We start from the raw sequence: 264903 nt of genomic DNA, 5'->3' as shown, positions 1-264903 counted from the left end.
AAGCCTGCTGTGAGAAGAATCCCTTTAAGGCGGGGGTGGGAGGTTGGGGGAACCAGGTGGTGGGTAATAGGGAGGGCACGTATTGCATGGAGCACTGGGAGTTGTGCAAAAACAATGAATACTGTTACGCTGAAAAAATAAATTAATTGAAGGAGAGGAAAAAAAAAAAGAATCCCTTTAAGTGCACTTGCTCAACTACAAATTCCCTGCTGCTTGACCAGGCACCCCCTACTCCTCTGTTTGTTTACCTGTAAGACTTGTGATCAACGCTTGACTCACATTCCTTCTCGTTTACTCACAAGGCCTATGACTATTATATATACTTCTTCTCCTTTGTTGGTTGTTATCTTGTATCTCATAAATACAGTCCATCTAGCTGTCGTCCCCTGCTCCCTCTGTCTTACAGCTGACTTGTTTGTGCCTCATTCTTCTCCTGTGCACCACTGGGAAGTGGCAGCAAAGAAAGACACACAGCAGGGGCACCCAAAGAGAAATGGACACCGCGATGCTCAGATCCCCACACAGGGAAACCGGGACCCAGAGACAGAACAGAGCCGAGGCCTGAGAAGACAGTGGGGGAGGGAGGGTTTGGAGGGGCAAAGAGTCTCCCAGTCTCCCTAGGAGATCCACATTCTTCTAGGTTTGGTGTTCTTTCTACTCATCTACTTCCCTGATAGAGAAATGACATAAGAAAAAATGTCTTTCTGGAAGAAAACTGTGCCAAAATTCTGGAGGGCCCGATACGCAGCACTTGTTCGGAATTTCTTGCATGTGTAGCAATTCTAAGAATGACCGTTGCGGCACTCACAATAACGCATATTTGATTTCCCCCAGGCTCGCTCTCACAGACTATAATGTTTCTATACAGTTAGTTGTTTTGTGGTTCCTTTGTCTCAAATACTTTCTTGCTGTCCCTGTTAAGGGTTTATCTTTGAATGATCACAGTGGCAGCGATGAGTGAAATGTCAACCTAGAGCGTCCAAATGAGTTGCTCCCGTCACTCAGCCCATTACCCGAGTGGTTCTCCACCAGATAGGGCACTTCCCTGATGGGGGCTTTTGGAAATGTGGGAAGTGCCTGGGGCTGTCACAGTGAGCAAGGGAGCACCACTGACATCCAGAGGAGCCAAGTGCACAAGCCATCTGCAACGTTCACAATTTCTCTGGCCCCAGATGCCTCTAGTGACCCACTGAGAAATACCATATAAGGCCCAATGAAGCCACACAGAGATGTTCTGGGGGAACCCAGGCTGGGCTCAAGGGTTATTTCCCTCCAGAGAAGATCTTCAACTAAAGAAAACCAAAAAACAACAGGGGTGCCTGGGTGGCACAGTGAGTTAAAGCTTTTGCCTTTGGCTTCAGTCATGATCCCAGGGAGCCTGCTTCCTCCTCTCCCTCTCTGCCTGCCTCTCTGCCTACTTGTGATCTGTTTGTCAAATAAATAAATAAAATCTTTAAAAAAAAAACCTATTTAACATATGTAAGAGGCAAGTAACATATATGAATTTATTCTTATTCTCTAAAGAGAGTAGAGAAAAACTGTCACATTTATCTTCTCTAAACCAAATTTGATTCCCAGCCTCACTCCATCAGCCAGGCAGGAATACTCAATTCCCACCATTAGCAGACCTTCCTCTCACTCTCCAGGACTAGCAAAAGGCCTCAGAGTTAGAAAGAACAGAACAGTCTGGAAGCCATTTTGCTTTCTGAAAGCAGGCAGCTCTACTCGGATGGGTCCTGCTTGGCCATGGGAGCCCAAAGTATGCGAAGCCCAGTGTCTAAGAACACCTCTGTGGGCGCACCTTGACCGCCCACATGAGGTCCGGACACCCCAAAGTTTGGGAGGGAGCCAGTCTCATACCCCAACGTCTCACAGAACTGCCCACCTTCCTAGACTTGGGATCCCTTCTACTCTCTGCCCTTCTCACTTTTCCCTCCCATTCAGGCCTTTTCTTCCCCAGTGGGCTGTGCCTTTAAGGACCCAGACCTTATCGTGTCCTGCTTCAAACCCTCTGCACTGCTGCCCTGATCCACAAGAGAAGATCCTCTTCCTGAGTCACTCTGTCTCTCTGGCTCCTCCTCCAACCTCCCCTCTGCAATGCTCTGAAAATGCAAATTAAACGGGGTCACTCCAACTTCAAAATCCTCAGAGATCCACTGTCCTTCAGCACAGAGCATCCAAAGTCCTTCCTAAACTCATCCCGCGCCCTTCCCTCACCCACATCTGGCTCTCTAGCCACGCCGGGTTACCTGCAGCTTCACAGCGGGTTCTCACTTCCCTGCTTTTACTCATGCTCTTTCCTACACCTGCAAGATCTTTTTCTCAACTTACTCGCCTAACAGTAGGCCCTGCAGCGAATCACCTCACCTCTCTGACACAGAAACGGGCAGAAATGGGTTGTTCTGGGAGCTAGTGAAAAAGAATAAGAAAATGCAATGAGGTAAAACATTTCGTGGCATGTGCCAGGCATTTTATATGTGTCATTCCATCTAATGGTCACCAACAACCCTATGGGATAGTCCCAATCGCTTTCCTGTCACGGGATGATTAGGTCCCGAGTGTCACACACGTACAAGGTGGTAGAGTCCAGGTAGCCAGGACCCAAGAGCTGAAACACACAAACCCTCTCCACCAGACCAGACCCCTGCGAGCTACCAAGGCTGCATAATTAATGTGCTGGCCCAGAAGGGGTCACCCAAGCATGAGATCACTGAGCTGATGGGTAAATGGCATCACGGCAACCACAGGGCCTGGAAGGGGCCAAAAGGTTGACCATCCTCTACACGGAGTATCTCCTGCTTTGTGCTCTTTACACCGGAAGAACTTCCCTATGATAATATTAACCACAATGTTGAGTAACAATAAAAATACCACTTCTCGAGTGTTCCCCATGTGCCATCTTCTCTGTGAAGTTACGTATGTAAACATATTTTTTACATTTAATCCTTAAAACAGTCCATTTTACAGATGAGGAAACCGAGGCATAGAGAGGTTAGGTAACATGCCTAAGGAAGCACAGGAGCACGGGGCAGAGTTAGGGTGATAGTCTAAGGCTATTGGCCTCAAAGCCTATTCTCGGAAAACCCAGGCTACCCTGCCTGTACACGCTCCCACCTTAGATGCCACCTTCCTCGATGAAGCTGGAATGGTCTGTGTCCTTCGGTATAGGATCCACCAGGAGAGTCCAGCAGGCGTCTCTCAAGGGGCCCCACTGGATTCATTCATTCCTTGTGACTCACAAACCCAAGGGCTGAGGACCCTACAGTCAGTGGTGTTCAGAGACTGAAGGTTGCTGGCAAAACTTACGAAAGACGGACACGTACGACAGAAAGAACTCTCAATAAGTATGTCCACTTACAATGATTATTTGACAGACCAAGAAGACCAGAGTGCCTCTGCTGCCATGAACAGCACATTCGTTCCTTGTCTGGAGCCAAATGACAATCATGTGCCCATGAAACAGACATTTGTGGAACCTCTGCACAGCGGTGAGCAAGGACAGGTATAGCAAAAAGGTGGTTAGGTGAGCACGGCATCGTCTAAACTATGCCAAGCTTCTCCGGGTTGTAGGGGACAGAAGTCCATTTGCATTTATTCAAGTAGGAAGGAGAGTTTCTTATTTAAAGAAATGGGGGGGGCCACCAGAGTGGCTCTGTGGGTTCAGCCCTGTCTTCGGCTCAGGTCATGGTCTCAGGGTCTTGGGATCGAGCCCCGTATCGGGCTCTTCGCTTGGCAGAAAGCCTGCTTCCCCGTCTCTCTCTGCCTGCCTCTCTGCCAATCTGTGATCTCTCTCTCTGTGTCAAATAATAAATGAAATCTTAAAAAAAAAAGAAAGAAATATGGGGCTATCTCCTAATATTCCTGAGGAAGAATTAAACTGTGGTCTCGAGAGGGACAGAAGTTAAGAACAAGAAAAACAGAAGCCATGAGATTCTCTTGCTCTCAAATACTATATACATATATACGTGCATATAAAAATACATCTACTATACACTCTGTAAATGCCATTGTTAGATACAGAAATGACATACATATTTTTATGTATCTATGTCTCCTAATTCCTCTGTCTCCTGCCAGTCTGTCAAATCACCTTTCCTCTATACATGGGCTTCACCCTTTTCTTGCGTAAGGCAGAATTCTTGCTTCACAGAAACTGATTCTGACTGAATTTAACAGAAAAAGAATTTATTGAAAGGCTATTAGGAGGCCAAAGAACAAGACAGAACATGAAAAAAACAACAGGCAGAAAGAGAAGCTAGACAGCCAGACACCACCGACATCCCACTGCAGACCGAGCCCGGTGAGGACGCCGCTGCTGCTGCTCCTGTGAACCCACCGTCTTCGCCAAACAGCTCCCAGGGAACAAAACTGCCCTTGATGGACACACACATAGATACACCCACAAAACTATCATCACTCTTTACACATTTCAGAATAATTTCTCAATCCCTTCCTCTCTCTCTGCCTGCCTCTCTTGTGATTTCTCTCTGTCAAATAAATAAAATCTTTAAAAAAAAAAAAAAAGGGTGCCTGGGTGGCTCAGTGGGTTAGGTCGCTGCCTTCAGCTCGGGTCATGATCTCAGGGTTCTGGGATCGAGTCCCGCGTCGGGCTCTCTGCTCAGCGGAGAGCCTGCTTCCCTTCCTCTCTCTCTCTGCCTGCCTGTCTTGTGATTTCTCTCTGTCAAATAAATAAATAAAATCTTTAAAAAATAATAATAATTTCTCAGTACCATGAAATGTCAAGCCACAGTTCAAATTGATCTGATTTTCTCATAAATATTTTGACTCTCTCTGTTTGTTAAATCCAGAGTGAGAGTAAGAACCATACCTTGGGGCGCCTGGGTGGCTCAGTTGGTTAAGACACTGCCTTCGGCTCAGGTCATGATCCTAGAGTCCCAGGATCGAGTCCCACATTGGGCTCCCAGCTCCATGAGGAGTCTGCTTCTCCCTCTGACCTCCTCCCCTCTCATGCTTTCTCTCTCTCTCTCTCTTTAGGGAAAACAAAACAAAACAAAACAAACACCAAAAAAGACCATACCTTGCCATTCGTTAACAGGTCTCACAAACCTCTTTTGATTACAGTCCTCACTTTCTCCCTTCTCTTTCTTTAGCCTTGCAATTTATTTTCTAAGACATCAGGTCCTGTAATTGTGCCTGGGTGGCTCAGTTTGGCTAAGCATCTGACTCTTGGTATCAGCTCGGGTCATGATCTCAGGGTTCTGGGATCCAGCCTCTCGTTGGGCTCCCTACTCAGCGGGGAGCCTGCTTCTCCCTCTCCCTCTACTGTTCCCCCTGCTTATGCTCTCTGGCTCGTTCTCTGTTAAATACATAAAATTTGAAAACAAAAGAAAAAACAGTCCATAACTTTTTTAAAATTTTAAAAATTTATTTTATGTTTTTAAGATTTAATTAATTTATTTGACAGACAGAGAGAGATCACAAGTAGGCAGAAAGGCAGGCAGAGAGAAAGGAGGAAGCAGGCTCCCTGCTGGGCTCCATCCCAGGACACTGGGATCATGACCTGAGCCGAAGGCAGAGGCTTTAACCCACTGAGACACCCAGGCACCCCGATCCATAACTTTCTGACAAGAGCTAAGGCTGTAACACATTACACCAAACATGCAGATCACGATATCCCAGAACCCGAAGGACAGAGCCCTGCTAAGTGTCATCCAACGTTAATTTATGGGTTCTCCCAATCTCGCTGAATGTTTTTTCAGATAATGGAAAGCCCAATGCCAAAAATGCTCTCCAAAAATGCATCTAGATGGTAAACATGCTTGGTCCTTGTACCCTGGGGCCTATCCCAGAGAGCTCTGACTCCGTGAGTCTAGAATAGGACTTAAGATCTGTCTTTTCTTTAAAAAATCCCCACGGGGGCAACTGGGTGGGTCAGTGGGTTAAATAAAGCCTCTGCCTTCGCCTGAGGTCATGATCCCAGGATCCTGGGATCGGGCTCTGCATCGAGCTCTGCATTGGGCTCTCTGCTCAGCAGGGAGCCTGCCTCCCCCTCTCTCTGCCTGCCTCTGCCTACTTATGATCTCTGTCAAATGAACAAAATCTTAAAAAAAAAAAAAAAAAGTCCTTCATGCTTTGCTGGCTTGCACTGGGTTGGGTACAACTATTTAGTCTCTGCAATTCCAAACCCAAACTTCGCCTACAATGTTTAGGCTGCAGACACAGGGAGGCATTGGAAACTGAGACAGAGAAGAACAGAGAAATTATAAAAACTATCCCAGAGAAAACCGGCTGCAGCGTGAGGCGGGATCACAGGGTGCGCAGTGGCGGCGGCTGCAAGGGAGGCTGGGGCCCTGCCTGAGGCGCAGGCAGGGAAGGTGCGGCCACAGAGGGGGGCGGTAGCTTGCAGGGCCTTGCAGACCCCCACAGGCCTCCTGGGCCTCACCCCCGGGCGCTGCCAGCGACTCTGATCCTGGAGAAGAAGAGCGGTCCGGGCTGCAGGTGGACTGCATGGTGTGTGGGGACACGTCCAGCGGCAAGCACGACGGCGTCTTCACCTGCGAGGGCTGCAAGAGCTGCTTCAAGTGGAGCTTCCACAGCAGCCGAAGCGACACCGGCGGGTCCAACCGGGACTGCCAGATCGCCCAGCATCACCTGTGCCAATACTGCCGCCTGAAAAGTGCTTCCCGGTGGGCATGAGGAAGGACGCGGTGCAGCGCGGCCGCCTCCTCCGGCTGCGCCCCCGGGCTCCGAGCTGGTGGCCGCGGGGAGAGACCAGTTCCTGGGGCAGCCGGTGTTGGTGCTGATCGCGCAGCTGCTGCGAGCCGAGCCCTATCCCGCCGCGTCCAGGCGCGGGGCTGGGCACTGACGTGTGCGAGCAGGCAGCGCTGCTGCCCCTCCGCTGAGCGAGCTCTTCATGCTGATCGTGGCGCAGGCAGCTCTGCCCCTGCACAGGGCTCAGCTCCGGGCCGCCGCCCGCCCGCACGCCGCGCCCTTCACGGACCAGGTATGCGCCTTCCAGGAGCAGGTGGACAAGCTGGGCCGCCTGCAGGTCGACTCGGCTTCCTCAAGGCCATCCCGCTCTTCATGCCTGACGCCTGTGGCCTCTCCGACCCAGCGCACGCGGAACGCCTGCAGGAGAAGGCGCAGGTGGCCCTCACGGAGCATGTGCGGGCCCAGTCCCCGTCCGGGCCCCAGCACCTCGGGCGTCCGCTACTGCGGCTCCCGGCCCTGTGCGCCCTCCAAGACTCCCTCAACTCCCAGCTGTTCTTCATGCGCCTGGTGGGCAAGACGCCCTCCGAGACGCTGATCCGAGACATGCTGCTGTCAGCAAGTACCTTCAATTGGCCCTACGGCTCTGGCCAGTGACATCGCTTGCTGGACACACCACAGCTGGGTCAGCACACCTCAAGGGACACGGATGCTTCGGCCTCCCACGGGGCTCCCAAGCGGAGGACCTTGGCTTCTCTCCGCAGACTCCTATTTTTTTTAAGACTGTGAAACATTTGTCTCCTCTGTTTTTGGTTTGTTTTTTTTTTAATGATCACGATACCAAAGAGAGCGTCAGGCTCCAGCCTCGGCCTCCCCAGAACTCCTGGCCAGAATAGAGGGCCAGGGACCGAGGGGACAATCCTGGGACAGCCTGGCACTCAGCACCCCAAGCATGAACTTTTGGGGCCGGTGGGGTTGGCTTCCCTCAGGGGATGGCCTGGTGTCTGGACTAGAGGGGCCAGCGTAGTAATGCGCCAGGCAGATTGTCTGGATCCGGAACCCACGTTGGACACTATATGATGAATGAATCAAGGCCAATAATAGAGATGTTTCCTACCTGGAAAAAAAAAACAACAAAACAGAACAAAAAACCTATCCTATAGAGAGTCAAGAAAAGCCAAGCTCTAGTTATACTACTTCTCTGTCCTTATTCTGTGTCTCAGTTACTCTACAGTCAATTTACTTTAAGTAAGCAAGTTTGCACAAACGGAAACCAACAAATACTAAATCAATTTATCAGGAAATTTTAAGGACACCTAATTGGGACATGGTTCTGAAAAGCATTTTATTTCCCTCTCGTCATTTCAATGGCACTGCAGATTCTCTGGGCAAATAACTGTCCATTTGAGAAAAATTACTTCTAGTTCAACAGTGTGACACACGTGGTCAGCAGCACCTGAAAGCTGTTCACAAATGTCACCGCGGACTGCCTGCGAGTCTTCAAAACTTATCCATGTGTTTATTTATTTCTGGAACCAACCACCACTGACCCCTACTACCTGTCAGACATGGCGCTAAGTGTTTTATTCATGTTAAATATCACTTCATCTTCACGATCATCTATGAAGTGGGATTATCATCATCCCCATTTCTCCCATCAGGAAACTGAGACGTACAATGCTTTAGCAACACGGCTCATAAGAGGCAGAGCTAGGATCTGCTTGGGTCTGGACCCCATGTTTTCAGTCACTATGATTAGTTTCCAAGACCCTACAAAAAGTCCAAGTCTTCATCCCAAACCTTGGTTTTCCCCGTCCTACAGTCCCCACATGCCCCGAGCTTCAAGGACGTTCTCTCAATTCCTTGAACAGTCCACATCCTTCCCGGCTCTAACTGAACACCTTCCCACATCCGCCTTCATTTCTTAGCCTCCTGGTCTCAGCTTAAAGATTACTCAGGACATTACAAACTCTAATGCACCCTATATTTCTCAGCACTCAATGCAAAACAGTAATGACGAATTTCACAGGTCATTATTTCCTTCCTGTCTTTTCCAGCCAGGTGGTGAGTCCCTCACTCATCCTGTCAGTCCTATTTATCATGCATTCCAATCACTGATACCCACAACCCACCCAAAAGGAAGGCCATTCCCCCTACACACAGACACAGACACACACACACACAGACACAGACACACACACACACACAGACACCGACCCCTGACTGGCCTGATCTCAGCTGCATGGTGGGGATCCTGACAACCCATAGTGGAATGTAACCTAGGCAAGAAGGAGAACAGAACTTCTCCCCCGTCAACAATACACTTACTGGCTTCAAGTCGGTCTTGTAGCAGGACTTGAGCCCCAATAAGGTTGAAACCTCATCTGCCTGGTTCGGCCGCATTTCCACTCTCGCTGTCTCCAGGCCGCGCACATAATTAGCAGCTCCATAAATGAATCCCCGTTCTGGGCTCTTCACAGCTGTGAAACGAGGGGCGCACAAGCTGACGGCTACCTTTTGGCAAACCAGTGTATTCCTGAGACACAGGCCCGCCTCCCAGTGAGGCCCCAGCCCCCGGGGACACAGGGCCCTGACACCATGCCCTACAGGTACCTCCGTGCAGAGAAACATCTTCCCAAGGGCCGCTCACTCCTTCGTCCTCTGTGTCGACCCTGAGGAGGAAGTACAGGAGGTGAAAAGGGGCGTCCTCAGACCAGTGGCCATGGGTCTGGAGGTTCTGAGGTGCTGCACCGGGGCAAGGTTGCGGGATCCTCAGACGCCAGGCAAGAAGCAAGCCTCACAGATGGCTGCAAATTGGGAGTTGCTTCTGCCCAGGCTCAGCTGAGGCGTCTGTGACCCACCCACGTCAGCTGTCCTGACAACCTTCCCGCTCACTGGCACCTGTGCCCACACGCTGATTGGACAATTTTCCTGCTCCCTCGGCCTTTGGAAAGCATCCCTGGATGGCTCTTTGGACCCCGCCCGCACAACCCTGGGCACACACTCTCCCATTCCCACCTGGTATGGCCTCGGTCACACCACCATCCTCCTTCTCTGCTGCTGCTGTTTTCTGAGTTTGGCCTCTCTGAGTTCATCACAAGCTTTAGATGGCTGTAGTCGGTACAAGACCGAGCTATCTGGAATGGAATTGCTTTAGCACGCTTTTCAAAACTCAGATGGGCATATTTGTGGGGACTCTTTCTGGGTTCTTTGCTCTGTTCTGTTCTATGTGTCTGTCCTTCTGCAAATACCACACAGGCTTTCTTATTGTAACTACTACTAAGTTCAGAAACTCCAGAGACTCTGATCCCAAATTAGTATTATTTTCAAAATTGTTTTTTTTTTTTTGATTTTTATTTATTTATTTGACAGAGAGAGATCACAAGTAGGCAGAGAGGCAGGCAGAGAGAGAGAGAGGGAAGCAGGCTCGCTGCTGAGCAGAGAGCCCGATGCGGGACTCGATCCCAGGACCCCGAGATCATGACCTGAGCCGAAGGCAGCGGCTCAACCCACTGAGCCACCCAGGCGCCCTCAAAATTGTTTTTGAAACTACTCTAATTCCTTTGTCCTTCCACATACATTTTAGAGTATTTTTGTCTATCTCTACAAAAATGAACAAAGCTGACAGGATTGTGATAGGAATGGCATTAAATCTCTCTATCAATCTGGGGAGAATTGACCTCATGACGATGCTTAGTCTTCCAAATCACGAACATGGTGTATCTCTCCATTTATTCACATCTTTGATTTCCTCTATCAGTGCTAAATAGTTTCAGCATGTGAGGCCTGGACAGACGCTCTTAGATTTATCCTGAAGTAGTTTCTTTGTAGAAGTAATTGTGAATGTGTGTTTGATTGTGGAGCCTACATATTCATCGCTAGCATAGAGCAATACAACTTACCTTTACGCGTTTATCCTGTATACTGCTTCACAGTGAAATTCCATTATTAGTTCTAAGAAGAATTACTTTGTCATACCCTCTTGTGGCATAAGGCCTGAAATTCAGATTCCGTATTAAGGGCTGTCTTGACACCTGCAAGATCAAGGAGGGACTCAAATGGCATCATGCATGTTCTCCTCTCCCTCTTCCCTCACAGGGGAGGTCTCGTAACCAAACACCCTTCTCATCACAGGCACTAGACATCGTGCCTATTGGTTTTTGGGGAGGAGCATTCAGTTCCCTAGAAGCCCACTCAATTCTTCAAGCAATTGAAGAACTCTTCACACTCTCCCATGGGAACTAGGACTTCCCACACCCTCTTGTTTCAAGCAAGTCTTGCCTCCCAAAGCCCTGCTGGTTCTCTCTGTTCTCAAGTGCAATCTCTGAGCAGTCCTGCATGGTGTGTGGTATCCTCCTCCCCTGAACTGTGAGTATATGTGACTAGTAAACTGTTGTCAATCACATGTGCCGGGTGTCAGGGGATCCCCACAAGTCTGGAGCAGGAATCTCTCTCGCTCTCATCAGAAGGGGATGAAAACAAGTGGTATCACAAACAGGGTGTACTCACATTAAATGAGGACACGGGGCAGCTTGACCTGCTCCTTCGCTAACTAACTGGCTTCAGAGCTGAGAGTCACGATCTGGGAGGGAACAGGCCATCGCTGGCCAGCTTGTGTGGTGGCTCGTGTTCTGTTATCTCACACGGAGGTCGCCATCCATTTCCAACCTAATGTCCCAACCTTGCCAACAAGGTGAGAATGAATGAGAACTGACTGTATCTAGGAGGGAGGTGTCACCTATGTGACCTGCATGTGGCCTGTATTGGTCTCCAAGGCTCCCCCCTGAGGTTGGCAACCGAAGGACATGCTGCCTGGTGTGCTTGAGTTCCAGGGACTGGGTGTTGGGCCAGTGCTTGATGCTGACGTCCAGATCCTATGGGGGAAAGCACACCCCAAGGACAGTCCTGGGGGTGACCCTCTGTGTTGTGGGTGGAAAGAAGGGAGGCCCTAACACCAGGGAAATGTAAGAATGGCTCCCTGGCTGTCTCCTGAGTCACTGTGGTTCAGGCAATGGGAGTGGCCTTGCCCGGCTCCCGAGCTGCCGCTCCTCTCCCGGTTACCATGTGTCTTCCTGAGCCCTCAGGGTTTTGAGGTGCTCATCCATGGCAGCCCAGGGTCCACGAGCTGATGAAGAACAGAAAAGTGGAGGGGGGCGTTTGGTGTTCCACTTCTCTCCCAGAGCCAAACCCCTCCCCAGCACACTTGCCTTTCTCGTAGTGTTGTTGCTCCCCAGCTCGTCGATAGACTCCTCTTGTGATCCAGGGGCTTGAGGCTCTGACTCTGGCCATGGGCAGAATGATTTTGCTGGCTGTGGACTCCAACACTGGGGAGATGGACTGGCATTCCCACAGGAAGAGGACAGCCACCTGTGGGCTGACCCACCCAGTCCCCTTCCCCATAAACACCCAGAACGTGTGCACCCGTGTGATTAGATGGGGACAGAAACAAAAACTCGTGACTTGACGGGGCTAGAAATGAAAACTTATCCTGAGGGAATCTGTAGAGGGGGAAAAGGCGGCAGGGCAAACAGTCCACACTGAGAGAAGGTAGGGCTGTAGCAGAAGATGGTTTTGCTTCATCAGCAAATAGGCTGTGGGTCCCGTGCATTCCACTGACCACTCCACTGCCTGAACCTGTTTGGCACAAGATCCTGATCCTCAGGGTTATGGGAGAAACATAAAGGGGAACCCCTTGGCACAGTGAGGGGATCAATGCCCACCTTGACTTACGCCAGGAGATTTGAAATCATACAACCACCGCCACGACAGAAGCTCCAAGTCTGATGATGCTGATTTGAGACTCTCTGGAAGAAAAAACCGAGAAAGAGGAGCAGAGCAAAAAGACACTCCCCCACCCCACATGCATATCCAGGAAGACACAAACCCAAGCAAAGGAGGAGTGGAAGAGAGAAAACTGAATACAGGAGGCAAAACCTGCCCCCCCCCCCACCGACTAATTCAACATAGGTTGAAATTTGACACAATTGGAAATCCAGCATTTACAAGGGCACCTGGGTGGCTCACATGGTTAGTCTTCTGACTTCAGCTCGGGTCTTGATCCCGGGATCCTGGAATAGAGCCCCATGTCAAGCTCCCTGCTGGGCAAGGAGTCAGTCTGCTTCTCCCTCTACCTCTCCCTGCTGCTCCCCCTGGGTCCTGCTCTGTCACACTTGCTTGCTCTCTCTCTCTCTCAAATGAATACATAAAATCTCTAAAAAATAAAAAGGAAATCCAAAATTTACTAGAACAATTTGATTGGCAACATTAAAAGGAGGCCGATTGCCTTCTGTGCCTCTACAACATAGGTTCTGAATGAACTCTAATGTTGCTAAGATGCACCGGTTGGCTAACCTTCACGGACTTATCAAGTTCTGTTTAAAGCAAGTATAATAACCATAGATTCTACCTTCTGTATTTAATGCTTTGACATCTCAGGCCTTGCTGACTTTGGAGGGACTGTCCCTGGCAGGCTGACTTAATTCCTAGAGATGGTCAACAGCTTGCCTACCGGCAAAGCTTTCACATGTAAAGCAACCAATGCAGAGCCTTTACCCCCAACCACCTCTTGTAAGAAACTCTTACTCTGGGCCACTATCCCCTGCCCTGATCACCCCAGGGCCAGGGACAGACTACTCCAGACAGACACCACTGTGTCCCGGAACCCGCTGAGATGACACAAACTAGGCAGTCTTAAACGTGCTTACCCGGGCTCACCTGTCCCTTCCCATGGAAACCACAATAAAGGGTCTTGCCCATATTGTCTGTCCCTTCACTTCCTCTTTCTCCTGACCGACTCTGGTGCTTCCCTGGGAGGCCCTCCACGGCTCTCAGGACCTCTTTTATCGGGATCAGTCTACAAACGCTTCTTGTGTTGTGAGAGTTACTTGTATATCTGCTTGTCTTACCATACCTGATTAAATAAACCCCTGTACCCTTAAAACACTTGAGACATCTGGGGGGTTCAGTGGGTTGAGCTTTGGCTCAGGTCAGGATCTCAGGGTCATAAGATCGGGTCCCATGTCCGTCTATGTGCTCAGGGTGGAGTCTGCTTGGGATTTTCTCTCCCTCTGCCCTTCCTTTCCCACCACCATCCCCTAACCCCGCTCCTTGCTAGCTCTCTCTCTTCTCCCTCTTGCTCTCTCCTTAAAATAAACAAAATCATTACAAAAAACCATGAGGGAGCCCAACAAATTTAAAGATGGTGAATATTTTGCTATTATACATTTGACCAATATGTTCTGTTCAGTGCCTATTTCAACATCATCTCAGTCACACGTGTCCTGACCTTGAAGGAGACACGATTTCCCTCGTTATGCACAGGGCACCCAAACCGCTCTGCTATCGCAGGCAAACTGTGGGCAGGCTCTTACTGCACCCAGCTTTCTCCAGGAACTTCCTGGATGAGACATCACATTCAGGACACCCTACTGTGAGGATATTTGTTTGGCAAACTTGTTAAGGACCTACAAATGCGGGGCTTCCTGGGTGGCTCTGTTGGTTAAGTGTCTGCCTTGGGCTCAGGTCCTGATCTCAGGGTGCTGGCAAGAAGCCCTGCATCAGGCTCCCTGATCAGCGGGAAGCCTGTTTCTCCTTCTCCCTCTGCCCCTACCAGCCCCTCGTACTCTCTCTCTCTGTTTCTCTCTCTCTCTCGTGTTCTATCAAGTCACTAACTAAAATCCTTAAAAAGAAAAAAGGACAAAAGTCCAAACAAGAAAAAAGAAGTCCAACATCTTTCAGTACTTTTGGGGTTCTAGAGGCAACATATTCCTTGTTTATAAATTTTACGGAAGCCCATTTCAGCTTTTACTTCTCAATGAGCCCACGCTGGTGGGGGGCGGGGAGGTCTCCCCTCAACAAAAGGCTCTAGGATCTGTGCTAGTAAAAATTACCTGTTGGGGGTGACTGGGTGGCTCAGTTGATGAAACGTCTGCCTTTGTCTCAGGTCCTGATCTGGGGATCCTGAAGTAGAGCCTGGCAGGGGATTCCCTGCTCGGTGGGGAGCCTGCTTCTCCCCCTGTCCCTTTCACCCCCTCTTCCAGCCAGAGCTCTCTCTTAACTAAATAAATAAAAGCTTTCGAAAAAACCACCTGTTCGTGCCCAGGTCAAAAGGCTGTAGCAGCTTCCTATCCTGCTTCCTGGAGTCCCTGGACCACCCATGCCATCTGTCAGTTGTCCGTGGGCTCCCAAAGCAAGAAACGGCCCTCCCTGGCCCTGGTTAGAGACCATGAAAGCAGCAATTGCTGGCCATGCACTGCGCTCTCCTGGAAACACAGTCTCCCACAGACTCTGAGCCTTCCTATCCAGCTGTCTATTATTCTCTGGGTCATGGCACCCCCACCAGCTCCATAGAGTCACCAAGGCCTACTTGCTACAGGCTGAAGCCAAAGTCTGCAAATCCTACCTGCAGGTGGAGGTGGCGGCTTCTGTCCACAGTCACTGCCTGACTCCATGGTGCTGGAGGACGTCCGCTCTTCCTTCTATCCCTTGGCCACCCAGGGATTCCCTTGGGATCAACTGCATGAACATCAGTGGAAGTTATTACATTTGCGACTTGATGACCACATCTGCCTCCTGCTCACGTGACGACTTCACGTCCTAGAGAAGCACCTGTCCTACGCCTTAAGAGTCTCTGGTTGAAAGTGATGTCCATATATCAGAGTCCACTGTGATGGAAAGCCTGAGATGAAGATTCAATAGCAAGTGTTGTCTTGGCATCCAGGAACTTTGGAGGGCCTCAAATGGCCTCACTCCATGTTCCCTTCCCACTCTGCTCCCACAGATCAGATCCCCTGGCCAACAAGCCCTCCTTAGCACAGGGACCAGGCACAGTTTCTTCCCAAGTAAGCTCCAGTTCCCTGACAGCCTGTGCAATGATCCAGCAAGCCAATCAGTGCCTCCTTCATGAAGTAGGGCTCACCTTCGCTCTCTTGGTACTACATAGTCTGCACCCATAGCCTTTGTCCATTACGTTCCAAGATGCAACATCCCCCGTGGCCCTGCATGGTGTGTGTGTCCCTCCTTTCCTATAACCATATGATAGGCCTTGAGTTAATTATGGTGGAGCTCAGCTGTGCAGCCTCTGGACATCCCATAACTGTAGGGTGGAAATCCCTCCCTTTACCAACAGGTGAAGAAGAGAATGAAATCTTTCTCACTTGCACCTTTGTCAAGGCACAATGATGAGGCTCACGGGCTTGAAGTGATTGGGATAGTAATGTATTTGGGGCTTTCAACAATTCACCTGGAGCTAAAGGGCGGCCTTTATGTGAACGATGAAGAGGAAGGAAGACCGCGAAGGCAAGGGCTTGGATGGTCTCTTAAATGTCAAACTCCCGGCAGAGGGGGAACCCTCCAGTAATTACAGCAGGGAAGGAACATCACATTGTCATCTCAGTCCACCCTAACAGCCGTGTGCAGAATGGACTCAAGGGAGGCCAAGCGTGGAACCAGCAAGATCGGTAGGGAGTTGACTGCACCAGTCTGTGACAGGAGTGGGTGAATCAGAGCAATGACAACAGGAAAGCAGGGAAGGAATTACCGTATTTGGCAGGTTGAAGAGACAGCAGAATGGAAAATTAATGGAATGAGGACGTTAAGGAGATCTGGATGGATCCTTTCCAAGGTACAATGGAGCAATTCGCCTTGAAGGGCAAATGAAGATTCGAAGGGGCTTTTGAAGAAATGAACAGGGGAGCTGACCATGGACATTCCAGGTAAAAACCACTTAAAGGCTGATCAAGAGGAGCTACTTATATAATTTAGGGTAGAACCATAAGCTGCTGGGTTTTCATTTAACGAATAAGATGGAATTCATTCCCATTTCAAATGGTCTCTAAGGCAGAGTGATTTGGGGGTGGGGGGAAAGCAAGTCAGAGAATAGTATACTCCTACACAGGCCAACATACATAAGGCCCGAGAGAAATCAGGTTACGCATAGTGTGCTTTTGCAGACAACAGAAAAGGAAATGATTTTTAAAACTAGAAAATAAAAAATAAATGAAGAGAAATGAGACTTACCTGGGAAAGGCGAATTTCCATTTTTTTTTTTTTTACCTTATATTCATCTTGTGCTTTTGTGCTATTCACCTCGTTTCCCATATAAGGAGTGTGTGCTCGTGCATCTGATAAATTTGAAAACACTAAAACAAGTTGATGTGTTCTCTACATAAGGTATACAGAGACTCCTGGCCCTTCTGAAAACCTTAAGCATTACAAACATTGTTGGAAGAATCCTTGGACCACAGCCTCCAGGCCCATCAGTGTCGACTCTCCTACAAAAGTCGGCACTGTTGGGCATCTGGGTGGCTCAGTCTATTAACTGTCTGCCTTTGGCTCGTGTCCTGATCCTGGGGTCCTAGGATCAGGTCACAGGTCAGGATCCCTGCTCCGTGGGGAGCCTGCTTCTCTCTCTCCCTCTGATGCTCCCCCTGTGTGTGTGCCCTCAATTTCTATAAAAAAATTTAATAAAATCTTAAAAAAAAAGGGGTCACCAGGGTTTTCACTTTAGCAAATACTTCTGCAGTCAGTAAGAGACCCCTTTTTTGTTAAGTCATAAAAGAATATGTTTCCTAAGCTGAAAGCAAAACCGTGAACATTGGACATTTTGCAAAAGGATATTAGGGGATAAGGTAGACACACAGAGTGACTTGGGATCTTCAAAGCGTGGGCTCGTCTCTGGCTTGACAATCGTCTATTTCGTTGAGAGGTCTTCGGCCGCCTTTCCAACCTTCTTGGCCGGTGACAGGATATGCGGTGTGTACGTGGGTAAAGCATCAGGGAAAGCACTCAGAAGAAGGTGCTCCGATCCACCCATTTCCGGTCCCAGTGGGTTAATAAGAGACACGGCTGTGGTGCGGGGCTTGACATCTTTCTTTGGGGGTGTGGATCCCAAGGTAGCATTCAGTCGTGGTGGGCCTTGTTTCTTAGGCAGTTTTCCCCTTCCTCCTGAATCTGGGGGCTTCACTTCACGACCAGATGGTTTTGGTGGTGGAAAAGCTGAATGAGATTCCGCTTCTAGAAACTGCACAAAAAGTTCTGAAAAGGAATGTTTGGCCACAGCCTGGTGATTTGGTTTCGCAGGTGTGTTGGGGGCATTTTGGGATCCAGGCCCCCCAGTCACCCCGCTGGGCACACCCACGGGCTCCTGGCTGCGCAGCTGCCGCAGCTGGTCTTCTCGGATCCCCAGCGTGCTTGCCATCAACCTCAACGCTTCCTGCCGTTCCGCATCAGCTGCCTGGAACGATCCCACGAAGAGTCTCCTTAGGAGGGTTTTGTCCACCATTCCTTCGGACTGACTTACTAAGGTCATTAGTTTCTTCTGTGTGTCCTCCAGTATTTCCTGCTGGACCTCATTCTGTTTCTTGAACTCTTGGAGTTGGTCTTCCTTCACCTCCAAGTCGGCATTTGTTTGATGCAATCGTCCCTGTAACGACTTCAGTTTTCCTTCGAGGGCGTCTGCCTTTTCCATCCATTCGGCCAGTTCCAGCTTCAGGTTCGCTAGTCTTCGCTCATAGCGCCTTCCCTCTTCCTGGGAGGCAGCAAGCCGCAGCTCAGCTTCCTCCTTCTGCTGGGTGACCACGTGCAACTGCTCCCGCAGCGACTCTGCCTGCAGACTGGCTCCGTGGCTGGCCTCTTCCATGGCAGCGGAAGACAAAAGGAGTTTTCCCTGCAAGACCATCACTTCCTCTCTTAGCTGAGCCACTTGGTCTTCTGAGGCCAAGGCTTCCCGGCGACCAGAATCTTGGGCTTCTGCAGCGAGGTGCCGCGCTCTCTCCAGCTCCTGGCTTAGGAGCAATTCTCGCTCACGTAACTGGTGAACCTCCTTCTGGAGGGCACAGGTTTCCGTTTCTTTCTGTGTCAGGGCCAACACCACCTCATCTCTCTCCCGTTGACACACAGCTGCCTTTTCCTGCATCCTCTGGAGGTCTGCTTCTTTGGCAGCAAGTCGATGGGTCATTTCCTGATAGTCCCTTTTCAGATCGCTCTTCTCCCTTGTCTTCTCATTTAGGATGGCCAAGACCTGTTCACTTTTCAAAGCACACTCTTGCAATTGCCTCTGAAGTTGTTCCACGTGCCTGTTCTGGCTGTGAGACGCCGCAGAGAAGCTCCTGGAAAGACTCTGAATCTTCACATCCTTTTGCTGGATGATCCGAGTGAGTTTCCCGATCTCCTCTTTGGAGAGCCGATCCACCTGCTCGGTCAGTCGGATGTTCTGTTCAGTGAGAAGCTTCATCTCCAGTTCCTGTTCTTTGATTCCTTGGACTAGTCTTTGAATTTCGGCTTTAGATGGATCACGCTCTTCACTTCCGTTTTCTCTGGGGAGAGGCTGGCTCGCTCGCACTTCCTCATCCTCACAGGGTTCTCTTGGAATTTGTGGGCTTTTGTCGGGCAACTGGGCTTTCAGCTCTTCTAGCGTGACTTGCAGAATCCGAATCGTCTTGTCTTTCGCTGCAAGGAGCTGAGCGTGTTCAGTGTTCATCTCCTCCTGCCGGTGTTGGAGACGGTTCACTTTCTCCTTCTGCTCCTGTAAGGACTGAAGCAGTGCTCTCTTCCCCTGCTGCTGGTTGTGAATGATCTTCTGTTGTTCTTTTATTTCCTCCCTGAGATCATCTTTTAACTCGTTGAGCTGGAAGACCTCACACTCTAGTTGTACAATCTCCTCTAGTATTTTAGGGTCAACCAGAGGGAGAGCGCGACTCTGCTGTGTTAGGCGCTCCAGGTCTTCGTCCACATGAGGACGTTGGTCTGTCATGGATGGGAGACGCATGTCTTTGTTCTCCACGGATGGGGGTAAAATATCATGGCTTCTTAAGGTTTCGGTCGACTCACCGAATTCCTTCTGAAGCTCTGGCCTTTCTGTAAGTTTTTTGATGTACTTGTCTTGTTCTCTGAGGCATTCTGTCAATTGCTTCTGCTCCCCCAAAGCAAAGGACAGCAGTTCCTTCGTTTCCTGATGGTCGGCGTCCATCTGCTCGATCCTCTTCCGGAGGTGTAGTATCTCCAGGTCTTTCTCTCGACCGAGTTGAATGAAATGTGAATTATCTACTGGGGACCAGTCTTTGAGGCTTCGCTCAGACTTCTCTTGTAACAGCTTCTTTTCGGCCCGACACAATTTTGCCACCAACCGTCCTTTCTCGATTTTTAAAGCCCTCACGGCAATGTTGTTCTTCAGAGAATCTTCGTTGTTGCGCAGAATAGATTCCTCCAGCTGATGTCTTGCATCTTGGAGCTCGAGAACCAACTTTTGCTTTTCTGCTCGGAGATCCGAAGCAAGGTTGTTCAAACTGTCGTTCAGCCGCTGCGTTTGTGTAAGTTTTTCCTTCAACCTTCTCAGCTCCATTTCCCATTCCTGAAGAAGGTCCTCGTTCACGTTCCCGGCAGCGTCTCGGTTCTGCAGGTCTTCCAGCTGTCGTTGATAGTCCATTAGTTGTTGGCGGTGCCGGTCAGTGAGGTCTGCTAGCTTCTGCTGGTGGACGTTTTGCAACACCGCCACTTCCAGCTGATGTTCGTCCATCTCCCGCATCAGCCGCTGCTCTAGGTCTCTGATGTGGCTCTTCAGTTTCCACACCGTTTCTGGGTCGATGGTATTGGGTCCCTGGGTGGAACACAGGCACAACTTCTTCCAATGAGTCACTTCAGTCTCCAGTGTTTCGATCTCACGGAGGAGACTATTGATCTGGGTCTGGGATGAGATGACATCAGCCAAATCCATGGAGTCCGCAGGGAAAGTCCCTTTCCCCAGCACATGTCTGTTAATATCAGAGATGTCCCTGGTCAAAGAGGTCTGGCTGCTGTCCAAGGCCCCTAGGGAATGGCCTAGGCCAGAGCCCAGGCCACCAGCCCAGGAGAACATCTAACGGTCCTACAACTGCCCTGGTCCGCCGTGAGAAAGCGTCCAGTCCAGTTGGACTACCCCGCCAAGTGTCACAGAACCCCTGCTTGCGCGAGGCTAAGAATCAAAAGCCAACTGGCGTTTCCAGGCAGCGCCTGCGTGCCCCTCCCTTACCCCCACCTCGAGCGCGCTCCCGCGCTCCCGCGCCCCCGCGCTCCCGCGCCCCCGCGCCCCCGCGCCCCCGCGCCCCCGCGCCCCCGCGCCCCCGCGCTCCCGCGCTCCCGCATGCCACTGCTGCTCAGGTAGTTCCAAACAGCCAAGGCCCACTGGCCACTGGTCTGGGTCCCAGCTAGTCATTCCTGCAACTTCCCACGCTAGGTCTGGGCCCTTGCCCTCCTTCCCCTGCTTTCCTGCCTCCTGGAGGGGCCCCTAGCATTCTCCTGCCTCAGTGCCCCCAGGTGCCTGCCGCCAGAAAATGCACCTGGCCCTGGACTTCCCCCTAAGTGGGATCACAGTACACAAAGTCCGGTGGCATGAGCTTTCCGGGCAACAATATCTTTTTCACTGAGGTGAAAAATACAGTCAGAGGCATCCATCTAGCTAGGGGAGAGGATCGTCGATGCATTTCACAGATGTCTATACCAGCGTAGAGAACAGACGTCACGGAGACTTTGGATATTTCCAGCCTCCAGCGACTCCAGAGTATCCTGCCCCTCCTTGCCCCGTCAGCCCTGCAGGGACAGCTCGGCCAGTGCCTTGGTTTGGCGCTTCACTGTCCTCAGCCTGCGGCCGCGCCTCTATCATCTCCGGAGGCTGTGCGCCTAGACCAGGCAGGCGGTTGCGCAGGACGGTGGAGGTGCCTGGTCTGCAGGTCCTCCGATCTGCACAGCGTGGCCCAGGTGTGGGGGCGGCAGAGGCCCGAGTCCACCCCGCGGGGTCCCGGCCTGACGCTAGTCTGCCGGGTATGGTTAGGAATTGCTTCCGCAGCTTCCGCAGCTGCCCCGCTGAGAGCCCCGCTATCGGCCACCGTCGTCATGGTGAAGCTGAAGCTGGCCAACCAGACCCTGGCAGGGGAATGAGATTGTGCGGGGTGCGGTCCGGCGTCGGAACAGGAGGGCTGGCTGCTCTCTTGGTGGTGTGCTCCCGTCCCCTGCCGCCACCACGCACCAGGCACAGGGGGTCCTGGTCCGGAGCTGTGACACGCCACAGACTGGAGCCCAGCTCCGGGGCCCCTCCAGAATCCCAGAGGAGCCGCTTGGTGGGTCGGCCCTGGGAGACACCACCCCGCATCACCCTGGGGGGACTCTACCTGAGCCTTCCCTGCCCTCCCCCAGGGTTTGTCCTGGGCGAAAACTCCAGTCAGGGATGTGCCTGAGGCCTGCTGGAAGCTGTGCTCTGGGGGCAGTGTTCTCCCCCATTCGCAGACCTCTGCAGACCCTAAGCCTCCAAGTGCCTGATGGCAGGAAAGAATTAAGGGACCAGCAGAGTCCACAGGATCTGCCTCCGGAGTTCCTGGTGTCCATGGAGGGACTGTAGAGGTGCTGCTGCCTCCGAGCCCAGGCCTCTGGGAGGACAGACTGTGGAATCGCTTTGGGCCGACTTTTAGTTTGTTTTTTCTTTCTCTTTGTTTGTTTTTTTTTTTTTTTAAAGAGCCTCTTAAAAAGCCTTTCTCCCTTTGGATTTGGAAGCAGATCCTTCTCCAGGTTTCTCTGGTTTCTGGTTTGTTTTTTTTTTAATTTTTTAAATGATTTTTTTTATTTATTTATTTGAGAGATCACAAGTAGGCAGAGGCAGGCAGAGAGAGAGAGAGGGGGAAGCAGGCTCCCTGCTGAGCAGAAGGCCCAATGTGGGGCTGGATCCCAGGACCCTGGGGTCATGACTTGAGCTGAAGGCAGAGGCTTAACCCACTGGGTCACCCAGGTGCCCTTCTCTGGTTTCTCTTTAATGCCTGACAGTGAGGTGAGAAAGCATCCCTGCAGAGCCTGGCCCAGGAGAAGAGCAAATGAGGAGTCTGCTCTCTCCTTGGGGTCAGTGATCTTTCTCTGGACTCATGGGAGAAATCAGGACTTTCACATTCTCTTCTTCCTCTTCTTCTTTTTTTCTTTTACTTAAAGCTGCTGGAGCCAAAGGAAGTAAAATCTATTTAATGATTTAATGGTGGAATTAAATATCTTACAACTACAATGTCCCTTGGGGCACCTGGGTGGCTCAGTCGGTTAAGCAACTGCCTTTGGCTCAGGTCAGGATCTCAAGAGTCCTGGGTTTAAGCCCCGCATCGGGCTCCCTGCTTGGCTGAGAGCCTGCTTTTCCCTCTCCCTCTGGTCCTCCCACTCCAATGAATAAATAAATAAATCAATCAATCAATCAATCAATCAATCAAATCTTTAAAAATTAAAATAAAATGCCCCATGATTGTATATAGGAAACACAATTGTTTTACATCACATCAGATCTTAATGTTCCTCTTTGACATACGCTTTTTCGTGGCCATGTAGATACTACTTAGGACTCAGTTAAACCCCAAAATGTGAGATCATGATGAAATAATATTTTGCAGTCAGAATATGGGGCAGATAAATGTCCAAGCCAAATGAAACAAAATAAAATAAAGCCATATGTCTTACCACGTTCCCTTCATCTCTACCCTGTGTGGGTAAAAGACTCTATGCTCAGAAATTGCCTTCATAGACCGTCTGCAGGAGAGGAAGGCACGAGCAAACATTGCCCCCAAAATGGACTTATTCAGCTCCAAGGCGGGGAGCATGGGTAAAGGAGTTGGGAAATAAAAGAGGGGGAAAGGAATATAAAATCTGTGTTCTAAAAGTCTTGTTTCTTAAAGTAGAACCAGCCTAAGAACAAAATTTGAGTAGCATTTAGAAACGTACTGCAATGTGATACAGGAGTTCTAGGTCTATTGAGTCTCCTAATAAATAATTTGAGCTTGTAGTTTATAGGTTATCTTGCATTTTACGTTTCTAGAAAATCATTTCTATTGTATGTTGTATGTATGTCGTCCACAATAAACTTCAAAGTTTTTGAAACAAAAACTTGAAGATGCTCACCACACCCTATTTGGGAAGCACTCTCCTAGTGGGCCGCAGTGTGGAGATACCAGACCAAGCAGAGAGAGAAGGAAGGCAGGCGGCTGACACGCTGCCTGGGGGCACCCAGCTCGCGGGGGCTCCAAGCTGGGTCCCTGCCTCTGGTTAGGAAAGCTGCCTCAGGAGCCCGGGGCGGAGGCTTCAGGCCTCTTAGGCAGGCCTGGCTTCATCTTCCTAAAACCTGGGGTCACCCTCAGCTCAAAGTAAGGTGCATGTCCTTACTGTCAGGGACCACCACGTTAAACTGTCTTTGCATTTCTTACAGAATCTACCCACAGGCACCATCTTTAGGGCCAGGATTCCCTGCATGCCCGAGCACTTGGGGTCATTTGGCTAAGTGCTCAATCTGATTGGGAATGAGTCACCCTCCCCTCTCAAATCCTTTCACTGCCTTGATAGAAAGGGCTTGCAGAGCCTAATAGTGTTACTATCACTTCAGTAAGGCCAAAAAGGTGATTTCTTACTTGGACAGTTCACAGGAAAAGATATTGGAAATAGCTCTTAAACCTATAAAAATGATCCTTAACCTATGCCCCGAAATAAGAGGAATAAAATTTTAAAAATTTACAATAAGATACCATTTTTCACATATCAGATGAACCACAATGTAAAGGCTCCTGTGTTGGTGAGGATGTTGGGAAGTGAGCACTTTCATATGCCACTGGAGAGAGTGAACACTCTCTTTTGAAGTAGGAATCCCTAAAAGCTCAGGCCTCTGGGCTGATGAGGGGATGTTGGGAGGGAGGGGGTCACTTGCCTCTGTTAATTCTGAGGGCCTTCCTCTCCTTAGACAGTCTTACAAAATGCTGGATGGAAGGGTCAAGCCAGTAGCCAAGACTTACTGCAGACTTGGAAGGAAGGAAAGAAGGCAGACGAGGCAAGGTCAGTAGGTTCTGGCCCAGTTCTCAGGAACCAGGTCAAGGAGGACAATCGGCTACCTCCAACTGTCAACAGAGGCACGTTTCATGCTCCATGACAAATGTCAGGAGACTCAGCCATCCATCTTGGTGCTCACATACACGGCCCCTCATCACCACCCCCCATCCCCCGGTGGCCATTTCTTCTCTCTCTCTGCTCATGTGCCTAACTCCCTTCCCAGGACCCTACAGAGCACAGCACCTCACCCCATACCTCACCTAGAACACCTGCCACCATGTATTCCCTCAGCAAACTCACTGGCAAGAGCCCGTCAGACAACTCTGCTCGACCACAAGTTCTGTGTCCATAGGAAAGGAGATCCAGGATTATTTCCTAAAACTCACAAATGACTACCTAAGCCTTTCCCCCAGCTCTGTATTAGGTACCAGTCCTTCCACATCCCTCAGGCAGGTCATAGTGGGAAAACCAGGAATCAATCAACACAACAGCTACAACCTAGAAAATGGTGCACTCGCCTGAACTCTGGTCTACACAACCTGGAAAATGCTATGGTAGCCTAAACTCTAACTGGTCTATATTACAAGGAACCAAAGGTTTAGTGTTCTAAACCAGGAGCTCGAGCCCAGCTTACTGGTGGAGGACTTCTGCCAACTGTAAGGAACCAGCTTTGGGAAAACAAGAAGTAGTGGAAGGAGCCTGGATCCCTAAGGCCATGTGAAGCCATTTTGGCCCTTGCCCTTCAATGGATATCTTGGGAATTAATAAACATCTTTACCATTTAAACCAAATGGAGGTGCGTGGCCAGGTCTTGGTTTCGGCTCAGGTCACGATCTCAGGGTTCTGGCATCCAGCCTGGCATCGGACTTCACCTTCAGCGGGGAGTCTACTTCAGGATTCTCTCTCCCTCTGCCCTTCCCCCCACTACTCTGTCTCACTCAAATAAATCTTTTAAGAAATGTAATAAATTAATCAAATGGAGTTGGTCTTCTGTTACTTACACCATGAAACATCCTAAGTGCTGTTCTGAGCACACTACCTCATTTCCATTTGCCTGATCAGTGAACTCAAAGAGGTAGGGAGCACGCAACTGTGTGTGTCTATGTGTCTGGGCATGTGTGTGTTTTCACCCAGCTAGGTTCTAAGTTCTCAGATATCCATCTCAGATAGACATCATATGTTCTCTTCATATCCACTGACAAGGCTTACTGCTGCCCTGACTACAGTCTATGCTAATCCTGTACATATCCCCATCAGTCTCCCACAGACGGCCATGTGCCCACCTCAGCAGGCACCCCTTAGGAAGCAAATACCTTCGGTCACTCAAGGCAGCAACTCAGCACAGAAACACACTAAGTATGCACTAAAGGACACAATTACTTACAAGCCCAGACAGTTATGGAAACCTGACCAGAGGGGTTTCACAAGGGTGTCTAAAATAGTGCTTTTCAGACAATGAATTATGACCCACCCATGTCATAAAATCAATGTACTAGTCTGCAAATCCCTGGCTTAGAAAATGGCAGACGACAAGAGTTAAACAGAAAATATCGGCACGCATTACATACTGTAAGAGTTAAAGACTGTTTTGTGAAGCTGTTGTTGAAGTGTGTGTTTGGGTATAAACACACCATGAAGTTTGGCATGAAACTGCCATGAAGAGTCTGTTCTCCAAACAAACAAAACTAAATAGACTCCTCAACACAGAATGGTGACTGCCAGAGGGAAGGGGGGGGAGCGAATCTGGTGATGGGGATTAAGAGGTACATACTTCCACTTATATAAATAACTCACAAAAAGGAAAAATTCCTTAGGAATATCATCAGTAATATCATAATAATGTACTGTGACAGTGAATACATGTATTGTGGTGCGTGCTGAATAATGTACAGACTTGTCGAATCAGTAATGTTGCACACTTCAAAGTGACATAACATTGTATACATCAAACAATAATTCAATAATTTAAAGAGAAAATTCTGTTCTCACTGCTGGGGATTTGATGGGCACTACCTTCAAAGGCATCATCTAGTGCCCTCTAGTGGTAAGAGCCATATCTGCAGTTGAGAAGAACCACAGACCAGTGAGAATAGTAAGCAACGTAGATGTTAGGAAGGAAGGGGCCTTCCAAATGACCTGGTCAACCCTGACACCCAGGGCAAGAACCCTTCAAACAGCACCAAGCCACCGCCTGAGCATGCCCCACCGCTCAGCAGCTCTACCTGCTGAAAAGCTGACCAAGCTGCCTTCCTTTAGGAGCTCCTCCCTGGACTTCCTACTGCCCTATCCTGGATGACATGGAGCAGCTTCTGTATTCGCCCTCCGCTAACACTATTGATCCAGGCAAACAATACTTCCTGAGTGTCTGCAAAGTACCAGGCATTGGGGATACAGTGGGGAACCCGGGAAGAGACAGAGACAAAGGAAGAGCTTATGCCAGATGAAGGATAACAGCATGGGGGACGAAGAACCTGCGTCAGACCAGGTCAATGGGAAGGCCTCTCTGAAAAGGGGAGGACTGCGTGGAGTCCTACAGGATTGGAGAAAGTTGTGCAGAAGGCACTCGGGATGGGACGAGCAGCTGATAGAAATGCTCTGGGCAGGAAGTGCCTTGGAATGTTCCAGTAGCAGAAGGTAGGCAGGGGGGCTGGAGAACAGCAGAGAAACAAGAGAAACCTCAGAATTCTGGGGTCTCTGTAAGTGTACGTGTGTGTATGTGTGTTTTAACTTCTCTCTGTTTTAAAATGGTTCCACACTACCCATATGCCATATTTCATTCAAAGACACCATCAAATATAAGACTGAAAAAAGAAGAAACACTTTCAGTTGGTCAGTGTTTTTCCTATTGCTTAGAATTTTAATTTGATTTTAATTTTGTGCTGATGAAAACGCCCTTTGGATATATTTGAACAGAATGAAAGGGAAAGGATGAGTGACAGAAGTTGGTTAAGTCTTTTGTATTTAGGCTTATGATCCTTCCCAAATTGACATGTGTATGTAAAGAATGAGGTAGGGGTCAAGGTCTGTTTTGTTTCCACTTCAATATCCAATTCACCCAGAATTATTCACACAAAGACTCCCCTGGGTCACCTGGCTTGTTCACTCTGTTGGGCATGGTCTTCAGCTCAGGTCATGATCCCTGGGGTCCTGACATCTGGCCCCACATCGGGCATCCTGCTCAGTCGTGAGTCTGCTTCTCCCTCTCTCCTTCCTCCCTGCTTATGATCTCTCACTCTCTCTCTGATAAATAAAATAAGTAAATAAATCTTTAAAACAATAAAATTCAATGACTTCCTTTTCCCCATTGAACTGACTTGACACTATGGGCAAAAATCAATCGACAGTACCTGTTGTGATTGGTCTATTTTTGGACTCTCTCTTCGGTTTCATTGATCTATCGGCAAAGACTTTGATTACCGTGGTTTTACCATAAGTCTTAAAATTGAGCAGGAATATCAGTGTGGGTTCTTCAACTGTGTTCTTTTGAAGATTTGTCTGGTTATTCTAGGACATTCGCATTTCCATATACATTTTGGGATCGACTTGTTCATTTTCTTTTCTTTTTTTTTTTTTTAAGATTTTATTCATTCATTTGACAGAGAGAGAGAGATCACAAGTAGGCAGAGAGGCAGGCAGAAGGAGAGGAGGAAGCAGGCTCCCTGCAGAGCAGAGAGCCTGATGCGGGACTCGATCCCAGGACCCTGAGATCATGACCTAAGCTGAAGGCAGCGGCTTAACCCACTGAGCCACCCAGGCGCCCCGTTCATTTTCTTTTAAAAAGAGGAAAAAGATGGCTAGGAGTTTGACTGGGATTGCATTGTTTGCATGAATCAATCATGGAATACAGAAATCTCAATGATGTCATATCTTCCGGTGTGTAAACAAAGCCTATCTCCCATTGATTTCATTCTTCTTGAATTCCTCTCAATAATGTTTTGTTCTCTGTGTATAGGTGTTTCATGCCTATCATGAGACTTATTTCCAGCCAGATTTTTTTTTGTCGCTTTTTTTCCCCCCCAGTAAGCTCCATGAACAGCATGGAGCCCAGCATGCAGCCCAGCATGGAGCCCAAAGCAGGGCCTGAACTCACAACCCTGAGTTCAAGACCTGAGCTGAAATCAAGTCAGATGATTCCTCCACTGAGTCACCCTGTCACCTGAACCAGTTTATATCTCAGATGCTACTATAAAATATTTTAATTTTTTATTTTTCTATCCATGTATGTTTATCATGCATCAGTCTGAGAATTCCTATCCAGAATACACAATAAACTCCAACAAATCAAAACCAAAAACAACATTAATGACAACAATGGGCAAAAGACGTGAATAGATGGTCCCCAAAAGATGTAGGAATGCCCACTACACACACGAAATGGTGCCTAACTCAGATCATTCGTCACCAGGGAAATGCAATGTGAAACCATAATGAGCTGCTATTTCACCCTCACTGACAACACAGAATGTTAACGAGGATGCTGAGCAACTGGAGTGTCACTATATTGCTGGGGACAAGTATAAACTGATCAACCACTTTGGAAACTAGGCTAGCACTTCGCTATATCCCCACCCTGTGACTAAGCAATCCCACTAACAATTTCAAGAGAAATTGAAGACTTCTGTAAGAAAGTTTATTGTAGCCTATTCACAATGACCAAAAACTCAGGTACAACGAAATGTCTAATCATCAGATGAACAGATGAACCAATCGTGGTACATGCACACTACATACAAAGGAGGAAACTACTTTACACTGACGAAGACTCTTTCCTTGACCAAACTCTAGCCAGACCGCTCTGAGCCCTCTTCTCAAACCTGGCTTATCATATACAAACTCAAACAGACATTAACATAGTTTCTAACAGCTCCAGGTCCCACCCTGCAACACCAGTCCCCCTTAGTGCCTGCCTGAGCAAACTCAAGGCATCTACTGTTTGTTCAATCAATACTGAAAAGTCAGGCCCTTGTCTCCCAGTGAGCAAATACAGGTGGTTTCATATGGATCAATACCTATTCTACTTCTTGTCATCTGTTTCTCCTCTGACTTTACTCATCCCTGGCCTTCCTTCTTCATTCTCTCTTTAAAATGCCCTCTGGACAAACCGAGGTGGAGTTTCATTCATGCGGGACTCTTCCTGGTTGCAAGTTATTACTGATTAAAATCCCTCCTCTCCATTTTAACCAGCATCAGGCTTTCTTTATCTTTGATAAGTGCACACAGCATGAATAAATCTCAAAGAGCGCTGAGTGAAAGAAGACAAAGGAATTACATACAGCAAGATTCCATTCACACATTGTTCAAGACTTTTCTGATCCTGAAATCAGAAAATGAACAGAGGCGCTAAGGAGACTAATTGCAAAGAGATACGAGGGTAACTTCTGGAGCTTCACATACACTTTATGTCTTGTGTTTGGGGCTGGGACACAGATACACAGTTGACCCTTCAACAACACAGTGGTTAGGGGTACCCATTCCTGTGCAGTCAAAAATCTGCATGTAAATTTCATCTCCCCCAAAATTTCACTACTTGCCTACTGTTGACTAGAAGCACTGCTGGTAATAGAAACAGTTGATTAAAGGCATTTTGCATGGTCTATGTATTATACGTTTTATCCTTTCACTAAGTATGCTAAAGAAAATGTTCAGAAAATCATGAAGAAAATATATTTGCATTACTGTGCTATATTTATAAAAAGATCCGCATATAAGTGGACTCATGCAATTCAAACCCATGTTGTTCAAGAGCCAACTGTGTACATTTCTTAATGCTCATCCAACTGACCACTGAAGACTGAGCATTTGGTTTTATACATTATCTCCTCTCCCCTGCTCTCCCACCTCCAGTCTCTTTCTTCCCCTCCCCTTCTGTCTCTTAGGAATACCTGGGGAAATCCTTGTTTTCTTTTTCTTTTTTTTTTTTAAGAAGGCTCTGTGCCCAGCATGAAACACCACATGGGGCTTGAACTCACAACCCTAAGACTGAGACCTAAGCTGAGATAAAGACTCACACACTCAACCTCAGTAAGCTGCCCAGGCACGGCTACCTGGGGAAATTCTAAAGGGGAAAAAAAAACCCACAAAAATAAAAAGCAGGGCACCTGGGTGGCTCAGTGGTTTAAGCCGCTCTCTTCGGCTCAGGTCATGATCTCAGGGTCCTGGGATCGAGTCCCGCATCGGGCTCTCTGCTCGGCAGGGAGCCTGCTTCTCTCTGCCTGCCTCTCTGCCTACTTGTGATCTCTCTCTGTCAAATAAATAAATAAATAAATAAATAAATAAAATAAAAAGCAATGAGAGACGTGGCTGAACCTCCAAGTTCCCCTTTCAACATCCACCTGCTTGTACTTCCTTAGTAAAAGGACCCCAATTTTGTTCAAGATCTCAATCTGCCCTGTGAGAAATTCTCCCCTCCCACATGTTCCTGCAGCTAGGGGTAGGGTCACATGCCTGGTTTTGGCCAGTAACACGTATCTTGAAGTCTACACAGTACGGCCTCCTGAAAAACTATTGTTCTCACAGACTTAGACATGTGCCTTTTGTCACTGTCTCTTTCTTCTCTTCCTTCCTGGAGTCCAGCTGCTCAAATGAACTAAGAAAGTGGGGCTATTCCCTGGCACAAACCTATTCTTACGCTGAGAAGCAAGCTTTGGGATCTCTCAATCAATTCACAACTAAGTTACATCGCAAGTCAAAACGTGTAGGCATCCAAATGAAAAAAGCAAGTCCAACTGGAAGTGAGGAAGGATAGACACATGGCTGTGTTAAAGCATATGTAAGAGTTTGGTATCTAAGTGATGTTTCAAATCCATGGGGGATATAGACCAGCACTAGATAGTGTAGGGACAAAAATGGCAACTTGATCTCATGCAAAATAATAAGCATAGGGACGCCTGGATGGCTCAGTGGGTTAAGCCGCTGCCTTTGGCTCGGGTCGTGATCCCAGGGTCCTGGGATGGACTCCCTCCTGGGCTCCTTGCTCAGCGGGGAGCCTGCTTCTCTCTCTGCCTCTGCCTGCCTCTCTGCCTGCTTGTGTGCTCTCTTCTTCTCTCTGACAAAGAAAGAAATAACACATTTTTTTAAAAATTAAAAAATAATAATCAGGATAGATAAAATGGTCTAAGCAATAGAAGCCAAAACCATAAAAGTGCTCAAAGAAAATGCAGTACTGGCTGAAAAAGGTCCTTTAAAGCATCATCTAAAAGCCACAAGCCATGAAGTCAGACTGCCAAATTTGGCACCATAAAGATTCAGAATGAAATGTATCACAAAATGTTTGGTAAGCGAAACTCAAAGATGAGCAAGAGTTTGGGACAAAATATCGCACCAGGAACAGAGACAAAGGAGCACCATCCTACATATACAAAGTTCTTAAAAGTCAGCATAAAGGGGCACCTGGTAACTTGACCCTTGGCTCGGGTCATGATCCAAGGGTCCTGGGATACAGCCTTGTTTCAGGCTCCCTGCTCTGGCAGGAACTTGTTTCTCCCTCTCCCTCTGCCTGTCACTCTGCCTACTAGTCCTTTCTCTCTCTCTCTCTCTGTCACTCCCCTTGCTTGTGTCCCACGCGCTGTCAAATAAATAAATATCTTAACAAAAAAGAACCTCAAAAATTAAAAAAAACAGTCAATTATAAAAACATACATAACCAAAGAGACAACCCAGTGGGGAAATGCTAAGGAGACAGGGTTCATGGAAAAAAACTGTTAGTGTTGGGGCGCCTGGGTGGCTGAAGGGTTAAAGCCTCTGCCTTCAGCTCAGGTCATGATCTCAGGATCCTGGCATCAAGCTCCACATTGGGCTCTCTGCTCAACAGGGAGCCTGCTTCCCACTCTTTCTCAGCCTGCCTCTCTGTCTACTTGTGGTCTCTGTCTGTCAAATAAAGAAATAAATAAACAAATAAATAAAAAAACTATTGTGACCAACTAAAAATACTTAGTCCTACTACTGATTATAAAAATACGGGGCGCCTGGGTGACTCAGGCGTTAAGCCTCTGCCTTCGGCTTAGGTCATGATCCCAGGGTCCTGGGATCGAGCCCCCAGTCGGGCTCATGGGCTGGGAACTCCAAGCTCTGCATAGAGATGAGAGCCTCGAGGGAGCATCTAAAGGACAGAGAAATCCAAGGAGGTCCTCGGGAAGAGCACACAGATGGCAGAGCAGAAATAACAAATGGAACACACTGGAAAGAAGAGATCGGGGTTGAAAGGAGCCGCACTGCTCACGTGCCAGGTGGTGCAGCACCAGGGTGAAATCCAGGGCACCACGCTGGGAGTGGTGGCAAAAGAGATCACGCCAAACTCGGCCTTTGAGAAAATGAGTTTGAGAAAATGAGTGCCCTGTGTGGAAGCTGGGTCCTCCAAGCGCACAGTGAGGCCACCCAGGCCGATGGCAAGAATCGAGATACAGAAGAAGGCTGTGCCCTGGAACCTAAGTCTTCAACGAATTAGGTGAATAACCATGGGGAAGGGAGAAAACAGTAATGAGAAGGAGGCCAGTGTGCTCTACCTGGGGACCAAGGATCATAAAGAAATGGCACGGGGGCAAAGAGGGAGGACACCCATCTTGAACCCCCCGATCCTGAATAATGCGGGGTATGAGAACACAGACAGCACCTCAGGGGGTTTCAGGAACGGTTGTCCCCCCAAGAAGGGCCAGGGTCAAACAAAGAGAGGGAGGAAATGGCTAATGGACTACTAATTTCCCAGGATACAGGGAAGGGTTGGGGGTGGGGGGCATCCCAGGAAAAAAAAGGGGAACTGCCTTAAGGGAACAGCAGGATGGGAAGATAACGAGAGAGGGATCGGGAGTCAGGAGAGTTGGTGATCACGGTAAGTGCTCGAAAGATTCCTATGGAATCAAATGGAATTATTAGGATATAATAACATATAAGCCCGACAGGTCCAACAGGAGAGTTCTAACTGCAGGATGGTAGGAGTGAGAGCACCAGTCCACGATGAAGGTCATGACACTGATGACGGTGACATGGTGCTGACACTCACGGCCAGTCTTGAACACCTGCTGTGTGCCCGGCTCGGGGGCGAACACTCCATATCTGGTCCTCCCCGTGGTCTTCTCAGGCAAAAATCGTTGCATGGCTATCCCCACGAGGACTCTGCGCTGAAGGCGGGAACATCACAACAGAGGCATCCTAGGACTCTTGGGAGGCTAACTGGCTTTCTTAACCTGGCGGTAACCCAGGGAGGTAGGAACCAGCCTGATGCACAGTAGGACATAGTAACTGCAACCAAGTAATATTCAGATGAGGGAAATCAAGGGGTTCATGGGGAGCCTTTTTCGTTGAGCGTCCGAATCTTCATTTCGGTTCAGGTCATGACCTGAGGGTCGTGACATCCATCGTCACATCGGTCTCACAGCCACTGTGGATTCCTGCTTGAGATTCTTTCCCCTCCTCTTCCCTCCTCCTCTCCCCACAAGCCCTGCCCACCCCTGCCACAGGGGCCAGCACGCCTTCTCTAAAATAAATGAATAAATCATATCTACAAAGGAAAAAAAGAATGGAGGGAAACCACAGTAGTAATAATAATTTGTGGAAGGCTTCACCCTGTGCTAGATCCTGTGCTCACTGCCTTGGATCTATTTCTCATTGAATCCTTCCATCCCAAAGGCCGGTTACCATTCTTATCCCCATTCCAAAGACAGGACTGGGGCAGAAAGGGATCTGTCCATGATTCATGCAAGGAATCCCTATGTTACCAATAACATGACTTTCCGACAAGGATTAAGGATTTAACACACCACGGTGAAGATGCCGATCACGAAATCACGGAACTTGAAGGACAGAGCCCTGCAAAATGGTTTCAAACATGAACTTGTGGATTCTCCCAACCTTCTTGCATGTTTCCAATGAAGGAAAGCCCCGTGCCAAAAAAGCTGTCATGAAACGCATCCACATGGCAAACAACCCACATGGCAAACAACCTGGTCTTTACAGCCCGGGATCTATCCCAGAAGATTCTGACTCAGTCAGTCTAGAGGAGGATCTAAGAATCCTCCTCTTTTTTTATTTAAAAAGCCCACAGGCTCTGCTGATGTGCCCGTTGGCCTGGGTACGACTGCCTTAGAGTCTCTGCAATTCCAAACCCAAACTTGCCCTACAATGTGTAGCTGTTGGCAGACACAGGAGGGCATTGGAAACTGAGGCAGAGAGGAACAGAGAAATTATAAAAACCTTCCCACAGAGAGTCACGAATAGGCAAGCTCTACTTACGTTACTTCTCTCTCCTTTTGCTGTATCTGAGTTACTCCACAGTTGATTTACTTTTTTTTAAAGTAAGCAAGTTTGCACAAAGTGTTACCAACAGATACTAAATAAATCCATATTAACAACTTTTCAGGAAACATAATTGTAATATGCTACTGAAAAGTATTTTCTTTCTCTCTGAATGTTAAATACGATTTCGTCTTTACAATCAGCTACGAAGCAGGATGATTATCATCCGCATTTCTCCCATCAGGAAATTGGGATAAAGAGTGCTTCGGTAACACAGCTCTTAAGTGGCGAAGCTAAGATCAGCTTGGCACTGGTTTAAATCACTCTGCTAAGTCTCCAAGTACCTACAAAAGCGCAAGTCTTCACCCCAAACCTTGGTTTTCCCCACAATACAGTCCCCACGTGGCTCCAGCCTCAAGGACATTCAATTCTTTTACCAGTTCACACTCCTGCCCTGTTCTAATGGAACACCCTCCCACATCTACCATTTGTCTTAGACTGCCGGTCTCAGCTGAATCATGATTTCCAAATTACCAACTCAAACACACCCTGTATTTCTCAGCACTCAAGGAAAAACTGTAATTATGTGTTTCACGGGTAATTATTTGCTTCCTCTTTGTCCAAACAGGTGGTGAGTACCTCAGACACCCGTCAGACCTATTGATCGTGTGTCCGCAATCACCACCCACTACCCACCCAAAAGGAAGGGCCCACCACAAAGGGCCCCACTACAACCCTGAGAATGTAGACTCCAGGGGCCTCCACCCAAGAGCTCTGGAAAGTACTGGCTCTGTGCACGAATACTACGCGGTCCTGGGCCCGCATCCCTCTGAACCACCCCCTTCCCGCCTTCATTGGCCTGACCTCAGGTTCACAATGGGGATCCAGACAAGCCCCAGTGGGATGTAATCTACTCAAGAGGGAGAACCCGAACTTTTCCCCCGTCAACACGACACTTACTCCCTTCACGCCGGTCTTCCAGCAAGGTCTCAGGCCCAAGAAGACTGACACCCCGTCTGCCTGGTTCGGGCCGCGTCCCCAATCCCGCTATCCCCAGGTGCGGCGCACAGCACGGGTGAGATAATTAGCCGCTCCTTATACGAAGCCCCGCTCTGGGCTCTTCACGGCTGCGAAAGCAGGGGCGCACGAGGTGACGGCCACCTTTTGGCGAACGAGCGTGTTCCTGAGACACGGGCCCGCCTGCCACCGAGGCCCCAGCCCCCAGAGGACGCCGGCCCCTGAGCCCTCACCCCGCAGGTACCTCTGAGCAAAGAAGCATCTTCACAAGCGCCGCGCACTCCCTCGTCGTCTGTATCGAGGAGAAAGGCAGGAAGCGAAAGCGGGCGTCCTCAGGCCACTGTCCTTGGACGCGGGGGTTCCGGGATGCTGTGCCCCGCGGAGAGACGCAAGCGGGTCCACAAATACCGAGGGGAACCGCCAGCCTCGGAGACGCAGGGGAGAAGGGCTGGCTCCGCGGACTCAGGGACGCCGCTGCCGTCAGCTCCGCTAACAGCCTTCCCGCTCATTGGCGCGCATTTCCCCGCCCCGGAAGGACTTATTGGAGTCCTTTTAGCCCCGCCCATCTACAAAAGATCGTTTGTCTCTTAGGTGTTCTACGCTGTCCTCAAGTTCTTCAGTTTTCCTCGTGGACTCTGCTTTTTCACTTGTGGAACTTGAATGGTTTTTGGCAGATCCTGAATTTTAGAGTTACTAGTGACTCTGATTCCAGAGCCAGCCTTCTGTAACAGGTTTTGCAGTTCTTTCATCTTTTTTTTCACAGCCATTTAATTTTTTTGGTGCCTGTGAATAATTTCTGCCATTTCCTGTTCGTGGACACTCTGTAATACCGCCACTGCAAGTTGATGGCCATCAGTTTCCCTCCTTCGGTTTTGTTCAAGTTCCTTGATGGTACGCTGCCCTTTGCAGATGTCATTTTGGCTCTAAGCTATTTGCTCCCTGGGATGAAGACTGGGACAAATGCTCCCGATGTCTGACTTTAGCCTCCAGCGATAATATATCATCTGAGAGTCTGTTGATTTCTTGCTGTGCCGAGATGACATCAGCAACGCCCATGTCATCACCGTGGAAAATTCCCCTCCTCAGGACAGCTGCTGAAATTGAAGATGGGGCCTGTGAAGGAAGTCTCACTGCCATCCACTGCACCCACAGAATGGCTGGGGCAGAGCCCAGGCCACCAGCCGAGGACAACATCTCTGTGGGTCCTAGAACTGAGCAGGTTCACTATGGAAAAGAACCAGTGCAGTTGACTGTCTCACCAAGTGTCCCTAGAACTGCTGCCTGGGGGGAGGCTAAGAATCAGAAGACAATAGTAGTTTGTAGGCAACCCGGAGCTGAGGCCCAGCTGCCCCAGGAATGGCGGCTTAGGCTTAGGCTGCGGGAAAAAGACAAACCCTCAAGCCTTTGGAAGCCTCGCTCCAGCCACTCATCCTGGTCCTGGTCCCAACCGCTCATCCCCATGACTTCCCATGCCAGGCCTGGGCCCCTTCCCTTTCTCCCCCTGCTTTGGTGGCTGTCCCCAGTGGGCACTGAGTGCATGCTCCTGCCTGCCCACATGCCTGCCTGCCTACAGAAAATGCAGCTGGCCCTCCACTTTCCCCTAAGTGGTATCACAGTACAGGAAGTCTTGCCACATGTGGTTTCCATGTAACAATATTGTTTTAAACTGAGGTGAAATGTACAGTCACATACATCCATCCAAGAGAGCAGATCCTAGGTGCATCTGACAAATGTCTCCACTAGCGCAGAGGACGGCGCTTAAGGAGACACTGGGCATTTCTAGCCTCCAGAGGTTCCAGCCTGCCCTGTCCCCTCCCTGCTCATCAGACCTGCAGGGAAAGCACCTCCTATGCTGGGTTTCGCAGTTCACCCGTCACCCGCCATATGCACCCTGCGTGCCCCCTGCCTACCGCCAGTGTGCAGCCTAGCCTGGGCGGGGGGCTGCAGCTGTGATAGCGGTGCTGGGTCTGGGGGCTCCCCGCTCTGCACAGGACAGCCCCAGGGCTCGGGCTGCAGAGACCCAACCATGGACCAGGTCCCAGGCCTGGAGCTCATTGACCAGCCTGACCCTGCACAGCCCCAGGAGAGGGGTGGCTGGCACCACTGGAAGGGATACTGTGAGGGTGGGGCACAGGCCAAAAGCTGCCGCCTAGGTTGGAAACGATGTAGCTGTGCCAGCCTGTCCCCCCGGACTTTTCTTCCAGAGCCCCCAAGCCTGGGCCTGAGCCCCAGGAGAGCAGCGGGGTGGGTCGTCCTCCTGGGGTGCCCCAGGTGTTTCCCCCACCCTCCACCTCAAGCCCATCCTGTGGGCCCCGCAGAGCATCACCCTTGGGGGAGTGGACCAGAGCCTTTCCCTGCCCTCCCCCACCTCCCACCCTTTGCCCTGGGCAAAACTCTGTAACAGGTGTCCCCGAGGCCCGGAAGGGTGCTGTGCTCTGCAGGAGGCAAACTTGGCCTTTCCGGGTCACCGCTGCGGGCACTCCACCGCCAAGTCCCTTAAACAACAGGCTATGTACTGTTGAATGCAACACCTCCTAGGTGCCACTCTCATCCTCTCAGTGCGTTGGGTTCCTCATGCCGGTGGGCAAGGAGCCAAAGAAACGAGGGACAAGTGCAAGTGAGCTTCCCTGATTCTGAGTACATGAGGCACTCGGGGCGCAGACACAGAATGGGGGCAGGGAGAAGTCACTGAAGCATCCTGTGCTGCCCCCATGCCCCATGTGAACAGAAGACCGGCAGTTTCAGGAGCCATGGTCCAACAAGGGCAAGGGCTCAGAGAAATCTCACAGGGTAGCGGAGGGTGAGGGTGAGGCATAGGAACGAGGAGCTCCGCACCAACTGCAAGAGCAGGGATCATAGTTTTACAAACTCTCCTGCCTTGAGATTCGCTCAGTTCCATAGGCTCGTCTTCTCCGGGGCTCCTCCTTCCAGCCATGAACCATACTTGAGTGTTTCCCAAACCATCAAACACAGAGACACGTGGAAGCTTTTCTGACCCTTTGTCTCCCTCTAGCAGCCACTCTTATCTTCCCCTCTTTCTCTCTGTAGACCGGTTCCCCTGGGGGAGACTCATCTACACTGGCCACTTGTCCATCCACACTCCAGGTTCTGAGATTCCCATCTCCTCTCCATCCCATGCCTCTTTGAGCTTTTGAATCTCCCTTCTCAGGCACCTAGGCTCCTTTCTGTTTCTCAGATGATGGTGTTACCCAAACCCTCACTCTATATCCATTGCCATTTCCACAGCATCAGCCCTCACCCCTGACTGATAAATCCCCAAGTGATATCCCTATTTGTGATTTCTTCCTTGTACATACATATATCTCTCTATCCATCCCTGCACCCACCGTTCCACTCATCCATCCGTCCTCCATCCATCCATCCATCCATCCATCCATCCACCTGTCTGTCCATCCTTCCCTCCCTTCTTCTCTTTCTTCCTCCCTCCCTTCCTTCCTTTGAACAAATATTTTCTGAATACCTACTATGTGCCAGGCTAGGAGCTAAGGATAGAGCAATAAAGAAACATAGTGTCCATATATAGTGTTCACCCAGCTGCCAGCTGGATATGGATGTCTCCACTGGGCTGTTTGCCAAGCTCCTTGACTCACCAAGACCCAAACCAAACTCTCTGCTACCCCCCCCCCCCACCAGGAAACCCACTCTTATCCTCTAGGACCCCAGCCAAGGTAGTAGCAGCTGGCAAAATCAAAAATTCTGGGAGAAGGAGAGATTCCTCTCCTTCCCTCTTCACAGAGCGAAGTCAATCTCCTGGGTTCTCCTTCCTGCATTTAGCTCCCCCCCCCCCCCCGCCATCTCTACACCACAGTCCTGTTCAGACTGCTCTAATTTCTTGCCTTAGTTCCATTCTAGTTTCCCGGCTAGCCTCAACTCCCATCCCAGTTCCTCCTCCACAGCCATCCAGAGGGAGATGGTTAATTTCCACTGTGCAACTACATTGCCCACCCTAGATCATTTTTCTGCTCTGCCTGCTGGGCTCTGTGGCCCAGGAAGCTGAGTCCCATGGGCTCTATCACCTGGCCTCCTTTGCTATCTGGCATCCAGTTAAATTTGGCCAATGGGAAGCACCAGCAGACCAGAGGATGGGGGTGAGTAGCTGAGCATTTCATGCTTCCCTTTGCCCCACACACCAGCCCTGCTCCCTCAATGGCCCCTGCTGGGGCCCCGGTGGTGGCTTCATCCCTCCAGGCCATACTCTACAGATTACTCCCTAATCCTCTTCAGCCTAGGAGTAACTGCTCCCACAAGAGACAGACTATAGGTGCTTCACCAGCATTCTCTGGGGCTACTAACACTGCATGAATCTCAATAAACTGTCTTTTTATGAAATTATCTTTAATTAAGTTCTTTTGAGCGTGATCTCTCTTTCATGCCAGAATCTTGACTCACAAGGCTTCCCACTGTCAGCAGGATGAATTCCCCATGACACACTCCACTGGGATTTCATTCTCCCACATGTTTACATTCCTTCTTCTGTTCCTGGAACCTTGGGTGTGTAAGTGTACTTTTATTTTTTGGCAAAAATTTAGAAGGGTTTTCCAGGAGAAAGGCTTCCCTGGGTCTAGCTGTCTACTCTTTTAAGCAATAATCTAAAAAATTATTTTTTCCTGGGGCACCTGGCTGCCTCAGTTGGTAGAGCAGGTGACTCCTGATCTTGGGGCCGAGTTTGAGCCCCATGTTGGGGGTAGAGTTGATTAAAAAGAATCTTGGGGCACGTGGGTAGCTCTACTGGTTAAGTGTCCAACTCTTGATTTTCAGCTCAGTTGATAATCTCAGGGCTGTGAGATTGAGTCCCAAGTCAGGCTCTGCACTGAGTGTACAGTTTGCTTAAGATTCTCTCTCTCTCTGCCCCTCCTCACCTCAGGTTCTCTCTCTTTCTCAAAACAAATCTTTAAAAAACAATTTTTTTTTCCTGCAGGCAACGGGGATTTGTATCAATACATTCTCTTTGGGGTACGAGCTACAGGAACCCAACTCAAAGGACTTTAAGCAAAAATACTGGCTCACACAGAGGGACCAAAACTTCAGGTCCGGCAGGATCCAGGGTCTCTGATCACATCAGCAGGACTTGATTTCTCCAGCTCGGCTTTCTTGTCTTATCTTTGTCCTCAAACAGCCTTTTTCCTCCTCATGGTCTTGAGAAGCCCCAGCTAACAGCCACCCAATTTCAAGTCCAGTAGGAAACAAACTTCCTCAACAGACTTGACAACAATCCTTCTAGTCCTTGGCCAATAATGGTCCACCCTGGACACATTCTTATTCCTGGACAAATTGCTGGGGCCGCGGCAGGCAAGCTCTTTGTCCCCGCAATCCTTGGGGTGTTCCCAAAGAAAATCATGTTGGAATTTCCAGAAAGGGGAGGGTCTGCTGGACAGACAAAACCAATGCTTATCTATCTACTGTCTTTGCTCACTGGCTCATAAGGAGGACCAAGTAAAAAATGTCTGGCTGGGACATGGCTTGTGATGGGTTCTCCCACAAATGTGTGGCCACATCCTTCCCCTCTCAGAACCTGGAAGTCCACAGACTCCTTCCAGGACAGGATGGATGTGCCTGAGATAGATACAGGCCTTTATCTTCTTCCTGTATCTCCTTTCCTAGCACATAATCCCCCGGGGATCCATGGGTACCCTGTGAACCATTCCAGATTCTTTCTACCCTAAGCACTGTAGGCATAGGATGCATGTGTAACCCACTGATTTTATTCCCCCCCCCAATAAAAATGAGATCAAACTTAGAGGGTCTTCTCCAATGATGTTTTTCACTTATCTACATCAGAGAACCCCTTCCTTGGGGCCTGATGTAGCTTTATCTCATTGACTTAGTGGTCGGACATTCCTGCTTCTGGATGAACTATATAGTTCATATTTGATCAGCCCCTTTTTTGAAGCAAATACTGCTGGTTAGTGCCCAATAATCTGGTTCCCTTTGCTTCTCTATTAACAGAACAGTCACATTTCTGATGGGGGCATGACATTCAGAATAAAGATCACAACTCACAGCCTCCCAGGTGGGCTCTGTGAGGTTCGGCCTCATGAGAGGTGACCGTCTTCGATGCAGCCACATCGGGCTCCTGCCTTCCCCAGGCCGCTGTCTTTCTTCTCACTGGCTAGCATGTGACTGTGGGAAGATGGTATCATGGTCACCAAGGACAGAGGGAGTATGGATACCAGCCATGGACTCCTTATAGCCAGACCGCTGAGTGACAGAGCAGCCACGGTTCTCTGTTGCCAAAGCCACTGTGCTTTGCGGTCTCTAGTCAAGCTGGTGTTGCACACACAGCACGTGGCCTTCCAACCGCAGCATCTGCACGGCCTGAGCCACCCCGCCCCCACCTGAGAAATCCGACTTTGCATTTTTTTTTTTTAAAGAGGGAGAAATTTTGTTTCTAGCATGACTTTTTTTTCTTTTTCTTTTAGTGCTTATTTATTTATTTTTGTGGTTTTTTTTTTTAAAGATTTTATTTATTTATTTGACCGACAGATTACAAGTAAGGCCGAGAGGCAGGCAGAGAGAGAGGAGGAAGCAGGCTCCCCGCTGAGCAGAGAGCCCGATGCAGGGCTCGATCCCAGGACCCTGGGATCATGACCTGAGCCAAAGGCAGAGGCTTTAACCCACTGAGCCACCCAGGCGCCCCTATTTATTTTCTTAATCCTACACCTAGCCTGGGGCTTGAATTTATGACACCGCCATCAAGAGTCCCATGTTCCTGAGACTGAACAAGCCAGGTGACCCCTGACTCTGCATTTTAACAAAATCCCTAGGCGATTCCATGTACATTACAGCCTGAGAAGAACTGTTCTGATACAGTTAATGAAGGGCATTTCCCTTGGTTGTTGGTTTCCATCCTCAGCAGGGCTGCCGCACAGCCGCGAATTCTGTGCTCTGGGGATAGCTTCTCTCTCTAGGTCAGATCCTCCTTGTGGGATTGCTGATCCACAGAAGATGGCCCTTTACAAAAGTGGTGTTTTGGTTTTTTAAGATTTTATTGATTTATTTGTCAGAGAGAGAGAGACAGAGCACAAGGAGGAAGAGCGGCAGGCAGAGAGAAAAGCAGGCGCCCCACTGAGCAGGGCAGCATATGCAGGACTTGATCCCAGGACCCTGGAATCATACTGAGCTGAAGGCGGATGCTTAATGACTGAGCCACCCAGGCGTTCCCCTTTATACAAACTTTTTACTGTGTTTTTTTGTTTTTTTCAAAGGTTTCAGCAGGATCATGTGGGAAAGCCTGCTAGCTAATGTCTCCTTCCAGAAAAAGGAAGTCGTGGTGCACCCCCCTGCTGGCCGCTTTCTCCACTTACAGGCAACTGCGTCCCAAGTCTGTTTGGAGCTGAAAGACCTTGCCGTCCCCCGGACCTAAAGGCTAGAAAACCCACAGCAACAGAAGGTTGTGCTCTTGCAGAGGCTGGTTGGGCAGCTTCAGGGCCACTCCCTGCCAGAACTGTTACAAAGTTTAGGTCACAGAAATGCTGCTTGCAAGGTACTTTCAACACTATAATGCAAGACTGACCAAAGAGAGTCTTTTTTTTTTTTTTTTGTCTTTAAAAAAATAAGGTTATATGGAAGCATACTTGATGCATAGTAAACCATGCATTAAAAATGTCCAGTGAGGGGCGCCTGGGTGGCTCAGTAGGTTGAGCTAAGTGTCTGCCTTCAGCTCAGGTCATGATCCCAGGTCCTGGGATTGAATCCCATGTCAGGCTCCCTGCTCAGCAGGGAGCCCACTTCTCCCCCTGCCTGCAGCTCCCCCTGCTTGTGCACACTCTAATTCTTTCTCTGATAAATAAATAAATTTTTTTTAAATGTCCAATGGGGGGCGCATGGGGGGCACAGTTGGTTAAGTGTCCAAGTCTTGGTTTCAGCTCAGGTCATGATCTTGGTGTCGTGAGGTTGAGCCTCAGGTCAGCCTCTGCGCTCTGTGCAGTCGGCTTGAGAGTCTCTCTCCTTCTCCCTCTGCCCCTCCTGCTTGTGCTCTCTCTCTCTCTCTAAAATAAGTAAGTCTTAAAAAAGAAGAAGATGAAGGAGAAGAAGAAGGGGAAGGGGGAGGAGAGGGGGAGGAGGAGGGGAGGAAGTAGTAGTAGTAGTGAATGTTCTTGGAGTGGGGGCAGATCAATAGAGACAAAACCACAATCCATCTTTTCCAGAAACCACAACCCACTGGAGACAGACACTTGAACCTGTTTCGGTTTTGCTAAGCACTGTTTTCCTAACTACTCCACGACTAGTAACTCAGCAGCAGCTCTGACCCAGCTTCCACATGCTCTGTGGCTTTCTGAGAACAGTCTCACTCTGGGATTCATTCATCAACGTTCTCCAGAAAATCAGGAACGACGGGACGTGTATATGTAGAGAGAAACAGATCTATTTTAAGGTATGGGCTCATATGATTCTAAAGGCTGGTAAGTCCAGAACCTGCAGGGTGGTCCAGGATGCTGGGGCCCCAGGAAGATGATGCAGTTCAAATCCAAAGGCTGTCTGCTACTCAATTCCCTCTTGCTCAGGGGAGGTCGGCATTTTTGCTCTAGCCAAGCCTTCAACTGACTGGATGAGGCCTACCCACATGAAAGACAATCAGCTCTACTCAAAGTCTACTGATTTAAACATCAGTCTCATCCAAAACATCCTTGCAGAAACCTCCAAACCAGTACTTGGCCATGCCCTGGTCAAGCTGAGGCATAAAATTAACCATCTCAGATTCCGTCTTGTTTATTCTGAAACCCCACTCTCGATCTGGATTTGGAACTTCCTGTCTACCCTCCTTATGCTTCTGGTTTCCAGAAACCCTGTTCCCTGCCTCTTCCAAGCCTGGCTCCTGCGGGCAACTTGCACTTCCCTCCCCTGCCCGTGCTCACCTGGCTGTGCCCTGCCAGAGTCTGTCGGGCTCTCGCTGCAAGCCTCTTTCTGGTTGAACCTCTTTCCCTACCACCAGTCACACACACCACCCAGCCAGCTGCCTTTCTAGGACAGCAGGATGGCTCAGACCCAGTTTCCTTCCCCGGGTTCCTACACACTCTCCCCTCCCTGCCCACCTGACACTCCACTTGACGTTTCAGAGCAGGAGCTTGGGCTGGTCCTTGCGCCACAGGGGAGCTGCATCTCTCCCATCCCTGAATATGGACCAATTCCGTTTGCCTCAGCAAGTCTTGCACGGAGGGGCTGCTCCCAAAGGCTGTGACCGGAGGAGGAGGAGGTCCCCAGGCCCCTTGTGAGGCGTATGAAGGGCTGGGAGAGGAGCAGCCCGCCCTCACCAATGGGCCGGCCAGCCGTCTACAGGGCAACAAGGGTCAGAAGTGCTGCAGGATGGACAGGAAACCAGCAGGGCCCGGGGCACTAAGCTGGTGGGGGGCAGCAGAGAACGGCAGGGGATGCAGGGGTTCTACTGAGTGCAGAGGAACGACCCCCTGAGTGAGGATAACCTGAGAGATTTTTAGTCAAAGGAAGTAACACTGTATCACATGCAAATAACGCTTTGCCCCGGCCAGGAGTTTGGCTGTGTTGGGCCAGATGTCTCTCTCCCCCCAACTTTCTGATTTCCCCCTTCAACTTTTAACCAAATTGGACTGAATACACCAGAACTGAGGAAATTCTTATGTCTCTGAGTTTTTATTTATTTATTTATTTGACAGAGAGAAATCACAACTAGGCAGAGAGGCAGGCAGGAAGAGAGAGGAGGAAGCAGGCTCCCCGCGGAGCAGAGAGCCCGATGTGGAACTCGATCCAAGGACCCTGGGATCATGACGTGAGCCAAAGGCAGAGGCTTTAACCCACTGAGCCACCCAGGCGCCCCTGTCTCTGAGTTTTTTTGTTTGTTTTTTTAAAGATTTTATTTATTTATTTGACAGACAGAAATCACAAGTAGGCAGAGAGGCAGGCAGAGAGAGAGAGGAGGAAGCAGGCTGTCCGCAGAGCAGAGAGCCCGACGCGGGGCTCTATCCCAGAACCCTGGGATCATGACCTGAGCCGAAGGCAGAGGCTTTAACCCACTGAGCCACCCAGGCGCCCCTGTCTCTGAGTTTTTGATAGCTCCTGTTTGTGTATGGCAAGTGACACAGATTTTCCATACGGCAACAACATGGCCAATTTTCCTTCACGAAGTATTGATTGAAAAGTTGGTTTTAAAACCTGCGAAGTGGGCGCCTGGGTGGCTCAGGGTGTTAAGCCTCTGCCTTCGGCTCAGGTCATGATATCAGGGTCCTGGGATCATCGGACTCTATGCTCAGCGGGGAGCCTGCTTCCTCCTCCCCCTCTGCCTGTCTCTCTGCCTACCTGTGATCTCTGTCAAATAAATAAAATCCTTATAAAATAAAATCTAGAAGTCAGTGGAAACCAGGGGTGGTTTGGTGATGGGGTAATGTAACGGGGGTCCATGAGTTGGGTTCAGCCTATGGACTGCTCAGGTCCCAGGGTCACCTGAAGTTTGTCTTTCCCTGTCAGTCGGCTGGACCGCAGGTGCAGGCTCTCTCACGGTCCAATGGCCAGAGCCCACCACGCATCCAGAGTTGCAGAAGCCATGTGGCTGCTGTGAGCTGAACTTGGGAATAATGCACGACTGGATGTGTGGAAGTGTCTAGACCGCCTCCTGCAGGTGGCCGGTGACTCGAGGCCATCTGGCTAGGGGAACATCGAGGTCAGAAGAGTGGCAGGGACTAAGGCCCGAGCAGCTGAGAGAGGTTACGGTGGACTTAGGAGTCAGTCATATGGCCACTTAGGGAGCAGAGCTGTCATGATTTAAGGATTAGGCAAAAATGAAAACCACTTTTTAATTTTTTAAATCAAACACTTTATTTCCACATAACAAGCGCAAAAAACTCCCAAACACTTTAACAATACAATTAACGCAGTTATGAATTCAATTATATACTACTCAAAGCCCCAAAAGGTCAATCAGCTTAACGTTCCAAACATTTCCAAACGTGGTTTTTCGAAGCTACCTTTGGTTTTTGGAAAAACCAGTATGGAAGTCAATATACATTGAATGCATTGAACAACAGTTGCTTATAGGAAGGTGTCCAACATTAGCTCACACCTGGCAAGCTGGAGCAGGATCTGAAGTCATACACTGGGATACACACACAGGTTTTGCCCAGAGCTCCCGCGGTCAGGAGAGGGCCGTGAGAGGGGAAGAAAAAGGCCAGTCCAGGTTGTGGCATTTTCTTATTTTGTAACAGAGGTATGAGAGTTTAACACTAGAACACTGGCAAGTCATTAAGCTTCATGTTCCAAATGGTCTCTTGCTGAGGCTTGAGATGGGCACAAATGGTGGGGAAGATGAAGTCACAGGAGAGCTTTGAGCAACAAGATCCCAAAGATGCTCAGAGAGGGTAGGAAGGAGCAAGCTACAGTTTCCCATTGTTCTCACATTATTTCAGGGTGAAATTGTGGAGAAGTTCGGATAGAATGTTCAAATATTTGCTTAGATTTGTACTCGGTTGCTCTATGAGGACCCTCATATACAGCAACATTGAAACGTTCATTGTAAAAAAGAGCGTACAAAGAAATTCACAAAAAAGAGACAATTAATGTTGAGCAGCCAAAAAGTCATGGTTTATTATATCGAGAGGGATTTCATAATTCAAACACAACCAAACTGTACATTTTACAATCACATTCTATTTGTAAACAGTTAAAAGCCACTGACTTCTTTTGCATCTTAGGACACAAACAGTTAGATCAAGGCAATGAAATGATGGCAAATTCTGCACTGTTAAAATGTTTACCCTTGTTTGGCCCGTCTTCTTTGACTAAGCAAGCATTATAATACCATTTGTGGGCAAAAAAAGGGGGCGAGGAGGAAAATAAGTTTAAAAATGGTGTAACTCGTTAGTTTGCAACAACATTTAAAATTTTCTTTATACAACGAACAATTCTGTAAGCCCAATACCTTGGCTACAGTATGCATAGTTACTGATTTCGGCTTTAAGGTACAACAGTTCAACATTAACACAGTCACAGGAGAGCAGAAACAGAGAGAGCCACTTGATGGGGTTACAAAAAATTATCACCTATTGATTATCGCAAACCGTCATCACTCACTAATAAAAAGACAGCGTCTGAAAGCAGAATGTCGACTCCAGCTTTAAGCATTTTTTTTTGTTTTTTTTTCCTTTTTTTTGGCAGAGAAAATTCTTTAACAGAGCAATATGTAGTATCAGTGCTAAAAGTTGGGGTTTTCTGTTTTTTCCTATAAGAAACTACAAGGAGATTTTTTTTTTTTATTTTTAAAATTTTTTTTTTTCCTAACCGGGGAACTGGTTTTCCTGAGAACCATGCTCTTGGATTTAGGACAGGAATAGAAAACAGAAGAACATGGCCAAATGCTGCTCCTTTTTCCCAGAGATAGAAAGCATCTTGTAAATCATCCTCCATTGTTTTTTTTTTTTGTCTTTTAAATTTTTTTTATATGATGGAAGAGTAAACATTTTTTTTTTTTCTCAAAAAACAAACAAAAAAATCTGTAAACAAGAAGGTTCACCGTGGGAACCTTCAAAACAAAATGGAAAGCCTATTCAAAGTGCAGGGCCCGTCCTGGGTGGCAGGGGGGCTGCAAGTCACAGCTGTGGCCACAGTTTTTCAAACTGCAGAGCGAAATTCTTTAGTTTTAGAACATGAAAACACTGGTGCAATACTTTCATTAATAGGTACGTCAGCATCAGAACTCGGTCTTTTAAACTCCACGACAGCACAGTAAGGTAGGCAAACATCAAGGCATAGTAGAGAGCGCACACCTTTAAGAACGTCCTTGAGTAAACATTTACACTGGAACAGCTGCCCCCCCATATTGCCGATTAGACGAGAGAACATCATTCAGTGCAAAGTTAAAAGCTCATACGTTATCAGCCCAAAAAAATGGTTTTGCAAAAAAAAAAAAAGAAAGAAAAGAAAAAGGAAAAAGAAAAAAAGAGAAAGAGGAGGAGAAAAAAAAAAAAGGGAAACAGCAGGTGAAGGATGGGGAGAGAGACAGGGAAGGAGAGGAGGGAAGGGGCAGGAGGAAGAAGAAAAGGACCCGAAGGCTAAACATGATGAATACACGCGAGTGAGCTCATCCCACACGGTTTAGCATGTATGGCGCTACCTGGGAGTGTAGATAGACAGATACCTTTTCACATTATAATATTGGCCTGCATGATTCAAGTATTCAAACTGATATGTTTCAGGGAAAACAAAGTGGAAAATGTGCAGAGAAGAGCTGTTCCCACAGGTGGCCCCTGGCTGCAGGCGGCGAGCCCAACTTAGTGCTCCTTTCTTTCGCTTCTTGAGGTCACAGTTCATGAGTCTACATCTACACGTTACATGGACTCTCCACCCCCACCCAGGTGGTCAACAGAAAGAAAAGCATTAATGGGGGATGGGCTGCTAATTCCCCGGGGGTCGCTGCTGCTGGGAGGACCCCACAGGCTTGTGGAATAATGTGGGGTCCCCCAGAGTGAAGTGCCGTGAAGGTCTCCACAGTTAGTTCCCGACAGCCCAGCACCATTCCAGTGATTGAGATCGGTCCGGCTGGAGAACGAGTGGGAACAGTCGAGGGAGCCCAGCCGGCTCTGGCTGGACCCGAGAGACTGCCAGCCAGGAGAAGGGGTCAGAGACTGACTTTGTGCAAAGAAACGGCTGATCTCCTCTTCACTGGCAAACTCAGCAAGAATAGTAGTGTTCCCCAATACACACCTGGAGGGAAGAGACACGGGACGCAGTGAAGACTCGGGGTGTCTTAAGGGTCTGACTCCAAGTGAGGGGTGCACCCTGCCTCTGCTCCAAAGCCAAGGGCGCCGGCAGCAGCATATGCGGCCCAGGGCTCTCTGGGGCCCAGAGCAACACCTGCCCCACACGTGAGGGTTGTGGTATCCAGATGGATCATGGTTTTTTGTCACCTACAGGTGATCCAAGAGATTTTCTAGGGCCATTTTGAGGGGCAGTGCTTGGAACCCAAGCGAGAGCGAGGCTGCCACCTCACGAAGCACTCTCACCGCAGGACCCCGCGCGCCGGCCCGGAGATGACACACAGTGTCATCGGCTGTGCTTCCACACACAAGGGAACCCAAACCCTTCCAATCATGAGGGCATTTTCCAGGTGGCACGCACCGTATGTCCAACTTACATGTGCAGAGACTTTTGTGCCTTCACTACCTCTTCTTTTGAACTGTAACGGACCAGAGCATTTCCATGTGGGAGGTTCAGGTGGAATGTTATCAGTGGGCCATGCTGCATGCACAGAGTACGCAGAGTTGAGCCATCGATCTAGGAAACAGAGCGTGGGGAGCCGCCGATTAGATGCGCCGCCACGCGGACCATCGGGGGAGGTCGTCCCAGGCTGGGACTCTGCTCCTCTTTCCTGCCCGAGGTTCTTCACTCCTGCTGCCACTCTTCACTGGGCCTCACTGCTGTGACGGGGTCCAGTGCCCCCCTCCCCACCTCCACTGCTCCCAGAGCCATACCTCTGTGGCCTCTAGACTCCGGGACATTCCCCAGATCCCCACTTCCTTAGTTAGCCATGCCCTGCTGTGGCTTCATGTCTTCTCTCTTCCCTGCCCTGAGGACAGGATTCATCAAGGCACTGCTCCCTGGGAGAGGAGGGGGTGGGCTCTTAACATCCAGCCTCCAGAGGAGGGGTGGTCCGGGGCCTAAGGAGATGTTCTCATCTACGAGGGCAGACCAGGGTTTCTTGACTGCCGCTCAAGGACCACCTGCAGGAGAGCGCAGGCTCTAATCCTAGCCCAGACCTACGCCATCAGTGCCTCTGCGGTGAGACAGAGGCATCTATTTTGGTCAGCTCTGTGCACGGTTTATAGTGTAAACAAACTCGGTCAGACCTAGCCTGCCTGAGGCATCCAAAGATCACCCGCTGCTACTTCCTTGGTCCCGCCTTGACGTCTAATTGGTAGCACATGGGAGGCCTAGGTCGAACCTTCTCTCAAACCAGACTGGAACCCTCTGTTCCCGTGTCTCCTGGCACATGCCTATAGGCCAGGAAGCCTGGTGCTCTTACCTGAGGTGTAAGGTTCTTTAGAACAAGCCAATTTGTTATTCTCCCTGAGCTGCTCTCACCCCAGCTGGAACCTAAGGACAAAGAAGGACAAGTCAGTTTTCCTCAGCTAAGGCACGAAGGACAGTCGACACACGCATCTCAGTCAAGTGACAGCTGTGCAGGAGGAGCACTCGGGCCCTGGCGCCCTCCCCACTGCCCGCACCTCTACCTGGAGTAATCTCACCCGCGGCTCCGACTGCCCTCACGCCAGCTCTGAGCAGGCATGACTTTCTAGGGCAGGTGGCTCTGCCTCTGGGAAGAGTGAGCTCAGACAGCTGCCAGCTCATCACGGGCAGGCAAGGGGGCCGCAAAAGGCCATATCCCTTTTCCATCTTTTCATTTATATAGCTAAAACTATCTCAAAATGGCACCTCTGAGGAAAGGCCTCTGTGATTATCTAAGGTATGGTCTGATAACTCTGCATGCATGAGGGGATTTAAAAGCTTGTAATCAGTGTCCATCAACAGACAAATGGATAAGGAAAACGTGGCATATATATAAAATGGAGTATCACTCAGCCACAAAATGCACAAAATGGATATGATCTCGCCACATAGGACATGGATGGACCTATATACCATATGGACATATACCATATGGAAGGTATTGTATGCTAATGAAATACATCAGACAGAGAAAGGCAAATACTGTACAATATTACTTGTCTGTGGAATTTAAAAAAACAAAACAAGTGAACAAAGCCAGCTCTGACCTATAAACATGGTGAAAGAACTGATGGTTGCCGGGGCAAAGGTGGGGCGTGGGCAAAATGGGAAGGGGAGGAGGTGGTACAGGTTTCCAGTTAGGGAATGAATAAGACAGGAGGAGGGAAAGGTTCAGTGTCAGGAATACAGTCAATGGTACTGAACAGTGTGTGGGGACAGATGGTAGGTACACTGGTGGCCAGCAGAGTCACATGGAGACTCGCTGGATCACTGGGTCGTCTATCTGAAACTACTGTAACGCTGTGTCCCCACTGGACTTCAATCAGGAAGAGCCGGCCTGCAATCACCCGGATGTTTCTGTGTCTGTCCGGCTCCCAGGGAGCTCCAAGACTGGCCTTCCTGCTCAGCCCCAGGGCACCCGCGCTCCCAGCAGAACTTGAGGATCCAGTTATTCTTGTGAGCGCCCGAGGTCCCTCACCAACATGGCGGCGTGCCTGAGGAAGACGGCTCTGTGACGCTGCCTCCTGGTCTCTCCCTGCACTGGCTCACTCATCCCTGTCTCTAGCAAGGAGCGCTCGTGCGTTCCTGGGCAGCTCGCCTTGCCATACGTATCCTCTCTGCTTGGCCTGGTTGACCCTTACTGGGTTCCACCAGCCACCTGCGTGTGGGACCCCTGGGCACCAGACCCTCTCCCGTCACTGTGCTGCTACTGGCTGGCACCAGACGCACCCTCGGCCTGGGAAGAACCACTCACACAGGACACCTACTACATTTGTGTATGTCTAGTAGCTTGGATCCCTTCATGGAATTAAAAAGCACTCCCCCTCCCTTAAACCTTTCCCCCAAAGCAAACACTGCTAAGCTTTCTGTCAAAGCTTAGCCTGCTAAGCCTAAAGACTGGACACTGCTGTGAAGTTTTACTGTTTTCAGGCTAGAGATGAGAAAGTCAGCTACAGTTCTGAGACAGAGGAGAATGAAGACCGAGACCATATGTACTGGCAGAACTGGTAGACAGCTAGTTCAATCTGTGTGCGTGTCAGGGCAGGGACACAACGCCAGTCCTAAGCCAGTGAGAGTCCCGTGCAGGAAGAGCAGGGAGGGAAAGGACACAGCACGGGGGGAGGGCAGTCTTCCTGGGAATGCTGGGCCTGCTCTGTTAACTACCGGTACCCCCGTCCACTCTCGCACGTCCCTGCTGAAACAACACATGGGAGATCACCCTAAGGATACAGGCCAAGCTGCCATGCAACAGGCCCAGCTGGGCTGCTCCCACCTTTCCCAGCCTCTCTGGGCAGCACGCTGCTGCCACGGGCAGGAAGTGAGCAGATCTTCTCAGACAGGCTCCAGGGAACTTCGAAAGAGGGGATATCCATTACCTTAACCTGGCCACTGACTGTGTGTGGCTTTGGCCACATGTTCTTCAGTAAGCCAGGTTCAATTCCAAGTAAATTTAAGATTCACAATTTAGAAACTGCTGAAGGCGGCAATATGCTGGGAGTCACACGTCTGAGGTCGAATCCTACTTTATACTGGGTAATGCACGTAGGTCTGTTAGACTCACTGTGCATACTTATTCCTGCTCGGCAAAGGAACCCCAAGAAACCATCCCGAACATCATGTTTGTCTTACCTGGGGTGTACCTGGCGTCAGAATTTCCCCATCCTCCACCTACACGAAGGGGAGAGTTATCCCATGTAGACAAGGGTGGCTTCTGACCAGTCAGTCCCGGAGGTGGGCGGGACGGAGCAGTGATGTTTTTAGGTGGTAAAGGGACCTTCCACAGCTCATGAGCCAGAGAGGTGTTTGTAACTGAACCAGGAGACCATGTCAATTTGGAATCACTATTTCTGGCTACTCACAGGGGAAAAAACACGGGGGGGGGGGGGGGGGGAGGAAAATAATGCTTTTAGAAAAGAGAAAATTTAATGACAGTCCCCATTCTCCCACAAAAAGCAAATCAACCAAAAAGAAACCCTATTAAAAATCCCCAACTTAAAACTGCCCCCCAAAAGCCAAAAGGAAACTGTTCCCTTGACTCAAAACACTCAAACCATTTGTTATTAAAAATTTTTAAGACTCATGAAATTCCTAGCCCAGTGTACAAAACTATACTGCAATGGAAATCAGAACAAAACAAAAAACACTGCTTGCTCTGAAACAGCACCTGGGAACTTCTTACCTTTAGGACCATGACTGAGTCACTCGAGATTGTCACATAGGTCATTAAATAGATCTTAGAACTCTCTGGTTTACACATGGGAAAAAGGACCAGAAAAGTAGCCCCAACTCAGGGAGTCCTCACAGCAGACGTTCACCGGGCGTCTCTCTGTGCCGAGCGCCAGGCTCCCGGGCACTCGGTGCGTACTAGCTCTAATCCTGACACACATCCTACCGAGGTCAGAGAGGTTAAGCAACTTGCCTATGGGTCCCGTGCACAGCCAGGATTCAAATCCAGGCCTGTCTGGTTTTTAAAAAAAGAAGAAGAAGAAAGCTCACTTCCTGATGTGTCCTGCCTCATGGCAATGGGGGTGTGCAGGGATCAGGCACATGGTAAACTCGTTCAAAATAATCCTACAATACCATGAGGGGGCAGAAGTGGATGGAAAATTTTATAACTTCTGTCACTGTCCATTATGTTTCTACTTGATTCATAAAGTGCACCTCCCTTAAGTGAGTGAGACTCAAAGTGGTGGGGAGCCTGGTCACCACACAAGTTCTCACTGGTCTCCGACAGAACAAGTAGAGAAAACTCAGAGAGCATGGTCATAAGCAGACAGTAGTCGGACATGGCCAGAGCTCCCAAGTATGCGATTGCTTTTCTAGCAATTCCAAGGTCAGGTTTCCTACACTTTTTACAGAAGTAGCAGTCTGCAAAGGATAGGACATTACAAAAATAAAAGCTGCCTCATTTGAGAACTGCTTCAAATGAAACTGCATTTAATGAGCTGGCTCTCAGACAAGAGAGTGAGAGGGGCTCAGTGAAAGGAGATTGTTTTAGAAACGACTGCTGGGTCCAGCCAATTTTAAAAAGGGACAAATGGTGTTACAAGTATTTTCCCAGGCTCAGAAATATATTCTCCTACCTCCGGACTAAGAATACTTCAAATAAAGAGAAGAGGGTTCCCCACAACAGCCCCCGCCCCAGGTGCTGAGTCCCCCATTCCTCTGACAGGGCCTCAACAAGCCCGGGACAAGGCCCACCTGAAGTGCTTTGTGCTGTACTGCTGAGGGGAACGTTGTAGTTGGAGGCACGAATGGATGACCAGGCACTAGTTGAAGGCAGCGTGGTGTTCAAGGATGAGGATGACCCTATGTGGGGGAAGAGCCCGATCAGTCATCCCCAGAGCAAGGGGCACGGCACATGAAGAATAAGCAGGAGCTTCCCGTGAGGTCGCGATCCAACCGTAGGCCACGAGAAAGAAACAGATGCTGGGGTTCAGGCACGGTGCCCACAACTGCACCTTCCTCCCTGCTCACCGTTCCGACTGTAGCTCAGGGAGGTAGCTTCCCTCCTCTGCCTGACACTCCAAGACGACACTGGCTCCGTGTCCCAGTCCAGCCTCCAGAAGGAGGGCTAGTTCCTCCTGCCCCCAAGCCCTGACTGAACTCCAGGGACTGCTCACCAGACACCCCCCCGCCCCCGGGACATCCTAATACCAGCAGGTCCTCACCCTCCATCACTCCCCACAGCAGCCTCCCAAACCAGACTATCCCATTTTTGAATCCCCCTCGATCACTCGCCCCACTGCAGGCTGGACTGTCATCTGGATCTGTAATAGCTCCAACCTGGCCTCCCACCCCATCCCTCCTGCTAGTCACTGTCAGACCGTCTACCCTCAATGGCAAGACTTCCACTCAAAACCTTCAACGGTTCATGTCTTCTAACCTCAAATCTAAACTCCTCTCCTGACCAACAATCTTCTACAACAAGAAGTCTGTCTCTGCAAGCCGCAAGATTCTTCCACTAACTACATACAAGGCTGTGAGACTCTACCCTTGGCTCTCTCCCCGCTGTTCTGCTGCAAAAGCTGTGGGTACTTTAACTACTTCTACACAGTGGTCTGTTAAATTCAGCCATTTTCGAATGAGGAGGATTCTTTCCTTGCCATTGTGATATGGCAAACACCTGTTAACAAAATCATACATTTAATGTAAAATGCTGTTTGCATCTTGTTATAAATTGTCTAGAGGAATAGGAGGATGCAGGTTTTGAACGGAAACAAAATATTTTCTTTCACTCCTTCACCTTCCTTCAGGTGCATGCAGAGAATACTTTAAATGACTGGGGTGAGGGAAAACTATACGGGAGATGGTAGGATGACTGTATTTGATAACTCATTAAAAAGTGCATCCGAAGTGGAGGGACCCTTCAAATGGTCTTAATTTTTTACTTTCAGAGAGACAAAGAAAGCTAAATTGGTTCTTCACATGGAAGTCCTTTAAGAACAAGAGTGTATAAATGAATGATAACATCTTCTGTAAGAAATGCCCACTTCTTAATAATCACAACACTGAAACTTGTTATAAAGTAGGTAACAACCTTTCAGTTGCTACTACAATTCCTGGAAAGCAAGTATTTGTTGGTACTTTGTGTTAAGTGAATATATGTGTAAACCATATCAAGTGACAATAAATCCTCGTCATTTTTAAAGTGGCAAAGAATCACCTATGGGAAAATTGAGAATTCACTTTTTATTTTCATGACTCCCTTGGATGTCAGGTGCTATGAAGGGCTAAAAGTTTCTCATCCTCTGTGAACCATTCTTAAATCACATCATCCAGCGTCTTTCAGAAATTCTGACTTGTACCCATCTACGTACCACTGTTCCTGTCCCTGAGGTGGTCAACTTCCCGCACAGTATTAATTGAAAGATTGTTTATGACACTGCCAGGAGTGACGTAAGGGTCAGTTTCAGGGTCAATGTTTGGATAACCTTTCCATGGTTCACCAGGGCGAAATTCTGGAAACAAACATGTAAAATTAGTTTGGGCTTAATCAACTTAAAGATCCATTATTAAATATCCAAAACTTGTATTCCTAAAGCCTGTGCAATTCTCAAATATTTTCCAGTTAATACTAGTACTCTATGAGGCTGATTTAGTACTACAGGTAGTGTAACATAAGCTGCTATTTATGAATGACTTGTGTATTTTTGCAAATGAAATAATTTCTCAGGGTTCATATATTTTTAAATAGTAACACTTTTAAAATTATTTTTATTTTTTATTTTTAAAAGATTTTACTTATTTATTTGACAGACAGAGAGAGACCGCGTGCGCACAAGCATGGCAGGGGGAGAAGCAACGAGAGAGGGAGAAGCAGACTCCTTACCAAGCAGGGAGCCCGGGGTGGCACTCGATCCCAGGATCCAGGATCCACGATCTGAACCGAAGCCAGATGCTCAACCGACTGAGCCACCTAGCCACTCTTATTTTTTTTAGATTTTAGTTTTGGGGTACCTGGGTGGCTCAATCAGTTGAGGATCTGCCTTTGGCTCAGGTCATGAGCTCAGGGTCTTGGGATCAAGTCCTGCATTGGGCTCTCTGCTCAGCAAGGAGTCTGCTTCTCTTTCTCCCTCTATCCTTTCCCTTGCTCATATTCTCTCTCACATGCTCTCTCAAATAAATAAAATCTTAAAAAATATTTTTAAGTAATATCTACACTCAATATGAAGCTCGAACTCACAACCCCTAGATCAAGAGTCGCATGCTCTACCAGCTGGGCCTACCAGGCACCTAAATGATAACACTGTAAAGTGCTTTATTAAATCACAAGCCACAGCAATGCAAACAGAAAAGAAGGCTGTTAAGTCCATTGCCGGTAATGTCTCAGCCCAAATGAAATACCATCAAGTTAGTCCCCTGGTGCAGATGAAGAGGAGCCCTGAATGTTTTTTTTATCTTACTCCTCACGCCGGCCAGGGGGACTCCCTCCCTCTTTACTGCCTGGAGCATAAAGGCACTGGTAACAGGCCAGACTGGCTCCTCTGTTCCTTCCCAGCCCTAGCAGAGCGCAGGCTGATCCATCTGAACTGGCCTACATCACTAGAACACTGAGCGGGAAGGACACCGTGAGGGAGGCAGAGCCTCGGTCTGCACTTTACCTGGTGGCCAGTTAACACTGCTAGAGCCGTTAGGCGATTTGGCACGTGGCCAGCCATCTCCTATTGAACCCGGAGGGCTGGCTGGAGAAGTACTGCTGTTCATAAAGTCATAGGGAACAAATGGAGACTCTTCCAGCCTGAAACCACTTGAAATAGCACCTAAAGAGAGAAAAATGGTAAGAGAATGTGAGGCAAAAGGTACTAGCGAATTTATTTCTGGTAGCTTCTCAAATATCACAAGAACACCCTGTATGAGCTCTGTGGGTTCCAAAGTGCATTCTGTAGACTGTGTGAAAAGTCCAGGAGGAAAGCAAGCCCTGAACTCTCTTCCAGACGTCAATCACTTTTAACTCTCTTATGTCACGAGATCTGAACATTAGCATAGTGAATTTTATTTCGAGGAGGATAATAAGGAACATAATCATCAGTAAGTGACCAGAGTATGGGTACAAACTAATTTCCAAGTCATTAGAACACTTGTACTTTGCCCTAAACCAAGAACAAGCACTGTGGACTCCTTGTCAGGGAGATGTGTGTTGCTGGTGAATGAGGTGCACCAGAGGGAAGAAACACAGCTCCAGTAAAGAAAGATTTATGGTGGAGAATGTTCTAAGTGGCAGAGAGGGGAATCCAAGAATCCAGGAAACTGCTATGACTACTCCATGTAATGAGAACAAATACCTTTTCTGATCAGGATGTTTACATTTCTACCTATACACACCCCCTTGTGATTACACACAGCATCGGTAAAGATACCTGTTACCCAAATGAGTGTGAAATCCCACAAAAAGACAACTTACTCTCACTTAGAAATGGTCATTTGTCTTCCGGCGATTTATTCCCTACACTCATTTTTTAACACAACTTAATGACCAATGCTTGACACACGCAGCAAACACATCCCTCTCTCAGTGGACCAGCTGGGCCCAGGGAGGCGGGCAGATGAAGGGGCAGGCCCGCCCCACAAACCCGGGAATGCGCAGAGAACAGAAAGGGGAACATGGGTGGCAGGTAGAGTCGCGCTGGCGTGAAGAAAGGGTCCAGGGAGGAGATGACAGGCGGTGGGCACAGTGTGCACAAAGACCCGAGGAGAACAGCAGCTTGGCATGCGTGAGGAAAGACTGTTTTGTCTGAAAAACAGTCAGCACGAGAGTGAATAACATGCAGGAGTGGAGCCTGACCTTGAGGGGCAGGGATGACCCTGTAGGTTTTGTCTGAAATGTCTGGAACTGGAAGGTCCTGAGGTGTGCCTGCTCCGGTGGCCCCAGGCCCTGCCACCCTGGACTGGCCTACACCCTGCCTGTTCCCTGAAGGCATCAGATTTTGCAACACCCTCATGCAGGGCTTTGCAGGACACAGCCAGGGCTGAAAGGAGAGAAGTGAGACAACCTCATTTATCTGCGGTCCCCCTGCTGCTGTCTCGTAGAGAATGGAAGCCACGGGGGCAGAGACAGAGGGGCAGCTGCCAAGGCGGCCAGGTGCTACGGACACACGACTGTGCAATTTGGCGGGACAAGGGGCACTAGTCACAGATGGATGGATGTGGAAGTCCAAGAGAGGAAGAAATCAAGGACATCTCTTACACCCAAATACGCAGCATGTGATGGATGGATAACCCAAACATGGCGTCAGCCAACACCACTGTAAAATAGAATGAGTGCTAATGCATGTTTCAACACAGATGAACCTTGAAAACATTATGCCCCACCAAAAAGCCAGTCCCGCAGGACCGGATAATATATGCTTCCATTGATGTGAGCGGTCCAGTGAGGCAAATCCACAGAAAATGGACTCGTTTTTATGCACGTCTGGGAGGGAAGGGAAGTCCAGGAGGTGCGAGGAGCAACCTTTCAGGGGCTCTTCTGGGACGGGGAAATGTTTGACTCCCACAACTCAGAGTATACTAAAAGCCAAAAAATGGTATACTTTATAAAGAGAATTGTATTACATGTAAATTATCTCAATAAGTTTAGAGAGGGAGAATCTCTCTCAAGCTTCCAGCTTTAATAACCCAATGGAGGAGCGGGGGTAAAGAGGAAAACCAAACACCCACCCACTTGTGCCAGCTTTGGAGCAGGTATGAGGAAAAGCCCTGATCACAGATGTTATGAGCTTCTACAAAGATATAGCAGAGCCTTGAATGTTGCTTTAGTCTTGTTTACTCCAGGACAAAGTTTTGCCTGGTAGCACCCACAACACCCAAGCTTCCGTACAAGTTACTGAGGGGGCAGAGCTGGCCTGCCGGGACCTCATGGCACCATCACTCCTGGGCACTGACCTATTCCTGATGAGGCCTCGTTATTCTAGCAATTCCAGCCCTTCTCTTCTCTGGCTTCCTTATCTAGTTGCTTTTATCTGAGTAAACTGTGTGTCTTTTTTGTAAAGTGAATTAAAATCACTTGGGAGGGGCGCCTGGGTGGCTCAGTGGGTTAAACCTTTTCCTTCCGCTCAGGTCATGGTCTCAGGGTCCTGGGAACAAGCCCTGCATCCCACTCTCTGCTGGGCAGGGAGCCTGCTCCCCTCCCCCTTGCCTGCCTCTCTGCCTACTTGTGATCTCTGTCTGTCAAATAAATAAATAAGATCTTTAAAAAATAAATACGTAAGATAAAATCACTTGGGAGCTCAGCAGGGGTATGAGTAAAGTAGTAGCTGCACGTCATACAGTAAGCAAGCACAGACGCCACATTTTAAATGATTAATTTTTCTGCAAGAACCTGAGCTGATAAAAGTACTCCCCCCTTTCATTACAGAAAATCCATTTCTATTTATTAAAACTTCATTTTATTAAAAAGGAAAATGGGCTCGACAGAGAGGCAGCTCGAGTCCAATTATATTCTATCAACCACTGCATGGGAGAAGGTGTGGAAAACAGAAGGTATGGATGGACACAAACAGGCTGGACTGGCACTGGAGACATACTGTTGTCTTAGAGGCAGGCATGTGGGGAGCCAACAATGAAGTCCCCACCCACGGGCCACTTAGTGTCTTACCCTGTCCTAGTGCATCAGTGCTTCACAGGTGTTGCCTCATTCATTCTCAAAACATCACAGGAGGTACATTTTATATTCCCATTTAGTAAATAAAGGTTGTTACTTGACTGTACGTAGCTAATAAGCAGCAAAACTCGCTCTCAAATCCAGGGTCTGTATTTATTTTGCATTCTGTCACCTGAGTCAACTACCATTCCCACTCTTTTTTTTTTTTTTTTTTTTTTTAAGATTTTGTCAGAGAGAGAGTGCACACAAGTAGGGGGATTGGGAAAGGGAAAAGCAGACTCCCCACTGAGCAGAAAGCCCAATGCTGGGATCAATCCCAAGACACTGAGATCATGACCTGAGCCGAAGGCAGATGCCCAACCAACTGAACCACCCAGGCATCCCTACCATTCCCTTTTTTTTAAAAAAAAAAGATTTTATTTGACAGAGAGAGATCACAAGTAGGCAGAGAGGCAGGCAGAGAGGCAGGCAGAGGGGGAGGGGGAAGTAGGCTCCCCACCGAGCAGAGAGCCTGATGCAGGGCTCAATCCCAGGACCCGGAGACCACCACCTGAGCCGAAGGAAACGGTTTAACAGACTGAGCCACCCAGGTGCCCCTAATTACTGCATTTTCTTAAAACTTCTTTTCTCTGCATTTTTCTCCTCAGTAATAAGCTGAAGGCAGAGGCCTAACCCACTGAGTCACCCAGGCACCCCCCTACCATTCCCATTCTTAAGAAAAATTCCAATTGTGATATGCCACCGAGTGGCAAATTCAACTTAGAATTCAGGTGTGTCTGATTTAGGGTCCAGTGTTCTTTCTACCACATGTCAATTTCACCTTCAATATCTGATAATCATCAGTCAAAGGTTCACAAACCAGCAAGCTGACCTTTAAGCCAAGTTTAATCAAATAAAGTTTCAAGATAAAATCCAACAGAAAGGAACGAATGCCACAAAAATGTCCTTTTGGTATTAATCAGAAGAACAGATGTGATGTCACTTAAGTTAGAAAGCAGAGAGGCTCTCCAGCCTCTCCTTCCATTATCTTAAATCACTAAGTCCTATCAATTCTGCTTCCCTACAGCCGTTTTTTTGGTTTGTTTGTTTTTCTTTCTTTTTTTAAATATTTTTATTTATTTATTTGACAGAGATCACAAGTAGGCAGAGAGGCAGGCACAGAGAGAGAGGGAGGAAGCAGGCTCCCCACGGAGCAGAGAGCCCGATGCGTGGCTCGATCCCAGGACCCTGGGATCATGACCTGCGCGGAAGGCAGAGGCTTTAACCCACTGAGCCACCCAGGCGCCCCTTTTTTGGTTTTTTTGCACAAATGCAAAGATTTCTGAATTATTTTGTTTTGGGTCCCTTGTATATAGCAAAGAGTTGGATTCTGCTTTATGAGTCAATGCGAATTAGTTTGACCCATTTATATTTATCAATTTGACATATATTTGGTCTCAGTTTTTCATTATTTATATGATGCCTTCAATTTCTTTGTAGATTCTTTAAACTCTTTGAAAACGTGGTATCTGTTTCTATCTTTTCTGAAAATGTGGAGAGCTTCTATTTTTGATTTAGTGGGTGTCTTTATAACTTGTTTAATCTTATCTTCAAAAAATTTTTACTGAGGGCACCTGGGTGGCTCAGTGGGTTAAAGCCTCTGCCTTCAGCTCAGGTCATGATCCCAGGGTCCTGGGATCGAGCCCCGCATCGGGCTCTCTGCTCGGCGGGGAGCCTGCTTCCCCTTCTCTCTCTCTGCCTGCCTCTCTGCCTACTTGTGATCTCTGTCAAATAAATACATTAAATCTTTAAAAAAAATTTTTTTTACTGAGATATAGTTAACATAGAACACTGTAATAGTTTCAAGCCCACGGCATAATGATTCGCTGTTTGCATACACTGCAGAATGATGGCACAACTCGTGATGGCAGAGTATATGACACTGGGTCAGGCTACAGTCGTCTCCTGTCTGGCTAAGCTCTGGAAGTTCCCCAGCTGATCTGCCCAGCTACCTCCGCTCCCCAGGTGGCCACACAGCAGCCAGAGTGATAATCCCCAAACACACATCTCACCATTTCCCCGCTGAACTCTCTGCAACAGTGAGCCCTCCCGGACAGGGGGGCTAACACTCAAACTCTGTAATCATCTATAAGGCCTCCACACCACCCCTGGGGTCCACTCCCATCACCTCTGCTTGGTTAACTCCTGTTATCTTTCATTTCGCAGCTTAAGAGATCACAGGCCTTCTGGAATCCGTCCCCTACTGCTCTCTACCCTAAGACTGAAATATTCTTCTACATATGCATCCCCCCTGCCCCAGAACACTGTGCTGGATGCTAGGCTGACAAGGGAACAAGATTTTATAAACAACCTTCTAGCCAAAGGATCTTAGGACCAAAAAGCATAGCAAAAAACTTAGTCCAACCCATCTGTGATGCAGTTTCCTGGTCAGATGTCCTTGTCTCCATTCCACCCTACTTCCCTTAACAAAGCTGGCTTTTCTTACTCTGGAGGGGGTGCAGTAAAGGGTTAGCACAGTAGGCCCGGCATACATACTGCAAAGCGCTTCAGGCCTGGCCCTCAACCACTCCTGGGCTCCTCCAAGTCCACAGAATATCCTGCAGGTAAGAGTACCTTTGCAGACCCCAGGCCTCAGCCAGGTCAGATCGTTTATGGCAACATGACTTCCAGTCATCACCTGTTTGTGTCTGCCTGAGGCCTGGGTCATACTGCGTCCTTGTCTGACCTCTGAGAGAGCTGCGGGGGCTTGGAGACTGAGTCATGCAGGTGCCTGATGCCTACATGACTGACCCCCAGTAAAAACCCTGGACACCAAGGCTTGGGGGAGCTTCTCTAGTTGGCAATACTTTGTATGAGGTTTCACAACATCGTTTCTGGAAAAATTAGGTCCATGAAACTCCACTGGGTGAGGACAATAGGAAACTTCTCCTGGACTGTGCCCTGTGTGCCTTTTTACTCTGCTGATTTTCATGATTCTTTTGCTGTGATAAATCATAACCATAAGTACTACAGATTTTCCGAGTTCTGTCAATTCCTCTGGCAAATCACTGAACTTGAAAGTGGTCTTGGGGACCTCTGACAGGGCATCTGCCCTTTCTTTTCTGCTCCACAATTAACTTACTAGCTTTCTAGGGTTCCCTAAATGGTGATAAAAAGAGAACCCACCTAAGACTGTGTTGCAAGTGGTCAAGGCCAGCCCAAGGCCTTCCCCACGGTCTCTTCCCTCCCTGGGCTCAGCTTATGTCTGATGTGAGTCTGAATACTACTATCTCATCTCCCCTCCTGACAATGACCTCTACACGCTGCTCTACTGCTAGAGGACAACAGCCCCTCTTTTCTACAACAGGGAAACACAAATGCCAAAAAGGCCACTGGTGTTTATAAAGAAGTAAAGAAGGCTGGCTACAGGCAAAAATCCCATGGTCCTTCGCCAAACAGAAGCATGACTACAGGCAAACATTTCTCCGGTTAGGGACGATAGGAAAATCTCTCTCCACCAATGGAAGGGAGGGGACAGGTGTAAGGGAAGTGAGAAGAGAAATGGAACAAAACCAACCACACTCCCCAGCTAAGTGCAAAGGCAAATGGCAAATGATATCATCACTAAGTTGAGCAGAGAAAACAAACACGGAGGGGCAATGAGCCGCAAGTACACAGGCAGCAGCCACCCCACTCTGGTGCTTACTGTTTCCGAGCTTGGTGCTGCCAGACCACCACATTTCCAAAGAGATGCCAGAAGTCTGAATCTGTACGTGAAAGTTCCTGCATGTTTACAGATATGTTGGTGCAAAAAGATGACTTTCAAAATAGTGAGGGTCTAACAAAACATCAGCTGTGGGTTGGCAGATTTGGGACTGCTCCTGAATACAGGCAGATAAGAATTTTATTTTTGTAAGAAAAACTATGCCAAAGTGTAAGAGACAGGATAATTAACATTTCTCTCTCTCTCTTTTTAATATAAGGAAAAGGGAAAACAAAGCCAACAAATAAAACAACCATACCTGAGAAGAAGATTCTAAATCTCTGCCAGGACAGAGAGATACTAAGAGGAGGAGTTGTTACTGGTCAAGAAGGAGCAGTTCTGGGAGGAAGTGAGGGTATGAGCAAGTATCATTATAAAAAAAAAGCACTTTCTGGGGTGCCTGGGTGGCTCAGTGGGTTAAAGCTTCTACCTTCGACTCAGGTCATGATCCCAGGGTCCTGGGATTGAGCCCCGAGTCAGACTCTCTGCTCGGCGGAGAGCCTGTTTCCCCCCTGTCTACTGGTGATTGCTGTCAAATAAATAAATAAATATTAAAAAAAAAAGAAAAAAGAAAAAGAAAAAGCCAACTTTTTTTTTTTTTTTTTTTTTTTTTTTTAAAGCGAGCACAAATGGGCAGAGCAGGCTCCATACCCAGCACAGAGCCTGATGCAGGGCTTGGTCTCACAACCCTGAGACCATGACCAGAGCTGAAATCAAGAGTTGGACATTAACTGACTGAACCACCCAGGTGCCCCTAAAAAAGCCAACATTCTAAGACTTGAAATTTGGAAAGCTCTTACATACAGATATCAAACTTTCTTTCTGGAGCAGAAGACCGAAACCACAACCAGGTCAAGGGCTATTTCTGAAATCATTTTTACAAAGAAGAAAACAATATAATCATAAAGAAAAAATAAAAGCAACCAAACATTATACATCTTATCAAACATTCTTGATTTTAAGGGGATAAAATAGCAGAAAAAAAGGGGGGGGATAAAATAGCAGTCTGGTGATATTAAAGCAGTCAGGTGATATCTGGTGATACTGGCCTTGGGTTAGTTAATATTAATCATACCACCTGCTAAAGTAAAGGAAACAAGAACATTCTTGGGGTGGGAGAGCAGGTAACTATTAAGTAATTTGTATTATTAATAGAAAAATAATTTTAAAATATTTTTAAAGATTTTATTTATTTGACAGAGAGAGCATGCATGCACACACACAAGGAGGGGGAGTGGCAGGTGGAGGGAGAGGGAGAACCAGGTTCCCTCCTGAGCAGGGAGTCTGATGTGGGGCTCGATCACAGGACCTAGGATCATGACCTGAGCCGAAGGCAGATACTTAACTGACTGAGCCCCCCACGTGCCCTAATTTTTAAAAACAAGTGAAAAAGCAAGCACAAGCAGAGGGAGGCACAGGGGGAGAGAGAATCTCAAGCAGACCCCACGCTGAGCATGGAGCCTGACATGTGGGGGCTCCATCTCATGACACTGAGATCATGACCTGAGCCAAAAATCAGAAGTTGGACTAACTGACTGACTGAATCACCCAGGTGTCCCCAAAAAAAATAATTTTTAAAAAATAAAGAGAAAGAATGACTAAGTTTCAAATGTCAAATTAAGTAAATGAAGAATGGGTAGGGGACGAATGATAGGGATATAGATTGAAGTAAAGAAAAAGTATTGACATCTTCCTTCTTATTCTGAAAAGAACATTCCTAGAATACATTCATTGGACTGCTACATAAGAATAGAGGTATTTACTGTTTAAGCTAATTACTAAAACACTTAACAATTTACTGCTCACACTACAGATTTGTGCAAAAGGAAACAGTATATGCAACAAAATGCAGTGAAAAAATGATCGATACTAAGTTTAAAAAGAAGACAAAGTAGGGACACCTGGGTGACTCAGTTGGTTAAGCTGAGGTTCCTGGGATCGAGGCCCACATCAGGCTCCTCGCTCAGGTGGGAGAGTCTGCTTCTCCCTCTGCCTGCCACTCCCCCTGCTTGTGCTCTCTATGACAAACAAATGAATAAAAATAAAAAAAAAAGAGGACAAAGTATAAATACAAAATTACTTCATTAATTGAAGCCAATAAAAAGCAAGTAGGACAACAGGCTGCTTACAGGAAGCCCCTGCCACCCAAAGCCTGCACACCAGGTGCCAGGCAATAAAGGGAAGCTGAATGGCTTTACCTTATTCAGTCCTCTCACCAATTCTGGGAGGTTATCATTTCCTTTTGCAGATGCAAACACCATGACTTGAGGAGTTTAGGAACTGGAATGGAATCCCAAGTGTTATCTGACTTCAAAACCTATGCTGCCTGAGGACCCCTTGTACAGGACACACCGTATCTGCCAGGATGCCAAACACTGGAGAACACACAAGGGACGGTACGCCTGCCACATCAGTGCAAGGAAGGAAAGAGGCAGGTCATTTTTACGAAGAAACTGAGGCTCAGATAAGTGAGGCAGACATGGAAATATCCATTTTAACCCAAAAGACAGAAAACCACATGGTAGAAGCATTATCTTGGCTCTCCACATCTGACCCCTCCAGACACTCCTTTCACCACTAGCGGCTCCAGGATGCTGTCCTTATTCTTTTCTAGGCTCTGTCCCTCTGAGACAACCTTACCCACGTCCATGACCTCAACACTGTGATGAATACCAAACATTATTCTAGCTCAGATTTTTCTTCCAATTGCTGGTCTCTATTCCTAATATCTTACTGGGCTTTTCCATGTTCTGCACTACCCAAAATACTACACTTGACAAGCCTAAAATCAACTCAGGGTCTGTCCCACCATGCCTGCTCTGATTCCTGCATTTCTGCCACCATTACCTACACTCCTGTGCTCCCACGCTCCCGCCCAGCAAGAGTTCACAGAGCGCCACAGAGCGCTCAACGGGAGTGACTACGCAGGGACGTCACGGATGATCAAATGTTTGCCCAAGGAGTTAGGCTACTTACCCAGCCCTCCTATCCTTAATTCTAAGGCTCTTTCTCATGCATCCCCTCCATGTCCACTGCCTTCTGTCCCGCACTGCTTTGAGTCTTCTGTGCTTTGGTAGCCACCACATTCAAGTTCTAAATGATTAATGGCATAAAGTTGTCTGTGATTTGCTCCATACCTACTATTCTGGCTTTGCCTTCCTCCTCCTTCTTCTCTGCCCCTTCACCTCTGTGACAGGCCCACACAACAGAACCTACCAGGCTGCCCTGTTTTTGCTTTTCAAATGCTATATACTCTTTGGTATTCTTTCTTTACTCCTTTGCGTGGTAAAGCCAAAGACTGGGCTCAGCAGTCTCTCTGTGAAGCCCTTCCACACCCACTACACCCACAATTCCTCATTCTTGACTCAATATTCCATTGGACTTCACATTATCATACTATTTTTACCATCATATGGATTCACATTTATAGCACCTATCACAGCGTACTAAAGTTGTTCACATGCTTATTTTTGTGACCAAACAATGAGTTCCTTCAGGGTATTTTTCCTGGCTTACAAATGCTCAACTGTGTTCATCCATGTCCATAAGTATCTATGTGCTCCAGGTGGCCTAGCACAGTCCTTGGATAGCAGAAGATACTCCACTAACATCTGCTAGATGATTTGATAATATTAAATAAGATGAAAATGATGTTTCTAAAAAAAAATTTAATTAACAGATGAAAAAACAAGAATACTGAATATATATGATTTACACATAGCAACAAAATGTATCAAGAAAACATGCCAATATACAAAAAACTGGCAGAAGTCAAACTATGCTGGGAGTTTTTAATATTCTCCCCATCACACTAAATTGAGTATATGCTAAGTAGAATATTAGAATAAAACCAACTGTAGAAACCTAAATGACCATCAAAGGGGGAATAATTTTTTTTTTTAATATTTTATTTATTTGACAGAGAGAAATCACAACTAGGCAGAGAGGCAGGCAGAGAGAGAGGAGGAAGCAGGTTCCCCGCGGAGCAGAGAGCCCGATGTGGGGCTCGATCCCAGGACCCTGGGATCATGACCTGAGCTGAAGGCAGAGGCTTTAACCCACTGAGCCACCCAGGCGCCCCAAAGGGGGAATAATTTTTAAAACACAAACGTATACTCAATCTCTATTTTGTACAACAGTGTAATAAAAGTTAATTTTGCTTTTTGATTTTAACTAAGATTTAATAATAAAGCATTTTTCAGTAAAGAGGAAAGGTTATAAGAGAATATGGCTAAAAAAGACATTTAAAATAAAATAAAGGCGTAGAGGCGCCTGGGTGGTTCAGTCGGTTAAGGATCTGGCTCTCGGTTTCAGGGTCATGAGACTGAGCTGGGCTCTGCACTGGATGTGGAACCTGCTTAAGATTCCCTCACCTTCTCCTCCATCCCAGCCCTCCCTCTAAAAAATAAATGAATAAATAATAAATAAAATAAAACAAAGGCCTAGATTTAGTAGTCTACAATTTTTTTTTAAAGTGCAGCACTTAAGAATGTTGTTTCCTACCATGTTTGCTGGAGTTTTGATCCAAAGATGTGTTCACAGAAATGCTGTCCACTGTAGTCCACTTCCTTAGTCTTGACTGTGGCTCTTTAATACTGTTCATATCCATATTTACATTCAAGTTTGAGTTCAAGCCTAAAAATAAAACAATAACAGAAAACCACTTTATTTATTTTAAAGATTTTATTTATTCATTTGAAAGGAAGTGAGACAGAGAGAGCACAAGCAGGGGGAGGTGCAGAGGGAGAGGGGAAGCAGACTCCCCTCTGAGCTGGGAGCCTGACGTAGGGCTTAATCCCAAGACCTGGAGATCGTGACCTGAGCCTAAGGTAGACGCTTAAACATCTGAGCCACCCAGGTGCCCAGAAAAACCACTTTATAAAATACAGCACATTTTCTTTCTGATACCACAACTTCCATTTTCTGGAAAAGCATATGTAACTAATCTGTTTTCAATCCTGTGTCTGTTCCTTAATAAATATCACCCCGCAAATGTGGCACAGCCAAATGATTACAGACAAAGGCAAGGCAGGCAGAACAGACACTCTGGGCCGCCAGCCAAGGCTGTGCAGAAATAACATTGAGAGAAGAGCCATGGCTACATTATCAGAGAGCAACAAATAAAAATCCTTAACAGCTATTCTACTATTCAATAACCCAATGTTTTCAAACCATCAAACTGTTAAAACCACAACTGTGTCAACTGTGGAAAACGATTTCTTCATATAATTTTGGTAATTTTAAAATTCCTTGATAAAAGAAGAGATAATTTTAAGGAAGCCAACTATTAACATTTATCTCTAATAAAAAATTTTTTTTAAAAGAGTTATTTATGTATTAGAGCAAGACAACACGTGCACAGGGGACGGCGGGGCAGGGGGGCAGGAGGAGAGGGAGAGAATCTCAAGCAGTCTCCATGCCTAGCACGGAGCCCAACACCGGGCTAGATCTCACAACCCTGATATCATGACCTGAGCCAAAACCAAGAGTCAGACACTCAACCAACTGAGCCACCCAGGCACCCCTAAAATAGATCTCTTTAGCTATCCCCCAAGAGCACTATGCATGAAGAAATATTAATAAACACTTTCAGCTGTTATCTTTTGCTTGTAAACAACAATTTTCAACTGACTGGCCAGACAAAAGATACTGTCACTTGAAAGTAAAAATGTCTTGCTCTAGCAATTGTACTTAAGGGTAAGACTCTCATATCTCAAAGCACAATTTCCTTGAACTTTGCTGATGACACACATCAGATTCAGATACCCTCTTGGAACAAGGATGGAAATTTCCATCTTACATATTCTGGTCAGAAAACTGACCGTTAAGCCAGGGTTTCTTAAGTTTAATCCAAGGACCATCAATATCAGAATCATCTGAGATACCTGTTAAAAAAAAGACTCCAGGGGCACCTGGATGGCTCAGTGGGTTAAAGCCTCTGCCTTCGGCTTGGGTCGTGATCCTAGGGTCCTGGGATCGAGCCCCACATTGGGCTCTCTGCTCAGCAGGGAGCCTGCTTCCCTTTCTCTCTCTCTCTGCCTGCCTCTCTACCTACTTGGGATCTCTATCTGTCAAATAATAAATGAAATCTTTAAAAAAAAAAAAAAAAAGACTCCAGTGGGAACCAGAATCTTTGTTTAACACACAGCCACATTGTTCCCATTCTAAATTTCAAAACAAATAGTTTTCAATACTTGGGTTTCATGACAGTCCATGTGATTGATAACAGGTCAAACTTAAAAACTTTAACAGTGTGAATTCTCTAATATCATCCCTTATTTGTGGAGAGAGCAATTACATTTGCTGCTCTCTGGACTCCTGAGCTAAACCCAAGACCTGGCACATTCTTCTGTGAACCTGTGAAGGTTCAGACAGTAACTAACTCAGGCTCTGTGGGCACAAGGTCTCAGTGTCTCTACGTAACTGTTGTAGCAAAAAAGCTGCCACAGAATAACACATTAACAAAAGAGCAAGGCTGTGTGTTCTAATAAAACTTTATTTACAGAACCAGCCAGCTGGCCAAATTTGGTCAACAGGCTCTAGTTTGCCAATGTCTGGTTTAGACAACCATACTGTGTTTGTACAGGTTCAGCAGACTTCTTAACCAAGAAGTAGGCTTTTTTTTTGAAGATTTGTATTTATTTATTTGGGGAGGGCACATGTGCGTGCACATGTGAGCACACGCACAGGGGTTGGGGACTCTCAAGCACACTCTGTGCTGAGCGCCGACAGAGCCTGACATGGGGCTCAATCTCACGACCCTGAGAACACGACCTGAGCCAAAACCAAGAGTTGGACTGAGTCACCCAGGCGCCCCGGGAGAGGTATCTCTTGCTATAAAGCCAGTCAGAACAGGAAATCCCATATTTAGAAACTTACCTCCTCAATGGCCCAATTTGTATGTCTAGTATGCAAACAGCAAGAGTCACTTCCCTTCACTGGTAAGATCACAATGTCTCAATGTACTTGAGTATTCTTTCACCACACTACTATTGTCTCTGGGATCACAATGTAGATAAATTCCAAGGTATTTATCTACACTGGTAACTGGCAAGGGAACTGCTTCCGGAAACCTAATGAGATTGCTAACCATCCCAAGGACTCAAAGTGCAACCCATGTCCTAGCTCAGAGTCTACAGCAATACCAGGGAGAGCCAAAATGTGTACTGTCCAGCCGGAGTGAAGCAACAGCAGGCCCCAGGCCCATAGCCCAGAACATGCACACTAACTGACTGTCTTGGACCCAGTTGGGCCAGCAACCAACCAAGCTGGCTTACAAGAAACCACGGTTACAGGAAAAGACAGAAAGAAAAAGCAAAATGAAGAGGGTGTGATCAAGGCTCAAAATAGAATCAAAGGCACAAAGGAGAAAAGAGACTCAAAGAAGGAGAAAACACTCAGGCCTGAAACTTCCAGAGGGAATGATGCCTGGGGACAGAGCGAAGAAAGGAAAGAGGGAGCAACTGCAGAGACAACCAAGGCAATCCTCCTCTAGCCTTGATTTTCTCTACTCAGACCAGAGACCATCCCTCACTATGTAGGTGAGAATCACAATTCCAGGTTCCGAAAGCACAGATGTAACTGTTCCCAGCTGTCCCTGCAGAGCAGCGCAGCTCAGTGCACCTCTGGCATGTGGTTACTGCTAACCTTCCCTCTTCTACCCTCTGATGAAGCTACCCAGGGCTTCAGAGCAAATTCATGTTTATTCTAACCCACTGTAAAAGAGCAGGGGGTTCTGGAAACAGCGTCGTTTTCTTGCATGGAAAGAGGCCTTCCCTGAAGCAAGAAGACTGGCTGAACCAGCAAGAGGCAAAGCAACTCTTGGAGAGGAATGGGTCCCAGGGCCGGCATGGTTCTCCCGAGGGGACAAAACTGAGCCGCTCGAGGAACAGACACAGTAAGCCGGGGGCCCCCGAGCATCACCTGAATGCTCAGGGCAACGAGAAACCTACCTATCGGGAAGCTGCTGAAAGCATTTATTGGTGATGGCCCTTTTTGCAGCTCGGGTGTAGTGTGGGGCATGACATTCTCGAGGAAAGATTTCATGGCTGGCTGATGGAGTGGCTGCTGCTGAGATGGCGGGGTCTGCTGCTTCGCCAACAGGCTGGGATCGAGTTGCCGGGACTGCTGCATCATTTGCTGCTGCACGCTAAGAGGTCGACCCTGGAAACAGAGAGATGATTGGGAAACACAGTGGACAGAAAGGCTTCCCAGATAGCCACATATTCCTCCTCACTGCTGATTCACCGCTCCTCCTGGGCAGGAAGGTGAACAATCAGCTGCATACTAGTTAAGAGGACTTCTAGGCAAACAGGAGACTTAACCAACCACATATTCCATTCTATTTTAATAAAGGCATTTCGCATCTCGTTACAATTCTACTGCAATGAGTTCAGATTACGGATGTCATCTACCTGCTGGTCTTGCTGCTGCCGGTTCCCAGAAGGCACGCTTCTCTGACTCTGGGCCCTTTGCTGCTGCGCTAACAATCGCTGGAGGGAAGAGGGTGAAAAGGCCGTCAGCGTCTTGGCGTCACAGAGCTGCGAGCTTCAGGCAACTGCCGCGAATGCACACATCTACAGTGTAGCCTCATCTGGCGTCACCTCTTCCTGGGACTCCCTGGCCTCAAGCCACCGCAGAATTCGGTCTCTTGTTCAATATAAACTTGCACTTCATCAGGGATATTTTCCCCAGTCACCCTACCCCCTCCACCCCCTCAGACCCGGCTGGGGGTGCTCACAGAGCATCCTGTCCTTCGAGTTCATGGTCTGTCCTCACCGACAGACCATAAGCTCCCTGAGGGCCACAGTGCCGGCTGTTTGCTGCAACACTTCCTACACATGGTCGACGCCCAATAAACGTATGACTAAGGCTGTTACTCTACTTACCTGTAATTGGGAGATCTGAGAAAGCTGGTTTAGTTGGGATAGCTGGTTCAGCATGGCTACCTGTTGAGGGCCAAAGAGCGGATTCAGGCCACCGTTGTTTGGTGCATACTTCAGCAATGAAACTGGAACCTTAGGATCACAAGGGCAAGTTAATAATGTTGATCAAATAAGTCAAAACTAACTAAATGTACGGTGTATTCTGAACTGTCAATAGAACAATTAAATCTGTGGACTATTCACTTGGAGGGCTGGTTATGTTCTGTCTTCTTTTGCTTTACTGTTCATATACACTTCCCTGGGTTAACTAAAAGATGACAGGGTGACCCTTAAACCAGCCAATTTACTTTGCTATTGCCCTCCTCCCCTTAAGGTGTTTTACGGAAGGTAATGGTAAATTTTAGGTTTCGTTTAACTTGGACTCATTTTCTTCACCCTGCCCACATCCTTCTGTAAGGACAGCTGATGCTGAATTAGCTGCATCTCAAAGACACAAGGATGAGCCATTAGCCACCTCATTCAAATATCAAGTTTCTCCAGGTCAAGAGAAGAGAGGAGGGCAGGAGTGATTACCTGAGGGGAGAGTAATGGAGGAGGCACTTGAGCACGGAGATTAGGCTGAGATGAACTAAGAGGTTGTGCTGGAGGCTGCTGCATGCCCCGGGGTTGTGCTGCTGTGTTTCCAACACCAAACATACTGGGATTGCCATTCTACAAAACCAAGCGACAGTGAAAGAATACCAGTGGGGTTCTTCAGGGGTAGATGTCCCAACACCACACTGTATTACTGATTTAAACACAGTAACTACATGTGAGAGAGATCTCATTACTTATATAAATCATTCAACAGAGAGCCTAAAATACACACGTGGACTTACCTGTCTAACAGAATTCAAGTTTTGCATACCCAGCCCTGCTATGGAGCCAAGGGCCTGGTTAGGTAGTGCACTATTTGAAGGGGGAAGCTTCATGCTTTGACTGGACATAAACTGCATGTTTTGGGATTCATCTGCTACAATGCCATCCTGAGTGGACAGACAGAAAGATGTGCAACACCAGCCAAGCAAACAAGCAGAAGGGAGAAATCATTGCAGGAACAGAAGAGAAGTCACGTGACATTGCAGCACCAACAGGAAACGGGTAGAAAACAGAAGAGATTAGTGTTAATTCTAGAGTACATAAAAAGAACCAGACATATTTTACGGGATTAAGAAGAAAATACAAATGCAATCCCTATGCTAAACTGAAACATAAAGAGGAGAATGAACTACGAATCCAGTAACAGCACCGGATTATAGTACTTTACATTAAATGCCCTAAACCACTGATGAGAAAATTATGCTATTAAGTGTACTAGTTTATCAGCCACAGGGGTAAAACAAAACAAAACAAAACAAACGAACAACTTACCTTATCAAAGTAAGGACTGCGCTCCATGGAAGACTCTTTGGAAATCTGAGGCCGAGAACCAGGGCCTTTCCCGACCGTTCGATTGTAATCACCAATATTTAGGCTATGTTTATCTATCTCCATTCGTTTGTCCTGTAACATTCCTAAGAAATGCAGGAAACTATGTTACTATGTAGGATAACAATCTCACTGGCTTCAGATAAATTTACGGCAGAATGCAAAATATTCACTTCCCGACATGACTTCTGCCTTGACAAGAACATGTAAAAAATGCATTCAATAAATCTGGCATGCCCAGAAGTAAAGTTGGGTTTAGCAGATACTGTTATTTTACTGAACCAATTAACTTGAAAACAGACCAGTACTAAGATGGTTAAGACTTCTTCGGTCATCTTTAATCTGCTTAATTTAATAATAAAAACATAGTTCCCAGATACAAATAATAAAAACAGCCAAGACAAAGCACCATTGGATAGATGCACACTATGTGGCAGGCACTGTTCAAAATGCATGTTCGAATTTAATGCTGGTAACACTACTATTATTACCTCCATTTAGCAGACGAAGAAACTGAAGACCAGACCGGTTCACATCTTCCCCTCTCTGTTTTCCTCTGTCCATTACTCTCCTCATTTTGACTTCTCTGAAACTTTAAACTCAATTTCTTGTCTATCGAACCTGCTATTCCTATAGATTTCTTATCTTTAATAATGGCCACTTATTGGGGCGCCTGGGTGGTTCAGTGGATTAAGCCGCTGCCTTCGGCTCGGGTCATGATCTCAGGGTCCTGGGATCGAGCCCCGCATTGGGCTCTCTGCTCCGCAGGGAGCCTGCTTCCTCCTCTCTCTCTGCCTGCCTCTCTGCCTACTTGTGATCTCTCTGTCAAATAAATAAATAAAAAAAATTAAAAAAAAAAAAGATTAAAAAAAATTATAATAATGGCCACTTATTGATTGCTTTAATGGCTCTCAGCTCCAAAGTCACCCTTTTTGACTGCTGAGTGAAAAGCACATCTGGGCTCTTTACATTTTTCTTTTGCCAGGCTTTGTCAGTAGAGGGCGCTGGAGAGCCACTGAGGGAGGAAGTTCAAGGCGCTCACTTGGCGGCTCCTCCACTGCCCCATTCCTGTAGTGCAGGGTGCTCAGCCACACCCCCTGGCCAGCGTCTCCCAGCATTCCCACATACCTCCAAACCATGAGACACCTCTCTATGAACAGCTTTGCCCAGAACCCTAGAGGGCAGATTTCCAGCAAGTCCCACCAGCACAGCAGCACAGCAACTTCTCTGCCATTCGGTGAGACATGGAGGAGGCAGAGCACTGTCTTCACAGGAACACACCCATATTCTGGATACGAATTTGCTTTTCCTGACTGTAATGCTTCTGCCACCCGTGGTCTTGCAGAAGGCTTAATTCTCACAGCACTGCGTCTAATCAAGGAACTCACTCCACAGCAAAAGGAGGACAGTGATGGGATCATGTCCATGCGATCAAATGGTCTGAATGCATACATCATCACACAAAAGTAGCTAGCCAAACTGATAGGCAGAACTGATTACAAAGCAAGTCAGGGGACAACATCCTCAAAGGACGGGCACCGGGTGGTACAGTTGGTTAAGCATCTGACCTTTGATTTTAGTTTAGGTCATGATCTTGGGTTTGTGAGATGGAGCCCCATGCCAGGTTGTGTGCTTATCTTGGAGTCTGCTTCAGTTTTTCTCTCCCTCTATCCTTCCTGCTCGTATTCCCTCTCTCAAATAAACAAATCTTAAAAAGGGAGAGAGGGGGATAGGCTTCTGCCTCACAGGACACAGTGTCTCCCACATCACCAGAGTACAGAGGTCTGGAAATCAAAAGGTGAGAATGAGCGGCTTCTCTCACTATTATACCTCATAAACCACTCAGAGAATTCTTGCTTCCTGGTCTGGCAACTCTGCAGGTTTGGAGATCTCAAGAGACAAAATGGTTCTACCAGGACACACGTCAGGCAGCTGAATGATAAGATGAACACTATACCTGGACATTTTGCCTTCCTGTGCCACTGAACCACAGGCAAAAAGGAGCTTGTGTATTGGCTGGTGTGACTGATTCTGATCACCAAGGGGAAATGGGTTTTCTAATATAAAATGAAGGCCACAAGGATTCAAATCCAGGAGTTCTGGTTCTGGGTGGGGTGCTCTTCAGTATTTCCAGGCCCACGAGTAAAGGTTAACTAAAAACTACAGCAATCAAGAAAAGGCACATGAATAAGGGCTCAGACCCTCTAGGAACAGAAGTTTGGGTCACTGGACCAGCAGAAGAACCCAGGGTGCTGAGGTATGGCTGAGAGTGGGGCAGCAGGAATGGGTGCTGCAAGAAAGAAGCCATGCACACCAACCACAGCTTGTGACCATGACAGAAACGTGGGCGGGACTCGCTCTGCATGCTTTCTATGGCTCGTTACACGAGTGTGGTTGTATAGGCTGACCACTTTCTTCTCTTTCCCATTTATATTTTATTCACAAGCTACTGAAAGTTAACTTTACAACTGAGTCCTTCAGTCTCAATTATGACTGACTTCAAGCCGCCAATAATAAATGCAACAACTCTTGGGACTATGTCTATCTCAACTTGATGAGAGGGCAGACTTCCTCACTTGTAGGAAAGAAAGCTGTACCTCGCTAAGAAGAGAGACAGTCGCTTTGCCACTACAGTGGAACAGAAGTGTGTGCACAAGGGTGCGTACGGAAGACGGGTGGTGTGGGGTGACCCAGGTGGGGTGAACTGTACCAATCATTGACCCACTGCCTCTCAGCTCTCACTGCCCCCCCCAAAAAAAGGGGGATCTAGACCCTTTACCTATTTTCCCCTTTGCCAGCTGACACTGCAGCTTTGTCGGTAGAGGGTGCAAGAGACACCACCAGAAGACCCATGGTGCCTCCCAGGTCCCGGTGCTCTCTCTTGCAGCACAGACAGCTGCCCCAGACACATGCTCCGGCCAGGCTTACCTCTCCCACCAGCAGCCACTCTGGCAGTTTTGTTGTAGAGCTCAAGTGAGACACTTCCCCAGAAGGCGGATGGATGTCCTGTGATTCTAGTGTGGCACCACAATGACATCTCTGCCATGTGGTGAGCAGAGGGCCAGGTCCAAGGGTCTGGATCTCAGCCCTGGCTCAGATGCACACTCTCTCTGTCCTAAGGTTAGTCATCTCTCCTTATCTTACCTCTGCTACTCTACCTTCTTTTGTGGTCCCTTTACTTCTTACTAGCCAAAACTTTATTATGAGAATAATTCTTCATATTTATATTAATAAACCTTCTTGCTCAAATCACTGTGTAATTCGCTCTCCTGCCTGGAATCAGACTAACAGAATAACACTACCACCTACTAAAGTGTCCAGTCAAGAAAGCTGGATCTCTCCCTCCCCCTGCTCCTTCTGTTTCTTTCTCTCTCAAATAAGTAAAATCCTGAAAGTAAGCAAGTAAGCAAGCTGGAAATCAGCTTTCATCACACCCCCCCTCCCACCTCTATAATGAATTGGTTCAGACTGGTTCTCAACTTTGTTGATCCTAATTCCTTCATCTTCACTGAATAAAGAGGCTTCCCACCTACTATCTTATTTAGAGCTTTGAAATCATCATTGGCTACTGCAACAAATCTCGAACCACTTTTGATACTTTTAGTGTCTTTTTCTCAGTCTTCTGCCACCAATCTTTTCTGTCCTAGGATTTTTTCAACCTGTAGCCATATTTTTTTAAAAACATAAATCCCAATCATGTCATTGTCCTATTTAAAATTACTTAATCCCATACCTCCAGAATGAAGTTCATAGCCCCCAGCTCCTCATGATTTAGCACCTGCCTCATATTCTAGCACCCTCCCCTTGTCGAAGCTTCTCTCATCACCACACTTCCACCACCACAATTAATTTTATATTTCTTCTTCTACTGCATGGAACTATTTCCATTTCTCCAGCCTGGTTCAACTTGTCTCTGTCATATGATCTGGGCCTTTGCATCTACTGTTTCCTAAATTACTAAGAATCTATCACTCAACCTGGATAACTCCTTTTTGATCGGACTAGATCTGAGATCATCAGACTACAATCATGATGACCTTAGACATGCACAGTGACTTGTACTTTGAAGGCAGTCCACTCATACACCACTGCACTCTAGTGTGTGCTGAGAGCACAGGAATGCTGTGACAAGAACTCAGATCTCCACTCTCTTGGTCCAGGTCAGTGCTTACTTAGAACCATGACATCACAGAAACATTTGTCCATCCATGATGAATATGAACCCCAACTGATTTAACTTTTTCTTACCTCCGGAAAGATCCATCTTATTGCTCTGTACATTTTCTTCTGGTGAGTCTCTCTGAAGTAAGAAAACACAGTATGTTAGCAGGTCTTAATTTATCAATGAAAATAAATTAAAGATGAAATTTTTTGCTTTACTTCACTATTTGTCAAAAATCAAGGACTACAAAACTTTTCACTGTCTAATAAGAAAAAAATTTTCAAAATAAGATGTGATCAATATTTTTAGCTAAAATTATAAAAATAAAGGCGGCTTCAAGGCCAATTTTACTCTAACCTCCAGCACATTCATACAATTGAAAGACAGCAGTACCTTGTTAAGGAAACCAAAAAACCATATTTAGAGTAAATTTACAGACCACCATTAAAAGGGGAGGGGGCTGCTAGGAAAATACACTTACCGAAAAACTGATATTTGAAAACTGTTTAACGAATGGATTTATCCAAGCTTCTTCTTGTTTGTTTCCACCTTTCATGGTTCCCTTTGGAAAACAAAAGAGTAGAAAGCTACCATGGCCACTTCTATTGATCTGAGCAGTTATTAATAAAAACTTCAATACAATTCCCAACTCTCATTTTTAGCCAATTAAATTCTCCTCCAACAAACTCTTTAGCAGAGTTGTTAACAATTACAAATCAACTTATTTGATTTTCAACTTCCTTTGCTCCAGTCCTCTGGTATAGCTGTAATGTGCAGAGAAATCTCTAAAGGCAAGTAGTCAGAAGGAAAAGACGGAAGCAAAGGGCCTTGACGACCCACAAAAAGAAAAAAGATCCTTAGAATGATGAGAACTGCTCATCACAGTTTCCAGTTTACAACTGGATTGTGTTCTAAGGGCTTCATTACAATCTGAATTTGTGGAGTTCTGACACCACACTAAAGTCAAAGTAGTTGCTAGGTTCCATAGGTTAGTCCAAAGAAACCAATGCAACCAGTAATTTAATTATGCTATGTGCACTGTACTGAAAAAGCATCCCATGTTTCCAAATGAAAAGCTATTTTAAAATTTTAATTTGTGTTGCTGAGGAACACATACCCCAGCGGCAGCTGAGGCTGGGAATCCCCCTACAGCCAGCCCTGGTGCTGGCTGCCATGGCTGGCTGGGCATGGGCAGTACAGAAATGACTTTGAGACATGTTTTGAGGGAATATGGTCTTCGATGATGAGCCTGGCTGACAGGAGGTTAGATGTCACAGGGACCAGCCACTCTCGGTCTGTCACATTAATTCCCCTTTCCCGTTGCTACCGCCTGTTCCTTCCGACCACGGTACAGAACACAGCTTCACGATCCCCCCCTCCCAAGCGCAGGTCTCTGAAGCAAGCACCTAACCCTCGCCATGGTTTCTGAAGTCCTCCTTGATTCCTCTGCCCCCTACCCCCGCCCCCATGCCTAAATGGCTGCTGAGGCCTTCTGTCCCTTCTATTCTGAAATGCCTCTCCAATCAATCCCTTGCACTACACATCCACTCTGGCTTCCCAATTCAGGCCCTCACTTTTCACCCGAATGAATGCAGAAGCTTCCTGACTGAAATCTCCCAACTCTGGTCTCTCCTCTGTGCCAATTATCTTTCATAGAATCACTGGTCAGCTTTCTTTAAAGAAAGTAATTAAAAAAAAAAAAAAAAAAACCACCCAACTCATGTTGCCTTCTATGCAATTTCACTGGCTCCATATTTTATACAGAATAAAGTTCAAATTCTTTGGCATGATAATGAAAAGACTTTACTATCTGCCCTTAATCTTTTTTTTTTTCCCAAGATTTTATTTTTATTTATTTATTTGACAGAGTGAGATCACAAGTAGGCAGAGAGGCAGGCAGAGAGACAGGGGGAAGCAGGCTCCCTGCTGAGCAGAGAGCCCGATGTGGGGCTCGATCCCAGGATCCCGAGATCATGACCTGAGCCGAAGGCAGAGGCTTAACCCACTGAGCCACCCAGCGGTCCCATTATCTGCCCTTAATCTAACTATAGAGCTGTTACCTCTTTCCAGAAATTCTATAGGTTACTAGTCAGGCTATTATTTTCCCTGGCACACCTCACCCACAGGCATCTTCCAAACTCAAGTGGTCACTCCTCAGCCCTCTCCTACAGCCCCACACTAGATTCTGAGCTCCTCGAGGGTACAGCTCATTTCCTAGTGTTTTTGAATCCCCAGCACCAAGCACAGTACCTGCCACACAGCAGAGGCTAAATAAGTGTTTGCAGTTGCTTTCTAAAAGATTTTTACTAGCAGAAACAAAGGAGAAAGAGTAAAAAGGCTACACACCCTTTCCCTTCTCCTTTTTTTGCCACTCAGACCCTGTAAGGAAAGACAAAGTCACAAAACAGCATGGTCCAGTGGGAAGAACACAAGGTTTGGAGTCAGAAGACCTAAACTTAAGTCCTTGCTCTGTCACTTAATAGTTATGCATCTTTGGGCAAGTCACCACCTTTTCCGGTCTCAAATTCCTCATCGGTATTCTACCTCAGAAGGTCATGAGGATCAGATGGCTTATGTAAAATATGGGAAAGCACTTCAAAAGCTATATGGAGAGGCAATAGGCCAATTCAGCCACATGAAACATATTTTTAAATGAAAATGGTAGCTCCTAGACTGAGAATCCCAGGATTAAAAGGGAGGGACCCTGGTGGGCAACTGGTGGAACTACTGGATATCTGACCTCTAAGGTTAGCGGGTGGGGAGAGAGGGGGGAGACCAGTTCTCAAATAGGGTGGGGAAGGGAGAACCACCTGGGGGTCTGGGCCCATATTCTGAAAATGGTCCCCAAAAGAATCTGACACCAGCATCCAACAGCACGTGTTAAGAACCAGTGTTCTACTTCAGTGCTTCTCAGCTCTGGCTCTGCATCAGAGACATCTGGGGTCCGATTTCCAGAACTATTGGAGGCCTGGGGTACAGGAAGCCGTACTTATAAAGAACGCCATAGGGCTCTGATGCACCAGCAGGTCTGGGAATAAGATCTGTCCACATATCAGAGAAAAATCAAACTCTGCTCATTCCTAGGGATTTTTGTCACAGGACCTTCCGGGGGAGGGGGAGGGCTACAGATGGGGGATAAAAAAGATGGTGACTCGGGATAAAGGGGAGGTCAGGACTGCAGGTGAGGTGGAATGGGAGATGAACTGGCAGTGTGACGGAAAGAGTCAACATGGAGATCTGCCCTTCTCTTTACCCCCACCACTGCAGGCACCACCCTGGAATGAGGGGTTGTCCCAGGCAGCACTGGTGGAAGGGGAGGAGGAGAGAAATCCCAAGCTGTAGCAGTGGGGAGAAAGGAAGTTCCTGTGGTCTTCCGTTTCCTAGGTGGCTGCCCATACAAGAGGCTATAACCTAAGTTGGGGACTGCCTGCACTGTACTGATTGCCATAAATGGGCAGGAAGAACATTAATTTTCTGAGGGTAAACTACCTGTGGAATTTAAAGTTTCAAGAGCTCTCTGCCCTTGAAATGTTTACCTTCGATGACATTTTCTTTGTATATGGTGGCCAATTTAAAGATGAGTTAAGCTCTTGAGATGAATTACTATTCCACATTCCAATCTCTACATCCTCTTCCTCTTCCCAGCCAGTGGGGCGATTTCCAGGCAATGGCATATCATCACCACACCAGCCATCTTGCATAGATTTTGGCCCTGATTGTGGATTTGCGATATAAAGAAAAACATGCTTTAATCAACAATTCTTTCTGGAGGATGAGCACTCATTAAGGGGGCTGGGGAATTAAAAAAAAAACCAAAACCAAAAAAACTTTTATTTCCTTTCCCAAATCTACATGGTAGGATGCATGTTTTATACTGAGTTGAAGGTTCCACTAAACAAGGTTTTTTGTTTAAAGTAATCTCTACACCCAACAAAGGCCCCAAATCCACAACCCTGAGATCAAGAGTCATGTGGTCTACCAACTGAACTGGCCAGGCGTACCTAAGGAAAAAAAAAATTTTTTTTTAAGGAGTTCTTTTGAATTAAAAATTTCAGGGGTGCCTGGGTGGCTTGGCTTGGTCACTTAAGTGTCCGACCCTTGATCTTAGCTCAGTTCTTGATCTTAGGGTCGTGAGTTCAAGCCCCACACTGGTCCACGCTGGGTGTGGAGCCTACTTTAAAAAAAAAAAAGGCAATAAAACATCTCTCTCGCTTTTTACAAACAGAAGACTCCTAATTTGGAACAATGGTGGCCTTCTTATTCATACTCATTTAACAATCTGGATGGCAACATACAGGGCAAAGAGGATTGAGGAAATTTCAAAGAATTCATTTTGATAGATATTTTCAAAGACAATGGCCACAGAGTATTACAAGTCATAAGCAGAAAAGTATCTCAACTCTTCACTCAGCCTTAGAATTCTTACGGAGTATCCCACACACACCTTAAGGGACAGTGACAATGTTCATCCGAATGTTGCATCAGGTCCCTCCTGAACTTTGTTCACTTTCTCTGTAATACTCAGGGAGTAATCTGGAACCTGAGCCAGACAGTTTGGATATGTGTTCACATGATTACATATCCAGTCTCTCATGTTGGATAACATGAAAGTTGGTTGACTAGGTAATCTTATTTGATAAAATATAACTTAGATTTAGCAAAGTACATGCAAATCCTTATCAATTAACACAGTTATAAGATAAGGAAATTCAGAAAGCTAAAAGAGCAAACCAAGTTATAAATTCAAAGAGGCAGTGAATCATCTAGTATAATGAGACAAAGGTACATTTATCAATGATATAAAAACTATCTGATTATTTAATTATAGACAATGAGAGACCACCACTGCGACAAAATAGCTACCGGGAATTACCAATAACTTACCAGATTTGCTTAATGCTTGAGGACCAACAGAGCTGGAGCCCCACGTGGATGTGCTGGATGCTGCAGCAATGGGCTCCCCCCAGCTGGGACCACTGTCTATGGGTTTACCCCATGCTGACGTACCATTATCCACAGTTGTGGCTGGAGTAGAAGGCTCCCCCCAGGGCTCACCCCAGCCTTTAGAAAGTATGGGAAAAGAAGTCATCAGCACATGGTAGGGTGGTGCGGTGGAATAAGGGGCAATAAGGAATACTCAGGGAACAAAAGATGAAGACCTTCACATTCACAGATCAAATAATGATGCTGTGATGGGCCAAAAAAAAAAAGGGGGGGGGGATCTGTTTTATGCAAAGATGACAAATCACTTCACATTATCATAATTTAACTACACGGTGTGAATTTTTTTTTCCCATCTCTTCTTTCATAATTGCCCTCTGGGTATAGACCAGATTGTTTTGAATGACCTTAATAATAGCAAGTCATCCTCCTTTGAAGATGAATTTAATTTCTGGAAAAGTCAAGTCATTCTGAGCCAAACCTACTGAATCCAAGCAGGTAATCAAGCTGGGTAAGTGTGTGTACTCAATTTTTACCATTAAGTGCAACCTTTCAACATCACTGTTCTGGGGCATAAATAAATAAATAAATAAATAAACATCTACAAGACTAACATACTCAGGCATCTTATTTTTATAGGTGTTGGACAATCCTCCTTAAAAATTCTGAGGTATCAGGTTGTGCAAAGCAAAGCCATAAATATTGTTCAACAGAACCGAAACAGCATTTCCCTTAGATACATACCAGTTTCTTCTAAGAATTAAATCTAAATTAATACAATAAACTATACTTGAGTGGAAAAAACTGGATGCTGAAAGCTTAGCTCATGAAAACACTCCTATCACTAACTCTGAAGGGACTGATTATTACTCAATAAATCATTAACAAATACAGTGCGTTCCAATGACACTTAACGAAAATGCCATTGTCAAGATAATCTGCAGATAGGAACTAGCTCCTGGTTATGAGAGTGGGAATATGTGGGAATAGGCCAGAAAGGTATAATCAAAAGTTTTAAGTACACAAACATACACGCTGTCTAACAGTTAGACTTGGATTTCATGCCTCCTTAAATAAATCCCTTCTAAGGCCAAACATAGCACCTGGTATTTAGAGAGTATTGTATCTGCATGCTTATTTTATTTCTAAGGACACTGTAATCAAATAACAAATCCAAAAAGTAATGGCTTGACTCAGAAGAACTAGGAAGTATAGGGCACTCCCACTTGACACCACTTTCCAGACTCCGCCTTCTGAAGTCTTCCTAGCAGAGAAGGGAGACTCACAACCAACAGGGACCATAGGCAGAGCTCTGATCCCTGTTGTTAAATGCTCCATCTATTTTTTTCTTCCCTAGAAGTTTCTCCTGGATTAGAGGGGGAAAGCTCCTTGTGTGCATATTCAAATACTCTTGTTAAACAGATCAAATGTAGCAACAGTACATTGAAATGAGACTTACAATAGTGTGAACTATTTTTTAACACCATCAGACTCCATTACATGGAAACTTACCGGAGCCACTGCCTGCCTCTTTGTTTGAGATGGCACTTGCAGATGGCAGCAACTGGTGTACCTGTGCTTGCTGGTCTGAGCGGCTGCTGCCATTTGGGACGTTTTTGTTCCACATGTTCACATTTTTGTAGTTGTATTTGCTCGGATCTCCCCAAGCTGAAGTTCCGTCGTCGATCTCCATTTTGCGACGTATGGATTCTGGGGATGGTTCCTCCCAACCTGTGGGCTCTTCTTCTTTCGTTGGGGCTGGTATAGGTCCTCCCAGCCAGCCTGTACCAGGAGGTTTGCCTGTAGCTGGTGGGATTCCCCAAGACCCGACAATGTCTTGTTGTTTGTTCCAGTCTGGAGAACTGACTGGCTTTGACGAATCTCCCCAACCTAGAGACTGATTAGACTTTGGAGGATCTCCCCATCCCTGGGAAGGATTAGGTTTAGAAGATTCATCCCATCCTGATGAATTATTTGGATTTATGTTATTTCCCCAAGTAAAGGAACTAGTTTTACCAAGTTCGTTCCAACCAGAAACAGACCTGTCACTGTCACTACCTCCTGAGCTAGATTTCTTATTAGCCTCACCCCAATGGTTACTCCTTGAAGTTTCCCCCCAGTTTTCACCAGCAGAAACGGACCACCCTTGGTTTGATTTTTGTCCATCACCCCATCCCTGTTTGCTCTTTTGCGAATCATTCCATGCGGACTTCTCTTCTTTGCTGTTCCCCCACTGATTGCTCTTGACCATTCCTGTAGCAGCAGAGTCATCTTCCCATCCCCCCTGGCAGCTTGAGCCTTTGGAATCTCCCCACCTCAGAGCAGGTTTGGGATCTCCCCACCCCGATACAGATGAGGTATCATTACTAGTAGGGCTAGTCTTATCTATACATGCCCCTGAGTTAAAAGTCTGTGTTGCAGAGCTTCCCCAGGCCTCTGTCCCATTGTCAGTCTTTCTTTCCCCTCTAGGTGATGTTTCTGTATCCCAGGCAGTATTCTGCTTAATAGGAGTCTGTCCCCACCCAGAGTTGGAGAGGACACGTGGATCCAAGTCAGTTCTGTTTACGATGCTTTGGAGTAATGTGTGCTGATCAATTTTTCTCCTATCTCTACTCTGATTTTCCCCAGTTGCTTTCTCCTCGAGGCGTCCAGTGCTTTCTGTACTACCTTCACTCTCCACTGTACCTCCTGTTTTGGCCCACACACTGTTCTGCTCATTTGTCTGAGATGTGGCAGAACCCTGATCCTCTTCCTCAGTAGATTTCCATCCGTTTGTAAACTTCTTACCGTTGCCATTTGCACTGTCATTGGAATGCTGATTGCTAGGCAGTTTGCTCCACTCCACGCTGGGTATATTAGTGCCAGTGTTTTGTGTAGGAGTTCCCCATCCTCGTCGACTTCCTCCAGAATTTGCGCCATTTCCACTTCCCCACGACGCACTCTGGGAATTCGCTGCCCCAGACTCCCACACGCCTCCTCCTTTATTTGTGTTCACTTGAAAGTTAGTGCCCATAGGCCCATTTATGCCAGGCTGCATTAGAGTTGCATTCACAGTGTCACCATTAGCTTGGCCGTTAGGGCTCGAACATTTGTCTCCAGAGTAATTAGAACCATAGGCACCCCACGTAGTACCGTAAGAGCCTCCGCTTTTTGGCTCTCCATTGCTAAGGTGAGAAAGGGAAGTGCCATTCATAACCGACGGAGCCTGTATCTGAGGATGATTCATTGTGCTCACACGCCAGGCCCCTGTATTACTAGGCAGTTCATTATTCTGTACTGAACCGGAGTTTGGTAAACTAGAGGTCATAAAGTTAGTAGTGTTATTTGGTCCAGTCATCTCAGTGGTAATATTCTGAGGTTGACCACTGAATGAAACCTTCTGTGTACCACTTACTTCAGATTCACAAGTTTCCTGAAGGCTTCCCCAGGTACCATGGGTGGAAGAACCGCCCACTTTAGAGTTAATACTCTGATTGTTAGGCATCTGGCCTATGGTACTGCACGGAATATTGATGCCAGAACTACTGCTCCCTACAGGCCCTTTGAGGGCAAGTCCGTTGTTGTCTAATACTGGCCAGGCACCATGGTTGCTAGCTGAATTCAAAGTGCTTGGATTTAACCCTCCATTTGATGAAGAACTTACAGTGCCCCAAGCATTCATTCTATTGTTGCTACTTTCTGATTTGCTTTCAGGAGCATCCACAGAGACCTGACATGTGCTTATTATGGCTCCATGGGAAAAACCCCATGGCCCAGTACTACTTCCATGGCCCACATTATTGCTGCTGCTACCAACCACAAACTTGTTTTGGGAACCAAGTCCAGTGCTATTCCGAAGGCCATCTTTTTCACCGCCGGTGCTCCCTGAAGCCATGATAGTGATGTTTCTCTCTGATTCAGAACTGGAGGCAGAATCAGCATCCATACATTCTGAAGCCAACTCTGGATCACTGCCAGGGACTGAAGGCCATGCTTCTTTTTCAAGGGAGTCGTTTACAACAGCATTCTTACAATTTGTGCTAGAGTCACTCGGAGAAGACCCAGGTCCCCGCTGCGAATTTTCATAATGGGATCCTGAAGTACTGTGGTTTATATCTAGAATAAAGGAGAAGTACAAAAATTTATGAAGTGTTTGAAAAGATGATAAATATGTTATGAATGTATGTGGTTCCCCGACGTTAACTTGGCCGTATGGTTACAAGGGCACTACTTATATCCCAGCTACCAACTTTTCTTTTCCAATCAGTAATTCCACACAGGCAGGGTATTTTGCTGCTTTGTTCACTGCTGCTATCCTATGAGCCTAGGGCAGCACCTGGAACTTAAGAGCCCCTCTGAACAGATACCTGCTGAAAGAACAAACTGGTATTTATCAGCAAGTGAAAGAAGTTTGGTATGAGCAAGAACTAGGTGATAGTAATGTATTAGGATAACGAAGCAACCCAAGCCTAGAGGCCTGACAGGGGAAAGAAGGGGCTGGGAAGGACATGGGTGAGGACAAATGAACTGGTCGAACGTGACTACATGGATTAGAAATAACATCAGAAATCCCTTCCTGTCTTGCCATTCTTAGAGGCGCTTTTTCACGCCAACTGTTTTGAGTATTAGAACAAATTTATAAAAACTACAAAGCCTTTTCCATTTTATTTCCTTTTCATTAGTGTTTTTATTCAACCTGAAATACTGCAACGCAAGTACAAATTATTTTAGCTGCATTCTCCTTCCTAAAAATTCTTCATTTACCTTCATAGCCATGTTCCAAAGATCCCAGAATTATGATGATGAAAAAAATCAAGTGCTGACACTAAACACCGTTAATGGCAGTCGGAGAACCCTATCATCTTGGGCTCGCCGCTACATATTATCATCCAGTTGTTTTCCTGCAGGTAGGGGGCAGGCAGTTCTCATGATTCTAACACTTCCCCAGATTCATTTCTCTCATTCGGTTTAAGGATCTGGTAGTTAAACGTTCTTCAGAGATATTAACCTGCCTAAGATGTCTGCATTTTAAACTGTCTTTAGGGAGTTGCTTATACTGTAGTTCCTGACTAGAGCAGTACTCAGAATCCCACATAGTGATTTTAAATAACACATGTTCAAGTCACACCCCAGACCTAATGAACCAACTCGCCAGGGATTACAGGCCTAGAAAACAAATATAACTCACTACCGGTATACTGCTAATATGGAAAATCAGGTTCATCCAGCAACATTTTCTCTCAAAGCACAACTGTCAAGCAGCAAAACACTATGAGCTAGAAAGAATAGCAGAAAAAAGGACTAGAGAGAGACCAAAAGTGTATACATAATTCACCAAATACACAAATCTTCAAGTTCCATAAGAGACTCTGATCTCCACTCCCTGTTTGGGAATCACTGTTTCAGGCTGCCAAATGAAGTTTGTCATCTTTCAGTGCCCGTGTGAGAAGGTTTTTCTCACGAAACACAGCATGCCTAACAGTCTGTCTCACAGGGTAAAAACAAACCAATACGCCAACATCTGCACCACCAGCAACATCATTCAGCACCGATCATGGATCACATGTTTTCTGAGCATTTCTGTCACTGACTCCTTGGAACAACCTCAGAGCACAGATACACCCTTCACTTTGTAGATGGGGAAATCAAGGCCCAGAGGTTAAGTTACAGCAAATCACAGGAGGAAGGCAGATTCAGCAATGGGTAATAAAGCAAGGTGGCTGAGAACATGGCTGGAACGCTCACGGACACAGTGATTCCAGTGTGGGCTTGAGGCAGCAGCTGTATGCCCAAATCTGCAGAACAGGGCTACAAACAGTACCTCTTTACTCAGCAGTTAACTGTACTGTCCTATGTGAAGTATTTAATTCAGGGCTAGCTTCAAAGAAGGGCTCCACAAGGGGCAGTTTATGGTAGTGATTAAAAGCAAAACTCTGCAGCCTGACTGCTTGCATTTAAAGGCTGCGCTGCTGTTTCCTTATGTGATCACAGACAAGATCTTCAATTTCTGTTCCTTAGTTTCCTCATTTGTAAAGTGATAATAATAAGAGCACCTGTCTCAAACAATTGCTGGTAAACTAAGTAGTTAATAATTAAAAATGCTTTGAATATCTGTTCTAATTAGGTACTTAATAAATGAGGGCTGTAACTATCACTAATTAATGTATACTGACGACTCTCATGATTTTTCCAGTCCTGTCTCAAAGCACATTTTTCACTCCACCACATCTATCTCATGAAGAACAAATTTAGAAATCATACAACTTGCTTACTTTAAATCTCTATTTAAGGATCTCAAACCGGTTGAATGCTAACTCCTGGATTATTCCCCCACAGATGCCTCTTCTCAAATGCGGGGGGGGGGGATCCTGTTTCTTTATGGTTTTCTTCATCTCAGTAAGTTTCCTAAAACCTAAGATTTATTCTTGCTCACTTACTGTATATGGTCATATGCTCACGTACTGTACACACCACCAAGTCCCAAGTCCATCCACATTTCTCCAGATCTAACAATCAAGCCACCATCACCATCATCATCACCTCAAAGATGTGAGTACAAGTACCTGTTGCCACTTTTTGTTTTCTCACACGCATCAGTGTTTCTTGCCACATCCACCCAGCAGGAGTAAGAAATTGTGATTGGGAATGTCAGACAAAACGACCTAGGCTGCACACAAAAGGAAGGAGCCAGAATTTAACAGTGAAACAGCAGAAGCATTCTCATACCAACAGGGAAAAGGTAGTGTACTTGGCCTCAACACTAGTACTCAGGTTTGTGCTCGAAGTACTGGCTGATGAAAGAGGACTCAGAAAAAAGGTAAGGATAGTGGCAAAGAAACAAAATAGATTCACATGTAAAAGGCAACAGTTTTCCTACATACCAGAAGTAGTTGATGATAAAATATAAATATAACAGAAAAGATCCTAACTCTAACAGCCACAAACTAAAAAGCAACCTGGAATAAATCTAACAGAAATACTTGAAGTCGTATATGATTAAGTTTTATTGCAGGCCACAGAAGACAACTTGATTAAGTACAGAAACTTGTCCCTGAATAGGAAGATAGAATAATATTCTTTCTTAAAGTTTAATTCAATTATAAGAAACTGCTAACAAGACTCTGTAACTTGGTTAAAGTGATTTAAAAATTCACATAAAACATGAGAGAATGAGAGAGAATCTCAGTAGTGGGATGGGGGTGGAGGGGGGCCGCAGCGTCAGGCGACAGCTAACCAGCACCGCACTGCCCAAGCAGCTAAGCTTCAGCTCAACCACACCAGGAAGGCAGGAACAGACCCAGGTATTTGTCAAATTTTAGTATTTTACATCAGTAGAAGAAAAGGAATATTTGATACTTTAAAGAGATTTCGTAAAATCAGACAATTTATCAAAAATAATTTGATCTAATTAATGTGTTAAAAGATGAAACTATGAAGTTAGCAGTGAATGAGAATTTTTTATGCATGAAAGGAAATACACCACAAAAGAAATGACAAAGATTTGACTACTTACCCAAACTGTGAAGTGATTTTATGTCAGAATACATCAGAAGCAAGCAAGGTAACAAAGGAAAAAACCCCAGCAAAGAGCAGCATCTGTTTTGCAAAGCAAACTCTATCACCTTTAAAGTTAGTAAAAATTTCTTTCAGAATCTGGTCGTGACCTGGTTTGGAGGGGACGGGAATGGTCTAAATTTGTCTTTTGCTATAGATTCCTACATATTTTGGGAAAAGGAGACACACCATCAGCATTTATTAGCTAAAATTCTATTTTTAATCTAAAAATTACTTGATACTTTCAAAAAAATAAAAATTAAAACGCTATACCCAAAACTGTGTCTACCAAGAATCTTTTGGTTATGAAAATGTGTAGCTCACACAGGGTGGGGGGAGATCCCAGTCTAACTAAAGCTGTGAAAAGAAGAGAACTCCAAATGCTTCAGAGAGAGAGATTCTTTCAGAATTGGGAGAGGTAAAAATTTTGGTGTTTCCCTTACAGACAGGAAGCCAAAACCCATCATCACAAATGATCCAGAGGATAAACATAGAGGAACATAATTAACCATCCTGTTAAGTTTTTCCAGGGAACAGTAAGACTGTGAAGCCCCGAGCTGGTGGGAGGAAAGGGGTTTTACTGAGCATGGTACAAAATACAAATTTTTACACATTGCACTGATGTAGGCAAATGAAGAGTTGGAAGACTGTGCCTTAACCAAAGAACACTGGAAATCCATCAGCTCCATTCTCACACAAAATTATCTAAGGAGAACTGGGGGCAGCTGTAGCACCACACCTCGGAAAGAATAGTGCATTTCATAGTGCCTATTCACAAAGATCAAAGGGGATATGTGGGTAAAGAGCAAAGACTGGCAATCATTCAAGTGATTTGCAAAGAAACAGTATAATCTGCTTAGGAAGAATTTAGGCCCAGGAAGATTCATTTATTTTTATTAAATATATTAGCAGGTAACAAACAAAGTAAACGTGTGCCTTCTGCCTTAATGACTTTTCATTCTCACCAGAAGGGCAAAGTCTTCAGAAGTAAATGTACTCTGGTTTTAGAGTATTTCTGGGAAGTATGACATAGTATCACTTGGGAACATGAGAGAACCTGACGTGCACCATTTCAAATAGCACTCAGTGACAAAGGTCAAAATGTTTCTTTCAGTTATTCTGGCCTCTAAGTCCAGGGGCTGGCAAACTTTTTCTGTAAAGGCCCAATTAGTGAATATTTTCAGCTTTGCCAGCCAGATGGTCTCTGTGGCAACTGCTGCCATTGTCGCCTGAAAGCGGGACAAAGACAACATGTAAAAGAGGGGGCGTGGCAGTCTTCCAATAAAACTGGACTGAAATGGGCTGCAAGCCATCCTCTGTTCTAGATTAAACACGACAAAAGCAATACTACCAACCAAATGCAATGCATGGACCATGACAGATGAAGTGAGGGTGGTGGGGAGACAGCCATAAAAGACAATCCAGGGGCTGCTGCTCTAGACCAGATGGTGAGGGGCCTCATTGGGTGTGTGGAGATGGCTGTGCACATAAGCAAGGAGAGCTGAGAGACATTCTGGAGTTGAAATCAGCAGGTTATGAGAAACCAGGGGCCTATGAGACATGGAGATGGCCAGCACTCAAACATGATTTTAAGATTTCTAGATGGGTGGTGACTGGGTGTGCCAACCTTCTGAGCAAGAGAACTCAGGAAATGACACTGGTATGTGGCAAGACAAGGAGCTCAATTTTGGATGTGTGGAGTTTGAGGAGCCTGACATCAGCTGAAGACATCCAGAAGGCATGAACCTAAACCTGGGGAGAGAGATGAAGGAAAGTCATGGGAGGGAATAAAATCTGAAAACAGATCAAAGAAAAGAACAAGAATGAAAGACCTTTAAGGAAGAGGAAGTGATCCAATAAGAAAAAAAATGTAGGTGTCTATTAACATGAAAACGGAAAAGGCTGGTTTTTTACCACAGCTACAAATGAAAATCACTAAGCCTGGATTTGACATTCAGAAGACCAATGACCTTAGTAAGACCTATTTTCGTCAAGTGAGCAGGAGTCAGATGACAGAGGGCTGAAGTCATGTATTAGAGACTGCAAAACATAGACTATTCTGTAAGGAGGAGGAGGAGAAGAGAAATTCTATAATGTCCTCAAGAGACTGGAGGTTTAATTGTTGTTTTTTTTTTTTTTTTCTTACGATGATATAAATGTTAACTATGTTTATAGACACAGTAAGATCCAGAATAGGAAGGATGGAAACAACACTGAAAAGACAGTAAACAGCATAGGTGAATGGACAATATTTTCATCTTTAAACGTCTCTGAGAACTTTAACTCCTCCCCCCCCCCTTAAAACAGCCCCATTTCTTGGTCATTCACCATTATAGCTCAAATGTCCTTGAGGTTCTTTAAAAAAAAAAAAAGCAAAGCAAAATTCAAATGCAGTAAAGGCTATAAAGAGTAATACAGAAAATACCCACATACTCCTCCCCTTAAGAAATACACTAATAGAGAAAACTCCTGTGAACCCTTTCTCTGATCACATCTCCTTCCTTCCCCAGTGGGTCACGGAGTGGTAACCACTCAAAATCTGAACTCATCCCTAAGCAATACAGAAGCTTTATATTTTATATAAATGGTATCATACTATAAACAAACAATGATATTCTTGGGACAACCAGTGGAAATGTGAACACGAACTATCTATTACAGGATTTATGAATGTGTCCGCCCTTTTGCTAAGGGTGGATCGTGGTATCATGGTTGTATAGGAGGCTTTCCTTATTCTTAGTGAATTTCCTGTGGAAATATTAAAAGTGAATTAAAATGAGTGTGCACATGGGGGCATATATAAAGTACATATGATGGGGAAGGTGTACATGTCCAGTCAAGGAGGAAGGTGAACGAAGGACTGGGAAGGAAGTATGCGTGTGAAGTCAAGATGGGAAAACGTTAACAACTATTGGATCTGGTTGTGGGGTATATGGGTATTTGTTTCTCTCTATTCTTTTAGCTTTAGGGTACATGTCAGTTGGATGATAAAATGTGGGTTGGAACACTCTGGAACATAAGAACAATACTGCTGCCAGCCCTGTTAGGTGTATGAGTGCCTCCCACCCGCCAGATCCTCTATTACATGCAGCCCTGTAAGTCCCCCAGCTTCAAGAGTTATTTGGGCAGTCACAGAACCCAACACCCTAAGGCTCTGAGAAATCAACTGTCCAAGAGAATTCTTCATGTTGACCAAAAGCATCACTAAGTGTCTGAGGTATAGCCACAAACTGGCAGCTGAGCCCACAGAGCTGCCTGGTTTAACCAGAGCAGGGTTCTAGTGGCTTATAAAGGTATTCAGATGGGGTAGAAAGTCAATGTATTTACCCCAGTTCCCATCACTCCTTTTCATCTTCTATGTCACTTACCTGCTAGCCTGTGAAGGTGCTTAGCTTAGGACCTGTGATTTATAAAGTACCAGTTCTCATCTAGGACCACCCCTGCTCCCTGACTGGACTGAATAGGGAGGTACATCCAGCACTACGCCCCCTCACTTTCATCATGAAAATTTTAAGTAAATATCTATGTATGTACGTATTACATATTTGACCTACATGTCAAATCTACTTGTATTTGCTCAGGAAACAAAAAAGTGGAACACAAATACAAAAATAGAAAGTTAAGATCATGTTCGCACAGCTTGGAACTACCTGAGATTCACAACACAGAACTCTGTGTGGACTATCGCTCATGCTGTCTACAATGTACATGACACTGCTCTTCACTGATCTCTACTATTAAGGCGAGGACTGAATGTGTTAACATAGTCTGTGTGCTGCAGCGAGCTCCCCAACAGTGTTAGTTACTGGATCACTATGATCATTACTGTTGTAAATAACCTCAGAGGTCATGGCAGACCAAATGGTCTAAGAAGGCCTCCCCTGTTCAAAAACACCTGATGGTCTCTTATTGGCTCAAGCTGCTACTAAGCCTCATAGCACCTACACAAGACATTTTAATATAAATATGTGACATATGCTGGTAAGTGGGGATTCACAAATGTTTTTTAAAAAGACAAAAGCACAAATCTGATTTTCCTGCAGAGGGCTCTACCTTCGTTAGCGACATCAATTCCAAACCTCAGCCAGAGACTGTTGTGCCCTCCTGGCTTCTATCCCCACCTCCACATGAACGCAGGCAGTGCCCCCTTGTAAAGTCCTCTGCAGAACAGGCAGGGTATTTGTCCTTCTCAGCCTTTGTGGAAGACTTCTTCCTATGCTCACATAGGCCTTCTCTTCATCTGAATGCACATCTATAATACTTTCGGGATTTCGGACGCTTACCCATTTGTGAGAAACATTCATACACTCCTATTGTTTGCATTTCAAAAACAGCTTTCTTCTTTCACTTCTGCCGATTTTTAAAAATGGTACTCAACATACCATTTTCTAAATTTACAAGCCCGCCTCCCTGTTCATTTTGTTTATGAACAAAATGGTGGTGTGATACCACCATTGTTTAGTTTGTAATAGGTACTCAAGCACTCGCTGTGCGAGTAACCTCTCCTAAGGCTTTGATCACATTTTTTTAAAAACATACCAATGCCTCATTATAACTGCTCCCAACCTCATTTCTCAGATGAACTTTGAGTCAAATTAACTGCTTGGTGTTACATGTAGTATATCTAAACCAGACTCTTTTTCCTGAAGAGGATGGGTCCTTCTATAAAAGTTTGAGGGAAGATAATTCATTCAGTACCTAAATATCAGGGCTAAGCTATGTGCTTAAACACATCATATTAATTTAATACTCAAAGCAACCGTATAGGTTGGGCACTAATATCCATACTTTACAGCTTAGGAGAGGGTTGAGGTAAGTTAAGGGATTTGGCCAAGCCACATAAGGTAGTAAGTGGCTGGAGGAGAGGAGTAGTATTAACTCAGAGTCATAATTTAAGTCTGTTTCATTTCCAATAATAATGTGCTGCTCTAATCACCTATGCTAGAAAAATCGCGTTTGCATCCTCTTCCTCCTTACCCACCGCATCCAATATGCTGCCGAAGTGCAGCAAGGGTGTTACAAGCACAGCTTTGCATCCAGACAGATCTTGGTGTAATTATAAGCCAGGTCTGCTAATGAAGAGCTGTGGAGTACCATTAACAGAATGGACAGGGAAAGTCCTGACATCTATAAGAGAGCAAGGAGCTAGAGAGTAACTCTTGCTGGGACGGTTACATCAGCTACTCAAATGAGATGTAGACCCATGGAGCAATTAAGTAACGCGCCCAAGGTCACAGACACCGGTGTATGTGGAGCTAGGATTTAAAAACCTGGTCCATCTGGCTCTAGAGACTTTGTTCATAACCAGTAAATGTTAGCGTTTTCATGCGTGGGAACCTTAATTCTCCTCAATTCTCTCAAATTTCTTTACAATTCTCTGTCTGGCTTGTAGTAAATGCTTCAAAATAGTTTGAGAAATGAATGGACAAACAAGCCGTCAGAGCCTATCAGAACATATTGAAACAAAGTGGCCTTTGAGAAAACTGTAATCACAGACATTTTCTGCCTCCCCATCATTACAGGGCTCAGAGAGGCCCTTCTGTGGCCATCACTGAATGCACGTGCTGTCTGAGTACCACTTCCATGTGCGGTGGTCTTTCTCGGGCGCAAGGAAACTAAGTGATCACCGGCAAGTGACTGAAAGTCTTGGTGCCTCGGTTTCCTCTACTGAAGAGGGAGGATAAGATCACTTGGGCTTCACAGGACTGTTGAGGATTGATTGCAGTAATATGTACAACTGCTTAGCACATATGCTTGGGGGTGTGTGCGTTCAATTTTGGCTGTAGTCTTATCAATTTAAGCTATAAACTGCTTATAAAAATGGGTAGAACATGGAGGGAGGGTGATTAAAATAATCATATAAAAAGTAGGATGGGCAGTCAGCTTACAGGAAACATTTTAGGATTCCCCATTCATAACTCCCTGCACGGAACTCTTCTTTTGCAATGCAGATACTGACGGACACAAATACATCCCCACCAAGCCATGAATGTATCAACTTGCTGCACTGCTAATGAAGAAGGTGGGCGTCTCATAAGAAATGCCTTCTCTCACCTGACTGGTTTTTGCTGTTCTGCACCTCTCCGTTATTTTGTGGCTGTTGATTTGTTAAAGCACTGCTTTCTGACTGGCTGCTTAACACTTTAACAGCAGATCCCAGGTTTGCTGCTATGACAGGAAAATGCTGACCCCTCTTTAGAAGCTGTTTGTGTTCCTGGTGGCGAAATCGTGGTGGTACTTCTCGAGGATACCGAGGCAAGGCCTGTGCTGGCTGCGGCGGCTGCTGCGGCGGCTGCGGGGACTGCGGGGGCTGCTGGGGCGGCTGCTGTGGCGGCTGTGGCGGCTGTGGCTGCTGCTGCTGCTGCGGATTGTTGGCTGTGGCTCGCTTGGCATTATTATTAGTGCTGGTTGCTGTGGAAGTGCCGTTATTAGAGTTGGCAGGCTGAGGCTGGCTTACACTGGGCTTTATCTGTTCTGGCACTAATCCCAACAAAAGAAAAGGGGTGGAAAAGATTAGCCAGTAAAGTGTACCTCCACAGTAAGCCATCTAAGTAAAAAGGCACTAAGAAAAACAATCCTAAAGGAATAGAAAGTTCAAGCGTGCTAGGATATCTTCATTCACAAGCTTGGGTTTTCTTAGGAGAGAGTCCGGTTTTACTTCTCCGACTACCCCTCCAACAAGGAAGGGCACGGATGCCACTGGCATCCCCTGGCCTCAATGACAGCTCCGACTCATCAGCTCTGGCCCATATTATTCTGATCAGAGAACAAGCATCGATTACACAACTGTGGAACTCACAACAGCTCAAAGAGCAAAACTGGCAAATCGAGTTTTGGTTACCCTAAAAGAATCCTCAATTCCCTGGACACTATTCTTAATCTGCCTCATTTTTAATGTGTTTGGTCCCTATTCTTCATCTCTGAAAGACAACACAAGAACAGACAGAAAGGGTAAAAAAACAATCTGATCATTTCTTTACAAAAAGGCACAGTTAACAGCCATTTTTTTGCTGTTAAAACGTAAAGTCTGGATCAAACAGGACAAACTCAGAATGGGGAGGTAAATACAAACATTACAGAACGACAACTATGAAACTAATAAAAATTGGAGAAGTAACTTAGATACCCTGTCTTAAGCAAATCTGAGAAATACCACTTGTCCACTGTACGAACAATGTAAAATTATAAACAGTAGATTTCTAGACTCTTAGAAGAGATTCAATAAGAAAACAGATGGAAATGCCTTAAACTGGTGAAGATACACCTGATCTCTGAAACTACAGAGAGGCAGCATGGTATATGAACTTTTGGTGCCAGACGGGCCCAGGTTTTAATCCCAGTGCTGCCTTTACTAAGCTTTGTGTCTTTGGGCAAGGTGTGTATACCTTACTGAGCCTATGGTCTCCTCTGTAAGATAGGGATAAAATCCATACCTTGCAGGGCTAGCCTAAAGTTAAATATGTTACCACTTTATAGAGCACTAAATACTAACAGCAGCTGTTTTTTAAAGATTGACACAATACCACCTTACCCTTCTGTTAACAGCTGAACGTTTCTGTGAGAGTCTGATGCATCTTTACAGATGCCACTGTCAGATACATAAAGTGAAATATTTCCATGTGACCAATAAGGACATTTGGGAGAAAAAGCTGTTTAAGAACTGAGAGCTCCAGGCCTGAAATTCGAATAGCCTGCCACCAGAACTGGGTTATCTCTGCATCTTCCTCCTTGTCTGTACAGTACAGGCCGTCCTGGTCTAGTACCCAGCATAATGTAAATACTCAGTTAAAAAGAGGTTATTTCATGGGCCAAATAAAGGCAGTATTTGTCACATATCTACAATGTACATGATGCTGAAATAAAGAGGTCACCAGTACCGTTTCCAGTAGCCACCCAAACCCATTTCACTTCCCCCTACCCTCTCCCCGCAGCTCTAGAGTCTCCTTCATTTAGAGGTCTGGCCTCACAACCGCCTTCTTTCCCTGAGCAGTGCACTGGTGGACTTAGTCTACCTCATTAACACTAATACATCTTTTAATACATGATCTGACCTTTTTCAAATGTAACTGATTTTTCTAAAGTAATACAAGCAAACTGTCATTCGGGAGGACCTGCGCTGAAAAATCACAAACATTCTATCTATGGCTTGGAATCTTTTCCATTCCTCTTGAAGGCAAGTGAAAAGCCTCACGTTAAGAATTTGAGTGAAGTACATTCTAGGTCTAATTACTCTATATGTGAAACATTTGTCTCCCAGACAACTTAATGCTTCCAGAAAGTACCAATAATGTATATTCCTTTGCCACAAGGAAAATATGGCACTAGACTATTCTAAAGTACCTCTGAAACAAACAAACAAAAAAAGATAAAGTATATGTAATTATGAAATCACAGAGAACACAAAAACTCTAACTCAGCCTTTACATGTTTAGTACCAGGCTCAACGTGGTATCTAGCAACTGAACACAACATTATACCACTTACAATACTACCCAGTGCTAAAATACAGGCTTGCCTGTCACTTTATCACTAACAGGAAAAGAAAAGATTTTAATAATTTAAAACCCAAATAAGATGCTGTTAAAAGAGATGCAACAGGAACATGTTCTTTAATACAGTCAAGGAACTAGAAGATAACCTACAGGCAAACACTGTGAATGGCCTCCATGAACAATATACAAGAACCTCAACACTCCATTAAAAGTGACCAGGAATTCCAAAGCAGGATTTATGTCTGTCACGTAGCAGCCCTGTCCCTACAGCATATTCAGAGAGCTGCTGTACTTATGGATGAAGTGTCATGGGGACAATAAGGCTGAGATAGAGGCTCATTTCTGGAGCCAGAAAATTTCACCAAAACCAGTAAAAACATTAAGACAATGTAACTATTGATTATAAAGCTGAACTGAATAACCTGAAATGAAATCTCAGATATAAACGTGAAATGTATTAGAAGAATAAAGGAGAAGTTAACAGTGTGTGTAAGTAGGGAGGTAAGGATGGGGTTGCTGGGTAACAGATATAATTACTGAATAATTTTGGCTACTGTATATACGCAGTTAAAATTTAGGTTAATTATGTCAGTAAATATCCAAACCATTGGAAAGAGGGGGAAAAATGAGAAAACAAGAAAACCCGATCCACTCAACAGATACAGAAAAGGCAATAAAAGAATTATTTCAGAACTGCAGTTAATATGAAATACAAAAGAATATGCCAAGCACAAGCCCCCAAAGATCTGTAATCAAAATAAACGTGAATGACTTAAATTCACTTGTTAATAAAGGGCCTTTAGTTTGTTAAGAAAATAAAAACTTAACGAATACTTTGCAAAAATCAGTCCTGAAATAATACAGGAAGTTGAGGAGCAGAAAGTACAAAGACAGATGCAGGATGAAAAATGCTAACAAAATTTAAATAAAAGCGACATTAATGTCGGGTTTAAAAACATCAATCAGAAAAGTATCATAAAGAACAAGGTATCTCATGCTGATAAAAGAAACCAAATAAAAAGATATAAACAGCAAAGACTCCTATGTACCGAACTTTGGTATCAAAACATGTAAATCAAATGGAGACAGTAAAACTGAAAGAAATAAACAAACAACCTTTTTTGACAAATACCCATGGAAGAGTCATAGAAAGTACACACACCCCCCATACAGCACTAAAGAAAACATCATTAATTGCAAAAAGTACAAGTAATACAGATGGTATTTCTGAATTACATGCAATCACATTAGAAACAACAAAACTAGCAAATAAAACTGCCTTAAATATAGAGCTGAAGAAGAAATACCAGAACTGCAGGGTTATCAAGAAAATACTACTGAAAACTACACATAATAAATTTTAAGATACGGCTAAACCAGCACTCAGGGCAAGTTCCTAGCCTTAATTATTTTCAACAAACATGAATGACTATAAAGCATCTTACTCAAGTTAAAAATGAAATAAAGGAAGCAGAAGAAGGAAGTAATGAAGATAAAAGTAGCAATCAATGACCTTAGAAGTGAACTAGTAACTCCAAGGCATGACTTTAAGAAAAAAATTAATAGGGGGCACCTGGGTGGCTCAGTGGGTTAAGCCTCTGCCTTCAGCTCAGGTCATGATCTCAGGGTCCTGGGATCGAACCCCACATCGGGCTCTCTGCTCAGTGGGGAGCCTGCTTCACCCTCTCTCTCTGCCTGCATCTCTGCCTACTTGTGATCTCTCTCTGTCAAATAAATAAAATCTTAAAAAAAAAAAAAAAAATTAATAAGTTAACTTTTTTTAAAAAATGAAAACGGGAAAAAATGAGATGATTTTCTAAAATTAAAATATTTCTGGGGTGCCTGGGTGGCTCAGTTGTTAAGCAGGTGCCTTCGGCTCAGGTCATGATCTCAGGGTCCTGGGATTGAGCCCCATATCTGGTTCCCTGCTCAGCAGGAAGGCTGCTTCTCCCTCTCCTACTCCCCCTGCTTGTGTTCCTTCTTTCACTGTGTCTCTGTCAAATAAATAAATAAAAATTTTTAAATTAAAATTAAATTAAGATATTTCTTTAGGCTCAACTCTAGAAATAATTTGAAAAGATGGGGGAAGGATTTAACACTGACCCCACAAAAAGCAAGAAAATAAAGATTAATTAGCACAGAAGAAATGGAGGAATTGATTAAATCCTCCATCAGGATCAGACAGTTTGATCAATATTACCATATGTTCTTTTTAGCATACTTTTAAGAAACAAGTAATCTAAATCTAATGCTATTTAAATTGTCGAAGAGCACAGTGTAAGACGGAACACCAACACTTTTACCAGTAAGTCTGACAAAATTTTAGTAATCCTATACAATGGGAGAAAAAAGAAAAAATATAAATCGTTCCAGGAATTTAAAAAAATAAAAAGACATTAACTCCAAATGTAGAGATTCTGGAAATACAAGAAAATACTATGTATAATCTATACTTATAAAACAAAACAAAAAGAAACATTTAAAAGGAACAGTGTTCCGTAGTAACATGGTTTGGCAAATCTTTCCTGTAAAGGGCCAGAGAGTAAACATTTTAGGCTTTGCAGGCCATCCAGTCTCTCTTGCAACTATTCAGCTGTTGTAGCACAAAAACCAGCCACAGACAACACATAAATGAATGGATGTGGCTGTGTTCCAGTAAAACCTGATGTACAAAAATAGGCAATGGGCCAAATTTGCAAGCTATAGTTGCCCAGTGTCTGCTCTATAAAATATAATTTACCAAAATCAGCTCAGAAGAGAAGATCCTATAACAATGACAAAGACACTGAAAAACTCCTCCAAGATTTACTTCTCCAAAAAGCACGTGGCCCAGATGACCTTACAGGGAATGTGCATATAAAATCCTCAAGAAACATATCCTATCAACCTCCATAAACTGTTCCAGAACAAAGAAGTGCAGATTCAAAAGACTGACTAGATTCAAATCTTGGCTCTCCAACTTACTAGATGCCTAACCATGGCCCAGGTACTTAACCACCCAGTACCTCTGTTCCCTCATCTGTGAAACAGGGGTAAGTATTAATAGCTCTACCAAGTAGGGTTGTTGTGAGGTTTTAACAAGATAATGGATGTAAAGAACTGAGAACAGGACCTGGGACCTGGCACCTGGCTACAGCCCGCTCAATAAATGTTAGTGACCACTGCTGCCATCTAGATTAAAAAAGAGGAGTAAGGATGACCCTCAGGTTTCTGGCCTGGAATGTGGGTAGACGGTGGTACCATTTACCAAGACAGGAAACAGAAGACAAAAACTAAGTCTGGGAAATACGTCAGAGAGAATGAGTTTAGTGAGTTTAGTTTTTAATGTGTTAGGTTTGTTGTTACTACAGGACGGCAATTCTCAAATATTTTGGTCTCAAGACCCCTTTGCATTTTTAAAAGTTAGAATACCAAAAAATCTTCTGTTTATGTGGGGCTACAATTATGTTTACCGTATTAGATATCTAAACAGGGAAATTTAAAAAAATATATTAGTTCATTAAAAAAAAAACCTCTTACATGAATGACTATGTATTTTCTGAAATAACTATTTTCCAAAACAAAAAAAACAGTGAAAAGCATACACTGTTTCACCTTCTTCTCAATTTAATATCTGGCTTAACAGAAAAGTACATTTTCACATCTGCCTCTGCATCCAGTTTGTTTTAACATCCACATTATGGAACTTCTAGAAAACACTACGTACTCATGAGAAAAAGAATGAGTAAGACGAAGTCTTCCAATCATTATGAAAATAGCCTGACCTTGTTGATCTCATGACAGTTTCAGGCAGCCTCTTAAGAGTCTTCAGATAAAACTCTGAAAACCACTGATATGGGATATCCATGCATAGAATGCAACTGTATGTACGGTTCTAAAGTTCAGTAGAAGTATGAACTAAAAATATAAATTTAGGATTCATCATACAGGTGGAAAAAAGTCAGGAGAGTAGAATGAGAAGAAATGTCAAGACCGAAAGGATGGGTTCCCATGGTAGAGAGAAGAGAAGTAAAGGCGAGAGTAAGTTAGGACTGCCAGAGAGGCACGAGAGAAGGGGTCATTTATTTTAGAAAATGGTCTATCTACTCAAGCAGGGATTTCTTCCTCAAATTCTCCCTATCCCCAATAGATTATCTCCTTCATAGAATTCAAACGCATCCTTATCATCTACAATGTCCCTCCTGTGATTTCGGCCCTCCATCAATATACTCTTGCAAAAGCCTGCCAATTGGTCTCCCTGGCTTATATCTTGACACTCCCTTCCCCCAATTTTCACCCCCTCCCCGAAATCCATCATCTCTCTGCCCAAGTTAGCTATATCACTAAAGTAACGTCAGAAATCATCTAAAGTCCTTGGCATGGGGCGCCTGGGTGGCTCAGTTAGTTAAGCCACCGTCTTTGGCTCAGGTCATGATCCCGGAGTCCTAAGAGAGTCCTGTTTCAGGCTTCCCCTGCTCTACAGGGAGCCTGCTTCTCCCTCTCCCTCTGCCTCCCAACTCTCCCTGCTTGTGCTCTCTCTTTCTTGCTCTCGCCCTCTGTCAAATAAATAAAGTAAATATTTTAATAAATAAATAAATAAAGTCCTTGGCATGGCCAGATTCATATCCTGTTACATCCACACACATTTCCTTCTCTCCCACACCAAGTGTCTGCAACACTCCAAAAGATAGCATTCTTTTTTGTGATGCTCTTTGGGCCTAAAATGCCTTGATGCCTTTCTTGCAAATCTTTCTATCCAGCTTTCCCAGGAAACAACTAATCACCACCCACCCCCATCCTAGGTTCTGCTAATCTTAAAAAGCATTTTATGACAAGCAATTTCCCCTCCCCTATTCCCATAAAACCCTTCTTAATGCATCCCTTCCACTACACCTGCTTACTTTAAGTGCTGGCTTTTCCTTTCTCCTTCTCTTTATCACTGGCATTCCCAGCACCAAATACAGCAAACGGCCAAGAACTGCTAGCTGAATGAACAACTGAAGAACTATCAGCATATGGCAGGGTGAAACATTGTGCAACACTGACATTTAAGAAGTGGAATAATTAAGAACCAGTAGAGAAGAGAGAGAAAAATCAAGAGAAGTAGAAAGAATAGGGAAGATGATGGTAGCTGGTTAGTATGTTGCTGAATAACTCAGTGGTTATAGGTCTCTGCTCAGAGAAAAAAAAAAAAAAAATCCAGAGCCAGCATCCGGAGAACAAGTTCAGTCAATATAGTTGTTAATCTGGGAAGATACCCTTATCAGCCATAACATCATACATATTGTCCATAACACCAGATAAGTATTTTGAAGGAATTTCATTCAGTCAGTACAAAATACGCATAGGCACTATAATTTTTTTATGTTACATTTTTTGCCATGCTGTGACCCAAATGGTCTTTCACAATTTAAAGTTGATGGGCAAAACTTGCATAGGCCCAGAAATAAACAATTAAAAAAAATTTTTAGAATAGAGAAATTACTTGTGCAAAGAATTTAAACCAACATTTTCCTAAATCATGCTCCAAATCAAGACTTCCCACTTTGCAAAACAATAGAAGAACCAATATTACAATTAAATTATTAACTTTTGCTACCTTCATGTATTTGGTGTTTCTTATGTATAAACATTTTATCATTCTGTAAACCTGAAGCTGTTAAAAAAAAAATAGTCTATTCATCATGGGGTGGAGGTGAGCCCCACAGCAACTGTCTTATGTTAAGGTAAAAAAATCAAGATTAGATAGACAATTTAATATCTCAAGTCCTAAATATACCAAATTCTTAATTTGTAAATTTTTTTACTTACTTCCTGTTGTTATTAAAATATTAATATTTACTTCTTTTAGTCTTTAATATAACATTTAAAATGCCATTTAAATAAATTTATCTCAGAAAACAGTAAATGAGTGAACTCTATTATCTAAAAGTTTAATAGAAACAACAGTTTAAATATAAAGTAGCCATTAACATCCTGAATTACACTACTTAATACCTCAAGCCTTTCCTTTTTTTATATCTTTCCACCAGAGTCTGTAACTTAGCTTTGTGTAGGAGTTTTCATATTGGCTACATTGCAAATCTCCTAGAAATACTGGCTTATCAATATCAGTATACCATACAAAATTGCAAATCTCCTAGAAATACTGGCTTATCAGTATCAGTATAGCAAAAAAAAAAAAAAATACCATTTTAAGACATGATTTCATTTTAAGAGAATGAAACATTAAACTGCCCTCCAAAAAAATAAAAACCATATACAGATTTGTGTTTAAATTCTTAAAAGAAATGAAATAGTTGAAATTACCAGTTTAAAATGATACTCAATATGCATCTATGAATACACTTTTTAAGTGCTTTTTAAGACTGCCTTAGGCAAACTTTAAATTTACCTAAAGTAACTATTTTTAATCTCAGTATGTATACAGGAAAAACAAAACCATCATGTTAAGCTCTTTGAAGGCAAATGTTGAGTACCTGTGAAAGCTCCTCAGTTGGAAAATGTTACTCTCACACAAAAGCAAAAGTACAGGATTTTCCTAAGTATTTTGTTTTTTTTAAGATTTTATTTATTTCACAGAGAGAGACACAGCAAGAGAGGGGATACAAGCAGGGGGAGTGGGAGAGGGAGAAGCAGGCTTCCTGCTGAGCAGGGAGCCCGCTGAGGGGCTAGATCCGAGGACCCTGGGATCAAGACCTGAGCCAAAGGCAGATGCTTAACAACGAAGCCACCCAGGTGCCCCAGTATTTTTTATTTTTACTAAGAGAAAATTTCCTACCTTCTCAAACAAATATGAGTAGGTGTAATCAACAAGATAAAAATGTACTAAAGCGGGCGCCTGGGTGGCTCAGTGGGTTAAGCTGCTGCCTTCGGCTCGGGTCATGATCTCAGGGTCCTGGGATCGAGTCCCGCATCAGGCTCTCTGCTCGGCAGGGAGCCTCCCCCCCCCCCCCCCCCGCCTGCCTCTCTGCCTACTTGTGATCTCTCTCTCGCTGTCAAATAAATAAACAAATAAAATCTTAAAAAAAAAAAATGTACTAAAGCAATTTAGTAACAAGCCAGAGTTTCCAGAAAATAAAAGGCAACATTTCTAGCTGTCAATAAGTAGGTTAAACTCCAAATGCTTGCTTGGTACTTCAGAAAATCCTTACCATTGTTCAAATGGCATTTTAAAAAAATAAAAGTCATCTATAAACATTCTTTAAAATCTTCATCACAGAGAATGATTTTATGCTCTTAAAAGTCACAATATAATCTGGAAGAAAAGCTAATATCCTACAAACTAGTATATTTAAATTGTAACTGCATTTCAGGCAACACCACATATAAGATTTGTCATTCTTCCCTACAGTTAAGGTTTCCAGTAAGTAATTATAATCTCCTTAAGCCTAAACTCTCAAATCGATCATTCTAGCTGTCCTGCTCAAACAATAAGGTAGTTTTCAATAGTCTTCACTTTAAAGAATCTGCTTCATGATCAGAGTTAGAGCAAACAAGTATGGGTGAAATCAATTCTTCCAGCCTTCCTGATTAATAGCAGCCGAGTCACACCAGGACAGTTTCAAAAAGCACAAACCTGATGAAAACTTCAAGCAGATTAGAAAATTCTCTATACCAAGAAATTCCAAAGAAGGGGGCTTCCAACTTCTGTTGCTTTCCAACTCCACAGCTTTCCGCAGAAAATGGAGGAAAGGTACAATGTCACTTTACTGCTATGGAAGTACTGCTCGCCAACTTCCCCTGTATATGAGGCCCAATAACTCAAATTCCATCGCCTTGTATTTTAAGAGGGACGGGAGGGGAAAGAGGAAGCCAGAATAATGGTTAAACAATGCGAAAACCATTGTATTCAATTAAAATTGAGCCTACAAATCAAATTTATTTAAAACTCGGCCAAACATTGTACTACTATAAAAATCCTCTTCTTACTCATTAATAAGCATCCTGGATGATTTATAATATAATTCCCCTTTATGATATAAATTCCCTGTCCTATACTAACTTCAGTTCGTTCTGGGATGCTGAAGGGCACTGAAGGGCACAGAAGGGGTAAGTCTGGCTTTTAAGTTGATACACATAGAGACAATGCTAGAATTTTCATTGTGGACAAACAGCTGCAGTTTTAAGTGCCACTAGTCAACCTGGAAAATACTCAAATGCCTGTCAATCCATTAACTTCTGCTAATCCTTAGCAAGTTGAACTAAATGGCTATTTGATAATGTGAAATACAACACTTAAAAGCTAATATATTATTTCATAATAAATAAATAAATATATAAATATGCATAAATATATAAGGAAATAAGTAAAATTTCATAATATGAAATATAACACACCATATTTATACTTTAAATAGGTACCAAAAAATCTTAATATTTTGGTTTAAAAGTTCCTAAAGCAAGGAAAAAGAACACATACCAAGGTATCATAAACGACTGATTCAAAATTAAATACTGAACTTATAAACTAAGTATTACACTGAATTCATTTAATATTGTTTTTTAATTTTTTTTTTCAATTCATTTAATTTTAATTCACTTCACAAATCATCCAGAAATGGGAAGCATACCTTTTCCTGGGTCTTAGGGAAGCATCTACCTCCAGTCCCTCAGGGAACTCAATCTTCCTACTCAAACATTCCCACTTGAAATTACTAACACAAAGAGACACACAGCTGATTTACCTCGATATAATCTTCTACTCTCCAGCAAAATGCCTGAGCAATCTCTTCTAAAGTACAGACCTTCTCTAATGGCTGGAGGATATCCACACAATATTCACAGCATGGCATTTCCAAGATGTGTAGTTAATCTACCCATCAAATCTTGTCCAAATATGTGAGACTCAGAACATTACGATGATAAAAGATACAGTTTTTAAGCAGAGGTACATGCTTTAAAAGAAAATAAGTCAGACTACCCTGCCGTCTCTTTCAGAACTTACCATCTTAGAGGTGATACTTAAATTTAATTATAACTGTTATGGGGATATTTGTTAAGAAAAAAAAAGATTATTTAGCCTCACAGATTTACTAATTCAGAATCTGTATTTCTTCAAACAAGGGTCATATGTGGTTGTCACATCTAAGTAAATTTGGAAAACTGTTCTGACAGATACTGCTGCTACATGTAGAGAGCTTTGGACTTCCATTAGTGACTTTAAAAAAAGACCATAAAAGTTATGCAATAAAGGAAATGTCCTAAGTCACTGAAGATAATAAATTAGTTAGGAAATACAGGACAGTTAATTTTTTTTTTAATTAGAAAAAATATAAAGTTCAGGGCGCCTGGGTGGCTCAGTTGGTTAAGCGTCCAACTCTTGATTTAGGCTCAGTTCACGATCTCAGGGTCATGAGATCAATCCTCAGTCAGGTGGAGTCTCTCTCTGCCCCACTCTGTTCCTCCCCACTTGTGTGCTCTCTCTTTCTTAAAAAAAAAAAAAAAAATAAAGTTCAGATAAATCAAACAGTTAATAAAAAGTTTTTAGAAAACATGGGCAAAAATTTTTCTAAATCTGGGTAAATGATAGGTTTTCCCAGCATAACTCAGTCAAGTAATCAGTGAGTAAAAAATTGTTAAGTTTGACCAAAATAAAATTAATACAGTATTGTTTATTTTTGCAAGGGTGTGTGTGTGTGTGTGTGTGTGTGTGTTTATTCCAAACTAAAAGGCAAACTAGAAAAATATCTGTCCTTTAGAACAAATTAAAGGGATCCACTCTCTCTCCTCTCCCACCGTCTACCCCAATTTTCCCTAAACGAAGGAAAAGAGGTACTGTTTTGGGATAAAGCCCTTAAAGCTAATTCAGGCAAACATTCCACAGAGTCACAAGAGTTTAGGGTCAGAGTTTTTTGCAGAGTCTACTATTGGGCAAAATTTAGATATTTCTGTCTGATACCTCAACTTCAGAACAACTTTAAACATATGATATAATCCATAATTTTGGAAATATTTGCATCATATATATGAGACAGAATGCTAATAAGTTTATTATACAAAAAGCTCATGTAGGTGCGCCTGGGTGGCTCAGTGAGTTAAGCCTCTGCCTTCGGCTCAGGTCATGATCCCAGGGTCCTGGGATGGAGCCCCATACTGGGCTTTCTGCTTGGCAGGGAGCCTGCTTCCCCCCACCCCTCTCTGCCTGCCTCTCTGCCTACTTGTGATCTCTCTCTGTCAAATAAATGAATAAAATATTTTAAAAGGAAAAAAAAAAGCTCATGTAAACTGGTAACAAAAGCTCTAAGGCCCAGGAAATAAATGGGTTAAGAACAAGAACAGGAAATTCATAAAATGAAAAAGGCACAAGTAATTAAACATATGATATTCCATTTTACCAATAAATATAGATCAAAGCAATAAAATACCAATTTGGGCCTGCCAAATTTATAAAGATAATATACCCCATTCACATGCTGCAAGACCTATTCCTCACACTATGGCAGATGCTGCACTGTGATTCACCCATGCTGGGCTGGGCTCTACTTTAATGAGAGGAAAAACCAAATCATCTGGGAGAAGAGGAACTCTGAAGTGACTGGGGACACTGCTGGTACGTCCAGTTGAGAGGCTGAAAGGTTGCTAGGATACTGTACAACCACAAGGTTGGGAATTCAAATTCACTAAGTATCAGCTAGATGCCAGGCGCTCTAGCCTCATGATTCTATAAATTTTAAAGTATTATTTCCATTTTACAGATGAGGCAGTTAAGGCTTAGAAGAAGGCTGCCCATGATCAAATATCTAGTAAATGGCAGAGCTGAAGTTTAAAACCAAATTAGGCCCCCAAACCAATGTTCCTCCTAGTATAAATTAAGTTTTCCCTTACTTATAAGAGCAAAATCAAACTCTCCAAAAATAGGGAAGTCACTAATTATAGCGTAGTCACTCTGAAAGCTGCAAATCAAAACTTTCTATAATAAGATGTCTATACTCAGCATTTACTAGTCTCCAGTTCTGAGATTTATGTTCTATATTATTTCATTCCCACAACATCAAGTAGCCTGAATTATCTCCTTTCCACAGCATCGAACTGAGGCATGGAGGTTAAAGAACTTGCCCAAGGTCACAGAAACAAGAACTGTAAAGGCACTGTTCAAATCCAATGCTATCTGACTCAGAAGCCTGGACTTCTAACACTATGCTGTGTTTATGCTAGAATTCCATGATTATCATCTTCAGTAGAAGATTCAATACTTTCTGCTTCAGGCCAAATGCTTTCTTTCCAGCTGCTTTTATCCAGTACATTTTCAATGAGGCTGTAGCAGCGAGAGCACTCAGAACTGTTCTGAAGCACAGATACTACTCTTACTAGAACTGAAGAATATAAAAGTGCAAAGCAAAATATATACTGCATTATTTCCTAGTCTGGAGTTTTCTCTTACCTGGTTATAGCTGATAAAGCTATTCTTGCTAATCTCTCCTGACTTCTCCAAAATTTAAACCAGAAGACTCCTGATTTGTTTTTTTGAAGGTGTATTTGTTCCTCAGTAGATTTTTTAAAAAATTTTTTTAAAGATTTTATTTATTTATTTGACAGAGAGCTCACAAGTAGGTAGAGTGGCAGGCAGAGGGAAAGGGAGAAGCAGGCTCCCTGCTGAGCAGGGAGCCCAGCATGGGCTCAATGCCACGGCCTGGGATCATTGCTGGAGCTGAAGGCAGACACTTAACTGACTGAACCACTTCAGATACCCGATTTGTTTTCTTTGAAACTGAAGACCTAACTGCTACCACGGCAGAATCTCAGGGCTTAGGACACAACCTTAGGATACTTCCACAAGTCTCCAACAACTATGGGGTCAATCGTCCCTGAATCTACTTTCCAACAATAGTTTGCTTTGCTGACTGCACCGATGTCTGCTTTTCTCCTATTTTCCCAACTCTGCCCCACCAGAGCTGCATCAAAAACATGAAGTTACAAAATCTTTCATTGTTATTTATTTCAATAATTTGTTGGTATTTAGAAGCAAACACAACTACATATGCTAGAAATAAAATGGTCCTGATCTTACAAGCATAAAGGAGTCCTTAGCATCCTTCACTGCCTCACTGAGTATATAAATTTAGATTTATATATAAATCTATACAAATTGTTTCCCTTTCTCAATAGAGGGAAAGGAAAAATAGTGACTTTGATATACTTAAACCTCTAGTATTTCCCTTGGAAGCAGAAGGCCATTTCTCCCCCTACTGTTAGTGCTGAGCTACAAAGAGAGTTACAAAGCTCAAAGACACCTTCCATGGGAAGAAAGATGTTTGCCATTAGTAAATTCTTCATCAGCAAGAAACTCTGCTTCTCCTTCGAAGAGGTCAGCACACATTTGCTCTCACAATTTCTCATAAAGTGAACGTACTATGATGGCACATTTGGAATCAGAACCTAGTATTACTTAATACCTGCCCGTAACACAGAAGTCATGATTCTATTCTATATTATGGAGAAAAACACTGCCTCGAAGGCCCAGTTCTAACAGAACTTCCCTACCTGTGTGACAGAGTCACAGGTGTGCTGTGAGGCGGAGAGTCTCAGAAGCTGATGGTCAGCCTCAGCCACAGTAGCCCCTTCTGTTTCCCTAACAGCCTCGAAAAAGGCCGGTTCCTACGTGAGCCACTATGTGAATGGTGTCAGGCAACACACTCCCAGTCACATCTATTTAGGCCTCAAGTTTCTCCTCTGAAAATTTATGTAGCAAAGGAATTCTTTGCCAAGCTACCAAAATCCCTGAATTTCATTATTACAGGATTGTGACCGAGAGACTTAAGACTTTTATGAAGTAAAAAGCTGAGACCACAGGTAAATATATTTACCGCTACTAAAGTAAAACGAAAAGAAAAAAAAAAAGCACAGTTGGGACAAGGACTTAGGGAGTTGGTTTCGTTCATGCACAACAGTGCATGAAACAGAGTTGGCACACAATAAGTATTTCATGAATGTTAAACAAACAAACAAAAAACAAGGACACTTTATGGATCCCAACTTCTTAAGAATGGATTGCCTGATAATTATTTTTATTTGTCTTTGTTTCCCAAGATGACCTCATGAGACTGCACAACATAGCTGATACTGGCAGTGACGCTGAAAACGGAAGACTGCTTACTTACTAATAAGAAGGGAACAAACTAAACACTTTCCTCCTTTGATTCAAACAGTCATTTCAATCCCATCCCCACAGTTAAAACTGTGTTCTCAGCCTTTCCCAGCTTTCTCAGTCAATAAGCTTACTGAAGGTAGGGGCCTCACATTTACCCATGCTCCTCAGAAGGTCCTTCTTCCCTCCTTCTGAAGAATGCACGAAATGGAGGCAATGTAGGTTTTTTGTCAGTCTCTTTACATCTCCCTGAAAGAGGCGGAGCAAGGCATTTCAAACTTAATTAGTTTTGCTCCAAAAAGGGACAGGTTCTAACTGTGTAGAGGTCTGATGCCTGGAAGAAGCTTTTAGAAAATCACCTTGCTTGGTCCTCAAAACTAGTATTCTTTTTCATCAACAAAGATAAAGCAAACAGTTTCAGAGTTTTCTCTAATGATTCCTGAAAAGCCAACCACTTTACACATTGCAGTTGTCAGATGCTCCCTGATTCACAAAATTATGCTGGTGATACAACTTTTTATTTCTTTGTGCTCGGGGAAATACCATAAAACTTGTTAAAAGATCTTTCTGAATCTTTTTAAAACATGCATTGTTTTAGTTCACTAACTGAGTATTATTAAAGCACTAGCGCAGCCTTCCTACTTTGTTTCCCATGTAAATACAGGCTGTTTTCAAGGAGAAAGTAGCAGTAGACTCCCCCTAGAGTTAGTCATCAAATCCTGGCTCAGACACTCACCAGCTGCATAACCAAAAGGCAAATGATTTTTCTTAGCCTCAATTTCACTTCTAAACGTGATACCATCTCCTTTCATAGGGCTGATGAAGGGATTAAATGCAGACTTATATTGTTCTAGTATACACTGATGAAGGCCTACTGCCATATTAGTTTTTAAATATCCTACACTTCACGAAGCCTCTGAGTTCCCAGTCTGCTGCCCTGGCCCTTCTACTAAGTCCCACACATTTCCCAAAATCCAAGAGCTAAAAGATTACTCTTAGCATATGAAACTTTTAGGACCCTGCTCCAGTACATGTTCTGAACCACTGGTAACCATTCATTATTAGTGATTAAATATTTAGAATATTCCCCTTGGTTAGATTAAGTATATATAAAAGCAGTGCCTGATACACAGTAGATGCTCAAAGTTAGTCATCAGGATGTCTCCAATATGATTTCACATGCCCTGACTTAACAGCTTTTGATCACTCCCCAGGAGCAATGGAGCTAAGCAATAAAATCATGTTTGACTGGGGCGCCTGGGTGGCTCAGTGGTTTAAGCCTCTGCCTTCGGCTCAGGTCATGATCTCAGGGTCCTGGGATCGAGCCCCGCATCGGGCTCTCTGCTCAGTGGGGAGCCTGTTTCTCCCTCTCTCTGCCTGCCTCTCTGCCTACTTGTGACCTCTCTCTCTGTCAAATAAATAAATAAAATATTAAAAAAAAAAATCATGTTTGACTTAAAAACAAATTGTGGGGACCTGGGTGGTGCAGTCAGCTGGGGGTCTGACTCTTGATTTCAGCTCAGGTCATGATCTCAGGGTCATGGTATGGAGACCCGTGTCTGGCTCCACACTCAGCGCAGAGTCTGCTTGGGATTCTCTCTCCCTCTCCCTCTGCCCTCTCCCGATGGTTGTTGTTCTCTCTCTCAAATAAATAAAATAAATCTTTGAAAAAAATTGTAAGGCTAGAACTGAGAAAGAATTGAAAAGAAAAGAACTGAGCAAGAATAATGGCTTCCAAATGTGGCAAGGAACAAAAATGTGTTTTAAATGCTGACTCAATTTTCATTAAGAATGTTTAATTAGTCCAGGAGTGCCTGGGTGGTTCATTGGGTTAAAGCCTCTGCCTTCGGCTCAGGTCATGATCCCAGGGTCCTGGGATCGAGCCCCACATCGGGCTCTATGCTCCGCAGGGAGCCTGCTTCCTCCTCTCTCTCTGCCTGCCTCTCTGCCTACTTGTGATCTCTGTCTGTCAAATAAATAAATAAAATCTTAAAAAAAAAAAATAAAGAATTTTTAATTAGTCCAGAAAGAGAATAGCAGCAATAAGCTATGCTTCCCCATGGGATTACCAGAAAACAAAAAAAAAATATTTATCCACTATTCTCCATTCCTGTTTCCATCTCAGCCTCCTTCCACCTGTCCTCAGAGCTCTGGGGTTTGTTATTCTGTGGGATATAACCTGCTTATAAAATCACCTGAAGAAAGCACTAGCATGAGAAAGAGGAAGGGGGGGAAGGGGAGGAGAGTGAAATGGTGGATAAGAGAGAAAGAGAGAGAGAGAGAGAGGTGTTAGCTGTTAAGAATTAATAGCACTTATTCTTTTGCAAGGAATGTATAATGAGCATGCTTCCAAAACAAGTCAGTGTCAGAGATGAAAAGCAGTTTTTGAAAAATTACTTTTCTTCTTTTTTTTTTTTTTAAAGATTTTATTTATTTATTTCACGGAGACACACAGAGAGAGAAAACACAAGCAGGGGGAGTGGGAGAGTTAGCAGGCTTCCCACTGAGCAGGGAGCCCTATCTGGGGCTCAATCCCAGGACCCTGGGATCATGACCTGAGCCGAAGGCAGATGCTTAATGACTGAGTCACCCAGGTGCCCCGAAAAATTACTTTTCTTAATCAAGTTCCCAAAGGCATTCTGAAGAGAGAATATTAACTCCTTCTCTTCCTTTACATTATGTAAGGCCACAGGACATCTTAAAATGTATCCATCTATTCCTATACCTCACCATAAATTTTTCAGCATTTCACTCTCCTGCTGTTTCAAGGAGATATTCATACATATTTTAAAGCATTTCAAATATTCAAACATACAAATATGCATGCTCCTTAACAGTTTTTCAAAGTTCAAGTCACAAGGTAAGAATAAAACTTTCAAGAACTGCATTCTGTCTCGCATTATGCTAGTCCACATTTTCATTAGATGAGTTATGAATCCACTGTACCAGGAAATAAACATCGCCTTGTCTCCATGTACGAAAATTGGTCAAGAATTTAATTTATGAGGGGCACCTGGGTGGCTCAGTGGGTTGAGCCTCTGCCTTCAGCTCAGGCCATGATCCCAGGGTCCTGGGATCGGGCCCCGCATCGGGCTCTCTGCTCAGCGGGGAGCCTGCTTCCCCCTCTCTCTCTGCCTGCCTCTCTGCCTACTTGCGATCTCTGTCAAATAAATAAATAAAATCTTAAAAAAAAAAAATTTAATTTATGATACTTTACAAGACCCCAACTTTTACACAAACTGTCTTACCACTGGGCGGAAGCAACATTAGTGTTATTTAACCAGAAATGGCAGTAGCCTTAGAAAGAACAGCTCATTTAGGCAGAATTCATAGAGGGTGCTGCAGCCTAACTAGTCACGCTCAGTCTGAACACTAAGATGGGGACTCCTGACAAATCACAAAGACTCTAATAAAAATTCAAAATTCGGTTCCCCAGTCACGGCAGCCCCGTTTCTTTCAAGTACTTGACAGCCAGAAGTTACCGGACCGGGGCCTGATACAGACTGTACTACAGAAGGACAAAAAGTGATGTGGACCATAAAAACTGCAAGAGAAACTGCAATTCTTGGTTATGCAGAATCTCCTGATTTGTAAATGCTGCCAATGGGAAACATAAAGGGTAACCAACACACTGTGTGGAGACCAGAGGGGACTGAGGAGACAGGACAACTAGATGCATCCGTGTATCTGGTGCTGGATTTTAGGTATGAGTTAACGGAAGACAGAGTGAAATCTCAATAAAGTCTGGAGTTCCATTAATACCAATATCAGTTTCTTAGTTTTGACAAAAGTGCCACAGAAATGCAAGATGTCAATCATGGGAAAACTGAGTGAGGTGGATGTGGGAAAACTCCCTACTACCTTTTCAACTTTGCTCTAAGTCACAAATTATTCCAAAACCAAACATTCAGTAAACCTAATGTCCCACAAATTTCTGGTTTGTAATCTCTAATCACCATGAACCCCAAATCAGGATAACACAGACATTATACACGGCACAAAAATAAATACATTTTCATACACCAGAATAATGTGGCCAATCACGGAACTGCCATTGAAAAAAGGGTGGAGTAAAACAGCTGTCAAAGCAACAACACATTTTGAAGTGACTTTCATACACTTAAGTAACCTAACATTCTCAGAACTCCATAAAGTTTAAAATCAAGAAGATTCAAATACATTCATATTTTATGTACGGATGTAAAGGATGATTTACAGTTGGAAAGGATATAAACAGCAGGCATTCAAAGATCATGCTGGAAAAACAAACACCTATGGGCCAGTCAAAACTCTAAGATGGACTGTAATCAAGTGGCCCAAATTTAAGACACATCATAACATCCTAAGAAATCGGGAAGGGAGAATCCATGGCCATTGGAGTGATCCATCAGAAGATGAGCTCTGTGAGGTCTGGAAAGCCTAAAAGGCCTCCTTGGCTAAGAAAAAAAGACAGAAACAGGAATGAACATGAAAGAGATGAGAATGCTCTGTAAAGTATAAAGGAGTGAGGGACAACAGGCTGGTTAGATCACAGGAGGTCAGATTAAAGAGGGCCTTGAAAACCAAGCAGAGGAGTTTGGAGCAAAGGGACAACTTAGCATCCCTATAGAGGGGAGTGGTATGTGAAAACTGAGCTTGAAGAAGATGAATTTGGTCATGTTCCAACAAATTAATTTGGCAATGTTGCCCCCTACATCATTCCACACCCCTATAACTTTCTTACACGTCCAGATTCAAAGCCACATTTTGAACTCTGATTCCCCCTCTGATCTCACCAGTTGCAATCCTGTGAATTCTAGACCTCCTACATCTTCCATCCATCTCCTACCCCTGCTGCCAAGACCTCAGTTCAAATCGTCTTTACCCTCTCTACTCCCCCATTTCCCTCTCTGGTGCTGCACTCTGTTGGTGAACGCTAGACAGTACTGACCAAGAGAAGCTCCTAGAGCATAGCTTATGCCTGTGACCTTTGCTGGCTCACCACTCTCTTTTTCTACAACTCAAACTGGTAGTTTATTTATTTTGATTCCAGTATAGTTCACGCACAGTGTTACATGAGTTTCAAGTGTATAATATAGTGATTCACCAATTTCATACATCACCCAGGCTGGCTCCCCTCTCTCTAACCAGTATGAAGCCCAACGATTTCCCCCCTACCTCCAGGCCTACATTCTCCCCAACATCTCCACACTTATTCTCTGAATATTCCCTCTTCTTGTCCACCTGCTTCCTCTGCCCAGAGAGTGCCTTTCTTCTCTTCGCTCCATCTTTCAGCCAACACTTTCATGCACGGTGTCTGACAGCTTTTAAAAAAAGAACAAAAAACCAACCCATGTCACTCTTCTTAAACTCTTCAGTGGCTTCTAACTGCCTATAACATAGAAGTCCAAGTTCCTTAGTACACAGAGCATATAAGGCCTTCTCTTGACCTAATCCCTACTTATCTCTTCAGAAAAACCCTTCTACCCCATCCATTCATTGCTGGATATTTAAAGCTCTAGGGCTAACCACTGCAAATATCACATTATTTGTCTCTGTACCTTAAGTCATGCTGATTGATCCCTCTGCCATTTCATCTCTTCTTGGATTGGCTGTTTCATCTTTTAAGATTCATAATCTCAAGGAGATTTTCCTTAACCCCCTGTGTCAAATAAGCTACTCATTACTCCTCTGTGTTCCAGGACAACAACGGCATTTCTACCTGAAGCAAATCATATTATACTATACTGTGTTTAGGTGTTTCCCTCTACTGCCACTTTCTCCGGTAAAATATAAGTTAAGACTGTTCTTGTTCACTCTTAAACATTTGCAGCTAATAAATGTTACTTTAGCAAATGCTGATCTCAAATAAAATCAGGCAGTACTGAGCTGCATTTCTCAACCAAATGCAGAGGTCATACTTCTGATATAGCTACACATGAAAATTCAGGATCTTCATGACTAACAAGTTTAGCATCTGAGAGCCCTACACCTTTCATTACCAGGTAGTCAACTCTTGGGAGGGTGAAGAATTCCTGATTCAGGATCTGAGAGGAATGATGTTCCTGTTTCCTTAGCAGCCTGCAGGCTCATGCTCGACAGGTACTGGATGCTGCTCAGCCTGGCAAAATGACCATCAGGTTAGCAATCTACTATTCTCAGGAATTAAATATAGAGTGGGTATCACGGTCTGCCTCCAGAAAGGAGTGGGGGACAACTGTATACAGAGACCAAGGAATAAAGTAAGGGATGAGGTAATAGTCCCAGAGATAACCCCAGATAATAAGACTTTTTTACACAGAAGACTGAAAGGAAGGTACATGTGCTCAAAGACTCAAATCAAGGGAGTATGTCAAGAAGTGGTGCCCATCCTAGCAGACAGTGTAAGGAAGGTCTCAAGGCGGCGTATTTTGAAAGCAGTAATATAGTAAACCATTAACCCCAAGAGATGATTCCAAGGTGTGTCACTGAAGAAGTCTGTCCCCACCCCTCTGTTCTTTCATGCTCTTGGCTCTCCCAATCCTGGAGGTAAATAAAAATGCATATCAACAACCTTGCTTTAATGAAAAAAAAAAAAAAAAGATAAAAATAGCTTTAAACAACGTACCTTTGATTTTTTGTTCAGTGGCCTAAAATAAAAACAAACAAACAAAAAACAATGTAAATATGAAACTGAAAGAAATGGATTGTTATGATAAAATGTTAATATATTACTATTATATAAGACATATACACTTTTATTAAATAAGGAATTTGTCATTTAGGTGAACTGCATAGGAAAAGATATGCAAAGAAAGCATGCTTTTCCCACAGATGTGCCCCATTGTCCCTGATACAATGTTTATTAATAAAGAATGCTTGAAATGCTTCTTTAGATACAGATCAGAGAAGACATCATTGAATGACAGTAAATAATAAAAAAAAGGCACTGCACATTTCTCATTATTTAATTTTTAAATGTATTTCCTGTAACTGTCACCTTTAACATTCAATGAGTTTTTGCGTATTGAGTTTTGCGTAAGTTTAAATGGTTTCAAAAACTCTTATTTCAAATGATAAAAAAATAAATTAAGTTTTTTGGAAGAAAAGCTGACTATAACCACTTGGCCAAATCAGTAATAAATTTAACTCCCAGAGGTTAGGCTGCTCTTTCAGTTAAACGTAGTTAACTTTTAAGTATTTTTGAGTGGGAAAAAATTTCAGACATATCTGTCACTTCTGACACAACTGAGAATTCATTAAAATTACTGTGTTCAGAAGCTAAACTGCCACCAACCCTGCTTTGCCATACTTGCCCCACTGTCCACTGTCTCTGACATAATAAGAGCAGAGCTGCCTCAAGGTACCTCACTCAAACTTCAAGGGCCCCAAAAAGAAAGAACAGATTACAGACAGAGGCCACAAGCAAAAATCAACTTTTTAGTTAAGGCCAATTGCATGGGAGTCCTAAAAATAAAAGATACAGGGACAGGCAGGGAGGTGAGGAAAGACTGAATAATTCGTAGCCAATAACCAGGAACTGTTCCTAAATAAAGATTTAACTTTCCTTAAGTGCAATAGGGCACAATAATTTTTCTTACTCATATTAAATTATTGTTACTAAAAATAGTATTTATTGAATTTGATCATTACAGAACTAGATGGTAAAGGACTCTATGGCAATTACCCTAATCCTCAAGCCATACCAAACAATCTTTCCCTAGTGAGCCAGAGTCAGTCCAGACAGTGAGCAACTTTACCAAGTTTTAGAGCACTAGTGTTATGCTAAATAATGGAGGCCCATCTTTTACTTCATATGGATCAAAAATTAAAAAAACAAAAACAAAAACAAAAAAACTGATGGAAGGACAATGGCAAAAGACCAGTTAACTAGCTAGAACACTTATTTTATTTCTGGAGAAATTGTTTTTAAAATCTGATGGTAGATAATTAGTTTTATTAGAAGGACCTTGGTGTATGAATACATTAAGAGAGGTACCATGGCAAACAATAAAATACATAATTTTCTGAAGCCAAAACATTATAGTACAAAAATTATTTTACATGCTGAAAATCTTTTTTTTTTTTTTTTTAACTATCCTAGTCTCTTCCACAGTTTACTGCAAACGGAAACTAAGTTATAATACACAGAAGCCTTGATCACAGTATCCCCAAGATAGACAGTGTTGCTTTCACTGGCCTTAACATAAAGGATAGGTAGTCTCCAACTCCTCCAGAAAACTCCAAAACAAGTCCACATTGCTTCAGAACAATAGTCTACCTCATTCAGTACTCTGTCATCCACCGAGAATGGCACAGAGAAGACATCTAAAGGTGTCTGCCCATCAGAATACTGACTAATATACTGAAGGAATGTAACAGAACCCAAGAGCTCCTAACAGATTAAGAGGAAACAGAACTCAGCAAGTGCCACTTCTTTAAGGCTTTGTGGGTTGGTCCAGGGACCTAGCATATTACTCTAACTCTTCAAAAGATAATTTTCCTAACAGGATCAGTGATTTTATGAGTGTCTGTCTGTCTACACTGTTCAAAATGGCAGCCCTGTCCACCTGTCCACATGTGGCTACTGACCCCTGAAGTAAACCGAGTCCAAACTGCTTTGTGTAAAATAGCAGTTTTGTCCTTTTTGTTACTTAAAAGGTAAACTATCATTAATAATATTTGATACTGATTACATGTTAGAATAGTAATGTTTTGGATATATTTGCTTACATAAAATATGTTAAAACTAAGTTCAAATTTCCTTTTTACTTTTACATGACCTTGTCATTCAAACCCTCTGGGTCTCAGTTTCCCAGTTCCTCAAATGGGGGTTTTGGGAGACGACTGTACTACTTATCATTCAGGGTTATTATGGGGCTCAAGTACAACACAGAAAGATTTTTTCTTTATAGTATTATTCAAATGTGAGATTATCACTGTAGACCCTCTTGTGTAACAGAATTAAAGGATTCTGTCAAATCTATAACAATTATTTCCATATTGAGTATCTTTATCTTTAAAACAAAAACAAAAAACAGAGGCGCCTGGGTGGCTCAGTCGGTGGAGCATTCACCTCTTGATTTCGGGGTCATGAGTCTGAGCCCCATGTTGGGCACAGAGCCTACTTACTACCAAAAAGGAAAGAAAAAAAAGAAAAAAAAAGCCTGAGCTGTGATTCCACAAGCAACTACTGCAACTGCTTCACTTCATGAAGCAAACTATCACACAAGTGGCAAACACACAATATGCCACCTTTTCTGTCAGGCTCCGTACCACATACCCCTAAGCTCCCTACATGTACCTGAGTGGCTAAGAGCTCAGTGTCTGAAGCCAGACTCTGAATCCTGGCTCCACCATTTAACACCTGATGTGACCTTGATTAAAATTAACTTCTCTACACCAAAGTTTCCTCATCTGCAGGACAGAACAAAAACACCTACCCTAGAGCTGTTGTGAGCCTAGAAGGATCTAAATCATGAAGAGCTGGGGGGAGAGGGGCCCTTAAGGACCCGCCGGGCACGCAAGAAGCATGCAAGAGGTCTTAGCCGCTGCGGCTGTCACCAGCCACAGTGGCCAGTACCCTGGCTCGGTCCTTTCACCCTGGGAATTGGCCCAACTCAAACACACTCCAGGTTCCCAAGTCCAGTTTTTTTTTTCTCTTTTCCTAATCATCTACTATATCTTCACAGTGCCAGGTATTACAAACTAACATCAGGAAAAAAGAATTGATGGCTAGGTTTGCCTATTTTAAATAAGATAATTAGGGGTCAGAAAGCTTTTCTAGGATTTCTTCGCAAGCAGCACTCAGCCTAGACCTCAGGCCAGCTGTATACAGTGTTTTTTTTTGTTTTGTTTTGTTTAAAAAAAAAAAAAAAAAGGGGAACCGAGACCAAGTGGAGACTAGTCAGCTGAAATCCTGTGAACACTTGACTGCCCTGCTCCAGGCCTGATTATGTTACCACCCAGGCTACTGAGAAACTTTCGCTCATTGTGCTGCTGAATAGAATCCTCAGACCAACATGGACTTTGGGAGACATGATGACTGACAGTAAAATTTCTGAAAAGGGGAATGAAAGTTGGAGATTTTCTATAACGTCTCACTTAAACCCAAACTGAGTACATTTATTTTTTTTTAACTCTTAGAATGTTTATTAAATTGAAGATGTACAAGAAAGATGAATGAATAAAAGTGAAAATTTTCAATCAGGAAACATGAAGTTTCAATGTGTAAGGGTTTATATTCAATTTCATTTTTTAAAAATCTTCCCCTTTAAGATTATATCAAACTGAGTACATTTAAATCCACAAAGCCTGTAACAATCCCCTCAGCTCCTAACACAGTAACAAAAACAGTCACGAACACTGACTTAAAACATTCTCAACTCTACAAGATCCCTATTTGTATTGTTGCTTCCCTCCGGCCCCTCAACCATTATATGCTTTCTAGGAACTACAATTACATACTTAAAGTAAAGGTTATACTAAATTATCCCTCTATAATTAACCTATTTCTCAACCTCCTTTTCCCTTCATTACATTTCTCTCAAGATTCCTTCTACAAATTTCTTCTAAAAACAGAACCTGGAGATTAACAAGCTACTGGTACCACTGTTGCCCTTTTTAAGCACAGAAACTACATTCCCATACTGTATCAAATTATTTCCTAAGCCTTGGAATTAGAAGAGATAAGTAAACAGCCCTCTTAGATATGAAATAGAAAGCTTTTCAAAACACAGAACTAAAAATAAAGCCATCCAGTCACTGATCTCATTGTGAGAGATGTACCCAGGCTGAAATATATTGAAAAGCATGTAATTTTCATGTAAAATTTCTTCAAAGAGGAATTTAGATACTTAAAATTTATATTTAAGTAGACAAAAAACTACCACAGCAAAAACATTACAATGAGCCTTGCTGGTATCTCATCATTTATAGAAGGAGTTGTACTACCTGTTTTTTATTTAAAATAGAAAATAGCCTGTGATCTGAATATCAATTCTTTAAAAAAAATACAAAGTAGCCACTAGGGACCATGTTTCTGTACACACAGAAAAAAGACTTGTTAAATGCCTTACAGAAATTATCACGATATATTATTTGTGGCTTTAAAGTTCACCTTTAGGTTGTGAAAAATAAAGCAGAAAGTATAAAGCAAAGATAGGGGTGCCCAGCTGGCTCAGTTGGTGGAATGTGCGACTCTGAATCTTGGGGTTATAAATTCAATCCCTAGATGCAGTGTAGAGATTACTCAAAAACAAAATCTTTAAAAAAAAGAAAAAAGAAAAAAAAAAAAAAGGACAAAGGACAACACCATGGCATGGCACCTAATTTTGGAAAAGTGTCGGGCAGGGGGAGTGGTTGGTCTCTAAGCAGCTTCCCATCCTATTCCTAGTTCTGTCACCCTGACAAAACCATGGTTGGCCTCTTCAATTTATTTTAATGCTTGACTTCTTTCTATCTAAAATGAATAGATCAGAACAGATAGTTACCTGAAATCTTTTTCAGGAATAAAAATATATAGATTTTTAACATGTGCATACATTACATGAAACCTGCAGGTTGTTTTTACTGTAGTGAGTTTATGTTTCGACATTCATATAAATGTGCCTGCCTTCCTGTCTTATGTAGATGTCTGGCACCTACCCGCATACACCTGCTGGCTCCTACTACAGACAAAAAACAAGCTTGAGGAAACTTGTCTTAAAACTCTTGTGACTCACAATCTTTCATATGGGCTCTAAGTGTGCCATCTTGGGATTCTTTTTGTTTTGTTTTTTTAATAGCTGTTTGGTAACAGCCTATAGAAATACCAGCTGTCCTTGCTACACCAAAGTGTGTTACTCAAATTCAGTTGTAAGCTGATTATTTGGAATTTGAAGAACAGTCTTATTTACAGTGGCAGTCTACTCTACTACACTTAACATTTATTAGAGCTATTAAACTTCCTTTATATTGTGTTCAGTGGCCAGGGTGCCTGGGTGGCTCTGTCGGTTAAGCCTCTGTCTATAGCTCAGGTCAAGATCTGAGAGTCAGGGTCAGGGGATGAAGCCCTACAGGCAGCTCCCTGCTCAGCCGAGAGTCTGCTTCTCCCTCTCTCCCTCCCCACCCCAACTTGTGCTCGCACTCTCTCAAACAAATAAAATCTTCAAAAAATATAAAATATATATGTTGTGTTCAGTGGTTAAATATTACTGTGTCTACAGGATACACAGGAATATCCTACCAGTGCTGAAGATCTAGCTAAAGAAGAAAACACTCCCCATTATCCTTAAGCCTCTGTGATGATTCCAGTAGGACATGGTTAGGGTGAGAGACTGGAACTGGGTGAGGCAGAGTTGGAGTGGGAGAGAGTATAAAAAGCTGTCATTTCAGATCTGGTGAGAGGCTAAATGGCACAAAGTCATCATTCACACGTTAAAGACACTGACTTGGTGAGTCAGAGATTAAGTTATCAGAGATTATAAAGATGAACCTTGGCAATTACAGCCCTTATTTGTATATCTGTTACAACCTTAAAAATTTTACTCACATCGCACATTTTAAAAATGTAACTTTTAAAGAAATCATTTGAGCAATGACCTTCCTTTCTCAGAACTTTCTCATTAAATAGGGTAAATCCTAAATAAACAGACTTCATTATATAGTACCTTAGGCTTCTTCTCTAGCCTTTCGCAGACATCCTAACTTTCAAGCTACAAAATGAATTCCTTAGAAGAAAGGATCAACCGGCTAACACCACACTCAGATGCTTGCCAAACCACCGTTTCTACATAAAGTACACCTAAGCATCTTCTTCAACAAGTCTCTGAAGTTTCTTAGAAGCTCTCTTCAGTCAGTAAAATCACCTTCCCAGCACAGACCAATAGTTTTCATAAGCCTCCCCCAACCTTAACTTAGAGAGGATACAATTTTTTCCGCACCACAACAAATCCTCAGCTAAAGACTGATCACACTGCAAAGACCAGCTTGTACCAACAGGCCTCTGACAAAGGTCTATGGCATCATCAGTGCCAAAACTCTTATACTAGAAACCTATTCTAAACCCTGACTATGAAAATGCATCCCTCCCAGTCACTCCTGAGAGCAAGCAAAAGGCTAAATGCTAGGGCCACCTATCACCTCTACACTCTCCATCGTCCAATGCCCTCCCTATACTCTACCGGCATGCCCCCCATCTCCCACCCCATAAGTACTTGCTGATCACGCTGTCAGCTCAGCACTCCAGGACGAAATTCTCTTTATCCCTTTCTATTCCCTTACCTGGTTTACTCCTCCCAAGATGTACTCCTGTCACTCAATCTGAAACAGAAGCATCAACGGAAGTCACTCTCCCTTCATATTCTTCCAACAAACTCTGTGGGTTCTTGCCAGTCCCTGCACCAGCATCTGAGCCTCTAATTTCTACCTCTTCCAATTCAAGCCCATGGTTTGCTAAGACAAACATTCTCAAGCACAAACTTTTACATCAGTCTACTGAAATGCCTTTGGTGTTTTCCCCAACACTCAATGGCTGAAACCAGGAGAAGAGTCCACAGCTAACACCAATCCTCTGCAGTCTCATCCTCTGATACTTCTGCCCTTGGCGTCCTACTCCCACCAATCAAAACCCATACTTCTATAAGGCTGTGGGTGCTTACTGCGGATTTTACTCTGCTTGGAATCCCTTTCTATTCCACTCCTTGTTCACTTGGCTAATTTCTACTCTAAGAAAATTTTCCCTTCCGTTGGTCCCATTTCAGGCTGAGTCAAGCAGTTCTTTGTCTTCAACAGCTCCCCCACCTACCAGAGATTTGGACGCTGTGTTTTCCCTACTAAATAATGTGAAGAAAAGTGTACAGCTGTAATACAGCGCCTAGCACAAAAGAGGTGTAGGTCAGAAATTAAAGTCAGAACTGCCATTGATACAGAAGTGGACCAGTGATTTCACTGGGTCATTTAGAACATTTTTAAGGTCCTTGAAATGTTGATACAGTAGGAGATGAGTGCCCAGCACTGTCTGTCATCAGGATTATTAATTCGTTAAAAAGAAAAACAAAAAAAATTAAAAAAAAAACACTTTATAATTATGAACATAATCTTTTCTTTTTCTATGATTTGTACTGTTTTGGTTAATAGTTTCTGACAGCATACGGGGCTAGAGATCTACAGCAGCAAATTATGTCTTAGGCTTATTTTCAAATATCTTACTGTAAACAGCAAATTCTTGAAATCAGCCCAGGTACTAAACAAAAAGTAGAAAGGAAACTGACACTTTATTTCCTATTATGTGCATTATGTGTATTACGTTATCTCGTTTAATTAAATTCTCCTCTGACAAAACATAACTAAGGCCCAGAGAGGCTAAACAAAGCTGAAGGACACACCATGTAGCACGCCCTGTGGGAGAGCCAGATTTCAATGCAGCTACAAATTGCTTGCTCTTCTCACATATACAGAGATGCATATATTATGAAAACCTAGGAAGAGCTGATTGAAAGATAAAGACCTATATAAACCACTTACCTTTGAAAAAACTACCGGCAAGATTAAATAACTATGCATTAAATTGTATACACTTGGTAAATTACTACATATGCATAATCAAAAACATTAAATATTAAAATGAATCTCCATTGAAATTAAAACATTCAATCAAATGCTTTTAAAAAATCCAATTAGAGTAGTTTTCTTTTTAAATCTGTTGAGACCGCTTAACATAGATAGTTGATACATATATACTACCTTCTTTTGAGCAGCTTCCTTCTTTTTCTTGTCGTCTTTTTTCTTTTTCTTTTCTTCCATCAACTGTTCTTCTTCTTGCACTAAATCCCTGAACCACACAGTTGCAATTAACGTTCCCAAAATGTATTAAGAAATAAAAATAATGTTGCATACAGATTCATTTTCACTCTTATTAGAAGACATGGCAAATTACTCTCTTTATCATTCATCAAAATAAACCCAGCCTGCAACCTCCATTGACCTCTGGAGCCACTACTTAGTACTCTGCTTTAGAAAGTCAAAGTAGCAGAGCTTTGAGCTTCATGTCATACCAAGGAAGACAACCGAAAATTAGCAAATTTTACTCTGGGAAACAAGCTACACTCCCCAATTCTAGAATGTAAACACTGTGTGAGCCAGAGTTACCTTGCTTCTGGCCCCAACTATCAATTAGCAGCTAGTAGCAATGCCTCAGACCTCCCCACCATCCTCTCTGCCCAGGTATCTGGGGTTACTGTTGGCTTTCCTTGCCCTAAAAAGCTTCATTAACTATTTTTTAAATACAAGTTATTCAGAAAAAGATCATGTAGTTCAGCTTTACAGTAATTTCATAGCCCATAAATATTCCAAACTATTCTTTCAGTACATGGGAATCAATAATACACTCATTATATAAGTTTGTTTCAATTCTTAAAATAACAAATGCTGAAAAGTTGTCCACAGAACCCTTGGTTCAGGATTTCATAATGATAGACAGACTGAGTAAATGGGTCTGCCTCTTCTTTTCCACTAAGGAAACAAGGTAATATACATCTCTTCCGAGTTGAGGCATACACAAGAGCAAAGAAAGCTACAACCCAAGAATAAACACAAGAAAAGTCTTGAATGGATGTATGTGCCACCCTCTGGCAGAGGTCTAGAGAGGCTCCAACAGAGCTAGGAGAGCAGAAATAGACACGGAGCAAAAAGACTGCCTAAGGAATAGAAAGGCCACAGCTATTCAACTCCTCCTAACCACTTTCCATCCCCAAGACTACATGGCTACACATAGCAGCTACACTTGAATCCTGCCTAAAACCAAAGAAACACTCTCTAAAGAAACAAACCTAGGCAAGAGGCAGGCAGGGCTCCTGCAAGAGGTCTGGTGCCCCAGATCAAAGTTCTCTTTATTGGAAACTACCACCACTCTCCTCCATCACACCCTAGACTAAAGCCTGCCAATCACCACACTTCTCAGACACAGAGCTCAGTACCAGCCTTTCTGGTCAAGGTAGAAGCCTCTAAGGAATGAGGAAACTTCGAAGAAAAGTTAAGAGGAGACTCATTTCAGTTACCTACATTAATAACCTTAATAACCCTAGATTCAAGAACCTAAACCTTCATCCACAATATCAACAGACAACCAAAATCAGATACTTGACAAAAATCAACAGACAAAGAGAAAATTTCTAACTCTGCCCTGAGGAAGCGAAGAAGCTTCCCAGAGGGAACATTATAAATAACAGACAGACAAGGCAAGGTTCAAGGAACATGAACCAGACATTTGGGGAACTGCAAATAATTTGTCAAGGCTGAAAAGCAGATGGCACTGGGGATGCAGAAGAGAAAATGGGAAAGACAAGCAAACACAGAGGAAACTCCAAGGGATGCCACAAGGTGGAACGCAATGAGATCACACTCAACTGAAGCCGGCTTGCTGACGGAGGAACTAAGAGGAGCCACAGGTAGGCAGGCAGTGAAAAACAAACTGAGTGACATCATGGATGACTGCCGGTGATCCAGCAAGGTTGAGTATGTTACTGCTGAAGTCAGTGAGAAGTTGGAAGGAGATAACTGTTGCTGTATTCCCTTGTCATTTTGTTCCAAGTAGGACTGCCATGTGGCTAACGGAGTAGCAAAACAGACTCACGCCAACCACAACCATGACTCATTCTCCCCTCTTCTGTGTGAGGGAGGCAAGGAGAGTGCATGAGCTCACTCACACTGTAATCCTGGGTAAGTCAGGGACCGAGCTAGCCACACATATGATTAAGAGTCAAATCAGTAAACAAATGAACTTATATCATTGTCATGTCATCCATCAAAAGCAGATTACTAGCTCTAACTACTTAACCTTCCACAGTCTCAGTGCCCTCCTTAAAATTAGAGATTAATTTCTGTACTTCTACTTCATACCATTTTTGTTAGGATTAAATGAAGGGTGCTTACTTAACACAGTGTCTCTAGTAAGCACTCAAATGCCTAGTTAAGAACTCCTCTCACCAGTTCTCAGTGGGATCTGTGACTGTCTTTACTTTTGTCAAGATTTATGGGCACTTATGATACAGAAACATCAGGAATCTTTAGCACTTGTTCTCTGTGTCCTCCTGTGATTAGACATAGGTCCTTGGTCCAATCTTGTTTTCTGTCTCTACAATTCTACCCTATGGCATGCTCCCTTACTATTTACCTGGAATTTTTTCTCTCTTCCCAAATTTCATTCTGAAGGCTTTTGATGAGGTTAGCCAGTATTTTCCTAGCCCCAAATGGTGGCTTTGGTAGTTACAAGATGTAATACATTAGCTCTCAAGGAACTATTACAGTGTCTAAGCACAGCGGCAAGTTTTGTTCTTCAGCACTGTCACCACAGCCAACTGACCACACCTGACCCACATCTTCTCCTTCAGAAAGTTAAGTGGAAAAATATATAAATATACCACCTGTGCCCAAACACTGGCTTTCAGGATTTAAATGCTAGTAGATTCATTTAAGACATCTGACTCTATCATTTACATATCTATGAAAAAGAAAGGGCTGATGGATCTGATAGGTCTAAGTGGTCCATCATATTTGACAGATGCTCCACAAAGACAACATTCCAGTCAGCAACCATTCATTCCTTGAGTTGGGTACCCCAATTCTGCAAGTCCTGGACCTAGGAACAAGAACAAACTTCAAAGTGATTAAAATGTCCGTGATTAAGAGTGTGTGGGTGGCTCAGTCAGTTAAGTGTCTAACTCCTGACTTCAGCCCAGGTCATGATCTCAGGGTTGTAAGGTCAAGGCCTGGCTCTCAGGCTCTGTGCTGAACATAGAGCCTGCTTAAGATTCTCTCTGCGGGGCGCCTGGGTGGCTCAGGTCATGATCCTAGAGTTCTGAGATCGAGCCCCACACCGGGCTCCCTGCTCCACGGGAAGCCTGTTTCTCCCTCTCCCACTGCCCCTGCTGTGTTCCCTCTCTTGCTGTGTTTCTGTCAAATAAATAAATAAAAATCTTTTTAAAAATAAAATAAAAAATAAGATTCTCTCTGCTCCTCCCCGCCCGCACCCCTTTCTCTCCCTCTATAAATAAATAAATAAATAAATAGATGTCAGTAACTATGTTGGTCACTTTATGTGTATTTTCCCATTTTACTATCACTTTTTAAAAAGTGATAATGATGTGGGACTCCTGGGTGGCTCAGTCAGTTGGGCAGCTGCCTTCGGTTCAGGTCATGATCCCAGTGTCCTGGGATGGAGTCCCACATCGGGCTCCTTTCTTGGCGGGGAGCCTGCTTCTCCCTCTGCCTCTGCCTGCCACTCTGTCTGCCTGTACTCACACGCTCTCTCTCTCTCTCTCTCTCTCTGACAAATAAATAAACAAAAAAAAAGTGATAAAGATGTTACCCATTTACTGATGAACAGACTGAACCATAGGAAAGCAAAATGAATTGTCCAAGGTCATACAGCTAATACAGGGTAGAGATAAAATTCAAATCAAGGCTCTCAATGTTCTGGTCTTTCCTCTAGAGCATGAAACCTCCCACAGTAAAGTACTAGCTCCTTTTAGGAGCCACAGAGAATAAATCCTTTGGCCTTAGACAGATTAATTGCTATATCTTCTTCCTTACAATGTATCTTTTCCCCAGACTGTGTCCCTCCACAATCCTTTCCTTATATCCTTCTACCTTTTACAAGAATACTTAGAACAGCAGGAAAGACAAAGTATTAGATTTCCAAGAATCATGGCTGTGTGAGCAGAAGCAAAAACCGGAAAAAAAAAAAATCAAAGACAAAGACTGAACAGCGACTAGTCTGAAGAGGGAATCAGGTACTAGTGATCTTTAAGACAGCAACTGCAGGGGCACCTGGGTGGCTTGGTCATTAAGTGTCTGCCTTTGGCTCAGGTCATGATCCCAGGATCCTGGGATTGAGCCCGGCATCCGGCTCCGGGCTCAGTGGGAAACCTGCTTCTCCCTCTCCCACTCCCCCTGCCTGTGTTCCCTCTCTTGCTGTGTCTCTGTCAAATAAATAAATAAAAACTTAAAAAAGAAAGAGAGAGAGCGAGAGCGCACTTAACTACAACATTTATTTCGTGAATGTCTGTGGGAGACAGCACATGGCTGTAAGGTCCCACATCTGAGGAGTTCAACAGCTCAAAAAGAAAGAGAAATAGGAAGGTAGCTCGAATGGTATCAGAAATGAGCAAAAATGTTTGTCCTCGAGGAAAAACTCATCATGGAAATGCCAGGTGCATGACAGAGTACACAGTATGCTATGGTCTGTGTAAAAAGCGAGAGAGGATATGCACTCTCCTTTCCCTGTATGTGTACGAAATGACTGTGAAGGAATACCTAAGGAACAAATAGTGACTGTGGGGAGGAGGAGGGAGGAACCAGGCCCGTAGGGGTTGGGACGAACGCTCTCACTGTACAAACCTTTTCATTATAATTTCTGACTCATCTGTGAATGACAGCATTGAAAAATTAAATATTAAGGGAGCCTGGGGGGCTCAGTAGGTTAAGCACTTGCCTTTAGCTCAGGTCATGATCTCAGGGTCCTGTGATCAAGTGCCAGTGTCAGGGTCCCCACTGGGTGGGTAGTCTGCTTCTACCTCTACCCCTACCCTCGGCTTGTGCCCCCGCGCTCTCTCTCTCTCTCAAATAAGTAAGTAAAATCTTTAAAAATAATATTTTAAAAATTTTCAAGCATTAATATTAAATAAGTAAGTTTTAATATTTAAAAAGTAAAAGACTGTTCTCAGTTTCTGGTTTGCTGGGAGATTTGGTCATGGGTGCATGCTATATTTTGTTAGATTTCTTGCCTGTAGCGACTGAAATGGTTATATGATTTCCATCTTTTGATGGCTAATGTGATTAACTGTATTGATGGATTTTCTAGTAGTGAACCAAGCTTGCATTTGTTAGTATAAACCAAAATTCTAAATACTACTTGTGGGGAGCCTTGTTGGCTCAGTCGGTTAAGTGACTGTGCTTGGCTCAGGTCAAGATCCCAGGGTCCTGGGATGGAGCCCCACATGGGGCTCCCTGCTCAGCAAGGATTTAGTAAAATAGTAAAGATTTTTTTTTTTTTGCTTCTCCCTCTCCCTGCCTGCTACTCCCCCTACTTGTGCTCTGTCAAATAAATAAATAAATAAATAAATAAAATCTTTAGAAAATTAATAAATAAAAAAATACTATTTTTTAAAGACACGCTGCTAGCTTTTCTTTTTGATAAATACAGATTAAAAGATGAAACTATAGGGCACCTGGGTGGCTCAGTGGGTTAAGCCTCTGCCTTCGGCCCAGGTCATGATCTCAGGGTCCTGGGATCAAGCCCTGCATCAGGCTCTCTGCTCAGCAGGGAGCCTGTTCCCCTCTCTCTCTGCCTGCCTCTCTGCCTACCTGTGATCTCCCTCTGCGTCAGACAAATAAAATCTAAAAAAAAAAAAAGATGAAACTATAATGTTATACCTTTTTCCTTCTCTCTCTCTCTCTCTTTTTTTTTTTTTTACTAATTTTATTGGTAAAATGTTCAAGAGTAATAATATCTGGCAACAATGAGAGTTAAAAGGTTCTCTCTCACATTTTACATTGCCAGTGGAAAACTACAATTTTTTGGGAAGTACTGTGGTAAGAATTTTAACAACTGAATTTATACACATTCTAGCCCGCCACCGCATTCTGCAGAATGTTATCTGACAGCAATGAACCCCTAGAACGCAAGGCCATGTGCCCACCATACTTCACTGCAACGTCCACAAGGGTTGGAAAGCAGAAAAACAGAATGTCCATCAATAAAGAAATGGCTCTTCTATGGCGTAGCATAGCAAGTTATATTGAAAAGGAACTGATTTGTTTATTGATATGAAAACAAGTTCCTTGAAAAAAAATTTTTTAAAGATTTTACTAAATCTTTAAAAATTTTTTAAAGATTTTACTATTAAGTTACCACTACTCTCAGCATGGGGCTCAAACCCACAACCCCAAGATCAAGAGTCACTTACTCCACCGACTCAGCCAACCAGGAGCCCCAGGAATATTCCTTATTTAAAATAAGAAAAGCAAATTGCATAAATGTGAACATGTTATCCCAGAGTTTTTTTCAAGCTTTCTGTATGTGTTATGTGAACTTTATACAAATTTAGATAAAGACAAGAGGAAACACTCTCCTAAACTAGGAATAGCAGAGTAACCTCACAACTGGACCAACTACTTAAAGAAATTATTATGTTTTTTAAAAAGTGCAAGTCAGGGGCTCCTGGTTGGCTAAGTCAGAAGAACGTACAACTCCTGATCTCGGGGTAGTGAGTTCGCATCCCATGCTGGGTGTAGGGGTTACTTAAATTTAAAAAAAAAAAAAAAAAAAGTATATCTTAATTTGAAATGTTGTGTTACGTTTATGTTACTTTCGTAAATTAGTACTAAAGCAATGTTTATGAAAGCACCATAATATCCAGGATTTGCTTTCACTATCCAGGCCTCACCCCATGGCTCCAAAAAACAAAAAGAAAAATGCAACATGATTAACAAAATGTTGGCAATTGCTGAAACTGGGTCCATTTATCTTCTTGATTCTGTTCTCTTCTAATGCATATGTTTGAAATTTTCTACACTAAAAGATAAAAAATCACAAGCCTCCACACAAGTGATTAAAGGCAACAAGAAGGGAGATTAGAGACAGAGGAAGAAGCAAAAGTGTGTCAGAACCAGAATCCTGGGAGCTGGAAAAGAATGGGTAAGGCAAGGGCCCATGATAGCAGCAGGACACAGCTGGGATCTAGAATGCCCCTCCTTATCTTGCTCTTCCTGATGTTTGATGGGTCCGTTTTTTCTATATCCCCAACATGACTATCTTTGAAAGCAATCACGTCCAAAGGGTACTCTTGTAAAATGCTGAAGTATGGACTAATAAAGCGCACTGTTGAAGAATTTGGAAGTATCTAATATCAGATTCTCAAATGTGACTATGTTATGATCCATTAATTCCAATCAAAGCCCATAAAAAAGAAATTGTACAAAAATAGATACTGTAGAATAGCCTACAAGCCAGTCAGTAGAGAAAAGTTATCAGAGCATAATGTACTCATACCATGGAATCCTACAGTAGTTTAAGAAATGGAAGGGAGTTTGTAGATGTCCATGGTGTGCAGAAGAGTTAACACAGCAGGTCTGAGACTGTGATCCTTAGAAAGGCTGGCCCTTGACTGGTGTGAAGGAAGCTGGATTTCAGAGAGGTTCCCACCATTCCCTAACTGGTAAGGGTAAACTGTACGAACAATACAGTTTATGCTGAAAACCTTTCCTTTCGGGAATCTGGAATTTTAGTACGTATTAGACAGAGGGTGCATACGTGACCGGCCCCTAACAGCAACCTTGGGCACTGAATTTCTAATGAGCTTTCCTGGTAGTCATTTTACACATGTTGTCATAATTTGATACTAGACAAATTAAGCATGTCCTGTGTGGCATGACAGGGAGAGAACTCTTGGCAACTTGCACCTACTTTCCTCTGGAATTTGTCCAATGTGCCCTTTGCCTTTGCTGATATTTTGATGAAATAAATCATGGTCATGAGTATAACTGTATGCTGAATCCCAGGGAATCATCAAACCTGAGGGTGGTCTTGGGGACCACCTGACAAACATGGATTTACAGGTAAAGATATCTAGGACATATTGCTGAGTCAAAAGAAAGTCAATATTCAGATCAGTGTATCATTTGTTAGAAAAACAAGAAGAAAATCCCATTACAAAGTACCCATTTTCCACAGTACAGTAGGGAAGCAGACCCTCAAGGTACCTGGATGAGCTGACTCTGCATCCAAAATTATTTAGTGATAACCTCTGCAGTTTTTAGCCAATAAAACAATAATACTGGCTTTGGAATTCCTGTAAGGCGGGGCACCTGGGTGGCTCAGTCATTAAAGAATTCCTGTAAGCCAAGCAGTCTCTACGGACTGGGAGAACCTAAGCAGAAAACACAATTATTTTTTTCTTAGAGAACATAATTTTAAGCTATAATTTTATAGACACAACTTAAACACACCTGAAATAAGGAAACAAGTAATCATTTGGTGGAGGCTGTAAAGCAAGTTTAGGAAGATAAAACATGCACATGAGCTGTCAGAGCTATGGAAGGCTTCAAGGAGCAGTAAGAGAAGCTGATCTTGAAGGATCTTAAAGAAGAATCTTCTACAGCGAGGTGGGCCTTTTCAGGCAACGGAGGACAGAAGGGCATGGACACCAGCAAAGCAGGGAGATTCGTCAGTATGGTGATTTCAGGGAGCAGGACTGACAGGGAAAGTAAAAGGGAGGAAAAGCTGGGTAAAGTTGGACATACATTGCTAAACACGGTAAGAAAGCTGCTGCAATAATTCGAGTAAAGGTTCAATGCTCTACGCCAAAATGGCAGACTGAACTGGAAATGAAAAGCAAAGAGTAACACCAAGGTAATCATGAGAAACTGGAAAAGCTGACAGTAGTAAAAAGAATGACAGGAGAGGTAGATTAATGGCAACTCCAGATTATAGAAAGTAAACATTTTAAAATGGAGGTTCTGCTGTTAAAACTGATTATACAGTAATGGGACAAGGAGTTATTGCTTGCTTTATGAAAGAGAAGACCTGGGGCAGCGTTCCAGAGGGCCCAACTAGTCTATCAGTCAGCAACTTACCATAAGGCTGCTCATCGCAGAAGCCAGCTGTATGCAACAAGCTGGTTATGAAAATACATTTCACATCTTCTGCCAAAAATGCTCTTCTCCTACTTTTCCCCTTATACTCTACTTTCTCCCAGCCTTCCTGCTTCCTCTTTTTTAGCTGCTTGCCAACCCTCCCTTCTCTTTTCGTCCTTCTCATCCTCCTACACGTAAATTAATCACCAAAGCCAGTCTAGCACCCCACAGCACAAAGCCACTGGTAACCGTCAAAACTATGATCTCGCCACATGGTAGAGATGGAAACCCAGCTGCAGCAAAAATAGGCAAGAATGAAATCAGGGGTTTGGAGAAGTTTTTCAAAACCTTTGGCAGTGATATGAAGGAAAGAGTAAAAATGAAGTTTTACAAATAAAGACGACTAGTACTTATTTGCGGGTAGAAAAGGGGTCAGGAAGTAAAAGTACTGGAGAAAGTGGCGGCAGGGAGGGTGGCACAAGAGAGGCCAGTTTCCAGTCACGGCCAGTTTAACTTCCACAAATGCTGAAGGAGTTCAGTAAGTGATGCGTCCATAAAATGGAATAGTATGCGACTATAAAACAGCCATCCATGTTCTGGTAGGAAAGGATCCAGAAGGCCTGCAGTTAATTGGAAGAAAACTAAGCTTCAGTATACTATGTTTTGTGTTAAGAGGAAGTGAGAGATAAAAATATATATCCCCACTTTTTGTATTTGCACAATGCTGGAAACACACATAAATAACAATACCTATTTGTGACAGGAATATGGGGAGCAAAAAGGACCAGAGAAAGGACAGCAACAATACTGTATATTTACAGATACTACTTGATTTTGAACCCCAAAGCACAGAACAAAAGCTTAGCTTTGGAGGCACGGGTGGTAGTGAAGAGTCAGCATACCTTCCTCTTAGGAATGAAGGGAAAACAGGGGTGCCTGGGTGATTCAGTAGGTTAAGGTCTCTCCCTTTGGCTCGGGTTGTGATCCTGGGGTCCTGGGATCGAGCCCCGCATCGGGCTCTCTGCTCAGTGAGGAGCCTGTTTCCCTTCCTCTCTCTCTGCCTGTCTCTCTGCCTGTTTGTGATCTCTGTCAAATAAATAATAAAAACTTAAAAAAAAAAAAAAGAACGAAGGGAAAATAGGACAGAGACAGCAGTAACTTATCAGATGATAGAGTTTGGATCTCTTCAAAAAGTAAGAGGTTGAGTGTAAAGGAGGCTTCCACTGGCCCTATAATCTAAGCAACAAAATAAGGCAAATAAACGATTACAATCCATTGAACAGAATAATGTAAGAATCTATGAGTCCTTCCTGATATTAACAAATGGATGGATGGATGAACAAACAGGGTAAAGGGAAAGATCTTGAGGCAGAACATCAACTAATGTAGAAAGAATGACGGCCCTGAAAAGTCACTATTTGGTGATCCATTGATTCAGGCAAGAATCCTGAAGAAGAACAAAGTATTTTACACAGTCTCTAAGTTCCCCCCAACACTAATTATTAATTACAAAAGCAAAAATCTGAATTTTATGGTTACAAATCTGACATATTACCGCCTTAACCAAGTAACTGCAGTTACCATCATCGGTAATGCGACAAATGAACACCATGTACCTCCTGATAGGACACACTAGCTAACACACATGTGTTCTGTGCTACTCCTGCCAAAAATGCATAACCTGAACCCAGTCAAGAGGAAACATCATAATAGCTTCTGGCCTCCTGAGCTGGGGGAGGGTACGTTTCTGTGGCTTTAAGCCGCCATGTCCGTAATGGTGTTTCGGTCATGGATGCACTAGAAAGCCAAGAACAAAGGTGCTGGTCCTAATGTGTGCTGCTGACTTGCCATCTCAGTAAGAAAGGACTATCTGCCCTGGGGGGCGTGTTCTGTTCCCAGCTCACTCTGAGACAGAGCAGCTGCCCAGTCCAGGGAGCAGGCCTCAGGTTGGAATCTGTGTGTGGGTTTCCTGACGGCCCCACAAGAGGCACACTGTACCCCAAAGCCCCCCAGACATTCACAGTACCCCATCCTTGTCTCCTTGCTTTGGTTCCTTCTTGCCCCATCTGGCAGGAGGTTCATAAAGGCATACTCTGTGAGCAAGGACTAAAGCCCCAAAGAGCAACCTATGGAAAGTGTCAGTGGCCCTTTGAAGTCAGCGTGAGATCGGCCAGCATCGTCCCTTTGGGCCCTGACTTGTAGCAAATATCCAGGGCTGGGTGTCTGGCCCATGTGAGTATTAGAGAGGAAGTTTTAGAAGGATCACTGGATTTGGGATTGGTTCTTACAAAGTGACAATATTAAAAATCATTTTGTTTAAAAAAAAGAGAGGAAATATCACACAAATATGAACTGCGAGACATCCTATGGAATGACTAGCCTGGACTCTGTAAAAAATACCAAGATCTTCAAAAACAGAGAAACTTCCAGAATGCAGGTGACTAAACGAACGTGAAAACCACAAGCAACCTGTATTCCTGAACTGAATCTCTAACAAGAAAAAATTTTCTGATTTACTCTAAAAGGCATTATTGAAACAACTGGCAAAATTTGAGTAAGATCTACGGCTTCACTATTAAGACTATACCAATATTACTTTCCCAATTTTGATAACGGTACTGTAGTTACTAAAGAAATGTCTTTGGGGTGCCTGGGTGGGTGGCTCAGACGGTTAAGCATCTGACTTCAGCCCAGGTCTTCATCTCAGGGTTGTGAGTTCAAGCCCTGTGTTGGCAGCCTACTAAAAAAAAAAAAAAAAGTCTTTGATTTTAGGAAATAAAAGTTTTTAGGGCTAAAGGAACATCATGCTTTCAGGTCATTCTAAAAGGATCCAGAAAAAAAATTATTGTTTTTTTCTTGTATATAACATGAGAGAATGATAAAGCACATGTGTCTGAATGTTAGCATTTGAGTAATACAGGTGAAGGCTATTCAGGAATTCTTTCTCTATTCTTGTGAAATTTCTCTAAATCTTAATTATTTTAAAATAAAAAGCTTAAAGGGGCAACGGATGGCTCAATTGTAAAGTGTCTGCCTTCAGCTCAGGTCATGTTCCCAGGGTCGGGCTCCCTGCTCAGCAAGAAGCCTGCTTCTCCCTCTCCCTCTGCCCCTGCTTGTGTCCCCTCTCACTGTCCCTCTCTGTCAAATAAAGAAAATCTTAAAATAAAATAAAATAAAATATTTAGGCTGAGGACAGTTGGGTGAGATTAGAAACAGAACAGACACCCTACCACAATGACAGAAGCACTCTGTAGTTTGCAGGTGCTCTGAGAGATTATCCACTGGAAGCTGAAGGCTGACACACAGAACTGATGTTACTGCTATTTGACACTTAGAAACCAAGGATCAGAAGGCCTAAATGACTTGTATGGTAGGTACAAGGTAATGGTAAGGCTGACCCAAAACCTGGTTTGCTAAACTACCCTCCTAAACTCTATTCCTCTTTTGAGGCTTAAGTTAATTACTAGCTCCTTCATGATTCTTTCCAACTCCCACAAACTTCACCCTTCACCTCTCATTAAACAATGTTCATTTTCTAATTATTTCAGATGTAAATCTCACTCTTCCAAATAGGACTAATTGCTGCTCTGAGGGCAAAAACCAGTTCTACTTGTATTGTACACCCCAGCATTGGGCACTGCAATTAAATTCCTGCTTCTTTGCTTTTACTAACACTCTAACTCTATCACCAACCACCAAAGAGGCATTCTTTTCACTCTTACTTTTACCCACATTCTGGTTAAGGGCCATTCTACTTCAGTCTCCAATACCTCTTTGTGTAAGCACCTTAATTCTCTTAAGCCTCCATCTCCTCATTTATAAGAAGTCTCAAACTGTACCTCCTCCCAAGGGCTGTTGTGAAAATTAAATTAAGTAATGCAGAGAAAGTGCTTAACAGATGTATATAATGTATACACTCATTGTTAGCTACAAGACTTAGGTACAAAACACTGTTCTAAAGCTAAGGTTAGGACACAAAGTTTCCAACTGAAGGGAGAACCTACAGTAGAAAACAGAATGATGCAGCTCTTTGAGTGGCTGTCATCAAGAAGACAAAAGATAACAAGTGCTGGTGCGGACACAGAAGAAAGGGAACCCAGTGTGCACTGCTGGGAATGTACACTGGTGAACCCATTACAGAATACAGTTTGGAGGTTCCTCAAAAAAATTAAAGATACAACTACCAGTGAGCCAATAATCCCACTTCTGGGTATACAACCAAAGGAAATAAAACCAAGGTATCAAAAAGGTTATCTGCACTTCCATGTTGACTGCAGCATGATTCACAATAGCCAAGATATGGAAACAGCCCAAGTGTCCACCAGTGAATGACGTAGATGTGGCACACATGTGTCTATGTTGTATGTCTCTACACACGATGGAGTATTATTCAGCCACAGGAAAGAAGGAAATTCTGCCATTTCCGACAACCTGGATGGGCCTTTAGGGCACTGTGCTAAGTGTAGTCAGTCAGACAGAGAAAGACAAATACTGCGTTATCACTTATACATGTAATCTAAAAAAAGATGAACTTATAGAAACAAAGTAGAACAGTGGTTACCAAGGGTATGGAGTGGGAGAACTGGGGAGATCCTATCACAGTATACAAACTTGCAACTAGAATAGGAGTAAATTCTAGAAATCTAATGAACAGAATAGTGATTACAGTCAACAAAACTATTATATACTTCAAAGTTGCTAAAAGACTAGATCTCCAATGTTCTCACCAAAAAGGAATGCTAATTATGTGACATGATAGAGGTGTTAGCTAACACTATAGTGGTAATCATACTGCAATACATAAACATACCGTATTAGCACACTCTACACCTTCAACCTACACACAGATTCCAGGATCTTTAAAACAAAAAAACAAAACAAACAAAAAACAGCACACAAGGGCAATGCACTAACCACTGCGGGGGGGGGGGGGGGGTGAGTTGTCAATTACATCCATATAAAGCTGGAAAAAATTAAAATTAAAAAGCAAAAATGAAAACAGAACTCAATACATAAGAACAATTATTATAGCACAATGAAGAATAAGGTAGATGCCAGAACAATTCAAGACCCCAGATTCCAAATCAGACCAAACCAAGTACCAGGTACCAAAAAAAGACAAAGATATCAAAACTCCAGACCAAACTCTTAGAATACAGACACCAAAATCTCCAACAGAAGACTAATAAATTGAACCAGCAACATATAAACAGGACTAATGACCATGCTCAACTGAGATTTACCCCAGGAATTCAAGGTTGGTTTAACATATGAAAATCAATGCACTACAACATATTAACAGAACAAAGGACTGAAACTACCCAATCTCACTAGATATAGAAAATGCATTTGACAAAATCCACCCTTTCATGACAAGACAAAAACACTCAAACTAGAAATAGAAGGAAACTTCCTTAACCTGATAAAGGCCATCGACAAAAGCCCACAGATCACAACACACATAACAGTTAAAACTGAAAGCTTTTCCTCCAAGATGAGAATTGAGACAAGAATGTCTGCTCTTGCCATTTCTAGTCAACACTGTACAGTAGGTTCCATTCAGAAAAACTGAGCAAGAAAAATACATAAAAGGCATTGAGATTAGAAAGGAAGTTGTAAAACCATCTCTATTTGCTGATGATACAATGTTATAGAGGGAGAGTACTAAAGAATACACATACACACACTGACTATGAGAAATAATAAACAAGTTTGGCACAGCTGCAGGATACAGGATCAACATACAATATCAACTGATTGGGGCACCTGGGTGGCTTAGTCAGTTAAGCATCCAACTCTTGATTTCAGCCCAGGTCACGATCTCATGGTCATGAGATCAAGCCCCACATTGGGTTCCACTCTGGGTGTGGAAGTCTGCTTAGGATCCTCTCTCCCTCTGCCATCCCCTATCCCCCCCCCCCTCAGCGTGTGTAAGAGCGCAGATACACTCTCTTAAAAAAAAAAATCAATTGTCTGATGTGCTACAACATGGATGAACCTTGCGGACATTATGCTAAGGGAAGTAAGTTAGTCACAAAAGGCCAAAAATTGCACAGTTCCACTCATATAAGGCACCTAGAACAGTTTAATCCACAGAGACAGAAAGCAGTATACTGGTTGCCAGGAGTTGAGAGGATGGAAGAATGGGGAGTTATTGTTTAACAGGTACAGAGTTTCAATTTGGTAAGATGAGAAGAGTTGTGGAGACCAATGGTGGTGACATTTGCACAACACTATGAAAATGTAGTTAATGTCACTGAAATGTACACTCAGAATTGGTTAAGATGGTAAACTGGACATAACAAAATTTTAAACTTTTGTGCTTCAAGGGACAACAAGAAAAAAGGCAACCCATAGAGTGGGAGAAAATATTTGTAAATCATGTATCTAATAAAGGACTTGTATCTAGAATATATAAAGAACCCTTATACGGCACTGGCTAGCTAGTTTATAGGGCATAAGACTTCTGATCTCGTTTGATCTCAGGGTTGTAAATTTAAGTCCCATGTTGGGTGTAGAGATTAAAGATTTTTTTTTAAATTCATTTGATGGGGTCAGGGATGGGAGGGGGTCACTGGGAGAAGGCGAAACAGGCTCCTTGCTGAGCAGTGAGCTCAACATGAGGCTCAATCCCAGGACCCTGAATCATGACTTGAACTGAATGGAGACGCTTAACTAACTGAGCCACCCAGGAGCCCCTTGAAATTACTTAAAAATAAAATCTTAAAAAAAAAAAAAATTCTTCTAACTCAACAATAGAAAAATGACCAACTTTTAAAATGGACACAGGATCTGAATAGACATTTCCCCAAATCAGATATATAAATGGCCAATAAGCATGCAAAAAGAGGTTCACATCATTAGTTATTAGGGAAATGCAAATCAAAACCACAATGACATACCACTTCATGCGAAGATAATAAAAACAAACAGTAACAAGTGTTGGTGAGGAGAAACCGGAGCCCTCATACATCACAGTAGAATGGCTCAGATACTTTGAAAACAGTCTGGCAGTTCCTCACAAAGTTAAACACAGAATTACCATATGCCCCAGCAATTCTGCTTCTAGGTACGTGTCCAGGTGAATTGAAAGCTTATGGTCACTCATCCAGGAAGGTTCATATCATTATTTTTCATGACAGCCCTAAAGTGAAAACCCTAATAGTGCTCATCAACTGATGAATGGGTAAAGAAAATGTGGTATATCAGAGTGCCTGGCTGGCTCCATCAGAGAAGCATGGGACTCTTGATCTTGGGGTTGTGAGTTCAAGCTACACATCGAGCACAGAGATTACTTAAAATAAACAAAGAAAAAAATTTTTTTTTAAAATGTGGTATGGGGTGCCTGGGTGGCTTAGTTGGTTAAGCATCTACCTTCAGCCCAGGTCATGGTCCCAGTGTCCTGGGATTGAGTCCCACATCGGGCTCCCGGATCAGCGGGGAGTGTGCTTTTCCCTCTCTCTCTGCTGCTCATCCTGCTTGTATTCTCTTGCTCTGCACCCCCCCCCCCCCGCTTGTGCTCTCTCACTCTAACAAATAAAATCTTTTTTTTTTTAAAAACGTGGTATAGGGGCATCTCGGTGGCTCAGTGGATTAAAGCCTCTGCCTTCGGCTCAGGTCATGATCCCAAGGTCCTGGGATTGAGCCCCACATTGGGCTATCTGCTCAGCAGGGAGCCTGCTTCCCCTCCTCTCTCTCTGCCTGCCTCTCGGCCTACTTGTGGTCTCTGTCAAATAAATAAATAAAATCTTGGAAAAAGAACTGTGGTATAGATATAAAATGGAATATTTTTCATACGTAGAAAGAAACAAGTACTGATACATGCTACAACGTGAATGAGCCCTGAAAACATGCGAAGTAAAACAGACAAGACATAAAGACCATGTATTATATGATCCCACTTATATGAAATGTCCAGAATGGGCCAATCCATTGTAGATTAGTGGCTGCCAGGGGTTCTGGGTAGGGGTGATGATTGCACAACTCAATATACGAAAAAGCACTGAATCATATACTTTAAAAGGTTGGATTTACGGTTTATGTGGATTTCATCTCAATAAAGCTGCTATTAAAAAGTTGAGGGAAGGGGCGCCTGGGTGGCTCAGTGGGTTAAAGCCTCTGCCTTTCGCTCAGGTCATGATCCCAGGGTCCTAGGATCGAGCCCCGCGTCGGGCTCTCTGCTTGGCAGGGAGCCTGCTTCCTCCTCTCTCTCTCTCTGCCTGCCTCTCTCCCTACTTATGATCTCTGTCAAATAAATAAAATCTTAAAAAAAAAAAAAAAAGTTTAGGGAAGGGTCATCTGGGTGGCTCAGTTGGTTAAGCGTCTGCCTTTAGCTGAGATCATGATCCTGGGGTCCTGGGACTGGTCCTGGAGCCCTGCACTGGGCTCCCTGCTCAGTAAAGAGTCTGCTTCTCCCTCTGCCTCTACCCCTCCCCACTGCTCATGCTCTCTTACTCTCTCCCTCTCTCTCAAATAAATAAATACAATCTTTTCTTTTTTTAAGATTTTAAATCTTTTTTAAAAAAGATTGTATTTAGGGGCGCCTGGGTGGCTCAGTGGGTTAAAGCTTCTGCCTTCGGCTCAGGTCATGATCCCAGGGTCCTGGGATCGAGCCCCGCATCGGGCTCTCTGCTCAGTGGGGAGCCTGCTTCCTCCTCTCTCTCTCTCTCTCTCTCTCAGCCTGCCTCTCTGCCTACTTGTGATCTCTGTTTGTCAAATAAATAAATAAAATCTTAAAAAAAAAAAAAAGACTGTATTTATTTATTTGACAAAGAGACACTGAGAGAGGGAACACAAGCAGGGGGAGTGGGAGAGGGAGGAGCAGGCTTCCCACTGAGCAGGGACCTGATGTGGGGCTTGATCCCAGGATCCCAGGATCATGACCCGAGCAGAAGGCAGATGCTTAAAGACTGAGCCACCCAGGCGCCTCACAAATAAATTAAAAAAAATAAAAATAAAAAATTGCGGCAGTGTAGAAGATGCACTTGATGCCCCTTCCTATCTTTACATGGTAAGAGTCTCAGGTACACATATGTCTCACAACACCTGGAGCTTCACAAGTAGAACACTACGCAAAACCTATCTCTCTGACATCCTTTGCATGGTCAATTATCAAACAGTGAAGTAATGCTTAAAAACACATTTAAAAGCACTGCATATTTGAGCACCACATAGTACTATTTCCTTGTGTTTTAGAGGGCTACCTCAAAAGAATAAGAAAAGACCAAAGTCAACAAAACACAGATGTCAAAATTATAAAAATATTCAATTATCACTGCAGCAAGCTGCTCAGTAAATGCTAGCTGACTCAAATCCCTTAGTAAGAACAGCAAAACAAGTGACTTGGTTTAATCTTGTTGGTTATTATACCAAATCCAATCAATTGCTGTTTGCAGAAATTATCTTTTAAGGTTCAAAGTATAAAATTCCTTAACCGAGTTTCAATCGGTTGTGAACATTCCATCTGAAGCAGGAAGTCAGCTGAGTCATCCACATATAACAGACTGCTGCAGATTCAAAATGCTCTTCCCTAGTTACAAGAGTAGAAAGGCTAGGATTTCTGCTTCATAGCCAACTCACACACCCAGAGTATGCAAATCGTTTTAAAAATAAGACCACCTTCATAGGAAATTTAAGCTATATTTATTTCCATGGGTCTTGTTTTTTTTTTTTAATTTTTTTAAGAGAGAAACTACGCCTTTGTCGATCATTACTTTCTCTCTTTGAATCTTAAAATCTTTTCATTGCCACTATTCAGCTCCTCTGATATCCTCCCTGTAACATGTTGTTTCTTACTCTTTGGGGAGCCATGACCCTCTGAAACCAGATAAATGCTAAGAACCATCTTTTTTTTTTTAAAGCACATATTCAATTTTTCAAAGTACTTCATACCATCTGTATGCCTGTATAGAATCCAGGATGACAATCTCTGTTCAGTGGGACATCCTTTTTTAGGATGCAGATCGCAAGCCCTGTTTTATTTTCTGACCCAGGTTATCAGTTTATCAGTGGTGAAAGCTGAAAACAAGCAGCTTCATGTCTAACAATTAGGGAGCTATCTCCAGAATGACCCTTCAAAAAAGTGCAACTGTCACAAGCGATCAGTTTAAACATGAAGACCTGTGTTTTACATTACTGTAACCTCAACTATTTAAAATTATATCTCAGTTTGACATAATTGTTGGCATGTCTGAAAATGAAAGAAACAAAGAGTGAGCAGGAAGGTAAAAGTACTGGGTCCACTTTCAGCTAATTTGCTTAAAAATGGTGGGGGAAGGAGCCTGATGCGATGTGCTGAGAGCACATAACCTATACATTATTCCTGCCAAAAAGGTTTCACTGTGGGCACCTGGGTGGCTCAGTGGGTTAAGCCACTGCCTTCGGCTCAGGTCATGATCCCAGAGTCCTGGGATGGAGCATGGCATCAGGCTCTCTGCTCAGCGGGGAGCCTGCTTCCCCCACTCTCTCTCTCGCCTGCTTCTCTGCCTACTTGTGATCTCTCTCTCTGTCAAATTAAAAAAAGAAAAAGAAAAAGAAAAATCTTAAAAAAAAAAAAAAAAGGTTTCACTGTATCTAATCCTACAGAAACCATCAGAAAAATCCAAACTGAAGCCTGCAAAAACTAGTCTGGACTACTCCAAAATGTCAGAGTCATGAAGGGGAAAGAAAAGGGTAAGAAGCTGCCCCTGATGTAGGGAAATTACAGACAACTAAAAGCAACTCTGGGTTACGGAATGAAGGGCCAAAAACCCAACATATTTTTTAAAAGTTACTAGGATGGTTGGGAAAATCTGAATAAGGACAGAAGGGCATTGTGACAGGGGCGCCTGGGTGGCTCAGTGGATTAAGCCGCTGCCTTCGGCTCAGGTCATGATCTCAGGGTCCTGGGATCGAGCCCCGCATCGGGCTCTCTGCTCCACAGGGAACCTGCTTCCTCCTCTCTCTCTGCCTGCCTCTCTGCCTACTTGTGATCTCTCTCTGTCAAATAAATAAATAAAATCTTAAAAAAAAAAAAAAAAAAGAAGGGCATTGTGACAAAGTTAAACTTACCTGTGAGTGATAATGAGATTGTTATACAGAATGCCCTTTTCTCAGGAGATGTGTGTTGTCTTACTTAAGGATGAATTGGCCATGATAAAACTATATGCAAAATATTAATAAGAGGGAGAGATACAGATGTTCACATTATTCTTGCTATTTTGCTGAAGGTTAGAATGATTTTTTAAAAATTTTAAATGGGAGGACATTTTGACTTTGAGTGAGACTGTCATAAGTCATTCTGAGCAGAAAACATACAGCACATTCTATTTTTGTCTCTCCAATCATGGGCAATACATCTGAGGTTGCCAGAAAACAGAACTGTAAGGGACTTTAATTTATACTTGCAGCCTTACTTCAGAAGCCAAAAACACAAGAGGTTACAGAGTGGTACTCAGACTTTTTAATGATGTTCATATTTAAATTTTCCAGAGGGTTGTTACGCATTTTTAAATTAAGCTTACAGTTTATGATTCATTTATTCTATCAATTGACTACCACATAGCTGCCAAATTGAGAGGAAGAAACCTACCAATATGAATTTGTTGGCCTACAAACCGTATCACAGGAAAGCAACAGAAAACCTTAACAAAATTGGAAGTAATTTTTTTTTTTCTCAGATAAAGGTTGATGAATTGCAAGAGTAGGATCCACCTTATCTAGAGAGACCTAATGCTCTGGTTTATTCCTGCTGTCCCTAATCTTTTCTTATTTAGCACCTGTCCCAGGAAAAAGTGCCTCAGATAACAATGTCCCAGGTTAGATGCTACATTATATGGCATTACAGCATCTTTAACAATTTTTCTTAAATGATGGTGCTTAATAGTTGGTTTAGGGAGGAAAAATCAGCTAACATGAAGTGTTTAACTTTTTCGTAAGACAATATACTCTACATTATAGTAATAAATGGGCACAAAATACATTAAGTGTTCTTACATTTTCAGAAAGAAATGAGAAATCAAAGTTATTTTTCTATTATGCAATATAAAATAAAATATTGCACATTTGCAAGACGTCAGTAGTTAAGAGCCAAAAGACCTGTTGGAATCCCAGCTCCGTCACTTGAGAGAATATAACCTTGACTGAGTTACTGGATCTGTCTTAAACCATAGCTTTCTGACTCGTAAAATGGAAGAGATCAGAATCCTGGCTGGTATCTCTAATCACACGGTCCAGCTCTAAATACTGAATGATTCTATGCCTTTGGCCTCCAAAATATTTTTTAAAATTAGATCAGTTGCCTTAGATTTTTTTTACAACTAGAAAATGTAACTTACCATATTCTCTCACCAAACTCCTATTTCTGTTCTGACCTCTCTTCTGTTCAGAGGCTGGGTCAATCTCTCATTCACCCACGATGGTGTTTAGACCCCTCTCACAACTCATCCCAGCTTAGCTGGCTGCCAAATCCCAGATTCCACTTTCTCAGTATCTCCCACTCTCAGCTCCTTTCTCCCAACACTGTCATTCAGGTCTTCATCAACACCTGCCTTATTCTATCATACCACACCACGCCACCCAAGAGCATGTAATAGCTCCATACTACCAACAAGATCTATGCCACAGTTCTCAATCTAATACTCAAGAACCTCTGCATCTGGCCTTGCTCTTCCGCACCAATCCAAACTACCCACTGATATTTCAAAACTCCCTGTACTCCCTGGGATTTTGTACCACTAGTTCTGTTGTTCTCACTCAGCCCTTTTCTCTGCCTTTCCAAACTGAGTTCATCCTTTAAACTTCAGTTCTAGGGGTGTCTGCGTGGCGCAGTCGGGTAAGTGTCTGCCTTCCGTTCAGGTCATGGTCTCAAGGCCCTGAGATGGAGCCCCGCATCAGGCTTCCTGCTCAGCAGGGAGTCTGCTTCTCCCTCTCCTTCTGCCCATGCCCATGCTTGTGTACACTCTCAGATAAATAAAATCTTTTTAAAAAAAATTTAAAAAATAAAGTTCAGTTCCAATGGTGACCACTCCTACCCCATTACAGTTCCCTTTTTTGAATGCCCATGATAATGACATAAAGTGACACATTTTAATGGCCAACAGTGTATTTAAAAATATAGTTTGCCCCAGGTATAAACTAAATTTCTCTTCTGCCAGTTCTGCTTAACTGGTTCTGGCTACCTGGCACACTGTCTTGAGGATTTGCCACTTAGCAGAGGGAAAGGAGAATGGCAACACAACGCCAACATTCTAGGGGCCACACAATAGGACCTGTACTTCCAAGGTACTAAAAGATGTAAAAATTAACATTTAAATATTTAACATTAAAAGTTCATACATTTGGTTATCTTCAGGGAATATGAAGATCTAGAATGGCAGTTCTCAACTGGGGGTAATTTTGCCTCTCAGAGAACATTTAGCAATATCTAAAGACATTTCTGAGTGTTACAACTGGGAGGGAGTGCTACGGGCAGATGCTGCTGACCATCCCACAAGGCACAGGGCAGACCTCACAATAATAAATTATCTGGTCCAAAATGTCAACAGAGCCCAAGTTAAGAAACTCTGATCTAGAAGTATCAAATGTACCTGTGGGTTCTGCCTCCTCAAAGATATTTTCAAATTTTTCAAGATGAAGAACCATGCCTCTAATAAGAGACAATACAATATGATCCGAAGCCTGACAGCTCCTCCAAAACCAGTGATGTGGCCTCCTGAAAGTTACTTAACCTCTTTGTGCCTCAAAGTCTTCATCTGTAAAACAGGAATAATAGTACCTACCTCACACAGTGATCCAGGGATCAGATGAGTCCATGCAAAGCCTTCAGAAAATGTGCCAGGCAGATAGTAAGCATTCAGTACACTTACTACTTCTGTTCTTCCCCTCCCAAGTGCCTAGCCTTGCATTTGGAACATAGAAGATGCTCAAGAAATGTTTGCTAAAGGAATACAGAATAATGCCTTGATTTCCTGGGGGAACACATAAATGCTTCAAGATATACACACTCTCCTTATTTGGGAAGAAGGAAGCACAGACCTAGAGACTAGCTCCATCTGAAGGCAAGCATTTGCCCACCCAATCACACCTCTCCCTCCTTGGAACCTTTTAACCTTTAGGCAATGCTACCCTCCTACATACAGTCCTGATATACTGCCTTGTAACCTCCCTGATAATTGTTCCTTCTCCTTGTGCCTGATTACCAACTGCAGTGTAGAGCTATCCTTAAATATGGAATGAGATGGTAACTTAACCCCTACACCATCTACTTTGTATTAGTTATTTATGTACATATGACAGTCTTCCTACCAGATTGTACATGGTCTCTGTGGCCAGGGCTGACACTGAACTCCTTTTCATACAACCCAGGGGGACTCACACACTTTAGGAACTGACTAGCCCAAATCTCTTGTTTTACAGATTACATATAGAGGCTAAGTGATTTGCCAAGAATCAAGGTCATATTGTAAGTGGCAGGGCTGGGATTCAAACTCTGATACATAACTCATAGAGAGACTACATTCTCGCCAACTGTAATAGCACATGAAAATTACAACTGGTAAAGGCAATTTTTAATTAAGCCCCAGAAAACCTCCATAGAAATTATACTGATATAGTTACCTGACAAAGCAAAAATGGGAGGAGAAATAGACTCCAAGCTCCCTTCTGCTGCTGAAAATTCAATCTGTTTTCTTTAATGGTCTCATATCTTAACATATTTTTTAAAGCTTTTGACAACAAAAATTATTAAATGTCTAAAGAACAGTTGTTTAATCAGTGATGTCAGGCTTAATTTCCTTGACCCAGTCCCCATAATTATAAGAAATGATAATTATAAGAAAATCTCTTATTTGGTAAGCCAATGATGCCCACCCTTCACCCACTGAGAAGATTTTTTTAACTATCACCTTACCAGATTAATAACTATAAAACTCAAAAGACCAGCAATTTGGGATGATTTTATATGGTGAAAAATATTCACATGATTTGAACTGAGCATTATTAACCTCATCATAAACATAAAACATACAATCGTAAAGGACAAACTACGTTTAAGACCTAAGATAGGAGAGATTTTATTTTATCCTGTCCAAATGAAAAAGAAAGCTGCTCACTGATAAGGTTCATCCAGAAGTTTCTCTGAGTTTCCCATATGATTCAAAAGAAAATGGCCAATAAAGACAAGACAGTAAGAAAATGAATTTGAAAAAGAGTTAAATATACTGCAATGCTCCGATGCTTTAAGCAGTTACAGCTCGCTAAAGCTAATCGTTTCCACAAAGGCAACGTTTAAAAATCAAAAAACTCTCTTTGTGGTGGAGATTTAAGTTACCAGTGCAAAAACACTCAGGCCCAGCAGAAACGATAAGCATTTAATAGGAACAGATTTTTAATTATTTTACCAGTTGATAAAAAGAGCACACACCGAACATAGACACAAATGTAGTTTCAAAAGAAAACACGCAGTTTATGCTCGGTAAAGTTCAAGGGCAAAACTGTTTCCAGTGCAACAGAATCTGCCTGACTACAATGTGTTGGGGGGGGGGGGGGAATGCGAACATAGTATCTTCTTATAAAGGCAACAATTTGAGTTACAAAGTAATAACGGGGAAGCCAAAACAGTTTGACAGCCCGCCATAAGGGCCGCCTCAATCATGAGTCACACAATGCCTGCAACCATTTACAATAGTAATTAATGCACAAGTCCCCTAATTAAATTCTAAAAGGGTGAGAATGCTTTAACTAAGTTTACAAGAATTGCTTTTCGCTGTTTTTTTTTCTTCCCCCAAAGAAAAGAACACACGCGTAATTACGCATCTCCCCGCAATCCCTCCATACAATATTCCCTCCGGCCTCATCTCCCGAATGTCTATTCCCTGCCTGCGAAAAGAAAATGACACGGGGGAACTTCTAAACCCAGAAAGGACGAACCAGAGTGGAAATACACGATTAATGGGACGACTGACGGAAGCTCGCCCATCTTACCTGCTAAGATTCCTTTCTACGTCTTTGGTAGCTTTAGCTTCCAATTCTCTGCAAGAGAAAAGGAAAAAGAGAGAGAGAGAGATGCGCGTGAAAACGGAGCCGCTGCGGCAGAGGCTCGCGCCGGGGCGGATGGGGGAGGGGAGGGGAGCCCGGGGGTGCTCACAAAGCTGCGGGGCTGCAGCCCGGACTGCGGGCAGGAGGCGCGGGCGAGCCGCAGCCCCCGGCCCGGCCCCAGCGGCGCAGCGCGGCCCCTCTGGGCCTCCCGCCCGGCCTCCGCAGCGGCGCCCCCGCACCCCCCCCCCCGCCCGGGCCCGAAGTCTCGGGGACGCCCGCCGCCGCCGCTGCCGCCGCCGTCGCCGCCCGCGGTCGCGGGCCCTGCGGCAGCGCCCCAGGCTCCTCCCGCCTGGAGGGAGGCCCCCGCCCTACTCACCTCATGTGTGTAAAGTGCACGAGCAAGTGGGGCGCGGCGAGTGAGGCTCGCGAGCCTCAAGCCCTCCGCAGCGCCGCGGGGAGAGGCCCGAGCCGCTGCACCAGCGCCATTTTCTACACCGACCCGCTGCCGCCGCCGCCGCCACCGCCGCCGCCGCAGGCCCCAGACCGGAAGTGAATGCCCTGTTCGGCAACCCCTTCCGGGGGCGCCGCGGCCACCGGCCTCAAGATGGAGGCCCTAGCAACTAACCCCGCAGTCCGGGCAGGCCCTTGGCAACCACCCGGGTGCGGCTCGCAATCGGCCGCCGGACCTCCCTGAGGGGAGGGTCACCGCCTCTGAGGCGCCCTGCACGGCGGCTGGGGGGCCCGCCGAGCCTCGGGCCCAGCCTCCGTCGCCGCGGCCGGCTGCGATCCGACTGGAGTCCCGCCCCTCCTCCTCCTCCTTCTTTGCTGCGACACAAGTTTCCTTCCCTGCCGCCCGGCCCCTCCCCCACCGAAACACACCAAAAAAAAAAAAAAAAAAAAAAAAAAAAAAGGCTAAACCGCAAATTCTACCCCTGCCGCAGCAAGATGAGCTCGCGCGGCTTTTGAAATCCGGCACTTGTAATTATTTTTGACCTTGGGCCAATTATTTAACCTCTCTGCTCCTCCGCTTCCTCCTCAGGTAAAGAATGCATACCTGAGGCGGACTATGAGGCTTAAAAGCGATTTTTATCCACCGAATTTTGCAGACCGTTTGACTCAGCAATTCCCCTGGCATGAATTTCTGTTCCGAAAACAATCCCGGACATCTACAAATATTTCACCGTCAACATGTTAAGTCCCGGAGATGATGATGGTGAAAAATTGTAAACGGCCAAAATGTCCAACACTCTGAGGGGGCTTTCAAAACTGAATTACTGGCGTGCGTTAGGGTACTGCAAAAATGATGGGGAGGAAGCGTAACGGCGTGGGGGAAAGGGTTGCAATAAAGTAAGTGCAAAAGCGGGTTCCAAACTCGCTTCCACGGTAGGAAACATGTAGATACAATACGATACATACGTGAAGTAGAGTAAAGATAGATCTAAGTGTCCATGGGAGAGTCATACATACCTACAGGTAGATACAGCAATATACTTCCACGCAGATACAATAAGATACATGTGTTCGTGTGTATATGTGGATCTTCTTTCCGTCCTCTCCAAAAGCCTTTTTTTCCCCTCCTAATCAAAAGATGATCCCTCCTTTCGATGCTTAAAATCCATTCCTTCTCCGAGACCTCACTCTAAGGATCATCCTGTTTTCCTCTTTCTAAACTAAGTCTTTCTTTCCATTGGATTTCAAACCTGCCCAAATCTCCCCCATTAAAAAAACAAAACCTCCCTTCACTGCCCAGTTCTTATCCTCTCTGAGGGAGATGTGTAATAAATAGGTTAATGAATAAATGAAAGAATGCGCAGAAAGTCCTAAAGCACATGCACCAAAATGTTAACTGATGGTATTATGCAGATTTTAATTTTCTTTTATCTGGCTTTTTTATTTTGTTTCATTTTTTTACAACGAGCATGTTAAAACACCCACCCCCACACAAAAAAGTTTTTTTAAAAAACCAGGTTTATAGGAGTGCCTGGCTTGTTCACTTGGTGGAGCATGTGACTCCTGATCTTGGGGTAGTAAGCTGGTGTTCCACATTGAGTGCAGAGATTAAAAAATAAAATCTCTTTTAACAGAGGGCCAGAAAGAGGAGGGAAGGACAGGGGGAGAGAGAAAATCTTAGGCAGGCTCCAAGCCCAGCACTGAGCCCAAGGCAAGGCTTGATCTCAGGAGCCTGAGATCATGACCCCTGCTGAAATCAAGAAAACAACACTTAACCAACTGAGCCATCCAGGCACCCCAAAAATAAAATCTTAAAAAAAAAAAAAAAAAGTCATGTGGGGCGGCCGGGTGGCTCAGTCAGTTAAGCATCAGATTCTTGATTTTGGCTCAGGTCACGATCTCCAGGTCCTGATCTTGGGGGCCTGGGATTAAGCCCTTGTGGGACTCCCTCCTCAGTGGGGAGCCTGCTTCTCCCTCTCTCTCCCTCTGGCTCTCCCCTGCTTGTGCACTGTCTGTCAAAGTGTTAAAAAAAAAAAAAAAAACCAGATTTACACAATGTGAAATGTAAAGGGTACCAAATAAATGCTAAATTGACTTCTTTTCTGGCCATCATCCCTAAGGTCCATACATATATATATTTGGTGTTTTTTTTTTATGGTTCTTTCTACTTGAAATGTTAAAAATTATATCATTTCTTTAGGAATTAAAAGATATGAACATGTATGTATAGCACAGTGTGCTTTCATGCCAGGTTCATGAATAATTTTCCATGACAGCATAACACCATAAAAACAGTATTTATCAGTACTTACAGAGCTGTTAAGATTAGCTGATTTTTTTTTTAAAGATTTTATTTATTTATCTGACAGAGAAAGATCACAAGTAGATAGAGAGGCAGGCAGAGAGAGAGAAAGAGAAAGGGAAGCAGGCTCCCTGCTGAGGAGAGAGCCCGATGCGGGACTCGATCCCAGGACCCTGAGATCATGACCTGAGCCGAAGGCAGCGGCTTAACCCACTGAGCCACCCAGGCGCCCAAGATTAGCTGATTTTTTAAAAAGATTTTATTTATTTGGGGCGCCTGGATGGCTCAGTGGGTTAAAGCCTCTGCCTTCAGCTCAGGTCATGATCACAGGGTCCTGGGATCGAGCCCCGCATCGGGCTCTCTGCTTAGCAGGGAGCCTGCTTCCTTCTCTCTCTCTCTGTCTGCCTCTCTGCCTAGTTGTGATCTCTATCTGTCAAATAAATAAATAAATCTTAAAAAAATATTTTATTTATTTATTTGACAGACAGAGATCACAAGTAGGCAGAGATGCAGGCAGAGGGGGGTGGGTGGGAAGCAGGATCCCTGCTGAGCAGAGAGCCAATGTGGGGCTTAATCCCAGGACCCTGATCCCAGGACCCTGAGATCATGACCTGAGCCGAAGGCAGAGGCTTAACCCACTGAGCCCCCTAGGCGCCCCATTTTTTTTTTTTTTTTTAAACTTAGACTTCCTTAGGTTTGAATAACCCACTGGTTGTCCATTGGGACATATAGCTATGCCTGGTTTTTGGTTGTCACAACTGGATGCTACTGGTATCTGCTGGGTAGAAGTCAGGGGTTCTGCTAAACATCCTACAATGCAAAGCACAGCCCCACAATACAAGAGTATCTGAACCAAAATGCCATTAGCACCTAAGATTGGGAAACCCTAGAACTAATTCCCAGCCCCAGGGAAGTTGAGAAGGTAGGATTTCTTGGAGATCTTTCCAGTGTGATTTGACATGACCCCTCCAGGGCTGCATTATGAAGCCATGCTAATCACTTTTTAATGAGCTCTTATGCATAGAGGTAGATCAAAGAAGAATGACCTTGTAAGACCAGCAGGGATTCCTTATCAGTAACCTTCTAAGGACTGTTGTCTTCTTATTATCATTTCCCTTTACTAAAAAAGTAGTCTCTCTTTCTACTATTTCGCATTATCATACATATTCTAGTAACTTCCACTAAAAAAAAAATATTTAACACAATGAGCACTGACTAACATATAGAATTATTGAATCCGGGCTGCCTGGGTGGCTCACTAGGTTGAGCATCTGCTTTCCGCTCAGTTCATGATTCCAGGGTCCTGGGATGGAGCCCACATAGAGCTTCCTGCTCAGAGGGAAACTGCTTCTTCCTCTCCCACTCCCCCTGCTTGTGTTCTCTCTCTCTCTCTCTCTCTCCCCCTCGTTCTCTCTCGATATGTCTCTCTCTGTCCAATAAATAAAATCTTAGAAAAAAAAAAGAATTGTTGAATCATGACATTGTGTATGTATATTAACTATACTGGAATTAAAATTTAAAAAAAGAAAACACACAAAACAGGGTAAAGGGATAGGTGAAATGGATGAAGGAGATTAAGAGTACATGTATTACGAAGAGCATTGAGTAATGGACAGAACTGTTAAATCGAATCATATTCTACACCTGATACTAATATAACACTGTATGGTAATTATACTTTATTTTTTTTTTAAAGATTTTATTTATTTATTTGACAGAGAGAGATCACAAGTAGGCAGAGAGGCAAGCAGAAAGAGTGAGAGGGAAGCAGGCTCCCCGCCGAGCAGAGAGCCCGATGCGGGACTCGATCCCAGGACCCTGAGATCATGACCCGAGCCGAAGGCAGTGGCCTAAACCACTGAGCCACCCAGGCGCCCCTATACTTTATTTTAAAGAAGATATATGTTCAAATGATTTTCTAAAAGTGTTTCTCGCTCCTCACATAGAGACATGGGTTATTTCTTTGAATGGATTTGCAGACCATTCTGTAATTCATGTAGACAATTGTTTTAAAACAATAAAGATGTTAAAGTAAAACAAATAAACAAATAAAACAACAACAACAACAACAAAAACCAGCTGATGGATCCTCACTCCTCCACAGCTCCTTTTTTCTGCTCTCCTTCTTAGAAAAGCTTCTTGGAAAGTGTTAGAAAAGTGTTCTATATCAGCTACTTCCAATTGCTCACCTCCTGTCCACTTTCACCTGACATTGCTTTTCATCCACCCAAATGCTCTTATCAATGTCACAAATGACCCTGAAGCTGTCAAACTCAATGGTAATATTCCTAACCTGGTCTTGACTTAGCTCTTAGCTGTATTTCTGCAACTGGTCACTCCTACCTTCTTTTGAGAGTCTCTTCCCTTGGCTGCCTTGGCAGCCCGCTCTCCCTGAATTTTTTTTTTTTTAAGATTTTATTTATTGGGGCGCCTGGGTGGCTCAGTGGGTTAAAGCCTCTGCCTTTCGCTCAGGTCATGATCCCAGGGTCCTGGGATCGAGCCCCGCATCGGGCTCTCTGCCTGGCAGGGAGGCTGCTTCCTCCTCTCTCTCTCTCTGCCTGCCTCTCTCCCTACTTGTGATCTCTATCTGTCAAATAAATAAAATAAAATCTTTTAAAAAAAAGATTTTATTTATTTTTTTAAAAGATTTTATTTTATTTATTTGACAGAGAGAGACAGAGAGACAGAGACACAAGTAGGCAGAGAGGCAGGCAGTTGGGAGTGGGGAGCAGGCTCCCCACTAAGCAGAGAGCTCTGATGCGGGGACTCCATCCCAGGACCCTGAGATCACAATCAGAGCTTAAGGCAGAGGCCCAACCCACTGAGCCACCCAGGTGCCCCTCCCTGAATTTCTTTTTACCTCTTTATCCTTTCCTTTTTTTTTTTTTTTTTTTGTATCCTTTACCAGCATCTCCCAATTTATACCAAATAAATGTCGGGATCCCCAAGGCTCTGTTCCAGACCTCTTCCCCATCTCTCTCCACTTTCTCCTTGGAATGGGTGATCTCATACATTCTCTTATATCTAAATACTGTTTAAATACAGATGCTTTTCAGACTCCTAGTGTTAGCCTGTATCTCACATGTATACCACAGAATGCCAAAATGACACATCATGCATGCAATAAATATTTATTGAGCACCTACTGTATGGGCCTTTTACTCTGCCTTTTGTGAGGAACTACTTTGGTGGATTAAATCTAATGGGGCAGAGATTTTTTTTAAGCAAACTATAAAGTGTATAATTACAAACACAAGTGCACAGAAGGAATGTTGTTCTAACCAAGTGTAAAACAAAGGAACATCACATAGGTTATGTGGCCAAAGAAAGTTTCTTTGAAAATGTCAGGCTTTGGGGCACCTGGGTGGCTCAGTGGGTTGGGCCTCTGCCTTCGGCTCAGGTCATGGTCTCAGGGTCCTGGGATCGAGCCCAGCATCGGGCTCTCTGCTTGGTGGGGAGCCTGTTTCCTCCCTCTCTGCCTGCCTCTCTGCCTCCTTGTGACCTCTCTCTCTCTGTGTCAAATAAATAAATAAAATCTTAAAAAAAAGAAAAGAAAAGAAAAAAAAAAGAAAATGTCAGGCTTCACCTGAGAGCTGAAGGCTGAGGGACAGCCAACCAGGACGCAGGGAATAGGAGAGGAAAGTTCTCAGGCTGGAATTTACATCTGAGCATCTTCCTTATGGATGAAAACAAGCTTTGCACTGCATTTGGCTTTAAATCCTCTAGAGCCACCATTTTTATTTTACTCACATAATCATTTCAGAACAAAACCAGAAACGAGATCTCGTACATAGAGTAATGGGTTTCATTACCACTGCTCATTGAAGTAAGCAAATGCCATTTCCTACAACAAGCAGAGTTCCTAGATTCAATGAATATTAGAATATTTTGTATGGCTCACTGTTGAAGTTTACAGTTTGAGAATTTGGATATAACATGGAATGCCTTTCCAACGATAACTTTTTATGAAATAAGCTGTAACTATCTCAGAAAACTTCTCACTTCTTCTTAGCATAATAAGAAGCAGGCTGTACAAATTTAAATTTAAATTTAAATAAGACCCTTTCTCCATTTGTCTTTCTTCTTTAGGTTCTTATTTCTTTGGTTTCTGAGGTTACCAGAACATAAATGTTCTCCAGCCCTCTCTTCTTTATCTCACTGGGAGGAGTAAATGACTAGCTTGACTTAGGAAATTATGTGCTTGAAAGAAAATGATTTTTTTTTTCCCTCCCAAGTCTTTACCAAATGTCATCATGATATATCTATATATGTATTTTTTTAGGCAAAGTTCACTCAGAATATTCTTACATTTAGAAAATCTTTCACAATAATGTGTAGATGGGAGTTGAAGGCACGAACAGGAATTAGATTTCCTGGAGACAGTATTTATTTTGTTAAAATTTATTTGGCACTTCTTATGTGCCAGGTATGCATTGTTCTAAGTGCTTTACAAATATTAACTAAACATTCATTGTTTTCCTCCCATGCCTCCATGAGGTAGGAATGCGATCCCCATTTTACAGATGAGGATAAATTACTTGCTCAAAGTCACATAAATTGTGGTAGTAAAACCAAACAATTTGGCTTCCAAGCCCATGTCACTAACCCCTACATTGTAGACTGGTTTATCTCAACCATAGTAGACTCTGCAGGACTTTTTTTTTTTTTTTTTTTAAGATTTTATTTATTTATTTGACAGGCAGAGATCACAAGAAAGCAGAGAGGCAGGCAGAGAGAGAGGGGGATGCAGGCTCCCCCCTGGTCAAAGAGCCCGATGTGGGCCTCGATCCCAGGACTCTGAGATCATGACCTGAACTGAAGGCAGAGGCTTAACCCACTGAGCCACCCAGGTGCCCCTGATAACAAATATTTTGTATTTTTTAACACCACCCCTTAATATCTGCAAATGATCATCATAGATAATATAATCCACCCAACACATAATTTCAAAACATGTATATAATGAATTATCTGACTTAAAAGAGAAATAAGAGAGGGCACCTGGGTAGCTCAGTCGTTAAGCATCTGCCTTCGGCTCAAGTCATGATCCCAGGATCCTGAGATCAAGCCCCATATCAGGCTCCCTGCTTGGCGGGAAGCCTGCTTCTCTCTCTCCCCCTACTGTTCTCCCTGCTTGTGTTCCCTCTCTCCCTGTGTTCTCTCTGTCAAATAAATAAATAAAATCTTTTAAAAAGAGAGAGAGAGAGAGAAATAAGGGAAACGTAAGTATAAAATAAAATGTCTCTCACCAGGTAAATGCTTGGGAATGGTCTCCCCTGGAAGCCTCCGTAAAACAGGCAGAGGCTAGCAGCTCTGTGTAGAATCCCTACTCCAAATGCAGACTGACACGATGGTGTCACATCGATTATTACTCACACACCAAGAACCGTAGTGATGTTGGAGGCAAAATTTTTCTAGAATATAAAACAACTCGCGAGTTCTGAAACAACTAGACAGTAATGCTCCTTCCGTCGACATGGTAACTGCATTAATGTTAGGGTCTATTAAAACTGAAAACGTAAGGAGTTAGGTCCTTGGATAATTACAAACACACCTTCTGCCTGTGTGAGTGTCCAGCATGAGAGAGGGAATTTCCGTTTTGTGGGACTCTCCAGCATCCACGGCTCCTATCCACTGAACCTTAGCACACCCCCACCACTTTGTGACAACTGAAATCACTTTTAACGGTTTCTCCAAACCCTCTGAGGAATGGAGGTGAGGTATTATTTTATTGAGAACCACTATGGAATGAGAATATTCTTGAGGAAGTTTGGTACTCCAGGGAAGAAACCAGTGAGGGAGGAGGAAAAAAACGGGATAACTCTAGTGTAATGGGGCCAAGTGATGCCTCCCAGACATCTCAGACTGACATGTCAAAGCTGAGCCTCCTTCCCCCTGCTCCGCCCCCTTCCCCCACTACACACAAACATATCCCCAAGGGGACAGTTTTCCTCAGCTCAGTAATAACACTACTAGTCACTGAGAGGCCCAGAAACCTAAGAGTCAGTTTTGACTTTTCCCTCTCCCTCACCCAATGCATCAATAAATTATTCCGTCTCCAAACTTCTCTATTTCCCGTCCTCTGTTTCTCCACTGCAACCTCGCTAAAAACCCCACAAATTCTTTCCGTTCTCCCTCTTTTATTTTTTGTTCGTGGTATAGTTTATATAAAATAAAATGCACCCATGTGAAGTGAAAAATTCAGTGAGTTTTGGCAAATAAATACACACATGCAACCACTACCACAGTCAACATATAGGACATGTCAATCACCACAGAATATTCCCTCAGGACCCGGCAACACACACATACACAGCATAAAACTATGCTTCTGACTTATATCCCCATAAATGAGTATTGTCAGTTCTAGAACTTATATAAATGGAGTCATACAATGTATCTATCCTCTGTGCCTGGCTTCTTTTGCTCAATATCTGGGAAAGACATTGATGTTGAAAGTATCAGAGTGTGTTTCTTTTTATTACTGACAAGTATTCCATTGTTCACCATCTTCCATTGATTGACATTTGGGTTATTTCCAGTTTGGGGTTATCATGAATAAAGCTACTAAGAACATTCTTGTACACGTCTCTTTTGGGGGACATTCGACGTGTTTTTATTTCTCTTGGATAAATAGCTAGGAACACAACTACTGAATCACAGGAGAAGTGTATAGGAGAGCTTAACTCTACGAGAAACTCTAGAACGTTTCCCAAGTTTTTACACCAGGTTACCATTCCAATCCTGGGAAAGTTCTGTTGCTCCACATCCTTGGCCAGGACTGCACATGTTCCCTCTTCGCCTCTTGAAATCATTCTCCACGTAGCATCCTTTACGACTTTTTCTTCAAATGAAAACTTAATCATCTTACTCTGCAGCTTAAAATAATTCAAAGACTTTCTAAGGCTCTTGATTCAAAGCCTAACATCTTTACCATGGTCTGTGGTGCTTCCTCAATGGTCTCTCTGGTCATTCCCCCTGCTCTTAAGTCCAGGTAATCCAAAGGATCCTTCTTTCCCTTTCTAAAAGGTGCCCAGCTCCTTGATCCAGCCCGCTGCTCTCCTCCCACTGGCTCTCCAACACCTGTATACCGCACCCAGGAAGGACTTTCTGACCACCACCTGTTAGGTGTCCCAATGACATATTCTAAAGCCGTTCTCTACTCCTTTAATAGCACAAGCGCATTTGTGATGTAGTATTTCTGTCATTATTTGTTTAATTATTGATTCTCTGGATTCTTTGTAAGCTCCAGGAGATCAAAGACCATGTCTGCCTTCTTCTCACTGTATCTTTAGCATCTACCACAATGCCTCCATTCCTCAGGTATTTTGGCTGCGTAAAATTCCTGAATGGCTCTTTATATTCTATAGGATACTATCAGAAACCCCTTGCCTAGCACAAAAGGCCCCTCAAGACTTCTTACTAACCAAGCCTGCCCAATTTCTTAGAACTCTTATTTTGTGTTCCAGTGAAACTGAGTCATTCCTACTCGCTCATGTTTTTCAATGCCTCTATGACTTGAACATGTTATTTCTTCTGAGTGGAACACCTCCCTTATTGTCTACCTAACAAACTCCGACCTCAAAGCCTGGTTCAAATGTTTTGATGAGCCTTCCTGGGATTCTCTGGACCTCATAACAATGTAGATGGGATTCAAGTACAAGTACTAACTTAGACTTCTCTGACTCTTGTCCCCTCCTATTCTTGTGGAAACTCAGCCCTCTGGAAGGAACCCTGTGAACATTTATGGCTGGAATTTCACATGTTCTCATGAGATAACTCATTTTATCCAGACATTGCTGGCATGGAGGGCCCCAGAGAGTGGAGACCTGTGTGTTGGGTTCAGTGTTGTATTCCCTAGGACTCAGAGCTGTGCCTTGGAGGTATTAAACATTGAATTAATACTTGTTGAATGATGAAGAATGAATGTCTTTGTTCCAAGCAATTCCATAACGTGTGTCAAGGGGCATATTGTTCTCCCAGGTATTTGCTTGTTACTGTCTTGACTGTCAGCATGAATTAGATTCATCTAAACATCTGCTTGGCTTCTTAGATCTGCTGGGTTTTGCTTTATCTTGCAGCTGCAAACAACATTCTTTCTATAAGGCACTTGTTTTCAGACCCACCAGGTGCCTTCACTGTTTTGTTGAGAAGAGAGTGGGAATTTCTGCCCCTTACCAGGTCGCTCAGACATTCACTGTTAAAATAATCAGTTATTGGGGTGTCTGACTGGCTCACTTGGTAGAGCACGCAACTCTTCATCTCGGGGTTGTATGTTCCAGCCCCACATTGGATGTAGAAATTACTTAAAAATAGAATCTTTCACCAAAAAATCAGTTATTGTTTCCTGATTTTTTTTTTCTATGAATGGACCAAACGATAATGGCATTCTGCTTTTTTCCTTGAGGGCCAATCTTCTTCACTCTCAGTCCATTCATTTGGTTAGAGAAATATCGCATTGAAAGCATTTTTATATTTTAAAACAATTCTGCTGGATGTCCATATGGAAGAAATAGTACCTCAACTCATACCTTAAATCATATACAAAAATAAACGCAAAACATTTCCTATGCCTAAATATGAAAACAAAAACTACGGAATTTCTAGAGGAAAATACAGAAGTTTTTGTGACCTTGATTTGGGCAATGATTTCATAGTTACCAAAAACACGATCCATAACACATAAAAATTAAGAAATTCTGTGCTTCAAAAGATGCTGTTTCATTCAGAGAATGAAAAAACAAGCCACTGACTGGGACACGAGTTTTGACATATGCATACAGCCAGTCACGTATCCAATAAAGAATTTGCATCCAGAATATACAAAGGAGATACAAAACTCAATAAGAAGAAAACCTATTTTTTTAAACGGGCCAAAAATTTGAACAGACACTTCCGTACATAAGATACCCAAATGCTCAACATTTTTAGTTTAACTAGGGAAATGCAAATTAAAACCACAGTAAGATAATACCACACACCTATAAGAGTATTCAAAATTAAACGGATTGGCCTCCCTGTTGCTGGCGAAGATACGAAACATCTATAGCTCCCATACACTGCTGGGGTGGGGGGGGAGAGTAAAATCATTCAATTAATTTGGAAAGCCATTTTAATTATTTTTTTTAAGATTTTATTTATTTATTTATTTGACAGACAGAGATCACAAGTAGGCAGAGAGGCAGGCGGGGGTGGGGGGAGCAGGCTCCCCGCTGAGCAGAGATTCCCCAATGTGGGGCTCCATCCCAGGACCCTGGGATCATGACCTGAGCCAAAGGCAGAGGCTTAACCCACTGAGCCACCCAGGCGCCCCTATTTTGATTGTTTCTTAAGAAAATAAGCACACAACTAACATATGACCTAGCCACGTACCCAAGAGACAAGAAAACATGTTTTCATACAAAGATTTGTGTGTGAACGTTTATGGAAGTTTTATTTATAATACCCCCAAACTAGGAACAACCTGATTATCCATCAACAGAAGAAACAAATTGGTGTATATCCATAAAATGGAATATTCTTCGGCACTTAAAAGGAATGAACTATTTATTGTTGTACACAACATGGATGAATTTTAAAATAATTATGCTGATAGAACTCAGACCCCAAGAAAGAAGAAACTATCATTCAATTTAAATAAAATTCTAGAAAATGTAACTTATTCTATAGTAATCGAAAGTAGAGATCAGTGCTTGCTTGGGGGTGGGGAAGATGCAGGAAAGGGGAGAGAGAAAGATTACAAAAAGGCAGGAGAAAACTTCTGGGGACGATGGAGGTTTATTACCTTGATTGTGGTGATGTATTCCCAGCTGTGTACATTTGTCAAAACTTACCAGATGACACATTTTTAAATACGCAATAGGCCATGTCCACAAACAAAAAGTCTGAGGAGAAACAGGACATTTATATATTATCAAAACACCTCCCACAAGACACTTAAAGAGAAAAGAGTAACTTTACGACAGAGAGGCCTGAGAGACACCACCTTAACAGAGTCATCAAAGGGAATGTCATCAGGAATGGGACACCTGAAAATCTAGCAGCCCTTGGACGGATGCAGTGAGAAGAAGCTGTAGCTCTGTTCCTCTCAGAGGTGCCTCACCTTTCGTGAGGAAAGCTCAGATCAGCAAAACGGCCGCACGTTCTTCAGAATAACTGGCTTGTGATTCTTTCAAGTGTCAAGGTTAATGAATGTCAAGGGAAGACTGAAGAGCTGTTTGTGCTTAAAAGAGATGAAAGATAGAGCAACTAAAAGCAATATTGGAGGGGTGCCTTGGCAGCTCAGTGGACTGAGCAGCTGACTCTTGACTTCAGCACAGGCCATGATGTCAGGGTTCTGAGATGCAACAGCACATAGGGCTCCCTGCTCATTGTAGAGTCCGCTTCTCCCTCTCCCTCTCCCTCCCCTTGCTCACTCTCATGCTCACTCTCTCTCTCAAATACATAAATAAAATCTTAAAAAAAAAAAAAGCAATGTTGGGATTCTCAACTGCATTCCTTTGCTAAAAAGACATTATTAAGATAATCATGGGTTTAGGGGAACTGGGTGTCTCAGTTGTTAAGCATCTGCCTTTGGTTCAGGTCATGATCCCAGGGTTCTGGGATTGAGCCCTGCTTGGAGGGAAAAAAAAAAAAAAATCCCTGCTCAGCAGGCAGCCTGTTTCTCTCACTCCCCCTGACTGTGTTCTCTGTCTCTCTGTCTCTGTCCAATAAATAAATAAAATCTTCCCCCAAAAAAGATAATTATGAGCTTAAAAGGGGTCTCGGGATTAGATAACATCAATGTTAATTTCCTAATTTCAGCAGTTGTGTTTGAGGAGAATTTCCTAGCTTGTAGGAAATATGACTTATTCCAGGGTGATGAGACATGTATTTGGGTCTATTTCCAGATTGTGTCAGCAGTTAGTTCCAGAAAAAAGTTCTTTTTCTGTACTTCCAACTTTTCTGTTAGGTTGTGATGGTTAAAGAAAATTATTCTAATTACACCTTTGTTTACATAACTGAGATCTCTGGGACATAGATTCATAGAAGTAGACTAGTTGGGTCAAAGGATATGAACATTTAAAAATAAAATAAATATTACCAAAATGCCTTTCAGAAAGATTGTGCCAATTTATACTTTTGCCAGCAATTTATGAAAGCACCTATTTCGTTACTCATTTGGGGCACTGTGAAACCCCTGTGTCTCTGCCAATCTGTTATCTCATTTAAATTGATATTTATTGAGTCACTAGTGAGGCTGAGAAACATTCTCTGTGTTTATAAGCAATTTGTATTTTTTTGAGCTATATCTTTATATTCTTTGTCCAATGTTAAAGCTATTCCTATTTTCCTTTTTATTTCTAAAAGTTCTTTGTATATTGAGGAACTTGGCTTTTTTAATCTGTGGTCTGGATTTTAAAACTATTCTAGCTTGCTACCTAACTTTTAACTTAGTCTGTGTTATTTTTAAAAAGATTTTATTTATTTATTTGAGAGAGAGTGAGAGAGACAGAGGGAGCAAGGGAGAGAGAGGGCAGGAGCAGGGGGAAGCAGCTGAGGAAGAGGGAGAGGTAGAAGCCTGAGCAGGAAGCCTGGCATAGGGCTTGATCCCAGGACCCTGAGATCATGACCTGAGCTGAAGGCAGGCACTTAACGACTAAGCCACCCAGGCGCCCCTAGTCTGTGCTATTTTTGTACCGTGCAGCTATTTAAAAAAAATTTTTTTTAGAGAGAGAGAGTGTGTATATGCATGCAAGCATGCGCAAGTGGGGGGAGAAGCAGAGGGAGAGAACCTTAAGCAGGCTCCATGCCCAGCATGAAGCCCTATGTGGGGCTCAATCTCACAACACTGAGGTCATGACCTGAGCCAAAATCAAGAGTTGGACATCTAGCTGACCGAGCCACCAGGCACCCTCCTCCCTGATTCATAAACAGCTTTACTATATACCAGCTTCACAAATGTATCTGGGTTGAATTCTAGATTCTAATCTGTTTTGTTAATCTGCCTTTCTCTTCATGTACAAGTACCAAACTTTTTTCATAAACGCAGCTTTATAGTATGCTTGATACCTACTAGGGTTAATCCTTCTTTATTACTTTCCTTTTTCAGAATTTTCCTGGCTAGTCTCCCTTGTTTATTTTTCCATTTGAATTTTAGACTCAGTGAGTCAACTTCCAAAAAAACCCTCATAACGTACTTTTTTTGATATAAAATTAATGTAAACTTTAGTGTTGTGAAATTACACAACTTTACATATCAAATCTTATTGGTGAACAGGGTATGTTTTTCATTTGTTTCTTCTTTCATTTTCCTTCATTTTTGTTGTTGCTGATGTGGTAATGGTTGGTGTTGGCCCTTTTTAAAGTACAATATTTTCTTTCTTTTTTTTTTTTTTCCTAGCTTTTTTTCTGAAACATAGTGATGCTGTTGATTTGGGGGTATTCATTTTTTTTTTTTATATTTTTATTTATTTGACAGAGAGAAATCGCAAGCAGGCAGAGAGGCAGGCAGAGAGAGAGGAAGAAGCAGGCTCCCTGCGGAGCAGAGAGCCCGATGTGGGGCTTGATCCCAGGACCCTGAGATCATGAACTGAGCCGAAAGCAGAGGCTTTAACCCACTGAGCCACCCAGGCGCCCCGGGGGTATTCATTTTTATAACCAACTACCTTTCTGATTTTCAATTAGTACTCTTGGATTATCTAGATATACAATTCTGTTACTTAAAAATAATTATCAGGGGTGCCTGGGTGGCTCAATGGGTTAAAGCCTCTGCCTTCGGCTCAGGTCATGATCCCAGTATCCTGGGATCGAGCCCCGCATTGGGCTCTCTGCTCAGCAGGGAGCCTGCTTCCCTTCCTCTCTCTGCCTGTCTCTCTGTCTACTTGTAATCTCTGTCTGTCAAATAAATAAATAAAATCTTTTAAAAAATAATTATCAGATTATCTCTACATTGGAATTCTTAAACTTATTTTTAAATCTTCTTACATCTAGAATAATGTTAAATAATAGTGGCAAAATATTCCTCTTATCTCCTTGCCAGCTTTAATGGAAAATGCTTCTAGCATCCATTCTAAACATGATGCATTTTATAACTGAAATGTTTTTATCATGTCAGTGATGGAGGTTGAAATTTCTTAAACACTCTTCAAGTCTCTAAAAAGGATCATGTGGTCATTCTCCTGTAGACAGTATTAAGGGTTCCTATAATATCAATAGTCAGTGTGACAGGGACACCTGGGTGGCTCAGTCCTTTAAGTGTCTGCCTTCAGCTCAGGTCATGATCTCAGGGTCTTGGGATCAAGTCCCACATCAGGCTTCCTTCTTAGCAAGGAGTCTGCCGCTTCCTCTGCCTCTGCCTGCCACTCCTCCTGCTTGTGCTCTCTCTCTCTGCAAATAAATAAAATCTCAAAAAAAAAAAAAAGAGGGCACCTGGGTGGCTCAGTCATTAGGCATCTGCCTTCAGCTCATGTCGTCATCACAGGGTCTTGGGATCGGGCCGTGTTGGGTTCCCTGCTCAGCGGGAAGCCTGCTTCTCCCTCTCCCACTCCCCCCTGCTTGTGTTCCCTCTCTCATTGTGTCTCTCTGTCAAAAAAATAAATAAAATCTTAAAAAAAAAAGAGTCTGTATGACAAAGAATTTGAGGGTCACACTATCTGGTTCAAGTTCTAGATCTCCCGATTGCCCACTTGGCAACTTTTTTAGCTCATTTCTGTCTTTGTCCCCTCCTTTAGAAACAATCAACCATGGTTACCTGGCTGGCTTAGTAGGGTTAAGAATCTGCCTTTGGCTCAGGTCATGATCTCAGGGTCCTGGGATCGAGCCCTGTGTTAGGCTCCCTGCTCAGTAGGGAGTCTGCTTCTCCCTCTGCTCTTCCCCCTTGCTTGTGGGGACACAAAAATAAATAAAATCTTACACAAACAAATAAACTTCTGTATTATGGAGCAAAAAGTGCAAAGCTGGATGAGCTGCTATAAAAGTTAATAACACACATGCAACTCCACCTCCAGAAGATCCCCACATCCTCCTCCCAGTTTCAACCCTACACCCCTCCCCACAGGAAACCACCACCCTCCTTGCTAACAGGTTGTGGTACACTATGGTTTTAAGGTGCTATTAATTTTGATTTGTGTATCAACTTTATGCTGGCTTTGTGGAAAAGTTTGAAAGATTTTCTTTTCACTGTATATGAAGTTGAACCATACCAAACTGCAAATATTCAACTGTTTTGGAATTACAAAAATAGGAATTACGTCAGAAAAGATTTAAATAATGGAAAGACATCCAAAAGACTCAATATTTTTAAGGTGGCAACACTCCTCAACTTGATCGAGAGATATAACACAGTCTGTATTGGAATCTCAGCTATATTCTTTATAGAAATTGACAAACCAATCCTGAAATTTATATGGAAATGCAAGGGACCCAGAATAGCTAAAAGCGTCTCAAAAAAGAACAAAGTTGGATTTCTCATTTCTTGATTTTAAAAGTTACCACAAAACATAGTAATTTGAACAATTTGACACTAATGCAAGGATAGACACGTAGATCAATGGTATAAAATTGAGAATACAGATGTAAACCCTCACATTTATGAACAATTGATTTTCAGCAAGGATGTTAAAACAATTTAATAGGGAAAAGAGTAGTTTTTTCAGCAAATGTGCGAGGACAACAGGATATTCTTATATGAAAGAATGATGGCACCTGGGTTGCTCAGTCTTTAAAGGTCAGCTATTGGACTCCCTGCTGGGTGGGAAGCCTGCTTCTCCATCTCCCACTCCCCCTGCTTCTGTTCTCTCTCTCCTTCTCTCTCTGTCAAAGAAATAAATAAAATCTTAAAACACACACACACACACACACACACACACAAATGTGAAAGAATGAAGCTTGATCCGTATCTCATGCCACATACAAACCTTAACTCCATATGAACCAAAGACCTCAGTGTAAGGGCTAAAAACTGTAAACCTCTTAGAAGAAAATATAGGGTAAATCTTTATGATCTCAGATTTGGCAATGGTTTCTTAGATATGACACCAAAAGCATGAGCAACGCAACAAAATAGATTATTAAATCAGCTGGACTTCATCACAATTAGGAAGTTTGGTGCATCTAAGGTCACTATCAAGAAACTGAAAAGACAACCCATATAATTTAAGAAAACCTTTGCAACACCTGTGTTTGCTGAGGGACTTGTATCTAGAAATTAAACATAAGGAACTCTTATAACTCAAGTATAAAAAGACACATAACCCAAATAAGAAATGTGCAAAGGATCAGTATGGACAGTCCACCAAGAAGATATACGAATGGCCAATAGCACATGAAAATTTCTTCAACATCATTAGTCACTAAGGAAATGTAAATCAAAGCCACAATGAGATCACTCATCACACTAGAATTGTTGTAATCAAAAAGATAATAACAAGGACTGGTAAGAATGTGGAGAAGTTGGAAACTTACATACTGTTGATGGAAACATAAAATGGTGCAGCCACTTTGGAAAACAGTGTAGCAGTTCCTCAAAAAGTTAAACATGGTTACCATATGGATTTATCAACTCCATGTCTAAGTATCTACCCAAGAGAAATGAAAACATTTAACCACACAAGAACTTTGAATAAATGTATTCAGCGGTTCTGTTCATAGTAGTCAAGAAGTGGAAATATCCTGGGACGCCTGGGTGGCTCAGTTGGTTAAGCGGCTGCCTTCAGCTCAGGTCATGATCCCAGCGTCCTGGGATCGAGTCCCACATCGGGCTCCATGCTCAGCAGGGAGCCTGCTTCTCCCTCTGCGTCTGCCTGCCACTCTGTCTGCCTGTGTGCTCGCTCACTCGCTTGCTCTCTCTCTCTCTGACTAATACATAAATAATCTTAAAAAAAAAGAAGTAGAAATATCCCATATGTCTATCAACAGATGAGCGCATAAACAAATGGAGTATATCCATTCAATGGAATATTATTTGTCATAAAAAGGGATGATGTACTGGGGATGCTTGGGTTAGTTAAATGGCTGCCTTCAGCCCAGGTCATGATCTCGGGTCGTGACTGAGCTCCCTGTCCGGTTTCCTGCTCAGTGAGGAGTCTGCTTCTCTCTCTCTCCCTGTTTCCCGCTTCCCTTGCTTGTGTGTGCACTCTCTCTGTCTCTCAAATAAATTAATCTTGAAAACATTATGCTAAGGGAAAGAAGCCAGGCAGAAAAAAAAATCACGTGATTATATGACTCCATTTATATGAAATGTTCAGAATAGGCAAATCCATAGAGACGTGTAAGTTAGTGGTTGCCTAGAGTAGAGGTAGGAAGTTGGGGGCCTGGACAGTTAAAGGATATTGGGGTTTCTTTTTGGGGTCATAAAAATGTTCTAAAATTGATTGTGATGCTTGCACAACTCTGTATACTAGAAACCACTGAATAGTAGGCTTTATTATTTTTTTTATTGCAGTATAGTGGACACACGTAATGTTCCATTAGTTACAGGTGTCCATGAGTTGTATACTTTAAGTGTGTGAATTGTGGGGTATGTGAATTATATCTCGATAAAGTTGTTGCCGAAAAAAGGCAATTTCATATGGTTCAACCTAAATACGTGAGAGTGTCTTCAATAGCGCTGACAGACTATGGTACGGCCTGAGGTTTTTTGTTTTTGATTTTAAGATTTACTTATTCATTTGAGAAAGAGAGCAAGCATGAGCGGGAGGGGCAGAGGGAGAAACTCTCAAGCAGACCTCCCACTGAGCACAGAGCCCCAACATGGGGCTCAGTCTCACAACCCTGAGATCACAACCTGAGCTGAAACCAAGAATTGTATGCTCATCTGACTGCGTCGCCCGGGTACCCCGGTAAGGAATGAAGATTTGGTTGAGCTTATGTCTGAGGCCTGGCCTTCTGTATTGGAGAAGGAAAAAGAGGCAGCAGAGTGGGAGATGAAGGAATAGGCACGAGGTTGATGGACGGACCCCAGAGTCTGGGTGGAAGAAATCATCTTGGAGGGAGTCCAGTCTCTTTTCCGTAAGACCAGAAGGAGGAGAAACAGATAAGGTCAGATATTAATTAAGTCGGTGGAGTAGAGAAAATTTTTTTCCCTCCTGGCCTTGATTTTCTTAGGAAAAGAGGAACAATCATTTACAAAAATGAGAGGAGAGCAGAATGGTAGGTTTGAGGAGAGGGGAAAGTTGCTGAGAGTTTAGTAAGGGGAGGGAGGGGGGTAGAGAACTCAGAGGCAAGTCAGGGAGTATCAGAGGCCCTATCCTGTGGACAGCAGGGGAAGGAATTCTGGAGTGCAGGAGACCCGGCTCCTGAAGGGTTCCCTCCAGGTCCCTGCAGCCATGTTTGGGAGCCACCTTCCTCCTGAGTCATCTCTGCTTCGGGCCAGAAAACCTCAATTCTTTGAATGTTACTCATACATCTTGGCTTTGGGCCTCTCGCTCTGGACAATCTCCTGCAAACTGGCTGCCTTTGGCAACCTCCCTCCCAGAACTGAATGTTCTTACCCGATGAGGACTGATCCAAGTCCACCTCCCAGGTTCTGGGTCCCATGCCTTCATTAATTCAGCCTGGGATGGCCAGATTCCATTTGGCAGCCTCCTGGCATTGGGTCAGTAACAAAGAAATCCAAAGAGCTAAGGGAGTTCTGTGTTATAATGTGTCAGTCCTCCTTGTTAGCCACAGGAGAAGGTGGAATGGGAGGAGACCAGAACTTTGCTAAAGATGCTGGAAAAGATGATTAACGTGTTGAGACGTGGAGAATGTCTAATGGTGTGAGATCAGGGATAAGGGATTGAAACATCTAGACGGGATGTTCCCTGGGGCCAGGATTTCATTTGGGAAGGCCCACCGGATAGGCTCAGTGCCCATTGCCTTGAACCTAGTTACTGAGTACAGCCAACCAAGGACCTCCACCCTGGAGATCCAGAGCCGGTGAGAATTCAGGAATGGAGCAAGAGAATGGGAAGAGTGTGAGGGAAATCTCTAGGTTAAATTTTTTTTTATAGATTTATTTTTTTAAGATGTTATTTTAAAATTTTAAAGATTTTATTTATTTATTTGAGAGAGTGACAGAGACAGAGAGAACACAAGTAGAGGAAGAGCAGAAGGAGAGGGAGAAGCAGACTCCCGGATGAACAGGGAGCCCCAGGTGGGCTGGAGCCCAGGATTCCGGAATCATGACCTGGAAGGCAGCTGCTTAACTGACTAACCGACCCAGGAACCACCCCCCATTTTTTTTTTTTTTTAAGTAATCTCTACACCCAATGTGAGGCTTGAACTCATGACCCGAGACCAAGAGTTGCACGCTCCACCAAATGACCCAGCCAGGTGTCCCTTGGGGACACCTTTTTTTTTTTTTTAAGGGTGGAGGGGCAGGGAAGAGAGAATCTCAAGCTTGCTCCCCGCCCAGCATGGAGCCCAAAAGGGGCTCAACCTCACAACCCTGTGATCATGACCTGAGCTGAAATGAAGAGTTGGATGCTCAACTGACTGAGGCACCCAGGTGCCCCGCTCAGGGACACCTTTTGATGTCTATTATCAGATACTGGGGTTACTGCCAGTCAAAGTCTCTGGATACCAGGAGGTACAGGGTCCCTGATTCTAGAGGGGGCTGGATAAAATGTAGTGGAAGGAATATAATGTTTGGTGTCAGGTCTAGATTTAAAAGCCTGTCTTGGGATGTGTGGGTGGCTCAATCCATTAAACATCTGCCTTCAGCTCAGGTCTGGATTAGTAAAATATCTCCCTGTCTCCAAGGCTCAGGGCTTTGTCTAAACAGGAGTTGGGGGGGAGATGGTGGGAAGATAATATAGGGCTAGTCTCAGAGGTCTCACCTCGGACCCATTATCTCTGAGCCCAAACACACACTTTTAGCATGAATTCTTCCCCAGGAAGCTTCTCAAACTCTCACATACATGAAGAGAGCAGTGGAATCCCCTCCACACCCCTCCACACCCCCACCTTCCCCCTCCCCCCCAGTCAGCCATTCCCTTTCTTTCTTTCTTTTTTTTTTTTTTTAAGATTTTATTTATTTATTTGACAGACAGAGATCACAAGCAGGCAGAGAGGCAGGCAGAGAGAGAGAGGAGGAAGCTCTCTGCTCTGCAGACAGCCCCATGCGGGGCTTGATCCCAGAACCCTGGGATCGTGACCTGAGCCGAAGGCAGAGGCTTTAACCCACTGAGCCACCCGGGCGCCCCAGCCATTCCCTTTCTTGAGGCAATAGCACAGTGACACTGCCTGGGGGAGTTATATGACACCCACACCCCCATCCTCATGGCACCCTTCTATGCTTTGGAAACTAACCAACCTCAGGCTCAAGGGTTGGAGCCTATAACTGAGGCCAGATCAGTGGGCCCCACATCACTAAACTGCTAGTGATTGGTTCAGGGCCAAATCAATCATCAGACTGAAAACCGGACCAACCTTATGCTTTAGCACAAAGAACCAGTGTCAAGGCTCAGAATGCTTCTGAACCATGCCACGGCCTTTGGAAATAAGATACTCTGAGACGTGAGTTCTTATGCCTGTATCTACCCCTTATTTTTATTCAGCGATGTTATTATTGGTTTCTTTAGCATTTTTTGGTGCTCTGATAAATGAGCTGAAGTCAGCAGAAATGGGAGATGCCACGCACCCCTTCTCCCACCCCTGCACATAATGGCTGACATTGCCAGTTGATAGGCAGTCAACCTGATGAGCCCAGCTACATGGTAAAGGGGCTACCCTCCTTGGGCACATCTGGGCATGTTAACAGGGGTGTTCTCACGGAGTGACCTCAATGGCAGCCTCTTGGGCATCATGGCACCTAGAGGATCAGGAGAGGGCATGTGGGGGTCAAGGAGAGATGTTCATCTTGACCACCAACCTCACCAGTGAAGCCAATCACCAAAGCTAAAAAGACTCAATCCTGGGCTTTGGGTTGAAATGCTGGAGAAGCAAACTTGCTCTTCCATGCTGCATGTCAATAAAGATGGCCATAGCTTCAGAAGCTCTAGGAAGCCCTTTTGAAATCCCAAGGAGGTGACCGTAACTGAAAACCCAGCCAACTCTGAGGCAATGGAATGGAGACTCAGAGAAAAAGAAGAGTCCCCTGCCGTACATACACCATGCTTGGACCATTTCATTTGGTAACACAGTACAGCTGAAAGCACCCTAGCTAATGGGGGGAGACATCATACTCTGGGGTGATTATACACATGTTTCCAGCATCAGAAAACCTGGAGGGTGACTTGTCCTCCCACTACTTGCTAACTGTTTGACCTCACTCCCAAGAATCTCAGTTTCTTCAACTGCAAAAAGAGAAAGAAAGTTTGGTGGGACAGGCCCAGCATGCCCAGATGCCAGGAAAGTCCCAGTACTTTGTGGGTTTTTCTACATCACATGAAAGGCCTGGGAGCCCCAACAGCTCAGTGGACCTGTTGGAAGTGTCAGCTCAGCCATTAGTGGGTGCTGGGCCTGTGAGAGCTCTCAGGTCTGGCCCTTGGATCACTGTGGCTAGCACCATCGTCTGAGTCCACATGTTGGATTTTTAAAGATAAGTGGCTTTAAGTGGGTTGGCTGTTCTAGTGCTGAGCACAGGGGTCTTGGCTAAGCTGGAACCCCAGGCCACAGCCCAAATAGCCCATGAGGTCATTTCCCCTGGGGGCACTGCCACCTTCCCAGGTTTGGAAGAGGTGGGATGGTGGGCCAGTAAGTGGGAGGAGGACCTCCCAGGTTCCCGCCCACCTCTAGTCCTGGAGTCTCTTGCTTCCCCTCCATCTGATATACTTTTCTTTATCCCCTCAACCTTGAGATGACCCAACCGATGTCGCACGACAAATAATATTTTGGAGAACAAAGCCAGAGATGGCAGTTGTTTTGAAGTTACTTTTGCTTTTTTTCCATACCAGCCAAGCCCCTTTAAGTGAGAGAACACAAAGTCTGATTTTCTTCTTAGAGCAAGGGAGGGAAAAATCCCCAGGAACAAACTATGAATCCATAGCTCACTAAATTCCCTTGCTATAATATGAATATGTTTGTTATTTTTCCATAGTACTATTATTATTAAATTATTACTTTAAATATACAGTGGTTGGGAATACATTTACCAATTTATCCTCAGGTAAATACAGCTTTGACTCAAATCTGAAACCTCTAGGATTTATGATAAATAGCTCAGTGCAGTATCTGGCACCCATTGAAACTGTGGTAAATATTAGTTTCCTTCCCTGGGTCTTCACATAGAAAAATTCCTAGTGAAGTGTTAGATATCTAGGATTGACTACCTCTTTTTAAAAAATATTTATTTACTGGGGCGCCTGGGTGGCTCAGCGGGTTAAAGCCTCTGCCTTCAGCTCAGGTCATGATCCCAGGGTCCTGGGATCGAGCCCCGCATCGGGCTCTCTGCTTGGCTGGGAGCCTGCTTCCTCCTCTCTCTCTCTCTGCCTACTTGTAATCTCTATCTGTCAAATAAATAAATCTTTAAAAAAATATATTTATTTACTTATTTAAGAGAGAGAGAAATTTTGTGGGAGGGAGGGGCAGATGAAGAGGGAGACAGAGAATCTCTAGCAGACTCCCTACTGAGTGTGGAGTTGGACAGACTCGGGGCCATGACCTGAGTCAAAATCAAGAGTCAGAGGCTTGGGGCACCTGGGTGGCTCAGTGGGTTAAGCCTCTGCCTTTGGCTCAGGTCATGGTCTCAGGGTCCTGGGATCGAGCCCCGCATCGGGCTCTCTGCTCAGCAGGGAGCCTGCTTCCCCCTTCCTCTCTGCCTACCTGTGATCTCTCTCTCTCTCTGTCAAATAAATAAATAAAATCTTAAAAAAAAAAAAAAAAACAAAGAGTCAGAGGCTTAACCAAATGAGCCACCCAGGTGCCCCTAGGGTTGACTACTTCTTTCTTTTTTTTTTTTTAAGATTTTTATTTATTTATCTGACAGACAGAGATCACAAGTAGACAGAGAGACAGGCAGAGAGAGAGGAGGAAGCAGGCTCCCTGCTGAGCAGAGAGCCCAATGTGGGGCTTGATCCCAGGACCTTGGGATCATGACCTGAGCTGAAGGCTTTCACCCACTGAGCCATCAAGGCACCCCTAGGGTTGACTAATTCTTTTTTTTTTTTTTAAATATTTTATTTATTTTATTTGACAGAGAGAGAGGTCACAAGTAGGCAGAGAGGCAGGCAGAGAGAGGGAGAAACAGGCTCCCCACTGAGCAGAGAGCCCGATACGGGGCTCGATCCCAGGAACCTGAGATCATGACCTGAGCCGAAGGCAGAGACTTAAACCACTGAGCCACCCAGGCGCCCCTTGACTAATTCTTTATAATTCTTTTTTTTTTTTTTAAAGATTGTATTTATTTATTTGACAGACAGAGATCACAAGTAGGCAGAGAGGCAGATAGAGAGACAGGAGGAAGCAGGCTCCCTGCTGAGCAGAGAGAGCCCAATGTGGGGCTCGATCCCAGGACGCTGGGATCATGACCTGGGCCGAAGGCAGAGGCTTTAACCCACTGAGCCACCCAGGCGCCCCGACCCTTGACTAATTCTTAAATAAAGAGTGGAAATTTTAGGATTACATGTATAGTATGACACTATTTGTGTACTTGGGGAAAAAAAAAAGCACATAACAGCAGTATATAGATTCTATACAAAAGGATCTGTTTAGAGAAATATCTGGAAGGATACACTCCAAACACACTGAGAATAAGGCCAGGGAAAAGACGCCCAGGGTTGGTGATGGAGACCAAAGGGGACTTTAGCCTTACCTGTCACATTTAAAATTTTTTTTAAAAGATTTTATTTATTGGGAGCCTGGGTGGCTCAGTGGGTTCTGCCTTCAGCTCAGGTCATGATCTCAGGGTCCTGGGATAGAGCCCCACATCAGGATCTCTGCTCCATGGGGAGCCTGCTTCCTTCTCTCTCTCTACCTGCATCTCTGCCTACTTGTTGTGATCTCTGTCAAATAAATAAATAAAATCTTTTAAAAAAAGATTTTATTCATTTATTTTTGCAAGATAGAGAACACTAGTGGGTGTGGGGGGAGGGGCAGAGGGAGAAGCAGATTCCCCACTGAGCTGGAGACTCCATCCCAGGACCCTGGGATCATAACCTGAGCTAAGGGCAGCTGCTCAACTGACCCTGGGTGGCTCAAGTCACCCAGGAGCCCTAATTCTTTATAAAAAGGCGAATCCATTTAAGCATCATATATATAATTAAAACAACATCCCAACAACTTAACTCACACACACAAAAAAATGTTGATGAGAGAAGAGTCAAGTGACCCCAAGCAAGGGTATCCACAAAACACACTTTGCTCTGCTTTTTGCCCTTGAGTCTTTTGCCCTCAAGGGGTTTCCAGAAAAATATTTGTTTGAGAAAGGAACAAGGGGTTCTTTCTCTGAAATCTGGTTCTTTCTCTGAAATCACAGTGCTCTAAGTTCCAAAGATCTTCACCTTCTGGGTCTGTTCCTGTCCTCCAACAAACCCCAGGCAGCCCCTGGAGGCGATGACTATAGGAGCTCAATGGGGAAATGTGGGGGCCACAGAGATAGAGATAATCAAGAATTGTGGTGAAAAGCCTAAGCTGCTTCTTGAGGTCAGACTTAACTGTCTTTGATGAAGAAGAGTTGAAAGAAAGGAGGGACAGACAAGCCTCCCCCATACCACCCTAAGAGGAAACCACCCTTAAAAGATTTTACACCACCCTGGAAGGAACCTTCCACCCTTTCCTTCATGATAGATGACAAAAACCTAACTGGATGACAGGCATATGGAGGGTTAATCATATTAAAACAGCCCACCAAGCCCATAAAACCCCCTAGACTTAGAAACTCCTATGGCCACCTCCTTGGGTCTCCTCCTTCTTTGGTAGCTTTGTACAATTACCCAATAAACTTTACTTTGTTTCCCACCATTCTTTATCTGGTCTACCTCTTCATCCTTTGAAGTGGTGTGACCAAGAGCTGTGGGCACTTAAGGAAAATAAATCCTATAACATCTTCACCCTTTATTTAAAAAAAAAAAAATAGGGCGCCTGGGTGGCTCAGTGGGTTAAGCCGCTGCCTTCAGCTCAGGTCATGATCTCAGGGTCCTGGGATCGAGTCCCACATCGGGCTCTCTGCTCGGCAGGGAGCCTGCTTCCCTCTCTCTCTCTCTGCCTGCCTCTCTGCCTATGTGTGATCTCTCTCTCTCGCTGTCAAATAAATAAATAAAATCTTTAAAAAAAATACTCATAGTTTATTTTGAGAGAGAGAGAGAGAAGGAGGGAGGCAAGAGTGAATGGGGTGGAGGGGCAGAGAGAGAAAGAGAGAGAAAATCTCAAGCAAACTCCATGCTCAGTGCAGAGCCCCACACTGGGCTCGATCTCACAACCCTGAGATCATGACCTCAGCTGAAATTAAGAGTCTGACACTTAACTGACTGAGCCACCAGGTGCCCCTATCTTCACCCTTTAAAAACCTTTATAGTTCCTCTCATGGATACCTTTGAAAGATTTCACTCATCTAATCACACATAGCCTTCATAATGAATTCATTTTCTCTTTCTTTGTCTTTTCTGCTGGTAGCTGCTGAGAAACGTGACTTTGGACCCTACTAAGTTAGCATCATACAATCAAAAAGGAAAACAGGGTGCTGTTGAATGGACCCCGGTCCAGAACTAATGCCACTATGCCATCTTGGGTGGCTTACTTTTCATCATTGGCTTTTGATTCCTTATCTGTAAAATAGAGACTAAGTAAAATAATGTTCATGAACAGACTGGAATAATGCTTTGGGTTTTCATGTAGTAGGCATCCAATAAATACTCGGGTTGTTTTATTATAATATTAATTACTTTTGTGATCCTAGTCAGCCACAGAATACAGAAAGGAACTGTTCCTCAAAGCTTTTTGTTGATAAAAACCTCTACTTTTGAGGGGCATGGATTAGGAACCTCTGGCTAAGTGATTTCCCTTCCAACTCCTTATTCCTTTCCCCTTTTTAAAATTTTTCTTCACAGGATGGATCACCCTATCACAATTTTTTTTTTACTTTTAAAAAGATTTATTTATTGGAGAGAGCACATACACGCATAGAGGGAGAGGGAGAAGCAGACTCCCTGCTGCACCATTTAACCAACTTTATATGTGTACTTATTCATTTTCTTTATTGTCTTTTCCTCCACTAAGATGTTGGCTCTCCAAGGGCAGCGATTTGTGTCTGTCTCATTCACTGCTGTATCTCCAGCAGCTAGAAGAGCTCAAAAAAATGTGTTGGATGAATGAAGAAATATTCCTTAATTTTCTCCTGGCCTGTCATAATGGTCCCACAGTCTCAGAGCATTTGGAGTCTGAGGAATAATCCTTGTCAACATGCCTATTTTAACTTCCAGTCCTAGCGTCACCTTCACTGTCCTTGGTCCACGCCCCCACCAGACACCCTATAGCATGAGCCTGCCTCTATTCTTAAATCCCCTTCACTGTCCTCACTGCCACCAGAGGGCTCTTTTTAAAGCATTGGATCTGGTCATGTTACTCTTCTCTGGAAGATCCTATGTTGCCTCTCGATGGCTAGTTTGGTCTCTAGGCTACATGTTTATACCAGTTAGGATGCTCCTGGGTTTTTGTTTTTGCTTATTTATTTATTTATTTTTACCAACTGGTTTAAACAATAAGACTAATCAAATCCAATAAGGAGTCCAGGTATGGAGTGAATTTCAAGTCCAATTTGACCCAGTGGCTCCTGCCTCACTTGCCTCGGCTCAGTCCTACCTAGATTTCATTCACAGGCTTATAGAGAAAACAACCTCAGTGCTGGCCTCATTCCCTCACCCAACAATGTCCAGAAGAGGGGTGACCAATGTGTCTTGTCCATCGTGAGCCCTTGTCTAACTCACTGGACCTCAATAGACTGAGTTGGGTCATTGCCTATCCTTAAACCAATTCTTTTCTCTGAGAAAATGCCATAGGTGGATTCCAGATTTCTGAATCACTGATGTAAAAGAAGAAATATCAAATTGGTTTTTATCAATCAGGATTCTCTCTTTTCCTGCTGCCCTGGAGCTTAGGGTCAATGCCTCAAGGTGCTTCAGAATGTCTGAGAGAATGTAGAGAGTGTGCTGAATGGACAGCACAACTTCCTTTATAGTTTACTTCATAGTACCCCATTCACCATTGTTTTGATCATCACAGTTGTTAGTTTGAATAAATGTGTGTAAGTGAGTAAATGAATGAGTAGGGTTCCATTTGCGAGGAAAGGAAAGAAGGATGTTCAAGAAAGTTGGGAAAGCCTATAAATCCATGGCATCTTAAGGTTTGTTACAACTAGAGCCTAGGGTGGTGGTCTAGAAAGAATTTCTAGAAATTGATTAAGTGAATGATGAATGTATTAGTCAGTGTTCTTCAGAGAAACAGAACTAATAGGATGATAGATTAAGAGATTTATGATAAAGAATTGACTCACATGATTATGGAGAATGAGAAATCCAAACCCAGGAGAGCCGATGCTATTGTTCTAGTCCGATTCTGAAGGCCTGAGAACCAGGAGAGCCAGTGGTATAAATTCCAGCCTGAGTCTGAATCTGAAGGCAGAAGACTTATGTTCCAGCTTAAAGACAGTCAGGCGGAGAAAGAAAATTCTTTCTTATTCAGCCTGTTATTCTGTTTATGCCTTCAACAGGTTAGATGAGACCCACCCACACCAGGTAGAACAATCTGCTTTACTCAGTGTACCAGATCCAATGGTAATCACATCCAAAAACACTCTCACAGACATATCCAGAACTAATGTTTAACCAAGTATCTGGACACCCTGTGGCCCAGTCAAGGTAACATATAAAAATTAAAAATTAACCATCACAGTGGGTGTTAGTCAAATTGTATGCATGACAAGGAGGTTAGATTCATCCTTTGGCCATTCAGTTGTTCACATTTTCACTGATCTCCTACTCCACAGACTGTGTTTGGAGGTGGGAATAAGATGGGGAAATGATGCAAATATGATCCCCGACCTCAGGGAAGTAGGGGGTGGTATAGATGTTAAGTAGCTAATTATCTAGATGCTATCTCCTCTGGTAGGGCCTCTCTCACTGCTCAACTTCCAACTCTCCACAGAGACTGAGCATCTCCCTCCTCTGGGTCCGGGCAATAATACAACAGATCTAAGAGTACTGCCCTAGATGCCTGCACTCACTCATTTAAACCTCAAGCAGTTCTGTGCAGCAGACGCTTGGACAGTCCCCACTGAACAGAGAGGTTAGCTAACTTGCCTAAGGACACAGAGCTGGTAAATGATATAGCGGAGACCTGAATCAGTCAATGCCGTGTCAGAAGGCAGACTCTCAGCCACCATGCTATGTCATGCCCCCAAGAGGCTATCCCTATTTTACAGATGAGAAGACTGAGGCTCAGGCTCAGGCTCAGGATTTGCCCAAGGCCATGGAATTTAGGAGCTGACTCTGAATGCAGGCAGGCAACAGAAGCCAAGCTTCCCATCGCAGTTCCACACCACCCTGCAGAGCCCTCTGTCAAGGCACCAGGCATTCTGCATAGTGTGTAGCCGTCCACATGCCTGTCCCCACTCTCCAGTGGACAGGGTCCTCAAGACTAAAGATCCAACCCATTTGACTCCTTTCTTCAGTTCCAGCACAGTTTTGGCATTTAATCCAATACCCAAGTGTTTGTTGAATGAATAAAACTACTAAAAAAAAAAAAAAAGAAAAAAGAAAAAAGAAAGGATGAATGAATGAATGAATGAATGACTGTTAGTGAAATTTCCAGACTTGGGGTACGACCTCTGATAAGGGGGACTTAGAAATATTCTTTGGAAACTGGGGATGCGTGTGAGCCTCTGTGGCCTCAGCTGCAGGAGGAAACAAAACCCTGGAAAAGGAAGACAGAGAGAAAATGGGGCGTAGCAAGGATTCCGGGTTGGATTCCATGACGTCACCCTCAAGCTGGATGTCTGGGCTGGTAAACAAAGGTTCTTGTGACATGGGCCCGGGCTGCGCGGCCCACCCGGCCAGCGTGGGGGAGTCAGTTAAAGTGGCCTGCCTCAACCCTGGCCTCCACCCCAAGCTTTAGCCCAGACGCCTCTGCATTCAGCAGGTATCTCATCCAAGGGAAAACCAGGACAGGAAATCACGTTGCCATGGAGACCAGAGAGGCCCTTCCAGACACAGGGGAAAATAAACACGTTCTGGTTGGACTTAACCCCAGCAAAGCCAGGGTAGCCTCACCTCCTAGTCTGAGAGATCCTGCTTTTCTCTACAAATGCCCAGGAGCCTCTCCTCCAAGGGCTTTTGGCACCCTGGGCTCTGTGAGCCTGTGCCCCCTTAAAGGTCTCTGTGGGCAGGGTCACCCCAGGGCTGAAGGAGGAAGCCATTGCTTTTGCCCAGACCTAAGACCTCCTCAGTCTCCTTCACAGCCGAGAGCTTCATGCTGACAAGGACTAATGCCGGGCACATTTCTACACACCGTTGGTCTACGAACTCATTCGATCCCCATGACAACCCAGTGAAAAAGGCCTTGTTATTATTCTCATGCCTATTTTACTGACACACAGAGACTGACACACTGAGACACAGAGAGACTAAGTGACCTGCTCAAGGTCTCCAGATAGTTGACGGCAGCACCAGAATATGAGGCACTTTGAGATTTCTGGGCCAACAGAGAGCATTGCACGCTGAAACCTCCAAAGCTAGCTGTGTGACCCCTTGCTAGTTAAGTCACCTCTCTGAGCCTCGGTTTTCCCCTCAGTATGTAGGCATCTACCTCGAGGCACTGGTATGGGATTAAGTATGAGGCACATTTATTGAGCACTTCCTGTATGCTAGGCACTATGTTGGGCCTCGAAAGTACAGTGGGAAGGAAGACGGATGTAATCGCACAATCGTACTGTGGGCAGGTGCCTTCAGGACGGGGGAAGCGCCCTTCTGGAAGCCGTGAGGCAGGAAAGGGGTTGGCCCCTGAAGAACTGGGAAAAGGCCAGAGGGACTGCAGTTCCCAGCACCGCAGAGCTGAGTGCCAGAAGCTGGATCACACAGGCTCATGGCAGGTTTATCTTTTTTTTTTTTTTTAAAAGATTTTATTTATTTATTCGACAGATAGAGATCACAAGTAGGCAGAGAGAGGAGGAAGCAGGCTCCCTGCCGAGCAGAGAGCCCGATGCGGGGCTTGATCCCAGGACCGTGGGATCATGACCTGAGCAGAAGGCAGAGACTTTTTTTTTTCTAAAGATTTTTTTTTCCCATTTTATTTATTTTTTCAGTGTAACAGTATTCATTCTTTTTGCACAACACCCAGTGCTCCATGCAAAACGTGCCCTCCCCATTACCCACCAAGTGTTCCCCCAACCTCCCACCCCTGACCCTTCAAAACCCTCAGGTTGTTTTTCAGAGTCCATAGTCTCTTATGGTTCGCCTCCCCTTCCAATTTTTTTTTTTTTAACAAACATATAATGTATTTTTATCCCCAGGGGTACAGGTCTGTGAATCGCCAGGTTTACACACTTCACAGCACTCACGATAGCACTTACCCTCCCCAATGTCCATAGCCCCCTCCCCCTCTCCCAATCCCACCTCCCCCCAGCAACCCCCAGAAGATTTTTTTTTTTTAAAGATTTTATTCATTTGACAGATCACAAGCAGGCAGAGAGGCAGGCAGAGAGAAAGAGGGGGAAGCAGGCTCCCTGCTGAGCAGAGAGCCCGATTCGGGGCTCGATCCCAGGACCCTGGGATCATGACCCGAGCAGAAGGCAGAGGCTTTAACCCACTGAGCCCCCCAGGCGCCCCATGGCAGATTTATCTTAACCCGGGGGAGGTGGCGTTTGTTCCCAGACCTGATTCTGAGTGGTGAACACAGAAGGAAGTCAGGTTTTGTGAGTGCTGCTAGGGGGTCCGTTGTGCCTGAAGGGGCCACCACTAAGGGTTGGCTAATTACAGACTAAGGGCTAAACCTGCCTTGCCGCTTGTTCGTTGTTGTTATTGTTTTTTAAAGTTTTATTTGAGAGAGAGAAAGAGCATGAGAGACAGTGAGCATAAGTGGAGTGGGGAGGGCAGAGGGAGAAGCAAACTCCCTTCGGATCAGGGAGCCGATGTGAGGCTCCATCTCCGGATCCCCGGATCATGACCTGAACCGAAGGCACAGTCCTCACCCACTGAGCCACCCAGGTGCCCCGCGGCCTACGGACTAAGAATTATCTTAGAAATTTTAAGTCATTGAAAAAGAAGCCAAAGAAATATTATTTTGTGACATGAAATTCAGATATCAGTGTCCATGCATAAAGGTTTACTGGAAACCGGTCACACCCACATTACAGATGGTCTCTGGCTGCTTTTGCTCTGGGAAGACAGCGGTGGGTAGTGGTGACAGAGGTGAATGGCCCACAGAGCCCAAAGTGTTGACGCTTGGCCCTTTACAGCCCTGGACAAGATGCCTCTGGCTTTGGGCAGCAGAGTCTCACTAAGGAGAGATGGCACCTCGGGAGTTCTTCAGGGGAGCGAGGCCAGGAGGCAGCAGGCCTCTGCGAGTCAGAACAGACACGATAAAAAAAATGAGCTGGGCACTCTACGTTGTCACGCAGGAAGCCTTCCCAACAGTCCTTCTGAGGTAAGAACCAGGATTATCCTAACTTTCCAGAGGGAGAAACAGGACCAGGAGGAGCTAAGGAGCCTGCCCAAGGTTACAGAGCTGGTGGGGGCCAGAGCGGGGACCTGAACGGGCGCAGCCGCATCCAGAATTGGACTTTCAGCCTGTGTTCTGCCCTCTCCTCCAGGTGCGCTCCCGTGGTGGCGTGGCTGGCGTGGCTGGCGTGGCTGGGGACTTGTCCACCACACCCCACCTGAGCCACCACCTCACACGTCACAGAGGCTGCAGAGTCTGATCCACAGCTTTGCCCTGTGTTGCGGAATTTCGGCATTTGACAACAGGTTTGTGCTGACTGTTGCCTTCTTGCTGTCGGATCCAAGCTCTGTGGCCTTGAAGAGTACAGAGCTCAGGAGCCCTCAAGACCTACTGTGACCTTGGGCAAGGGAGTTCATTTCTCTGAGCCTCAGTTTCCCCCACTGAAATGCAAGTGCCTGCCTTGAAAAATTGCTGTGAGGTTTATGTCCAATGACATGTTTATTGAGCATTTACTATATGCTGTATGCCTCATGCTCCGGAAGGCCAAGTACACAGGTGATTCAAAGGGCTCCCTTACCCTCTGGCTTCCCACTGGTTTTAACTCCAGAGGGAGTCCCAGAAGGTGACTGGGGAGGAGGGAAGGAGGAGTGGGAGGTTAGGATTTTAAGTTGCCAGCTTGCAGGCATTTGGGTGGCTCAGGGGGGTAAGCAGCTGCCTTCGGCTCAAGTCATGATCCCAGGGTCCTGGGATTGAGCCCCTCAATGGGCTCCCTATTCAGCAGGGACTCTGCTTCTCCCTCTTTCTCTGCCTTTCCGCCTGCTTGTTGTGCTCTCTAATAAATAAGTTTTTAAAAAATCTTTAAAAAAATTGCCAGCTTCCTCCCTGTCTCTAGGTGGCTGAGAAGGACAGCTCCTGCCAGGCAGCCTTCTCCACCTGTTCTCCTCTGTGTCCTGGTTATGGTCCTTCGCCTCTCTTCTGTTGGCCTCTGCAGGCCTAGGGTGATAACAAAGCCTGCTGTACTTAGTCCTTGAGGATGCCTGTGGCATTGCAATACCCTACTCTCCTTCAGGAAGTGTCCCTTTATTAAATGCTCCTTGAGTCACTTAATTTGAGTGTGTCTTCTCTCTCCTGCTGGGACCCTGACTATTGTTCTCTTCATTTACATTGATCTCCCAAGGGCACGGGTAGGCTCAGTGCACTGTGCCTGGTCTCCAGCGCCCCAAAACAACATGGAGAGTTAAAGCGCCAACGCCGCCTTATGTCAGAGATGAATTATATCCCACACTGCTGGGGGCATGGGAACACAGGCACTCGTGAACACCGACGGGTAGGAATGTAATACAGTAGACTCTAAATGCAGAGGGATTTGGCAACATGTTGCAAGATTTAAAGACAGCCCTTTTGACTCTGTGACTTCATTTTTTAGGAATCCATCTCAAGGAAATAATCATATTAGTATGAAAAGATGTCCTACTGCAGAATCAAACCAACGGTCCGTCAGTCGTGACAGACAAATGAATGCACTTGATGGATGTTTTCTGAGTAACTACTAAGCTTCAAGCGTTGTGCTAACCCCTAAAGATATACAGTGGTCAAAAAAATTAATAGTTCTCTATGTATGAGCATAGAGAGATGCACACAATATATGGGTAGTAGAAAAAAAATCAGGCTACAGGACAGTAAGTAAAATAGGATCCCATTTTTATTCATTAGGTTTAGGAAAAAGTATGGAAAAATATAGAACAAGCTGTTCATAATGGTTAACTGGGGAGAAGGAGTTATCATGGACTTTCATCTTTTATTTTATAGTCTGTATTACTTGACTTTTATTGGAATAAGATTTACTAATTAAAAGAATTTCCATTTTGAACAACTAAACCTCATGCCTCTTGCCTTCCTTTTTAGAGTAATATTTACCCTTTTCATCCTTCGAGTTAAAATTTCAAAAACTAGAGATAGACAGAGTTTAAGTCCTTCTTAACCACCCCGAGGTAATCACTACTATCTGTGGATATGTTTACTTCTAGAATTATTTTGCATTTTACATGCATTTACATCAACTTACATGTAACTATAGACCATATATTGTGCGTTCTGTTGGATTTTTTTCTTTTACATTTCTTTTACAATAAGTATTGCTCCGCATTTTGCTTTTTTAAAATCCAGTGTCTTGAAAGCCTTTTCACGTTAGTATAGATGGACTTAGCTTCTCTTAACCACTCCAGAGTATTCATAGTATGAAAATACCACAGTTAACATAAGCTATTAGAGGGTTTAGAGCTTGCAATTTGAAATTAAGCCTTAGGTCAAGTATTAGTTTTCTATATTTACAGAACAAATCACTTTGGAATTTAGCAGCTTAAGACAATCAGTATTTATGATCTTACAGTTTCTGTGGATCAGGGTCTCCCACTAGGTGGCAGGCAAGGTGTTGGCTGGGACTAGTTTCATCTGATGGCTCAAGTGAGGAAGAATCCAGTTCCCAGCTCACTCACACAGTCGTTGGCAGGTCTCCTTGCTGGCTGTTGGCTGGAAGGTCTTCCTCAGTTCCTTTCCATGAGGGTCTTTCTACTGGATAGCTCACAACACAGTAGCAAGAAAAGGCAGAGAGAGCAAGAAAAGGCATGCAAAATGGAAGCCGGAGTCTCTTTGTCACCTAAGCTTAGAAGGGATATTCTGTCCCTTCTTTGGCATATTCAGTTCACTAGGCCCAGCCCGAGCATAAGGCGAGGAAATTATGTAAGGGCATGAACATTAGAAGACAAGAATCATTGGGAACCATCTTGGAAGTTATCTACCATTGGAAAGGTAATCCAGTGATCACATGAACCATGGATATAAAGAGAGAGAAGAGAGGAAGCGTAACCGATTCAAGGAAGGGGCTGTCCATCAATTCAGCAAATACATTCTGAGCACCAATTTTGTGCCTAGGCACTATCCTAGGTCCTGGGAATAAAATGGTGAACAAGACAGACCAAGTGAAGACAGACCTCAGGGAGTTTACAGTATAGAAGAAGCAAGACAAAGCAACTAGAGAGATTATGAGCATAAGGAACAAGAAACAGTGGTCATGCAACTCGCAAGGGATTTCACAGATAAACTCACCGCAGCTGTGACTGTTTGGGTGTGGTGAGTGAACGGGAAGGGGGAGTTCAGGATGACTCCCATGTTTCAAGGTTGGGTAACTGATGGACTCTGGTGCCTCTGCTTGAGGGGAAGAAAACTGGAGGGACAATAGACTTAGGGAAAGATAGTAAGCCCAACGTCGGACATGTTGAGTCTAAGGAGTGTATGGGACAACCAGGGGATATTTGAGAGTCAATTAGACATGAACCTAGGAACTCAGAAGTGATGCCTGAACTGGAGACAGAAGATAAGGCATCAGTGGCATGGTGGTGGTATCGAAAGCTCCATCAATGACTATAGAGCGAATAGAAGGCTGGTGGAATTCTGACAAGAGGGAACATCTAAGGGGTTGTGGAAAGGAAAGAGAAGGGCAAAAGGAAGGAGGAAAAAGGAAAGAGAAGATAAAAGAGCATTCAGAGAGACAAGGAGGGGATGCCAAGGATTCTGCTAGAGAAAAGAATCAGAAAATAAAGGAGTGACCAGCTATGTCAGGCAGAGTCAAGAAATCAAGATGTGTCCCTTGGCGCAAAAAGGAGGTCATCAGTGACCACGAGGAGAAGAGTTTCAGGGGCAGACTGTGAGGAGAACAATTTCAGAAGTGGTGAGTGAGAAGAGGAGAAGGTTGAGGAGCAGAGATAGTGGGTGCAAATCACCCTTGACTGTTTTCACCGTGCTGGCACATATGTGAATTCTGAGGCATTATCTGAATTAAAATGTCCACCCTTGAAGTTATTTTAGCATCTGGGAGGCCGCCAGAAATTCCTTTTTCATTCAGTCCTATTGCTGTGGTTGGGAATCATTCCATTAAGCAAGAAGAATAGGATTGCTTTTGACAGGTGGGGCAAGAGAAGGGCTTCTTGGGCTGTGATTGTGAGGTGGTGTGACCTCCAGTGAACAGGGAAGGAAGGTGTCCAGGAGTACCAGGGTGGGTGTGGTAAGAATTCCTCGATCCCGTGAGGGTACTCAACATCCTGTATCTAATGTGAATCTTCTTCCAAAGCCGAAATGCATTTGTATTTCTTTAGCAACCTAGAATCTTGGGAAATTCTGGCATTTGTTATTTAAGTAGGAAGAATCATAGCTTTCCTTGTACGAAATATCCTCACGTACGTCTCTTGCAATTTCCATTTGTTCTCTCCGTCCACCAGAGGCCTTGTTTCTTTGCTCTCCCTTACCCCCTTGGGATCAGAAAACTGCATGAAATTGGTGATGTTGGTTGGAGAATTGGAGTGGGTTAACCAAAATGGTTAGTTGGTAGCCCTTTCCATAACCTTTTGGTGATCTTTTCTAAAAAAGTTTATGAACATGATTGCTCAGATTTAGACCAACATATATGTGTGTGTTGGGGGAGGGATGCTTTCAGAGAACATTCGTGCTTAAAAAGGCTACATTTCAGGGTGTTAGCTTCTGTCAGAATACACTGACAAGTGTACCTGCTTTTGTGTGTCACTGTGTTGCAATGGAGAGGACAGGATCCTGCACCTCGCCTGTCACCATTATAAGGTTCTATTAATTGCAAAACCCTTTCTAGTTAGTCTCAGATGATTAATTCCACCCAGGAAAAATGGTATGTCCGTGTTTGTGGGCCCACCAAATCTTTTACTATCATTCTACTTTCAAATCACCTACCAGTTGGAAATAAAAAATAAACCATTGGTAAACCTTAGCATTCTACCTGAATGGCTTTCTGTTGGGAAGTAGCATTTAGAAAGAGGTACCTAGGGCTGGAAAATCTCAGAACTCACTTGCCAGGGGCATTTTCATTTTTACCTGCCTTCCAAATAATCATGCCCCCACAGCTGTTTTGTTTTTATTTTCAACCACCCCACCCCAACCCCCATCTCGTTTTATTAATCTGTGTTCAGATGCTGACCTGCACTTAGGACCCGAAAAGAGTTAGGTTTTGTGAAATGTTATTGTCAGTAAAAATGATTTGCAATCTGTCGATTTTGCTCCTGGGGAGAGACTCATGATGCTTCCAGGTCTGGTGTGATGTCCCCTCAACCGGGCTTTGATCATCTCCCGGGGAGTTTGTGTAGCTCCTCCCCTCCGTCAGTTCCGGAAAGTGAACCTTTGTTGTGTTCTATCATTAATTTTAACTTTGAGACTCACTGCCAGTTCTTTCCCACCACAGGGAAGTCAGAAGCTCCATGATCTGGTTCTCCTTTTGCTTTTTTTCATTTCTTGATTAATTTCCGAAGTCTTCTTTTGTTGTATTGACACAACCTTCTCCTGTGCATTTCTGCTTTTCCTGCCTTCAGCTGCAATTTTGACGACGTTGATCCTTTTTTGTATCCGTTTCTTCTTTTCACCCTTGGTTTAGTATCTGCCCTTTTACCTCCTTGAGTATAGACCGTTTTCCAAACATGCTATCTGCTTGGCAGTAAATCTTTGTTATCTCGAGAAACATTTTCCTCTGAGCTCTTTGGTCTTTGTAATTTGTCTCTGGCTGCCAAATATTTTCACAAATCCCAAGGTTTTATTTTTTATTCATTGATAATCTATTAGTTTACTTTTTTTTTTTTTGATCCACATATGCGTTGCTGGAACGTCTTCAAGATCGAGTAGACACTTCAACCAATACAGATGGCCCCTGATTTTTACGATGGTTCGACTTGGATTTTTCGACTTTACGCTGGTGTGAAAGCCATATGCATTCAGTAGAAACCGTACTTCAGATTTTGAATTTGGATCTTTTCCCGGGCTAGGGAGATGCAGTATGATCCTCCGTTATGATGCTCGGCGGCGGCAAGCCACAGCTCCTGGTTGGCTGCAGGATTACTTTAATACTGTCAGACTTGTTAAGCCTAGTGTTGAAAGTAAATTTTGGACTTGTGCTTTGAAGAAATACTCTCAATAATATTGCTAATGTTGATGTTGTTATTGATACTGCAGACATTTTGATGCTACAAAAATTACAGACGCTAGCTCTCAACTCCCCTTCCTAGGCTACACCCAGAAACATGTTTCAAGGGGTATCTGATGCCAGACCCTGCTGCTAAGAATGTGGTCTAAAGTGGTTGCAATGTCAGCTGCACAGAGGCGGGAACTTTCGTCTGTTTTCATTCATAACGGCATTTCTTTAGCCACGGACAGTCCCATAACTATCTCACAAAAATATCTCTTGAATAGTTGAAGGGCTGTTTCACGGCTTGGATGGTGGGATTCTCCCATCATGCCAAAACCTGCTTCCTTACCATCACCAAGTACATGGCCCTCTACAAAGGGAACCCGCTGGTAACTCTAAGGTGAGCAACAGAACAGTGTTCTGGAACTTAGGCTTTGAAGCCAGGTGGCTCAGATCAGAGTTCACTTCTGACGCCTAATAGCTATGTGACCTTGGGCCTTGGACAAGTTACTCAACCTTTCTTTACTTTTATTCACACCTACTATGAAAAATTTCACGCACAGAGAAAAGTTGAAAGAACAGTACTATTATGACTCATGTGATATACTACTGATAACCCGATGATGAACCACCAGGGTTCAACAGTTGTTGACATTTTGCTATATTTGCTATATATATGTGTGTGTGTGTGCATAAGTGTGATACTATAACAAAAATCAATATTTGGCCTTTGTCCCAGGTTCCTGGCACATGGCCCCTAAAACATGTAGATCCCTGGGAAACATAAGTGTGCCTTTTGTATGCTAATAAATGACTGGTGGCTGGGGGGGGTCCCTAGAGAGCTCCAGGACTGGGGGCTGGTCACCAGAAAGACCCAGGTACAATGAGATGGTTGGAACTTCCAGCCCCATCCTGCCACATCTGGGGAGGGGAGAGGGGCTGGAGATTAGAGTCAGTCGCTCATTGCCAGTGATTTCAGCAATCCTGCCTATGTGATGAAACCTCCATAAACCTCCAAATGACAGGGTTCAGGGAGTTTTGGAGTAAGCAAACACCCTGGGAGGCTGGGAGGGTGGTGTGCCCCGAGAGGACACGGGAGTTCTGTGCCCTTCTCCCCTACCCTACTCTGTGCATGTCTTTCATTTAGCTGTTCCTGAGTTGCACCCTTTGTCATACACTAGTAAATATAAGTCCAATGCTTTCCTGACTTCTGTGAATCATTCTAGCAAACAATCAAAACTGAGGAGGGGACTGTGGGGACCCCTGAATTTATAGCCTGGCAGTCAGAAGTAGAGTTGACAACCTGGGACTTGTGATTGGTATCTTAAGTGGGGCAGTCTTGTGCGACAAACCCCTTAACCTGTGGGATCTGTGCTGACTCTGGGTAGTTAATGTCACAACTGAATTGAATTGTTGGACCCCCTGTTAGAGTCCAGAGAAATCAGAGAATTGGCTATTAGGAAACGTCATGGAGTAAGTATATGCACAAGTAAATTATAGGCATCACGACTCTTTTCCCCTAAATATTACAGCCCATGTCACCCAAAAATAAGTACGTTCTCCTACATAAGCACAATATAAGTATCAACTTAGTAAAAATTAACAATGAATCCCAATGTCATCTAATATGCAGTCCGTATTTGAACTTCACCATGTGTGTCTTAAATGTGTTTTATACTGGTTATACTGATATATTCTCCATATCAGGGCTGAAGGTAAGGATCACAAATTGCATTTGGTTATTAATCTCTTTACTCCTCTTTTTTCTCTAGGAAAGATCCTTACCCTTTTTGTAAATGACATCAGTTTTTTTTTTAAAGATTATTTATTTATTTATTTGAGAGAGATCACAAGTGGGCAGAGAGGCAGGCAGAGAGAGAAGGGGAACAGGCTCCCCGCTGAGCAGAGAGCCCGATGTGGGGCTCCATCCCAGGACCCTGAGATCATGACCTGAGCTGAAGGCAGAGGCTTAACCCACTGAGCCACCCAGGAGCCCCTGACATCAGTATTTTTGAGGAGTCCAGGCCAACTGTCTTGCAGAATGGCTCATGTTCTGGATTTGTGGGGTTGTTTTTCCCTAGGGTAAGACACTTAACCTGTCTACGTCTTAGAATCCCACCTGTAAACTGGATGTATTGAACAGAGGTTGCCACCTGGCTAGTACAGGCTACCGCAGAGCTGATGCGAGGTTTCTGTGCACTAACACTTGCAAAGGGCTTCATATGGTGTCTGGCACATAGTAAGTACTCAATAAATGGTCAGTTGTCATCATCGGGATCAGCCATCCTTACCCTCATCTGCATCATCTCCGCTATCATCCTTGGTGCCTAGGCTCCAAGCTGCTTTGACACGGGAACTGTTTTGATCCTTTCCTCACTTTTCTGGGGTATTTTGTACTCATCTTGACCCTGTCCTTCTAACCAGAAGAACCAAATCGATGAATTCTAAACCAAACAAATCTCTTAACCCCGCCAAGGACTGGTGTTTCCCCTTACCTGTTCTCCTAGGGACATCATCTTTTTTTTTTTAAGATTTATTTTTTTAAATATTTTATTTATTTGATAGAGAGAAATCACAACGAGGCAGAGAGGCAGGCAGAGAGAGGAGGAAGCAAGGCTCCCTGCTAAGCAGAGAGCCCGATGCGGGGCTCGATCCCAGAACCCTGGGATCATGACCCGAGCTGAAGGCAGAGGCTTTAACCCACTGAGCCACCCAGGAGCCCCTTTTAAGATTTATTTTTATTTTTGAGATGGGGAAGGGCAGATGGAGAGAGAAGATCCCAAGCAGACTCAGTGCTGAGCCCAGAGCCCAACGTGGGGCTCCATCTCACAGCCCTGAGACCATGACCTGGGCTGAAGCCAAGAGTTGGACCCTTAACGGACTGAGGGACCCAGTCGCCCCAAGGGACACCGTCTTTTTGCAGAACCGCAATCTCATCACCCCAAATGGCTCAGACAATAGTGCGGCGTCAGCCAGTGCAATGCCCACCCGAAAAGGAAGGGGGTGCTTTGTCACTGTTGGCCCCTGTGGTGACCTTGATGTTGAGTTGCTGGTGCAGCTGCTGCAGCGCTGATGGAGGGAGGCTGGGGCAAGGAGATTGGCTGGCAAGGAAGGTGAGGAATCTGCTGCCAGAACACTGGGCTCAGAGCCAAATGCTAATGATGATGGGGGGTTGCTGGTACCCGCCGTCAGCGTCATCTAAGGAAGTGCGGGGGCCGGTGGGAGTGGGGGAGGTGAGAGGAACAGGAAAGGTGAGAGGGACTGACAGGTTGGAGAAATCCACTTGTTCCCCTAGGGTCCACCCTCCCTTCAGACCCAAGCTGTCTGGGAGAAACTGTGGCTGTCACCATGGCAACAGCCAGCAGCTGACGCGCGATGCACAGTGTCTTTATTACAGAACCTCGGTCAAGCTTGTGCCAGTATTTTTCCACCTGAATCTCATTTCTTCAGAGGAACGAGAGACCAGAAGCTGGAGATGGCATGGGTGGGGCCAGGGGTATTTGGAAATGGAGTAGAGATGGGGGAGTTCTCAGATATTCTACTGAAATTCTGGGAATTGTAGTAGATTGAAGAGAAGCAGCTTTTTTTTTTTTTTAACGTTGCCTTGATAAGACGTAATTTAAATATTCAAATGGCTTCAGAATTCCCTTAAATTATACATGAATCGCTGAAGCAGAGTTCTCGTTGCCTTTGAAAGGTACAAGTCCTTGCCCTGGAAACCCTTGTGGGAGGAGTTGTCTCTGGTCATGAAGAGCACAAACCTGGGAGTCGGACTGGCCCCAGACTCACAGTTCTGCTACTTCCCAGCCAATTATCTGAGCTCATTAAACTTCAACATCTCATCTGTAAAATGAAGGTAGTAAGAGCAGCTTGTAGGGTTGCGATGAGAACAAATGAGCAGATGCATAGAGAATTAAGTCCAATACTTAACCCACATCAGGTGTACAGTAAATGGTTGCGACCATTACTACCATTTCTATTGCTCCTACGACAACCACGCCTCCCATTACCATGACCGTTCCTGGTACCATTACTGTTTCTGCTCTTACTATTACTACAATTGCTACTGTTAGTACTCCTTCCTCCCTTCTTCTCCTACTATCATTGGGAGGATAATGCAATCCGGCTGAGTACAGGATTATGAATCACTGACTACTCCCTCGTCTCCCGCGAATGGTACTGGAGTGCTGAATTTGCCAGCACCTTTGTGAGGAGCTGGTGTCAAAGACTTGGGAAGACCTGGTCGCTGCCCTCACAGACTGTGGGATCCAGCATGACGCCACCACCAACAAGGGAAGCCTATGAGCATGGGAGGATTTTATTAGAGGAGATTGTACAGCTGATCCGAGTCAGGATTTTCCCAAACTTGTCACTCTACTACCCCTTCTCTATTTTTGTCCGCTCTGAGAACCACCCACATTGATATTTATTTAAGGTTTTCTCCTTCAAATGGGTTCCTTTTTTATTGGCCAAATAAAGGCGGTTTTGAAGGAAACTTTATAGCGCCATGAAAAATGGAGAACTCGTATCTCTTGCCACGAAAGAAAGTGACTGTAAAAATAAAAATGATGGAAACAATTCAGGGCGAATACTTTTTTCCTCCTGTAAGGTTCGAGACCTAGGTTCACTTTGTGTCATACAAAAAGGAGGCTGGCAAGTATTCCAGGGATGTTAAAGACACACCAACATCAAAAGGAAATTTCCCTGTGTGACCAGAAGTATTGAAAAACTGAAGGGAGGTGGATGATTTGATGATACCCAGTATTCCCTGCATGTCCCACCTGAAGTCACCTGCCGACCTTGGTGAAGAGCAAATAATGAGCTCTTCTCAGAGGGGGAGGACTGGGGCAAAAAGCAGGCCCTAGAGCAGACCGTGTCTCGGCGGCATCTAAGTGTTCAGGGACCAAGGAGACAGGTGGGTGCTCCAGGAGGAAGGAAGAGCATCATGCAACTTGAATAGTTCAGACACTGACATGTCTATCAGGGAGGCAGGGAGGGGGTGGACTGACAAGGTCCAAATCATTCAGGCTTTCACAGTGGCACTAAGGATTTCAGATTTCGTTCCCCAAGGGAACTATATTAAAGAGCAGAATGACAAGACAGACAGTCACCTGGGCACTGGGCACGGAATCTTCAGGACTCGGAGGTAGACAATACGCCCCACCCCATTTTGCCGCTGAGAAAACGGAGGCTGGCCCAGGTTAAGCAGCTTGCCCAAGTGTGGTAGATTGCAGGAATGACCACAGTTCTCCCTCCCTCCCTGTGGCTGTCACCTTGCAAATGACTTTGCAGCCCTTGCCATCAAGAGAGGAATCTGTTTTCCTGCCCGCTGGCCTTGTGATATTCTGGGCTCGAAGGAATGCAGGGGAAGGGATGAAGGGCCAAGGCCACGCGTGGTTCCAGCTGTGCTCCTGGAACCCTGACATCACCATGTGGGCAAGGCCTAGCTGGCCTTTTGCAGAGCGAGAGGGACCAGGTGGGGTGGAGCCCGGGTTTTCTGGCTAAGACCCAGGCATGTGACGGAGCCCAGCGAATATCAGCAAAGCCGTTACTCCAACGTCCAGCTGACCACAGGCACATGAGTGAGCCCGGACAAGCCCAGCACAGCCACCCAGCTGACCAAGACCCATGAACAATAGTGTGGTGCTATTTTCAGCCATTTTTTTTTTCTTTTAGACTGGCTTTGGTTAGTAAAAACTACCAACCCCCCCCCCCCCCCCCGCCAAGATACCTTGATGAATAAATGTTGCAGTTAGGACGTGTTCCTGGGCTGTGCTCTTTTTCCTTTTTCTCAGCCTGTGCTTTAAACACCATTTCTCGGAAACACTCAGAAAATCTCCAATTTACATTGGTGTGTGTCATTTCTGCAGGACGACTGCTTGTAACTTTCCACTGATCGGGGGCCACACATCAGCTGCCTTGTACAGAGGCACTTCACACGGATTTGATTGATACACCAGCAGAGCGTTGGCGGAGGAGGGGCAAAGAAAGATCTGTACCCCCTAGAAAATTTCCTGCAAGTCGCACCGCCAATAGTTCTTTTAAGGCTGCAGTTCTCAGCCAGAAGTGATTTTTGACCCACGAGGGGACGTTGGCAGTGTCTGGAGACATTTTTTATTGTCACAACTGGGGAATCGGGTGCTGCTGGCATATAGGGGGTAGAGGCCAAACGGTGCCGCTAAATACATCCTACAATGCACAAGAAAACCCCCCAAAACAGAACGACTGGGCCAAAATATCAGCAGTGGCGAGGTTGAGAAACCCTGTCGGAAGGTAACCTGGAAAAAAGACCATCGTGAGGACTGTGACAGGCGCTTCCGAGAACTAGCTCTCAACCCTGTCTATGCGTTAGGTTCATCCACGGAATTTAAAGAAAGAAAGAAAAAAAAAAAAACCAAACCAAAAACGATGCCCAGCCCCGATTTCCAGAGACTCTGATTCACTTGGGGTTAGGCCATTTAAAAAATTCTTTCCAGGTGATTGGAATGTACGGCTAGGGCGGAAAGCCACTATTGGAGAAAATGTACTATGATGATGAGTCATACAAAGAAGACAGAAAAATGATGCTTAGAAAATGCATTTGCCCCTTCTCCTCATCAAAACAGCTTGTCCACCCTCTTTGGCTCCCCTGGCCACGGATGCTGCTGGCAACCCACTTGTAGGATTCCCTCTGGTCTTGTGGCTTACCCCCCCAACCCCCACCCCTGTTTCTGTCTGTCTTCATGTTTGTTCCTTGCCACCCTGGCCTCTAATGAATACTTTTTCTCTGATGCAAATCTATGTGCTCACAGCAAGCGCTTACAGAAATTATTTCAGGACTTCTCCTAGGCTTTTCTTTTCTTTCTTTCTTTTTTTTTTTTTTTTAAAAGATTTTATTTATTTGACAGAGAGAGATCACAAGCAGACAAAGAGGCAGGCAGAGAGAGAGAGGAGGAAGCAGGCTCCCTGCCGAGCAGAGAGCCCGATGCGGGACTCGATCCCAGGACCCTGAGATCATGACCTGAGCCGAAGGCAGAGGCTTAACCCACTGAGCCACCCAGGCGCCCCTCTCCTAGGCTTTTCTTGGAGATTTGGGGATTATAGGGAGGACACTCTGTCCACATGACTTTTCTGACATCTCCCTGTTTTCATTCGTCCCTCCCTTCTGTGCCCTGTTCACTCAGCAGGCTTGGGATGGTCAAATGCTCTGCATTTCACAAAGAAGACTGGCTTTGGATCTGTCCCTGGAAGATGACCTCTAAGTCCTTGGAACCACCTGCGTGAGAAGAGTCTTTGGATACTTGAAGCCTTGGGCCCTGCTGGACAGTTTATGCGAACCTGTGATTTGTGGTGGGGATTCTGGGCCCTCCTCTCTCCGTGGGACTTCTGGACAGGCTGGAGACGGGGTAATGAGGGGCAGTCACAAAGTCCTGATGTGACTGACTCCCAGTAAAAGCTACAGACGCCAAGGCTTAGTGGAGCCTCTCTGGCTGACAGCAGTCTGTGTGAGTTGTCACACGTCACTGCCGGGAGAATTAAGTGTCGCCTCCATGATCCCACTTGGAGGTATGACTGAAAGCCAGTGCCTGGGCTCTGCCCGGGCAGGTTTTCCCTTCGCTGGTTTAATCTGTCTCTTCTCACATAACAAACATTAACTGTGACGATACCAGCTTTTCTGAATTCTGGGAGCCCTTCTAGAAAATCATCAGACCTGAGAGTGGTCTTGGGAAGCCCTGACACATCTTCCCACTCCTCGACTTCTGCTTCTTCCAGAATGAACCAGAAGATTCTTCTGTCTATCTCTTGCAAATTCAAGGCATTTGTATTTCATACTCTACGTAGTTTATCGAGAAATTTCTTTCAAGTAAATCCAGTGTTCCCTATGGAAGTGTTGTTGGTAAAAGCCATTTTCTCTAGCTTATCTCCTTTTGCAAACATGCCTAGGAAGCATGTGTGTGTGTGTGTGTGTGTGTGTGCCTGTATGTGTGCCTGTATACACACACACATACACACACACTTATACACCAGAACCAGGACTAGGAATTACTTTACTGCCAGAATCTAAGCACTATTTCCAATTACTGGAAGGCCAGTGAAAGAAGAAAAAAAAACCACAGTGGGCAAGGCACCTCGGATTACCTCTCTGCAAACAATGTGAGGTCTCTTTATCCCCCTCACGGTAACTAATGGCTGCATCGATCTCATCATACACCTGTACCGTAATTGTCTAAACAGTCCTCTATTGCTGAATAATTGCATTTCCAACGTTTTTCCTTTTCCAGATAAAGCACCAGTGAATATTCTTGTACTAGTAATCATTAGGCTCTGCTATAATTATTTTCTTAACATCAATTTCTACACATGGGATTTCTGAATTAGCACAGATGTTTTTTAAGATCTCTGATAGAGTACACCTTTTGGGGATTGTATCAGTTAAAAATTCCACCAGTAAACATGATCATTTCCCTGCTTTCTGATCACACTGGGCATAAATTACTTGTTCTATTAATTAATTAACTGCTTTATCAGTAAAAGGATGGTTAATTAAATTACAGTAACTACATTTCAGAATATTATGCTGTAAAGAACAAGGGGAGTTTCTGGAATATAAAGGTGGAGAGAAACAAAAAGACAGACTTTTCCTAACCTAATATAACAAAATGAACAAAAAATTGACAAAATCTAGAATTAAAAAACCCCACCAGGAAAAGTTAGAAGAATACATGGAGGTTTATGACCCCATCTTATGGCTTTAAAGTGCCAATGGAGGAAATAGAGAAGTTTCAGGGTATCTACAAGCAGCTTCTCTCCCCTGTATCCCAAGAGGAAGGGCTGAAGAATGGGTAGAAGGTACAGGGGGAAATGATGAAAAATCTGAGTAATATCCCCAGTTTGGAGAGAAGCCAACTGGGGGATGAGCCCCAGCCCGGAGAGAAAGTTCCCCCATCCCCTAGAGGAGAAGCCCCTTGCCTTCATCTCACTGTTCTAGCAGAGTGAGGGGAAAACAAGGAGGGGCTGGCGGTGTTTTTCCCAGATGGCAGGAAAGCAGGAAAGGAGGTGTAGACTGGTTTCAACCACCTCACTCTAACCATCCCCTGTCATAAACGGAACTGGACAGAAGAGGAGACAGCAAAGAAACTAAATCAGGTAAGTCTCCTGAGGGCAGTTATGACAGGTGGAAGGTGCATGGTGGCTGTCCCCCGGTCCCTCCTTTTTGGCACGGAGGGAAGTGGGTGAGATCTCTGGAAAATCTGGGTGAGACATTTTCTGACATTGACAAATGAGGAAGTGGAGGTTTAAAATATTATCTAAAAGTATAAAGGCGGGGCGCCTGGGTGGCTCAGTGGGTTGGAGCCTCTGCCTGCGGCTCAGGTCATGATCCCCGAGTCCTGGGATCAAGCCCGGAATTGGGGTCTTGGCTTGGTGGGGAGCCTGCTTCCTCCTCTCTCTCTGCCTGCCTCTCTGCCTACTTATGATCTCTGTCTATCAAATAAATAAATAAAATCTTTAAAAATAAAATAAAATAAAAGTATAAAGGCAAGCTAAAATTATAAAGCTAAAAATGACCCGAAACACATAGATACAAAGTAATGTGAAGCAACGCAAACATAATGCTTGTATCAAATTGGAAAGAACAGAGGAAATGTTGAAAACAGAAAATAGAACATGTGAGAATTAAAACAAAGAGTCTCTTATTTCAATACACGTATGTGGAATTTTTTTTAAGCTTTTAAGGAATTTAGGGACGCCCGGGTGGCTCAGCAGGTGAAGCGTCTGCCTTCAGCTCAGGTCATGATCTCTGGGTCCTGGGGTGGAGCCCTGCGTCGCGCTCCCTGCTGAGTAGGGAGTTTGCTTCACTCTCTCTCCTTCTGCCCCTCCCCACTGCTCGTTCCCTTTCTCTCTCAAATAAATAAACAAACAAATAAATAAATAAAATGATGCACAGACCTGTACCCCTGAAGCAAATAATACATTATATGTTAATAAAAAAAATAAACAAAGAAGCAATTTAAAGAGAAAGTCTTTCAGACTCGGTCAAAAAAACAAAACCCAACTTTGGGTTCAAAACAAAAGAATATGTCAAAGTTTCTCAGGAAGGTTGAAAGGCATGAACAAAGACATGCCAAGTGAAGGTAACAAAAAGAAAGCTAGGACATTAATATCGAACAAAATCGAATCCAAGTTTCAATGTGGTAATGAAGACCAATGGAGGGATTTTATAATGACAAAGGGCTCATACCCTCCACAATTAGGCTAAAACTTCCATGATTGAGAAAATAACCAAAAACAACATCAAAATAATCGGAGCATCAACTTCCAACATACACCAAAGACCAGCAGACTTAACTGCGGCTCCTCTCCCATGATAGATAAGGAAACTGAAAATAAAGACTTTGAAGACCTGAATGTATATTTAATAAAGCTAATTTTGTCATTTTGTATCAACTGCTATACACTGATAATACAGCATAAACCTTTTCATGAGCCTGTGGACTATGTATCAGCCACAAAGAAAATCCTGACAAAATTTTTAAAAGTACAAAGAGTACAGACCACTTTCAAATTACAATACAAGAAAACTAGAAGACTCACAACAAAAGAAGAAGGATTAGAAAATAATTAGAAGGCGGAGGACGCCTGGATGGCTCAGTCCGAGTCCGCATTTAGCTCAGATCATGATCCCAGAGTCCTGGGATCGAGCCCTGCATTGGGCCCCCTGCTCAGTGGGGAGCCTGCTTCTCCCTCTCCCCCTGCTTGTGCTCTCTCTCCCTCTCTGTCTCTCAAGTAAATAAATAAATACAATCTTTAAGAAAAAAAAGTTAAAAACTAGAAGGAAAAACCTACCACCTATTAGGGTAGGGGGAGCGCAAAGAAAAATTGTAAACCAGAATTTCCCCAGTATCTTGAATAATGAAATAAAGTTTAATAGATGACGAAAACCTACGTCATTTAAGAGGAAAAGGCGTAGCCTTTAACACGTTAGTAAAGAAGGCAATGAAAATTAACAAATTCAGTATGCAATTGAAGAAGTTAGAAAAAGAACAACAAACTATCCTAAGTCAGAAACAAGAAAATAATGTTAAAAATTCATGAACTTGAAAGCAAAACAAATTAAGAAAAAGGAATTGATTAATCCTAACAGTGAGTCTTTGGGATGGGGTCAGTTAGAGGGAAATGGATAAAATCTGAGTGGGCTAATTTAAAAAAAAAGGAGGAAACCACCAAAACCAAGTATGATGCACAAAGAACATCACACAAGGGAAGTGAAAAGTCTTCGCACCTTGCAAGACTTTGTGCAATTAAATGTGAAAATCTGGGGGTTCCTGGGTGGCTCAGTCAGTTAAATGTGCAACTCTTGGTTTCGGCTCAGGTCATGATCTCCCCATTGTGAGATCAAGTCGCATGTCTGGCTCTGTGTTCAGTGCAGAATCAGCTTTGGATTCTTTCTCTCATTGCCCCTCCCCACTTGTGCTCTCTCTCTCAAATAAATAAATAAATAAATAAATAAAATCTTTAGAACAAATTGAAAATCTGAATGAAATGGGTCCCAGGATGCTGGGATTATGACCTGAGCTGAAGGCAGAGGCTTTAACCCACTGAGCCACCCAGGCGCCCCTAAATGTCATATCTTAAATAAAATATTATTTAAAGAAAACCTAACATATATTTCAGAAATGTAGGAAATGCTGAGTATTTGGAATTCTATTAATAAGTGGTCCTGGGGCACCTGGGTGGCTCAGTGGGTTAAAGCCTCTGCCTTCAGCTCAGGTCATAATCCTGGGGTCCTGGGATCGAGCCCCGCATCGGGTGCTCTGCTCAGCAGGGAGCCTGCTTCCCTCCTTTCTCTGCCTACTTGTGATCTGTCTGTCATATAAATAAATAAAAATCTTTAAATAAATAAATAAATAAATAAATAAATAAATAAGCATTGGCCCTCATATATCTTGTTAAAAATCATAAAATAATTTTAAAAACTTTTTACTCTAAAAAAAACGAACATAGAATTGACAAGATATTGTCCTATCTTTCTAAGTCTCAACTGGATCTCTAAGACTCCTTTTTAATTCCAAATTTTTAAACATGTACTCTATTTTCCTTGATAAACCTCTCTAGAGTTTTACTGATTTTTTTTTAAAGATTCTATTTATTTATTTGACAGAGAGAGAGAGAAAGAGAGAACACAAGCAGGGGGAGAAGGAGAGGGAAAAGCAGGTTTCCCGCTGAGTAGGGAGCCTGACAGGGAGCTCGATCCCAGGATGAGGGGCTTGACTGGGATCATGGCCCAAGCTGAAGGCAGACACTTAACTGAGCCCCCCAGCTACCCTGAGTTTTATTGGTTTCATCAAAGATCTGGATCATATTTAAATTTAAATCTGGATTTATTTAACACTTATTTCTCTCCATTGCTTAACTTTGTCATGTCTGCTTTTATCAGGCTTAATTCCATCTACCTGCTGTTTTACTCCTTTTAATTGTCTTTCATATGCCCCCCTGTAAGCTTTTATTTCTAAGTAATCTCTCCACCCAACATGGGGCTCAAACTCATGACCCTGAGTTGAAGAGTTGTATACTCACAGACTGAGCCAGACAGGCTCTCCTCATAACCCCTTTTTATCAGAAACACTTAAAGGGCGCCTGGGTGGCTCAGTCAGTTAAGGGCCTGCCCTCAGCTCAGGTCACGATCTCAGGGTTCTGGGGTTGAGTCCCACATGGGCTTCCTTGCTCAGCAGGGGGCCTGCTTCTCCCTCTGCCTGCCGCTCCCTGCTGCTTGTGGGCTCTCTCTCTCTTTCTCTGACAAATAAAACCTAAAAAAGAAAGAAAGAAAGATCTCATTTCTTTTCATTCTTCTTTTTTTTTTTTTTTTTAAGAGAGGGAGAGAAAGAATCTTAAGCAGACTCCATGCCCAGCACAGAACCCAATGTGGGGCTCAGTCTCACGACCCTGAGATCATGAACTGAGCCAAAATCAAGAGTTAGATGCTTAACCGACTGAGCCACCCAGGCACCCCTATCGTCCTGGAATCAGGAAAAGCTCTGGTAAGACTTTCCTCCTTACTTTAGTCACATCATAGGAATAAATGACAATTACAATAGGAATGGTTTAAAAACACAAAGCAGAATCTCGCTTTCTTTGACAATTTCTATCACTTTTTTTCAGTCAGTGCTTCATTTTTTATTTCAGATGTTCATAAAAGTTATTATCCTTCAGGGAGATTGTACTTTCTACCATAAAATAATACTCTGCCTAAAATGCTTCAGTTATGTGTCCTCTTTCCTCTATAATTGCTATTACTGTCCTGTTTCTTTTATGTTTATATTCCTGATGTACTCTGGAGCACCCTTCCCTTTTACCCCCTTAAGGATTTTTTCCCCCTTAACATTTTTTTTTTTTGTCTTTTGAGAGATGTTTATGCATTTTATTTTTTGTTATTTTTTATTGGCGTATAATGTATTATTAGCCCCAGGGGTGCAGGTCTGTGAATCGCCAGGTTTACACACTTCACAGCACTCACAATAACACATACTCTCCCCAAAGTCCATAACCCAGACACCCTCTCCCTACCCACCTCCTGGAAAACAGCATGGAGTTTCCTCAAAAAGTTGAAAATAGAGCTACCCTATGACCCAGCAATCGCACTATTGGGTATTTACCCTAAAGATACAAATGTAGTGATCCGAAGGGGCACGTGCACCCGAATGTTTATAGCAGCAATGTCCACAATAGCCAAACTATGGAAAGAACCCCCTTAACACTTTTGATTCGCTTTTCATGACGCTGGTCTCTTGGAAACATGACACGTCTAGATTTTTAAAATCTAGAGTGTTTTGTTTTTAATTGGGTTGCTTAAGTCTTTTTTATTTCTGTTATATTAGGTCTTATCATTGTCCTCCTGTTTTGTATTTTCTGAAGGTAATGCTCTCGTTTACTTTTTCTTCTTAAATTTGCGGTATGAGTCATGCTGTCTTTGTCGGTGTTATGGTTCTACTTTTTATAGATTAATTCATTTGGGTTTTATTCAGAGACACACATCCTCTACTTAGATAGTTTCCACAATGCAGTCTTAGGCTGAATTTCTAAGGCTGTGATCTTACAGAAGTGGAATGCAATTTCAGTTTAGGGAATGGTTTAAACCAAATGCTCCCAAGAAGCTCCAATTTCAGGACACGTTTATACAGAGTTTGAGAAGATTCTCTGGTCTCTCTGCTGATTTTGTTTTCTTTCTGGACTAATCTATTTACTCAATTAATGTCAGGTGGAGAAAGGGTAATTTGGGATACAGATTAAACTTATCAACCCATGTCCTATAGGGCCTGGGGTAAAATGGATCTATTGGGAAGGCAGAAAACCAGCACTGGGAACCTATTCATTTGAAACTGGGTTTTTCTAAGGTAAAAAAAAGGGCATGCTGGGGACCCCAAACACTTAGATTCCCCAGCCGCCTCTTTCCTGAGAAATCTTATATTGTGTAGATCTTAATAACCACGTAATCAAAGTCTATATTGAAGAAACAAAGCAGAAGAAAAGAACAGTGGGTATGAAAATGGGAACTACAGGAACAACTGGAAAATGTTGTCAGTGGGTTGGATGCCAACTGGGACCGTGGTCTGGAGGCTTTTAATGCAACAGCAGCAGGTGATGGGTAACCTGGACGCTAGCCAAAACCCTAGTGGAAGCAAGCCTCATAAATTAGTTTTGATCACTGTTTGGCGTTTCCCATTTTCAGTTTACAGAAAGGCCACCATATAATTTGTGCATCTTCTTTTTGAAGAATTACTTTTGACATATGCACTAAATATTACAACCATGTGATAACACTTATTTAGACACCATATAATCTGTATTGCAGTTAATTCTATTTAATTGGTGTCTTTGCTCATCTTTCCACTTACCAAGACTTCCCCTTAAGTTTTTTTTTCTCCCAAGTTAATTTTAATTATATGAGTAATACGTTAATGTATTCTTCTTATTAAATCCCAGTTAGTCTAAACTTCCTCTCTCCCTTCAGAGACACAGGGGTAACCACTCTGGTGTGTATCTGTCTATCTATCTACCCAATTTTAAAATGTGGTTGGTTTGTTTGTTTGTTTTATTTGGAAGAGAGAGAGGACAAGAGGGAGAAGCAGAGGGAGAGGAAAAGCAGACTCCTCACTGAGCAGGGAGCCCGATGAAGAACCCTGAGATTATGACGTGAGCCAAAATCAAGAGTCGGAGGCTTAACCGACTGAGCCACTCAGGTGCCCCCAAAATGTGGTATTTTAAAAATAATTATACCACATTGTATAATTTGCTACCCCCCAACCTGTGATATGTCTTAGAGATCTAAGTAAAAATCTATTTCTTTTTTTTTTTTTAAGTTTTATTTTATTTGAGAGACAGAGAGAGAGAGAGCACTGTCTCTGTCTCTGGATGAGGAGAGAGGGAAGAGAGAGAATCACAAACAGTCCCCCTGAGAGCGGATCCTGACACAGGGCTCGATCTCACGACCCTGAGATGATGACCTGAGCCGAAATCAGGAGTTAGATGCTTACGTGACTGAGCCACCCAGACATGCCAGTAAATATCTATCTTAAACTGTGGCCTAAAATTCCTTAAAATGGATACACGGCAATTTTGGGGGGTCATAATCCCATTGATAGATATCAGGGTTGTTCTGGTTGGTGACCACGGTAAAAAATGTTGAAAGGAACATCCTCCTGCCTGCCTTCTGGTGTACATAGGGAGGCTGCGGGAGGGGGGTAAGTTTCTTTAGGGAAGAAACTAAGCAGAAGAATCGCTTAGGCCATTTATTGTTGTGGTTTTGTATTTCTACTGTGCTATGCAATATAGTAGCCACTAGCCACATGTAACCACTAAGCACTTTCACTGTGGCTAATGTGAGTGGAGAATGAACTCTTAGTTTTACTTAATTTTTAGAATGTCAAAACTGAATCAGTGTAAGACATTTTTCTGTCAAGTTCCATTTTATCGAGAGGACAAACATAATTGCATTCTAGTAATTGCATCACATGAAATATTGCTACGCTGTAGGGCGTGTGCTGGGTACCTATAGCATACACAGTGTTATAATTCTGGGATCACATGTGAACACACCGCCAGTCTACTAGGTATCAAGGCACTGATTCAGTTTGAATGATCTTTTCTGTGCACTGACAATACCATCATGTGTTTACTTGAATATTTTATGCAAACAGTATAGGCTGCCTGATAACACTCGTAAACCACAACTGGTAATTAAGTCAAAATCCATATTATTTTAATTATCATAAAATCCAGTCATTTTTCTATGTAGGGATGCAATTTTAAATTTAAAATTAGGCATACAATGAACGCCGAACCAAATGGAGGTGTAGAAGCTAGTGCTATGACCAGAGGAGAGAGAGAGAGAGAAAGAAATGAAAATACAGACTAAAAGAAGATAAACTACAAATTTCATGATGAATGGCAACTGTAATTTGCTGCGCAAAGCAAAACAAAAATGCTGTGTTTGTTGTAGAACAAACATTTAAAAAGATAATAAAGTAGAAAATACGGAGGCATTTTCAGCAAACACAGAGTGAATTTGATAAGAGGTTTTCTTTCAACATTCAAAAAAGAATTGATGGCAAGGGAAACAAAAGCAAAAATAAACTACTGGAACTACATCAAAATAAAAAGCTTCGGCACAGCAAAGGAAACCATCAACAAAATGAAAAGGCATCCTATGGAATGGGAGAAGATCTTTGTAAATGATGTATCTGATAAGGGGTTAATTTCCAAAATATATAAAGAACTTATACTACTCAACACCGAAAAAACAAACAACCTGATTAAAAATTGGCCAGAGGACCTGAATAGACATTTTTTCAAAGAAGACATCCAGATGGCCAACAGATACATGAAAAGATGCTCCACATCACTCATCCTCAGGGAAATGCAAATCAAAACCACAGCGAGGTATCACCTCACACCTGTCAAAATGGCTGGCATCAAAAAGGCAAGAAATAAATGTTGAGGAGGATGTGGAGAAAAATGACCCCTCATGCACTGTTGGTGGGAATGCAAATTGGTGCAGCCACTAGAGAAAACTGTAAGGAAGTTCCTCCGAAAAAAAATTAAAAATAGGGGCTGCCTGGGTGGCTCAGTGGGTTAAAAATTAAAAATAGAAATACCATATGATCCAATAATTCCACTACTGTGTGTTGACCCAAAGAAAAGTAAAAACACTAATTTGAAAAGATATATGCACCCCCATGTTTATTACAGTATTACTCACAATAGGCAAGATATGGAATATTATGCCGCCTTAAGAAAGGATGAGATTGTGCCATTTGCCACAACATGGGTGCATGGGCGGACCTAGAGGGTATTATGCTAAGTGAAATAAATCAGACTTAGAAAGACAAATACAAAATGATTTCATTCATAAGTGGAATCTAAGAACAATGAATAAACAAACAGAAACCAGAATCATACCTGTAAATTCAGAGACCTGATGGCTGATGGAGAAAGGGGAGAGAATGGGGGATGGACAAAATGGGTGAAGAGGGGTGGGAGGTACAGACTTCTGTTATGGAATGAATATGTGACAGGAATAAAAGGCACAGCATAAGGAATATAGCCAATGGCACTGTCATAGTACTGTGTGGTGACAGAGGGTAGCGACACTTGTGAGCACAGCATAAAGTACAGACTTATTGAAACACTGGGTTATACACCTGAAACGAATGAAACATTGTGTATCAATTGTACTCAGATAAAGAATTCTTTTTGAGGAGGAATTGATAACACACATGACAAGATGACCATTATCACCTCCCTGTCATGAAGGAAATGCAAATCAAAACCACACGAGAGGGGCACCTGGGTTGCTCAGTGGGTTAAGCCTCTGCCTTCAGCTCAGGTTATGGTCCCAGGGTCCTGGGATCGAGCCCCGCATCGGGCTTTCTGCTCAGTGGGGAGCCTGCTTCCCCCTTCTCTCTCTGCCTGCCTCTCTGCCTGCTTGTGATCTCTCTCTCTCTCTCTCTGTCAAATAAATAAATAAAATCTTTAAACACACACACACACACACACACACACACGAGATCCCACTTCACACCCATTCAGTTGGCTGTTACCAAACACTAACACATGTTGATAACGAACTAGAACACTCGTATACTGCCCCTGGGAATGCAAAATGGTGCTTTCATGGTGAAACACAGTATGGCATTTCCTTAAAAAATTAAACCTAGAAATACCATGATTTAAAAATGTTACACCTCCCACAGGAATTTGTGTACCCATGTGAAGAACAGCATTATTCACAACAGCCAAGAGTTGGAAGCAACTCAAGAGTCCACTGGCAGATGGATGGATAAACACAATACGGCAGAAGATTATGAGGGAATATTAGACAGCCTTCAAAAGGAAGGAAATTCTGACACATACTATAACATGAATGAAATTTAAAGACATTATAGTAAGTGACACAAGCCAGTCACAAAAGGACAAACACTGTATCATTCAAGTTACATGAGGGGCCTAGAGCAGTCAAACTCACAGGGACTAAAAGTTAGAATGGCGGTTGCCAGAGGCTGGGGAGAAGGGGGAGTTAGTGTTTAAGGGGTGGAGAGACTCAGTTGTGGAAAATAACCAAGTTCTGGGGATGGATGGTGGTGACAGTTACATAATGTGAATGCACTCAATGCCACAGAACTGTGCACTTAAAAATGGTACATTTTATGTCTGTTTTGTAATAGAAAAAAAGAATGGGTGAAATTAGTTTCCTGAAAGCAGAATAAAATGTTGAACAAAAAAAGTGTTTTAAAAAGGTTTTAACAAGATCAGAGAGTATAATTTTGGCCAGGTAGAAAATGATCTGGATTTTTATACACCCACGCATTCACACAATTTTTAGTGAAAAGCTGGTAAATTATTATTTCAGTTGTGAGAAATTTTTTATAAAATCATGAGAAAAAGACTAAAAAGATATTCTTATAAAAAGGGAACAATTTTCAATTAAGCCACCAAACAACTGCCCACAGAATAAAAGAACTTATTAAAGATAAATTCAAATTTTGAAAAAATAGTGAATTGTAGACAAGCTATGCCATGAGACACTTCCCAATTAATACTGAGTATAATTCGTTTTATTTTTATTTATTTATTTTTAAGAGTTTATTTAAGTCATCTTGCCACCCACTGTGGGGCTCGAACTCATGACCCTGAGATCAGAAGTCACATGCTCTCTGAGCCAGCCAGGCACTGTGAGTATATTTAATTTTAAAGGCCTTCCAAATTTACGAAGAAACATTGTCAATTCATTGTGTAAAAATATAAACTGTAACAGAGATTAAAAAAATTTTTTTTACATCTGACAAAGAAGAGAGTTAGATATGAAATAAATTAGTTTCTATCATGCCAGATGGTGCTCCAGCTATGTTCAGTTAAAAAAAAATCTGGATTTATTGTAATTTCAAAACAGGAGACTGATGTTTCCCTTATTCCTTCATTCCACCGTATGATATATATTGAAAATATTTGTGTTCGTTTTCAGAAGTAGACTCTGTGGAAAGTGTCATGGATATAGCTGTTAAAATTGTTCAGTGCATACACTCAAATGCTGTGAATCACCAGCTTTTGGAAAGGAACAGAAAGCAATAAATGCGATGATCTTGTCTCTTTATCTATGTTCATTGGTTGGGTCATGGAATTTTTTTTTTTAAGATTTTGTTTATTTATTTGAGAGAGAGAGTGAAAGAGAGCATGAGAGGGGAGAAGGTCAGAGGGAGAAGCAGAGTCCCCATGGAGCTGGGAGCCTGATGTGGGACTCAATCCTGGGACTCCGGGATCATGACCTGAGCCGAAGGCAGTTGCTTAACCAGCTCAGCCAGCCAGGTACCCTCATGGAAGGGTTTTACAAAGATTTACTGTGCTGTGAATTCTAATCAAGATTTGCTTGGAACAAAAGGAATTCTTGCCAAATACTTAATAATCAAAGACAAAACATGGTGATTTATGTTTTCACACTGATATCATAGTATATATGAATGAGATAAATTTGAAGCTCTAAGGACACAGAAATCTTCCTTGTGACCTAGCTAGAAAGCTACAAGAATGTACATTGAAATGGAAGCTTCTCATAATAAATAAATGATTTATTGCATGATATAACACATTTTCTAATATGAATATATATACAAAAGATTTTTAATTGTAGTAACCAGCACTACGTAAACTACACAACCTACAAGAACAATGTGGAGAATGTTGTGTTGGCATTGATGAACTTAGAGTTACTTTTCAATTTATGCAATACCCCTTTACATTCCATGTTAATGAACTGAGTTGATATGAGTCAGTCAATTGACATAACTTGGACAAACAATAGTTCTAATAAAGATGGATTTGTCTTGTCAATGTGGAAGTGAACATTAAGGGAAGATTATTTTTTGGTGCTTGATCCTGCAACTGAAAAACTTTTAAGTATGCTTGGAAGAGCTTGGGTATGTGACTTGACTTTTTCGACCATAAATACAAATACAGATTAAATATTTCTAACAAAAATTCAGAATCGAGATTGAGTTGTGCTCAGTATAAAATAGCCCTGGATTCCAAAGGCTTAAAACAACCACACAAAAGAACATATCTCATTAATGATTTGTTTATATTGGATATATGTTGGTGTGATGAAATTTTAGAAATACTGGATTGAATAAAATGTAATGTTAAAATTAATTTTGCCTGTTCCTACCTTTTTAAATGGGGTTACTAGAAGACTTTATAGTATATATGTGGCTTGCATTAGAATTCTATCAAACAGCACTCATCTAGAATCCCTCCCTTTTTATTAGTGCCAGATCTCCTCTGGGAGGATTACCCACTGGGATTCACTCCGACAAGAGGGTAATGAAGGCACTTGCCTCCTCTTGCAATTCCCACTGCGGAGGCAGAAGGAGGCCCGTCCAAAGAGGGAGCCATGGACCGGAATGATATGGTGCTTACTCCTGGGACTTCGATTCTGGAGTAAGTGGTGCAGAGACAAGGATTGTCTGGAAGTGGAACTCAGTATGATGTCAGCGGCAGTGTGTGGACCCAGCTCTTTCAATTTCCCCAACTGTATTTCTGCCGCGATGGGGATGGGGTAGATGGATGTTGGAGAAGCAAACACAGTGTCCACTAGAGAAGCAAACACAATGTTCACCAGAGTGAAGTGCTGAGTCAGGTGAAGACAGTGTCACACATCAGGTTTGAAGGGTTAGGGAAGCTTCCAAATAGGGACTAGGCAACAAGGGGTGGAAGCCAGGAAGCTGGCAAGGGGCTGGAGTGTGGAGTGCAGCGTGGGCTGTCCCTAAGAATGAACGGTGGATGGGGGTGGTAACTGACGGAAACCACAGCAAGACTAAGTAAGATGGACATAAGGCCTCTGTATCTGTCCTAATCAACAGTCCTGCTAAGCAAACCATCCTCTGCATTATGGAGTGAACAGCTGGGTTAATTCAAGAAAAAGGACTCTCTGGAACCACAATGTCATGGCAACCGTGAAGGAATTCTACTTTCTCTATAGACCAGAGCTCAGTCCCTCTATTATTTCGTTCTGGTGAAGGGTCCAGGTTGGGACTGGGCTCCTGCAACCAATGCTGGAGTTCTGAGGGCATCTCCCTTCTTCACTCTTGCACCTGAATCCCTGTCCTCATGCATTGCTTGGGGTGTAACTTATTTGTCCCAGAGGCAGGAAGTCTTTCTTGAATCTCAACTCAGTGACCGCAGCCCTGCTCTGGCTTCCTTAGTTGGAAGCCCAGGCAGCTCTGGGCTGAACGGACCGACCCATGGCCCCCAGGATGAGTGATACTACCTGTTCCATTCCTCGGGCAGCGGAATGTCTTGAGAGCCAGGACACCTGGCTTCTAGGCCTGGCTCTGCCACTAGTTGCATGACTTTAGGCAAATCACATCACCTCTCTGGGCCTCAGTTTTCACACCTGAGAAATGAAGGGGTTGCATTATATTAGTGATTCTCTACTTTTAATTACTTTTCCCTCCCAAACATAACCAGTGATGTATATTTTACCTAAGAGACACACACCCATATGCAACTGCCGGGTGCTAACTGATTACACCCCTTCCTTCCCCACTCAAGAAAGCCTATTGGAATGCAGGGAAGAATGTAGATACTTTTTTTTTTTTTTAAAGATTTTTATTTATTTATTTGACAGACAGAGATCACAAGTAGGCAGAGAGGCAGGCAGAGAGAAGGAAGGAAGGAGGAAGCAGGCTCCCTGCTGAGCAGAGAGCCTGATGCGGGACTCGATTGCAGGACCCTGGGATCATGACCTGAGCCGAAGGCAGAGGCTTTAACCCACTGAGCCACCCAGGCGCCCCAAGAATGTAGATACTTTACATTTTTTTAATATTAAACATAATCATGTGCAATCTTTTGACTACAACAGAGTTATACTTATTGAGGGCTTAATTATCCACCTTCCAAATAAAAAGGGAGAGAGAGGGAAAGAGAGAGAGCCCAAGAAGGAAAAGCTCATCACTTAGTGAGGAATGAACATGAGGTGGGAAACATGGACCCCTCATCTCTTCCATTGGTCCCAGTAGTTGCAAACCTCCCATCCTGTGACCTTCCTTCCCTCCGGTGAGGTTCTCATTAAGCATAGGATCTCTGGTATGACCTCATCATTAGAGGGTTTTGTTTTAAGATCTGTTTATTTATTTGAGAAAAATAGAGAGCGCGAGTGGTGGGGGCAGAGGGAGAGGGAGAGAAGAATCTCCAGCAGTCTCCTTACCGAGTGTGAGCCCTACATGGGGCTCAATCTCAAGACCTCGAGATCAAGACCTGAGCAGAAACCAAGAGTTGCTCACTTAACCAACTACGCCACCCAGAGGGCTCTCAAAATTTTTTTTCTCAAAAAAAAAATTTTTTTTGTCCTTGTTTTACTTGCTTTCCTGACTCTGAGACCTAAAATTAAGCTGAATGTCCATTGAATGCATTTATTATTCTCATATAAGCAGAGGGAAGGCAGAAGTGATTTAAAAATCACTTTCAAGGGACACTGACTCTACAGTTTTCATCTTCTACACTGGCTTACCAACCCGTGTGCAGATGCTACAGAATTCTCCATAGTCTTATTTACAGATCTCACAAGGCATCCTTGACAACGGCTGAGTTGGTGCACCAAGGCTGCTGGCTGCTGAGTTAGTGTCTCTGAGGTCTCTCCCCGCATCAGAGTGCTGGGAACCAACTGTCTTCAGCCTCCCACCTGCCACCTGGCTTCCCCTACCTGGTACACCTCTTCCACATTGCTGCCTAGGACAAGCGCTAGCCATTCTTTCTTTTCTTTCTTTTTTAAGATTTTATTTATTTGGGGGTGCCTGGGTGGCTCAGTGGGTTAAGCCTCTGCCTTCAGCTCAGGTCATGATCTCAGGGTTCTGGGATCGAGCCCCACATTGGGCTCTCTGCTCAGCGGGGAGCCTGCTTCCCCTTCTCTCTGCCTGCCTACTTGTGATCTCTCTCTCTCTCTCTGTCAAAATAAAAAGAAAAAATCTTTTAAAAAAAGATTTTATTTGTCAGAGACAGCATAAGCAGGGGGAGCAGGAGAGGGAGAAACAGGCTCCCCACTGAGCAGAGAACTCGATGTGAGACTTGACCCCAGGACCCTGGGATCATCCCCTGAGTCGAAGGCAGATGCTTAACTGATTGAGCCACCCAGGCATCCCAGCCACAGTCTTTCTTGTCAACATTTGTATCTACTTTACAGTTGTTACCCTTTGTAAGCTGCACAAAGGCAAAGATTGTGTCTAGTTAATTCCCTGCTCTGCTGCTTGCCTGCATGGCAGGTACTTAGCGAAATAGTTACAGAATACAGGACGGACTAAAAGATTGAAAGCAGAAATAAATGAAGGAAAGAAATAAATGAAGGAAACTGATTTACTCCCCTTTCGCACATAAATATGTGCTAGTCTTTCTCATCTTTTATGATAAACACTCACACAAACACTAAAGAGAAATTGTCAGCCCCACATAATTCTCTCCTAACTGTCAGAGCCAAGGAATTTAAAGTATTTGTCAGCATGCTCCATTTCCCCTTCTTTGTATCCCATCTCTCCTCGAACCTCCACAATCTGGCATCCGCTGCCTCCACACGAGTACAACTGCTTCCACCATCAAGAATCTACATGTTGGGGGCGCCTGGGTGGCTCAGTGGTTTAAGCCGCTGCCTTCGGCTCAGGTCATGATCTCAGGGTCCTGGGATCGAGCCCCACATCGGGCTCTCTGCTCTGCAGGGAGACTGCTTCCTCCTCTCTCTGCCTGCCTCTCTGCCTACTTGTGATCTCTCTCTGTCAAATAAATAAATAAAATCTTTAAAAAAAAAAAAAAGAATCTACATGTTGCGGTGCCTGGGTGGTTCCGTCGTTAAGCGTCTGTCTTTAGCTCAGGTCGTGATCCCAGGGTCCTGGGATCGAGGTCCGCATCGGGCTCCCTGCTCAGCGGGAAGCCTGCTTCTCTCTCTCCCACTCCCCCTGCTTGTGTCCCCTCTCTCGCTGCATCTATCTCTCTGTCAAATAAATAAATAAAATCTTAAAAAAAAATCCACATGTTGCCAAATCCAATGGACAAATTTTTTTTTGTCCTTGTTTTACTTGCTTTCCTGACTCTGAGACCTAAAATTAAGCTGAATGTCCATTGAATGCATTTATTATTCTCATATAAGCAGAGGGAAGGCAGAAGTGATTTAAAAAAAATGGGAATGACAGTAAAAGTAGATACTATTTCTGTGTTCCTAATATGATCAGTTTAAGGGGAGACCAAAGACAAAACCTTTTAGAGATTATAGAGATGCATTTGTTCATTCATACATTCACACACACACACACACTGAATCCCTTCCATGTGCCTGGCATTGGGGAAATAAGACAAGGCAGCGGATTTCAAGGAGTGTCCCTCCGATGGTTGTGCCCTCTATAATAAGATAGTTAATTTTGAATTTAAAAAATAATAATGAAACTGCTGACACGTAGTATTCATATAGGAAATGCACCCATTTCAAAAGTTCAGTTGGATGAATTTTCACTAACTGAACACACGCGTGTCAACAGCACCTCCGTCGAGAAACAGAATGTCACCAGAGCACTCCCTGTTTTCCTCTGGACCCTCTCTGCTCCACAATCACCGCTGTCCTGACTTGTAGAGAGTAGATCCGTGTTGCCTGAATCCAAGTGTCCTTCCCTGCACAAATGGAGTCATACAGGAATTCACTCTCCTATGCCTTGCTTCTTTCGTTCAACCTGGTATTTGCAAGATTTATTGAGACTGTGCAAGTAGTTGTACATCATTCATTCTCCCTGCTGTCTGGATTCTCTGGTAGTAATACCGTCTACGTCCCCACATGGGACCTTCCTTCCCATAATAACTGTGGTTCCTTCTCTCTCAGTAACGTCTCCCATCCCCCTTACCTTCTTTTTCTCCATACCTCCTATCGCCATCTAACACAGTACACATTTGACTTATTTCTTTATTATTTGCCCCTTGCCCAGAGTGGAGGTTCCACGGAGTCAAGTAAGTGCTGGATGAATTCTCTCTGAACAAATGAACCTCAGCTACGTCCGCACGGTGCCCAGCATGCTCATAGCTGGAGGGAATGTCGTGTTGCCCAGACAGAACAGATGGGTCGAGAACAGCAACAAAGTGTCATTTAGCAAGGGGCCAACCTGATGTGGAGCCAGGTGTGGCTCTCCTACTGTGACATCTGTACCTTAACCGGGAATATCGATGTGCAAATCCTACGTAAAATGCTTGCCAATAAATTTCAGAAGTTTATTAAAATGGAAAAAGAAAACAGTCCAGGCACATCTGTCAATTGGGAATATCCCTTAGAGGTATTGGGAAATTGGAAGTGGACTTCCCACTTTTACATCCTTTTGTGTTTTTGGAATTCTTAATAATAAAATCCACTGATTTAGGTGTTAAAAATTAAAGAACAACATGCCACACTTAAGTGCAGTTTGTCTCAGTACTGTAAAAACTATTTAATATTTACAAATGGATATTAGAGATACCACCAAGCCCTGCAACATTTTATAAAAATTACAAATTTAATGCCACAATAACAGAAGAATGCCTGGCTTATAGTAGGCACCCAGATATTTCTTGAATGCATGAAAATATATCAAGATGTTAAATCATGCCAACAGGTCAAATAAGGGGAAAAAACCTCACCATTTAACTAATAAATACCAAAAAAGCATTTAGAAAGAATTCGGCATCCATTCCTGATGAAAACCCTTGGCACGCATTAAAGAAAATGGTTTCCACCCTGTGCCTCTCTGCAAACCACTGCAATCTGGCTGTTGCTGGCACCATGCCATGGAAACTGCTTTCCCCAAGGCGATCAGTACCCTACATATTGCCAAATCCAATGCACTTGGATGGAGACCAATAAATATGTAATGAATTAAGGAATAGATGATAAAAGAATCTCAGATCAACAGTCAACATCACACTTAAAACACCAGAGTTGAAAAAAAAAAAAAACCCACCAGAGTTGTCTGTTCAAAGTCAGAAACTAAACCAAGATGGGATTCACTATTATCATTTGTCATTTTTCTGGAAGCTCAAGCAAAAACAAGAAAAAAAAAATGGAGACAAAACAAAGTGCAGCTATTGGAAATAAGGAAATAATAATTATCTTTCTTTGCATGAAATCTAGGAGAATCATTAAAAAAAAACTATCAGAAATAATGAGAGTTCTAGAAGTTTACAAAGTCAATACTCAAGGAGCAATAGTTTTCCCCAAATGTCAGCAAAGGGAATGTCTATTAAATGATGAGGTCATTGAGAAAGTAAGATATAAAGAAGGCACAGAATCCCACAAATGAGAAGGAAAACAATCTTCTGTAAAAGTTCTGTAAAAGCTATAGAATTTCAGCATTGCAAATTTATTTTTTAAAGATGTATTCGAGAGAGAGAAAATAAGAGAGAGTGAGCACGGGCAAGGGAGGGAGCAGAGGGAGAAGCAGACTCCCTGATAATTAGGGAGCCCAACTTGGGGCTCAATCCCAGGACCCTGAAATCATGACCTGAGCCAAAGGCAGACACTTAACCTACTGAGGTACACAGATGTCCCCAGCATGACAGTTTTAAAAAGGAAACACTGTACAGAGGATAATATTTTTTTCATTGGCTAACGGTGAAAAATAAACGATACTTAGGTTTCAAATTTTATATTGAATTTTAAGTGAGAGAGATGGGCTTGATATCTAGCATCAGGTACAGCTTAATTATGAGACAGGGTCAAGATTGTTAAAATGGGGAATGAAACCATACACCAGTTCCCTTGTTGCCCTCTGTAATGTCTGATGGGAATTCCTGAATTTGGAAGGTCAACTGACCTGAGATGGTTAATTCTGCTCCCTTGTAGGGAAGTAACTTGACGAATGCAGGAAAGTCTGTGAACAAGTATATAGACGATAGGCAAATAGATCAAAGCTCTGGGATTAATACTTCTGTTAGCTTTAGCAGGAAGTGAAATCCTTGTGATCAGCTGCGGGTTCTACATAATTTTTAGGGGGTGTGAAACACTTGAAAGAATTTGATGTATCTAATGTGCATTTGGTTCAAAATGTATCGCTCGAATTGTCACACTATTCTAGGTACTGGGCATATAGTGCTGAAAAGACAGATGAGGTCCCTGCCTTAAAAGAGCTTATGAGAAGGGCACAGAGAACAAACAAGGAGACAAACAAATGCTTAACCAATACGATTTTTTTTTAAAGATTTTATTTATTTATTTGACAGAGAGAGATCCAAGTAGGCAGAGAGACAGGCAGAGAGAGAGGAGGAAGCAGGCTCCCCGCCAAGCAGAGAGCCCGATGTGGGGCTCGATCCCAGGACCCTGGGATCATGACCTGAGCCAAAGGCAGAGGCTTAAACCACTGAGCCACCCAGGCATCCCAACCAATACGATTTTTTTAAAGTCACTGATGTTGTGAAGAAAATAATTCTGGTTGGAGATAGACACGAAAGGAGGGGTGTACTTTAGATCAAAGACTTCTCTGAGAAGGTATTTGAGCTGAGATCGAAACACATATGAAGGAGAAGCAGAGGCAGAGCAGTCCACGCGCGGGAAACAGAGGCAGAAATGAGCTTAGTATTGCAGACTCTGCAAGGCAACCTCTATAGCTGTAGCACAGTGAGTGAGGGGGAGTGGGGGTAGAAAACAAAGCAGGTGCTGACAACCATGGGGAAGGGTCTAGATTTTATTTGTATTTATTCATATTTATTTATTTATGTTTATTTTTATTTACTTTATTTTTTAAGATTTTATTTATGTATTCAACAGACAGAGATCACAAGTAGGCAGAGAGGCAGGCAGAGAGAGAGGAGGAAGCAGGCTCCCTGCTGAGCAGAGAGCCTGATGCGGGACTCGATCCCAGGACCCTGAGATCATGACCTGAGCCGAAGGCAGAGGCTTAATCCACTGAGCCACCCAGGTGCCCTGTATTTATTTTTTTAAGATTTTATTTCTTGGGGGCGCCTGGGTGGCTCAGTGGGTTAAAGCCTCTACCTTCAGCTCAGGTCATGATCCCAGGGTCCTGGGATAGAGCCCCACATCGGGCTCTCTGCTCTGCAGGGAGCCAGCTTCCTCCTCTCTCTGCCTGCTTCTCTGCCTACTTGTGATCTGTCAAATAAAGAAGTAAAATCTTTTTTTAATAAAGATTTTAGTTCTTTATTTGACAGAGAGGGAGAGTACACAAGCAGGGGGAGCAGCAGAGGGAAAGGGAGAAGCAGGTTGCCCGTGGAGCAGAGACCCTCTATACGGGACTCAATCCCAGGACCCTGAGATCATAACCTGAGCTGAAGGCAGATGTTTAACTGACTGAGCCACCCAGGTGTCCCTATTTTTTATTATGATTTATTCTTTTTAAGAGAGGGAAAGAGAATCTTAAGCAGGCTCCATATCCAGTGTGGAGCCCCATGAAGGGCTTGATCTCATGACCCTGAGGTTGTGACCTGAGCTGAAACCAAGAGTTGGACACTTAACCGACTGAGCTACCCAGGTGCCCCTCTGGATTTTATTTTTGATGTGAAGGGAAGTCATTGAAAGGTTTTAAGCATGGGCCTAAGTGATCTGTTTTATAATTTCAAAAAATTGAAATCATCTGCAGTGAGGAGGGGGACACCGGAAGCAGGCAGACCAGTTCAGAGGCTCCTCATGCAGTCCAGGTGGAGGGTGATACTGGCTTAGAAGATGATGATATGGTGTAAATGGACAGAACTCAATAGCTGGGAAATGTATTTTGAAGGTGGGGCCAAAGAACTGAACTAGGGATTGACTGGGTGCAGGATATAAGGCAATGGGAAATCAAGAACTTCTAGGATTTGGAACGACACAGCTGGATGGATGGTGGGAAGATACTGGGGGTGGGGTGGGTTCAAGGACATGCATGTCGAGGGGAAATCAAGAATTCTAGCTTGGACCTGTAAAATGTGGGGTGCCTCTTGTCTACCCAAGTGGACAGGGTGAGTGGGCAGCTGGATATGAGAAAGCACGGGCAATCCGTCCAATGTAGATGGTATTTCCAGACAAGAGACCGAAGACGCCAAAAGGAAAGGATTCCAGCAGAGTGATGCTGAGGTTTGAGGCCTGAACCCCAGGGGGCATCCCAATATTTAGGGCAAGTGGGAAGAGAAGGAGGGAAAAAAATGAACTGAGAGGGAGCAGGGCAGTCCCAGAACTCAAAAGAAAGTAATTAATTGTGTGGAATCCTGCTAAGGTGCTGAGAAAGATGAGGAGAGAGACTGAGCCACTGGACTGGCAAACTGAAGGTCATCAGTGGCCTTCACCAGAGAGATTTCGTGGGACTTGTAAAAGTGATTGGAATGGGTAGTTGTGGGGCCAAAAGTACTAGTGAAGATCTACATATCATATGTCTAAATATTTAAATGTTAACAATTGAGCAAACTACTGAAATATTCTCTTCCTGGAGCACCTGGGTGGCTCAGTGGGTTAAGTGTCTGCCTTCAGCTCTGGTCATGATCACAGGGTCCTAGGGCTCCCTGCTAGGCAGGGAGTCTGTTTCTCCCTCTGCTCCTCCCCCTGCTCAAAGAAATTTTTAAAAGTCTTAAAAAAAGAAAAGAAAAGAAAGGCCAGGAAAAATTCTTCAAATTCTTCCAGTGTAAGAGGAGGGGGAGCAGCTCAAATGTGCAGCAGAGGGGCACCTGGGTGGCTCAGTCGGTTAAATGTGCAGCAGATCCCGCAGGCTGGTAACTCCAGCCGTAGGAAGAAAAAATAGACCATTCTTTTCTAATTGCTCTTGTATTTATAATAGCATAATAAGTGAGATCATCCGCTGAGTGTAGGAAGAGACAAGTTGTGAAAAGTGATCTGGGAGCACTTAAAAATGGTTAAGATGGTAAATTTCATGTCATGTGCATTTTATCACAATTAGAAATAATTTAAAGAGGGGCACCTGGGTGGCTCAGTTGGTTAGGCATCTGCCTTTGGTTCAGGTCGTGATACCAGAGTCCTGGGATCGAGCCCCACGTCGGGTTCCCTAACCTTTTGGGGGGGGGATCTGGTTCTCCTTCTCCCTCTGTTCCCTCCCCCCTTGTGCACGCTCTCTCTGTCTCAAATAAATAAATATAAAAAAATAATTTAAAGAATTATAAAAAGGCTAATAAATGACTACCCTCCTCCAAAACAATCTCTCTGTGAAAATAGAAGAGTAAATATTATTCAGGAAATGAAATATTAGAGGAGCAATGTTAGAAGCTTACTGGATATTTATGGGCATAAATTTGAAAGCAAAACCAATAAACATAATTGTCCCTGTTTTTTCTCCTGCTGCTTTCCATTGCCAGGTGAAGAACGTAAAAAGTTGGGCTAGGGGAGTTTGATTGATATAAGATTTGTGTCTTTAATTAAAAATACTTAGGAGAATTTGATTGATTTAGATGGCAATGGAATGTGTAGAAACCTCTGGATCAGTAAATAATTTCAGACTTAAGAGGTTTTGTAAACAGTGTTTCCATGTTTAGCAATTGTTACATTTACAAGTCTGCCTTGTCAGACATGTGGAGCACTGAAGAGAATCAAATTTGCAATTGTGGTTAAAAATGCCAACGCTAAGGGAATGTTATTAATCAAGTTTGTAAATGGTGGTTAAATATTTAGGGGAATTTACTATGTCAAATTTACAAGCTAAATTAGCATTGATCTAAGAACAAATAAAAATCTGTCAGTCATTAACTTTACATAAGAGATAGCGAGACATATAAACAATAATACGATCTGTGGGTTGTATGTTAAAGGCTTGGGGAAAACTAGGTTTTTGAATCTGTAACTTTAATACTCTGAGCATTAGTTAAAATACAAGTAAATGTAAGTATACTCCTGTTTGCATTAAGGCCCAAATTTAGGTGCTAAAAATAAGACTGTTCTCTGTGAGATGCCATCTTATGCCAGTCTCACTGTTTTATTTTCTCAGCACAGGTATCTACCGCCCATGTTCCCAAATCCTACTAAAATAACAGAAAAAAATACGGTAGTCTCTCATTACCAGTGTTTTTTCTTGCCACCATTTAAGTTACCCAGGGTCAACCTCAGTCCAGAAGCCAATGATCCTCCCGATTTATTGTCAGAAGGTCAGTAGTAGCCTGACACTAGGTCACAGTGCCCACGCCATTCACCTCACTTTATTTCCTCATGTGGGCATTTTTTTTTAAAGATTTTATTTATTTATCTGACAGAGAGAGATCACAAGTAGGCAGAGAGGCAGGCAGAGAGAGAGGAGGAAGCAGGCTCACCTGCGGAGCAGAGAGCCCGATGCGGGGCTCGATCCCAGGACCCTGAGATCATGACCTGAGCCGAAGGCAGCGGCTTAATCCACTGAGCCACCCAGGCGCCCCCATCATGTGGGCATTTTATCATCTTGCATCATCACCAGAAGAGGAAGGATGAGAACAGGACAGTAAGATACTTCGAGAGAGAGACCACATTCATATGCTTTTATACAGTATATTGTTATAATTTGTTCTATTATTTATTATTATTATTAATCTCTTACTGGGCCTAATTTAAATTAAAAAAAATAAACTGTTATAAGCAGATTTTTTAAAAAAGATTTTATTTATTTATTTAACAGAGAGGGAGGGAGAGAGAGAGAGACTGCGCACATGAGCAGGGGCAGGGGCAGAGGGAGAGGGAGAAGCAGGCTCCCTGCTGAGCAAAGAGCCCAATGTGGGAGGCGATCCCAGGACCCTAACCTGGGATCATGACCTGAGCCAAAGGCAGCCGCTTCACCGACTGAGCCACCCAGGCATCCAGCCTAATTTACATTTTTTTAAAGATTTTATTCACTTATTTGACAGACAGAGATCACAAGTAGGCAGAGAGGCAGGCAGAGAGAGAGGAAGGGAAGCAGGTTCCCTGCTGAGCAGAGAGCCCGATGCGGGGCTCGATCCCAGGACCCTGAGATCATGACCTGAGCCGAAGGCAGAGGCTTTAACCCACTGAGCCACCCAGGCGCCCCATAATTTACATTTTTTTTTAAGGATGTATTTATTTGAGAGAGAGAGTGCGAGCGAGTGTGGTGGGGAGGAGCAGAGGGAGAGAGAGAGAGAGAATCTTAAGCAGACTCCATGCTTAGGATAGAGGCTGATGCAGGGCTTGATCTTATGACACAGATCACAACCTGAGCCAAAACCAAGAGCCAACACTTAACCGACTGTACCACCAAGGTGCCCCTTGTGCCTAATTTATAAATTAAACTGTACCATAGGTATGTATGTGTAGGAAAAAACATAGTAGATAACAGGGTTTGGTACTATCCATGGTTTGGGGCATTCACTGGGGATGTTGGAAGATACAAGCTGTGGTTAAGGGGGCTACTATATATATATATATGTATGTATACACACATATATGTACATATAATATGGATATAATATAATATATATTAGTATATATTGTGTGTATATATATTTTTTATATGTATGTACTATATATTGTGCTATATATGTATATAAGGTACATATTTTATATATATATACACACACACATATATATGTATATAAAATATACATGCAAATTTAGCCTATAGATCCATAATTGCCAAAACCAAGAAAGAATCCTAATCAGTAAATCAGAAATGGTGACAAATTGTTGTAAGATAGACTATATCAGGGTTTGAATCAATGGCAAAAAACAGGGTAGAGAAACTTGAGGCTAAACACTCTGGAGGGAAGGCAGTTCTTCCCAAGGAAGCCTGGGGGAAATCCAAGATTAGAGGAAACAAACACGAAGAATGAAAGAGGTCCCCCAGGGCAGTCCTTGAGGTAATTAAATACAGGGTTGCATTTGGCCTGGCCGGATGAGACATCCCCTTTTGGCTGGCAGCTCCAGGAGGATAAAGTTTCTGGAGTAAAGACCTTAAGACTATTTTTGAACAAGAGAATAAATACCTCTCCTGGGGAAGGTTCTGAATTTGAAGGTTGGCCTGGATGGGGAAGCAGAGCCCTTCTTAATAAGTCTCCATAATAATAGGGGCTGAGGCTGGGGACAAAGAGGAAAGTTGTCCCCAGTGCCTACCCCCACAACAGCCACGTGGGTAGGTCTCCAAGGTAGGACGCTCCAGAGACACAACAGGGTCGGCAGAAGAAGGTGAGCAGTTGCCTGGATAATATTTATAAGCAACTTAGTCTGACAGTATGTTTACCCCCTATCTCTTAGAATCTCAGGAACTGGGGTGCCTGGGTGGCTCAGTCAGTTAAGAGTCTGCCTTCAGGGGCGCCTGGGTGGCTCAGTGGGTTAAAGCCTCTGCCTTCAGCTCAGGTCATGGTCTCAGGGTCCTGGGATCGAGTCCCGCATCGGGCTGGGAGCCTGCTTCCCTCTCTCTCTCTGCCTGCCTCCCTGCCTACTTATGATCTCTCTCTCTCTGTTAAATAAATAAATAAAATCTTTAAAAAAAAAAAAAAAGAGTCTGCCTTCAGCTCAGGTTATGATCCTGGAGTCCCAGGATAATCAGGTTCCCTGCTCAGTGGGGAGTCTGCTTTTCCCTCTGACCCTCCCCTGTCTTCTGCTCTCTTTCTTTCTCTCAAATAAATAAATAAATAAATAAATAAAATCTTATTTAAAAAAAAATAAAGTCTCTCAGGAATTGGCTCCTGGAATAAGAACAGGGATTCTCATTTAGACTGAAGCTCCAGCTTCCAACATTGCAAAGTCTAGAGAAAGGAAGTGGTGGATATAGGAAACATAGTATCTAAAAATAACTAGTGAAACTTATGGCTCTAAGTAAATAAATCTAATAGAATTTCCTAAGACTTCACTTTTGGAGTTGGGACAGGAAAAAGCTTGAAAGTATGTTATGACTTGAATTGTCCCAGGGGAGGTATAGTTGCAAGTATGTCTAGATCCTGCCAGGAAGATATCTGTTTAAGGAGATTTAAGATAAATCGGGTTGGGTCATGCAGCACATTTCTGAGGTATTGGTAATATTTCATTTCTCGATGTAAAAAATTTAAGCTTGCTTTATGTTCTTTTTTCCAGTGTGTGTTATGTTTCTGTACTTGTGGCATTTTATAATAAAACATTAAAAACAAAAACAAAATCAAGAAAACTATTAGATTTTTGGGTTCTCAAACCTGGCTTAGCTTTAAAAGAAATGGGGGAGGGTTTAAAAAAATATTGATGCACAGAACACACACCAGACCAAAAAATTAGAATCTCTGGGATGGACTCTCACATATGTATCTGAGAACTGCTGTACCAGAAGAATAAAAATAAAAATAAATAAATTCAGCAGGAGGAAACATTAATCACAATATTATTAATGGGTTAAATTCCCTAATTAAAAGGCAGAACCCAGGGCGCCTGGGTGGCTAAGTGGATTGGGCCGCTGCCTTCGGCTCAGGTCATGATCTCAGGGTCCTGGGATCGAGCCCCGCATTGGGCTCTCTGCTCCGCCGGGAGCCTGCTTCCTCCTCTCTCTCTGACTGCCTCTCTGCCTACTTGTGATCTCTCTCTCTGTCAAATAAATAAATAAAATCTTTAAAAAAAAAAAAAAAGGCAGAACCCAAACAAGATCACCAAGATCCACATTTTCTCTGTTTCTCAGGTTTCCTATCAGTATTGGCTCTGTTCTCAAATTCCTTGTGGTTATAAGATTGCTGTAGAAATACTGTCCCTATATTCTTTTACATTCGCATTAAGAGGGAAAACTTTTGAGTGTGTGCCAGAATTCTCAGCAAAAGTGTCATGGCACCTCTCTCTCTAAGATTTATCTATTTTACAGAGAGAGAGAGAGAGAGATCAAAAGAGAGCACAAGCAGGGGGAGAGGCAGAGGGAGAGAGAGAGAAAGGATCCCAAGGAGACTCCCCACTGAATATGGAGCCCAACGTGGGGCTTCATCCCGGGACCCTGAGACCATGATCTGAGCCAAAACCAAGAGTCCAATGATTAACCAACTAAATCACCCAGGTGCCTCAGAATCTCTCTTTTTTTCTATTGTGATCATGTGCCCATCATTTATCCTTGAACCAACCACTATGACCAGGAGACTTTGATTGGTTAGACCTACTGCATAGGCATGGAGTGGAGTCAATACCACCAGAATTAGTGGGATGAGAGTGTGGGGGGGGGAGAGTTTCAGTTTGGAAATCAAGTTCATACAGCAAGGGATGCAGTATGATTTGCACATACTTGGTATCTGAATTTTGAATAACAAGTATCAAGAGTTTGGACAGAGCAGTCTACCAGCCCTACTAACAAGAAGAATTTGAATATACTCAGATCCTGAATTTGGGAAGAAAGAGTGGAAATTGCAAGAGCAGTATGGTGAGAAATATCAGGTTAGTAAAAGAGATACTGTTGTTTGCAGTCAATTGTTGAAATATATAATACATTTCAGATAAATAAATATAAATTATCTGGATTAATGACAGATTCAACTTATTTTTGTTCTACTAAATTACAAAGCACTAACTAAGAATTATGGGCTATTAGATAAAGCAGCAAATGTTTAGAGGTCCTGACAAAGGTTTTATATGAGTGGATCAGACATATACCTAGAAACAGTGGTGAGGTTTCTCATCAAAGACCACCTTTTTTTTTTTTAAAGATTTTATTTATTTCTTTGACAGATTGAGAGAGCGCACAAGCAGGGAGAGTGGCAGGCAGAGGGTGAGAGAGAAGCAGGATCCTCACTGAGCAAGGAGCCTGATGCGGCGTTCGATCCCAGAACCTTGGGATCATGATCAGAGTTGACGGCAGATGCTCATCCCTGAGCCACCCAGATGCCCCATCAAAGACCACTTTCATGAACAGCGAAGTCAAAGAACAGATCTTTTTTTTTTTTAATTATTTATTTATTTATTTGACAGAGAGAGAGATCACAAGTAGAGAGGCAGGCAGAGAGAGAGAGAGGGAAGCAGGCTCCCTGCTGAGCAGAGAGCCGGATGCGGGACTCGATTCCAGGACCCCGGGATCATGACCTGAGCCGAAGGCAGCGGCTTAACCCACTGAGCCACCCAGGCGCCCCAAATATAATTATCCTGAGATCCTTTTTTCTTTTTAAACATTTTATTTATTTATTTGATAGAGATCACAAGTAGGCAGAGAGGTAGGCAGAGAGGCAGGCAGAGAGAGAGGAGGAAGCAGGCTCCCCGCCAAGCAGAGAGCCTGATGCGGGCCTCGATCCCAGGACCCTGAGATCACAACCCGAGCTGAAGGCAGAGGCTTAACCCACTGAGCCACCCAGGCGCCCCCAAAGAACAGATCTTATTCAAAGGTTGGATGGTTTCACTTGGGTGCTAGTTGCAAATGAATTTTTTTAAAGAATTTATTTATTTATTCATGAGAAACACAGAGAGAGAGAGAGAGAGAGGCAGAGGAAGAAGCAGGCTCCCAGCCAAGCAGGGAGCCTGACTCAGGACTTGAACCCAGGGCCCTGGGATCATGATCTGAGCCAAAGGCAGACACTTAACTGACTGAGCCACCCAGGTGTCCCTGCAAATGAGCTTCTAATGTTTTTTGTTTGGCTTCAGCTCTGAAAAGAATTTCTCCATGTTTCCTGGCATTGCGTATGGTTATTAAATAGTAATGTCATTGATTTCTTTCAGAGAACGAAGAAAATCAAGGGTTAGCAAAGAGTCAATGCCTGCCAATGAAGCCTCCTGCATCAAGTTCAATTTCCTGATATCTTATCCTCAGTACTGCATCTCCTCAGCACATAATATCCTATTATGTTAGATCTAAAAGGAGCAGTTCAAGCTTTTCAAACTCCTGACCACAGTGTGTTGACATATCACTTGAAATCAGAGATAACATTTCTTCGCTGATGATGACCGCAAGGACCAGATTTATGATGTCTGGTCTTTCACAGAATCATTAGTGTTATAAACTTTATCTCCTCCCTCATTTGGATTATTCACAGGAGACCCTTCCCCTTGGATGGCCAGCCTGCTTTAGCGTGGAGAAGCAGCTTTGGTACCTGTCACCCATTTCTTCACAAAACACAGAGGAAAGACATATGCTCAGTGACCGAGATGTGATTGTGCTAACAACTTTTATTACTTCTTCAACTCTTAGTTAAGATCAGGATACATAACTGTTCTTAGGAGGTCAAGTGGTGAGCAATTTAGTATTCACATGTAACTCTGGGTGAGTGGGCAAGGGAGGCTGATGGTAAAAATGGCACAACCGCCCACCCAACCAGACCTCATCCTATCGTGTGGTAGCATCCTCCCTATCTGTGAGTTCGCCATGTGACTGTGCTGTGACCCAGTGGGGCGTTAGTGCATGGGACAAGGCAGAGACTTTATGGAGTGCTTGCACTCTTGGGCTGGCTTGTTCTTGCCCCTGGGCCTTTGCTGTGTGGACATGCTTGTGCTAGCCTGCTGAAGGATGTGATGCGTGGTGTAGAGTTACCCCAGTTGTCCCAGATAAGCCTGTCCCAGGCTGCCCAGCTGATGCCGGGATGTACAAAAGAAGCCAGCCAAAAGCAGCTGCCCACAGGACCCACAGCCCAGGCTGGCTTCATGGTCATGCGACCTTTGTAGTCACACAGGGGCTCTGTGTTAAGAAAACCCCGTGCTTGGTTTAATGTTCTACTGTCATTGTCTTTAAATTCTTAATCATTTTTCCAATGAGAGACCCTGCATTTTTGTTTTGCACTGAGTTCCACAAATTTTGTAGCTGACCCTGCCTACACCTTATCGCTGACACTGGGGTAAGCCTTGCTGAGATGGGAAGAACCACCCCGTTGGCCCACAGACTTGTGAGATATATATTCTTAGTATTTAAATGACGGGATTTTGAAGTTGTTTTGCATCATTGTAGCAATAGATACTGATACACCAAACCTTTCTGTGTGGGACACATGTCTGGTCCTCCATCAGCATTATCTCAGCTATGCTCCTAATCTGCATCCTGTCTCATCAAAAAAAAATACTAGATTAATTGATAAACAGAACTCAGAATTACCAAGGTTTCTCATTCATATATGTACCCCAGGGGTGCAAAGAGCTGGTTCATACCTTCCCCACTAGGGCTTTCACTCAGCTGTAAAACAAAATATTGGCTCTCATCATTAAAATAATAGTTCCACCATCCTCTGTATGCGCCTTGCGTCATCAGGCTTGCTTATGGCTACTTTTGCTTTCTCTCTCCGCCTTTGATTTGTCTGGACTTTGAGGCTGGCTTTATAAGCATGTTGACTACAGCATGACTTTCATCTGTTGTTGCTGTTGTTTGGCTTCTTTGCATTTAGAAATAAAATTAACCAATTTCATACCATGAAATATTTTGCATGTAGTCCAGGAAAGTCTACTCATTGACCAGGGAGGTTATTCTATTTTGGAAATGATTTGACATCTCTGAAAGCAAAATGAAGCTCTCAGACAGAGTTTTCTAATAGAGTGTACATTGGAGACAAGAGAGGGATAAATCCCTTGCTCAAAAAAAAAAAAAAAAAAATCCAGTTTTTAGATATTCATAGCCACACTTTCCATTCACACTTTGCCTTTCAGCTGCTTGGGTGAAATCATCACATTCACATTCACAGATGCTCTTGTCCCAACAGATCCTGGAGTCCTGTTTGCTAATTACGCTTCTGAGTTGCGGTGTTTGGACTACTATTTTTATCTTTGCTTTTACACTTCAATGAACCACTCTTTAGTCATTAATCTATTTTTGTTCATCAGAACCGTAACAAAACATAATAGTAGCAACAAGAAATGCAAATTTTACACACGTAAACAATAATATGCAAATGATATAGCTAAAATAAACTATATCCTACTAACTGAATTTTAACTATACCTTGCTAAGAGTCTGACCATTTTGAGCCATCTGCACCCTGGCACCATTATTAGGAACATAATGGTCCTTGATAATTCTTCTTCCTTTTCAAAATTAAAACATTCTGAAGCGTCTATTTTCTCATGGCTTATGTCACAGGAACTGCCAAACAACTTGGAGACGATTTGTTTTACAGACAAATTGGTCCCATTTTAGAAACAGTGACCCAAAAGATAAAGCCCGAACTCTTTGACGTGAGATATAAGCCATCTACTAGTTACTAGCATAGGGGTGTGTGTGTGGGGGGGGGGGGGGGAGTATAACAATGACAATAACAGCACCACTTTCTCTTTACTGAGGACTTAGATGATACCACGTGATCAGTGCTAATCTAAGCATTTCAAATGGATTCTCTTACTTCAAACTCACAATAGCCCTAGAAGGGAGGTGCTAGGGTTGTTATTGTACATGCACAGAGAGCACAAAGGTACTCGCTCAGGAGCACAGAGCTAGTAGGAGGCTAAGCAAGAATCTGATTCCAAGCTTGTCTAACTCTCAATGACCCCGTTGTTTGGCATCCCCTGTTTGACCCCCCCTTCCTGCGCTCTCTCACAAACATGCACGGCCTCCGTGTGCTCCAGCCATACCGCACTCCTTCCCCTTCCTCAGCGATCGTCCGTCTGTGTCTGTGCACACTTTGCTCCCTGTGTCTGGGATGCTCTCTTCCATTTCCTACCCTGTCACCTCGGTGAACTCTCGCTCACCCATCAGCACCCCACCGAAGAGCCTTCTTCATAAAGTCTTTCCTTCCACCCGCATCCCAAGATTTTTACCTTTTCTATAATAGCCTACATTTTATTTCTTTCCGCTCTCCAGATAAAGACGCAAATATGTCTAGAGTGACAGCTGCGTTATTAAGAATTACAATGTGACAGAACATAATTTACTACATTGTATCTGATTGTTCCCTCGTCTATCATTAGCCTCCACTTATTGACTTACGTCTCAATGAATAGGCAATTCCTTACCTTAAAAATGTTATTCTCAGGTGGTCAGAGAGCAGAATTAATTCTCACTGTGTCTATAACAGCAACTAGTTAACTTCATGAGGCACAGAAAATACATTCTGTTTTACCCTCTCAATTTACTGAGAGTGAGACCCATGATAATAAGTCAAATTTCTAAAATCACTATCTCTAGTAGATAATATTGCTTTATAGATATTCAGAAAATACAGTTCTATCAAGGTGGCAAGAATATATCTTCAAGTCTGCTAGTAATTAAGAAAGCCATAAGTTAATCAGTAAGTAGAGAAGTAGAAGGTAGTGGCTTGGAGTAATGGTCCCTAAACTCGTTTGAACAGTCACTTCAACAGTATACATTTAGGGCCTGTACCCCCACAAATGTGTGTATTTATTTATAAATAAATGTATACGTATTATTGTATGGAACATTCAGTATATTAAAAAAATTCATGAAAAGGAAACTAAAAGAAATAAGGTAAGTAATAAACATAATTAGAAGTTCCACTATTTTCCTTCCTTACCCAATGGAGCATCTGATGTACCTGCTGGGGTGTGTTTGCACTACACTACTGAAGACCAAAAGTGTGCAAATCATTCTCCGGACAAGTATGACTAGCCCACTTGGATCCAGATGTTGGACTCACTCTAGTGATACACAGCACCTGGATGGCCCCTGTGGACTCAGGATCTAGGTCCACCACCATGTTCCCAAGCATGGCCTGCCCACCAAAAGACTCCACATAATAAGCCCACATATGGTTACCACCAGATTGCCCACCCAGAATCTCTGGTGAAAGGTTTTGCTATTGAAGTTAGCATGTAGAGACTGGAAGAGGTGCCTACTTCCTTAATTGTGCAGACACCAAAGCAAGACCACAAGGATCATGAAGAATCAAGGAAATACAACATCACCAAAAGAAAATAGTAAAACTTCAACAAATGACCCTAAAGAAATGGAGGTCTATGAACTGTCTGACACAGAATTCAGAATAATCCTCTTAAAGAAATTCTGTGAACTGCAAGAAACACAGATAAACAATGCAAGAAACACAGATAAACGACTAAATGAAATTAGGAAAATAATGCATGAACAAAATGAGAAGTTCAGTAAGAAATAGAAACCATTAAAACACACACACACACACACACACACACACACACAGAAATCCTAGAGTTGAGGGACGCCTGGGTGGCTCAGTCAGTTAAGCCAATGTCTTCAGCTCAGGTCATGATCCCAGGATCCTGGGATCGAGTCCTGCATCAGGCTCCTTGCTCAGCAGGGAGCCTGCTTCTCCCTCTGCCTCTGCCTGCCACTCTGCCTGCTTGTGCGCTCTTTCTCCCTCTCTCTGACAAATAAATAAATAAATAAAATATTTAAAAAAAAAAGAAATCCTAGAATTGACAAATACAATAACTAAAATGAAGAGATCAATAGAAAGCTCAACAGCAGACTCGACCAAGCAGAAGAAAGAGTTCATGAGCTAGATGGCAGGTCACTGAAATCATCCAGTCAGAGGAGCAAAAAGAAAAAAGAACTAAAAAGAATAAAGAAAGCCTATATGAATTACATGATGCCATTCAAAGAAACCATGCATTATTGGGTTACCTGAAGGAGAAGAGTGGGAAAGGAGGCAGAAGTCTTATTTAAAGAAATAAAGGCTGAGAACTTCCCAAATCTGAACAGAGATTTGGACATCCAAACTTATAAAGTTAATAAGTCATCCTAAAATTTCAGCCTCAGCTGATCTTCTCTAAGACACTTTATAATGAAACTGTCCAAAATCAAGAAAAAGAGAGAATTTTTAAAGCAGCAAGATTAAAAAAAAAATTCTCATATATAAGGGAACTCCCATGAGGCTATAGAAGATTTTTTTTAGCAGAGAGTGGAATGATATATTCAGATTGCTGAAAGGAAAAAAACTCTATCAACCAAGAATAATTTACCTGGCAGAGTTGTTTTGAGAAATGAAGGAGAGAGAAAGATCTTTCCAAACAAACAGAAGCTGAGGGGGTTTGTCCTCACTAGAACTGCCTCCTCACAAGACATGCTGAAAGGAATTCTTGAAGCAGAAATGAAAGGACACTAATTAGCAACATGAAAATATATACAAACATAAAACATACTGGTAAAGGTAAGTATCAAATTCAGAATACTAATACTATAATATGTTTGTGTGTTAATCACTTAATTGTAATATAAATGTTTAAAGGACAAAGGTATCGAAAGTAACAATTGCTACAATAATATGTTAGTGGATCTACAATATAAATGAGATTAATTGTGACATTGAAAACATAATATATGGGAGGGCAGTAAGAGGGTTGAATTTTTGTATATGATTGAAGTTAAATTATCATCTTAAAATAGACTGTTAAGTTTACGAGACATTTTATACAATTCTCAGAATAACCACAAAACAAAGACCTATGGTAGATACACAAAAGATAAAGATGATCAAAGCTTGCTACTATGGAAAATCATCAACTCACAATGAAAGATAACCAAAGAGGAAGAAAGAAATAAGGGAAATACAAAGCAACCAGAAAACAGTAAGATGGCATTAATAAGTACTTACCTATTAATAATTACTGCTAATGTAAAGAGATTAAATTCTCTAATCAAAAAGCATAGAGTGGCTGAATGGATTAAAAAACAACCCTGGGGTGCCTGGGTGGCTCAGTGGGTTAAGCCTCTGCCTTCCGCTCAGGTCATGATCTCAGGGTCCTGAGATCAAGCCCTGCATCAGGCTCTCTGCTCAGCAGAGAATCTGCTTCCCCCTCTCTCTCTGCCTGCCTCTCTGCCTACTTGTGATCTCTCTCTCTCTGTGTCAAATAAATAAATAAAATCTAAAAGAAAAAAACAAACACAACCCAACTATATATTGCCTACAAGAGACTCACTTTAACCTTAAGTACATACATAGTCTCAAAGCGAAGGGTAGAAAAATATATTTCATGCAAATGGAAACCAAAAGTGAGTAGGAATAGCTATCCTTATATCAGCAAAACAGACTTCAAGTCAAAAATTGTAGCAAGAGACAACAAAGGCCATTTTACAATGATAAAGAGGTTAATTCATAAAGAGAATATAACAATTGCAAATATATATGCACTCACTATCAGAGCAACAAAATGCATTCAGCAAATATTAAGAGATCTGAAGAGAGAAATAAACAGCACTACAATAACATTAGGGGACTTGCAACAATGGACTTGTTTATCCAGACAGAAAATCTGGACAGAAAATTCATAAGGAAACATTGGACTTGAACTCTACCTTAGCATAATTTATGCAGAACATTCCACTCCATGGCAGTGGAATACGCATGCATCTGAAGGACACATGGAACATTCCCTAGGATAGATAGGTTAGGTTACAGAGCAATTCTTAGCAAATAAGATGACTGAAATCATACCAAATATCTTTTCTGACCACAATGGTGTGAAACTAGAAATGAATTACAAGAGGAAAACTGGAAAATTCACAAATGTGTGGAAACATACTCTTGAACAACCACTGGGGCAAAGAAGAAATCAAAAGGGAAATAAAAAGTTATCTTTTAAAAAAAGGTTTTATTCATTTGACACAGAGAAAGAGAGAGAGAGAGCGCGCACACAGGGGGAGCGACAGAGGCATTGGGAGAAGCAGGCTTCCTGATGAGCAGGGAGCCCGATGTGGGTTTGATCCCATGACCCTGGTATCATGACTTGAGCCTACGGCAGATGCTTAACCGACCGAGCCACACAGGTTCCCCAGAAAATATCCTGATACAAAGGAAAATGGAAGCACACACTAAACTTACGGGATGCAACAAAAGCAGTTCAGAGAGGGAAGTTTAAAGCAATAAATGCCTTCATTGAGGAAAAAAAAGAAAGCATGTTTCCTAAAGCAAAAGAACCCAACCAGTGTCTCTTGCAAAAGAGATGGTCAGTTCTTGGGATAGCTTCCAGCTCTGGAAAATGAGCATCCTCAAGGGACCCCAGAATCCAATCACAGCATGTACACTTCTTTTATGAAGTCTCATCACAGCTGTGACCTGATTCCCCCAGACTCCAATATGTTTATATTTAATATTTCCCTGTAGATGAAGAAAGCTTTTTTTTCTTACCCCCTTTGGTAACCAATGGTCTGTAAGCTGCCCCTTTGTGGGAAGGTAAGAGGCAAAGTTTTGTGGGCATGCTGGCCAGCAAGGATTTCATCAGTCTCCTGCACTGCTGCTAATAAACCAGTCTTGGTATAGATCTATAGGCTGGGGCAATGTGAGATAGAAACCTGGAGGGAAGTGTACCCCCAGGAGTTCTTTAATCCCTTGTCTGTGTTGCTTCTAAGGCCAGCTTGTTTGATGCTATCTCTTCACTGATTCAAAATAAGACCCACAGGGTGCCAGTTACTGACCCGGAATAAGGCGACACTTTGCACATCCACACCTATAAGCACGTCCTCGAGTTCTTCAGATTGTCACTGTGTTTCCCAAGCCAGAGTTCATGTCTAAGTCTCTGGAAGGACCGCAGATTGGCATGTAGGCCAACACTCCCATCCCTGTCTACACGGCTCTAGGCATTCTGAATGCACTGATTCTCAGCCTTGCCAGTGGTGGATGAGAAAGCGTGTGTGGTGGACATCTACTCAGAGTTTTGTGTTATCAATTTGGCAGTGGAAAAGACCTACAATAACCTAGAGGTGTCAGCGACCAAAGCTCTACAATGTTGATCACATTACTTTAAATGTGTCCTTGGGTATGTGTCTGGGTAGTTCTGTCAGCTAAGTATCTGACTCTTGGCTTTGGCTCATGTCATGATCTCGGGGTTGTGAGATTGAGCCCTGCAACAGGCTCTATGCTGAGCATGGACTCTTGGAGATTCTCTCCCCTTTTCCTCTCCCTTCCTCTCTGCTCCTCATGCCACTTACATGCATGCTCTCTCTCTCTCTCTCAAATAGATAAATAAAATCTTTAAATACATCATCAAGTGTTATTTGCATGAGACTCTGGAGACCATTCTTAACAGGCTCATGGAACCAGAGATTTGCCTATTGGTAGTGGTGGATAAAAATGATGCAGCCAAGGAAATTTTTATCACCATCTGACCTCCTTTCAGAACTTGGTGCTCACAGGCAAAGACAAAAAAATCTTGACATGGGGAAAGAGGTCAGGCAGCACCAGGGGATCAGCCCTACTCACAGGAAGCCCTGGGAATCACAGATGAACTCTTGAAATAACTGACCAGAAGACCTCTACTCTTCTACCTGGAAGCTGGGGAAGGTATGGGAAGAGAAAGGAGAATGGATGTTAAGGTGTCCTTATCCTCACAATACTCTTGAAAAAAACTTTCAGCCTAGACCAGTCTAGCCCCTGTGCTCTCAACACAGTCCCTGTTCCAAGCAAACTATGGGTTCTGAGTCCCTGAAAAAAATTCTGGTCTCTTAGAGATTCCCGAACTTTACCCAGCCTTTAACTCTGCCTCGGGCTCTACCCTAAGATAACAGCACAACAAAACTCTTCATAAAGATATTTTTATTCATCCTGTTTCAAGCTGTATGGAAGAAGCTGAGCCCATTTAGTGACATTTCTTCCCCTAATAGGAATGGGGAGGGTTGGGGGGGGAGAGGTCTTTGGGTTCCTGTGCTGTATGCGTATGAAGGGCACTGGGGGTTAGGTGGAGAAGGAGGGTGAAGTGGCTAGGTTATTGCTTCTCATGGCAATCCTGACTAGAATGACAGGAACCTAAAACAACAACAACTAAAAAGAAAACTCACAAGTAAAAAACCTAAATTTACCCCTTAAGGAACTAGGGAAAAGTAAGCCCCAAGTCAGCAGAAAGAAAGAAATAACAAAGATCAGAGCAGAAACAAATGAAATAGAGTAAAAACAATAGATCAACAATACATCAACCAAATTAACAATTTTTAAAAAAAGATAAACAAATTAACAAACCTTTATCTGGACAAATGAAAAAAGAAAGGACCCAAATAACTGAAATCAGAAATGAAAGAGGAGACATTAGAACTGATACCACAGTAATACAAATGATCATAAGAAACTACTATGAACAATTATACACCAACAAATTGGATAATCTAGGAAAAACGGATAAATTCCTAGAAACGTACAACCTACCAAGACCGAATCACGAAGAAATAGAAAATCAGAACAGAACAAAAACAAGTAAGGAGATTGAATCAATAATTTAAAACCTCCCGAGAGAGAAAAGCCCAGCACCAGAGGGCTTTTGGTGAATTGCAACAAATATTGAAAGAGGAATTAACATCAATCCTTTTCAAACTCTTCCCAAAATTTGAAGAGGAGGGGATACTCCAAAACTCATTTTATGAGCAGCATTACTCTGATACCAAAGCCAGATAAGGACAACACAAGAAAAGTAAACTACAGGCCAATATTCCTAATGAATATAGATTCAGATATCCTCATCAAAATGCTTGCAAAATGAATTCAACAGCATATTAAAAATGATTGTATAACATGATCAAGTGAGGTTCATTCCTGGGTTGCAAATCGATAAATGTGATATACCATATTAATAGAATAAAAGGTAAAACTCCTATGATCACCTCAATACAAGAAGAATAGTATTTGACAAAACTCAACATCCTTTCATGATAAAAACTCTTAACGGGGCGCCTGGGTGGCTCAGTGGTTTAAGCCTCTGCCTTCGGCTTAGGTCATGATCTCAGGGTCCTGGGATCGAGCCCCGCATCAGGCTCTCTGCTCAGTGGGGAGCCTGTTTCTCCCTCTCTCTCTGCCTGTCTCTCTGCCTACTTGTTACCTCTCTCTCTGTCAAATAAATAAATAAAATATTAAAAAAAATCTTAACAAATTGGGTATAGAAGAAACATACCTCAATATAATGGAGGTCCTATATGACAAACCCACACCAGAGTCAACAATGAAAGGTTGATTTCTCTCTAAGATCAGGAACAAAAGAAAGGTGCCCACTCTCAATACTCCTGTTCAACATAGTACTGGAAGTCCTAGCCAGGGCAATTAGGCAAGAAAAAGAAATAAAAGGGATCCATTTCAGGGAGAAAGAAGTAAAATCATCTTTGCAGATGTTATGATCTTATATATGGAAAATCCTAAAAACGTCACCAAAAAACCATTAGAACTAATGAATGAATTTTGTAAGGTTGCAGGATACAAAACCAACTTATAAAAACCAGCTGCATTTCAAAAAGTAGCAGCAAACTATCTGGAAAAAAAAATCCCATTAAAATGGCATCAAAAGGAATGTCTGGGTGGCTTAGTTGGTTAAGCATCTGCCTTTGGCTCAGGTCATGATCCCACGGTCCTGGGGCTGAGGTCTTCATTGGGTTCCCTGCTCAGTGGGGAGTCTGCTTCTCCCTCTACCTGCTGCTCCCCCTGCTTGTGCTCTCTCTCTGACAAATAAATAAATAAATAAATAAATTCCTTAAAAAATAAACAAAAATAAAACTGCATCAAAAATAATAAATTACTTGGGAATAAATGTTAAGCAATGAGATGAAACATCTATTTGCTGCAAATTATAAGATACTGATTAAAAAAACTGAAGAGGACACAAACAAATGAAATATAGTCATGTACATGGGTTGGAAGAATTAATGTTATTAATTTGTCCATACTACTCATCTGGAGATACAGTGCAATCCCTATCAAAATCTCAGGGGCCATTTTTTACAGAAATAGAAAAAAAATCCTAAAATGTATACAGAACTGCAAAAGAGCCTGAACAGCCAAAGAAATCCTGGGAAAGAACAAAGCTGAAAGAACAAAACACACTTCTTGATGTGAAGATTTATTATAAAACTATAGTATTCAAGGGACGCCTGGGTGGCTCAGTGAGTTAAGCCTCTGCCTTCAGCTCAGGTCATGATCTCAGGGTCCTGGGATCGAGCCCCACATCGGGCTCTCTGCTCGGCAGGGAGCCGGCTTCCTCCTCTGTCTCTGACTGCCTCTCTGCCTACTTTGATCTCTGTCTGTCAAATAAATGAAAAAAATCTTTTAAAAAAGCTATAGTATTCAAAACAGTATGGTACTGGGATAGAAGCACACATAAGCCAGTGGAAGAGCACTGAGAGCCCAGGAATAAGCCCACACATACACAAGCAACTAATACATGAGAAGGGAGCCAGGGATACTTACTAGGGAAGGGATAGCCTCGTCAATAAATGGTACTGGGAAAACTGGATATTTACATGCAAAAGAATGAAAATGGACCCCAGTCTTACACCACTCACAAAAGTTTTCTGGAAATGGGTTAAAGATTTTTTTTTTTTAAAGACTTTATTTATTTGTCAGAGAGAGAGAGAGCACAAGCAGGGGGAATGGTAGGTGGAGAGAGAAGCAGGCTCCCTGCTGAGCAAGGAGCCCAAAGTGGGACTCCATCCCAGGACCGTGGGATCATGACCTGAGCCAAAGGCAGATGCTTAACTGACTGAGCCACCCAAGCATCTCCAGAAAGGATTAAAGACTTAAATGGAAGGCCCCAAACCATAAAATGTAGCAGAAGAAAACACAGGGGAAATTCTCCTTGATGTCAGTCTTAGCAATGATTTTTAGGATATGACAACAAAGTTTAGGTAACAAAAGCAAAAATCAACAAGTGGGACTACATCAAACTAAAAAGCCGCTGAACAGCAAAAGCAACAGTCAGCAAAATGAAAAGGCAACCTATAGCATGGGAGAAAATATTTACAGATCATTTATCTGTTAGGGGTTAATACCCCCAAATACATGAGGACCTCCCACAGTCCAATACAAAAAAAAAAAAACTGATGAAAGGATTTGAATAGACATTTTTCCCAAAGAGGACATACCAATAATCAACAGGTACATGAAAAGATGCTTAACATCACTCATCATCAAGGGAATGTAAACCAAAACCACAACAAAATATCGGCTTATACCTGTTAGAATGACTATTTCCAAAAAGGCAGGAGACAATCAATGTTGGGACGGTGTGGAGAAAAGGGAGCCCTGGTGTACTGTTGGTGGGAATGTAAATTGGTGCAGCCGCTATGGAAAATGCTATATGGAGGTTCCTCAAAAAAAATTGAGCTGCCATATGACCCAGGAATCCTGCTTCTGGGTATATATTTGATGGAAATGTGATCAATAGTGAAGAGACATTTGCACCCTCCTGTTCATTACAGCATTATCTGCAATAGCCAAGACACGGAAACAACATAACTGCCCACTGATGGATGAATGGCTAAATCAACAGTGATATGTACCCACACACACACACAGACACACAGACACACACAGACACACACACACACACACACACACACACACACACACACACAGGGAAATTATTCAGCGATAAAAAAGAAGGAAATCCTGCATTTTGTGACAATATGGATGGGACCTGAGGGCCAAGTGAAATAAGTCAGACAGAGAAGCAAAAATGTTGTGTATCCACACTCACATGTGGGATCTCAAAAATTTGAACTCACAGAAACAGTAAGATCATGGTTGCCAAGAGCTGGGGGGTGGGAGGTGGCAGGGAAAATGAGGGAGATGTTGGTCAAAGAGCATACGCTTCCAGCTATAAGTTCTGGAAATCTAGTGTACAGCCTGGTGCCTATAATTAACTATACTATATTACTGTATGTTGTTAAGAGAGTAGATATTAAATGTTACCACCACAAACACAAGAAAAAAATTATGAGAGAAAGTGGGGGTGTTTACTAACTTTATTGCAGCAACCATTTCACAATACATGTGTGCATCAAATCCTTACAGTGTACACCCTACACCAGCATCGCTTATATTAATAATATGTCCATAAAGCTGGGAAAAAAGAAAACCAATATAATTCACAATACTAAAAGAATAAAAATAGGGAAATCATTTTATCATCTCAAAAGACAGGAAATGCGTTTGATAAAGTTAAAAAACCATTAATGGTTAAACAAAACTGAGCAAAGGAGAAATAAGAATTTTCTTAATCTGATTAAAAAAAAACAAAAACACCACACACAAAACTCTAAAAAACCCCTTCAGCAAACATGTTACCTAACTGTGTAATGTGGAATGCTTTCCCTTTGAGATCAAAATGAGACAAGAATTGCTTTCTATTATATTGTATTAGAGGATTTAGCTGGTACAATGAGGCACTAAAAAGAAATTAGAAGGTGTAAGGATTGGAGAGGAACAAAATCAGCCTGCAGAAAACAGTTTAGCAGTTTCCTGTAAAGTTGAACTGAAGCATACTCTATGATCCAGTATTTTCTTTTCTTTTCTTTTTAAGATTTTATTTATTTGAGAGAGAGAGAGAGTAAAGGAACACAAGCAGGGGGAGTGGCAGAGGGAGAAGGAGTGGGAGAAGCAGGCTCCCCACTGAGCAGGGAGCCTGATGGGATGCAGGGCTCCATCCCAGGACCCGAGGATCATGACCTGAGCTGAAGGCAGATACTTAACCTACTTAGCCACCCAGGCGCCCCTATGATCTGGCATTTTCACTTCTAAGGATATACCTAGGGGAATTCTTGCACAACGACACAAGACATGTACAAGAATGTTCATAGCAGCATTATTCATAATACACCCAAGTTGGGCAGGAGGTCCCAAATGCCCACCAAGAGTAGAACGGGTAGATTGTAAAACATTCACGTGGTTGATTACTATAGGCCAATGAACATGAATGAGCCATAGCTACAAATATAGACACGAATAAATCACAAAAATAAAAATGTCAAGCAAGGGATGCCTGGGTGGCTCAGCTGGTTGAGCCTCTGCCTTTTTGGCTCAGGTCATGATCCCAGGGTCCTGGGATCGAGTCACATCGGGCTCCTTGTTCAGCAGGGAGCCTGCTTCTCCCTCTGCTTCTGCGTACCACTCTGCCAGCTTGTGCGTACGCTCTCGCTCTCTCCCTCTCTCTGACAAATAGATAAGATAAATAAAATCTTAAAAAAAAAATCAAGCGAAATACATGCCACAGAAGAATATCTGTGGAATGATTACATTTACATACAACTCACAAAGCTGGAAAAATTAAATAATATATTGCTTAGGGACGCACACATATGTTTGAAATTCTGTATACTAAAAATAAGATAGGGTGCCTGGGTGGCTCAGTGGGTTGGGCCTCTGCCTCCGGGTCAGGTCATGATCTCAGGGTTGTGGGATCAAATCCCACATCGGGCTCTCTGCTCCACGGGGAGCCTGCTTCCTCCCCTCTCTCTGCCTGTCTCTCTGCCTGCTTGTGATCTCTCTCTCTCTCTCTCTCTCAAATAAATAAATAAAATCTTTTAAAAAATAAATAAAAATAAAAATAAAATAAAAACCAGAGCAAAAAAAAAAAAAAGAAATTTGCTCAATAAAGATCTATTTTGAAAGGGACATTTTTAAAAAAGATTTTATTTATTTGACAGAGAGAGAAATCACAAGTAGGCAGAGAGGCAGGCAGAAAGAGAGGGGAAGCAGGCTCCCCACCAAGCAGAGAGCATGATGCCGGGCTCGATCCCAGGGTCCTGAGATCGTGACCTGAGCTGAAGGCAGAGGCCCAACCCACTGAGCCACCTAGGCGCCCCTGAAAAGGACGTTTTGAGGTTCGTTACCTTCTCACCTTGTGCAGAACAGCCACATTTTTCTTCCACAGGACAATCTAGATCTGGGCTTCTCAATATTTTTTTTCTTTTTTTTTTAAGTCGGCTCCACACTCAGCATGGAGCCCAATGCAGGGCTTGAACTCATGACCCTGACATCAAGACCTGAGCTGAGGTCAAAAGTCAGATGCCTAACCAACTGAGCTACCCAGGCATCCCTGTGCTTCTCAATCTCTAATGTGCATACAAATCAAAAAGATCTTGTTAGGGGCACCTGGGTGGCTCAGAGGGTTAAGCCTCTGCCTTCAGCACCGGTCATGATCTCAGGGTCCTGGGATCGAGCCCCGCATTGGGCTCTCTGCTCCGCAGGGAGCCTGCTCCCCACCCTCTCTCTGCCTACCTCTCTGCCTATGTGTGATCTCTCTCTCTGTCAAATAAATAAATAAAATATTTTTTTAAAAGATCTTGTTAAAAATGCAGATTTGGATTCAGAAGATCTGAAGTGAGGCCTGATAATCTGCATTTCTAACAACCTCACAGGTGATGCCAATGCAGGACTCCCTTCAAGAACACAGTCTTTGGGACGCCTGGGTGGCTCAGTGGGTTAAGCTTCTGCCTTTGGCTCAGGTCATGATCTCAGGGTCCTGGGATTGAGCCCCGCATCGGGCTCTCTGCTCGGCTGGGAGCTTGCTTCCCCCTCTCTCTCTGCCTGCCCGCCTGCCTACTTGTGCTCTCTTTCTGTCAAATAAATAAATAAAATATTTTTAAAATAAAAAGAACACAGTCTTTCACCTCTTCATAAGCTCTGTTCCATGGGTCTTCGACCACGGACTCATTCTTCATCATTCCTTCCTGGTCCCATCCCCTTTCTGGCCCAGCTTTGATTCTGTGGTTCTCCTTGACACTCACTCCCTGGTACCCGCCTTCCACATCCTTGCCCTCTTCTTGTCTGTGGAATTTGTCCAGCGAAACTTCAGCATGATGGTGGGCCACCATTAAGTGCTTGAACCCAAGCCCTTAACTGACCCCGGAGAAAACGCCTCAATAACGTGTTCTTCGTAGGCACTCTGCTTTATCTGGCATCCCTGCTCCTTTCTTTCCAATGCTCATTTCTCCCTCTCCGAGAGGACTATGTCCTCCTCTTTTCGTCTTCCCATCTCCTTTTCTCTCTGCTAATGACCTTGCCTTTTACTTCACTGTGAAAATAAAAGTTGACAGATAGCAAGTGCTTCATCTTCCCAACATCACATCTACAAGCTTCCCTGTATCTGCTCCACCTTTTCTCATTATCCCCTCCTATAAGAAATAAAAATCTGTCATCTCCTATTCATTCATACACACTTTGGATCCCATTCCCTTGCTCTCTTCCAGCTGGACTACTCTGATAGTTTACATCATCTAGAGGCTTCTTTTTCTTTTTTAAAAGCAAATGTAAAATCAAGAGAGTTCCCTTGACGCTGACCCATAGCTAAATACTGCCTGATCCCTATTATCCTTTTCATAGTTTACCTTCATTCACTCCTTACTCCCTCCAATTTTGCCTCCATCCTCACCACGCCACCAAAATTGCTCATTGAAGTCTCAGCTACCTCCATGCTTCTAAGTTGAACAGAAACTTTTCTGTCCCTTAATTTACTCAGTGCCTCAGCAACCTTTGACCCAGCTGATAGCATATTGGACATTTTTCAGCCTTTCCTACTCCTGTTGCCCCTGCAAACATCCTGATCCAAACCCAGTTTTTCCACTTTAGGAAATAGTATCACCAACCTGGGAGGCTTCTTTAATATGTACCTTTTCTTCAACCCCTATTAGACCATCAGAAAGACTTGCTTTTTTTTCCCCTACCTCTTAAGCATCTTTTCAATCTGTCCACTCCTGTTCCATTTCCACTGCAGTTACATGAAACTAAATTGTCTATTTCCCAAACAAGCCACCTACTTCCTTGCCTCAGGGCCTTTGTACATGCTGTTGCCTTGCATGGAACACTTAAACACATTCTGAGTTCCATATGGCTAAATTTCATTCTAGGGTAACAATCTTAAAAGTATTCCTAGACTCCAAGCTATTCCCAGATAATCCTGTGAGAAAAGGAGACATTTCTATACCACATTCTAGATACACTCCTGATCCGTGGCCAAAACAGATGCTCAGACTCCTACTTGTTCTAATCAGAACACAAAGTCTGATATACAACCAAGTTTAAGTTCATTTCCAACCATAGCAAAATTGGCTCTGAATTTCCTCCTGGCTTTCAGTTCCTCCCATAGTAGAAGAGAGTATCCAGCTTATTATTTTGAATTCAGGCTATACACTGGAAACAAACAGAACCCAATATTTTGTAGCTCCTCTAGCTCAGAGATATATTTCTCCATCCTTTGAATCTGGTCTTGACCATGTAATTTGTCTAGGCCAATGGAGCATTAGCAAACGTGAAAGAAGTAGGTGATCGTAAAGTGCTTGTGTGTTGGGGGCTCCCCTTCTCTTGTTGCTTTTGGAACCCAGCCATCATATGAAGAAGACTGGGCTAGCTCGCTAGATATGGAGACACATGGCCCAGTCAATTTCAGCTGCCCCTGCCCATCAGCTGACACGTGCATGAGATCATCTAGGATCAGCCACCGGCAGCCAGTGTGCCAGCTGCCCAGTTCCATGAGTGAACCCAGGCAAGAAGTTACCATCCAGATGATCCCACCTTTAACTGCCAACTCATGGCATGAGGAGCTATAAACAAGGGTTGTTTTTAAGCCACCACGTCTCAGTGTGGTTTGTAATGCAACAAAATCTAACCGATACACCTCTTTTTGTACTGCAGATCCAATTACGCTACTTCCCTACTTAAAATGCTTTAATGGTTTTTCATTGATTGTTGTATTTCACTGAAATACAACCCAAGTCACTTTAGCAAGGCCTACAAGAGATCCACATAGTCTGGAGGGCCTCATCTCCTGTTATGGTTCAACTCGCAATGGGCTCAGCCTATCAACCTCCTGCTGCTCCTTGAGTGGTCCCAGCTCTTTCCCACCTCAAGGCTCTCGCACATACTGTTCCCTCTGTCTGGAATGTTCTTCCTGGCTCTTCACCTGCTTGACTTCCTGCTCCTGAGGTTACACCTTGAGTATTACATGGGCAGAGGGGACGCCTCTGACCAACTGCTCTTCTTTGTCCCCCAACTGAAGTATGTCTGCAGTTGAACATTCTCACATCACCCTACTATTCTTTTTAGCAAATGCCCTGATTTGAAATAATATATTGTCGTGTGTGATGATGTTTAATAGCTGCCTTCTCCATGAGCTGTCAAGTCCATGAGAACAGGATGTCTTTGTTTTGTTTGCAAAAATAACCCTGAACCTTGCATATTACCTGTCACATAGTAATGTGGATGGACTTTTTTTTTTTTTTTTTTAAGATTCTACTTATTTGTTTGAGAGAGAGAGATGGAGAGAGCATAAGCAGAGGGAGAGGAAGAGGGAGAGGGGGAAGAAAACTCCTCACTGAGCTGGGAGCCTGATGCGAGGTTCGATCCCGGGACGTGGATATCATGACCTGAGCCGAAGGCAGATGCCCATCCAACTAAGCCACCCTGTGGGCTTGGATCCTACCTCTATCACTTACTGGTTGAATGTTTAACTGCTTTGTGCCTCAGTTTGCCCATCTCTAAGTTGGGGATAAAAATAGACCTGCTCATTGAGTTGTTAGGTGGATTGTGTGCAATAATTATTAATTATTTCTTGCTGAACAGGTATCACCACATCTGGGTAACAGTGAACCAGAAGCTTCTGACATAACCAACATCTCCTTCCTATGTAGTAAGTATGAACACTGCCATGATTAAATTTACATATGCCTTCCCCATGGCTAGTTTCTCAGCCAGCGATCTGCCTCATTCTGCAAAGGTACGGCCTCAAACTCTGAGTCACCTCTCAAGATGTGTAGGGCCCCTAACCTTGAGCCCTGACTGGATCTTGGCTCCTGCTTTAAGACTTGATTTCTCCCATAGAGCCAGACATTTGGGGTCAGAGAGCAATGTCTTCTGACTGCTGTAAGTGCCCCTCCTATCACTTGATGATCCCCTAGCTGAGCAGGGATCAGGAGCCAACAAAGGTCCACCCACAAAACAGCTCTGATGGCCTCTAGAAACAGATCGGTCACCCTTTAACACAGACGCGCGCACACACACACACATATATGACAGGAACCAGGCCATCTACATTGTATTAGTGAGAAAAATATTTTAGAAGGGACAGTTAGTACATTTCCAATCACCAAGTCCTCAAAGGCTTATCTTTCAGGTTCTGGACCGAAAGAATATAAGATCTAGGTGTCCAAAAAAATTTTTTTTAAGGCGAGGGGAGCAGACCCCCTAAGAAAAGCCGTGGGAGAAAGAAAGTAGAGGCAAATAAGAGGGGAACGTGGGAATTGGAGAGGGAGAGGGCAGCTGAGAAAAGAGCAAGACGGAGAGAGGAGAGAGATGGGAAAGAGGCAGGCTGGCGGGGGGTGGTGGTTGGGTGGGGGATGGCTAGGGGGAAAGGGATGGAGGCGCTCCTTCCATCCCAGCGCCTGCGGAACGAGCACAGCTCCACTTCCCAAGAAGGCAGCGGAGGTCTGGCGCACAGACCAGAGAGCTACAGCTCTCCAGAGCCAGCAGGCACTTTCCTCCCAATGTGCCCAGTGCCCAATGAGGGTGCCCTGTGCATGCTAATGAGGCAGTCTAGGACAGCTTCACAAATAATTGCTCAAAGTGTTCAGTAACTTACCAGGCTGGGAGTCAGTGGGCTGAAGAATGATGGGGCACAGCTCCTGGGGGACCCCCAGCAGAGGGGGCCTGGTCTCCAGGTACCCGGTGCTCACAGGTTAGTGCCTGCAAGATGACGGATTTTCCATTCGGTCGGGCACCAACCCAAAGACAGGGAGAGCCAGACCAAAAGGCAAAAGAGAGGAGGGGAACCTGCTTGTGTTTTTGTATTTAAATTGTTTCTGAGCCCACGTAGCCCTGGGAGTCACATGCCGCCTCCAACATCACCGGAGTCATCACATGATACAGGTCCCCCATCATGTGATAAGACAATTCTGCCTAACTTCAGCCCCCCGCCCCCGCCCCCACCTTACAGACTGACAGATAAAGTGCTTCTGGAGGAGCCCCCCTCAACGCAAAAATCCGTGGTTGAGGGAGGGATGCAGATGGAGAGCGCTCAGAGCCCACGCAACGCTAAGATCTTGATGAATACTTAATACGCCTTTCTCGCTCCTCCTAAGCTACTGCGACTTGGAGCCGTGCCAGCCTCATTTGAATTCCAGCCTTTGTGAATAACTCAAGTGTCGCCACCGTTGTTCCAGCAATTGCAGGGCGTTTGAGCTCACACCATCCTGCCGCGTTCTGGAAAGCCCAGCTCGGCTGCCTCCCCGCCCCGCAGCTTCCATGCCGCCTCACCGAGCAGTGGGAGTGGGGCGGAGGTGGGGGGACTGAGCCCGCTGAACCTTCTAGGCTTTTTTTTTTTTTTTTTCCCCCTTCCCAGCTGCAGTAAGAGTCAGGTGGGGCCCGTCTGGCTCTCTGATTAGGCTGTCTCCTCTTTACTTGGTGATCATAGCTCAGCTCTGTCTGCAGGAGCTCTCTCTCCCAGTCTGCCTGTGTGCATGCATTTCTGTTTCTCTCCTTAATCAGGATACAGTTGAACACATTTGGCTTCAAGATCTATTGGGCTCATTTCCTCCCATTGCAGTAACCTCCTTTTCTCATTTATTCATTCACTCTAACAACATTTTATTAAACGAGCATTTTTTGGAGCACCTACTATGTTGAAGGTCTTGTGCTGGGCGGTGAGGAGGAGAAGCAGAGGGAAGAGAGGTTGAGGAGATGCCTAAAGTGAGGGGTCTCTGTTCTTGAGGTGATGCTGTCTCTGAGAGGCAGCAGAAACACACAGGGAGGTAAGCAGATGCCCATTTCAGAGTCACCCACCGTCAGGCACCAGTCCGTCTACACCTGAACTTCACCTCTACCTCCAGCCTCCCTGCCCTCCATTCTGCCCAGCAGAGGAAATGGACTCTAGTCACTTCCACGTAAACACCTCTGGGCCATTTTTCTCTGCTTCTCATTTAAAGCAAATGAAATGAAAGATTTTTCTCTTGTTGTTCTTCACCCTGGGGTTGGTACTAAGCTCTGATCCTCACTCCAGTGAATTAGTAAACGGTGTGGACCACTTTCCTTAGGAGGTAGAGAGTGCTTCCACAGCATTTTGCAATTTGGGGGCAAGGTCCAGGAAAGGAGGATTATGTTTTAAAGCCAGATGGGCAGCATTGGAAAATACCTCTGGGAGGAAAGAGCCTGCTCCAAATACAGAAAACTTCTGTGTTATCCTAGGCAGGAGAGCAGAGAAGGTGTCTGTGGCACACATAGATGACTACCTGCCCCCTGATGGCGTTGACAGCATGTGATACTTTGTTTCCTGCATGTGGAAGAATAGGGGTTCGGGGTGGAAATCAGATTTGGGGGTGGACTAATAGAGAATTTACATTACTGTACACCCAAGTGTGTGTGACCATGAAATTTGCATTCGCTGTATCGGTGTTTCTGTTGTCTCCCCCAGACCACACAGACCTCAAGGGCAGAGATCTTGCCTTGCGCATTTCTACAACTCATATTCCTTGTCAACAAAATCCCTTTATTGTTCCAACAGCAATGTTGGCAACCCCAGGGATGACTTGAGTGATTGCTCCAGGGGTGGGTATGTGACAGTTCTTGCCGGAGGGGTTAAAGGGTTCACTGCTTGGACTTTCTGGAAAGATTTTTTCCTACTTGATAAGAAAGAAAAGCTCATGAGGAAAAAGTCCTTTTCTTGCTTGCTACATTTTGCTACCTGGATGTGGTCACAGGAGGCAGCCACCATGTGAAAATGAGATAAAGAACGTTACCGACACATTAAAGATGACAAAGAAGGACAGAGAAAACAGAGGTCCTTAATGGAATAGAGCTGCCAAAATGACCAGCTGTTTTAGGAAAATTGAGAATCTTTATGGTTTAAGCTCCTTTTAGCCAGATATTTTGTTACTTGTGGTTGGAATACATCCTAACTGAAACAGCATCCGGGGAATTTGGCAGCTGCTTCCTGGTCATCAGTGGCCTTTGAAGAAGAGCGTCAGTGAGGTTGTGGAGGTGGAAGCTCAGTGATGGTGGGTTAAGAAGCAATTGAGACATTCTGTTCCTGACAAGACAAAGGACCCAACAGTCATAGAAGTAATTCTGGATAAAATACAGCAGACATCCCTTTAAGTCAGAGCTGAGCTCTCTAAATGGGAAAAGGAAACAGAAAACCAGAGAGCTAAGCACGTCAGTTGAAACCATGCCAACCCTGAAGAACTGGAGCTTGGTGGGGACATGGTAGCCATACAAGATTGGGTTGTGACTCTAAGCAGCCGTTGGTGACAAAGTCTTGTGCCTAAGAGGTGGAACTGAAATTTCCACATCAACGTAGGAACCTTAAAGCATTGTATTCTCAAGGAAAATGTGGAACAGAACAAAGTTTACCTTTATGTCGAACTAAACATGGAATCTTATGGGATTTGACCTGAATTCTAGGTCAGGGAAAAAAAATCGACTCCCCCGATAATTAAAAACCATGGCCTGTCCTCACTTGTCTTTGATGTTTGAGTATACAATTGACTCTTGAACAACACAGGAGTGAGTGGCACTGACCCCTGATGCAGTCAAAAATCCACACACAACTTTCAACTTTTCAAAAACTTAACTACAGGAGTGCCTGGGTGGCTCAGTCGTTAAGGGTCTGCCTTTGATTCAGGTCATGATCCCAGGGTCCTGGGATCCAGCCGTGCATCCAGTTTCCTGTTTGGCTGGAAGCCTGCTTCTCCCTCTCCTACTCCCCCTTCTTGTGTTCCCTCTCTTGCTGTCTCTCTCTTTGTCAAATGAATAAATGAAATCTTTTAAAAAATTTACCTACTAATATCTTACTCTTGACCAGAAGCCTTACTGATAACATAGTTGATTAATACATATAAGTATATGTAATATCTACTATATGTATATGTAATATATAATATGTATATAATATATAATATGTATACACATATATGCGTGTATACAATATAATATGTATATATGTATATAATACATATAATATGTATATTATATACATATTATATTAACATATATAATATACATATATAATACATATTGGTATATGTAATATATAATTAAAATAAACTGGAGAAATGAAAATGTTAGTAAGAAAATTCTAACAAAGAGAAAATACAATTACAGAATGTAAAAAAAAAATCCAAGTATAAGAGGACCCACACAGTTCAAAACTGTGTTGTTCAAAGGTCAACTGTAAACTACTTTTATGACCCAGGAATATCAAAATAAAAAATAACACACAAGGAAGGGAGCTTTGGATAGGGAAATATAAAACTGACCTAGAGGCAGATTTCTTCTTCTTCTTCTTTTTTTTTTTAAAGATCACAAGTAGGCAGAGAGGCAGGCAAAGAGAGAGAGGGGGAAGCAGGCCCCCTGCTGAGCAGAGAGCCCGATGCGGGACTCGATCCCAGGACCCCGAGATCATGACCTGAGCCGAAGGCAGCGGCCCAACCCACTGAGCCACCCAGACGCCCTAGAGGCAGATTTCTTAAGCCCTGGCCTCACAGAATTCCCACAGATTAAATTCCCATTGCATATGAGTTCATAATCCAAAATTATAAAACACGAGTTCTTTCAACACATAAAGCACTAGTAGATAGAACAAAGAGCAGGACAGACCCAGTAAATTTCATATAATAAAACAGTTGATGGGTGCCTGACTGGCTCAGTTGGTTAAATGTCTAACTCTCGATTTCAGCTCAGGTCATGATCTCAGGATCCTGATATCGAACCCCATATCCCTGCTCATGTGCCTTGCTCAGGGGAGAGTCTGATTGTCTCCCTTTCCCTTTGCCCCTCCCCTTGCTCACACACACACTCTCTCTCTTTAATAAATCCTTAAACAGTTTAATGAAGTCTTTTTAAAAAAAAAACTTTATGCTAACTTTTAAAAAAGAGGGAGTGCTTTTTGATTCCAAATAAGATGGAGTAACAGAAATTAGATGTACCTATCTGCCTGAAATTGGAAAAAAAAGAGACAAATATAAGACAACAGTTTTGAAGACATCAAACATCAAATAACAAAGGACAAATAACTGAGGGATAAAGGAAACAACTGAGATCAGCCCTATTATTGTCCCCTATTACTGCCTAGAGAGAGGCTGCACTGTGGAGGTGGAACTTAGATTGAGGCTTGGCGATCTTCCCAAATCAGAGCGAGAGAGCTGGGAGTCCAGGCAGGCCAAGCAGATGGAGTTTTCAGGGCAGGGTACTGGACAGAGCTGCACAGGAAATGAAATCCAGAGACCTGCAAGGGTGTCTCCCAAGTCTTCAGCTGAGTATATATCATCATATGCCTGTGAGAAAACTATCCAGAATGATGGGCAAAAAACTACCCAAAAGGATTTGAGAGACCAAGTTTTGGGGAAGATATAGGGCCAGGAATCACTCCTGCTCACTAACCTAGGATGGCAAACTTCCTAATTCACAGGGTATCAGGTACGACTGTTGGAAAGGTTTTGCCTCAGTGGTGGGACTGAATTATCCCTAGACTAAACACAACTCTGGTTTAGACAGACAGACTTTAAAGGCAAGCCTTGAAAGGATCAACAAGTAGCTTAGATGCAACCCATATCAAAGTTCAACAATATTTGAAGAAACACTGAAATAGCAAGCATATGTCAAAGTAAAATTCACTGTCACTATCACAAATATTATCAGACTTGCAAGGAAACAGAAAAACATAACTCATAGAAAGGAGAAATAATCAATCAAAACTAACTTAGAAATGGCACAAAAAATAGAATTAGTACATAAGGAAATTCAAGCTATTATGATTATTATGTTCCATAATTATTCCATACAAGAGGCTAGAGGAAAGATGAGATATGTTAAGTAGAAACATGGATGACATAACAAAGAACAGAATCGATCTTCTAGATGTGAAAACTATAATGACTGAGAAGAAAATTATACTGCATAAAATTAAAAGCAGATTATACTTGTAAGATAAGATATTAGTGAATCTGAAGACATAGCAATGGAAATAACTCAAAATGAAACACAAAGAGAAAAAAAGATGGAAAGAAATGAACAGAGTATTAGTGAGGTAGGGGACAACTTCAAGTGGCCTAATATACACAGAATTGGAGACCCTGAAAGGAGGTAGATAGAAAAAATATTTTAAGAAATCATGACAGAAAAATTTCCAAACATTTATAAACATGCAGCCCCCAAAACTAAATAAACACCAACCACAAAAACATAAGGAAATCTGGGCGCCTGGGTGGCTCAGTGGTTTAAGCCGCTGCCTTCGGCTCAGGTCATGATCTTGGGGTCCTGGGATCGAGTCCCGCATCGGGCTCTCTTAGCCTGCTTCCCTCTCACTCTCTCTGCCTGCCTCTCTGCCTACTTATGATCTCTCTCTGTCAAATAAATAAATCTTAAAAAAAAAACCATAAGGAAATCTATACCAAAGGACACCATAATCAAATTGCTTAAAACCAATTATAAAGGGAAAATATTAAAAGTGGTCAAGAGTCACTTGCTGGAATTGCTATAATTTTTTTAAAAATTGCTTTTGTGTTGGCAAAGTTGGGGAGAAATTGGAATCCTCATGCATTGCTGATGAGAATGTAAAATGGTATAGCCAGGGCACCTGGGTGGCTCAGTGGATTAAGCCTCTGCCTTCGGCTCAGGTCATGATCTCAGCGTCCTGGGATCAAGCCCCATATTGGGCTCTCTGCTCAGCGGGGAGACTGCTTCCCCCCCTCTCTATGCCTGCCTCTCTACCTACTTGTGATCTCTCTCTCTCTGTCAAATAAATAAATAAAATCTTTTAAAAAAATGGTATAGCCACTTTGGAAAACAGTTGGGCAGTTCCTCAAAAAGTTAAACATTCAATTACTATTTGACCCAACAGTTCTGATCCTAGGTATATACCTAAGAAGAATTAAAACATTTTTTCATAAACATAATACGTGAGTATTCATAGCAACATTAACCACACTAGCCAAAACATGGAAACCCAAATGTCTGTCAACCGATGAAAGAGAAGCAAAATGTGGTATGCACTTATAATGTAATATTACTTGGCCATAAAAAGAAATTAAATACGGATACAAGGTACAACATGAATGAACCTTAAAAATATTATGTTAAGTGAAAGACGGCAGTCATCAGGAAAACCACATACTAGATTCCCTTCATATTGAATATCCTGTATACGCACATCTGTAAAGAAAAGTGGATCAAGGCTGGGGAGATAAGGATCTGGGGGATGTGGTAACAGCTAAAGGATATGGGTTTTCTTTCAGGGTAATAAAATACTCTAAAGTTGATTGTAGTGATCACTGCACAACTCTGTGAATATACTAAAAACCAGTGAATTGTACACTTTAAATGTACAACATGGGAATTACATTTCAATAAAGTGGTTATAAAAAATAAAAGAGCAATGAGAGAGGGGAAAGATATTTTACAGAGAAACAAAGGTAAGGATGACAGCAGATTTTTGCTGGAAAAATGCATAGGAAAAGATAGTATAACATTTTTAGAGTACTGAAAGGGGGGGAGTCGACCCAGAATTCTATAACTAGCAATAAATTTTTCAAAAATGAAAGCAAAATAGAAATACTTTTAATCATATAAAAGCTGAAAGAATTCATCACCAGCAGACCCTCACTACAGGAAATGTTCAAGGAAGTTCTTCAGGCAGAAGAAAATGATGTCAGATGGAAACCTGGATCTACAGAAAGGAATAAAGAGCACAATGAATGGTAACTATGTGAGTATATAGAAATACTTTGTTTCTCATTATTTAAATCCCTATAAAATAATAACAATGTATTATAAGTATTCAAAATAAGTAGAAGTAAAGTATATGACAAAAATAGCATGAAACCCAAGGGCAGAAATAAAAGTACCATGTTCTAAGATTCTTATACTAACTACTTGTGAAGTGGAATATCAGTTGAAAGTGGACTGTGATAAGTTTAAGAAGTCCACTATAAACCCTATAGCAAGCTCTAAAACAACATAATTAAAAGTCATAGCTAATAAGCCAACAGAGGAGGTGAAATGGAATAACAAAAATATTCATTTCATCTAAAAGAAGAAAAAAAGGAAAAGGGAAACAAAGAACAGATTATCTCAACCCAATCATATCAACAGTCACATTAAATGAAAATGCTCTAGGGGCGCCTGGTTGGCTCAGTAGGTTAAAGCTTCTGCCTTCGGCTCGGGTCATGATCCCAAAATCCTGGAATCGAGCCCCGAATCGGGCTCTCTGCTCAGCAGGGAGCCTGCTTCCCTTTCTCTCTCTCTCTCTGCCTGTCTCTCTGCCTACTTGTGATCTCTGTCTGTCAAATAAATAAATAAAAATCTTAAAAAAAAAAAAGAAAATGCTCTAAACACCCACTCAAAAGCAGAGATTATCAGATCGAATAAAAAAGCAAGAACCAAGTAAAGGCTAAAAGAATCCTGTTTTAAATATAAAATACAAATAGGTTTAAAAAATACATGGACAGTAAAAGATTATACCGTGCCAACTTTAACCCAAAAAACGTTGGAGTGGTTCCATCAATGCTGAACATAGAGGGATGTCTACTACAAGAGATAAAGAGGGTAATTTCATAATGACATTGGGGTTAATTCATCAAGAGGATGTAACAAACTTAACATTTGTTCACCAAGTAAGAGAACTTCATAATAAATAAAGCACAACAGAACAGTCAGGAAAAACAGGCAAATCCATAATTACAGGCAGATATTTCAACATCTGTCTTTCAATAATTAGTAGAACCAGACAAAAAACAAGCATAGAAGGCTTGAACATTTTGACAAATGCGCTCTAACTGACATTTATAGGACACTCCAAGCAAACAAGAGCAGAATACACATTCCTTTCAAGTGCACATAGAATGTTTACCAGGTTAAACCACAGCCTTAGTCATAAGACAAATTTCAATAAACTCAAATAGACAAAAAACATACAAAGTATCTTCTCCCAAAATGGAATTAGAAATCAGTAACATAAATATATTTGAAAAAATCTCTTAAATATTTGAAAACTAAATAACATACTTCTAAATACCCATGGGTAAAAGGAGAAATCAAAAAGGAAACTAAAATTTTGAACTGAATAAAAATAAAAATAGAACATACAAAAATGTGTTGGATGCACCTCACATAGTATATAAATGGAAATCTGTGACACTAAAATGCCTATAACTGGAAAAGAAAGTCCTCAACTGAGTAACTTCAGCTACTGCCTTAAGAAATCAGGAGGGGAAAAAGAAGCAAGTAAAACACACAGTAAGCAGAAGAAAGGAAATAAAAAATTAGACTTGAAATTAACAAAACAGAAAACTCAAAGATAACACAGAAAAATCCATGAAACCAAAAGACGATGTTTTCAGATCAGTGAAATTATAAACTTCCAACTACACTGATCAAGGAGAAAAAAGGAGAAGACACAAATTACGAATATCAGGAATGAGAAAGAAGGCATTGTTCCAGATTTTATGAATATTAAAAAGGATAATAAGAAGATACTATGAGTAACTGTATGTCCATGAATTTGACGACTCTGATGAAATAGGCAAATGCCTGGAAAGACACAAACTGTCAAAGCTCACTCAAGAATAGATAGATAGGTAACTTGGATATGCATTATATCTATTAAAGAAATTGAACTTGTAGTTAAAATCTTTTCAACAAGGAAAACTCCAGAGCCAGATGACTTCACTGAGTAATTCTACCAAATTCTTTTTTTTTTTTTAGATTTTTTATTTATTTATTTGACAGAGAGAGATCACAAGTAGGCAGAGAGGCAGGCAGAGAGAGAGGGAGGGAGGAGGAAGCAGGCTCCCCGCTGAGCAGAGAGCCCGATGCGGGACTCGATCCCAGGACCCTGGGATCATGACCTGAGCCGAAGGCAGAGGCTTAAACCACTGAGCCACCCAGGCGCCCCAATTCTACCAAATTCTTAAGGAAGAAAAAATTCTGGGGCACCTGGGTGGCTCAATCATTAAAGCATCTGCCTTTGGCTCAGGTCATGATCATGCGGCTCTGGGATCCAGCCCCACGTTGGGCTCCCTGCTCCGTGGGAAGTCTGTTTCTTCCTCTCCCACTTCCCCTGCTCGTATTCCCTCTCTCATTGTCTCTCTCTGTCAAATAAATAAAATCTTCAAAAAGAAAAAAAAGAAGGAAGAAAAATTCCAATTTTACATTAGCTCTTCAAGAAAACTGAAGGAGGGGGCGCCTGGGTGGCTCAGTGGTTTAAAGCCTCTGCCTTCGGCTCAGGTCATGATCCCAAGGTCTTGGGATCGAGCCCCGCATCAGGCTCTCTGCTCAGCAGGGAGCCTGCTTCCCTTCCTCTCTCTCTGGCTGCCTCTCTGCCTATCTGTGATCTCTGTCTGTCAAATAAACAAATTAAAAAAAAAAAAAAAGAAGAAAACTGAAGGAGGAGGAGTATTTCTCAATGAATTCTGCAACGCAGCAGTACTCAGAAAATTCAGACAAACACAGTACAAGGACCATAACTAAAAACTAATATCCCTCTTGAACATAAATGAAAAAATTCTTGGGGTGCCTGGGTGGCTCAGTTGTTAAGCATTGGTCTTCAGCTCAGGTCATGATCCCAGGGTCCTGGGATAGAGTCCCACATCTGGTCCCTGCTCTGCAGGAAGCCTGCTTCTCCCTCTCCCACTCCCCCTGCTTGTGTTCCCTCTCTCGCTGTGTCTATCTCTGTCGAAAAAGTAAATAAAATCTTAAAAAAAGAAAAAAAATGCTTAACAAAATTCTATTAAACTGAATTTAATATCACATGAAAAGGCAACCACATCATGATGCAGTGGGGTTTATTCCAACAATATAAGGTTAATTTAACATTTAATCAATGTAGTTCACATAATAACTAGAAAAGAAAACCCACATAATTATTTCAATATATGTATGCCCAAAATATTTGACAAAACACAACACCCATTTCTAATAACTCTCAGCAAACTAGGAATAGAAGGGAACTCCCCCAACCTGATAAAAGGCATCTATGAAAACAATCTACAGCTAACATCACACAGTAGTGAAAGACCAAAAGCTTTACTCCCTAGGATCAGAAACAAGACAAAGATCTGTTCTCACTACCATGATTCAACACCTTATTACAGGTCTTGGCCAGGGCACTTGGGCAAGAAAATACATAAATAAATCAGAGGCACCCAGATTGGGAAAAAGAAGGAAAACTGTCTTTATTTAAGGCAATAAGATAATTTATATAGAAAATGTTATGAAAAACTAGAATTAATATGTAAGTTTAGTGAGAGTTCAGGATATAAGACCAAGTTCTGAAATTGTTGCTAGGCACTATCAGAATGGGAATTTTAAGAAATGCCATGAAAATATGAAAAGCATGGGGACAAATCTGACCAAATATGTGTAGGTCCTGTATACCGAAAATTACAAAACCCTTGGAGAAATGAAGGAATATCTAAATGAGTATAAAGGTACACGGGTTTATGGATTGGAAGACTAGGTATTGTTAAAATGTCAGTTCTCGGGATGCCTGGGTGGCTCAGTGGGTTAAGCCGCTGCCTTCAGCTCAGGTCATGATTCTAGGGTCCTGGGATTGAGTCCCACATAGGGCTCCTTGCTCAGCCGGGAGCCTGCTTCTCTCTCTCTGCCTCTGCCTGCCACTCTGCCTGCTTGTATGCTCTCCCTCTCTCTGACAAATAAATAAAATCTTTAAAAAAAAATAAAATGTCAATTCTCCCCAAATTGATCTATTGGCTCAATGCAATCTTAATCAAAATTCCAAAAGGAGGGGCTCCTAGCTAACTTGTGGAGTATGCAACTCTTGATCTTGGCATTGTTCAAGGCCCATGTTGGGTGTAGAGATTACTTAAAAATAAAATCTTAAGAAAAAATGCCAGATGGCTTTTTTAAAATAAAAATTGTTAAGTTGAGTACATTAATTAGTGTTCATAGTAGCACTATTCATAAAGGCCAAAGGGTGAAACTATTCCAATTTTTCAAACAGAAGAATAGATAAACAAAAATGTGGCATACACATACAATTATTCAGCCTTAAAAAGAAAGGAAAATCTGACATGTGCTATAACATGGATGGAAGCTGAAGGAATTACACTAAGTGAAATAAATCAGACACAAAAGGACAAATGTAATATAATTCCACTATGTGAGGTTAAATTCACAAAGACAAGGGGTGCCTGGTGGCTCAGGTGGTTAATTAAGCATGTCTTCAGTTCAGGTCGTATCTCAGGGTCCTGGGATCAAGCCCCATGCTCGGCTCCCAGCTCAGCAGGGAGCCAGCTTCTTCCTCTCTCTCTGCCCCTCCCACTGCTTGTGCTCCCTCTCAAATGAGTAAATAAAATCTTTAAAAAATTAAAATAATTTTATAGACAGAAAATAGAATGGCTGTTGCCAGAGGCTGGGTGGGGAGGGGAAAAGGAAAGGAGGTGTTATTGTTTAATGGACACAGACTTCCACTTTGGGATGATGGAAAAGATGGATGGTGGTGTTGACTGTACAACAGTATGAAGGTACTTAATGCCACTGAGCAGTACATCCAAACAGGGCTAAAATGCTAAGTGGTGTTATGTATATTTTACCACAACAAAAATGTTGTTGATTCCAAAATTCATGGTAATATGGAAGGTCTCAGAGAACAGTGGGGGGAAAACTTTGAATCAGACCAAAACAGGGGTATAGTGCTATAGTAATCAAGACAAAGTGGTATTGGTGTAAAGACAGATGCAAAAACCAGTGGAACAGAACAGGAATTATAGAAGTAGACCCACACAAATCCAGCCAATTAATTTTTAACAAACTTGCAAAGGCAACTCGGTTGAGAAAATTAATTTTTTCAGCAAATGGTACCAACAAAGTTTATATATATGCTAACAAACAATTGAATACTTCAACCCCTACCTTGTACTATACAAAAATTAGCTCAAAATGGATCATAGGAACATCTCTCAATTCATTTTATGCGACCAGTATTACCCTGATCCTAAAACCAAACAGATCACAATAAAAAAACATTACACCCAATATCCCTTTCAGATGAAAAATTCCTAAATAAAATACTAGCGAACAGAATTCATTATCGTATACAAGTAATTATACACCATGACCAATTTGGATCTCAGGAATGCAAAGTTGGTTTAACCTATGAAAATAAATCAATATGATACACTGTATTAAACATAAAACAAAACCACAGGATCATCTCAATAGACACAGATAAAGCATTCAATCAAGTCTAACACCCTTGGATTCAGTGAACTAGGGACACTCGGTAAACTAGCAATAGAAGGAAGCTCCCTCAATCTGGTAAAGTTATGTATGAAAAACTTGGTGCTACTTAATCAGGAGAACCTGAATGTTTTTCCCCTAAGAGCGGAATGTTTGACAAGAATGTTTCTTTTTGCCACTTCTATTTAACATCCCGGAAAAATTAGGCATAGGAAAAAAAAAGAAAAAGCGATCCAAATTAGAAAGGAAGAACCACTCTTTCCGGAGGACATAACCTTATATATAGAAAATCCCAAAGAATTCCACAAAAAGCTGTTAGAGCTAACTGACAATTTCAGCAAGGTTGCAGAAAACGAGATCTATATGTAAAAATCTATTGTTCTTTTTTTTTTTTTTTAAGATTTTTTATTTATTTGACAGAGAGAGACAGGGAGAGAGCACAAGCAGGGGGAGCTGCAGGCAGAGGGAGAAGGAGAAGCAGGGCTCCTGCAGGCAGGGAGCCTGATGCAGGGCTTGATCCCAGGACTCTGGGATCATGACCTAGGACAAAGGCAGATGCTTAACTGACAGCCACCCAGACATCCCTAAAAATCGATTGTAGTTCTCTACACTACTAATGAAAAAGAAATCAAATAAGAAAGCAATTCAATGTGTAATAGCATTACTAAGAACAAATTACCAAGAATAAAGTACAAAACTTGTGCACCGAAAACTACAAACATTGCTGAAGGAAATTAAGAAGATATAAATAAGGGGAAAGATTTCTGGTGTTTATGGACTAGAAGACTTAATATTATTAACATGGCATTACCATCAATAGAGATCATTGTAATCCCTATCAAAATCGCAGATATCTTTTTTTTTTTTTAGAAATGGACAATCTAACTCTAAAATTCACATGGAAATGCAAATGACCCAGAAGAGCCAAAAAAAAAAAAATTTTTTTTTAACAGAAGAAGTTGTAAGACTCATACTTCCCAATTTCAAAACTTATATAAAGATGCAGTGTGGTACTGGCTTAAGGATGGGCATATGTATCAAGGGAACAGAATTAAGAATCCAGATATAAACCCTTACCATCACCGTCAACTGATTTTGGAGAACGTACTAAGATTCAGCGGGGAAATAGCAGTCTTCTGACAAACAAGGCTGGGACAAGTGAACATCCATTTGTAAGAGAAGAAAGGTGGACCACTATCTCCTACCATATGCAAAAATGTACTCATATTATATTAAAGACCTAAATGTAAGAGATAAGATAATAAAATTCTTGAAATGTAGCAGTAGATCTTCATGAACTTAGAGGAGGCAATGTTTTCTTAGATCTTCATGAACGTAGACGAGGCAATGTTAGATCTTCATGAACGTAGACGAGGCAATGTTTTCTTAGATGTGACACCAAAGCATAAGTGACAAAAGAAAAAAATAAGGTAAACTCGACATCGACAAGATTAAAAACTTGTGCTTCAAAGGACAACCACAGAAGTGAAAAGACAATCCACAGAATGGGAGAAGATATTCGCAAATACGTATCTGATAAGGGACTTCTATCCAGACTATGTAAGAACTCGTGCAACTCAACAATAAAATGACAAACAGCCCTAGGGAAAAAAAACGAGCAGAGGATCTGAATCGACATTTCTGGAAAAATAAAAAGAAATGCAATTGACCATTTAGCTCATGGAAAGACGCTTAACATCATCAGTCATTAGAGAAACACAAATCCCAAACCACTGAATCATATACATGAGAGGGGTGAAATTTATGGTATGTGAAATAGATCTCAGTAAAGCTGGTATTAAAACTGGATCGTCGGTCTAAGCACAGAACCACAGATACAAAGTTTTTAGAAAAAGAACTTGGGAGTAAGCTTTTTGAATTTGGGTTAGGCGAAGATTGCTTAGAAACACCACTAGAATACATTGATAGCAAGTACTACTGAGAGCAGCAATGGAGGGAGAGCCGAAAGGGAGAACATGAAGCCGCTCACTCTGGCAGAAGATTGGAAGCTAAATCTCTGGAGGGTTGCAACTCCAGCAGTGGTTCCCAACTCTGGCTGTATGTTGGAATCACCTGGGGGATTCTAAGCAGCCTGATGTTCAGGTCATACCTGATGTATTAAATCAGAAACTCAGGGGGCGGCATCCACCCAGTCTTCGGTATTTGCTAAAGCTCCCCAGGTAATTCCAATACGCAGCCCTTAGGAGAACCCCTGAACGGGAGAGCCTCTGCATTCGAGGACATCAGGCATAGCTCTAAGCAGGGCCGCTGTAATCAAATCAGGGAGATCAAATGCTAAGCCTTTATACTTAACAGAGCCTACTTATCTCCAGAAAAACTTCTGGTAGTCAGGTTGGTAATTTTACTGCTCTTCCTCAAGCCCACTCTGAAGAGTGGAGAATTCCTTCCTGGGGAAACTAGTCCAAGAAAAATGCTTGAGAGTACACCTATCATGATGGGCACTGAGTAATGTGGGGACCTGCTGAATCACTGTATTGTACACCTGAAGCTAAGAGAATGCTGCAGGTTAACTGTACTGGAATCAAGATTTTTTTTTTTTTTAAAGATCTTTTTTTTTTTAAAAGATTATTTATTTATTTATTTGACAGAGAGAGAGAGAGAGAGATCACAAGTAGGCAGAGAGGCAGGCAAAGGGGGAGGGGGAAGCAGGCTTCCCGCTGAGCACAGAGCCCGATGCGAGGCTCGATCCCAGGACCCCGGGATCATGACCTGAGTAGAAGGCAGAGGCTTAACCCCCTGAGCCACCCAGGCACCCCCTTTTTAAAAGACCTTATTTATTTATTTATTTGTCAGACACAAGTAAACAGAGAGGCAGGCGGGGGTGGGGGTAAGAAGGCTCCCCATCGAGCAGAGAGCCTGACGACTTGGGGCTTGATTCCAGGACCCCAAGATCATGACCTGAGTCGAAGGCAGAGGCTTTAACCCACTGAGCCACCCAGGCACCCCCGGAATTAACATTTTTAAAATAACTTTTCATAAAAGGAAAATGCTATCACATCTTCACCAACCCTATTATACCCATGAAAAAAGAACAGGAGATTATTAAAAAGGGAAAAAGAAAACAAAAAAGAATTCTGAGAGATTATAAATATGCTAACAGAAATAAAAATTAGAATTTTTTTTGTTTTTTTAAAAGATTAAAAAAAAACTTCATTTGAAAGAGAGAGGGTGAGAAAGAACACAAACACTGGGGAGGGACAGAGAGAGAGGGAGAAGCAGGCTCCCTGCTGAGCAGAGAGCCCGATGTGGGGCTCGATCCCAGGACCCTGAGATTATGACCTGAGCTGAAGGCAGACACTTAACCAACTAAACCACTCAGGAGCCCAAAATTGGAATATGTTGAGGAAACTTCACAAAAACAGGTATGGAAAATAGGAGAAAAGAGGTAAGAAAATCAGAGAATCAGTTCAGGAAAACTAACATCTGAATAATATGTCCCAGGTGTGCCTGGGTGGCTCAGTCAGTTAAGCATCTCTCTCTCTCTCTCTCTCTCTCTCTCTCTATATATATATATATATATATATATGAAATGTCCCAGAAAAACATTGGGAATGTTATCCCACAATTAATAAAAGATGGTTTCTAGAACTGAAAGACCTGAGTCTCCAGATTGAAGGGGCTCATAGAATACTCAGGAAGATAAATTTTAAAAGGCTCACATCATGGGGTGCCTGAATGTCTCAGTGGGTTAAAGCCTCTGCCTTTGGCTCAGGTCATGATCCCAGGGTCCTGAGATCAAGCCCGCATCAGGCTCTCTGCTCAGCAGGGAGTCTGCTTCCCTTCCCCTCTCTCTGCCTGCCTCTCTGCCTACTTGTGATCTCTGTCTGTCAAATAAAAGTTAAAAAAATTTTAAAAAGGCTCACATCAACACACCTCATCAGATTTTTAACGGACTCAGGATCAAAGAAGTTCCCAGGGGCACCTGGGTGGCTCAGTCATTAAGCATTTGCCTTCAGCTCAGGTCATGATCCCAGGGTCCTGGGATTGAGCCCCACATCCAGCTCCCTGCTCAGCGGGGAAACCTG

At 43.5% G+C, this 264903-nt stretch overlaps 1 protein-coding gene, 2 long non-coding RNA genes and 2 pseudogenes across 7 annotated transcripts; 2 read left to right on the top strand and 3 right to left on the bottom strand.

Annotated features, from left to right (window-relative positions):
* Positions 1-5776: 5776 nt before the first annotated feature.
* LOC123933603 lies at positions 5777-7490 on the top strand (annotated as a pseudogene).
* Positions 7491-10953: 3463 nt separating this feature from the next.
* Positions 10954-11796, bottom strand: LOC123933824. Its single transcript, XR_006816688.1, has 3 exons — positions 11731-11796; positions 11179-11350; positions 10954-11030 (listed from the first exon to the last, which is right to left on the bottom strand). It is a non-coding gene; the product is annotated as an uncharacterized LOC123933824 (long non-coding RNA).
* Positions 11797-22454: 10658 nt separating this feature from the next.
* LOC123933823 lies at positions 22455-36231 on the bottom strand. Its single transcript, XR_006816687.1, has 3 exons — positions 35966-36231; positions 35665-35831; positions 22455-22617 (listed from the first exon to the last, which is right to left on the bottom strand). It is a non-coding gene; the product is annotated as an uncharacterized LOC123933823 (long non-coding RNA).
* An 11034-nt stretch (positions 36232-47265) lies between these two features.
* TNRC6A (trinucleotide repeat containing adaptor 6A) lies at positions 47266-153132 on the bottom strand. 5 transcript variants are annotated; one of them, XM_045994015.1, is made up of 25 exons: positions 152779-153131; positions 152349-152396; positions 127500-127587; positions 119404-119425; positions 97314-97739; positions 85239-87821; positions 83670-83846; positions 82322-82497; positions 81132-81164; positions 79267-79347; positions 78872-78923; positions 74567-74709; positions 74035-74181; positions 73730-73867; positions 73160-73288; positions 72686-72763; positions 72224-72434; positions 68775-68906; positions 57534-57692; positions 56250-56390; positions 54631-54738; positions 53059-53280; positions 50726-50796; positions 49838-49977; positions 47266-49407 (listed from the first exon to the last, which is right to left on the bottom strand). In XM_045994015.1, the coding sequence occupies exons 1-25, from the start codon at positions 152781-152783 to the stop codon at positions 49032-49034; spliced, it is 5886 nt and encodes a 1961-aa protein (XP_045849971.1). In that variant the 5' UTR covers positions 152784-153131; the 3' UTR covers positions 47266-49031. The 5 variants fall into 5 exon arrangements, with proteins under 5 accessions (XP_045849971.1, XP_045849972.1, XP_045849975.1 ...); XM_045994016.1 differs by lacking the exon at positions 81132-81164 and having other exon boundaries at positions 152779-153132; XM_045994019.1 differs by lacking the exon at positions 97314-97739 and having other exon boundaries at positions 152779-153130.
* An 82768-nt stretch (positions 153133-235900) lies between these two features.
* Positions 235901-237152, top strand: LOC123933602 (annotated as a pseudogene).
* Positions 237153-264903: the final 27751 nt, after the last annotated feature.

This window comes from Meles meles, chromosome 21 (assembly GCF_922984935.1).
Source record: "Meles meles chromosome 21, mMelMel3.1 paternal haplotype, whole genome shotgun sequence".
NCBI classification, from domain to species: domain Eukaryota; kingdom Metazoa; phylum Chordata; class Mammalia; order Carnivora; family Mustelidae; genus Meles; species Meles meles.
Note: the sequence above shows the minus strand (reverse complement) of the source record. Positions and strands in the feature narration are given on the sequence as shown.

Excerpts from the sequence above, each read along its gene's own strand:
- TNRC6A (XM_045994015.1), bottom strand. Across the intron at positions 50,797-53,058 it reads TGACGCCAGGTACACCCCAG|GTTCCAGCTGGGGTGAGAGC; the intron begins GTAAGACAAACA and ends CTTTGTCCTTAG. Across the intron at positions 49,978-50,725 it reads TAAAGAACCTTACACCTCAG|ATCGATGGCTCAACTCTGCG; the intron begins GTAAGAGCACCA and ends TCTGTTTCCTAG.